Genomic DNA, 282102 nt, shown 5'->3' with positions numbered 1-282102 from the left:
AACCGCTGATCATAGGGGGGAAATACAACCAAAGAATACTTTTTGGGAAGAGTCTGAGTCCAGTGGTCCCTCTGAGAGCAACAAGAGTTGATTCTGGGTCTAATCCAGCACACCTCTTCAGGTTCAGTGAAACAGAACTTCTTCAAGCTTTACAGGGAGCAGAAAAGACGGGGGTGGGAGGTTCGTTCCCAGCAAGGGCTCCTTAAGAGTCCAGTCACATTAAGCAACTGAATTGTGCCTCTGAGACAACAAGAAGATTCTTTTTCCACCCGAGAAACTGTAAACGCACAACTCTTGCAAAGGACACCAACACACAGGCACATCAGAATGCAAAAAATAAAAAAGAGGGGATTGGATAAAGCTGGCTATGCTTGTAGCTGCCACCCTCCTGTGGCAGTGAATTCCACATGTTAATCACCCTTTGGGTGAAGAAGGACTTCCTTTTATCCGATTTAACCCAACTGCTCAGTAATTTCATCGAATGCCCACGAGTTCTTGTATTGTGAGAAAAGTACTTCTTTCTCTACCTTCTCCATCCCATGCATTATCTTGTAAACCTCTCTCATGTCACCCCGCAGCCGACGTTTCTCCAAGCTAAAAAGCCCCAAGCGTTTTAACCTTTCTTCATAGGGAAAGTGCTCCAACCCTTTAATCATTTTAGTTGCCCTTTTCTGGACTTTTTCCAATGCTGTAATATCCTTTTTGAGGTGCGGCGACCAGAACTGCACACAGCATTCCAAATGAGACCGCACCATCGATTTATACAGATGCATTATGATACTGGCTGATTTGTTTTCAATCCCCTTCCTAATAATTCCCAGCATGGTGTTGGTCTTTTTTATTGCAATCGCACAGTCTTGACATTTTCAGTGAGTTATCTACCGTTACCCCAAGATCTCTCTCTTGGTCAGCCATGTTGACCCTGTCCCTCCCCCCCCCCGCCCCGTCGGTCTCCAGGTGTTCCCCAACCTGGAGTTGGCAACCCTAGTAGAGGGAGGAGGTCTTCAGAAGGGCCCTAAGAAGAATAGGCGGAGGGCGGCTGTGAATTGAAGTTTGAGAACTGCCTGGTGGAAGGTCTAAGTTTGAACTTCAACACTCCCTAGGACTGGTCTACCTTAAGGACATAAGAGAAGCCATGTTGGATCAGGCCAGTGGCCCATCCAGTCCAACACTCTGAGTCACATAAGAGAAGCCATGTTGGATCAGGCCAATGGCCCATCCAGTCCAACACTCCGTGTCACACAGTGGCCAAAAAACCAGGTGCCATCAGGAGACCGACCAGTGGGGCCAGAACAGTAGAAGCCCTCCCACTGCGGCACCCCAAAGCACCCAGACTACAGAGCACCACTGCCCCAGACAGAGTGTTCCAACAATATGCTGTGGCTAATAGCCACTGATGGACCTCTGCTCCAGATGTTGATCCAATCCCCTCTTGAAGCTGTCTATGCTTGTAGCCGCCGCCACCTCCTGTGGCAGTGAATTCCATGTGTTAATCACCCTTTGGGTGAAGAAGTACTTCCTTTGATCCGTTCTAACCCGACTCCTCAGCAATTTCATAGAGTGTCCACAAGTTCTTCTATTGTGAGTAAGCGAGGAAAGTCCTTTCTCCGCCTTCTCTATCCACCACCAAGCAGCCGTCTTCAAGAGCCAGTTTGGTGTAGTGGTTAAGTGTGCGGACTCTTATCTGAGAGAACCGAGTTTGATTCCTCACTCCTCCATTTGCACCTGCTAGCATGGCCTTAGGTCAGCCATAGCTCTGGCAGAGGTTGTCCTTGAAAGGGCAGCTGCTGTGAGAGCCCTCTCAGCCCCACCCACCTCACAGGGTGTCTGTTGTGGGGGAGGAAGATAAAGGAGATGGTTAGCCACTCTGAGACTCTTCGGAGTGGAGGGCGGGATACAAATCCAATATCTTCTTCTTCTACAGAGGAGCCGGGCTCTGCAGTTTGGGGACGAATTGTAATCTGGAGAGAACTCCAGGCCCCACTGGGAGGTTGGCCAGCCTAGCAGAGACCCTACAGGAGGAGAACCCCCCCTTCCTCCAGCCTGTGGTCCCTTGGCAGGGATAGTCCAGGATGGGGGGTCCTTCACCTTCAGCCCCCTGACTACCCCACACCAGTGCTACACTGTGGCCTGCCTGACCCCACAGTGGCTTTCAGTGTTTCCCTGGACATGCAAGGAAGGGCCAGGCGGTCCCACCAGGTTTTCTCTCCAGGGGGTCTTCAGACACGCTAAATGGTCTGTTTGAAGAAGACCCTGATCTCTCACACACCCCCACACCCATTGAGTTTTACGGTCCTTCTAGGAGGGGGAGGATGAGGGGGGGGGGACCCAGCTGCAGCCCTCTTTTACTGAGCTGGCTGAACAGCCCGGGGCAGCCTGGGAGGAGAGCAACCCCTGGCAGCAGAGTTAAGAACATAAGAGAAGCCATGTTAGATCAGGCCAATGGCCCATCCAGTCCAACACTCTGTGTCACACAGTGGCAAATTTTTTTTATATATATATACACACTGTGGCTAATAGCCACTGATGGACCTCTGCTCCATATTTTTATCTAAACCCCTCTTGAAGCTGTCTATGCTTGTGGCCGCCGCCATCTCTTGTGGCAGTGAATTCCACATGTTAATCACCCTTTGGGTGAAGAAGTACTTACTTTTATCCGTTTTAATCTGGCTGCTCAGCAATTTCATTGAATGCCCACGAGTTCTTGTATTGTGAGAAAGGGAGAAAAGTACTTCTTTCTCTATTTTCTCCATCCCATGCATTATCTTGTAAACCTCTATCATGTCACCCCGCAGTCGACGTTTCTCCAAACTAAAGAGACCTAAGCGTTTCAACCTTTCTTCATAGGGAAAGTGTTCCAGCCCTCTAATTATTCTAGTTGCCCTTTTCTGGACTTTCTCCAATGCTATAATATCCTTTTTGAGGTGTGGCGACCAGAACTGCACACAGTACTCCAAATGAGACCGCACCATCGATTTATTCAGGGGCAGTATGATACTGGCTGATTTGTTTTCAATTCCCTTCCTAATAATTCCCAGCATGGCATTGGCCTTTTTTATTGCAAACGCACACTGTCTTGACATTTTCAGTGAGTTATCTACCACGACCCCAAGATCTCTCCCTTGGTCAGTCTCTGCCAGTTCACACCCCATCAACTTGTATTTGTAGCTGGGATTCTTGGCCCCAATGTGCATTACTTTGCACTTGGCCACATTGAACTGCATCTGCCACGTTGACGCCCACTCACCCAGCCTCAACAGATCCCTTTGGAGTTCCTCACAATCCTCTCTGGTTCTCACCACCCTGAACAATTTAGTGTTATCCGCAAACTTGGCCACTTCACTGCTCACTCCCAACTCTAAATCATTTATGAACAAGTTAAAGAGCATGGGACCCAGTACCGAGCCCAGCGGCACCCCACTGCTTACCGTCCTCCACTGCGAAGACTGCCCATTTATACTCACTCTCTGCTTCCTATTACTCAGAGGAAGTAAAGAAGAAGGTGCCTTCCTCCTCCATTTTTCCCCACAGAGGGGTGCGGAGAGACACTTCAAGGGACCATCCCTCTAAATCCCTTCCTTCTCCAAGCTGTGCAGTTCCATGGCAAATGAACTCTGAAGGCACGGTTCACTCACCCTGGAGTCGCATGGTTTGGAGAAGGCAGGCATCAAAAGGGACAGTCCCTTTAAATGTGGATAGCTGAATCAACACCCCAGAATCATAGAAGGGCTCAGAAGCAGTCTCACAATAATCAAAATGCTGATGTTTTGGCACGCATAGCCAGTTTGCCACTTCTCAGGGCCTCGGTCTTTTCCATCGTGGCTCTTCCTCTGTGGATTTGGCTCCCTGCTCAGAGATCTTCAGGAGGGGCTGCAAGGCCTGCTGGTTTACCAGGGCTTTTAAGGGGGGTTAGATTTCAGGTATCTCTTAAAGGAGAGAGGGGGAGAGATACTGTATTTTCGGTTTCCACCGGAAATGTTTTAACTATTATCGTAAGGTGCCTTGAAGTACAGGGGAGAGCCTTGATCATTGCCATTGGAGTGGTGCTTGGCGGGTCCTTTTGCGAGGGGATGGAGGGCCAAGGAGCCAGGGGTTTCAGCAGCCGGTGGAAAGCTCCGTCCTCCATGAAGGAGAAAGGCTGGCCATGCACAGCAGTCATCTCGCAGTTGAGGTGACTTCTTCTGAGGTATTCCTTCGACACTGCCTCCCGGCACTCCCAGGTCGAGTTTCTGAATATGAAGATTCCCTTTGATCACGCCGTCTAGTAGCTGCTGTGGAGAAACGCCATTTTGGCTGGTCTTTCACTGGGAGTTGGCTGGAGGAGTCTATTTAACTCTAGGCAGGCTTTGGGCCTATTCTCTTCCTCCTCCCCCTTCCTAGAGAGACAGGAGGTCGTGGAGGCCTGCCTCCCAGAGTGCTGCAAGAGAGGCCTACCAGGTTCTGGGCAGGAACTGGATTTTATATAGGAGACTATATAACAGGGCTATATAGGCGCCCTGAGCCCGCTCCGGTGGCGTAGGGCAGGATATAAATCGAAATAAATAAATAAATAAACAGTTGACAGTTTCTGAACATGAAGATCCCCTTTGATCACGCTGTCTAGTAGACGTTATTAGACTTCTCCTCCATGAACCTTTGTAGTCCCCCTTTAAAGCTTGCTGTGGCTGCGGCCATCACTACATCCTCTGGCACCAAATTCCACATTTTAACCACTGACTGTTTAAAGGAGTATTTCCTTTTGCCCAGCCTCAGTCTACAGCCCGTCAGGTTCACTGGATGCCCACAAATTCTAGTAGCTTGAGAGAGGGGGGGAAATATCTTTGTCGACTGTCTGCACCCCGTGCATAATTTTGTAAACCGCCATCAGGACTGCCCTTAATTGTCTGTTTTCTAAACGGAGTAGTCCCACACCGTTCTGTCTTTCCTCATAGGAAACTTTTTCCAGCCCCCAAAACATCTGGGGAAGGCAATGCAAAGCACCCTGTAAAAAGTCTGCCATGAGAATGTCGTGATGCGACGTTACCCCAGAGTTGGAAACGACTGGTGCTTGCACAGGGGACTACCTTTACCTTTTTATAAAACATCTAGTGCAGGGGTGGGGAACAGTGGCTCTCCAGATGTTTTTTGCCTACAACTCCCATCAGCCCCAGCCAGCATGGCCAATGGCTGGGGCTGATGGGAGTTGTAGGCAAAAACATCTGGAGAGCTACTGTCCACCACCACTGATCTACACTTTACCTCCAGCAAGCTGGGTACTCATTTTACTGACCTTGGAAGGATGGAAGGCTGAGTCAACCTCTAGCTGACTACCTGAACCCAGCTTCCGCCGGGATCAAACTCAGGTCATGAGCAGAGCTTGGACTGCAGCTGACCACTCTGCACCACAAGGCAGCTTTAGAGAAGAAGAAACTGAATATCTGGGAATAGCCTTTTCAGCTATTGTTTCTGTGTGGATGTATGATAGTGGAGTGGTAGATAAAGCTGGTTCATGAAATATGGCAAGTGAGGCGATTCTGTTGTCCTGGATTGTACTTCTTTCAAACAAAGCCTCTTACAATTTCAGGTCAGGATATCTGAGATGCCAGAATTTACTGTGGATTCTGAGAGGCATTTGGAGATTTCCTAGTGTGTATCCAGTATGTAAGTGGTGGTGTTGTTAAAAGTGTTTGTCTAAGATTGGGGAGAGCAGAGTTTAAATAGCCACAAAACACGCTGTGTGACCTTGGTGCAGTCACACAGTCAGGCTAAGTGGTGGGAAATCGTGGGGGGGGGGGGAGTATTTCCGTTCATACATGAAGGAAAAGGAAAAGTCCCCTGTGCAAGCACCAGTCATTTCCGATTCTGGGGTGGCGTTGCTTTCACAATGTTTTCACGGCAGACTTTTTACGGGGTGGTTTGCCATTGCCTTCCCTAGTCATCTATGCTTTCCCCCCAGCAAGCTGGGGACTCATTTTCCCAACCTCGGAAGGATGGAAGGCTGAGTCAACCTCGCGCCAGTTATCTGAAAACCCAGCTTCCACCAGGATCGAACCCAGGTCGTGAGCAGAGTCAGCATTTCCACAAATTGTCGCCGTGAAGGGGTTCATGCCTTCGTTCCTCCCAGAAGGTCCCCTTTCTTTGAGAGTCAGACTATGATGAGTGAATAAAATTATATATTTTTAAACCAACATCATTAATTGTTGATGGCCTTTGGAAGCATAAATAAATTCAAATTTAAACAAATACAGACTACTAACCGTGTGGGCCTGGACCAGGCTCAGCCCCTTCTCCCCTCCCCAGAAATTTGGGTCTACCCCCCCGCCCCCGCCAAGTCCTGAGGAAGATGCTCATAGCAATTCCTCCCCCCCTATGCTCCCTGGGTTAGCCCCCCCCCCAGATGTGCTCTTCGTGTTTTTCACTTTTACACACAACTGTTGAAACTGCTAATCATAAAGAAAATACAGGCAAACAATAATTGAAGGGGAAAGTCTGAGTCCAGGAGCCCCTCTGAGAGAAACAAGAGTTGATTCTGGGTACCATCGTCTGTGTGCACGCACGCTTCTTCAGGCACTGTGAACGAAACTTCCTCCAGCTTTACACCTAGGTAGAAAGAGGGTGGGGGGAGGGTTAGTAGTCAGCAAGGGCTAGTTAGAGCCAAGTCGCATTAAACAACTGGCAACAAGTATAGCTGAGAATGGATTAAAACAGTTGGTAAGGCTAGGGTTGACAATCCCCAGGTGGGGGAAGCGGATCCCCCAGTTTGGAGGCCTCTACCCCCTGCTTCAGGGTCATCAGAAAGCGGGGAGGGGGAGATGTCTGCTGGGGACTCCATTACTCTCTATGGAGACCAATTTCCATAGGGTATAATGGAGAATTGATTCGTGGCTGGGGAGGGGGAGTTGTTTTTTGAGGTAGAAGCACCAAATTTTCAGCATAGCATCCAGAGCCTCTCCTCAAAACACCCTCCAAGTTTCAAAAGGATTGGACCTGGGGGGGTCCAATTCTATGAGCCCCAGAAGAAGGTGCCCCTGTCTTGCGGTCCCTTGAAATGCGATGGCCAGAACTCCCTTTGGAGTTCAATTATGCCTGTCCCAACCTTGCTGCTGGCTCCACCCCCAATGTCTCCTGGCTCCACCCCCCAAAGTCCCCAGACGTTTCTTGAATTGGACTTGGCAACCCTAGGCAAGACCTAAGCGGTTAAAGCAACAATTCAAAACGAGAAGAGAATGGTAAAAAAAAACAGAACTCCTAAATTGCGCCTATGAGACGACAGAATATTTTCTTCCACCCAAGAAACGGAAACACGCAACTCTTGCAAAAGACACAAGCACACAGGCACATAAAAATGCAAAAACTCCGGAAGGAAGGAAGGAAGGAAGGAAGGAAGGAAGGAAGGAAGGAAGGAAGGAAGGAAGGAAGGAAGGAAGGAAGGAAGGAAGGAAGGAAGGAAGGAAGAGTGAGTGAGTGAAAGAAGGCTGAAGCACAGAAAAGCCACAAGATCCTTCCCACCGCAACCCCCAGGAAGCCGCAGGCAAGTAAGGAGAGGTCACCAGTGGCAGAGGAGAGGGGGAGATTTGGGATTCCACCTTCTTTGCTTGGAGAGCAAAGGAAGCCCAGTCCAGTTTTGGAGGGTGGGGGTGGGATTGGGGTCCCCCCTCCCCTTTGCTGGCGCTTCCTTGCAGCATTTGGGCACCGCTGGGGGTGCGCTTCTCGCAGGGCCTGGGCTGGAGACCCACCCGGGAGGGCCCAGGGAGGTTTGGAAAGGCGGTGTGTGTGGGGGGGGGGGGGGCTGCCGTGGGATTTGTGCCTCGATTGGGACCGGGTTGCCAACCTCCAGGGAGGGCCTGGAGACCTGCTCTAACAACAGGGCATCTCCAGACTGCAGAGGTCAGTCCGCCTACAGAAAAGGAAAGGGCAGCACCAGAGCCCTGTCGATCCCCTCCTGCCCCCAAACCCCGCCTTCCCAGGTCCCCCCCCCCCCATCTCCCACCGCACTGGGGAGGCACAGAACACCGCTTCCTTCCTCCTCTCCCCACCCCAGTTCTTCTGCGCTCTTTATTCCAAGGAGCTGCTGGGATTCTGCTCCAGCCTCCTTTCCCTGGATCCTCCGGGCATGCAGCCCCGTGCGGAGTTACTCCCGAGCAGCCCCATGGAGCAGCACTGCAGATGGCCGCCTGGCTCCTCCCGGAGAGGACAGGAAGGCACAGGTTGCGTTCCTCTGCAGCACCGAAAGGGTTAACGCCAGAAAGCCTTTGGCTAGAGAGGCCCAGCAAGAAATGCAAGGGGGGGAGCAGGTCGGAGAGGAGGAGGGGCTCTTGCTTTTCTTCCTTGGCTGTGCACGCATGCGCAGGGGAAGGGGTTTGCTTCCGGACTGGGAAAGAGAGGGGGAAAGGCTGCAGAGAAGCTGAAGCGGAGAACAGCAGCGCAGCTGGAGCCTGGGGAAGTTTACTTACAAGTAAGCCGTGTGAAGGGGGCAGGGAGATAAGCTTTAAGATTGTCGGAGGAAGGGGGGATCATGCATGGCAGACCAGGGCTGTGCTAAGTTGGTGGGGAATTTCTGCAGGGGGGAGGGGACCTGGGAAGGGAAAACCGGCACAGAGCCCTCCCTCCCACTTCTTGCTCAGCCTCTCTAGCAAACTTTAGTCCTAGCTTTAGTCCTTTCTGAGCTGCAGAGACATGACAGAGGCTTCCGAGCTTCCCTTCAGCCTGGCTGCCCTCACCGACCAATGCTCTGTAGTGATGCAGCTCGGCAGGGAGGAAAAGCTTCCTGTGCAGCCTGAGGCAGAGACTGTTCCTCTTTTTCCTTCTGTCTCTGGGGCTGCTAACCCAGCGCTTATCCCCAGCAAGCCCTTGAAGGGGGTGGTGGAGGCGGGCTCTGTCCTTTCCCTCCCAGAAATATTGTCAAAACTCCCAGGGGGCACTTTCTGGCTGCACTTGAGATCTAGGGAGCAACAGGAAAAAAAAGAGCTTCCTCTTCTATTGAAGAGCTAGTCTATAAAGCCGCCTCCTCCCTCCCTCCCTCCACCGTCCCCCAACCGAGTTCTTAACGAGCTGGAGGGATGCAGATTCAGCGTCCTTTTCCTGGATGCTCTGGGCATATAGCCCCGTGCAAAGTTGCTCCCGAGGAGCCCCATTGAGCAGCAATAAGATGACATTCTGGCTCCTCCAGGAGAGAACAGGAGGACACATTTGGCACTCCTCTGCAGCAATGAAAGGGTTTGCACCAGGAAGTCAAGCTAGGAGTGGGGGGCGGTGAGGGGTGGAAAAGATTGGGGCTGTTTCCCTCTTTGCGGGTTCCCCTACACGTGGAAAGGGGTTTGCTTCTCCATGGGGAAAGAGAGCAGGGAGGGGTGTAGAAAATGGAGGGGGAAACCTTGCAGCCGGATCCCCGGGAGATTTGCTTAAAAGTAAGTGATGGAGGAGGTGGAAGGGAGAAGCTTCTAGGGAGGCGGGCAGGGATCAGGCTGAGCCATGGCTGTCAACTCCTGAATGGCAAATTCCTGGACATTAGGGAGTGGATGTGAGATGGGAAGAAGGCCTCAGAGTTCTCCCTCCCGTGCAGCCATTTTCTCCCAGGGAGCTGATCTCTGCCCGATGGAGGTTGATTTCAATTCTGGGAGAACTTCAGGCCCCACCTGGAGGTTGGCAACTGTGCTAGGCAGTAGTTTTGCCTTCTGGACTCACTAGGAACCCAAGCTCTGCTCATGACCTGAGTTTGATCCCGGCGGAAGCTGGGTTCTGGTAGTCAGCTAGAGGTTGACTCAGCCTTCCATCCTTCCAAGGTCAGTAAAATGAGTACCCAGCTTGCTGGGGATAAAGTGTAGATCAGGGGTGACTGACGGTAGCTCTCCAGATGTTTTTTTGCCTACAACTCCCATCAGCCCCAGTCATTGGCCACGCTGGCTGGGGCTGATGGGAGTTGTAGGCAAAAAACATCTGGAGAGCTACCGTTGGCCACCCCGGTGTAGATGACTGGGGAAGGCAAAGGCAAATCACCTTGTAAAAAAGTCTGCCAAGAAAATGTCAAGATGTGACGTCTCCGGTGTTCCCTCTAAGCTGAGTTAGCGTGAGCTCGCTCACAGATTTTTGTCCTTCAGCTCACATATTTTTGTCTTAGCGCAGGAAAAATGGCCCCAGAGCACAATAATTTATGCAGTAGCTCACAATACCAGTAGCTTTAATGCCAGTAACTTTAATGCCAGTAGCTCACAATACCAGTAGCTCACAAAGTATAATTTTTGCTCACAAGACTCTGCAGCTTAGAGGGAACATTGGACGTCACCCCAGGGATCGGTAATGACTCGATGCTTGCACCTCTACCTTTAAAGCTGCAAGTCTCAGGATACCAAAATCACCTTAACTTTCAGCACTGGAGACACAGGACTCTTCCCCCCTATCCTGACACACACAGCTGAAGGCAGAAATCTCCCCCCCCCCTCCATTTCTTGTTCTCTAAAGCTGCAGCTCCCAAGGTACGGAAACAGCTTCCAATATATTGTCTCTTTTGATGGTCTGCAATTTGAAAGCATGGGCTGAAGGCAGAACTTCTACCAATCCCAAAGGAAAACATAAGGCAGGGCAGTGAAGGGGTGCTCCTGTGTGACAAGCAAATGTCCCAAATTCAGAGTGGCAGGCAGCCTCTTTTGGAGCAGAGAGAAGGAGACCACAAAGTTTAAGCCTAACTAGCTTCATGGAGATACCTGGCACCTAGAGGGGGGTTATTGCCTCCACTGGGAAATTCCAGGTGGGGGGCTTGAGGCACTTAATGCACCCACACAGAGGATGTTCTGATTCCCTTCATTTTTACTTCCTCCATGAATCAGGCTGATGTCCTTATAAAGCCACCTATGGCCAAATTTCCCATCACAGAACTCTGCAGCCTCTGGGCTCCTGTATGAATTTAGAAAACACAGGGTTTTTTTTGGGGGGGATTGAGGTTTCCTGTGGCAAACCAAAAATGTTCATTCACTAGATGGGAATGGGGAACAGTGGCTCTCCAGACGTTTTTTGCACTTGTGGCCAAGTGCAAAGTAATGCGGATTGGGGCCAAAAATCCCAGCTACAAATGCTTGGGGCTGATGGGAGTTGTAGTCAAAAAAACACCTGGAGAGCTACCATTGGCCACCCCTGACCTAAGAGAAGGGGAAGGAGATGGAAGAGACCCAGAAGGATCTGGAATGGGCAAAAGACTTAAGGAAAGGCCCTCATCCCATCCAACCTGGAAGTGGGAAAGAGCTGTGGACACCATGACCTCAGAAGTATGTTGTCAGTGTTTCCAGTAGTTCTGCTACCATGAGGCTGATGGGCCCCAAGAAGTTTGCAGGCAGCTGCATAGATTTTACAACCCATGGCCGAAAACCGGAGAGGCACACCAAGAAGCAGATCCTGGACCTGGTGATCCTGGAGCAGTTCCTGACTCTCCTGCCCCAGGAAATGCAGGGCTGGGTCAGAGGATGTGGGCCGGAGACCAGTTTCCAGGCGGTGGCCCTGGCCGAAGGTTTCCTCCTGAGCCAGGCAGAGGAGAAGAGGCAGGCAGAACAGGTGTGGAGAGGATTCCCTCCAGATATGACCAATTCAAGCAATAATATTTGGCCTTACCCTAAAGTTTCCGTGCCATATCATTACCAAAGTGTTAAATATCCATGCGGGAGATTTATCAGACTCTTTCAGCAGCCTCTTCTCCTAGGGAATTTCTCATTCCTCCGGTTAACTCACCAGGTCTGCTGACAGTTGGGTGCAGAGTCTGGGAGTGGGTTAGGATCATTCTATCTTATCTCTCCCCCTTGCTATTGTTTCAGATGTGGGAACCATCTGTGAAGATGGAAGCTGCAGTCCCTGAGGCGGGAGGAGCTTCCTTGGAGCAAGGGCAGAGGGCACAGGTGGTGGAGCGTGCCCAAGATGTCCTGTCCTGTGGTAAGAACTCATTGTGCATGGAAGCAGTTAAAGCAGCCCGTGAATGTGATGGGTAGTGAGTTCAGGTTAGGGACAGACTGGGGTGGGGTCTGGGACAGATATGATGCCATGTTGAAGTGAAGTTAGCTGGCTTGTGAAGTTAGCATTTTCAGAGATGATCTAAAAACTCATTCATAGGACTCGCAAGTCTCCAGAGCTGCTCGATTCATGTCTGGTCCAATGTGATGTTTCATGCTATAGCATTTCTGCCATCCCCTTTCCCTCCCAACGCAGAAAACATAAGTCTCACAGAAGTCCAGAATATGTTGGCAGAATTTATGATCCCTGAGGCTCATAGGTCCCTGGTGCTTCTCTTCTGCCTCCCCCCGAATTTATAGAAAAATGTTTTAAAATGTGTTGAGTGTACATAGGGCAGTGTTTCACTCCCCTGGAAAGGAAGTTTGTGAAGCAGGGAAGAAACAAGCAATCCTTCCTTCCTGTCTTGTCTCAGGAAAAGGCAGCGAAGAGATGCTGTTGAGCCATCGTCTGTTCAGAGGTGTGGAAACGGCTGCTCCCCCTCCAGTCCAGGTAAGAGAGATGAGAAGGGTGGGGCGCAGCTTGGCTCACTCCTCTTTTTTCAGGGGAGCTTTTCCTCTTGCAGTTTCTACAAGGGGTGCATGCGGGAGATACTCTGAATGCTGTTCCCTTTACCCATTCCAAGCCTTACTTTCCATCCAATCCCAGACTACTCCCTTCCAGTGTAAGATCTGTGCCTGGCATGATCTCTGAAGAGGAGGGAATCTTCTCTTTCTTCCAGGGTCCCTTTTCCTTTGAGGAGGTGTCTGTCTCTTTCACTGACGCAGAATGGGCCCTGCTGGATCCAGGACAAAGAGCTCTGTACAGGGAAGTCATGCTGGAGAACTATGAGAATGTGGCCTTTCTGGGTAAGGATCTTTCCTAGGTGCCAAGGGTCCGAATTGCTGCCATTGTGAGGAGAAATGAATCCAAATACTGAATAGCAATACACCATTTTGAGGCCTGTCCCGCTGCTTGGGGAGGGGCTGTGGCTCAGTGGAAGAGCATCTGCTTGGCATGCAGAAGGTCCCAAGTTCAAACCCTGGCAGCATCTCCAGAGAAAAGGATCAGGTAGGAGGTGATGGGAAAGACTCTGCCTGAGACCCTGGAGAGCCGATGCTGGACTGAGTAGATAATACCGACTCCAAGGGACCAAGGGTCTGATCCAGTATAAGGAAACTTCACATCTTCATGGAATCATAGAATTGGAACTGACCTCCAGGGTCATCTAACCACCCCCCTGCAAAATGCAGGAAATTCACAACTGCTGCATGGCCGGGAGATGGCAAAAACCCCTCCAGCAACCTTGGCTAAACTGGCCTGGAGGAAGTTCTTTTCTGACCCCAAAGTGGCAATCGCATTTCCCTGGGCATGTAAGAAGGCGCCATGAGAACTAAGCACTGATGCAACCCCTCCTGCCCTTCATCTCACAATACGCCTAAGTTCACAGAATCAGCATTGGGGTCTAGCCTCTGTTACAATCCTAGAGTCACACCAATTCACTGGGTTCACACAAGCAAAGTAGACCCCTTTAAAAATATTTATTAAGGTTTATGACGGGTTTAATAGCAGAGATCACTAAGCAACACAGATTCTGCAGCTCAGCAACAGAAACGGAAGAAGAGCTAGCAGTTCTAACTAAAATATGAAGTACTTAGATGGCACCTCTTGTTGCAGCATAAGAATTCCAACTGTAGCCTAAGTTACTCTAGGGAGAACTATTCATCATGACGCATCAAGAAAATCTCAAGGTGTACTAGCCTGTCACGAGCATACAGTTAGCCCGGCTTCCCTCTCCTCTATTCCCATATTATAGTTTCTGCCTCTTTAGGGTCAACTGGCACTAAGGATCCAATTAAGGATCCTGCCGGATGGAACTTTCTGGAGGATGTCAGCAGCATCCTCATCCCCTCCCCCTCCTGCTTGCAGAACTGGATACAAATTCTCACAATTAACCAAAGACCACATTCTGGGATCTGGCCTTAAAAAAATTAATGATGTTAGCTGCAGGCAGACTGAAATTATGAACACTCACAAGTCACACGAGACCACTTAATAATCTCTGTACCCCTTCGGAGAACGAGGATTCTTTGCCTCACAGAGACATTCCACATATATTGGTTCAGATTCTGGGCTTTGGTTTAGACTGTGGTGCTGACCTTCAAAAACGAATTTTTAGTTACTTATTTCTTTCCTTCTCCGTGTTAAGAACGATCACTTTCTCTCTGTCTCCCTCCATCTCTGCAAAAGAAGCCAGAAGTCTAAGAGAAACTATGGTGGAGAAAGAGAACGGCCTTGCATTCGAAGAAAGGTTCCAGAGTTCTTCTAGAGGATCCCAAGAGCATATTTCCTTCCCAAACGTGCTGGTTCAGAGTGAGTGACCTTCACTGTTATTATGTCAAGGGAACACACCAGAAATAAGGATTCCTGATTTCCTTCTGTACTACATTTAGTTTGGGAATCCTACAGGCCGGTGGGTAAGGAGGGAGGGAGGCCTTAATCTGGAGGCTCAGAAGCTCCTTCGGGACAAGAGTTCAGCTGAAGTTCTTCACGGGTGGGGGAGGTGTCCTTAAATACTAGATAATCTTGGGGGAAGGTGGAGGGGTGGCTAAGATCAGTCCAGCTGGATGAAGCCAAAGGCCCATCAGTCCTTACCTTCAGCAGTCACATAGATGCCTTTGGATAAGAATATGAGAACATAAGAGAAGCCATGTTGGATCAGGCCAATGTCCCATCCAGTCCAACACTCCATTCCAACAGTTAACCACTACTGGAGAGCCAGTTTTGTGTAGTGGTTAAGTGTGCGGACTCTTATCTAGGAGAACTGAGTTTGATTCCCCATTCCTCCACTTGCACCTGCTGGAATGGCCTTGTGTCTGGCAGAAATTGTCCTTGAAAGGGCAGCTGCTGTGAGAGCCCTCTCCAGCCCCACCCACCTCACAGGGTGTCTGTTGTGGAGGAGGAAGGGAAAGGAGATTGTGAGCCGCTCTGAGACTCTGTCCTTGAAAGGGCAGCTGCTGTGAGAGCTCTCTCAGCCCCACCCACCTCACAGGGTGTCTGTTGTGGGGGAGGAAGGGAAAGGAGATTGTAGGCCGCTCTGAGCCTCTGTCCTTGAAAGGGCAGCTGCTGTGAGAGCTCTCTCAGCCCCACCCACCTCACAGGGTGTCTGTTGTGGGGGAGGAAGGGAAAGGAGATTGTGAGCCGCTCTGAGACTATTTGGAGTGGAGGGCGGGATATAAATCCAATATCTTATCTTATCTGTGTCACACAGTGGCCTCTGGATAGAATTGCATTTGCTCTGCCTGTGATCTGGAAATGATCCTGTCAAGAACCAAAGCCTGGCTCCCCCTGGGTCACTGCTCTTCGTACTTGAGCAACACCCAATTCACTTGGTTCACAATGGCTTTCCTCTTTCCTTGATGGTCGGGGACAAAGGGTGGCGATTGGGGGTGAACTGTCCCGGAGACACGCGCTTGATTGCGGAGTGCCTCAAGAGGCCGTGCTTTTCCCGATGTTGTTTAACATCTACATGCGCCCCCTTGCCCAGATTGCCCGAAGGTATGGATCGGCTTGTCATCGGTACGCTGATGACACCCAGCTCTATCTACTTATGGACAGCCGAACTGCCTGTGCCCCAGAAAATTTGGACCGGGCGTTACAGGCCGTGGCTAGGTGGCTCAGGCTGAGTGGATTGAAGCTGAATCCGGTGAAGACAGAGGTCCTTTGCTTGGGTCGTCGTGGCCCAGGAGGGGAAATCCCTCTGCCAGTCTTTGACGGTGCGCCACTGACAGCGGCGCAAAAGGTCAAGAGTCTGGGGTACTATTGGAGCCTTCCCTAACAATGGAGGCTCAGATAGCAGCCACTGCCAAGTCCGCATTTTTTCATCTTAGGCGGGCGAGGCAGCTGGCCCCTTTCCTGGAGCACAACGATCCAGCAACGGTGATTCATGCCACGGTCACCTCGAGGTTGGACTACTGTAATGCCCTCTACATGGGGCTGCTCCTGTGCCGAACCCAGAAGTTGCAGTTAGTGCAGAATGCCGCTGCCCGGCTGTTATTAGGGCTCCCAAGATGGGAGCACATTCGGCCGGGGCTGCGGGATCTGCACTGCCTGCCAATAATATACCGAGTCCGGTACAAGGTGCTGGTTATTACCTTTAAAGCCCTATATGGCCTAGGACCTGCCTACCTTAGGGACCGTCTCTCCCCACATGTTCCCCAGAGAGTACTGAGATCGAGCTCTCAAAATCTGCTTTTAATCCCCGGGCCAAAGGAGGCCCGTCGGAAATCCACCAGGGACAGGGCCTTTTCGGTAACGGCTCCCTGCTGGTGGAACCAGCTGCCGGAAGAGGTGAGGGCCCTGCGGGACCTTGGGCAGTTCCGCAGGGCCTGTAAGACAGCCCTCTTCCGGCTGGCCTATAACTAACTGACATTGGAAACTTTATGGAAGGTTGTAGTGTAGCACTTTGACAGATCATTTGTTCTGTATGTATGTTGGAGGGGCGGGGTGGGGGGTGGGCTCCCTCTGGGTATCCTACCCCCCCAGGGAAAGTGTATGCGCAATACATAGCCTCTCCTCTCCCGGTGTAGTGAACGCCGCGTGGTCACTGTCTGGCTATGCCTGGCAGATGGTCACTGCAATGGCCTCTCCTGCATTACTGCATCCGTAGCAACACCTTCTCGCTGGTCCCCCCCGTTTTTCACAGAGTTTCCTACGTCATGGTGCGACCGAATTGTCCGGCGGTATAACCGGATGGGCAGGCTGGGCCCACCAACCTCGCCAGCCTAAGAGAAGGAAAACTCTAACATCAAACCCGGGCAGATAGAGCTCATTAATGTAACACCTACCACCTGGAGGACTCGCTGCCGGCGTCCCGGCTTACTGGGCCATGGCAGATGACCCCCAGGTGAAAGGGTGGAGCCAGTACCGCGCACACTGCGCTTCACCTAAAAAATTCCTCTGCGCAGGCCTGAAGGGCATATCCACATACACAACCCACAACGCATGAAGTCCTGCAGCGATGGGCAAGGGGCGAAACGGCAGGTGGAAGGTGCCACTGGAAGCCGCAGTCCCGATCCTGCATGTAGGCGGTTCAGGGTATTGGTCGCCTGATGCTAACCCGGAGACGAAAGCATTTTTCGGCAGCACCCTGAACGACCAAGCAGCCTTATCTAGGGACAGCACTGCTTGCTCCACACGGAGAGGGGCCTAGAAAAGGTGGCCTAAACAAAGCTCGTCTCCTCCCCCCCAGTTGGCTAGCCGCGGTCAACGGGCATCCTTACTTGCGGTCAAAAAATAACAACAAAGAAAAGGCATGCACCTGCCTCACAAAGTGTGCAAAGACTAAAGCTTGCGTGTTGGAACATCAGAACCATGCTTGACACAGTAGACAGTGGTCGCCCTGAACGACGCTCTGCTCTAGTTGCCCACGAACTTCTCAGGTTGAATATCGACATAGCAGCTCTCAGTGAGGTCCGTTTCCCTGAGGAAGGTAGTCTTCAAGAACACGGTGCTGGCTATACCCTCTACTGGTCGGGTAAGTCAAAGGCTGAGAGCCGCCTTTCTGGCGTTGGCTTCATGGTCAGGAACTCCATTGCCTCCAAACTCGAAAACCTGCCAACAGGTCACTCAGATCGCATCATGTCCATGCGCCTCCCACTTCAAAACAAGCAGCATGCAACACTCTTCAGTGTGTATGCCCCAACCCTTCAAGCAGATCCTGCAGAAAAGATCAAGTTCTATGCTGATCTACGCAACCTCGTACGGAAGCCCCTTACAGAGGACAAGGTGATCATCCTTGGCGATTTCAATGCCAGAGTAGGTAAAGGCTCGGAAGCCTGGAAAGGAGTACTTGGCAAACACGGCATTGGCAACTGCAATGACAACGGGCGCCTCCTGCTAGAATTCTGCATGCAGCACCAGCTTACCATCACCAACACTATCTTCCAGCAGAAGAACAGTCTGAAGACAACCTGGATGCACCCACGGTCCAAGCACTGGCACCTTATCGACTACATTCTGGTGCACCAGAGAGACCTTCGAGATGCCCAGTGCAGAATGTCATACGGATCATCGTCTTGTATGCTGCAATCTCCGTCTTCACTTTAAACCCACACCCAGGAGAGGAGGTATCCCTCGGAGGAAGTTTCAGGTTGGCAGTCTCCAGTCAGCCGAAGTTAAAGCTGCCTTCCAGGCAAAACTCGAGTCAAGAATTGAGGACCCCAGTTGCCCCACAGACCCTTCTCCAGAAGCACTCTGGGAACACCTAAAAACTACTGTCCTGCAGATCTCTGAAGAAGTCCTCGGGTTCTCCACAAGGAAGAACAAGGACTGGTTTGATGAGAACAATCAAGAGATCCAAGATTTACTGGCAAAAAAGAGATCTGCCTACCAAGCACATCTTGCTCAGCCCTCCTGTCCTGGGAAAAAAGCAACCTTTCGCGCTGCATGTAGCAACCTCCAGCGCAAGCTTTGAGACATTCAGAACGAGTGGTGGACCAAGAGAGAGAACCCAGCTGTGTGCAGACACTGGTGATTTAAGAGGGTTCTACGAAGCCCTGAAGGCAGTATATGGCCCATCATATCAGGCTCAGAGTCCCTTGTGTAGTGCAGACGGCCAAGTGCTTCTCACAGAGAAGGCATCCATACTGAACCGGTGGTCGGAGTATTTTCAGGTTCTCTTCAGTGCCAACCGAGTAGTTCGAGATTCAGCAATCCACCTCACCCCACTTCAACCAGTGAAAACAGAGTTGGATGAGATCCCCACCCTAGAAGAGACTGTTAAAGCCATCAAGCAACTGAAAAGTGGCAAGGCAGCAGGAGTTGATGGAATTCCACCAGAGATCTGGAAGCATGGGGGCACAGTGCTACATAGCTCACTTCACAAAGTACTTGTCACCTGCTGGGAACAAGGCAAATTACCACAGGACTTTCGCGATGCAATCATCATCACCCTATACAAAAACAAAGGGGAAAAGTCAGACTGCTCCAACTACCGGGGGATAACCCTGCTCTCCATCGCAGGCAAAATCCTTGCCAGAATTCTCCTGAACAGACTGGTGCCCACCATTGCAGAAGAACTCCTCCCAGAGAGCCAGTGCGGCTTCAGAGCTAACAGGAGCACCACCGACATGGTATTTGTTCTCAGGCAGCTCCAGGAGAAATGCAGGGAACAGAACAAGGGTCTATAGGTGACTTTTGTCGACCTTACCAAAGCTTTCGATACCATTAGCAGGAAAGGCCTGTGGCAAATCTTGGAACGTTTAGGATGTCCCCCAAGGTTCCTCATCATGATCATCCAGCTACATGAAGACCAGCGAGGCCAAGTCAGACACTGCAACGACCTCTCGGAGCCCTTCCCAATAGGCACAGGTGTAAAGCAAGGCTGCGTTCTCGCGCCAACTCTCTTTACGATCTTCTTTAGCATGATGCTTCAAAGAGCCGCAGTAGATCTAGATGATGACGATGGTGTCTACATCCGCTATCGCACCGATGGCAGCCTGTTCAACCTGAGGTGACTAAAGGCCCACTCCAAGACAATGGAAAAACTCATCCGAGAGCTACTGTTTGCTGATGATGCTGCACTCGTCTCCCACTCGGTATCAGCTCTGCAGCATATGACGTCCTGCTTTGCAGAGGCTGCCAAGCTATTCGGCCTAGAAGTTAGTCTGAAGAAGACAGAAGTTCTCCACCAGCCTGCACCCCAGGAAGATTATCACCCTCCCTGCATCACTGTGGGTGAATCAGTTCTGAAGACAGTCCAGCAGTTCAGCTACCTGGGGTGCATCATCTCCTCAGATGCCAAGATCGACAAGGAGATTGACAACAGGCTGGCAAAGGCAAACCGTGCATTTGGCCGACTGCACAAAAAAGTGTGGAGCAACAAGCATCTGAAAAAAGGCACAAAGATCAATGTTTACAAAGCGGTTGTGATGACAACCCTCATCTACGGCTCCGAATCGTGGGTTTTATACCGTCATCACCTGCGACTCCTCGAGCGTTTTCATCAGCGCTGCCTTCGCACCATCCTCAACATCCACTGGAGTGACTTTGTGACCAACACTGAAGTCCTCAAGCGGGCGGAGGTTACCAGCATCGAGGCACTGCTGCTGAAGACGCAGCTGCGCTGGGCAGGGCAGATTTCTAGGATGGAAAACCACCGCCTTCCCAAGATTGCCCTGTATGGCGAACTTTCCACCGGCCATCGAAATAGAGGGGCACCAAAGAAGAGGTACAAGGACTCCTTGAAGAAATCCCTTGGCACCTGTCGCATCAACCATCACCAGTGGTCTGACCTAGCCTCAGATCGCAAAGCATGGAGGCACACCATCCACCAGGCTGTCTCTTCCATTGAGAACGCACGCATAGCTGATCTTGAGGACAAAAGGAGATTGAGGAAGAATCGCACTGCTACAGCACCAACCCTAAATCAGACTTTTCCCTGCAGCCACTGTGGCCGGACCTGCCTGTCCCGCATTGGTCTTGTCAGCCACCAGCGAGCCTGCAGCAGACGTGGACTATTGCACCCTTCTTAAATCTTCGTTTGCGAAGCCAAGCCGAGAGAGATGTTTTACTATTTTATTGTTTTAAATTGTTGCAAATTGATGTATTTTTAAAACCAAACTCTATGTTAGATTTTATATGTTGTGAGTCGCCCTGAGCCGCTTCGGTGGGAAGGGCGGGATATAAACTGAAATAAACTGAAACTTCACACAAGTAAAACAGACCCCTTTTAAAAATAATTAAGGATTTAAAAAGAAGACATCACAAAACAGCACAGTTTCTGCAGCTCAGCAACAGTAAAACAAACAAAAAGCTAACTATTCTAAGATAGGAAGCACCTCAATCAGTATTGCAACTGGAGCCTAATGTACTCCAGAGAGACGTATTCATCATGATGCAGCAAGGAAACATCCAGGTGTACTAGCATCCCGGGAGCATAAAGTTAGCCTGGCTTCCCTCTCATCCATGCCCATATTATACTTTCTGCCTCTCTAGGATCAGGGGGTATGAATGCTCCAATCAAAGGTCCTGCTGGATGGAATTTTCCAGACTGTCAGCAGCATCCCCAGGGCGGCTCCCCCATTAGGCAAACTAGGCGGTTGCCTCGGGCGCCAGCAAGGCGCGGGCAGCAGATTCGGCCTCCCCCCCTCCCCCAAGGCAAAGGCCTACATTGCCCCGCCCTTCCTTCCCCACCCCATGTCAATTTCAATGCCTCTCCCATTCAGGAAGTGGGGAGGGGAGGAGTCAGCGGCAGCGGGGCCGCCCTTTCAGGACGCTGGTCCTGACAGATTGGGAGTGCGGCCCCCGTGGTGCGGTTTTAGCTGCTGATCAAGTGATTGGCGGAGGGAGGGCTTTAGATAGCTGGAACGTGGCGCTAGAGCCATTTCCGGCATTGAAATCGACATGGGGTGGGGAAGGGAGGGAAGAGAAGTCTCGGCGGGGAGGGGGAACGGACCCACGGGGGGGGGGCGCTGTGGAGGAGGACGCCAGGTAGTGAGTCTGCCTAGGGAGCCATGGGGGCATCAGTTCACCCCTGAGCATCCTCATCCCCTCACCCTCCTATTTGCAGAAAAGGATAAAGGTTCTCACGATTAACCAATGACCTTGAAATAAATGATGGTGTTAACTGCAGGGAGGCTCAAATTATGAACACCCACAAATCACACCAGACCACTTCATAATACCTGTAACCCTTGGGGGAACTAGGATTCTATGCCATTCTGCCTATACTGGTTCAGATTCCAGCCTTTGATCTGGACTGTGGTGCTGACTTCCAGAAGAATTTTTAGTCTTTAATTTCTTTCCTTCCCCATGTAAAACTGATGGCTTTCTCTCTCTGCAAAAGAAGCCAAAAGTATAAGAGAAACTGGCGGAGAAAGAGAACGGCCTTGCATTTGAAGACAGATAGCAGGGTTCTTCTAGAGCAGCGTTTCCCAACAGCAGGGTCGGGACCCGGCACTGGGCCACGCAGGCCTCAGTGCCAGGTCGTGGGGCCACCAGTCGTAGGGCCACCGGAGCAGCAGTGGTGGCCCTTTCAGACGTACGTTGAACTTGCTGCTGGCCTGCTGCCGCGCTGAGTTAGAGCTCAGCGCTGTTTTCCATGCCGACCGGTGGGGAGGGGTGCCTTAACCAGCCTGAAACTGACCTGGGAGGGGGAAGAGAGGGAGGAGGAGGAGACTGGGGGGAACTAGGCCTGACTTCCCTTGGCCAGCTGAGGTAAGGGACCCATGCCTGCTTGTGCTGCTAGAGTCAGCAGTTTAAAAAGTGAGTTGCTCCCATCCCGTTTCTTTCCATTTTTCTTTTACTTTTTCTCTCCTTCCTTTTGTCCCTTCTTTCTTTCACTCCTTCCCTCCCTTTTCCTTCCTTCCTATTTCCTTTCTCTGTCTTTTTTTCCTCTGCTTCCAACTCTCTCCCCTCCCTCCCTCCCTCTTTCTTTCTTTCTTTCTTTCTTTCTTTCTTTCTTTCTTTCTTTCTTTCTTTCTTTCTTTCTTTCTTTCTTTCTTTCTTTCTTTCCGTGAGTCTTTCTTTTTCCCTATTTCCCACTCCCCTTTCTCTCTCTCTGTCAGTGAGTCTATTTCCCTCCCTCCCTTCCCGTCGCTAATCTGAGCAGAGTGGGGTGGGGTGGAAGAAGCTTGAAATGCCCTGCCATTTCATGTTTTCCTCTCTTTCTTTCTTTTTCTCTCTTTCTCTTTTTCTCTCTTTTTCTCTTTCTTTCTTTCTTTCTTTCTTTCTTTCTTTCTTTCTTTCTTTCTTTCTTTCTTTCTTTCTTTCTTTCTTTCTTTCTTTCTTTCTTTCTTTCTTTCTTTCTTTCTTTCTTTCTTTCTTTCTTTCTTTCTTTCTTTCTTTCTTTCTTTCTCTCTCCCCCCCCTCTCTCCTTCCCCCCTCCGCCATTTCATTTTTTCCCAGACTGAGAGCATTTTATATTTTTAGTTTTCTGCTCTTTGATCATTGTGCTTTCTCTTGATTTATTTTAAAAATTGCTTTGCAGAATACCACTATTCACCTGCTTTTCCTAAATAAAACATTGCAATAGTTTTAGGCTTGTTTGTGCATAATTTCCAATCTCCCACCTTCACCCTCAAAGCCTCCACCCCCAAATTTTAGTGGGCCACAAAGGAGAAATGTAAAAATAACCGGGCCACAGCAGGGAAAAGTTTGGCAAACCCTGCTCTAGAGGCTCCCAAGAGCATATTTCCTCTCCAAGTGAGTTGGTTCAGAGTGAGTGACCCTCACTCTTATGTCAAGAGAACAGGCCAGAAGTAACCATAGGAGATTCCTGATTCCCTTCTGAGCAACATTGGTCTGGTACAATCATAGAGGCTGGTGGGTAAGGAGGGAGGGAGGCCTTAATCTGGAGGCTCAGAAGCTCCTTCTGGGCAAGAGTTCAGCTGAAGTTCTTCATGGGTGGGGGAGGTATCCTTAAATAGTAGATATTCTTGGGGGAAGGTGGAGGGGTGCCTAAGATCAGTCCAGCTGGATGAAGCCAAAGGGCCATCAGTCCTTTCCTCCTGCAGTCCCATAGATGCCTTTGGATCTTACCAGCCTTCCCAAGTGCTAACAGTTAATCTCTCTTTATTCCAGCAGAGGATGATCAGAGGAATGTGGAGGGTGAGAAACTTCTTCAGGAAATGCCAGATAGAGTTGAAAATGTACACTTGAAAGAATATGTCAGCAATCATATCAGAGTGAAGAAAAAGAGAGGTGGCTGTATGGTTGAGAAGTGTGATGGAAGACAGTGGAATATACACTCTCCGAAGCATGGAAAAATGAAAGCAAGCAAATCCATTCAGTGCAGAAAGAATTTCAGAAATAGATCACAGCTTCTTGTGCATCAAAGAATAAAGAGACAGGGGACACCTGAATACTCAGAGACAAGACATAAATTCAGTCTCAACAGTAATATTCAACAGCATCAGAAAGCCCACACAGGGGAGAAACCTTTTGAGTGCTCAGAGTGTGGAAAGAGATTCAGTCGGAGTGGCAATCTTCAAATGCATCAGAGAACCCACACAGGGGAGAAGCCTTTTGAGTGCTCAGAGTGCGGAAAGCGATTCAGTCGGAGTGGCCATCTTCAAACGCATCACAGAACCCATACAGGGGAGAAGCCTTTTGAGTGCTCAGAGTGTGGAAAGAGATTCAGTCGGAGTGGCCATCTTCAAACGCATCAGAGAACCCACACAGGGGAGAAGCCTTTTGAGTGCTCAGAGTGTGGAAAGAGATTTAGTACGAGCAGCGATCTTCAAAAGCATCAGAGAACCCACACAGGGGAGAAGCCTTTTGAATGCTTAGAGTGTGGAAAGAGATTTCGTACGAGCGGCAATCTTCAAAACCATCAGAGAACCCACACAGGGGAGAAGCCTTTTGAATGTTCAGAGTGTGGAAAGAGATTCAGTTGTAGTGGCCATCTACAAATGCATCAGAGGACCCACACAGGGGAGAAGCCTTTTGAATGCTTGGAGTGTGGAATGAGATTAAGTACCAGTGGCGTTCTTCAAAAGCATCAGAGAACTCACACAGGGGAGAAGTCTTATGAATGCTTCGAGTGTGGAAAGAGATTCAGTACGAGTGGCCATCTTCAAACACATCAGAGAACCCACACAGGGGAGAAGCCTTTTGAATGCTCAGAGTGTGGAAAGAGATTCAGTTGGAGTGGCAGTCTTCAAAGACATCAGAGAACCCACACAGGGGAGAAGCCTTTTGAATGCTTGGAGTGTGGAAAGAGATTCAGTTGGCGTGGCAGACTTCAAAAGCATCAGAGTATCCACACAGGGGAGAAGCTTTTTGAATGCTCAGAGTGTGGAAAGAGATTCATGTGGCGTGGCAGTCTTCAAAAGCATCAGAGAACCCATACAGGAGAGAAGCCTTTTGAATGCTCAGAATGTGGAAAGAGATTCAGTCAGATTGACAGTCTTCAAACGCATCAGAGAACCCACACAGGGGATAAGCCTTTTGAATGCTGGGAATGTGGAAAGAGATTTAGTATGAGCAGAGATCTTCAAATGCATCAGAGAACCCACACAGGGGAGAAGCCTTTTGAATGCTCAGAGTGTGGTAAGAGATTCAGTCGGAGTGGCAATCTTCAAACGCATCAGAGAACCCATACAGGGGAGAAGCCTTTTGAATGCTGGGAATGTGGAAAGAGATTTAGTATGAGCAATGATCTTCGAAAGCATCAGAGAACCCACACAGGGGAGAAGCCTTTTGAATGCGCAGAGTGTGGAAAGAGATTCAGTTGGAGTGGGAGTCTTCAAAGGCACCAGAGAACCCACACAGGGGAGAAACGTTTTGAATGAGCAAAGTGTGGAAAGAGACACAAGGGATAACCTTTCGAATCCTCAGTGTCTGTCTACAGCTCGCCACACTTGGACTTGGAAATGGCCCTAAGGGAGGGACACCATCCCCATGAATGAGACCACTCCCCCCCACACACAAACACATACACTGAACTTCCTGAAGATGTGTTGGCCCATCAGCCTCCTTTACTGCAGTGGCAGCTGTTCTCCCATGCAGCCCGATGAGGGTAAGGGGAGCAGGCGATGGGACAGGCCCCAGAAGAAGCAAGAACAGACTACTGCATTGGTGAATCCAAAGGGGAGAAACCTTTTGAGTGCTCGGAGTGTGAGAGAAGATTCATTTAGAGTGGCACTCTTCAGCTGAATCAGTGATCCCACGCATGGGGAGGAAATGTTGAAAATAGATTCTGAAAGTGTGACAGTTTTCAAAACCACATATCAGCTCGTATAGGGAAGAAACCTTTTGAATTCTCAGACTGTGGAAAGAGATTCTGTTGCAGAAGCATTCTTCGATGGCAACTGAGAACCCACACAGGGAAGACACAATTTTAATGCTGGGAGCTCTGAAAGAGATTCAGTCAGAGCGGTAGTCTTCTGTTGCATCAAGAAACCCACACAAGGAGGGTCCATGTAACTGCTTAGCCCGTAAAAAGAGCTTTCCCCCTATTTCACACCTAAAAGACAACCAGAGACCATAAAAAGTATTGAAAAGGTCCCAGCTGCTTTAAAGGGCTATAATGTAAGTAAAGGTTCAAGCATCAAGTTGTTACCAACGCCTGGGGTGATGTCAGATCATGATGTTTTCTTTACAGACTTTTCATGGGGTGGTTTGCCATTACCTTCCCCAGTTGTCTACACTTTATCCCCAGCAAGCTGGGTACTCGTTTTACTAACCTCAGAAGGATGGAAGGCTTGAGTCGGCTTCCTGAACCCAGCTTCTGCTGGGATGGAACTCGGTTCATGAGCAGAGCTTCGACTTCAGTGTATCCAGAAGAGGTGCCAACTGCTTTAAAAGGCTTGACTCTACAGAAGAAACCTTTTCCTTTGGGTTCCAACGGGAAATGTTTGTTCATAGAATCATAGAGTTGGAAGTGACCTCCAGGGTCATCTAGTCCAACCCCCTTCACAATGCAGGAAACCCACAAATACCTACCCCAAATTCACAGGATCTTCATTGCTGTCAGATGGCCACCTAGCCTCTGTTGAAAAACCTCCGAGGAAGGAGAGCCCACCACCTCCCGAGGAAGCCTGTTCTACTGAGGAATCGCTCTAACGCTCAGGAAGTTCTTCCTAATGTTGAGCCAGAAACTCTTGATTTATCAAAGATTTCAGGTTTTGACGGCTGGCATCATCATTAGGGTTTGTAGAATCTTTCAGGCTCAAGTGCTGTGTTCTACTGGAGAAAGTTTTTCTTCCAGACGTTTCGTTCTCAGCTGCGGAGAACATCCTCAGTGGCGTTGCAGCCGGAGCAGGCGCTCTGACCTTCTTGGCTGCTGTGCATTGAGTGATTTAATTTGATTTAATTTGAACCCATTGGTTCTGGTCCTTCTAGGGCCGCAGAAAACAATTCCACACCATCCTCTATATGACAGCCCTTCAAATACTTGAAGATGATCATATCACCTCTCAGCTGCCTCCTCTCCAGGCTAAACATCCCCAACTCCTTCAGCCTTTCCTCATAGGACTTGGTCTCCAGACCCCTCACCATCTTCGTTGCCCTCCTCTTAGCCCGTTTCAGCTTGTCTATATCCATCTTAAAATGTGGTGCCCAAAACTGAAAAAAGTGAGGTCTTACCAGAGCAGAGTAAAGCAATACCATCACATCACGTGATCTGAACACTATCTCTGTTGATACAGCCCAACATGGGGGCGTGGCGTCGGCGTGAATGGCGACAGACGCGTGAGGCTTTAGCTCCCGACCCGATCACCTCACCCTCCCTCATCGACGCAGGTTTTTATATCCTATTTCTTATCAGACTATGGGAAAATCGTCCCATAAAAAGAATAACTCATCTTTAGCTAGCGCTCGGCTTCTTAAATCCTTTCTGGACTCCAGCTCACAATCTGATCACTCCCTGTCAAGGCCGCACGAAACGTCAAATATGGCAGATGGCACTGCTAGTCTGCTTCCCTCACCAGATCTCCTCACAGTGAAAGAATTCCATAATACCCTGAGCTCATTTCAGTCAGAAATGCTAGACAACATGGTGGCTATACTCAAGCCAATTACAGATCAGATCAGCTCCTTACAAATCACTTTACAAGAAGCCACAGCCACAGCTAACTCAGCGTTAGAAACAGGCCTTACTAATCAAGAGGAAATCCGACATCTTCAGAGGCAAGAACGCTGGGCCACAGACAAAATTCTGGCACTAGATAACAAAGGGCGGGAACGACATGTTAAGCTGAGAGGCTTTGAAGAACACGAGGAAGGAACCTCAGACCTGGCCAGCTTCCTAGCATCGTGGTTTTCTACAGCCCTTCAGCTGGAGGACGGCATCGCTCCATACATTGTTCATGCTTATCGACTGGGTTCAACCTTCTCCTCCCGCTCCCACAGCTCCCGAGATGTCATCATTGAACTGGCTGACATACGAGTTAAGAAAAAGATCTTAGACACTGCCAGAAACCTTAATGGTCTTCCCTATAAGGATAAGAAAATACTTGCTTTCCCAGATCTATCAGCAGAAACCCTGCAGAATAGGCATTTCCTCAAACCTATTGCTCAAAAGCTGGCTGCAGCAAGCATCCGCTATAGATGGTCGCCCTCAGGCAGACTTGTCGTACATCACCAAGGGAAAAGCTGGACTATTGAAGACCCTGAAGCTGGTTTGTATCTACTTCAGTCGCTCAACATAGATGTTCTGATGGAGCTGGATCGTAAGTCACAAAAGCGAAAATGGACCTTCGTGTCACCGCCTAAGGATCGTAAAATCTCAGCCCGTTCGCATGAACCAGCCCAGGCTCCGGACTCTATACAGTCACTGCAATCAGTAAACTCATCATAAACCTGCGTTATTATCTTATGTTATCTTACTTTAAAGCTTTGTCTTATATGTTAATTAACATCTGAGGGAGGGTGGGGGGGATGAGGGTGGAGTGAGGCTTGGCTCTCCAGCTCTCAAGAATGAGGGGAATGTGTAGTGGAAGGGTACAAGGTCCCCAGTCTCGGGTGGTTTCCTGGGACCCACGGGTTTTCCCCATGTGCTGGTTACTGGTTCTGTTATTTAATGTATCCGATGGGAGTTCTGTCCCCCTGCAGACATCTTTCCAATCTATCTTTGACCATCATTTATATACAGAGGGGACAGAGAAAGGGGGAGGGGGGTGGGGATGCGGTACACTTATTGCTGTTACTTGTATTATAGTGTTAGATATGCTGGTTACCACTTATGTTGCTACTCTAGTACGCCATCTGCTGTTCAACTAGGGATACCACATGATTGCCTATTAGTTCTGTACAGGTTTCTTTGCCTTTTTTCTAGTTCTTGTTTGTTTGACTTGACACTGATGCAGTTCATTTGTCCTAGGAACAAAATGTATATGCCTTCATGTTTTATGGGCTTGCTTTTTGGATCAGTGGCCCTTTTTCGCCTGTGCTCGTCATTTTTCTTTCTCAAAGGCCCACCAAGTTGGCTTAAACTAATATTACTATTTAGCCCTGCTATAGCAATTAGTACCTTTCCAATATCCCATTATATTCCCGCAGTAATCATAGATTGGGACATTGTCCTACATTCACTCACATACAAACCATCCTTTTTCATAGTCATGAGGTCTCATACTGCATTTCCCTGCTATGGATCTTACATTGTAATTGTCTATCGTCTCCGTCCTTTGTCCCCGACGGGAGACCTAATTTATAATCCATATATTTTGACCTAAATGGCCCCAGACCTAAAAATCTTTTCGCTGAACTGTCGAGGGCTTAATAGCAAAATCAAATCTAGACGCATCCTCACAGGGTTAAAGAAACGTGCTCTAGACATTATCTTTCTACAAGAGACACACTTACGAAATGACATTAATGCCCTATTCCGCTCTGCCCATTTTCCTGTGTCTTTCACAGCCTCTGGTTCCTCTCATGCCAGGGGGGTTGCCATTTTACTCTCACGTTCAGTTCAATTTTCTTGCTTGGCCTCTGAGATAGATGAACGTGGTAGATTTCTTTTTGTTAAGGGTAGACTCAATGACGAAATCACAACCCTAGCTGCCATTTATGCGCCTAATTCGGGACAACTAGAATTTATCCGGGAGATTATGAACAAATTAAAAGCTTTTCAGGAAGGCCCTTTAATTATCGGAGCTGACTTTAATTTCCTTATGGACACTCGGCTAGACAGAAAATCGGAACATTCACCTCTCCACTCCCCACCCAGACGAGGCTTTTCCCCCTCAGGCCTGCATAAAATAATGTCAGAAATGGGGCTTACAGACTCCTGGAGGTTTCTCCATCAAAATGAGCGGGACTTTACCTACTTCTCTTCGCAGCATCAAACTCACACGCGCATTGATTATATCTTTATTTCTGATTCTCTTTGTAATGCTCTTGTAGATGCCTCAATTGAACCAAAACTCTGGTCTGATCACGCGCCAGTTACCTTCTCTATTAAGAAAACTGTACAATATGACCGTAGCTTTTCCTGGAGACTTGACAATTATTTATTATTAGATAAAGAACTTTTCAACCTAATCGAACAGGAAATTAAGGAATTTTTTAGCCACAATCTTTCTGACGACATCCCTCCCCAAACAGTCTGGGATGCGTGCAAAGCCTTCCTAAGAGGCAAAATTATTGCATTGGCTGCCACCCAAAAAAAGAAAAAACAACATCTTATTAACCTCTTGACTGCGAAAATCAAAGATCTTGAACTCCAACATAAACGCACTTGCAACAAAAAAACATTTCAGCACTTGCAAGAAGAAAGGAAAAGGTTAGAGGCCCTGGATACTCAAAAAATCAAACGTAATCTGCTATTTACCAAACAAGCCTTTTGTTATCGGGGCCCAAAATTTCATAGGCTTCTAGCGTGGAAAGCCAAACAGCAAGCCACCAACCTGAATGTGAAGGGTCTCAGAAATCGCGAAGGCATTGTATGCACTTCTTCAAAGTCTATTTTAGATATTTTTAGTCAATTCTACTCTTCTCTATACCAATCCAAGAACCCACCACCTGAAGCGATCTCTGAGTTTTTTCAATCCGTTACTACACTCCCCACTTTGCTAGAAGCCCACAGAAAGTGTCTTGACCGCCCCATTGATGAGCTGGAACTTGCTGAAGCCATCAAATCATTGCGCACAAACAAATCGCCGGGTCTGGATGGTTTCACTTCTGAATTTTATAAAGCTTATACTTCTACATTATCTTCCTACTTACTATCTCTTTTTAACTATATTCTCGATTCTGGCTCAGTCCCTCAGTCTTGGAGTCTTGCCAAAATTATTGTTTTACACAAAAAAGAGAGAGATGAATTAGACCCCAAGTCTTACCGACCGATATCTCTTTTAAACACCGACTACAAACTTTTTACTAGCATCTTAACAAAGCGACTGAATAGTTTTATGGCAAATTATATTGCCTCTGATCAGTCGGGTTTTATCCCTGGTCGTGACTTAACTGATGTCACCCAAAAAACACTGAATTTGATTCATCATTGCAAAACCAAAGCTGTTCAGGATGCCTGTATCCTATCTATAGACATAGAGAAGGCCTTTGACTCAGTCGAACCTCTCTACCTGCACTCCTTACTAGAAAGAATGAATTTTGGTCCCAAATTTCGTACTCTTATTGACTCCCTCTATCTCTCTCCTTCAGCACTACTTCGGATTAACAACTTAAACTCAGCTATTTTCAGTCTGTCTAGAGGCACACGGCAAGGCTGCCCTCTCTCGCCCCTACTATTCGCTCTTGCAATTGAGCCGTTGGCCATCAAAATCAGGAACGATGCTCGCATCCATGGTATTCTCGTGGGGACCGAAGCTTTTAAAGTTAGTCTCTTCGCAGATGATATAACCTTGTATCTTACCAACCCTTCCTCGTCACTTCCAGCAACTCACTCTCATCTTTCGGACTTCGCTATCGCCTCAGGCCTCACCATAAACTTTGATAAATCTCTCTTGCACCCCATTACTCTATCTTCTACCTCTATTTCTTTTATCAGCAAGCACTACCGATACAAATGGGTTAAAAAATCTTGGAAACACCTTGGTGTTCACATCCCGTTAGACTTCACTACTCTCCCAACCGTTAACCAGACAGAAATTTCCAAATCTATCAATTCTCTCCTATCCCACTCGGGGAAAAATTTTTTCACCCTTTTGGAGCGCATCTATCTAATTACTAATTCTACCTAAGATTGTGTTCTATTTACGGGCAGTCCCTCTGTGTGTTCCAGCCTCTCTGCTGCATAAATGGCAATCCCAAATAAATGAATTTGTGTGGCAGCATCGGAAGCCAAGGCTCAATTTTGCCTCAAGTAGACGGCCTATTTCGCTGGGTGGATTAGCTGTCCCAGATATTTCAAACTACCATGATGCTATTATCCTCACTAATTTGGTGAAATATTATAGGTCCTCCTACGTGGCGGACTGGAAGTCGATCGAGGATTTTTATCTCAGGGCCCCCTCTTTCCAGGAGGAACTCTGGTGTGTGTCTAAGCGCGTCAAAACTACTTCTTCTCCGAACCCTTTTTTGGCCTCCATGCTGCAGGTTTGGCGTAAACACCGTAATAAGTTAGCTCCCCCGACCTCCTCCTTAACCACTTTTGTTAGACAGCCCTGGTTCGCTCCGGCGCTGAGTAAAGACTCGTTTATGCAATGGAAACGTCTAGGACTGACCCGATTTGCTGATGTTCTTCTTAAGGGGGTACTGAAAGATAAAGTGACTCTGGAGGCTGACTCTGACCTCCGACTACCCTGGTTTGAATACCTTCAACTTAATCATTTATTAGATACACATTCCTTCAGTCCCCCTCTGCGCGTCCACCTTGCTGGCTTTGAAAAGATCCTATTCGGTGATTCAATCCCGATCAAAGGACTGATCTCAAAAATATATCAATTGCTACTCAGCCCCCTTAATGCAAAGCCGCACTCCTATCAAGGTGCCTGGGCTCGAGATTTGCAGATAGAACTAACTGAGGAGCAATGGCGAGCCATCTGGGGTTCTTCCATATATAAAACGAAAGCAATGAATGTCCAACTTCAAGCTCTTAAAGTCCTCACACGATGGTACCGGACCCCAGTGCAGCTAGCGCACTCGTCTTCCATCTCACCCCTCTGTTTCAAGAACTGTGGACAGAGGGGTACTTTTCTCCACTCCTGGTGGCATTGCCCAATCATAAATAGCTTTTGGAGACAAATCTATCAAGAAGTACAAGAACTCACATCATACTCTCCTCCATTTACGCCCGAATTTGCCCTTTTAAATCTTCTAGATAACTCAAATATCCCCGAATTTGCAGAGGAATTGATCTCGCTCATGTTTGTGGCTGCTAAATTTGCAATAGCTCTAGTTTGGAAACAACACTCTCCCCCCTCACGACAAACTTGGTGGTTAAAATTGTGGGATTATTTTGCACTGGATAAGCTCACTTATGACTTAGGCCCTCATCGTTCCCAACAAACTGCTTCCTCGAATTTTATAGAAAAATGGCGACCCTTCATTGATAAAGTTTATGCTGATAATAGAATCCCCAATGCCTCATACCACGCTATATTGATGTCCTGTCAATTACTTTCGTAACTGCACTCTGTAATGTTTCATGGTGTCATGTTTTGATATTTGATGCATACTCATGGTTTTCGTTTGTTATATCTGTATCGCACTTCTTAGCTCAATAAAGCATTCCAAATGGTAAAAAAAAAAAAAAAATACAGCCCAACATTGCATTTGCCTTTTTAGCCACCGCATCACACTGTTGACACACTGTTCAGCGTATGATCCACTAAGACCCCTAGATCCTTTTAGCACATTCTACTGTTAAGACCAGTCTCCCCCATCCTATAACTATGCATGGGATTTTTCCTACAAAAATGCAGAATTTTACATTTATTCGTGTTAAAATTCATTGTATTGCTTTAGCCCAGTTTTCCAGCCTGTCAAGGTCATCCTGTATCCTGTTTCTGTCTTCTATTGTATTTGAAACCCCTCCCACTTTAGTATCAACAGCAAATGTAATAAGCATTCCCTCAGTTTCTTCATCCAAATCATTTATAAAGATGTTATTGTAAGCTGCCTGACAAATAAATGTTATAAGTGCTCGGACTGGAAAGAGCATTAGCCATGTTCAAAATCCAAAAAAGATCTCAGGGAAGAAAAGAAGGATGGGTAATGGGATCTCCCGGTCTGAAAATCAGCTAATCTCTCTTCTAGAATCGAAGAGTTCACACAAGATTGGAACCTGGGCCTTTTCCATCATGGCTCTTCCTCTGTAGATGGGGCTCCTGGAAGAGGTGGGGGTGGAGCCCCCCTCCGAGATCCTCAGGAGGGGCCTCAAGGCCTGCTGGTTTGCCAGGGCTTTTATGGGGGCTTCAATTCCTCGTATCTCTTCAGGGAGGGAGATATGAAGTCTGCTGCTGTGTTTTGGGTTCCAACGGGAGATGTTTGTTATTGTAAGGTGCCTTGAACTACAGGGGAGAGCCTTGACCATATCCCCCATGGAATGGTGTGTGGAGGGTCAGCTTAGGGTCCCTTTGTGAGGGGATGGAGTGCCAAGGAGCGGGGGGCGGGGGGTTGCAGTAACCTGTCAAAAACTACATACTCCACAAGGGAGAAGGGTTGACCACCCACAGCAATCATCTCACTGTTGAGTGACTCCTTCTGGGGTCTTCCCTTGATACGGCCTCCCAGGAGTCAAAGGTTGACTGTGTCTGAACATGGAAGTTCACTTTATTCACACTGTCTAGTAGCCATTATGAGACCTTTCCTTCAGGAATCCATGTCATCCCCTTTGAAAGCTGTCTGCCTGTGGCCATTGCTATATCCTCTGGGAGCGAATTTTGCCTTCAATCACTCCCTGTGTAGAGAACTATTTCCTCTTGCCCCTCCTGAATCTATTGCTGTCAGCTTCCTTGGATGCTTTCAAGATCTAGTCATTTGAGAGAAGGAGAAAGTTCTCTTTGTCAGCTCTCTCCATTCTGTGCATCGTTCAGTGCTACCTTAGAAGCAAAACTGAATTTTCATTGGTTGGACGTGGGCTTCGCAAGATTGGCTCGCACTCTGTCTCTGGCATGCCATTGGCTGATTCTGCTCCCTCTCGGCCACTGCCAGCCCCGTCAGGTGAGAGTCCAACCAGATGGCCACGGATCTCTTGAGGGAGACAGTTCCCTGCCGACAGGTTCTCCTGGGGGCTTCCTGATCACTATAGCTTCTCCTCAGGGCCCATTGCAAGAAGCTCAGGGCAGTCCGTTCCCCCCTGCCCCAAACAAACAGTGCCAAGGAGTGGGGGGTTGCAGGAGCCGGTGAAAAGCTACATACTCCATGAGGGAGAAGGTTTGACCGTCCACAGCAATCACCTGTGAACCAAACTGAAAACTGTGAGAGAGATGTTTATGAGGCAAACAGAAGCACCGACTTCTCATCACCTGACACAAAAGGAATCTTTATTCGCAGCAGGGAGGGGCCATTTCAACAGCAGCAGATAAACAGACGGATGCTATAAAATGTATCAGGCTCCTTTTCCAACTGCAAATACTGTTCACTCTTTCTTTTCAAATTAGGCTACAGATGGCTCATATGTTGGAGTGGACTCTATTCTGTCCTATGGGTCCGTAGGACGCAATGTACTTTCCTCTTTTATGCTGCTTGCCTCATATCAAGATTGTTCTTTAAGGATTTAATAAACCTTCTCTATTTTGCTGACATCTGCTTTGTTGTGAACCTCTGGCCTTAGAGATGCAGAGAGCACCGGCTTGGGCTCCTAGACAGGGTGGCAGGTTAAGGGGATCGAGGCCTCTGTCCACAACTCAGTCTATGAACAACGCACTCTCTGGCTCAGGAAGGGAGGTTATTATTTTGGAGAGTCAGTATGGAAAAGGCAGGGAAGAAGGCAAGAACATCAAGGGGTACTGCTGAAATGGAAGCTACTGTGGGGCAAGATTCAGGTATTTCTAGCAGGTGCTACAAGGCATGGAAGGAGAAAGCTCCAGCCCTCAGATCCCTGGCATGATGAGGAAGAAGAGCTTTATCTAGAGACCCCAAGAAGAGAGCACTGTGGGAGAACTGAGTTTGATTCCCCTCTCCCCCTCCAAGTGCAGCCAGGGCCAGGCTATCTGGGGCCCTTTCTGTCAAGCCACCTGGTCCTTGGGCATAGTCTCCGCTGGGACCCATCCTTTATCTGCACAGCAGGTGTGGTCCAAAGGAGGCTGCATGCAGGAAGCCCAGACTGGGGAAAAGACGGGTCAGCTTTGGTGCATTGAACCAAATATCTTTACAGCTGGTAGCTTTAAAATTCTGGCAGGGGCTGCCGAAGGCTCTGGACAGAAGATGGCAAAGGGATCACTCTGTTTAGTGTGCAAACGGTGACTATAAAATCCATTCCAGCCATTTCCCAAAGAGAGTTTCTTTTAAAAACAACATACCCGACGGCTCTTATTTTGAACACGGGGCAATTTTTGCCAAATCAAGGGAAGTCCAGCCTAGCTGGGGAGGGGGATGAAAGTCCAGTTCACCCCGCTTTTGCTGGTGCTGGTTTCCTTTTGGGCTCCACTGGGGTTGTGCTCCTGGGAGGGCCTTGCCGGAGACCTGGGAAGGATGGGGAGGGGGGCTGCCATGGGATTTGTGCCTCAACTGGGACGGGATTGCTGACTTCCAGGGAGGAGACACTGGAGAGACCCCTGTTCCGTGAATATAGTAATAATCAGTAACACTCAATATTTATGAACATTCGGAAAGTTCAAAGCACTAAGCACCTATTCACATAGAATTGCAAAAACAGAGCAAAGATAAGATGAAACAATGCAAGATGCATGAGACTCCACCAAGGACGAAAAATCCCAGTAAATGGTGGACTCTCATGGTGACTCATGCATCTCGTACTGTTTAATCTTATCTTTGATATATTTTTGTGTTTATGCCATTCTATGCGAATACATGCTTAGTGCTTTGAACTGTCTATATATTTTGAGGATTGATTAGTAAGCAAATTAGTTTTTCTGCATTAAGGTTTTGGAACTTTCCAATTGTTCATGAATATTGAGTGTCACTAACTGATTATGATATTAACTGAACTCAGGTCTCTCCAGTGTCTCAGCCTTATGTGTTCCTCCTGTTTGGTTTGCAGCTTCCAGGAAGGGCCTGGAGATCTTCTGGAATAACAATGTTGATCTCCAGAGACTGCAGAGATCAGCCCCCCTGGGGAAAGGGCAACTGCTGAGGGGTGGGGGACTCTGTGGCATCAAATCCCAATTGATCCCATCCGCAACCCCCCCCCCATCTCCAGGCGTTCCCCAACCTGGAGTTGGCAACTTCAGCAGAGGTAGTGAAGGGCCCTGAGAAGATGGAGGTAGAGGGGGGAGAATAGTTCAGGTTTGCCAAATGCCGGGAGGAAGGGCTGAATTCGAACTTGACTCTCCCTGGGCCCAGCCTTCCCGCTGGGACTGGTCTGCCTTGCAGGGTGGGTGGGTGGTGAACAGGAGGGAGAAGGAACTTGGGCGGAGCTCCGGAAGATAAGCGGAGTGGAAATTGGTAAATCTGAGTTGGGGAATTTCCGAGGAGGGGAGGGTCCTCCAGGACACATACTGCCTTAGAGGGAAAGCCCGCCCCCCCCCCCCCCAGGCAGCCATCTTCTTCAGAGGATCTGCACTTTGTAGTTTGGGGAGGAATTGTAAGCTGGAGAGATCTCCAGGCCCCACCGGGAGGTTGGCCAGCTCAGCAGAGACCCTGCGGGAGGCGAACCCCTCTTCCTCCAGCCTGGGGTCCCTTGGGAGGGATAGTCCAGGGCGGGGGTCCTTCCCCTTCAGCCCCCTGCCCCTCAACAGCTGTGCACCCTCTGCCTGACTCCACAGTGGCTTTCAGCATTTCCTGGACTTGCAAGGAAAAGCCAGGAGACCCAAAGAGGTTTTCTCTCCAGGGGGGCAAATGGTCTATTCCAAGAAGAGCCTGGTGCCATCATCACTAAACTTCCCCCTTTTCTCCCCCCCCCCCATTGAGTTTGATGGTCTTTATTCCAGAAGGGGGAGGAGTCAGGAGGGGGGCCCAGCTGCAACCTCCTTTCTCTGAGCAGCCCGGGACACCCGGGAGGAGCGCAACCCCCTGCAGCAGAGTTACTCCCGAGCAGCCCCATTGAGCAGCACAAGGCGTGGCTGACGGCAGCCCGGCTGAAACTCCTCCAGGACACCTTTCTCCTTCCTCTGCAGCACGGAGAGGGTTAAAAGCACTGAGCTGCTGGCTAGAGAGGCCGAGCAAGGAGAGGGATGGGATTTTTCCCAGGGAAGGGGAGGGGTTTGCATTTGCAGGGCGAAGGAGGACTGGGAGGGGTGCAGAGAAGCTACAGGAGGAGGGGAAAGCTGTGCAGCAGCTGGATCCCGGGAGGCCTCCTTGGAAGTAAGTCTTATGGGGGAGAGAAGCGTTTAGATCGAGGGAGGGAGGGAGATGGGGATAATTGCAAGCCTGGGCAATTCTCTGGATGAATTTGTTGTATATTCCCTGCTTCTTTTTATTTTGGGGCTCGGGTGGGGTGGAGGTTGTGTGTGTGTGTATACGTATTTTCTTTTTGGCACACACTGATTCTCTCTCTCCATCCCCTCAGGAAGAAGGCTTTCTTCATAGCCCAGTGAATAAAGGCATGTTTTCATAGACAGAGGTGACCCAAGAGAAGGGAAAGGAGATGGAAGAGCAGGACCCAAAAGGACCTGGAACTGGCAAGACAGCAAGCAAAGGCCCCGATCCCACCCCAGCTGGGAGTGGTGTTGAATTCTGGGAAAGGGCTGTGCCAAAGGTCCTGGCTAAGAAAATCCTGACCTCAGAAGTATGTTCCCAAGGCTTCCAGCAGTTCCGCTACCATGAGGCCGATGGGCCCCGAGAGGTTTGCAGCCAGCTCCATGGACTTTGCAACCAGTGGCTGAAGCCAGAGAGGCACACCAAGAAGCAGATCCTGGACCTGGTGATCCTGGAGCAGTTCCTGACTCTCCTGCCCCAGGAAATGCAGTGCTGGGTCAGAGGATGTGGGCCGGAGACCAGTTCCCAGGCGGTGGCCCTGGCCGAAGGTTTCCTCCTGAGTCAGGCAGAGGAGAAGAGGCAGGCAGAACAGGTGAGGGGATTCCCTCCAGGTGTGTCTAATTCAAGTAATGATATCTGACCTTATCTAAAATTTTCCTTGCCAGATAATTGCCCAGAGCCTCTTCTGCTAGAGGATTTCTGACCCCTGCAGATAACTCATCAGATCTGCTGATAGGAGTGTGCAGAGTCTGGGAGTGGGGCAGGATCCATTCCTTGGTCTCTTTTCTACTCCATCTCTTACCGTTTCCCCTTGCTGCTGTTTCAGATGCAGGGACCACCTTTGGAGATGGAAGCTGCAATCCCTGAGGCAGAAGGAGCTTCCTTGGAGCAGAGGCAGAGGGTGCAGGCGGTAGAGCGTGCCCAAGATGCCCTCTCCTGTGGTAAGGACTCCTTGTGCCTGGGAGGCCTGTGAATGTGATGGGTAGAGTGGTCAGGTCAGGGGGGGAAATGCAGATTTCTATAGGCAACGCAGAGTTAATTGGTGGCACTCAATATCCACACACTGTGATGTCTCTAAAAAATCAGACAAATTCCTGGAGGATAATTTATTCCATAACTTTAAAAATTCATCTCTCATCTTCCTTCCCTAAAAGGTCTCAGATTCCCGGGGGAGGGGAAGGCAGGCAAACCTCGAAAGGGACCTTCAACCTTCAGGGAGAGCAGAGCTCTGAAAACCAGTCCCTGGGGGCCAATAAGAATGGGAAAATCTGGCTTCTGTGCCTGTACTTGAAGGATCATCTGGGGGGCTGCTGTGGGCAGCTGGGGGTGGAGTAGGGATGCCAGGCTATGCGGCCAAGCACTGCCAGGAGCTTTGGGGAGGGTCTTGGGGTGGGACTTGGGACAGATGTGATGTCATGTTGAGGTTGTGTCATGCTGAAAAACTGGTTTATTTTAGTTTAAATTTAATTTGCGATTTATACCTCGCCCTATCCTGCAAGGCGGGCTCAGAGCGGCTTACAACATTAAAATGTTACAGTAACAATAAATAAAACATATCCAATTCAGCATGCCCCAGAGACAGTCTGAAAACTCATTCCTATGACCCTCAAGTCCCCAGAATTGTTCTAGTCATGTCTGATCTAATAGGATGGTGCTATCTCATGCTATTGCATTTCCACTGCTCATTTTCCTCCTTGTAGAGCAAACACAATTCTGACGGAAGTCTGAAATACATTGGCAGTATTTATAATTCCTAAGGCTCATAGGTCCCTGGTGCTTCTCTTCTGCGTCTCTCAGAATGAAGTATAAAGTATTTTAAAAACGAGTTGAGTGTACACGGCGGAAGGTTTCACAACCCTGAGAACAGTGTGTGTGTGAACCAGGAAACAAACAAGCAAACACCCTCCCTCCCTCCCTTGTCTCAGGAACAGGCAGTGAAGAGATGCTGTTGAGCTGTTGTCTTTTCCAAGGTGTGGGAACAGTCGCTGCACCTCCAATCCAGGTAGGAGAGATGAGCAGGGGGGCACAACCTGGGTCCCTCCTCCTTTCTCAGGGGAGCTTTTGCTCCTTCAGTTTCTACAAGGGGTCTGTCAGAGAGACTCTCTGAATGCTCTTGCATTTACCCATCAAAAGCCTTCCTTTCTGTACCTTCCCAGATGACTCCCTTCCAGGGTGAGATCTCTGAAGAGGAGGGAATCTTCTTTTTCTTTCAGAGTCCCTTTTCCTTTGAGGAGGTGTCCATCTCTTTCAAGGAGGCAGAATGGGCCCTGCTGGATCCGGGACAAAGAGCTCTGTACAGGGAAGTCATGCTGGAGAACTATGGGAACGTGGCCTCTCTGGGTAAGGATCTTTATTAGGTGCCAAAGGTGCCGCTTGCTGCCATTGTGAGGTGAAATTAATCCAAATATTGAATAGCAATGCATCATTTTGACCCCCTTCCCACCGCTTCGGGCGGGGCTGCAGCTCCCTGGCAGAGCATCTCCTTTGCATGCAAAAGGTCCCAGGTTCACTCCCCAACATCTCCAATGAAAAGGATCAGGTAGGAGGTGAAATGAAAGACTCTGCCTTAGACCCTGGAGAGCCAATGCTGGACTGAGCAGATGATACTGACTCCAAGGGACCAGGGGTCTGATTCAGTCTAAGGCCACTTCATGTGTCCAGGTGGGTCTTCTTGCAGATGGGCAACTGAGGCCAGTGTTGTGGCCATCCCCCAACCCAGAGAAGATATATTGACCTGAGACTAATAATAATAATAATAATAATAATAATAATAATAATAAAATTTTACTTATATCCCGCCCTTCCCTCCTAGGCAGGCTCAGGGCGGCTAACAGCATTCATAGAATATACAATACAGTAGTTGTACAAAAACTTTAAAATCAACATTGTCTTAAAACAAAGTGGATGAGAGTCCCTCAGAAGGACTCTGGGAGGGTTCAGATCCTTCTTGCTCTGTTTCCAGCCTTCATAACACACCCTTCCCTCTGGATAGAATTTCATTTGCTCTGCCTGTGATCTGGAAATGATCCTGTGAAGAATCAAAGCCTGGGTCCCCCTGGGTCACTTCTCTTAGTACTTGAGCAACACCCAATTCACTGGCTTCACACAAGTAAAACAGACCCCTTTTAAAAATAAAGTATAATGACTTAAAAATAAGACATCACAAAACAGCACAGTTTCTACAGCTCAGCAACAGTAAAACAAACAAAAAAAAGCTAACTATTCTGTCTAAGATAGGAAGCACCTAAGCAGCTCTCCTTGTTGCAGCATCGGTATCGCAAATAGAGCCCAATGTACCCCAGAGAGATGTATTCATCATGATGCCGCAAGGAAACATCCAGGTGTACTAGCATCCCAGGAGCATAAAGTTAGCCTGGCTTTCCTCTCATCCATGCCCATATTATAGTTTCTGCCTCTCTAGCATCAGGTGGTATGAATGACCCAATCAAAGGTCCTGCTGGATGGAATTTTCCAGAGACTGTCAGCAGCATCCGCAGGGCCGGCTCCCCCACTAGGCAAACTGGGCAGTTACCTAGGGTGCCAGCAGGGTGGGGGTGGAAAATTCAGCATTCCCCCTCCCCCAAGGCAGATGCCTACATTGCCCCCTGCCTCCTCTTCCCTTCCTTCCCCACCCCATGTCAATTTCAATGCCTCTGCCATTCAGGAAGTGGGGATCGGAGGCGTGGGGGGGGGGGGGAACTAGGCCTGACTTCCCTTGGCCAGCTGAGGTCAGGGGACCCAGGACTGCTTGTGCTGCTGGAGTCAGCAGTTTAAAAGGTGACTTGCTCCCATCCCGTTTCTTTCCATTTTTCTTTTCCTTTTTCTCTTTCTTTCTTCCTTTTGTCCCTCCTTTCTTTCACTCCTTCCCTTCCTTCCTCTTTCCTTCCTCTTTCTTTTTTCTTTGTTTCAAACTCCCTTTCGTTCTTTCTTTCTTTTTCTTTCTGTCTGTCTCTCTGTCAGTCAGTCTTTCTTTTTGCCTATTTGCTTTATTTCCCACTCCCCTGCCTCTCTCTCTCTCTCTGTCAGTTAGTCTTTTCCCCTCCCTTCCATCCTGCCTCCCTTCCTTGCCATTGATAATCTGAGTAGAGTGGCGTGGGGTGGGGTGGGGGGGAAGAAGCTTGAAATGCCCTGCCATTTCATGTTTTCCCAGGCTTCCGTTTCATGTTTTCCCAGGCTGCCATGTCATGTTTTCCTTTCTTTCTCTCTTTCTCACTTTTTGTCTCTCTCTCTCTCTCCCGCCCTCTCTTCTCCCCCCCCCCCCCCGCCATTTAATATTTTCCCAGGCTGAGAGAATTTTATATTTTTAGTTTTCTGCTGTGTGATCCCTGTGCTTTTTCTTGATGTTTTATTTTAAAAATTGCATTGCAAAATCCCACTATTCTCCTACTTTTCCTAAACAAAACATTGGAATAGTTTTAGGCTTGTTTGTACATCATTTCCTATCTCCTGCCTCAACCCTCAAAGTCTCCTGGCTCCACTCCCAAATTTTAGTGGGCCACGAAGGAGAAGTGTAAAAATAACCGGGCCTCAGTGGGAAAAAGTTTGGGAAACCCTGTTCTAGAGGCTCCCAAGAGCATATTTCCTTCCCAAATGAGTTGGTTCAGAGTGAGTGACCTTCACTCTTATGTCAGAAGAACAGGCCAGAAATAACCATATGAGATTCCTGATTCCCTTCTGAGCCACATTTGATCTGGTACAATCATAGAGGCCGGTGGGTAAGGAGGGAGGGAGGCCATAATCTGGAGGCTCAGAAGCTCCTTCAGAGCAAGAGTTCAGCTGAAGTTCTTTATGGGTGGGGGAGGTATCCTTAAATACCAGATATTCTTGGGGGAAGGTGGAGGGGTGGCTAAGATCAGTCCAGCTGGATGAAGCCAAAGGGCCATCAGTCCTTTCCTCCTGCAGTCCCATAGATGCCTTTGGATCGTAGCAGCCTTCCCAAGTGCTAACAGTTTCTCTCTCTTTATTCCAGCAGAGGATGATCAGAAGAATGAGGAGGGTGAGAAACTTCATCAGGAAATGCTGGGTAACGTTAAAAGTGAAGACTGGAACGAAAATGTCAGGAATCCAATCAGAGTGAAGAGAAAGAAAGGTGGCTATATGGCTGAGAAGCGTGACGGAAGACAGTGTAATATACATTTTCCAAAGCACAGGAAAATGAAAGCAAGCAAATCCATTCAGTGTAAAAAGTATTTCAGAAATAGATCACAGCTACTTGCACATCAAAGAATAAAGAGAGAAGAGAAACCTCCTGAATATTCAGAGACCAGACATAAATTCAGTCTCAGTAGTAATATTCAACAGCATCAGAAAGCCCACACAGGGGAGAAGTCTTTTGAATGCTCAGAGTGTGGAAAGAGATTCATGTGGAGTGGCAATCTTCAAAAGCATCAGAGAACCCACACAGGGGAGAAGCCGTTTGAATGCTCAGAGTGTGGAAAGAGATTCAGTCTGAGTGGCAATCTTCAAACGCATCAGAGAACCCACACAGGGGAGAAACTATTTGAATGCTCAGAGTGTGGAAAGAGATTCATTCAGAGTGGCAATCTTCAAAAGCATCGGAGAACCCATGCAGGGGAGGAGCTTTCTGAATGCTTGGAGTGTGGAAAGAGATTTAGTATGAGTGGCAGTCTTCAAACGCATCAGAGAACAAACACAGGGGAAAAGCCTTTTGAATGCTCAGAGTGTGGAAAGAGATTCAGTCGGAGTGGCAGTCTTCAATATCATCAGAGAACCCACACAAGGGAGAAGCCTTTTGAATGCTCAGAGTGTGGAAAGGGATTCAGTCGGAGTGGCAGTCTTCAAACGCATCAGAGAACCCACACAGGGGAGAAACTATTTGAATGCTCAGAGTGTGGAAAGAGATTCATTCAGAGTGGCAATCTTCAAAAGCATCGGAGAACCCATGCAGGGGAGGAGCTTTCTGAATGCTTGGAGTGTGGAAAGAGATTTAGTATGAGTGGCAGTCTTCAAAAGCATCAGAGAACAAACACAGGGGAAAAGCCTTTTGGATGCTCAGAGTGTGGAAAGAGATTCAGTCGGAGTGGCAGTCTTCAATATCATCAGAGAACCCACACAAGGGAGAAGCCTTTTGAATGCTCTGAGTGTGGAAAGGGATTCAGTCGGAGTGGCAGTCTTCAAGAGCATCAGAGAACCCACACAGGGGAGAAGCCTTTTGAATGTTCAGAGTGTGGAAAGAGATTCAGTCAGCGTGGCAATCTTCAAAAGCATCAGAGAACCCACACAGGGGAGAAGCTTTTTGAATGCTCAGTGTGTGGAAAGAGATTTAGTCAAAGTGGCAGTCTTCAACGTCATCAGAAGATCCACACAGGGGAGAAGCCTTTTGAATGCTCAGAGTGTAGAAAGAGATTCATGTGGAGTAGCAATCTTCAAAGGCATCAGAGAACCCACACAGGGGAGAAGCCTTTTGAATGCTTGGAGTGTGGAAAGAGATTCAGTCAGATTGGCAGTCTTCAATATCATCAGAGAACCTACACAGGGGAGAAGCCTTTCGAATGCTTGGAGTGTGGAAAGAGATTTAGTTTGAGTGCCAGTCTTCAAAAGCATCATAGAACCCACACAGGGGAAAAGCCTTTTGAATGCTCAGAGTGTGGAAAGAGATTCAGTACGAGTGGCAGTTTTCAAAGGCATCAGAGAATCCACACAGGGGAGAAGCCTTTCGAATGCTTGGAGTGTGGAAAGAGATTTAATTTGAGTGGCAGTCTTCAAAAGCATCATAGAACCCACACCGGGGAAAAACCTTTTGAATGCTCAGAGTGTGGAAAGAGATTCAGTCAGAGTGACAGTTTTCAAAGGCATCAGAGAATCCACACAGGGGAGAAGCCTTTTGAATGTTCAGAGTGTGGAAAGAGATTCAGTACGAGTGGCAGTCTTCAACAGCATCAGAGGACCCACACAGGGGTGAAGCCTTTTGAATGCTCAGAGTGTGGAAAGAGATTCAGTCGGAGAGGAAATCTTCAGCAGCATCAGAGAACCCACACAGGGGAGAAGCCTTTTGAATGATCAGAGTGTGGAAAGAGACACAAGGGATAACTTTTCAAATCCTCAATGTCTGTCTATTGCTCACCACACCTGGACTTGGAAATGGCCCTAAGGGAGGGACACTATCCCAATGAATGAGACCACTTTCCCCACACATACACTGAACTTCCTGAAGAGCTGTTCGACCATCACCCTCCTTTACTGCAGTTGCAGCTGTTCTCCCATGCAGCCTGATGAGGGTAAGGGGAGCAAGAAATGGGACAGGGCCTAGAAGAAGCAAGGACAGACTACTGCATTGGAGAGTCCAAAAGGGATAAACTTTTTGAGTGCTCGGAGTGTGAGAGAAAATTCATTTAGAGTGGCACTCTTCAGCTGAATCAAGGATCCAATGCATGGGGGGGAAATGTTGAAAAGAGATTCAGAAATGTGACAATTATCAAAAGTGCATATGATCTCGTATAGGGGAGAAACCTTTTGAACTCTCAGACTGTGGAAAGAGATGCTGTTGCAGAAGCACTCTTCAATGGCAACTGAGAACCCACACAGGGAAGACACAATTTTAATGTTGGGAGCTTTGAAAGAGATTCAGTCGGAGCGGTAGTCTTCTGCTGCATCAAGAAACCCACACAAGCAGGATCCATGTAAGTGCTTAGCCCGTAAAAAGAGCGTTCCCCTTATTTCACACCTAAAAGACAACCACAGACCATAAAAAGTATTGAAAAAGGTCCCAGCTGCTTTAAAGGGCTGTAATCAAAGTAAAGGTTCAAGCATCAAGTTGTTACCAACCCTTGGGGTGATGTCAGATCATGTTGTTTTCTTTACAGACTTTTCATGGGGTGGTTTGCCAGTCATCTACACTTTATCCCCAGCAAGCTGGGTACTCGTTTCACTGACCTCAGAATGATGGAAAACTTGAGTCAGCTACCTGAACCCAGCTTCTGCTGGGATCGAACTCGGGTCATGAGCAGAGCTTGGACTGCAGTGTATCCAGAAAAGGTGCCAACTGCTTTAAAAGGCTTGACTCTACAGAAGAAACCTTATCCTGATCAGAAATAAATCAGTTATAAGTGCTCAGACTGTAGAAAGGGCATTAGCCATGTTTAAAATCCAAAAAAGATCCCATAGAGAAGAAAACAAGGATGGGCAATGGGATCTCCAGGTCAGAAAATCAGCTGATCTCTCATTTAGAATAAAAGAATCCACCCAAGATAGGAACCTTCTCAATGCTCTGCATGTAGGAAGAGCCTAAGGCACAAATGTAGCTCTCGTGTTCCTTAGAGAATCCATAAAAGCATGAAACTCTCTTATAGCTGTTTCTGATGAGTTTCTTCAAAGGACCTGGTGCTATTAGTTTAGAAAGGCTGACAACGTAGTTACACCCAGGAGGGAGGGTGTTTTTAGTGGTTCTTCTACTCTGTTTAACTTGCTACTTCAGGGTATCTGCCAATCTAACTCTGACATCTTCAAATCTGGCAAAAACAGTTCCTTTCCCAGAGACAATGAAGGAATAGGCAATTTGAGGGTTACAGACATCTACAGGCTCTTTACTGCTGGAGTAAATATAGTGTAACCAGCCAGCAACCTTAATTCACAAACATTTTTATCTGAGAAGCAGTTTTAGAGAGGCATTTCTCAACCCTAATTCCCCCACCCCTAGTTCAGCCTAGAACATAAGAGAAGCCATGTTGGATCAGGCCAATGGCCCATCAAGTCCAAAACTCTGAGTCACACAAGTCCAAAACTCTGAGTCACACAGTGGCCAAAATTTTTATATATATATATATACACACACACACACACACTGTGGCTAATAGCCACTGATGGACCTCTGCTCCATATTTTTATCTAAACCCCTCTTGAAGGTGGCCATGCTTGTGGCTGCCACCACCTCCTGTGGCAGTGAATTCCACATGTTAATCACCCTTTGGGTGAAGAAGTTCTTCCTTTTATCCATTTTAACCTGTCTGCTCAGCAATTTCATCGAATGCCCACGAGTTCTTGTATTGTGAAAAAGGGAGAAAAGTACTTTCTCTACTTTCTCCATCCCATGCATTATCTTGTAAACCTCTATCATGTCACCCCGCAGTCAACATTTCTCCAAGCTAGAGTCCCAAGCGTTTCAACCTTTCTTCATAGGGAAAGTGTTCTAGCCCTTTAATCATTCTAGTTGCCCTTTTCTGGACTTTCTCCAATGCTATAATATCCTTTTTGAGGTGTGGCGACCAGAACTGCACACAGTACTCCAAATGAGACTGCACCATTGATTTATACAGGGGCATTATGATACTGGCTGATTTGTTTTCAATTCCCTTCCTAATAATTCCCAGCATGGCCTTGGCCTTTTTTATTGCAAATGCGCACTGTCTTGACATTTTCAGTGAGTTATCTACCACGACCCCAAGATCTCTCTCTTGGTCCGTCTCTGCCAGTTCACACCCCATCAACTTGTATTTGTAGCTGGGATTCTTGGCCCCAATGTGCATTACTTTGCACTTGGCCACATTGAACCGCATCTGCCACGTCGACGCCCACTCACCCAGCCTCAACAGATCCCTTTGGAGTTCCTCACAATCCTCTCTGGTTCTCACCACCCTGAACAATTTAGTGTCATCCGCAAACTTGGCCACTTCACTGCTCACTCCCAACTCTAAATCATTTATGAACAAGTTAAAGAGCATGGGACCCAGTACCGAGCCCTGCGGCACCCCACTGCTTACCGTCCTCCACTGCGAAGACTGCTGATTTATACACACTCTCTGCTTCCTATTAATCAGCCAGTTTTTGATCCACAAGAGGACCTGTCCTTTTACTCCATGACTCTCAAGCTTTCTAAGGAGCCTTTGATGAGGAACTTTATCAAAAGCTTTCTGGAAGTCAAGGTAAACAACATCTATCGGGTCTCCTTTGTCCACATGTTTGTTCACCCCCTTTGTGAGTGCCTGTGAGAGAGAAAACCGAGGCTTCCCCTTAACGCTGAAGGACCAAAAGGCCCCAGGATCCTTCCCACGCAGCCCCTCTCCCTTCCCCCTAGGGCGCTGCAGGCTGCTATATTTCTGTCCTGGGGTCTTTACTGTCCGGCCTCCAGGAAGTAAGGGGGGCTCCCCGTGGGGGGAGGAGTGGGGAGATCTGGGATTCCGCCTCTGCTGGAAGAGGAAAGGGAAGCACAGTCTAGTGGGGGGGGGGGTTGCGATCCCCCCTCCTTGCTGACGCTTCTTTGCAGCCAGCTTGTGGGTCCTGCTGGGGTTGCACTTCTTGCAGGGCCTGGGTGGAGACCTGGGAGGGAGGGGGGCTGGGAAAGGCAGGGGGCAGCCGAGGGGGGGGGAGGATTTTTTGGGGGGTGGGTACCACTGGTTTCTTTTGCCTTGATTGGGACAGGATTGCCAACCTCCAGGGAGGGCCTGGAGATCTGCCCTAACAAGAGCGCATCGCCAGACTGCAAGAAAGGAAAGGGCGGCTTCGGAGGGGCGACTGCAGGGCATCAGAGCCCTATTGAATGAGCCCATCCTGTCCCCAAACCCCGCCTTCCCAGCTCCCCCACCCCACCCCATCTCCGGCCGCATTTGAGGTGGGGGGAGGGAGGCCGACAGAAAAACGCTTCCTCTTCCATTTAAGAGCAAGCCTGGTGCGCCTCCTCTCCCCCACCCCAGTTCTTCTGCGGTCCTTATCCTAAGGAGCTGCTGGGATTCTGCTCCAGCCTCCTTCCCTGGATCCTCCGGGCATGCAGCCCCGTGCAGAGTTACTCCCAAGCAGTCCCATGGAGCAGCACTGCAGATGGCAGCCTGGCTCCTCCCGGAGAGGACAGGAAGGCACAGGTTGCGTTCCTCTGCAGCACTGAAAGGGTTAACGCCAGAAAACCATTAGCTAGAGAGGCCCAGCAAGAAATGCAAGGGGGGGGGCGGAGAAGAGGGGGGGCTCTTGCTTTCCTTCCTTGGCTGTGCACGCATGCGCAGAGGAAGCGGTTTGCTTTCGAACTTGGGCAAGAGAACAGGAAGGGCTGCAGAGAAGCTGAAGCTGAGAACAGCAGTGCAGCTGGAGCCTGGAAAAGATTACTTAAAAGTAAGCCATGTGAGGAGGGGGGAGAGGCTGGGATCATGCATGCTAAACTAGGACTGTGCCAAGTTGGTGGGGGATTTCTGGAGGGAGGGGACTAGGAGGGGAAGAAGACCATTGAGTCCTCCCTCCCACTCCTTCTCAGCTCTCTAGCAAACAAGTCTGTTGCTTTAGGTCAGTTTCAGGCTGGTTAAGGCGCCCTTCCTCCCCCTCCCCGGCGGGGAAAATGCCGCTGAACTCTCACTCAGCGCGGGGACAGGTCGAACGAGAGTCCAAAAAGGCCACCGCTGCTGCTCCCTCCCCCATGCTTCCTTCCCATCCAGGAAGTGCGGAGGAGGAAGCAGCAGTGGCGGCCTTTTCAGATGTACGTTCAACCTGCTGCCGGCCTGGCACCGCACTGAGTGAGAGCTCAGCACTGTTCTTCCCGCCAACCAGGTGATTGGCCAGGGGGGAGGAGCGCCTTCACCAGCCTGAAACTGATCTGGGGTGGGGAAGGGAGGGGGGAGGAACTAGGCCTGACTTCCCTTGGCCAGCTGAGGTCAGGGGACCCAGGCCTGCTTGTGCTGCTAGAGTCAGCAGTTTAAAAGGTGTTGCTCCCATCCCATTTCTTTCCATTTTTCTTTTCCTTTTTTCCTTCTTCCTTTTGTCCCCCCTTTCTTTCACTTCTTCCCTCCCTTTTCCTTCCTTCCTCTTTCCTTCCTCTTTCTTTCTTTTTTCTCTGTTTCCAACTCTCTCCCCTTCCCTCCCTTTCATTCTTTCTTTTTGTTTCTGTCTATCAGTCAGTCAGTCTTTCTTTTCCCTATTTGCTTTATTTCCCACTCCCCTTCCTCTCTCTCTCTGTCAGTCTTTTCCCCTCCCTTCCTCCCTGCCTCCCTTCCTTGCCATTGATAATCTGAGTAGACTGGCGTGGGGTGGGGGGGAAGGAGCTTGAAATGCCCTGCCATTTCATGTTTTCCCAGGCTTCCGTTTCATGTTTTCCCAGGCTGCCATGTCATGTTTTCCTTTCTTTCCCTATTTCTCACTTACTTTCTCTCTCTCTCTCCCCCCTCTCTTCTCCCCCCCGCCCCCAGCCTTCATCAGGAAATGCCGGATAAAGTTAAAAATGAAAATTTGCACAACAGTGTCAGAGTGAAGAGAAAGAAAGGTGGCTGTATGGCGGAGAAGCGTGACAAAAGACAGTGGAATATACATTTTCCAAAGAACAGGAAAATGAAACCAAGCAAATCCATTCAGTGCAGAAAGCATTTCAGAAATACATCACAGCTTCTTGCGAATAAAAGAATAAAGAAACAGAGGACACCTGAATACTCAGGGACCAGACATAAATTCAGTCTCAGTAGTAATATTCAACAGCATCAGAAAACCCACACAGGGAAGAAACCATCTGAATGCTCAAAGTGTGGAAAGAGATTCATGTGGAGTGGCAGTCTTCAAAAGCATCAGAGAACCCACACAGGGGAGAAGCCTTTTGAATGCTTGGAATGTGAAAAAAGATTTAGTACAAGTGGCCATCTTCAAAAGCATCAGAGAACCCACACAGGAGAGAAGCCTTTTGAATGCTCATTGTGTGGAAAGAGATTCAGACAGAGTGGCCATCTTCAAACATAGTAGAGGACCCACACAGGGGAGAAGCCTTTTGAATGCTCATAGTGTGGAAAGAAATTCAGTCGGAGTGGCAATCTTCAAGAGCATCAGAGAACCCACACAGGGGAGAAGCCTTTTGAATGCTTGGAATGTGAAAAAAGATTTAGCACAAGTGGCAGTCTTCAAAAGCATCAGAGAACTCACACAGGGGAGAAGCCTTTTGAATGCTTGGAATGTGAAAAAAGATTTAGTACAAGTGGCCATCTTCAAACACATCAGAGGACTCACACAGGGGAGAAGCCTTTTGAATGCTCAGAGTGTGGAAAGAGATTCAGTCGGAGTGGCAATCTTCAAGAGCATCAGAGAACCCACACAGGGGAGAAGCCTTTTGAATGCTCAGAGTGTGGAAAGAGATTCAATCGGAGTGGCAATCTTCAAAGGCATCAGAGAACCCACATAGAGGAGAAACCTTTTGAATGTTCAGATTGTGAAAAGACATTCATGTGGAGAGGTAGTTTTCAAACACATCAGAGAACCCACACCAGAGAAAAGACTCTGGAAAGAGGTTCATGTGGAATGGCAGTCTTCAGTGTCAACAGAGAACACACACAGTAGAAAATCTTTTTGAATGCTCAGAGTGTGGAAAGAGATTCATGTGGAGTGCCAGTCTTCAAACACATCAGATAACCCACAAAGGGGAGAAGCCTTTTGAGTGCTCAGAGTGTGGAAAGAGGTTCAGTGATAGTTACCATCTTCAAACGCATCAGAGAACCCACACAGGAGAGAAGCCTTTTGAATGCTCATTGTGTGGAAAGAGATTCAGTTGTAGTGGCAGTCTTCAAAATCATCAGAAAATCCACACAGGGGAGAAGCCTTTGAACGTTCAGAGTGTGGAAAGAGATTTAGTACGAGTGGCAGTCTTCAAACACATCATCAATGAACCCACACAGGGGAGAAGCCTTTGAACGTTCAGAGTGTGGGATGAGATTTAGTACAAGTGGCAGTCTTCAATGTCAACAGAGAACCCACACAGGAAAGAAACTTTTTGAATGCTCAGAGTGTGGAAAGAGATTCAGTACAAAAGGCCATCTTCAGTATCATCAGAGAACTCACACAGGGGAGAAGCCTTTTGCATGCTCAGAGTGTGTAAAGAGATTCATGTGTTGTGGCTGTCTTCCAAGGTATCCCAGAAGCCACACAGGGGAGAAGCCTTTTGCTTGGAGTGTGGAAAGAGATTTAGTGGGTAGAATGCCAGCAGAGGGGTGGGGGCTTTCCAGTGTTTTGCACTGTGTCACATGTATGACTATCTGCCCACAGGACAGTAGTCTTGGGTGTGTGCTCGATACAAGGAGGTCCTGGTCCTCAGGGAACGAGTTCATAACCTTGAGGCTGAGGTGACTGACCTGGAGAAGCAGAGACAGTCAGGCACTCGAAGACTCTCAGGGACGTATTGGATGAGCCCCACTCTGAACATGGCAGCCCCGTTGCTGCCAGGGAGCATGAGGGTTGAGAAGGAACAGGGCACCGTGCTGAGGACAAAAGGAATGCGCCCTCAGAAGGGACCTCTTCTTCAGTTGGTGAGCGGGTATACTTTCGCGCCAAGGAACCGTCCCTGGGCAGGGAGAGAGGGGGGGTCTTGGTAGTTGGTGATTCGATCCTTAGGCAAGTAGACAGCTGGGTGGCAAAACCATGTACTGACCGCGTAAAAACTTTGTTGTAATAGGTAATTTTAACTACCCGCAGATTGATTGGGTCAATATGTGTTCTGGTCAAGAGAAAGAGATTGAGTTTCTAGATGCTCTCAATGACTGTGCTATGGGGCAGAGGGTCTCAGAACCTACCAGGGGTGGGGCGATCCTTGATTTGGTCCTAAGTAATGCCCAAGACTTGGTGAGAGATGTAAAAGTGATCACACTGCTTGGGAGCAGTGACCATAACGTTGATGTCACCGTTTTTATAAATAGGGAGTTGCCCCAAAAGACCAGCACAACCACGTTTAACTTTATCTTCGTCGCCCTCCTCTGGACCCTTTCCAGCTTGTCTGTATCCTTCTTAAAATGTGGTACCCAAAACTGAACACAATACTCCAGGTGAGGTCTTACCAGAGCAGAGTAAAGCGATACCATCACATCCCGTGATCTGGACACTATACCTCTGTTGATACAGCCCAAAATTGCATTTGCCTTTTTAGCCACCGCATCACACTGTTGACTCATGTTCAGCGTATGATCCACTAAGTCTCCCCCATCCCATAACTATGCATGGGATTTTTCCTACCGAAATGCAGAACTTTACATTTATTCATATTAAAATTCATTTTATTGGTTTTTAGCCCAGTTTTCCAGCCCGTCAAGGTCATCCTGTATCCTGTTTCTGTCTTCTACTGTATTTGCAACCCTTCCCACTTTAGTATCATCGACAAATTTAATAAGCATTCCCTCCGTTCCTGCATCCAAATCATTTATAAAGATGTTATTGTAAGCTGCCTGACAAATAAATGTCATAAGTGCTCGGACTGGAAAGAGCATTAGCCATGTTCAAAATCCAAAAAAGATCCCAGAGAAGAAAACAAGGATGGGCAATGGGATCTCCCGGTCTGAAAATCAGCTAATCTCTCTTCTAGAATCGAAGAGTCCACCCAAGATAGGAACCTTCTCAATGCTCAGCATATGGGAAGAGCCTGAGGCACAAGTCTAGCTCTCGTGTTCCTCAGAGAATCCAAAAAAGGGTGAAACTTTCTTAAAGCTGTTTCTGATGAGTTCCTTCCAAGGACCTGGTGTTGTTGGTTCTGAAAGGCTGAGAATGTGGTTACACCAAGTAGGGAGGCTTTTTTTAGTGGTCCCCTTCCTCTGTGAAACTTGCTACTTCAGGGAATCTGCCAATCTAACTCTGACATCTTCAAATCTGGCAAAAACCGTTCCTTTCCCAGAGCCTATGAAGGAATAGAAAATTTGAGGTAACAGACATCTACAGTCTCTCTGCTGCTGGAGTTAATATAGTGTAACCAGTTGGCATCCTTAATTCACAAACATTTTTATTTGAGAAGCAGTTCTAGAGAGGCATTTCTCAACCCTAATCCCTTCATAGTTCAGCCTGCTGTGAACTTTTTGAGGTCTTCCCACGTTGAAGCCGAAAGCATTCTGGCAGTAGGATTAACCTGGGCTGAAAGAAAAAGGTTGTGTTCCCTAACCCAAGAACTCAGTAAATTCAGTGGCCCCTTCAGATACGATGCAGAACTGATCCAGGGCTATCTGGCACTGTGGGGGAGGGGTTGGTTTTTAAGGTACTGGCACCATATTTGCTCTGCTGCAGATTGTGCCTCTTCTCAACCCTCCCGCCCTAAATTTACAAAAGATTGGACCAAGGGGATCCATTCTATGGGAGCTAAAGGAGAAGGTTCCCTCTTTCTCCATTCTTCTCAGTGAAGGGGGGTGGAGAAGGCCCTTGAAGGTCTGTCCCTCTAAATCCCTTCCTTCTTCAAGCCACACAACTTCATGGAAGTGAGCTCTGAGGACATGGTTCACTCGCCCCGGAGTCGCACGGTTTGGAGAAGGGGGTCATCAAAAGGTACAGTCCCTTTACATTTGGATAGCTGAATCAGCACCCCACGGTCAAAGAAGGGCTCAAAAGCCTTCTCACAAGAACCAAAATGCTGATGTTTTGGTGCACACAGCCCGTCTGCCACTTCTCAGGGCCTGGGCCTTTCCCATCATGGCTCTTCCTCTGTGGACGGGGCTCCTGGAAGAGGTGGGGGTGGAGCCCCCCTCCGAGATCCTCAGGAGGGGCCTCAAGGCCTGCGGGTTTGCCAAGGCTTTTATGGGGGCTTGAATTCCAGGTATCTCTTCAGGGAGTGAGGGAGGGAGATATGAAGTCTGTTGTGTTTTGGGGAATGTTTGTTATTGTAAGGTGCCTTGGATGCTTTCAAGATCTTGTAATTTGAGAGAGGGAGAAAGATCTCTTTGTCAACTGTGCATCCTGTGCATCGTTTAGCGCTACCATAGTAGCAACTCTGTGGATTTTCATTGGTTGGACGTGGGCTATGCAAGATTGGCTCACACTGTCTCTGGCATGCCATTGGCTGATTCTCTCCCTCTCGCCCACTGCCAGCCCCGTCAGGTGAGAGCCCAACCAGACGGCCCCGGATCTCTTGAGGGAGACAGTTCCCTGCTGACAGGTTCTCCTGGGGGCTTCCTGATCACTGCAGCCTCTCCTCAGGGCCCATTGCAAGAAGCTCAGGACAGTCCGTTTCTCCCTCCCCCAAACAAACAGTGCCAAGGAGTTCCTCTGTCCACAACTCAATCTATGAACAATGCACTCTCTGGCTCAGGGAGCGAGGTTATTATTTTGGAGAGTCAGTGTGGAAAAGGCAGGGAAGAAGACAAGAACATCAAGGGGTACTGCTGAAATGGAAGCTACTGTGGGGGAAGATTCGGGTGTTTCCAGCAGGTGCTAGAAGGCATGGAAGGAGAAAGCTCCAGCCCTCAAATCCCTGGCATGATGAAGAAGAGCTGTATCTAGGGACCCCAAGAAGAGAGCACTGTGGGAGAACTGGGCTTGATTCCCCTCTCCCCCTCCATGTGCAGCCAGGGCCAGGCTATCTGGGGCCCTGGGCGAAGCTACCTGCTTGTGCCCCCCTCCCTCCACAAGTTTTAAAAACATGTTCCAGATATTTCTGCAGTGCTGTAGGATGGCTGAGAGCTGCAGTAGTAGGTCTCCTCCTTGCCCTGTGCAGAATGAGAGTCTGATTATCGCTGTGTCCTATTATCCTGCTCATTCAGCAGTAACTTGCGTGGGTTTAAACTTTTCATAATAAGCATGCTAAAGATGCTTTAGAGTGACTGCATCCTGGGCTGTCTACCTGCTTCTGCCCTTTCTGTCAAGCCACCTGGTCCCTGGGCATAGCCTCCGCTGGGACCCATCCCTTGTCTGCACAGCAGGTGTGGTCGAAAAGAGGCTGCATGCGGGAGTACCAGACTGGGGGAAAGACGGGTCAGCTTTGGTGCATTGAACCAAACATTTTTATAGCTGGTAGCTTGAATATTCTGACAGGGCTGCCGAAAGCTCTGGACAGAAGATGGCAAACGGATCACTCTATTTAATGTGCAAGTGGTGACTATAAAATCCATTCCAGCTATTTCCCTAAGAGAGTTTCTTTTAAGAGCAACATACTCATTGGCTCTTAATTAAACATGGGGCAATTTTTGCCAAATCAAGGGAAGCCCAGCATAGCTTGTGGGGGGAGTCCAGTTCCTCCCCCTTTTGCTGGTGCTGGTTTCCTTTTGGGCCCCACTGGGGTTGTGCTCCTGGCAGGGCCTTGCAGGAGACCTGGGAGGGAGGGGGTGGGGATTGGGGAGGGGGGCTGCCATGGGATGTGTGCCTCAACTGGGACGGGATTGCTGACTTCCAGGGAGGAGACACTGGAGAGACCCCCGTTCCATGAAGATAGTAATAATCAGTAACACTCAAGATTTATGAACATTTGGAAAGTTCAAAGCACTAAGCATGTATTCGCATAGAGTCGCATAAACTGTTACAAAAACATAGTAAAATAAGATTAAACAAAGCAAGATGCATGAGTCACGATCAGACTCCACCAAGGACAAAAAATCCCAGTAAACAGAGGACTCTCATGGTGACTCATGCATCTGGCATTGTTTAATCTTATCTTTGCTATGTTTTTGTAAGTGTTTATGCGATTCTATGCAAATGCGTGCTTACTGCTTTGAACTGTCTATATATTTTGAGGATTGATTAGTAAGCAAAATAATTTTCTGCATTAAGCTTTTGGAACTTTCCAAATGTTCATGAATATTGAGTGTCACTAACTGATTATTATGATATTAACTGAAAATAGGTCTCTCCAGTGTCTCAGCCTTACTGTGTTCCTCCAGTTTGGTCTGCAACTTCCAGGGAGGGCCTGGAGATCTTCTGGAATAACCATGCTGCTCTCCAGAGATTACAGAGATCAGCCCCCCTGGGGGAAAGGGTGACTGCAGGGGGGGCGGACTCTGGCATCAAACCCCGTTTGATCCCATCCCATCCGCAATCCCCCCTTCCCCCATCAGTCTCCAGGCGTTCCCCAACCTGGAGTTGGCAGCCGCAGCAGAGGGAGTGAAGGGCCCTGAGAAGAGGGGGGTGGGGGGGGAGAGAATAGTTCAGGTTTGCCAACTGCCTGGAGGAAGATCTTGATTCGAACTTGACTCTCCCTGGGCCCAGCCTTCCCTCTGGGACTGGTCTGCCTTGCAGGGTGGGTGGGTGGTGGACAGGAGGGAGAAGGGACTTGGATGGAGCTCCTGGAAGATGGGCGTAGAAATGGCTAAATCTGAATTGGGGAATTTCCGAGGACGGCAGGGTTCTCCAGGAGGTATACTGCCCCCCCCCCCCCCAAGGTAGCCATCTTCTCCAGAGGATCTGCACTTTGTAGTTTGGGGAGGAATTGTAATCTGGAGAGATTTCCGGGCCCCACCGGGAAGTTGGCCAGTCCAGCAGAGACCCTGCGGGAGGAGAACCCCCCTTCCTCCAGCCTGGGGGCAGGGATAATCCAGGGCGGGGGTCCTTCGCCTTCAGCCCCCTGGCTACCCCCACCAGCTGTGCCCCCTCGCCTGCCTGACTCCACAGTGGCTTTCAGCATTTCCCTGGACTTGCAAGGAAGGGCGAGGAGACCCAAAGAGGTTTTCTCTCCAGGGGGGCAACAGAAATGCCAAATGGCCTATTCCAAGAAGAGCCTGGTGCCCTCATCACTAAGCCGCCCCCTTTTCTCCCCCCCCCCCCAATTGATTCCATTAGGGGGAGGACTCAGGAGGGGGGACCCAGCTGTAGCCTCCTTTCTCTGAGCAGCCGGGACACCCCGGGAGGAGCTCAACCCTCTGCACCAAAGTTACTCCCGAGCAGTCCCATGGAGCAGCACAAGGCATGGCTGACGGCAGCCTAGAAGAAGCTCCTCCAGGATGCCTTTCTCCTTCCTCTGCAGCACAGAGAGGGTTAAAAGCACTGAGCTGCTGGCTAGAGAGGCCGAGCAAGGAGAGGGAGGGGCTTTTCCCAGGGAAGGGGAGGGGTTTGCATTTGCAGGGCGAAGGAGGACTGGGAGGGGTGCAGAGAAGCTGCAGGAGTAGGGGAAAGCCTTGCAGCAGCCGGGAGGTCTCCTTGGAAGTAAGTCTTATGGGGGAGAGAAGCGTTTAGATCTTGGGAGGGAGGGAGGCGGGGAGCATTGCAAGCCAGGGCAATTCTCTGGATGAATTTGTTGTATATTCCCTGCTTCTTTTTGTTTTGGGGTTCGGGTGGGGGTGGAGGTTGTGTGTGTGTACCTATTCCTTTTGGCACGCAATGTTTGTCTCTCTCCATCCCCTCAGGAAGACGACTTTATTCATAGCCCAGTGAATAGGGCATGTTTTCATAGACAGAGGTGACCAAGAGAAGGGGAAGGAGATGGAAGAGCAGGACACAGAAGGACCTGGAACTGGCAAAGGAGCAAGCAAAGGCCCCGATCCCACCCCAGCTGGGAGTGGTGTGGAATTCTGGGAAAGGGCTGTGCCAGAGGTCCTGGCTAAGAACACCCTGACCTCAGAAGTATGTCGCCAATGTTTCCTGCTGTTCCGCTACCATGAGGCCGATGGGCCCCGAGAGGTTTGCAGCCAGCTCCATGGACTTTGCAACCAGTGGCTGAAGCCGGAGAGGCACACCAAGAAGCAGATCCTGGACCTGGTGATCCTGGAGCAGTTCCTGACTCTCCTGCCCCAGGAAATGCAGGGCTGGGTCAGAGGATGTGGGCCGGAGACCAGTTCCCAGGCGGTGGCCCTGGCCGAAGGTTTCCTCCTGAGCCAGGCAGAGGAGAAGAGGCAGGCAGAACAGGTGAGGGAATTCCCTCCAGGTGTGTCTAATTCAAGCAAGAATCTCTGACCTTATCTTAAAGTTTCCACGCCAGATAATTGCTCAGAGCCTCTTCTGCTAGAGAATTTCTGATACCTGCAGATAACTCACCAGATCAGCTGAGAGAAGGGTGCAGAGTCTGGGAGTGGGGCAGGATACATTCCTTGGTCTCTTTTCCATTCCATCTCTTACTCCTCTTCCTTGCTGCTGTTTCAGATGCAGGGACCACCTTTGGAGATGGAAGCTGCAATCTCTGAGGCAGAAGGAGCTTCCTTGGAGCAGGGGCAGAGGGGGCAGGCGGTGGAGCGTGCCCAAGATGTCCTCTCCTGTGGTAAGGACTCCTTGTGCTTGGGGAGCCTGTGAATGTGATGGGTAGAGAGGTCAGGTCAGGGGGGAGTGAATGCAGATTTCTATAGGCAACAGAGAGTTAATTGGTGGCACTCAATATCCACACACTGTGATGTCTCTAAAAGATTAGACAAACTCCTGGAGGACCATTTATCCCATAACTTTAAAAATTCATCTCTCACCTTCCTTCCCTAAAAGGTCTCAGATTCCCTGGGGAGGGGAAGGCAGGCAAACCTCAAAAGGGATCCTCCACCTTCTGGGGGAGCAGAGCTCTGAAAACCAGTCCCTGGGGGCCAATAATCATGGGGACATTTTCCTTCTGTGCCTGTGCTTGGAGGGTCATCTGGGGGGCTGCTGTGGGTCGTAGGGGGTGGAGTAGGGATGGCAGGCTCTGGCCCAGCACTTGCAGGCACTGGAGAGGGTCTTGGGGTGGGACATGGGACAGATGTGATGTCATGTTGAGGTTGTGTCAGGCTGAAAACCTAGTTTAATTTAACTTAAATTTAATTTGTGATTTATACCCCGCCCTATCCTGAAAGGCGGGCTCAGAGCGGCTTACAGCATTAAAACGTTACAGTAACAATAAATAAAAATCCAATTCAGCATGCCCCAGAGACACTCTGAAAGCTCATTCCTATGGCCCTCTGTTCACCAGAATATTTCTAGTCATGTCTGGTCCAATAGGATGGTGCTATCTCATGCTATTGCATTTGCACTCCTCATTTTCCTCCTTGTAGAGCAAGCGCAATTCCTATGACCCAGAATTGTTCTAGTCATGTCTGGTCCAACAGGATGGTGCTGTCTCATGCTATTGCATTTCCACTGCTCATTTCCCTCCTTGTAGAGCAAACACAACTCTGACAGAAGTCTGAAATACATTGGCAGTATTTATAATTCCTAAGGCTCAGAGGTCCCTGGTGCTTCTCTTCTGCCTCTCTCAGAATGTAGTATGAAGTATTTTAAAAACGAGTTGAGTGTACATATGGAAGGTTTCACAACCCTGAGAATAGTGTGTGTGTGAACCAGGAAACAAACAAGCAAACACACTCCCTCCTTTGTCTCAGGAACAGGCAGTGAAGAGATGCTGTTGAGTCATTGTCTTTTCCAAGGTGTGGGAACAGTCGCTACACCTCCAATCCAGGTAGGAGAGAAGAGCAGGGGGGGCACAGCCTGGGTCCCTCCTCCTTTCTCAGGGGAGATTTTGCTCCGTCAGGTTCTACAAGGGGTCCGTGAGAGAGATCCTTTGAATGCTGTTGCATTTACCCATCCCAAGCCGTATTTTCTGTACCTTCCCAGACGACTCCCTTCCAGGGTGGAATCTCTGAAGAGGAGGGAATCTTCTTGTTCTTCCAGGGTCCCTTTTCCTTGGAGGAGGTGTCCATCTCTTTCACGGAGGCAGAGTGGGCCCTGCTGAATCCGGGACAAAGAGCTCTGTACAGGGAAGTCATGCTGGAGAACTACGGGAACGTGGCCTCTCTGGGTAAGGATCTTTCCTGGGTGCCAAAGGTGCAACTTGCTGCCATTGTGAGGTGGAATGAATCCAAATATTGAATAGCGATGCATCATTTTGACGCCCTTCACACCATTTGGGGCGGGGCTGCAGCTCCCTGGCAGAGCATCTCCTTTGCATGCAAAAGGTCCCAGGTTCCCTCCCCAACATCTCCAATGAAAAGGATCAGGTAGGAAGTGATGGGGAAACGTCTGCCTGAGACCCTGGGAAAACTGCTGCTGGACTGAGGCTACTGACTTCAGTGGGCCGAGGGTCTGGTTCAGTCTAAGGCCACTTCATATATCTAGATGGGTCTTCTTGCAGATGGGCGACTGAGGCCAGTGTTGTGGCCATCCCCCAAGCCAGAGAAGGTATATTGACCTGAGACAAAGGGGATGAGAGTCCCTCAGGAGGACTCTGGGAGGGTTCAGATCCTTCTTGCTCTGTTTCCAGCCCTCATAACACACCCTTCCCTCTGGATAGGATTTCATTTGCTCTGCCTGTGATCTGGAAATGAGCCTGTCAAGAATCAAAGCCTGGGTCCCCCTGGGTCACTTCTCTTTGCACTTGAGCAACACCCGATTCACTGGCTTCACACAAGTAAAACAGACCCCTCTTCAAAATAAAGTATATTAAGGATTTAAAAATAAGACATCACAAAACATCACGGTTTCTGCAGCTCAGCAACAGTAAAACAAAACAAAAAGCTAACTATTCAGTCTAAGACAGGAAGCACCTAAACGGCACTAGGGTGCCAGCAGGGTGGGGGTCGCAAATTTGGCCTCTCCCAAGGCAAACACCTACATTGCCCCCAGCCTCCTCCTCCCTCCCTTCATTCCCCACCCCATGTCAATTTCAATGCCTCTCCCATCCAGGAAGTGTGGAGGAAGGACCAGTAGTGGTGGCCTTTTCAGACATATGTTCAACCTGCTTCCGGCCTGTCACAGCGCCGAGTGAGAGCTCAGTGCTGTTTTCCCCGACTAGCGGGGGGGAGGGGCACCTTAACCAGCCTGAAACTGACTTGGGGGGGCAAGGGAGAAGGAGGTGGGATGGGAACTAGGCCTGACTTCCTTTGGCCAGCTGAGGTCAGGGGACCCAGGCCTGCTTGTGCTGCTGGAGTCAGCAGTTTAAAAGGTGAGTTGCCCCCATCCCGTTTCTTTCCATTTTTATTTTTCTCTTTCTTCCTTTTGTCCCTCCTTTCTTTCACTCCTTCCTTCCCTCCCTTTCTTCCTTCCTATTTCTTTTCTCATTCTTTCTTTTTTCTGTTTCCAACTCTCTCCCCTTTGCTTCTTTTCGTTTTCTTTTTCTGTCTGTCTGTCTGTCAGTCAGTCTTTCTTTTTCCCTATTTGCTTTATTTTCCACTCACCTTCCTCTTTCTCTCTCTCTCTCTGTCAGTTAGCCTTTCCCCCTTTCTCCCTCCCTCCATTGCCATTGCCAATCTGAGTAGGGTGGGGTGGGGAAAGAAGCTTGAAATGCCCTGCCATCTCATGTTTTCCCAGGCTGCCATTCTATGTTTTCCCAGGCTGCCATTTCATTTCTTTCTTTCTTTCTTTCTTTCTTTCTTTCTTTCTTTCTTTCTTTCTTTCTTTCTTTCTTTCTTTCTTTCTTTCTTTCTTTCTTTCTTTCTTTCTTTCTTTCTTTCTTTCTTTCTTTCTTTCTTTCTCTCTTTCTCTCTTTCTCTCTTTCTCTCTTTCTCTCTTTCTCTCTTTCTCTCTCTCTTTCTCTCTTTCTCTCTCTCTTTCTCTCTTTCTCTCTTTCTCTCTTTCTCTCTTTCTCTCTTTCTCTCTCTCTTTCTCTCTCTCTTTCTCTCTCTCTTTCTCTCTCTCTTTCTCTCTTTCTCTCTTTCTCTCTTTCTCTCTCTCTTTCTCTCTTTCTCTCTCTCTCTTTCTCTCTCTCTCTTTCTTTCTTTCTCTCTTTCTTTCTTTCTCTCTCTCTTTCTCTCTCTCTCTCTTTCTCTTTCTCTTTCTCTCTCTCTCTCTTTCTCTCTTTCTCTCTCTCTTTCTCTCTTTCTCTCTTTCTTTCTCTCTTTCTCTCTCTCTCTCTTTCTCTCTCCCCCCCCCCCCTCTCTCTTTCTAAAGGAGATTGTGAGCCGCTCTGAGACTCTTCGGAGTGGAGGGTGGGATATAAATCCAATATCTTCATCTTCTTCTTCATCATCTTCTCTTTCTCTCTCTCTCACTTTGTTTCTTTCTCTCTCTCTCCCCCCTCTCTCCTCCCCCCCCCCCGCCATTTCATGTTTTCCCAGGCTGAGAGCACTTTATAGTTTTAGTTTTCTGCTGTGTGATCCTTGTGTTCCTTCTTGATGTTTTATTTTAAAAATTGCATTGCAAAATCCCACTATTCACCTACTTTTCCTAAACAAAACATTGGCTTGTTTGTACATCATTTCCTGTCTCCTGCCTCAACCCTCAAAGTCTCCTGGCTCCACCCCCAAATTTTAGTGGGCCACGAAGGAGAAGTGTAAAAATAACCGAGCCACAGAGGGGAAAAGTTTGGGAAACGCTGTTCTAGAGGCTCCCAAGAGCATGTCTCCTTCCCAAATGAGTTGGTTCAGAGTGAATGACCTTCACTCTTATGTCAAGAGAACAGGCCAGAAGTAACCATAGGAGATTCCTGATTCCCTTCTGAGCCACATTTGGTCTGGTACAATCATAGAGGCCTGTGGTTAAGGAGGGAGGGAGGCCATAAGCTGGAGGCTCAGATGCTCCTTCTGAGCAAGAGTTCAGCTGAAGTTCTTCATGGGTGGGGGAGGTATCCTTAAATACCAGATATTCTTGGGGGAAGGTGGAGGGGTGGCTAAGATCAGTCCAGCTGGATGAACCAAAGGGCCATCAGTCCTTTCCTCCTGCAGTCCCATAGATGCCTTTGGATGCCTGGATATAAGTTAGATAGGGAGGGAAGGGTTGGAGGTGGGGTGGCTCTGTATGTCACAGAGGATATACAATCCTCATATATACAATCCAGTAAGACTGAGGTCAGAGAATTAGATTCCCTTTTAGAAATGCTTTGGGTTGAAATAGAGAGGCCCAAAAGGAAATTTAACTATGGGAGTTCGTTATCGCCCACCAAATCAAAAGAAAGAGGACGATTATAATATGAGGGAGGCTTAAAGATAGGGGCTAAACGTAAAAACTGTGTCGTAATAGGTGATTTTAACTACCCACAGATTGATTGGGTCAATATGTGTTCTGGTCGAGAGAAAGAGATTGAGTTTCTTGATGCTCTCAATGACTGTGCTATGGAGCAGATGGTCTCAGAACCTACCAGGGGTGGGGCGATCCTGGATTTGGTCCTAAGTAATGCCCAAGACTTGGTGAGAGATGTAAAAGTGATTGCGCCGCTTGGGAGCAGTGACCATAATGTTATTGATTTCACCGTTTTTATAAATAGGGAGTTGCCCAAAAAGACCAGCATGACCACATTTAACTTTAAAAGGGGTAAATACACTGAGATGAGGTGGCATGTGAGGAGGAAACTGAAAGGAAAGGTACATGCGGTCAAAACCCTTGGGGAAGCTTGGAGACTATTTAAAGCTATAATCCTAGAAGCTCAGATAAAATACATACCACAAGTTAGGAAAGGCACAAACAGGCATAAGAAAAGGCCTGCATAGTTAACAAACAAAGTAATGGAAGCTGTAAAAGGTAAGAAGGACTCCTTTAAGCGGTGGAAAACCAGTCCAAGTGAGATTAGTAAAAGGGAACACAGGCTGTGGCAAATCAAATGCAAGACTATGATCAGGCAGGCAAAAAGGGACTATGAGGAGCATATTGCAAAAACCATAAAGACCAACAATAAAAATTTCTTCAAATATATTAGAAGCAGGAAACCAGCCAGGGAGGCAGTGGGGCCCTTGGATGACCATGGGGTAAAAGGATTACTGAAGGAGGATAGGGAAATGGCTGAGAAGCTGAATGCATTTTTTGCCTCCGTTTTCACTGTGGAAGATGAGAACTTTTTGCCCGCCCCAGAACCGCTAATTTTGGAAGGGGTGTTGAAAGACCTGAGTCAGATTGAGGTGACAAAAGAGGAGGTCCTACAACTGATAGACAAATTAAAAACTAATAAGTCACCGGGTCCGGATGGCATACATCCGAGAGTTCTGTAAGAACTCAAAGTTGAACTTGTGGATCTTCTGACAAAAATCTGTAATCTTTCATTGAAATCTGCCTCTGTACCTGAGGACTGGAAGGTAGCAAAGGTCACCCCCATCTTTAAAAACGGTTCCAGAGGAGATCCGGGAAATTACAGGCCAGTCAGTCTAACTTCAATACCGGGAAAGTTGGTAGAAAGCATTATCAAGGACAGAATGAGTAGGCACATTGATGGACACGGGTTATTGAGGAAGACTCAGCATGGGTTCTGCAAGGGAAGATCTTGCCTCACTAACCTGTTACATTTCTTTGAGCGGGTAAACAAACATGTGAACAAAGGAGACCCGATAGATGTTGTTTACCTTGACTTCCAGAAAGCTTTTGATAAAGTTCCTCATCAAAGGCTCCTTAGAAAGCTTGAGAGTCATGTTGTAAAAGGACAGGTCCTCTTGTGTATCAAAAACTGGCTGAGTAATAGGAAGCAGAGAGTTAGTATAAATGGGCAGTCTTCGCAGTGAAGGACGGTAAGCAGTGGGGTGCCGCAGGGCTCGGTACTGGGTCCCATGCTCTTTAACTTGTTCATAAATGATTTAGAGTTGGGAGTGAGCAGTGAAGTCGCCAAGTTTGCGGATGACACTAAATTGTTCAGGGTGGTGAGAACCAGAGAGGATTGTGAGGAACTCCAAAGGGATCTGTTGAGGCTGGGTGAGTGGGCGTCAACGTGGCAGATGCGGTTCAATGTGGCCAAGTGCAAAGTAATGCACATTGGGGCCAAGAATCCCAGCTACAAATACATGGGGTGTAAACTGGCAGAGACTGACCAAGAGAGAGATCTTGGAGTCGTGGTAGATAACTCTCTAAAAATGTCAAGACAGTGTGCGTTTGCAATAAAAGAGGCCAACGCCATGCTGGGAATTATTAGGAAGGGAATTGAAAACAAATCAGCCAGTATCATAATGCCCCTGTATAAATCGATGGTGCGGTCTCATTTGGAGTACTGTGTGCAGTTCTGGTCGCCGCACCTCAAAAAGGATATTATAGCATTGGAGAAAGTCCAGAAAAGGGCAACTAGAATGATTAAAGGGCTAGAGCACTTTCCCTATGAAGAAAGGTTGAAACGCTTGAGACTCTTTAGCTTGGAGAAACGTCGACTGCGGGGTGACATTATAGGTTTACAAGATAATGCATGGGATGCAGAAAGTAGAGAAAGAAGTACTTTTCTCCCTTTCTCACAATACAAGAACTCGTGGGCATTCGATGAAATTGCTGAGCAGCCAGGTTAAAACGGATAAAAGGAAGTACTTCTTCACCCAAAGGGTGATTAACATGTGGAATTCACTGCCACAGGAGGTGGTGGCGGCCACAAGCATGGCCACCTTCAAGAGGGGTTTAGATAAAAATATGGAGCAGAGGTCCATCAGTGGCTATTAGTCACAGTGTGTGTGTGTATATATATATAAAAATTTTGGCCACTGTGTGACACAGTGTTGGACTGGATGGGCCACTGGCCTGATCCAACGTGCCTTCTCTTATGTTCTTATGGATCTTCTCAGCCTTCCAAGTGCTAACGGTTTCTCTCTCTTTATTCCAGCAGAGGATGATCAGAGGAATGAGGAGGGTGAGAAACTTCATCAAGAAATGCCGGATAAAGTTAAAAATGAAAACTTGAACGAAAATGTCAGGAATCAAATCAGAGTGAAGAGAAAGAAAGGTGGCTTTATGGCTGAGAACCGTGACGGAAGACAGTGGAATATACAATTTCCAAAGCAGAAGAAAATGAAAGCAAGCACATCTATTCAGTGCAGAAAGTATTTCAGAAATAGATCACAGCTTCTTGCTCATCAAAGAATAAAGAAACAGGGGACACCTGAATACTCAGAGACCAGACATAAATTCAGTCTCAGTAGTAATATTCAACAGCATCAGAAAACCCACACAGAGGAGAAACCTTTTGAATACTCAAAGTGTGAACAGAGATTTGGTATGAGTGGCAGTCTTCAATATCATAAGAAGACCCAAACAGGGGAGAAGACTTTTGAATGCTCAGTGTGGGGACAGAGATTCATGTGGAGTGGCAGTCTTCAAAACCATCAGAGAACCCACACAGGAGAAAAGCCTTTTGAATGCTCAGTGTGTGGAAAGAGATTCAATGAGAGTGCTCATCTTCAACAGCATCAAAGAACCCACACAAAGGAGAAGCCTTTTGAATGTGCAGTGTGTGGAAAGAGATTTAGTACAAGTGGCCGTCTTCAAAATCATCAGAAAACCCACACAGGGGAGAAGCCTTTTGAATGCTTAGAGTGTGCAAAGAGATTTAGTACGAGTGGCAGCCTTCGACAGCATCATAGAACCCACACAGGGGAGAAGCCTTTTGAATGCACAGTGTGTGGAAAGAGATTCAGTCAGAAAGGCAGTCTTCAAACGCATCATAGAACCCATACAGGGGAGAAGCCCTTTGAATGCTCACTGTGCGGAAAGAGATTCAGACAGCTTGGCAGTCTTCAAGAGCATCAGAGAACCCACACAGGGGAGAAGCCTTTTGAATGCTTGGAGTGTGGAAAGGGATTTATGTGGAGTGGCAGTCTTCAAAAGCATCAGAGTATCCACACAGGAGAGAAGCCTTTTGAATGCTCAGAGTGTGGAAAGAAATTCATGTGGAGTGGCGGTCTTCAAAAGCATCAGAGAATCCACACAGGAGAGAAGCCTTTTGAATGCTCAGTGTGTGGAAAGAGATTCAGTCAGCACGGCAGTCTTCAATATCATAAGAAAACCCACACAGGGGAGAAGCCTTTTGAATGCTTGGAGTGTGGAAAGAGATTCATGTGGAGTGGCAGTCTTCAAGAGCATCAGAGAATCCACACAGGAGAGAAGCCTTTTAAATGCTCAGTGTGTGGAAAGAGATTCAGTCAGAGTGGCAATCTTCAAAAGCATCAGAGAACCCATACAGGAGAGAAGCCTTTTGAATGCTCAGTGTGTGGAAAGAGATTCAATGAGAGTGGCAGTCTTCAAAAACATCAGAGAACCCACACAAAGGAGAAGCCTTTTGAATGCTCAGTGTGTGGAAAGAGTTTCAGTAAGAGTGGCAGTCTTCAATATCATCAGAAAACCCACACAGGGGAGAAGCCTTTTGAATGCTTGGAGTGTGGAAAGAGATTTGGTACGAGTGGCAGTCTTAAAAAGCATCATAGAACCCACACAGGGGAGAAGCCCTTTGAATGCTCAGTGTGTGGAAAGAGATTCAGTCAGAGTGGCAATTTTAAATATCATCAGAAAACCCACACAGGGGAGAAGCCTTTTGAATGCTTGGAGTGTGGAAAGAGATTTAGTACGAGTGGCCATCTTCAAAAGCATCAGAGAACACACACAGGGGAGAAGCCTTTTGAATGCTCAGTGTGTGGAAAGAGATTCAGTCGGAGTGGCAATCTTCAAGAGCATCAGAGAACCCACACAGGGGAGAAGCCTTTTGAATGCTCTGACTGTGGAAAGAGATTTAGTACGAGTGGCAATCTTCAAAAGCATCAGAGAACCCACACAGGAGAGAAACCTTTTGGATGCTCAGAGTGTGGAAAGAGATTCAGTCAGAGTGGCAGTCTTCAAACGCATCAGGGAACCCACATAGGGGAGAAACTTTTTGAAAGTTCAGAGTGTGGAAAGACATTCAGCCAGAGTGGCCATCTTCAGTATCAGCAGCGAGCCCACATAGATGAGAAGCCTTTTGAATACTCAGAGTGTGGAAAGAGATTCCTGTGGAGTGGCAGTCTTCAATTTTAACGGAGATCCCACACAGGAGAGAAACTTTTTGAATGCTCAAGAAACTGTAAAGAGATTCACTACAAAAGGCCATCTTCAGTATCATTGGAGAACTCACACAGGGGAGAAGCCTTTTGAATGCTTGGAGTGTGGAAAGAGATTTAGTACAAGTGGCCCTCCTCAATATCATCAGAGAACCCACACAGGGGAGAAGCCTTATGAATGCTCAGAGTGTGGAAAGAGATTCATGTGGAGTGGCAGTCTTCAGTGGCTTAAGAGAACCTACACAGGGGAGAAGCATTATGAATGCTCAAGAGTGTGGAAAGAGATTCACATGGAGTGGCAGTCTTCAGTGGCATGAAAGCTGCCTTAAAGACCTGTAATCTCCGTAAAGTTTCAAGCATCAAGTTGTTACCAACCCCTGGGATGATGTCAGACCATGATGTTTTCTTTACAGACTTTCTACAGAGTGGTTTGCCATTGCCTTCCCCAGTCTACACTTTATCCCCATCAAGCTGGGTACTCGTTTTAGTGACCTCATAAGGATGGAAGGCTTGAGTCGGCTACCTGAACCCAGCTTCTGCTGGGATCGAACTCGGGTCATGAGCAGAGCTTGGTCTGCAGTGTATCCAGAAAAGGTGCCAACTGCTTTAAAAAGCTTGACTCTACAGAAGAAAGCTTATCCTTTGGGTTCCAACGGGAAATGTTTGTTCATAGAATCATAGAGTTGGAAGGAACTTCCAGGGTCATCTAGTCCAACCCCCTTCACAATGCAGGAAACCCACAAATACCTACCCCAAATTCACAGGATCTTCATTGTTGTCAGATGGCCACCTAGCCTCTGTTTAAAAATCTCCAAGGAAAGAGAGCCCACCACCTCCCGAGGAAGCCTGTTCCACTGAGGAATTGCTCTAACGGTCAGGAAGTTCTTCCTAATGTTGAGCCAGAAACTCTTTTGATTTAATTTCAAGCCATTGGTTCTGGTCCTGCCTTCTGGGGCCACAGAAAACAATTCCACCCCATCCTCTACATGACAGCCCTTCAAGTACTTGAAGATGGTGATCGTATCACCTCTCAGCCACCTCCTCTCCAGGCTAAACATTGCCAGCTCCTTCAACCTTTCCTCATAGGACTTGGTCTCCAGACCCCTCACCATCTTCGTCGCTCTCCTCTGGACCCGTTCCAGCTTGTCTATATCCTTTTTAAAATATGATGCCCAAAACTGAATGCAATACTCCAGGTGAGGAGATCATTATGTGATCTGGACACTATACTTCTGTTGATGCAGTCCAAAATTGCATTTGCCTTTTTAGCCACCGCATCACACTGTTGACTCATGTTCAGTCTATGATCCACTAAGACCCCTAGATCCTTTTTGCACATACTACTGCTAAGACAAGTCTGCCCCATCATATAACTATGCATGGGATTTTTCCTACCGAAATGCAGAACTTTACATTTATTCATGTTAAAATTAATTTTATTGGTTTTAGCCCAGTTTTCCAGCCTGTCAAGGTCATCCTGTATCCTGTTTCTGTCTTCTACTGTATTTGCAACCCCTCCCAATTTAGTATCATCGGCAAATTTAAAAAGCATTCTCTCTGTTCATCCAAATCATTTATAAATATGTTATTGTAAGCTGTCTTACAAATAAATGTTATAAGTGCTCCGACTGGAAAGAGCATTAGCCATGTTCAAAATAAAAAAAAAAAGATCCCAGAGAAGAAAACAAGGATGGGCAATGGGATCTCCCGGTCTGAAAATCAGCTAATCTCCATTCTAGAATCAAAGAGTCCACCCAAGATAGGAATCTTCTCAATGCTCTGCATGTGGGAAGAGCCCGAGGCACAAGTCTAGCTCTCGTGTTCCTCAGAGAATCAAAAAAAGGGTGAAACCTTCTTAAAGCTGTTTCTGATGAGTTCCTTCAAAGGACCTGGTGTTGTTGGTTCTGAAAGGCTGAGAATGTGGTTACACCAAGTAGGGGGGCTGTTTTTAGTGATCCCCCTCCTCTGTGAAACTTGCTGCTTCAGGGTATCTGCCAATCTAACTCTGACATCTTCAAACTGGCAAAAACAGTTCCTTTCCCAGAGCCTATGAAGGCATAGACAATTTGAGGGTAACAGACATCTACAGCCTCTCTGCTGCTGGAGTTAATATAGTGTAACAAGCCGGCATCCTTAATTCACAAACATTTTTAGAGTTCTAGACAGGCATTTCTAAAACCTAATCCCCACCCCCTAATTCAGGATGCCGTGAGTTTTTGGGGGGTCCTCCCACTTTGAAGCCGAAAGCATTCTGGCAGTAGGATTAACCTGGGCTGAAAGAAACAGGTTGTGTTCCCTAACCCAAGAACTCAGTAAGTTCAATGGGCCCCATCAGGTACAATGCAGAACTGATCCAGGGCTATCTGGCACTGTGGGGGAGGGGTTGGTTTTTAAGGTACTGTCACCAAATTTGCTCTCTTTCTGCTTCTGCCTCTTCTCAACACTCCTGCCCCAAATATACAAAAGATTGGACCAGGGGGATCCATTCTATGGGACCTAAAGGAGAAGGTGCCCTCTTCCTCCATTTTTCTCAGTGAAGGGGGCTGGAGAAGGCCCTTGAAGGTCTGTCCCTCTAAATCCCTTCCTTCACCAAGCCACATGACTTCATGGAAGTGAGCTCTGAGAACATGGTTCACTTGCCCCGGAGTTGCACGGTTTGGAGAAGGGGGTCATCAAAAGGGACAGTCCCTTTACATTCGGATAGCTGAATCAGCACCCCAGGATCATAGAAGAGCTCTGAAGCCTTCTCACAAGAACCAAAATGCTGATGTTTTGGCGCACCCAGCCCGTCTGCCACTTCTCAGGGCCTGGGCCTTTTCCATTATGGCTCTTCCTCTGTGGACGGGGCTCCTGGAAGAGGTGGGGGTGGAGCCCCCCTGCGAGATTCTCAGGAGGGTCCTCAAGGGCTGCTGGTTTGCCAGGGCTTTTATGGGGGCTTGAATTCCAGGTATCTCTTCAGGGAGTGAGGGAGGGAGATATGAAGTCTGCTGTTGTGTTTTGGGTTCCAAAGGAAAATGTTTGTTATTGTAAGGTGCCTTGAGCTACAGGGGAGAGCCTTGACCGTTTCCCCCATGGAATGGTGTGTGGAGGGTCAGCTCAGGGTCGCTTTGAGGGGATGGAGTGCCAAGGAGCGGGGTGGGGGGGGGGTTGCAGTAGCCTGTGAAAAACTACATACTCCACGAGGGAGAAGGGTTGACCATCAACAGCAATAATCTGTGAACCAAACCGAAAACTGTGAGAGAGATGTTTATGAGGCAAACAGCAGCACCGACTTCTCATCACCGGACACAAAAGGAATCTTTATTCGCAGCAAGGAGGGGCCAGTTCAACAGCAGCAGATAAACAGACGGATACTATAAAATGTATCAAGCCCCTTTTCCAGCTGCAAATACTCTTCACTCTTTTCAAATTAGGCTACAGTTGGCACCTATGATGGAGTGGACTCCATTCTGTCCTGTGGGTCCGTAGGACACAATGGACTCTAGTCTATCCTATCATCCCATAGGATAGAATGGACTGTCTTGTATCCCCTGGGCCCATAGGATGAAATGGACTCCATTCTGTCCTATGGGCTGATAGCCTAGATACTGGTGAAATGGTAGCTATTGTGGGGCAAGATTTGGGCACTTCTAGCAGGTGCTAGAAAGCATGGAAGTTCCTGTGAGGAGAAAGCTCTAGCCCTCAATTCCCTGGCATGACGAGGAAGAAAAGCTTTATCTAGGGATGCCAACAAGAGAGCACTGTGGGAGAACTGGGTTTGATTCCCCTCTCCCCCTCCATGTGCAGCCAGGACCAGGCTATGTGCAGCCCTGGGTGATGCTACCTTCTTGTGCCCCCCACCCCCCACAATTTTTAAAAACATGTTCCAGATATTTCTGCAGTGCTATAGGATGGATGAGTGCTGGACTAGTAGGTCTCCTACTTGCCCTGATTACAGCTGTGTCCTATTATCCCGCTCATTCAACAGTGACTTGCATTGGTTTAAACTTCACATACTTCTAATAAGCATGCTAAAGATGCTTTAGAGTGATTACATCCTGGGCTGTCTACCTGCTTCTGCCCTTTCTGTCAAGCTACCTTGGTCCCTGGGCATAGCCTCCGCTGGGACCCATCCCTTGTCTGCATAGCAGGTGTGGTCCAATGGAGGCTGCATGCAGGAGGCCCAGACTGGGGGAAAGACGGGTCAGCTTTGGTGCATTGAACCAAACATCTTTACAGCTGGTAGCTTTAAAATTCTGACAGGGGCTGCCGAAAGCTCTGGACAGAAGATGGCAAACGGATCACTCTGTTTAATGTGCAAACGAAGACTATAAAATCCATTCCAGCCATTTCCCAAAGAGAGTTTCTGTTAAAAGCAACATGCCCGACGTCTCTTAATTAAACAAGGGAAGTCCAGCGTAGCTTGGGGGTGGGGGGGAGTCCAGTTCACCCCACTTTTGCTGGTGCTGGTTTCCTTTTGGGCCCCACTGGGGTTGTGCTCCTGGCAGGGCCTTGCAGGAGACCTGGGAAGGAGGGGGTGGGGGAGGGGGGCTGCCATGGGATTTGTGCCTCAACTGGGACGGGATTGCTGACTTCCAGGGAGGAGACACTGGAGAGACCCCGTTCCGTGAATATAGTAATAATCAGTAACACTCAACATTTATGAACATTCGGAAAGTTCAAAGCACTAAGCACCTATTCACAGAATCGCAAAAGCACAAAAACATAGCAAAGGTAAGATTAAACAATGCAAGATGCATGAGTCACCATGAGGCTCCACCAAGGACGAAAAATCTCAGTAAACTGGGCTCTCATGGTGACTCATGCATCTCGCATTGTTTAATCTTATCTTTGCTATGTTTTTGTAAGCGTTTATGCGATTCTATGCGAATACATGCTTAGTGCTTTGAACTGTCTTTATATTTTGAGGATTGATTAGTAAGCAAATTAGCTTTTCTGCATTAAGCTTTTGGAACTTTCCAAATGTTCATGAATATTGAGTGTCACTAACTGATTATGATATTAACTGAACTCAGGTCTCTCCAGTGTCTCAGCCTTACTGTGTTCCTCCCGTTTGGTTTGCAACTTCCAGGGAGGGCCTGGAGATCTGGAATAACAATGCTGCTCTCCAGAGATCAGCCCCCCTGGGGGAAAGGGTGACTGCAGGGGGGGAGGGGACTTTGTGGCATCAAATCCCAATTGATCCCATCCTGTCCGCAACCCCCTCCCCCCCTCAGTCTGCAGGCGTTCCCCAACCTGGAGTTAGCAACTGCAGCAGAGGGAGTGAAGGGCCTTGAGAAGAGGCGGGGAAGAGAATAGTTCAGGTATGCCAACTGCCTGGAGGAAGGGGTGAATTCGAACTTGACGCTGGGCCTAGCCTTCCCTCTGGGACTGGTCTGCCTTGCAGGGTGGGTGGGTGGCTGACAGGAGGGAGAAGGGACTTGGGCAGAGCTCACCTTATCTTAAAGATTCCTTGCCAGATAATTGTGTAGAGCCTCTTCTGCTAGAGAATTTCTGACCCCTGCAGATAACTCATCAGATCTGCTGATAGGAGTGTGCAGAGTGTGGGAGTGGGGCAGAATCCATTCCTTGGTCTCTCTTCCATTCCATCTCTTACCCCTCTCCCTTGCTGCTGTTTCAGATGCAGGGACCACCTTTGGAGATGGAAGCTGCAATCCCTGAGGCAGAAGGAGCTTCCTTGGAGCAGGGGCAGAGGGTGCAGGCGGTGGAGCGTGCCCAAGATGCCCTCTCCTGTGGTAAGGACTCCTTGTGCCTGGGGAGCCTGTGAATGTGATGGGTAGAGAGGTCAGGTCAGGGGGGGAAATGCAGATTTCTATGGGCAACACAGAGTTAACTGGTGACACTCAATATCCACACACTGTGATGTCTCTAAAAGATCAGACAAACTCCTGGAGGACCATTTATCCCATAACTTTAAAAATTCCTTCTCTAAAAGCTCTCAGATTCCCTGGGGAAGGGAAGGTAGGTAAACCTCGAAAAGGAACCTCCACCTTCTGGGGAAGCAGAGCTCTGAAAACCAGTCCCTGGGGGCCAATAAGAATGGGAAAATCTGGCTTCTATGCCTGTGCTTGAAGGGTCATCTGGGGGGCTGCTGTGGGTCGCAGGGCATGGAGCAGCAATGGCAGGCTATGGGGCCCAGTACTTGCAGGCGCTTTGGGGAGGGTCTTGGGGTGGGACTTGGGACAGATGTTGAGGTTGAGGTTGAGTCAGGCTGAAAACCTGGTTTAATGTAATTTAAATTTAATTGGCCATTAATACCCCACCCTATCCTGCAAGGCGGGCACAGAGCGGCTTACAGCATTAAAACGTTACAGTAACAATAAATAAAACATCTCCACTTCAGCATGCCCCAGAGATACTCTGAAAGCTCATTCCTATGACCCTCCAGTCCCCAGAATTTTTCTAGTCATGTCTGGTCCAACAGGATGGTGCTATCTCATGCTATTGCATTTGCACTCCTCATTTCCCTCCTTGTAGAGCAAACACAACTCTGACGGAAGTCTGAAATACATTGGCAGTATTTATAATTCCTAAGGCTCAGAGGTCCCTGGTGCTTCTCTTCTGCGTCTCTCAGAATGTAGTATGAAGTATTTTAAAAACGAGTTGAGTGTACATATGGAAGGTTTCGCAACCCTGAGAATAGTGTGTGTGTGAACCAGGAAACAAACAAGCAAACACACTCCCTCCTTTGTCTCAGGAACAGGCAGTGAAGAGATGCTGTTGAGTCATTGTCTTTTCCAAGGTGTGGGAACAGTCGCTGCACCTCCAATCCAGGTAGGAGAGATGAGCAGGGGGGCACAACCTGGGTCCCTCCTCCTTTCTCAGGGGAGCTTTGGCTCCTTCAGTTTCTACAAGGGGTCCGTGAGAGAGATCCTTCGAATGCTGTTGCATTCCATCCCAAGCCTTATTTTCTGTACCTTCCCAGACGACTCCCTTCCAGGAGGACTCCCTTCTGAAGAGGAGGGAATCTTCTTTTTCTTCCAGGGTCCCTTTTCCTTGGAGGAGGTGTCCGTCTCTTTCACGGAGGCAGAGTGGGCCCTGCCGGATCCAGGACAAAGAGCTCTGTACAGGGAAGTCATGCTGGAGAACTATGGGAACGTGGCCTCTCTGGGTAAGGATCTTTCCTGGGTGCCAAAGGTGCAAATTGCTGCCATTGTGAGGAGGAATGAATCCAAGTATTGAATAGCAATATTCGATGAAATTGCTGAGCAGACAGGTTAAAATGGATAAAAGGAAGTACTTCTTCACCCAAAGGGTGATTAACATGTGGAATTCACTGCCACAGGAGGTGGTGGCGGCCACAAGTATAGCCACCTTCAAGAGGGGTTTAGATAAAAATATGGAGTAGAGGTCCATCAGTGGCTATTAGCCACAGTGTGTGTGTGTGTGTGTGTATATATATATATATATAAATTTTGCCACTGATCTAACATGGCTTCTCTTATGTTCTTAATGCATCATTTTGAGGCCTTTCCCACCACTTGGGGAGGGGCTGTGGCTCCCTGGCAGAGCATCTCCTTTGCATGCAAAAGGTCCCAGGTTCACTCCCCAACATCTCCAATGAAAAGGATCAGGTAGGAGGTGAAATGAAAGACCCTGCCTGAGACCCTGGAGGTGGCTGTATGGTTGAGAAATGTGATGGAAGACAGTGGAATATATATTTTCCAAAACACAGAAAAATGAAAGCAAGTAGATCCATTCAGTGCAGAAAGTATTTCAGAAATAGATCACAGCTTCTTGCACATCGAAGAATAAAGAAACGGGACACCTGAATGCTCAGAGACAAGACATAAATTCAGTCTCAGTAGTAATATTAAGCAGCATCAGAAAACTCACACAGGGGAGAAACCTTTCGAATACTCAAAGTGTGGACAGAGATTTGGTATGAGTGGCAGTCTTCAATAGCATCTGAAGACCCGCACATGGGAGAAGCCTTTTGAATGCTTGGAGTGTGCAAAGAGATTTAGTACGAGTGGCAGTCTTCAAATGTATCAGAGAACCCATACAGGAGAGAAGCCTTTTGAATGCTCAATGTGTGGAAAAAGATTCAGTCAGAGTGGCAGTCTTCAATATAATCAGAAGACCCACACAGGGGAGAAGCCTTTTGAATGCTCAGAGTGTGGAAAGAGATTCAATCGGAATGGCCATCTTGAAACACATCAGGGAACTTACACAGGGGAGAAGCCTTTTGAATGCTGGGAGTGTGGAAAGAGATTTAGTACGAATTGGGATCTTCAAAGGCATCAGAGAATCCATACAGGGGAGAAGCCTTTTGAATGCTCAGAGTGTGGAAAGAGATTCATGTGGAGTGCCAGTCTTCAAACACATCAGAAAACCAACAAAGGGGAGAAGTTTTTTGAATGCTTGGAGTGTGGAAAGAGATTTAGTACGAGTGGCGATCTTCAAAACCATCAGAGAACCCACAACAGGGAGAAACCTTTTGAATTCTCGGAGTTTGGAATGAGATTCCTGTGGAGTGGCAGTCTTCAAAATCATCAGAGAACCCACACAGGGGAGAAGCCTTTTGAATGCTTGGAGTGTGGAAAGAGACTTTGTACGAGTGGTAATCTTCAAATGCATCAGAGAACCCACACAGGGGAGAAGCCTTTTGAATGTTCAGTGTGTAGAAAGAGATGCAGTGAGAGTGGCAGTCTTCAAATGCATCAAAGAACCCACGCAGGGGAGAAGCCTTTTGAATGCTCAGAGTGTGGAAAGAGATTTAGTACGAGTTGGGATCTTCTAAGGCATCAGAGAATCCACACAGGGGAGAAGCCTTTTGAATGCTCAGAGTGTGGAAAGAGATTCATGTGCAGTGCCAGTCTTCAAACACATCAGAGAATCCACAAAGGGGAGAAGCCTTTTGAATGCTTGGAGTGTGGAAAGAGATTCATGTGGCGCAGAAGTCTTCAGAAGCATCAGAGAATCCACACAGGAGAGAAGCCTTTTGAATGCTCAGAGTGTGGGAAGAGATTCATTTAGAGTGGCAGTTTTCAAACACATCAGAGAACCCACACAGGGGAGAAGACTTTTGAATGTTCAGTGTGTGGAAAGAGATGCAGTGAGAGTGGCAGTCTTCAAATACATCAAAGAACCCACACGGGGAGAAGCCTTTTGAATGCTCAGAGTGTGGAAAGAGATTCAGTCAGAGTGGCAGTCTTCAAATGCATCAAAGAACCCACACGGGGAGAAGCCTTTTGAATGCTCAGAGTGTGGAAAGAGATTCAGTCAGAGTGGCAGTCTTCAAATGCATCAAAGAACCCACACAGGGGAGAAGCCTTTTGAATGCTCAGTGTGTGAAAAGAGATTCAGTCAGAGTGGCAATCTTCAAATGCATCAGCGAACCCACACAGGGGAAAAGCCTTTTGAATGTGCAGAGTGTGGAAAGAGATTCATTCAGAGTGGCAGTCGTCAAACATATCAGAGAACCCACACAGGGGAGAAATCTTGTGAATTTTCAAAGTGTGGACAGAGATTTTGTATGAGTGGCAGTCTTCAACGTCATCAGAAGACCCACACAGGGGAGAAGGCTTTTGAATGTTCAGAGTGTGGGAAGAGATTCATGTGGAGTGGAAGTCTTCAGGAACATCAGAGAATCCACACAGGAGAGAAGCCTTTTGAATGTGCAGAGTGTGGAAAGATATTCATTCAGAGTGGCAGTCTTCAAACACATCAGAGAACCCACACAGGGAGAAAGCCTTTTGAATGCTCAGAGTGTGGAAAGAGATTCAGTACAAGTAGCAATCTTCACAAACATTATAGAACGCACACAGGGGAGAAACCTTTTGAGTGCTCAGAGTGTGGAAAGAGATTTTGTCAGAATGGCGATCTTCATCAGCATCAGAAAACCCACACAGGGGAGAAGCCTTTTGGTTGCTCAGAGTGCGGATAGAGATTCAGTCTGAGGGAGAATCTTCATTCAGAGTGGCAGTCTTCAAACACATCAGAGAACACACACAGGGTAGAAGCTTTTGAATGCTCAATGTCAGATCCTGCCTCTGCTGCGCCTGGAATTGTGAGTGGCCATGATGGAGGCTTTTATGACACAGGGACATCATCCCAATGAATGAGACTCCTCCTCCGCAACTGAACGTGCTGATGAGCTATTGGCCCATCACCCTCCCTTACCGCAGTGGCAGCTGTCATCCCAGAGGTCCAGATGAGGCAAAGGGAGCTGATCATGGGATATGCCTCAGAAGAATGTAGGCAGACTACTGCTTTGAATAATCTGTACATGAGAGAAAATGCTCAAATTGTGGAAAGAGATTCCGTGTGAGTGGCCATCTTCAACGACATCATAGTATCGTAGAGCTGGAAGGGACTTCCAGGGTCATGTAGTCCAACCCCCTGTACAATGCAGGAAACTCACAAACCCCTCCGCCCTAAATTCACAGGATCGTCATCACTGTCAGATGGCCATCTAGCCTCTTTTTAAAGACCTCCAAGGAAGGAGAGCCCACCACCTCCTGAAGGGGAGCCTGTTCCACTGAGGAATCGCTCTAACGGTCAGGAAGTTCTTCCTAATGTTGAGCCGGAAACTCTTTTTTGATTTAATTTCAACCCATTGGTTCTGGTCCTACCTTCTGGGGCCATCAAAGATCCCAGACAGGAGAGAAACCTTTGGAGTGCTCAGATTGTTAAAAGAGATTCAGTCATTTGGACAATTTTGAAAAATCCATGCAACCTCTCTAGGGAAGAAATTCACAGACTGTAGAAGTGATTCTGTTGCAGAGGCACCCTTCGATGGCATCTAAGAATCCACGCAGGGAAGACACAGTTTTCATGTTTGGAGCATTGGAAGAGACTCCATTAGAGCAGTACTCTTCTTTTCTACTGCATCGAGGAGCCCACCCTTGAAGCATCTATGTAACTGCTTAGCTTGCAGAAAGAGTTTTTTACCTCTTTCACACCCAAAAGACAACTACAGACCATTAAAAGAAAGGAAAAGATGTAAACTGCTTCAAAAGACTTGAGTCTATCCAAGAAACCTTACCCTACTCAGGAACAAATGTTACAAGCGCGCGAACTGTGAAAAGAATATTAGCCATGTTCAAACCCTCAAAAACATCCCACGGAGAAGGAAGCAAGGATGGGCAATGGGATCGCTAGGAAGAAGAATCATTGTCAGGTACAAGTCCCTGGCAATGGTTGGGTTTTAGATCTCTGATTCAGAAACAACCAAGCGGTTTTCTTGTTAGTATTATCAGTGCTAATGAATGGTCAGTTACTAAAAGCATATACATGTATCCACATATATATATTCGTATAATTACTATTATAGTATACATGAATATATGTGAATGTATTGTGTGTGTGCGTATTTTGGCCACTGTGTGATACAGAGTGTTGGACTGGATGGACCACTAGCCTGATCCAACAGGGCTTCTTTTATGTTCTTATGTGACACAGAGTGTTGGACTGGATGGGCCATTGGCCTGATCCAACATGGCTTCTCTTATGTGACACAGAGTGTTGGACTGGATAGGCCATTGGCCTGATCCTACATGGCTTCTCTTATGTTCTTATGTTGAATATATGTGAATATGTAAATAGTATAACTACTATTTACATATATTCATGTATTCATATCTATATTTCCACCTGTATTGTTTTATATAGTTACGTATGTAACTATCCACATAAATTCATGACTGCATTAATCTCTGCCTTTTATTATCAGCATTGATTATTCTTTATATATTAGAACATAAGAGAAGCCATGTTGGATCAGGCCAATGGCCCCTCCAGTCCAACACTCTGAGTCACATAAGAGAAGCCATGTTGGATCAGGCCAATGGCCCATCCATTCCAACACTGCATTGTCACACAGTGGCAAACCTCCCCCCCCAACAGGTGCCATCAGGAGGTCCACCAGTGGGGCCAGGACACTACAAGTCCTCCCACTGTTGCCCCCCCAAAGGACCAAGAATACAAAGCATCACTTGCCCCAGACAGAGAGTTCCATCTATACCTTGCAGCTAATAGGCACTGATGGTCCTCTGCTCCACATGTTGATCCAGTCCCCTCTTGAAGCCATCTATGCTTTTACTGCCACCACCTCCTATAGCAGTGAATTCCATGTGTTACTCATCCTTTGGGTGAAGGACTTTTATCCATTCTAAGCTGATTGCGCAACAATTTCTTTGAGTACCCACGAGTTCTTGCATCGCGAGAAAGGCAGAAAAGTACTTCTGTCTCTACCTTCTCTCTTCCATGCATAATCTTGAAAACCTCATGTTACCCCTCAGTCGACGTTTTTCAAAGCTGAAGAGCCCCAACTGTTTTACCCTTTCTTCATAGGGAAAGTGTTCCAACCCTTTAATCAACCTAGTTACCCTTTCCTGCACTTTTTCTAATGCCATGGTGTGTTTTTTGAGGTGCGTAGACCCGAATTGTACACAGTGTTCCAAATGAGACTGCACCATTGATTTAAACAGCAGCATTATGATATAATTCCCAATGGGCAAGTGTGGACTCCATTTTCTTCTTATGGGCAAGTGTGGTCTCCCTTATTGACAATGGGAGAGCCTGGTGTTCATTATTCCCTAAGGGCAAGTATGGTCTCACTTATTACCTGTGGGCAAGACTACTTCCCATTATTGCCTATGGGCAAGTATGGATTCTCCATTAGCAATCATGTCGAAGAAGAAGAGGTTGGTAAATGTGGTTTGGAGCCTGTTACCGTTAGGTGGATCTGTAAGTGGTTGACAGATCGCACCCAAAGAGTGCTTGTGAATGGTTCCTCATCCTCTTGGAGAGGAATGACAAGTGGAGTGGCTCAAGGATCTGTCCTGAGACCTGCTTTGTTCAACATCTTTATAAATGATTTGGATAAAGGAATAGAGGGAATGCTTATTAAATTTGCAGATGGTACTAAATTGGGAGGGGTTGCAAATACAGTAGAAGAAAGAAACAGGATACAGGATGATCTTGACAGGCTGGAAAATTGGGCTGAAACCAATAAAATGAATTTTAACAGGGATAAATTTAAAGTTCTGCATTTAGGTAAGAATAATCCCACGCATGGTTATAGAATAGGGGAGATTCGTCTGGGCAGTAGTATGTGTGAAATGGATCTAGGAGTCCTAGTGGACCATACACTGAACATGAGCCAACAGTGTGAGGCGGTGGCTAAAAAGGCAAATGCAATATTGGGCTGTGTTAACAGAAGTCTAGTGTCCGGATCACATGAAGAGATGGTGTCACTTTACTCTGCTCTGGTAAAACTTCACCTGGAGTATTGTGTTTGGTTTTGGACACCACATTTTAAGAAGGATAGAGACAAACTGGAAAGGGTCCAGAGGAGGGCGACGAAGATGGGTGAGGGGTCTGGAGACCAAGTCCTATGAGGAAAGGTTGAAGAAGTTGGGCATGTTTAGCCTGGAGAGGAGGCGGCTGAGAGGTGATAGGATCACCATCTTCAAGTACTTGAAGGGCTGACATATAGACGATGGGGTGGGATTGTTTTCTATGGTCCCAGAAGGTAGGACCAGAACCAATGGGTTGAAATTAAATCAAAAGAGTTTCCGGCTCAACATTAGGAAGAACTTCCTGATGTGTTACGAGTGGTTCCTCAGTGGAACAGGCTTCCTCATTGGGAGGTGGTGGGCTCTCCTTCCTTGGAGGTTTTTTCAACAGAGGCTGGATGGCCATCTGACAGCAATGCGGATCCTGTGAACTTAGGGAGAGGATTTTGTGAATTTCCTGCATTGTGCAGGGGGTTGGACTAGATGACCCTGGAGGTCCCTTCCAACTATTATTCTATGATTCTAAGAAGATGATATTGGACTTACATCCTGCCCTTCACTCTGAATCTCAGAGCGGCTTACAATCTCCTTTACCTTGATCCCCTACAAGAGACCCCCTGTGAGGCAGGTGGGGCTGAGAGAACTCTAACAGAAGCTGCCCTTTTACGGAAGTGGAGGACTGGGGAATCAACCCCGGTTCTCCCAGATAAGCAGAGCCGGCCCTGCCGCTAGGCAATTTAGGCAACTACCTCGAGCGCTGAGCTCCCCGGGTTTCAAACTGGCTGCCACCCACATGACTGCAAACACGGTCTTGCAGCAGTCCCGGGGAGTCTGGGACAACGAAGAGGCCAGATCGGGTTGCTTTCTCCCTGCCTTTTCTCCTCCCGCCAGAGAGGGCGCTGCTCTCATCATCTGACTGACTTGCGCCTTCTGCACAGGACAGTACAGCTGGAGCTCTACCTGCCTTTCCTCCTTTTGTCTTCTACACCAGGGGTGGCCAATGGTAGCTCTCCAGATGTCTTTTGCCTACAACTCCCATCAGCACCAGCCAGCATGGCCGATGGCTGGGGCTGATGGGAGTTGTAGGCAAAAAAAAAAACATCTGGAGAGCTACCGTCGGCCACCCCTGGTCTACACCCATTGCCTTGGCTATGCTTCACAGGTCTCTGGCTGGCAGGGGGCATGTTCCAAGCTCGGGCATCTCTGGGTCTGCCCGCTCCCACACTCCTCAACCTCTAGTTTGAAGAGCTAAGGCAAAGCACACAAACACCCCCATTGTTGTGTGTGTTTGTGTGCGTGTGTGCATTGCGCCGATCAGGGCCGGATCTAGGGGGGGCAGAGGGGGGTACCGATGGAGGGGGGGGTGCCAAATTGGTATGGAGTCCATGGTATTCTATGGGACCATAAGATAGAATGGCCCATAAGGGTGCGTCATTTTTTAATTTGCCCCCCCCCCCAAAAAAAACATGTAGATCCGGTCCTGGTGCTGATTGTTGACTCCAGGCAGCGGGGGGGGGGGGGAGAACTTGCTCAGTATTCCTCCAGGTGGGTGGAAAATAATTGCTCCGTTTGCATGCCTCACCTTTGCAGCTCTTCTGGAGGAAAATCAATTGGGGCTGATTTTCTGGAGTGTTGCAAAAAAAACAACTGGGCTCGGCTCCACTCCTGTTCTTGCCGAGGTCCCCTTACCCTGTGGGGCAGGGGGGGGTGTAGTTTGGTGAAATGGCTAAGTGCATGGACTCTTATCTGGGAGAACCGGGTTTGATTCCCCACTTCTCCACTTCCAGCTGCTGGAATGGCCTTGAGTCAGCCATAACTCTCACAGAGCTGTCCTTGAAAGGGCAGCTGCTGTGAGAGCTCTCTCAGCCCCACCCACCTCACAGGGTGTCTGTTGTGGGGAAGGAAGGGAAAGGAGACTAGGCCGCTCTCTGTCCTTGAAGGGACAGCTGCTGTGAGAGCCCTCTCCAGCCCCACCCACCTCACAGGGTGTCTGTTGTGGGGGAGGAAGGGAAAGGAGATTGTAGGCCACTCTGAGCCTCTGCCCTTGAAAGGGCAGCTGCTGTGAGAGCCCTCTCAGCCCCACCCACCTCACAGGGTGTCTGTTGTGGGGGCGGAAGGGAAAGGAGATTGTAGGCCACTCTGAGTCTCTGCCCTTGAAAGGGCAGCTGCTGTGAGAGCCCTCTCAGCCCCACCCACCTCACAGGGTGTCTGTTGTGGGGGAGGAAGGGAAAGGAGATTGTAGGCCACTCTGAGCCTCTGCCCTTGAAAGGGCAGCTGCTGTGAGAGCCCTCTCAGCCCCACCCACCTCACAGGGTGTCTGTTGTGGGGGCGGAAGGGAAAGGAGATTGTAGGCCGCTCTGAGCCTCTGTCCTTGAAAGGGCAGCTGCTGTGAGAGCCCTCTCCAGCCCCACCCACCTCACAGGGTGTCTGTTGTGGGGGAGGAAGGGAAAGGAGACTGTAGGCCACTCTGAGTCTCTGTCCTTGAAAGGGCAGCTTACTGGGAGAGCTCTGTCAGCCCCACCCACCTCACAGGGTGTCTGTTGCGGCAGAGGAAGATAAAGGAGATTGTGAACCACTCTTGAGATTCAGAGTGAAGGGCGGGGTATAAATCCAATATCATCATCATCATCATCATTGTGGGAGTCGGTGAAGTAGGCAGCCACCTAGGGCGCCACTTCGCTGTAGGAGTGGGGTGCAGGGGCCCCATCCCCGCTCACGCCATCCCTTGCCCGGCCCTCTCCGGCTTGGAGTTTGGCCTGAGGCGCTAGAAGCCCTAGCAGTGCCAGGCCTGGGTGTCAACAATGGGCGCAGGGGAGGGGGAGAGAATTGGGGGGGGGGGGGCTGCTGCGGGATTTGTACCACAATTGGGACAGGATTGCCAACCTCCAGGGGGGGCCTGGAGACCTGCTCTAACAACAGGCATCTCCAGACTGCAGAGATCAGCCCCCCTGCAGAAAAGGAAAGGGGGGCATCAGAGCCCTATTGATCCCCTCCTGCCCCCAAACGCCGCCTTCCCAGCTACCCCCTACAGCACAGGCGTGGGGGGGTGGGGCACAGAAAACGACTTCCTTTCTCCTGTATTTAAGAGTGAGCCCCTGAGGCCTCCTCTCCCCCACCCCCCGTTCTTCCGCGGTCCTTATTCCAAGGAGCTGCTGGGATTCAGCTTCAGCCTCCTTTCCCTGGATCCTCCGGGCATGCAACCCCCTGCAGCCCCATGGAGCAGCACTGCAGATGGCAGCCTTGCTTCTCCTGGAGAGGACAGGAAGGCACAGGTGGCGTTCCTCTGCAGCACTGAATGGGTTAACGCCAGCAAGCCATTGGCTAGAGAGGCCAAGCAGGGAATGCATGGTGGGGGGGGGAGGTCGGAGAAGAGGAGGGGCTCTTGCTTTCCTTCCTTGCATGTGCACGCATGCGCAGGGGAAGGGGTTTGCTTCTGGACTGGGAAAGAGAACGGGAAGCGCTGCAGAGAAGCTGAAGCGGAGAAAAGCAGCGCAGCAGGAGCCTTGAAAAGCTTACTTATAAGTAAGCTATGTGAAGAGGGGGCGGGGAATAAGCTTTTAGATGGTGGGTGGGAGGTGGGGATCATGCATGCCAAGGCAGGGCTGCCCTAAATTGGCCAACTTCCAGCTGGGAAATTTCTGGAGGGGGGGGGATGAGAAGGGAAGTCCACAGAGTCCTCCCTTCCACTCCTTGCTCAGCCTCTCTAGCAAACAGCTCTGCTGCTTTAGTCCTTTCCGAGCTGCAGAGATGGCAGAGGCTTCCGGGCTTTCCATCAGATGGTTTGCCATTGGGGTGCTTCACAGCCACACAGAGGTGCTCAGGGCTTGGGCTTTTTTCGAAACAGGCTGGTCCCTGGAAAATGGTCCTTTTTTCAGGGTGAGCTGGAATACGGAATGTATCCTCTGGTATATTCCAGGAGTGGCCAACGGTAGTTCTCCAGATGTTTTTTGCCTACAACTCCCATCAGCCCCAGCCAGCATGGCCAATGGCTGGGGCTGATGGGCGTTGTAGGTAAAAAAACATCTGGAAAGCTACCGTTGGCCACTCCTGGTATATTCCATGCATCTTTTGTGGGGGAGGGTTGTATTTATGTGTGCATGTTCATGTGTAAATCTCTGAGTGTGTGTGTGTGTGTGTGCAACTGGAAGTCATGACAACCTCTAGTGACTGACCCCATATTGGAGACCTAGAGAATATTCAGGGAGGTGGCTAAATAAAGCCTGCCCCCCGCCTCCCAGCTTCTGGAATTCCAAGGAGGTCTCCCAACCAAGTATTTGCCAGAGTCAACTGTTAGCTTGCAAGATCTGAGGAGATCTTGACTTCCAGAAAGCTTTTGATAAAGTTCCTCATCAAAGGCTCCTTAGAAAGCTTGAGAGTCATGGAGTAAAAGGACAGGTCCTCTTGTGGATCAAAAACTGGCTGAGTAATAGGAAGCAGAGAGTGAGTATAAATGGGCAGTCTTCACAGTGGAGGACGGTAAGCAGTGGGGTGCCGCAGGGCTCGGTTCTGGGTCCCATGCTCTTTAACTTGTTCATAAATGATTTAGAGTTGGGAGTGAGCAGTGAAGTGGCCAAGTTTGCGGATGACACTAAATTGTTCAGGGTGGTGAGAACCAGAGAGGATTGTGAGGAACTCCAAAGGGACCTGTTGAGGCTGGGTGAGTGGGCGTCAACGTGGCAGATGAGGTTCAATGTAGCCAAGTGCAAAGTAATACACATTGGGGCCAAGAATCCCAGCTACAAATACAAGTTGATGGGGTGTGAACTGGCAGAGACTGACCAAGAGAGAGATCTTGGGGATGTCAAGACAGTGTGCGTTTGCAATAAAAAAGGCCAACGCCATGCTGGGAATTATTAGGAAGGGAATTGAAAACAAATCAGCCAGTATCATAATGCACCTGTATAAATCGATGGTGCGGTCTCATTTGGAGTACTGTGTGCAGTTCTGGTCGCCGCACCTCAAAAAGGATATTACAGCATTGGAGAAAGTCCAGAAAAGGGCAACTAGAATGATTAAAGGGCTGGAACACTTTCCCTATGAAGAAAGGTTGAAACGCTTGGGACTCTTTAGCTTGGAGAAACGTCGACTGCGGGGTGACATTATAGAGGTTTACAAGATAATGCATGGGATGCAGAAAGTAGAGAAAGAAGTACTTTTCTCCCTTTCTCACAATACAAGAACTTGTGGGGATTCGATGAAATTGCTGAGCAGACAGGTTAAAACGGATAAAAGGAAGTACTTCTTCACCCAAAGGGTGATTAACGTGTGGAATTCACTGCCACAGGAGGTGGTGGCGGCCACAAGCATAGCCACCTTCAAGAGGGGTTTAGATAAAAATATGGAGCAGAGGTCCATCAGTGGCTATTAGCCACAGTGTGTGTATGTATATATATAAAAAAAATTTTGGGCCACTGTGTGACACAGTGTTGGACTGGATGGGCCATTAACCTGATCTAACATGGCTTCTCTTATCAGGTTTGGCTGGCCTATCCTGCTTCTTCACGGGTTAAGAAATGCCAAGGGATACTGCCCCCCCAGAGAGTTGGCAACCAGCTGTTCTACCACTTCACCCTAGGGATTCCCCAATCTTCTACTAGTGTTCCAAGCTGTTGGGAGAACTAGGTGGTTCAGAGGGACTCAAGATTGTAACAATCAAAATATTTATTTACTTTCTTTAACTATTTACAAGCGTTTCAAGAAATGGACAGAAGAAACAAATCATAGTTGGGGAAAAACTTTCCTTCTCTTCCTGTTTTAATACTTGCCTTAACTCAGGGGTGTTGAAATGTGTTATAAGGGCCAGATGTGACATCACTCAGACCTTGTGGGGCTGGGTTATATGCACCACAAAATGTAATGCCTGGGAGCGGAGATACCAACTTTACAAAGGACACAGACAACACAAAGATTTTTTTTTTAAAAACCAAACCCTTAAAAAACATGTTTAAAGTATTAGCAGGCTTGCAATGCTGTGGTCAGTATCAAAGCAAGCTCTGCCCCCCCCACTTCCTCCCCAAGGGAGGAGCCTCAGCCAATGGGGAAAACGGAGGCTTTGCTCTGTAGCTTCCGTGCAATTGAGGAATCCTGGCAAAGCAAGCTGTGCTGCAGAAGGAAGCAAGAGAGAGGGAGAAGGAAGCAGACATGTTCACCGGTCTGATAGGAGCCTACCAGGGGCCTGATCCGCCCCCTCCTCCCCAAAAAGCCGCATGTTTGACACCCTGCCGTAACTGGATGACATGCAAGGGAAGCCCTTTACTTTGTTTCGGTTGAGGATCCTTCATATCCTCTAAGACGGCCACTCCCTCTGGCCCAAGGAGAAGAGCTCGGCCTCTTGCAAGCCCCAACTGCCCCTTCCTGGGACTAGGGTTGCCAAGTCCATTTCAAAAAATATCTGGGGACTTTGGGGGTGGAGCCAGGAGACTTTGGGGGTGGAGCCGGGAGCAAGGGTGTGACAAGCACGGCTGGACTCCAAAGGGAGTTCTGGCTGTCACATTTAAAGGAAGATCCAAGTGGGCAGCCCTGTTCGTCTGAAGCAGTTGAACAAAGCAGGAGTCAAGTGGCACCTTTAAGACCAACCAAGTTTTACCTTACTCCAGAGTAAGGAGAAGAGCTCGACCTCTTGTAAGCCCCAGCTGACCCTTCCTGGGACCAGGGTTGCCAATCCCCTGGTGAGAAAACCCACAAACGACTGTGAAATATTAACAAAATATCATTAGAAAAGGGAAAAAAATGATAAACTGCATATACCAGGGATGACCAACGGTAGCTCTCCAGATTTTTTTTTTGCCTACAACTCCCATCAGCCCCAGCCATTGGCCATGCTGGCTGGGGCTGATGAGAGTTGTAGGCAAAAAACATCTGGAGAGCTACCGTTGCCCACGCCTGGCATATACTGCTCAGCCTCTTAGAGCAGAACAGCCATACAGCAGAATCTCACCATCCTCGGAATTGCTGGTTCCAGACAGGAGGGGAGTGAGGAGGAGACTAGGCCAAAGCCTGCCTCGAGTTTAACAGACTCCTCCAGTCAACTCCCAGGAAAACACAAGCTTAAAATGGCATCTCACCACAGCTTGTAACATCCTAAAAGAGACAAACACAGACACACTTAATTTCCCCAAAGAATTGAGGAGGCACTTCTAAAACAGCTTGGTTTGTAGTACAGAAAAATTATTCTAAACCTGATTGACACAAGAAGCACCAGGGCCAAACCCACTATGAAGGTTTCTGATGTTCAATGCTGCATGCCCATTCTTTTTCATTTTCCTTTTGACACGCTGCTGTCTGTCTCTGTCCTCAGATCATAACCCTCCGAGAGAAGCCTCAGATCTTAACCAAGTGAATAAGAGGAAAGTTTTCGCAGACAGAGGTGACCCAAGAGAAGGGGAAGGAGATGGAAGAGCAGGACCCAGAAGGACCCGGAACGGGCAAAAGAGTAAGGAAAGGCCCCCATCCCATCCAATCTGTGTTTAAACCAATTTTATTATTCTGCAATATATATTGTAATAATACTCATCATCTATTATTAAAAAGTTCATACAAATACATTACATTTTTCTCCTCCCTCCCCCCCCTTTTCACGACCCCCAATGGTGTATTTTAATTAAATTGCTAAAAATAAAAGGTAATTTTATCAATTTAAGAATTTTTTAAAAAAAAATCTTAAAACCAGAAGAGAAAAAGAAAAGAAGACACCATATGTTATAGTTATAATCCGTCTTCATTATAATCCTTTAGTCCTTATCATAAAAAAAGTTGAAAAAAGAAAAAAAAACAATTATATTCACATAGTCTCGCATTTTGACTGTAGTCCATTTTTTATTCCTCTAAAGTTCAACCATTGTCAAAAATTGCCGAGTATCCTTTTACCTTCCATTGTTTTTCAACATATTTTTGAAATTTCCCCCACTCGTTTTTAAACTTCTCTAGATCATATTCTTTTAAGATTCTTGTAAGCTTGTCCATTTCACTCCAATGCTTAACTTTTAAAGTCCAGTCCCACTTTTCTGGTATTTCATCTTGCTTCCACATCTGCTCATATAATGTCCGTGCAGCTGAAAGCATGCACCAAATTATCGTTCTGTCTTGTTTCGGAAATTTTTCCATTTGTAAATAACTGGTTTCGTCAGGATCATCCCCCAAAAACTCAGCAATGATTCTTGTTATATAAATCAGTCTCAACAGATTCCGGCACCCCTCTCAAACATATCTGATTTTCCATTAGTTTGCAGTCTTGTAGCACTGGTTTCTCCTGCATTTTTTTTATAGTGGAATCCACTGTATCAATTCTTGAATCTTGGTCTTTCACCTTTTCTTCTACCTCCTGCACTTTCTTTAACACTGCTTGGGAGTTTAGTGGTTAAGTGTGTGGACTCTTATCTGGGAGAACCGGGTTTGATTCCCCACTCCTCCACTTGCACCTGCTGGAATGGCCTTGGGTCAGCCATAGCTCTGGCAGAAGTTGTCCTTGAAAGGGCAGCTGCTGGGAGAGCCCTCTCCAGCCCCACCCACCTCACAGGGTGTCTGTTGTGGGGGAGGAAGGTAAAGGAGATTGTGAGCCGCTCTGAGACTCTTCGGAGTGGAGGGCGGGATATAAATCCAATATCATCATCATCATCATCATCATCATCATCATCATCCTGAGATCCTCAGTGTCTTTTTTAATTTCCTTTTTTAACTGCCTCTGCACTGGATTCAATATCTTTTTTAATTCTTTATTACTCTCTGTTATTGAATCTTTAATTACTTTTGCCAGTCTTGCCTCCATGGCCTCTATTGCCTCCTGCCATTTAGATATTTTTGCTTCTTCAAGTGACTTAGCTCTCGTACGAATCTGCTTTGCTCCTGATTTATGCACAGACATCACTGCCTGCCCATTGCTGTAATAGGTTCTGAAGTTGACCTCACCAAATCGATTTTTAATTGCACAGTCTTATAGATTAAGGCTTGGTTTTTTAGATGAGCCCAAAATCGCCGTTCCCAGAAGTTCCTAAGTCAAAATGTCTTTTCTGCCCCCTTTTTTTTAAAAAAAAAATCCTTTTTCTCCTGGAGTGCTCCAAAATTAGTCCAAAGCATATAATCCAATAGATTTTACCTTTTAATAATGATATCTGCCGGCTCCACTGTTTTCTAAAGTCCCGCTTTCTTTTAAAATTTTTTTAAACTTTTGACCTTCTTTCAATTGCCTCCGGTACTTCTCTATGATTTATGGCCCTAGAGAGGGCTAGGAGGCTTGCAGTTTTCCCTTCTCTTAATGGCTACTTCCTTCCTTTCTTGCCACGGTCTCGTTTTCAATGGTTGAGAAATCTTGCGTTACTTCTATGACACCATTTCCTGTGACATCCAACAAGTTAGCAGATCTGTTTCGGAGGGGGTTGTCTGGCTCGACCACAGGTATTCAAAACAAAACTTTCGATGGCGCACCATTGGAACCAGCGCGCCAGGTAAAAAGTCTGGGTGTTTTACTGGAGCCTTCATTATCAATGGAGGCCCAGATAGCAGCCACTGCCAAGTCAGCATTCTTCCATCTGAAGCGGGCAAGGCAGTTGGCCCCCTTCCTGGAGCGCCGAGACCTCGCAACAGTGATCCATGCAACGGTCACCTCAAGATTGGACTACTGTAATGCCCTCTACTTGGGGCTACCTCTGTGCCGGACTCGGAAGTTACAGCTGGTGCAGAACGCGTCGGCCAGGCTACTGTTAGGGCTCTCGAAATGGGAGCACATACGGCCGGGGCTGCGCGGACTGCACTGGCTACCAATTATCTACCGAGTCCAGTACAAAGTGTTGGTTATCACCTTTAAAGCCCTATATGGCCGAGGACCAGCCTACCTAAGGGACCGTCTCTCCCCATATGAACCCCAGAGGGCACTGAGGTCAGTGGGTAAAAACAAAATGACCATCCCTGGGCCGAGAGAGGTCAAACTCCAACATACTAGAGTACGGGCCTTTTCAGCGGCTGCACCGGCATTGTGGAACCAGCTTCCGGAGGAGGTGCGGGCCCTGCGGGACCCCGGCCAGTTCCGCAGGGCCTGCAAGACCGCCCTTTTTAGACAAGCCTATAATGACACTGACTGCTGAGTTGCCTGGTGTAAGAACCGCCATCCATAAGACTACCTAAACTGGCAGAACCAGCGCCATAACAGCTCTATCGCTGCCAGATATACTCATATATATTTAGTCTAATGAAAATCATGTATTTTAACTTAACTGACTGCTTTTAAGGTTTAATTTTAATTGTTAAATTTAAAGTTTTATTATTTATGTTAATGTGTAAGTTGTTGTTAGCCGCCCTGAGCCGCCTAGGCGGGGAGGGCGGGATAGAAATAAAAGTTATTATTATTATTATTATTAAAAGTTGTTTTTCCACTTTTAACCTTGTTTCTCAAATTTCATTAGTCCCAAATTTACCCCCTCCTTTATCTTCTTTACTTTAAAATAACTTATAAGTCTTATTTTAGTCCTGGAGTGATAGATAAAGATCTTTTACCTTTAAAGTCGCTATCCTTTTGAACACCGTTCTCTTCAAATATAGATGTTAATTAGTTCCAAAGAAGCTTTGAATCCTGGTGAATTTAAGTCGACCCCAGAAGTCCTCTGTAGACATTGGAATGCAATCCTTCTCCCGGGACTCTTCAAAGCCAAAAAAAACCCCCACTGGGATTCCTCATCAGCCAAAGTAAATCCCCATAGAATTAAATATGCATGTCTTGGCCATCTCCTTGTCTGGGAGAAGTGGGCAGCAGGCGTTAGAATCACCTTCTCTGCCCAAATCAGAGGTTCTGGTCTGTTCCTCCACTGAGAAACAGCTCAATCCTTCATGATCCAAATCCGGAAGCCTCATCCCATCCAATCTGGAAGTGGTGTTGAATTCTGGGAAAGGACTGTGGCAGAGATCCTGGCTAAAGACACCATAATCTCAGATGTGCTTTGCCAACACTACTGGCAGTTCCGCTACCATGAGGCCGATGGGCCCTGAGAGGTTTGCAGCCAGCTCCATGGACTTTGCAACCAGTGGGTGAAGCCGCACACCAAGAAGCAGATCCTGGACCTGGTGATCCTGGAGCAGTTCCTGACTCTCCTGCCCCAGGAAATGCAGGGCTGGGTGAGAGGATGTGGGCCGGAGACCAGTTCCCAGGCGGTGGCCCTGGCCGAAGGTTTCCTCCTGAGTCAGGCAGAGGAGAAGAGGCAGGCAGAACAAGTGAGGGGGAGATTCCCTCCAGATATGACCAATTCAAGCCATAATATTTGGCCTTATCGTAACATTTCCATTCCATATCATTACCAAAGTGTTAATCATCCATGTGGGAGATTTATTAGCCTCCTTCTGCAGCCTCTTCTGCTAGGGAATTTCTCATCCCTCCGGCTAACTCACCAGGTCTGCTGACAGTTGGGTGCAGAGTCTGGGAGTGGGACAGGATCATTCTCTCTCTTACCTTTCTCCCTTATTATTGTTTCAGATGTGGGAACCATTTGTGAAGATGGAAGCTACAGTCCCTGAGGCGGAAGGAGCTTCCTTGGAGCAAGGGGAGAGGGCGCAGATGGTGGAGCGTGCCCAAGATGTCCTGTCCTGTGGTAAGGACTCGTTGTGCATGGAAGCAGTTAAAGCAGCCTGTGAACGTGATGGGTAGTGAGTTCAGGTTACGGACGGACTGGGGTGGGGTCTGGGACAGATATGATGCCATGTTGAAGTTCCATCTGGCTGAAAGCCTGGCTTGTGAAGTTAGCATGCCCAGCGATGCTCTGAAAACTCATTCATATGACTCTCAAGTCTCCAGAGCTGCTCGAGTCACGTCCGGTCCAATGTGACAATGATGTTTCACGCTATAGCATTTCCACCACCCACGTTCCCTCCCCACACAGAAGACATAAGTCTCACAGGAAAGATTCGAATTTCTGGACCATGGCTTACACTTTCGAGATGGTGTTCTATCGGGAGATGGTTTGCACCTTACAACAGTAGGGAAAAAGGTGTTTGGTAACAGCCTTGCTAACTTAATAAGGAGGGCTTTAAACTAAATTGTATGGGGAAGTGAGACAATAATTCGAAACCTCATATGATGCCAGAAACTGGGGATAAGAACATTAAGGATTTCCAGAGAGTGGCGCATAAGCTAGGTAATGTGAACTTGCAGGTTTGTACGGAAACTAAACCCTCGGGATGCACAAAAAGTGGATTCTGATGTCTCTACACTAATGCACAGAGTAAGGGAAACAAACAGGAGGAACTGGAAGTCCTAATACGGGAAGGAAACTATGACATAATAGGCCTTACTGAAACTTGGTGGGATGACACTCACAACTGGAATATTAGGATTCAGGGGTGCATCTTATTTAAAAGGAACAGGCAAATGAGAAAAGGTGGAGGTATAACAGTGCATGTGAAGGAGGTATATGTACTTGTGAGGAAATATGTGAATCGGAACATGACAGCTCAGTTGAGAGTCTCTGGGTAAAAATAAAAGGAGTAGGAAAAAACAGTGATTATTGTGGGGGTCTGCTATAGACCACCAAGCCAGGCAGAGGACTTGGATGAGATACTCCTACAGCAGATTGCAAAGTTCTCCAAGAGAAGGGATGCAGTGAATATAAGAAAAGAACCCTTTGGCCAGCCTAAGCTCATACTGAGCTTTAGCTTTCCTAACATTTTTTCTACAAGCACTGGTGATTTGTTTATATTCATCCTTGGTTATAAGGCCCTCCTTCCAATTCCTAAAGGAGTCTTTTTTTATTTCTCCAGTCTTTAGAGAGCTGTTTATGGAGCCAACTCGGCTAAAAATGAAAAGTCAAAAAGTCAAATTCCTGACTTGTCTTGCTGACAACTTCGTTTTCCAGAAAGTGAGGAAGGAAACAAGGGGATCTGCTATCGTGGATTTGATTCTCACCAACAAGGAAGAATTGATTGAAGAAGTGGAAATAGTGGGCACCCCGGGCAGTAATGACCATGTGATCCTGGAATTTACAGTCTTAGGGAAGGGAAAAGCTGTACTTAGCCAAATTTATAGGTTGGACTTCAGAAAGGCAAACTTCGATAAACTTAGAACTATGCTGGGTAAAATCCCATGGTCAGAAATACTTAGGAAGAAGGGGGTTCAGGAGGGGTGGGAGTTTCTTAAAAGCGAAATACTGAAAGCGCAATCACAGACGATTCCTATGAGAAGAAAAAATGGAAAAAGCCTAAAGAAGCCGAGTTGGCTCCATAAACAGCTCTCTAAAGACTGGAGAAATAAAAAAAGACTCCTTTAGGAATTGGAAGGAGGGCCTTATAACCAAGGATGAATATAAACAAATCACCAGTGCTTGTAGAAAAAATGTTAGGAAAGCTAAAGCTCAGTATGAGCTTAGGCTGGCCAAAGGGTTCTTTTCTTATATTCAGAGTTAGAAAAAGAGCGAAGACATGGTAGGCCCATTGTGAGGGCAGGAAAGTTAAATTGTTACGGGTAATGAAGAGAGGGCAGAACTGCTCAATTCCTACTTTTCCTCAGTCTTCTCTTCTGAGGGAAACGGTGCTCAACATGGCGAAAACAGAACATATAAGGAGGGTATGAAATTCCAACTTAGGATCAGCATAGGGGTAGTACATAAACACCTAGTTTATTTAAATGAACAGGGCCAGATGAACTGCATCCAAGGGTTCTAAAAGAGCTTGCGGATGTAATTTCTAAGCCTCTGGCTATTATTTTTGAGAATTCTTGGAGAACAGAAGAGGTGCCAGAAGATTGGAGGCGGGCGAATGTTGTCCCCATCTTCAAGAAGGGGAAAAAAGAGAATCCGGGTAATTACTGACCCATCAGCTTGACGTCTGTACCTGGAAACGTTTTAGAACAAATCATCAAACATTCGGTCGTGGAACATTTAGAGAAAATGGATGGGATTACTAAGAGCCAGCATGAGTTTCTTAAGAACAAGTCATGTCAGACTAACCTGATCTCTTTTTTTGAGAAAGTGACTACCTTGCTGGATCAGGAGAATGTTGTAGACATCATTTATCTTAATTTCAGTAAGGCTTTTGATAAGGTTCCACATACTATCCTTCTTGACAAGTTGGTAAAATGTGGTTTGGATCCTGTTACCGTTAGGTGGATCTGTAACTGGTTGACAGATCGCACCCAAAGAGTGCTTATGAATGGTTCCTCATCCTCTTGGAGAGGAGTGACAAGTGGAGTGCCTCAAGGATCTGTCCTGGGACCTGTTTTGATCAACATCTTTATAAGCGATTTGGATGAAGGAACAGAAGGAATGCTTATCAAATTTGCCGATGATACTAAATTGGGAGAGGTTGCAAATACAGTAGAAGACAGAAACAGGATACAGGATGCCCTTGACAGGCTGGAAAACTGGGCTAAAACCAATAAAATGAATTTTAACAGGGATAAATATAAAGTTCTTCAATTCGGAAGCAAAAATCCAATGCATAGTTATAGGATGGGAGAGACTTGTCTTAACAGTAGTCTGTGTGAAAAGGATCTAGGTGTCTTAGTGGATCATACGCTGAACATGAGTCAACAGTGTGATGCGGCGGCTAAAAAGGCAAATGCAGTTTTAGGCTGTATCAAGAGAAGTATAGTGTCCAGATCACGTGATATGATTGTATCGCTTTACTCTGCTCTGGTAAGACCTCACCTGGAGTATTGTGTTCAGTTTTGGGCACCACATTTTAAGAAGGATATAGACAAGCTGGAATGGGTCCAGAGGAGGACGATGAAGATGGTGAGGGGTCTGGAGACCAAGTCCTATGAGGAAAGGTTGAAGGAGCTGGGGATGTTTAGCTTGCAGAAGAGGCGGCTGAGAGGTGATATGATCACCATCTACAAGTACTTGAAGGGCTGTCATATAGAAGATGGTGTTGAATTGTTTTCTATGGTCCTGGAAGGTAGGACCAAAATGAAGGGGTTGAAATTACATCAAAAGAGTTTGTGGCTCAACATTAGGGAGAACTTCCTGACCGTTAGAGTGATTCCTCAGTGGAACAGGCTTCCTCGGGAGGTGGTGGGCTTTCCTTCCTTGGAGGTTTTTCAACAGAGGCTAGATGGCCATCTGACAGCGATGAAAATCCTGTGAATTCGGGGTAGGTATTTGTGGGTTTCCTGCATTGTGCAGGGGGCTGGACTAGATGACCCTGGAGGTCTCTTCCAACTCTATGATTCACAGAAGTCCGAAATGCGTTGGCAGAATTTATGATCCCTGAGGCTCATAGGTCCCTTGTGCTTCTCTTCTGCCTTTCCCCGAATTTATAAAAAAGTGTTTTTAAATGTGTTGAGTGTACATAAGGAAATGTTTAACTTCCCTGGAAAGGTAGTGTGTGAAGCAGGGAAGAAACCAGTAATCACCCTTCCTTCCTTTCTCTCTTGTCTCAGGAAAAGGCAGCGAAGAGATGCTGTTGAGCCATCATCTGTTCAGAGGTGTGGAAACGGCTGCTCCCCCTCCATTCCAGGTAAGAAAGATGAGAAGGGTGGGGCGCAGCTTGGCTCCCTCCTCCTTTCTCTGGGGAGCTTTTCCTCTTGCAGTTTCTACAAGGGGTGCATGCTAGAGATATTTTGAATGCTGTTCCCTTTACCCATTCCAAGCCTTACTTTCCATCCCATCCCAGACTACTCCCTTCCAGTGTAAGATCTCTGCCTGGCGTGATCTCTGAAGAGGAGGGAATCTTCTCTTTCTTCCAGGGTCCCTTTTCCTTTGAGGAGGTGTCCGTCTCTTTCTCTGATGCAGAATGGGCCCTGCTGGATCCAGGACAAAGAGCTCTGTATAGGGAAGTCATGCTGGAGAACTATAATAATGTGGTCTTTCTGGGTAAGGATCTTTCCTAGGTGCCAAGGGTCTGAATTGCTGCCATTGTGAGGAGAAATGAATCCAAATACTGAATAGCAATACACCATTTTGAGGCCTGTCCCACTGCTTGGGGAGGGTCTGTGGCTCAGTGGAAGAGCATCTGCTTGGCATGCAGAAGGTCCCAAGTTCAAACCCTGGCAGCATCTCCAGAGAAAAGGATCAGGTAGGAGGAGATGGGAAAGACTCTGCCTGAGACCCTGGAGAGCAGATGCTGGACTGAGTAGATAATACCGACTCCAAAGGTCTGATCCAGTATAAGGAAACTTCACGTCTTCATAGAATCATAGAATTGGAACTGACCTCCAGGGTCATCTAACCACCCCCCTGCAAAATGCAGGAAATTCACAACTGTTGCATGGCCAGGAGATGGCAAAAACCCCTCCAGGAAGCTTGGCTAAACTGGCCTGGAGGAAGTTCTTTTCTGACCCCAAAGTGGCAATCACATTTCCCTGGGCATGTAAGAAGGCACCATGAGAACTAAGCACTGATGCAACCCCTCCTGCCCTTCATCTCACCATCCGCCTAAGTTGGGGTCTAATGATGGCCATCTAGCCTCTGTTACAATCCTAGAATCACAGAGTTGGAAGGGGCCGTAGAGGCCATCTAGTCCAGCCCCATGTTCAGTGCAGGATCAGCCTAAATTTACAACCCCCGATGAGTGTTTGTCCAGCTGCTGCTTAAAGATTGCGAGGGAGGGGAAACCCCTCTCTATCCTAGGTAGCTGATTCCACAGTAGAACAACTGTTACCATAATTTTTTTTCCCTAATATCCAGCTGGTAGCTTCCCGCCCTTAATGTAAAGCCATTACTGTGGCCCTTTCCTCTTTTAAAAAACCTCCAAAGAAGGAGAGCTCCCCACCTCCCAAGGAAGGTCCCAGGCTCAATCCCCAGAATCTGCAGGGAAAAGGATCAGGTAGGAGGTGATTGAAAAATGTCCGCTTGAGATCCTGGAAGACTGCTGCTGGACTGAGGATACTGACTTCAACAGATGAAAGTTCTGATTCAGTCTAAGGCCGCTTCATGTGTTCATGTGAGTGTTCTTGCAGAAGGGCGACTGAGGCCAGTGTTGTGGCCATCCCCCAAGCCAGAGAAGGTATGTTGACCTGGGAACAAGTGGAGGAGAGTCCCTCAGGAGGACTCTGGAAGGGTCCAAATCCTCATTTCTCTGTTGTCAACCTTTCCAACACACCCTCCCCCCTGGATTACAAACATCTGCTCTGTCTGTGAGCTGGAAATTATCCTGTCAAGGAGAAAAACCTGGGTCCCCTTGGGTCAGTGCTATTTGTACCTGAGCGACACCAATTCACTGGGTTCACCCAAGCAAAGAAGACCCCTTTTAAAATATATATTAAGCTTTATGACGGGTTTAATATCAGAGATCACTAAGCTAACAGAATCTCTCTTTTTATTTCAGCAAATTATGAGCAGAGGAATGAGGAGAGTGAACAAGTTCACCAGGAAATGCCTGATAAAGTTAAACATGAAAACATGAACGAAAGTGTCAGAAATCAAAGAAGAATAAAGAGAAAGAAAGGCAGCTCTTTGGTTGACAAGCATGATGGAATACAGCAGAGTGTACATTTTCTAAAGCACAGGATAAAGAAGGCATGTAAATCCATTAAGTGTGAAAAGTATTTCCGAAATAGATCACAGCTTCTTGTGCCCCAAAAAATAAAGATAGAGGAGAAACCTTCTGAATTCTCAGAGACCAGAAATAAATTCATTCTCAGTGGCAATCTTCAACAGCATGAGAAAACCCACACAACGGAGAAGCCTTTTGAATGCTCAGATTGTGCAAAGAGATTCAGTACAAGCAGCAGTCTTCAGCAGCATCAGAGAGCCCACAGAGGGGAGAAACCTTTTGAATGTTCAAAGTGTGGAAAGAGATTCAATCGGAGTGGCCATCTTCAACAGCATCAGAAAACCCACACAGGGGAGAAACCTTTTGAATGTGCAGAGTGTGGAAAGAGATTCAATCGGAGAGGCCATCTTCAACAGCATCAAAAAACTCACACAGGGGAAAAACCAACGGAGAAGCCTTTTGAATGCTCAGATTGTGGAAAGAGATTAAGTACAAGCAGCAGTCTTCAGCAACATCAGAGAGCCCACAGAGGGGAGAAACCTTTTGAATGTTCAAAGTGTGGAAAGAGATTCAATCGAAGTGGCCATCTTCAACAGCATCAAAAAACTCACGCAGGGGAAAAACCTTTTGTATGTTCAAAGTGTGGAAAGAGATTCAATCGGAGTGGCCATCTTCAACAGCATCAGAAAACCCACACAGGGGAGAAACCTTTTGAATGCTCAGAGTGTGGAAAAAGATTCAACTGTAGTAGCAATCTTCATCGTCATCAGGAAACCCACACAGGGGTAAAACCTTTTGAATGCGCAGAGTGTGGAAAGAGATTCAATCAGAGTGGCCATCTTCAACAGCATCAGAAAACCCACACAGGGGAGAAACCTTTTGAATGCTCAGAGTGTGGAAAAAGATTCAGCTGGACTAGCAATCTTCATCGTCATCAGGAAACCCACACAGGGGTAAAACCTTTTGAATGCGCAGAGTGTGGAAAGAGATTCAGTCGGTGTTGCGAACTTCAATGTCATCAGAGAACCCACACAGGGGAGAAACCTTTTAAATGTGCAGAGTGTGGAAAGAGATTCATTCAGAGTGGTCATCTTCAACAGCATCAGAAAACCCACACAGGGGAGAAACCTTTTGAATGCTCAGAGTGTGGAAAGAGATTCAGCTGGAGTGGCAATCTTCATCGTCATCAGGGAACCCACACGGGTAAAACCTTTTGAATGCTCAGAGTGTGGAAACAGATTCAGCCAGAGTGGCAGTCTTCATCATCATCAGGGAACCCACACAGGGGTAAAACCTTTTGAATGCTCATAGTGTGGAAAGAGATTCAGTCAGTGGTGATCTTCAACGTCATCAGAGAACCCACAAAGGGGAGAAACCTTTTGAATGCTCAGAGTGTGGGGAAAAATACTGTACGAGTGACTATCTTCAACATCATTATAAAATCCGCACAGGGGAGAAAGCTTTTGAATGCTCAGAATGTGGAAAGAGATTCAGTATGAGTGGCAATCTTCAGTATCATCAGAGAACCCACACGGGGGGAAAGCTTTTAAGTGCTCAGAGTATAGAAAGAGACAACGAAAAATTAATTTCAAAATTATATAAATTATTAGGGTTTGTATTTTAAATGATTAAATTACTTTTAAAATGATCTACGGAAGATGAAGTAGTGAAATCTCAAATGATTAAGTGGGCAATTAATGTAAATAAAGAAATACAGATGGAAACTTGGGAATATTTGTGGAAGAACTCTATGAAGCTTTCGACGTGTCATAGTATTAAAGAGAACTGTTTTAAAATGATGTATAGATGGTATATGACTCCTAAGAAATTGGCAAAGATGAATAAGATGCCAGACAGATGTTGGAAATGTAAAAAACATGAAGGTTCCTTCTACCATATGTGGTGGACTTGTGAAAGAGCAAAAAAGTTTTGGCAGATGATTCAACAAGAAATTTCTAGGATCTTGGGATATGAATTTAAGAAAGTTGCAGAGACTTTTCTGTTGGGATTACGAATGGAAAAATTTCCAAAAGAAGATAGAACTATAATTTGGTACTTGCTTTCAGCTGCTAGGACACTATATGCGCAGTTGTGGAAGCAAGAAAAAATACCAGAGAAATGGGATTGGATTGTAAAAATTATGACATGGAGTGAAATGGACAAATTAACAAGAATTTTAAGAGACTATGATTTAGAAGTTTTTAAGATGGAGTGGAAAAAAGTTCAGAAGATATGTAGAAAAAGAATGGAAAATAAAAGGACATTGGACAATTTTTGATAATGATTAAGTCTTAGAAAAAAGAAGAATATTAATTTTTGTTTTTATTAGTTAAGGGTACCTTTAAACATTAGTACTTTAAGTAAATAACACTGGCGAAGGTCAAGTAACGGGGGGAGGGGTGGGTAGAAAGTAAAATATGGGATAAATAAAAGAAGTTACTAATGATGCAAGAAATATAATTTGTTATCATGTGTTACCAAATAAAATTGTTTTAACCACTGGAGTATGGAAAGAGATTCAGTCAGAGTGGCCATCTTCAACAGCATCAGAGAAGCCTCAAAGGGGAGAAATGTAATTAAAAGCTCAGAGTATGGAAAGAGATTCAGGGAGATGGGGAATCTTCAATAGCATCGAAAGATCCACACAGAACCTTTTGAATGTGCAACATCCAGCCGAAGCTCCACTACACCCGGGCTCGTGAGTAGCCCCAAGGGACGCTTTCATTACACAAAGACACCATCCCAATGAATGGCACTCTTCACCTGCATCAAAGAACACGCACATGGGGAGAGAAATTTTTGATTGCTTAGATCAGGGGTGACCAACCGTGGCTCTCCAGATGTTTTTTGCCTCCAACTCCCATCAGCCCCAGCCAAGATGGCCAATGGCTGGGGCTGATGGGAGTTGGAGGCAAAAAACATCTGGAGAGCTAATGTTGGCCACCCCTGGCTTAGATTGTGAAAAGAGATTCAGTCTTTTCTGGTTCCCCTCCTCTGGAAACTTCCTACTTCCGGTTATATGTCAGTTTAACTCTGACATCTTCAAAACTGGTGAGAACAGTTCCTTTCCCAGATCCTATAAAGGAACAGACAGTTTGAGGGAAACAGACATCTACAGGCTCTCTGCTTCGGGTATAACCATAGTTTGACCAGCTGGCATCCTTAATTCACAAACATTTCATCTGAGAAGCATTCTAGAGAGGCATATCTCAACCCTAAAGGCTCCCTAGTCCAGCCTGTTGGGAGGTTTTTTTGGGTTTCACTACTTTGAAGCCAAAAACATTCTGGCAGTTGGATTAATTCAGGCGGAAAGAAACAGGTTGTGTTCCCTAACCAAACAGCTTAGTAAGTTCAATGGGCCACATCACGTACGACGGAGAATTGATGCAGGAATATCTGGCACTCTGGGAGAGGGGCTGTTTTTTAAGGCATTGGTACCAAATTTGCTCCATCACGTTTGTGCCTTTCCTCAAACCCCCTCCCCCAAGTTTATGAAAAGTTGAACCAGGAGTCCAGTCTATGGAATCTAAAGAAGAAGGTGCCCTCCTCCTCCATTTTCCCCAAGGGTGGAGAAAGCTCCTGAAGGGACTGTCCCTCTAAACACCTTCCTTCTCCAAGCCGTGGAACTCCATGGCAAGTGAACTTTGAAGGCACAGTGAAGGCACATTTTTATCCCTCTCCCTTGCCTTTTGTAATCCAATAAATATTTCTTTGGTTTTTGACGTTAAACTGTCTGGTGCCTAGTTCACTTTAGTTCTCACAGGATTTCTGTGTGTGTGCCTGACGGACTGAGGGGAGGGGACATGGAAAAATTTATAGCGGTCACCCTCCCAAGCTGACCCTGACCGGTTTCTCACAACCCCGTAAAAAGTCTGCCATGGAAATGTCGTGATGCGGTTACCCCAGAGTCGGGAATGACTGGTGCATGCACAGGGGACTACCTTTACCTTTTAAAAAAACACAGAGTGAATGAACATTTCTGGTTTGCCACAGGTCAATGTAGAAACCTCAGTCCCCCCCAAAAAACCCTGTGTTTTCTATATTCACACAGGAGCTCAGAAACTGCAGAGTTCTATGATGGAAACTTTGGCCATAGGTGGCTTTATAAGGACATCAGCCAGATTCATGGAGGATGTCAAAATGAAGGGAATCAGAACATCCTCTGTGTGGGCGTATTAAGTGCCTCAAGCCCCCTCCCCCCACCCGGAATTTCCAAGATGAGGAAATACTTTTTGTTTGGAAGTTGTTTTCATGCCCTGGGAGTTGCAGCTTTAGAAAAAAAGAAATGGAGAGGAAAGTAATATTTCTGTCTTGAGCTGTGTGTGTCAGGACAGGGGGGAAGAGAGGCCTGTGTCTCCAGTGCTGGAAGTTAAGGTGATTTTGGTATCCAGCTTTCAAGGTCAAGGTGCGAGCACTTAGTTGTTACTGACTCCTGGGGTGACATCAAATCACTACATTTTCTTGGCAGACTTTTAACGAGTTGTTTGCCATTGCCTTCCCCAGTCATCTACACTTTACCCCCAGCAAGCTGGGTACTCATTTTACTGACCTTGGAAGGGTGGATGACTGAGTCAAACTTGAGAGGGCTACCTGAACCCAGCTTCTGCTGGGATCGAACTCAGGTCGTGAACAGAGCTTGGACTTCAATACTGCAGCTAACCACTCTGTGTGCACATGCATACTACTTCAGGTACAGTGAACGGAACTTTCTCAGGCTTTACATCTCAGTGGAGGGGGGGGGGGAAGGTTAGTAGCAAGGGCTAGTTGGAGTCAAGTTGCATTTAGCAACTGGCAATGCGTACACCTGAGAATGGATTAAAACAGTTGGTAAGACCTAAGCAATTAAAGCGACAATTCAGAACAAGAACAGAATGGTAAAAAAGCAAAAATAACTTGAGTGGTGCCAGCGAGACAACAGAATAGTTTTCCACCTGAGAAACTGAAATGCACAACTCTTGCAAAGGATACAAACACTCAGGCACATAAAAATGCAAAAATTCCAAAAAAGGAGGGAGGGAGGGCATGAGTGTGAGTGAAATAAACCTCACCTTAGGCTGAAGCACAGAAAAGACGCAAGACCACCCACCCCCCCTTTCTTCCAGGTAGGGTTGCCAAGTCCAAGAAAAATGTGGGGACTGAGGGCAGAGCCAGGAGACACTGGGGGTGGAGCCAGTAGCAAGGTTGTGACAAACAATTGAACCCCAAAGCGAGAGTTCTGGCCATCGCATGCAAAGGGATTGCACACCTTTTAAATGCCTTCCGTCCACTGGAAATAATGATGATAGGGAGCACCTTCTTTAGGGGCCCATAGAATTGGATCCCCTGGTCTAATCTTTTTGAAGCTTGGAGGGTATCTTGGGGAGAGGCTTTGGATGCTTTGCTGAAAATTTGGTGTCTCTACCTCAAAAAACAGCCTCTCCCAAAGCCCCTAAAACCTGTAGGGGCATTGCTGTGAGCATCTTCTTCACGGCTTGGGGTGTGTGTGTGTGTGAATAGACCACATTATACCCTATGGGAATCGGTCTCATTAGAGAACAATGGAGTGCCAACCAGACATTTCTCTCTCCCCCCCCTTCTGATCACCCTGAAGCAAGGGGAGGGAGAGCCTCCAAACCGGGGAATTCCCCCCCTACTTAGGAGTGGCAACCCTTCCTCCAGGACACTGCAGGCTGTGAGCATTGCTGCCTGGCCTTTTGCAAGTGTGTGTGGGGGGGCTCCCCATGGGGGGAGAAGAGGGGGACAGTGTTCCCTCTAAGCTGAGTGAGCGTGAGCTAGCTCACAGATTTTTAGCCTCCAGCTCACACCTTTTTGTCTTAGCTCAGGAAGGATGGCCCCAGAGCACACCAATTCACGCAGTCTCTCACCACCTTATTGTCAGTAGCTCACAAAGTAGATTTTTTACTCACAAGACTCTGCAGCTTGCTTGCTTGTTTATGTATGTATGTATTTATTTATGTATTTATTTATTATTACTTCAGATTTTTATCCCACCCTCTCTGCGAGACTGGGGAAGGCAAACCACCCTGTAAAAAGTCTGCCATGAAAACGTGAAAGCAACGTCACCCGAGTTGGAAACAACTGGTGCTTGCACAGGGGACCTTTCCTTTCCATTCCTCTAGGGCATCAGCAGCCCCTTGGCGCAGAGTGGTAAAGGAGCAGTACTGTGATCTGAACTCTCTGCTCACGACCTGAGTTCGATTCCGGCAGAAGCTGGGTTCAGGTCACAGGCTCCAGGTTGATTCAGTCTTGCATGCTTCCGAGGTCGGTCAAATGAGTTCCCAGCTTGCTGGGGGTGGGTGGTGGGTGGGAAGTAGATGACTGGGGAAGGCAATGGCAAACCACCCCGTAAAAAGTCTGCCGTGAAAACGTTGTGAAAGCAACGTCACCCCAGAGTCGGAAACGATTGGCGCTTGCACAGGGGACCTTTTCCTTTCCTCCAAAAGTGGACTCAGGGCGGCCAACAATTAGTTCAAACACCCACAATCGCTACTCAAAACAATACTTTACAATTAAAACATTTTATGATGCTGTTCAGCTACAGTATGGGCAGGCTCTTCCTTTTCTAACAGTGATCCCACACTAATCGCAATCCCTCAGCAACGTAGGGTGGCAGTCCTCTCCCAGCCTAGATGTGCTGGCGGCTACAAGCATAGCCAGCTTCAAGAGGGGATTGGATCAAAATATGGAGCAGAGGTCCATCAGTGGCTATTACCTACAGTATATTATTGGAACTGTCTGGGGCAGTGATGCTCTGTATTCTTGGTGCTTGGGGGAGGGGGCAAAGTGGAAGGGCTCCTAGCCCCACTTGTGAACCTCCTGATGGCACTTGGGTTTTTTTTCTGGCCATTGTGTGACACAGAGTGTTGGACTGGATGGACCTTTGGCCTGATCCAACACGTCTTCTCCTATGTGACACAGAGTGTTGGACTGGATGGGCCATTGGCCTGATCCAACATGGCTTCTCTTATGTTCTTATGTTAAAGGCCTGTGGAAATAACTCTGTGTTGCAAGCCCTGCAGAATTGAGAGAGATCCTGCAGGGCCCTTATGGCCTCCAGGAGGGCATTCCACATTTCAGGTGCTGCCACTGAGAAGGCCCTGCTTCATGTGGAACACAGCCTGGCCTCCCTTGGTTCGGGGATAGACAATAGATGTTGTGTCCCTGAACGCAGTGCTCTATGGGGAACATGCGGAGAAAGGCAGTCCGTAGATAGGAGCATTGGAGGGGGAGAGATCTGAAATTCTGGAGAGGGAAGTCCAATCTAGGGGGGTTTTTTTTTGGGGGGGGGGGTGGTCCCCGCCTTTGCTGGTGCTTCCTTGCAGCATTTGGCCACTGCTGGAGTTGTGCTTCTTGCAGGTCCTGGGCTGGAGGGCACAGTGGGGCTGTGAAAGGCAGGGGGTGGTAGTGGGGGAGGGCAGGGCTGCTACGGGATTTGTACCTCGATTGGCCTGTGTCTGCAGTGCTGAAAGTTAAGGTGATTTTGATATCCTGAGATTTGCAGCTTTAAAGGTAAAGGTGCAAGCACCAGTCATTACCGACCCCTGGGGTGACGTCACATCATGACATTTTCTTGGCAAACTTTTTTACAAGGTGATTTGCCTTTGCCTTCCCCACCAATCTACACTTTACCCAAGCAAGCTGGCTACTCATTTTACGGACCTCGGAAGGATGGAAGGCTGAGTCAACCTCTAGCTGGCTACCTGAACCCAGTTTCCACTGGGATCAAACTCAGGTCATGAGCAGAGCTTGGACTGCAGCTGACCACTCTGCACCACAGGGCAGCTTTAGAGAAGAAACTGAATATTTGGGAAAAGCCTTTTCAGCTATCGTTTCTGTGTGGATGTATGATTGGGGAGTGGTAGATAAAGCTGGTTCATGAAATATGGCAAGTGAGGCGATTCTGCTGTCCTGGATTGTACTTCAATCAAACAAAGGCTCCCACAATTTCAGGTCAAGGTGTCTGAGATGCCAGAATTCACTGTGGATTCTAAGAAGCATTTGGAGATTTCCTAGTGTGTATCCGGTATGTAAGTGGTGTAATTAACAATACTCTCTCAAGTTGTGAAGGCTTGTGTGCAAAAATTCTACTTTGTGTGCTAATGTCATTAAATTGTGAGGTACTGCATAAATTAGTTTGCTCTGGGGCCATTTTTCCTGAACTAAGACAAAAATGTGTGAGCCAGAGACTAAAAAACTGTGAGCTAGCTCACACTAATTGAGCTGAGAGGAAGCATTGCTTGTTAAGAGGATTTGTCTAAGATTAGGGAGTTGTGTTGTTCAGTCGCACAGTGGAGTCGCACAATTATATATTTTTAAACCACACCATTAATTGTTGGTAGCCTTTAGAAGTATAAATTATTTCAAATTTAAACAAATACAAATTACTAACCATGTGGGCCTGGACCAGGTTTTGCCCCTTCCCTCCTCCCGAGAAGTTGTGGTCTACGCACCCCCCCTCCTCCCAGCTCTGAGGGAGAGCCAGTTTGGTGTAGTGGTGAAGTGTGCGGACTCTTATCCGGGAGAACCGGGCTTGATTCCCCACTCCTCCACTTGCACCTGCTGGAATGGCCTTGGGTCAGCCACAGCTCTGGCAGAGATTGTCCTTGAAAGGGCAGCTGCTGTGAGAGCCCTCTCCAGCCCGACCCACCTCACAGGGTGTCTGTTGTGGGGGAGGAAGGGAAAGGAGATTGTAGGCCGCTCTGAGCCTCTGTCCTTGAAAGGGCAGCTGCTGTGAGAGCCCTCTCAGCCCCACCCACCTCACAGGGTGTCTGTTGTGGGGGAGGAAGGGAAAGGAGATTGTGAGCCGCTCTGAGAGTCTTCGGAGTGGAGGGTGGGATATAAATCCCATATCTTCTTCTTCATGGTAGTGCCCTTGCATGCTCCCTGGGTTAACCCCTCCACAAACACATGTGCTGTTCATATTTATCTCCTTTACTTGTAGGGTGACCATAATGTCTGAAGGCCAGCCAGGGACACTGGGGGGGGGGGGGGGGTGCTTCGCGCGCGCGCCGCCGGAAACAGGAAGTGACGTCACTTCCGGTGATGTCATGCCACCACCGGAAACAGGAAGTGGCATCACTTCCTGTGACATCATTTCCCCCGCGTCACCTGCTGGAAACAGGAAGTGACTTCACAGCACTTCCTGTGACGTCCCCAAAAATCCCCCAAATATCACCGCCGGAAACAATTTTGTTCTCAAATCCTGTATATACTTCATCAGTATATGGGATAAGGCACTTTCTCAACTGTGCTGCATAATGCAGCCTATTTATTTTGTCCTGTTGGCTCTGTTGGCTCTATCTGCGCCACCTTCATCACTTTCGGGGTGTGGATCCCCCAGTGGGGTGGTCTCCCGACACCCTCCGCTGACTGTTTCTGATAGCCCTGCGCCCCCTCTTTCATTTGATATGTGTCCCGTGCGGGTGCCACCCTCCCGCCGGGAGATGCCGCAAAATGAGCCCCCTTGAGGCTTATGGCGGCAGGGCTCGGGGGAAGCGAGCTAGACTGCTGTTCTTTTGAGGGGTTATAGAGTGTTTCGAGCCCGTCCCTGTGGCATCGGTCCCATCGTTGTGGGACCAAGGGGGCCGGCGCAGCGGCACGCCGAAGCAGCCTGTCACTAATAACACCGGTCAAGATGCAGGACAGGAACCTGGAAGTGACCGACAGGCTGCTTCAGCGTGCCGCTGCGCCGGCCCCCTGGGCCCCACAATGATGGGACCGATGCCACAGGGACGGGCTCGAAACACTCTATAACCCCTCAAAAGAACAGCAGTCTAGCTCGCTTCCCCCAAGCCCTGCCGCCATAAGCCTCAAGGGGGCTCATTTTGCGGCATCTCCCGGCGGGAGGGTGGCACCCGCACGGGACACATATCAAATGAAAGAGGGGGCGCAGGGCTATCAGAAACAGCCGGCGGAGGGAGTCGGGAGACCACTCCACTGGGGGATCCACACCCCGAAAGTGATGAAGGTGGCGCAGATAGAGCCAACAGAGCCAACAGGACAAAATAAATAGGCTGCATTATGCAGCACAGTTGAGAAAGTGCCTTATCCCATATACTGATGAAGTAAATACAGGATCTGAGAACAAAATTGCACTAGAAGACACAAACGCAAAGCTCCCTTACACTGAATCAGTGCTTGGGTCCACCAAAGTCAGTATTGTCACATAAGAGAAGCCCTGTTGGATCAGGCCAGTGGCCCCTCCAGTCCAACACTCTGCGTCACATAATAACATAAGAGAAGCCCTGTTGGATCAGGCCAGTGGCCCATCCAGTCCAACACTCTGCATCACATAACAACATAAGAGAAGCCCTGTTGGATCAGGCCAGTGGCCCATCCAGTCCAACACTCTGCATCACATAACAACATAAGAGAAGCCCTGTTGGATCAGGCCAGTGGCCCATCCAGTCCAACACTCTGCGTCACATAACAACATAAGAGAAGCCCTGTTGGATCAGGCCAGTGGCCCATCCAGTCCAACACTCTGCATCACATAACAACATAAGAGAAGCCCTGTTGGATCAGGCCAGTGGCCCATCCAGTCCAACACTCTGCGTCACATAAGAACATAAGAGAAGCCCTGTTGGATCAGGCCAGTGGCCCATCCAGTCCAACACTCTGCGTCACATAAGAACATAAGAGAAGCCCTGTTGGATCAGGCCAGTGGCCCATCCAGTCCAACACTCTGCGTCACATAACAACATAAGAGAAGCCCTGTTGGATCAGGCCAGTGGCCCATCCAGTCCAACACTCTGCATCACATAACAACATAAGGAGGGAGGGAGGGAAGGAAGGAAGGAAGGGAGAAAGGGAGGAAGGGAAGAAGGGAAGAAGGGAGGGAGGGAAGGAAGGAAGGAAGGGAGGGAAGGGAGGGAGGAAGGAAGGAAGGAAGGAAGGAAGGAAGGAAGGAAGGAAGGAAGGAAGGAAGGAAGGAAGGAAGGAAGGAAGGAAGGAAGGAAGGAAGGAAGGAAGGGGGAGGGAGGGAGGGAGGGAAGGAAGGAAGGAAGGGGGAGGGAGGGAAGGAAGGAAGGAAGGAAGGAAGGGGGGAGGGAGGGAAGGAAGGAAGGAAGAAAGGAAGGGAGGAGGGAGGGAAGGAAGGAAGGCAAGGGAGGGAGGGAAGGAAGGAAGAAAGGAAGGGAGGGAGGAGGGAGGGAAGGAAGGAAGGGAAGGGAGTGAGGGAAGGAAGGAAGAAAGGAAGAAAGGGAGGAGGGAGGGAGGGAGGGAAGGAAGGAAGGAAGGGAAGGGAGTGAGGGAAGGAAGGAAGGAAGGAAGGAAGGAAGGAAGAAAGGAAGGAAGGAAGGAAGGGAGGAGGGAGGGAAGAAAGGAAGGCCGCCCCCACCGCCCCCCCCCCCCCCGCTTTCGGCCCCCTTACCTTAATCCAGGGCGGCGGATCCAGCGGCGGCGGCGGCGGGGAGTCCTCCGGCGGCGGCCTCGCGGCGAGGGAGGGAGGGAGCTGCCGGGGCTGGCCTCTGGAGGCCTCCAGGGACCAGCACCGGGCCTCTCCGATACCGGCGCTGGCCTCTGGAGGCCTCCAGGGACCAGCGCCGGCTGCTCCGCGGCTTCCCCCGCGGCCTCCGCTGGTCCCTGGAGGCCCTCCAGAGACTCTGGAGGGCCTCCAGGGACCAGCGGAGGCCGCGGGGAAGCCTTCGCTTGCCGGCGCTGGTCCCCGAAGGCCTTCCAGAGGCTCTGGAAGGCCTTCCGGGACCAGCGCCGGGTGCCCCGCGGCTTCCCCCGCGGCCTCCGCTGGTCCCTGGAGGCCCTCCAGAGACTCTGGAGGGCCTCCAGGGACCAGCGGAGGCCGCGGGGAAGCCTTCGCTGGCCGGCGCTGGTCCCGGAAGGCCTTCCAGAGGCTCTGGAAGGCCTTCCGGGACCAGCGCCGGGTGCCCCGCGGCTTCCCCGCGGCCTCCGCTGGTCCCTGGAGGCCCTCCAGAGACTCTGGAGGGCCTCCAGGGACCAGCGGAAGGCCGCGGGGAAGCCTTCGCTGGCCGGCGCTGGTCCCGGAAGGCCTTCCAGAGCCTCTGGAAGGCCTTCCGGGACCAGCGCCGGGTGCCCCCGCGGCTTCCACCGCGGCCTCCGCTGGTCCCTGGAGGCCCTCCAGAGACTCTGGAAGGCCTCCAGGGACCAGCGGAGGGCCGCGGGGAAGCCTTCGCTGGCCGGCGCTGGTCCCGGAAGGCCTTCCAGAGGCTCTGGAAGGCCTTCCGGGACCAGCGCCGGGTGCCCCGCGGCTTCCCCGCGGCCTCCGCTGGTCCCTGGAGGCCCCTCCAGAGACTCTGGAGGGCCTCCAGGGACCAGCGGAGGCCGCGGGGAAGCCTTCGCTGGCCGGCGCTTGTCCCCGAAGGCCTTCCAGAGCCTCTGGAAGGCCTTCCGGGACCAGCGCCGGGTGCCCCGCGGCCTCTCCGCGGCCCTCCGCTGGTCGCTGGAGGCCCTCCAGAGTCTCTGGAGGGCTTCCAGCGACCAGTGGAGGCCACGGAGAGGCCTCCACCACTGCCGCCGGGCCCCGCGCGCGGGGCGGGGAAGGCGGGGAGTGAGGGTGGGAGCGTCCCTGCGCAGGCGCAGGGACGCTCCCTCCCTCACTCCCCGCCTTCCCCGCCCGCGCCCGCGGCCCACCGGCTCCTGGGCTGCCTAAACCGGGACCTTTAATGGTCCCGGTATAGGCAGCCCGGGATCCGGGATTGGGTGGCCAGATCCGGGAATGTCCCGGGAGACCGGGACGGTCTGGCCACCCTATTTACTTGCAACTGTTGAAACCCCTGATCATAGGGGAATAAAACAGCCAAACAATACTTTTAGGGAAAAGTCTGAGTCCAGTGGCCCCTCTGACAGCAACACAATTTGATTGTGGGTCCAATCTTCTGTGTGCACGCACACCTCTTCAGCTTCAGTGAAGCAGAACTTTCTGAGGTTTTACACCTAATAGAAGAGGAGGAGGGGGAAGGGTTAGTTTCCAGCAAGGGCTCGTTAAGAGTCCAGTCACATTAAGCAACTGAATTGTGCCTATGAGACAACCAGAAGATTCTTCCACCCGAGAAACTCACAACTCTTGCAAAGGCCACCAACACAGAGACACATCAAAATGCAAAAAATAAAAAAGGTTGTGTTTTTGAGTGTGACAATGTGTGTGTGTGAGAAGGACCAAAAGGCCCCAGGAGCCTTCCCACGCAACCCCCCTCCCTTCCCTTCCAGAATGCTGCAGGCTGCTATAGCCCCCCTTCCCTGTCCAGGGGTCTTTACTATCCGGCCTCCCGCAAGTAAGGGGGGGTCTCTGTGGGGGGGAGGAGAGGGGGAGGTTTGGGATTCTGCCTCTGCTGGGAGACCAAAGGGAAGCCCAGTCTAGGTTGGGGAGGGTTGCGATCCCCCCCACACACCTTTTTGCTGGCGCTTCCTTGCAGCCTGCTTGTGGGTCCTGCTGGGGTTGCGCTTCTTGCAGGGCCTGGCTGGAGACCCGGGAGGGAGGGGGGGCTGGGAAAGGCAGGGGGCAGCCGGGGTGGAGGACGATTTTTTTTTTGGGGGGGGGAGGCTACCACTGGTTTCTTTTGCTTCGGTTGGGACGGGTTTGCCAACCTCCAGGGAGGGCCTGGAGACCTGCTCTAACAAACAGAACATCTGCAGACCTCAAGAGAGCAACCCCTTCAGGAAAGGAAAGGGGGGCTTCGAAGGTGGGGCTGGGAGCATCAGAGCCCCTCCTGCCCCCAAACCCCGGCTTCCTAGCTTCCCCCCCCCCCCCATTCTCCGGCCGCATTTGAGCTCTGGTGGGGGGGGGCAACAGAAAAACGCTTCCTCGCCTATTTAACAGTCAGAGTCAAGAGGCACCTTTCAGACCAACCAATTTTTATTTAGAAGGTCAGCTTTCGGGTGCTCTCTTAAGCACGCTTCATCAGACGAGGAATCCAGCACTCCTGCTTTGTTCAACTGCTTCACACCAACACGGCTGCCCGCCTGGATCTATTTCACAGTAAGTCTCTGAAGCTTCCTCTCCTCCAATCCAGTTCTTCTACGGTCCTTCTTCTAAGGAGCTGCTCGGGCTCAGCTTCCTTTTCCTGAATCGTGTGGGCATGCAACCCCGTGCAGAATTACTCCCGAGAAGTCCCACGGAGCAGCATTGCAGACGGCAGCCTGGCTCCTCCTGGGGAGAACACGAGAGCACAGGTTGCCTTCCTCTGCAGCGCCGAAAGGGTTAACGCCACAAGGCCGTTGGCTAGAGAGGCCCAGCAGGGAATGCATGGGGCGGGGAGGTCGGAGAAGAGGAGGGTCTCTTTCTTTCCTTTTTTTTCTTTGCCTGTGCACGCATGCGCCTGGGAAGGGGTTTGCTTCCGAACTGGGGAAGAGAGCAGAGGAGCTTCAGAGAAGCTGCAGCGGAGCAAAGCACAGCAGCTGGAGTCTGGAAAAGTTTACTTAAAAGTAAGGCATGTAAAGGGCGGGGGGGGGGGGGGAGAGATAAGCTTTTAGATTAAGGGAGGGAGGCGGGGATCATGCATGCCAAACCAGGGCTATGCTAAGTTGGTGGGGAATTTCTGGGGGGGGGGGGTGGAACCTGGGAAGGGAAGACCACAGAGCCCTCCCTCCCACTCCTTGTTCAGCCTCTCTAGCAAACAGCTCTGCTGCTTTAACTCTTTCCGAGCTGCAGAGACACGACAAAGGCTTCCTGGTTTCCCTTCTGACTGGCTGCCCTCACCGACGGTGTCAAGAGTCACTCCATATAGTTCCTCTTGCCATATGTATCCTATTATACAATGCCATGCTTGAATTGCTTTGCTGCTTTGAGGTGGTCACTGCTTATTGCTTCTCTGAAGGCAGGATGCTGTGCCTGGGAGCTGGGCAGTTGCTATGTGGCCAAGGCCACGGAACAGGAGGAGATGCGACCCAGAAACAGGTAACTGTATTGTAGCGATGGGGACATAGCAAAACCTTGCGCAAAATCCCCGCTTTTTGCTTGGCGCCGCTTGGCTTGAAAAGTAACGTCCGGGTAAAGGTTGATAAGGTGGGAGAGCTGGCGGGAGCGTCAGTTCTGACAATGCGTGTGTATGCCCGGGAAGCTGAATGAAGATCTTGAACTCTAATTGTCTTTCCTTGGCTCTGGGCCCGACAGACCAAAGCTCTGCAATGATGCAGCTTGGCGGGGGATGGTGCAGAGGCAGGGGGGAAATCTTCTTATGCAGCCCGAGGCAGGGACTGTTGCCCTCTTTCTCCTTCTGTCTCTGGGGCTGCAAAGGGAGAGCTTATCCCCAGGGACGCAGCAAGCCCTTGAAGGGGGTTGTGTGTGTGGGGTCGGGTTCTGTCCTCCCCCCCCCTGAAATATTGTCAAAACTTCCAAGGGGCGCTTCCTGGCCGCACTTGAGGTTGAGGGGGCAACAGAGAAAAGGCTTCCTCGTCTACTGAAGAGCCAAGCTATAAAGCTGCCTCCCCCCCCCTCCCTGCATCCCCCAACCGAGTTCTTATTCTAAGGAGCTGGGAGGATGCAGCTTCAGCCTCCTTTTCCTGGATGATCCTGGAATTCTCTCAGCACAGTTGATCGACCCTGCGCAAAGTTGCTCCCGAGGTAGGGTTGCCAATCCCCAGGTGAGGACAGGGGATCCCCCGGTTTGGAGACCCTCCCCCTCGCTTCAGAGTCATCAGAAAGCGGGGGGAGGGGAGGAATATGTCTGCTGGGAACTCCATTATTCCCTATAGAGACTTATTCCCATAGGAAATAATGAAGAATTGATCCGCAGGTATCTGGGACTCTGGGAGGGCTGTTTTTTGAGGTAGAGGCACCAAATTTTCAATATAGCACCCAGTGCCTCTCCCCAAAATACCCTCCAAGTTTCAAAATGATTGGACCAGGAGGCCCAATTCTATGAGCCCCAAAAGAAGGTACCCATATCCATTATTTTCTATGGAAGGAAGGTATTTTAAAAGGTGTTCAGTCCCTTTAAATGTGATGACCAGAACTCCCTTTGGAGTTCAATTATGCTTGCCACACCCTTGTTCCTGACTCCGCCCCCAATGTTTCCTGGCTCCACCCCCAAAGGCTCCTGGCTCCCCCCCCAAAGTCCGCAGATATTTCTTGAATTGGACTTTGCAACCCTATCCCAAGGAGCCCCATTGAGCAGCATGGCAGACGGGTCCTCCTAGAGAGGACAGGGGGACACACTTGGCACTCCTCTGCAGCATTGAAAGGGTTAACGCCACAAAGCCATTGGCAAGAGAGGCTCAGCAGGGAATAGGGAGGGAGGGAGATCGGAGAAGAGGAGGGTCTCTTTCTTTCCTGCCTTCCTTCCTTGCCTGTGCACGCATGCGCCTGGGAAGCGGTTTGCATCCAAACTGGGGAAAAAAGAGGAGGGGGGCTGCACAGAAGCTGCAGCGGAGCAAAGCGCAGCAGCTGGAGTCTGGAGAAGTTTACTTAAAAGTAAGCCATGTGAAGGGGGGACGGGGGAGATAAGCTTTTAGATTAAGGGAGGGAGGCGGGGATCATGCATGCCAAACCAGGGCGGTGCTAAGTTGGTGGGGAATTTCTGCAGGGGGGGGGCTGGGAAGGGAAGACCACAGAGCCCTCCCTCCCACTCCTTGCTCAGCCTCTTTAGCAAACAGCTCTGCTGCTTTAGTCCTTTCCGAGCTGCTCTCTCTCTCTCTCTCTCTCTCTCTCTCTCTCTCTCTCGGCTTGGCTTCGCGAACGAAGATTTAAGAAGGGTGCAATAGTCCAGAGACAGGACAAAGGCTTCCTGGCTTCCCTTCAGCCTGGCTGCCCTCACCAACCGTGTCAAGAGTCACTCCATATAGTTCCTCTTGCCATATGTATCCTATTATACAATGCCGTGCTTGAATTGCTTTGCTGCTTTGAGGTGGTCACTGCTTATTGCTTCTCTGAAGGCAGGATGCTATGCCTGGGAGCTGGGCAGTTGCTATGTGGCCAAGGCCACGGAACAGGAGGAGATGGCGGCCCAGAAACGGGTAACTGTATTGTAGCGATTGGGACGTAGCAAAAACCCCACGCAAATTCCCCGCTTTTTGCTTGGCGCGCTTGGCTTGCATTGTAACGGCCGGGTAAAGGTTGATAAGGTGGAAGAGCTGGCGGGAGCGTCAGTTCTGACAATGCGTGTGTATGCCCGGGAAGCTGAATGAAGATCTTGAACTCTAATTGTCTTTCCTTGGCTCTGGGCCTGACAGACCAACGCTGTGCAATGATGCAGCTTGGCGGGGGATGGTGCAGAGGCAGGGGGAAAAGCTTCCTGTGCAGCCCGAGGCAACAACTGTCCCCCTGTTTTTCCTTGTCTCTGGGGCTGCAAAGGGAGAGCTTTTCCCCAGGGACGCAGCAAGCCCTTGAAGGGGGTTGTGTGTGTGGAGTCGGGCTCTGTCCTTTCCCTCCCAGAAATATTGTCAAAACTTCCAAGGGGTGCTTCCTGGCCGCACTTGAGGTCGAGGGGACAACAGAGAAAATGCTTCCTCGTCTACTGAAGAGCCATCCTATAAAGCTGCCTCCCCCCCTCCCCCAACCGAGTTCTTATTCTAAGGAGCTGGGAGGATGCAGCTTCATCCTCCTTTTCTTGGATGATCCCGGAATTCTCGCAGCACAGTTGATCGACCCCACGCAAAGTTGCTCCCAAGGAGCCCCATTGAGCAGCATGGCAGACGGCTCCTCCTGGAGAGGACAGGGGGAGACAATTGGCACTCCTCTGCAGCACTGAAAGGGTTAACGCCACAAAGTCAAACTAGGAGTGGGGGGCGGGGAGGGGTGGAAAAGATTGGGGGCTCTTTCCCTCTTTGCGGGTGCCCCTGCACGTGGGAAGAGGTTTGCTTCTCAAGGGGGAAAGAGAGCAAGGAAGGGTGCAGAAAAGAGAGGGGGAAACCGTGCAGCCGGATCTCCAGGAGGTTTGCTTAAAAGTGATGGAGGAGGTGGAGAGGGTGAAGTTTCTAGGGAGGCAGGTGGGGGTCTGGCCAAGCCGTGGCTGTCATAGGATGTTGTCTGTGGGGGGGTGGGGTGGATGGGAGGTGGGAAGAAGGCCGCAGGGTCCTCCCTCCAGTGCAGCCATTTTTCTCCCAGGGAGCTGATCTCTGCCCCATGGAGGTTGGTTGCAATTCTGGGAGAACTTCAGGCCCCACCTGACTCTGCTAGGCAATAGTTTTGCTCCATTGTGGAAGTGGATGTTTGTTTTAAAATTCTGCAAACCAACCAACCAAAGCAGGCCCTTTGGCAAGCAGGATGAGCAAGAGAGGGGCGTGGGAGAGGAGAGGTCTGGCCTGTGCTGGAATCGGCTGTATCCCCATCCTAAGCCCCTGAGGTGGGGCCGGGGCTGCCAGCCAGTGTCCAACCCCCCCCCCCCCAAGCAGAGTAGACGAAAATTTTAAAAGGACTTTGTTGCCAAGCTGCAGAGAGCCTAGCAACACCACCTGTGCTCATGGGAACGCTAACCACGCCCAGCAATCTCAGCATGAGGCAGCTCCCCTGACAGGTAGAGAGGGGTGGAGCATGTTGATGTGGCCACACCCCCTGATATCTTCCCCAAGGCCAGGGGGAAGAAATGGCACACAGGCATTCCGCGCTGTGTGGATCAGGGCATCAGCAACAGGACCTCTGGAGTAAACACTGCAGGGAGAACCATGGATGTGCGTTGGAGTACCCACTCGCAGAAGCATTCTGCAAACTGGACACACCGGGAGAGAACAGGGCTGTCCCAACTGTATGGCCCCTGCCCCATCCCTCCATAGCCCACTGGGCAGAGGCAGGGGCACACAATGCCAGATTCTCCCTCTTCCACTGGGGTTAGGGTGGGAGGAAGGACATCCTTTTGCCAGGCGGGAAAGGTCCAGACCCCCAGGCAGGACAACAGGGAGGAACGCCAGGGCCCGGTAGCAGGAGTGGTGGGTTCAGGTCCTTCTAAGGGGGTTGCCAGCAAGAATACAGTCCTACCTTTTGGGGTTAGGAGGCCCAGAAAGGAGATCCAGATGGGATCAAATATGATGAATCGGTCATGCTGATTGGCTGACCTCAATGTCAAGTATTTTGGCTGGTTACCTGCCGTTGGCCACCCCTGGTATACTCCATGCATCTTTTGTGGGTGAGGGTTGTATTTATATGTGCATGTTCATGTGTGCATCTCTGAGTGTGTGTGTGTGTGTGCAACTGTAAATCATGGCGACCTCTAGTGATTGACCCCGTATTGGAGACCTGGAGAATATTCAGGAAGGTGGCTAAATAAAGCCTGCCCCCACCTTCTAACTTCTGGCATTCCAAGGAGGTCTCCCAACCAAGTATTTGCAGAGTTACCCTGTTAGCTTCCAAGATCTGAGGAGATCAGGTTTGGCTGGCCTATCCTGCTTCTTCATGGGTTATATCCTGGCAAAGCAAGCTGTGCTGCAGAAGGAAGCAAGAGAGAGGGAGAAGGAAGCAGACATGTTCACAGGCCTGATAGGAGCCTACCAGGGGCCTGATCCGCCCCCCGCCTAAAAAAGCCGCATGTTTGGCACCCCTGCCCTAACTGGATGACATGCAGGACAGGCTCTTTACTTCGTTTCGGTTGGAGAGTCCTTCATATCCTCTAAGACGGCCACTCCCTCTGGCCCGAGGAGAAGAGCTTGGCCTCTTGCAAGCCCCAACTTGCAGTCCCCAGGGTTGCCAATCCCCTGGTGAGAAAACCACAAACGACTGTGAAATATTAACAAAAAATAATTTGAGAAGGAAAAAAATAATGATAAACTGTATATACTTTTCAGCCTCTTAAAGGCAAAACTGCCATACAGCAGAATCTCACCCTCCTGCAGAGGCCTCCTCAGAATTGCTGGTTCCAGACAGGAGGGGAGTGAGGAGGAGACTAGGCCAAAGCCTGCCTTGAGTTTAACAGACTCCTCCGGACAACTCCAAGAGAAACACAAGCTTAAAATGGCGTTTCTCCACAGCTTATAACATCCTTAAAGAGACAAACAGAGACGCACTTAATTTCCCCCACAAATCAAGGAGGCACTTATAAAAGAGCTTGGTTTGTAGTACAGAAAAATGATATTAAACCTGATTGACAAGCCACAAGAAGCACCAGGGCCAAACTCACTATGAAGTGAGTGGTGCATGCCCGTTCTTTTTTATTTTCCTTTTGACACGCTGCTGTCTGTCTCTGTCCTCAGATCATAACCCTCCGAGAGAATCCTCAGATCTTAACCAAGTGAATAAGAGGAAGTTTTCGCAGACAGAGGTGACCCAAGAGAAGGGGAAGGAGATGGAAGAGCAGGACCCAGAAGGACCTGGAACAGGCAAAAGAGTAAGGAAAGGCCCCCATCCCATCCAATCTGGAAGTGGTGTTGAATTCTGGGGAAGGGCTGTGCCAGAGATCTGGGCTAAAGACACCATGACCTCTGATGTGCTTTGCCAACACTATTGGCAGTTCCGCTACCGTGAGGCCGATGGGCCCCGAGAGGTCTGCAGACAGCTCCATGGACTTTGCAGCCAGTGGTTGAAGCCAAAGAGGCACACCAAGAAGCAGATCCTGGACCTGGTGATCCTGGAGCAGTTCCTGACTCTCCTGCCCCAGGAAATGTAGTGCTGGGTCCGCAGATGTGGGCCGGAGGCCAGTTCCCAGGCGGTGGTCCTGGTCAAAGGTCCTCCTGAGTCAGGCAGAGGAGAAGAGGCAGGCAGAACAAGTGAGGAGGGGATTCCCTCCAGATATGACCAATTCAAGCCATAATATTTGGCCTTATCCTAACATTTCCATGCCATATCATTACCAAAGTGTTAATCATCCATGTGGGAGATTTATTAGCCTCCTTCTGCAGCCCTTTTCTGCTAGGGAATTTCTCATCCCTCCAGCTAACTCACCAGGTGTGCTGACAGTTGGGTGCAGAGTCTGGGAGTGGGGCAGGATCATTCTCTCTCTTACCTTTCTCCCTTACTATTGTTTCAGATGTGTGAACCATCTGTGAAGATGGAAGCTGCAGTCCCTGAGGCAAAAGGAACTTCCTTGGAGCAAGGGCAGAGGGCGCAACTGGTGGAGCGTGCCCAAGATGTCCTGTCATGTGGTAAGGACTCGTTGTGCGTGGAAGCAGTCAAAGCAGCCTGTGAATGTGATGGGTAGTAAGTTCATGTTGGGGACGGACTGGGGTGGGGTCTGGGACAGATATGATGCCATGTTGAAATTGCGTCTGGCTGAAAGCCTGGCTTGTGAAGTTAGCATGCCCAGCGATGCTCTGAAAACTCATTCATATGACTCTCAAGTCTCCAGAGCTGCTCGAGTCACATCTGGTCCAATGTGTCATGGATGTTTCATGCTATAGCATTTCCACCACCCCCTTTCTCTCCCCACACAGAAGACATAAGTCTCACAGGAAAGATTCAGATTTCTGGACCATGGCTTACACTTTAGAGATGGTGGTCTTCTATCGGGAGATGGTTTGCACCTTACGGCGGTAGGGAAAAGGGTGTTTGGTAACAGCCTTGCTAACCTAATAAGGAGGGCTTTAACCTAAATTGTATGGGGGAGCGAGACAATAATTCGAAGCCTCGTATGATGCCAGAAACTGGGGATAAGAACATTAAAGATTTGCAGAGAGTGGCGAATCCGCTAGGTAATGTGAACTTGTAGGTTTGTACGGAAACTAAACCTCAGGGATGCACAAAACGTGGATTCCGATGTCTCTACACTAATGCACAGAGCATGGGAAACAAACAGGAGGACCTGGAAGTCCTAATACGGGAAGGAGACTATGACATAATAGGCCTTACCGAAACTTGGTGGGATGACACTCACAACTGGAATATTAGGATTCATGGGTACAACTTATTTAAAAGGGACAGGCAAATGAGAAAGGGCGGAGGTGCAACAGTGTATGTGAAGTTGTGAGGAAATATGTGAATCTGAACATGACAGCTCAGCTGAGAGTCTCTGGGTAAAAATAAAAGGAGTAAGAAAAAACAGTGATATTATTGTGGGGGTCTGCTATCTTGGATTTGATTCTCACCAACAATGAATAATTGATTGAAGAAGTGGAAATAGTGGGGACCCTGGGCTGTAGTGACCATGAGATTTTGGAATTTACAATCTTAGGGAAGGGAAAAGCTATACGTAGCCAGAATTATAGGTTGGACTTTAGAAAGGCAAACTTCGATAAACTTAGAACTGTGCTGAGTAATATCCCATGGTCAAAAATACTTATGAAGAAGGGGGTTCAGGAGGGTTGGGAGTTTCTTAAAAGCGAAATACTGAAAGCGCAATCACAGACGATTCCTATGAGAAGAAAAAATGGAAAAAGCCTAAAGAAGCCGAGTTGCCTCCTTAAACAGCTCTCTAAAGATTGGAGAAATAAAAAGTCTCTTTTAGGAATTGAAAGGAGGGCCTTATAACCAAGGATGAATATAAACAAATCACCAGTGCTTGTAGAGAAAAAGTTAGGAAAGCTAAAGCTCAGTATGAGCTTAGGCTGGCCAAAGATACTAAAAACAACAAAAAAGGGTTATTTTCTTATGTTCAGAGTTAGAAAAAGAGCGAAGACATGGTAGGCCCATTGTGAGGGCAGGAAAGTGAAATTGTAACAGGTAATGAAGAGAGGGCAAAACTGCTCAATTCCTACTTTTCCTCATTCTTCTCTTCTGAGGGAAGCAGTGCTCAATATGGCGAAAACAGAACATATAAGGAGGGTATGAAGTTTCAACCTGGGATCAGCATAGGGGTAGTACATAAACACCTAGTTTCTTTAAATGAAACTTAGTCCTCAGGGCCAGATGAACTGCATCCAAGGGTTCTAAAAGAGCTTGCGGATGTAATTTCTGAGCCTCTGGGTATTATTTTTGAGAATTCTTGGAGAACAGGAGAGGTGCTGGAAGATTGGAGGCAGGCGAATGTTGTCCCCATCTTCAAGAAGGGGAAAAAAGAGAATCCGGGTAATTACCGACCCATCAGCTTGACATCTGTACCTGGAAATGTTTTAGAACAAATCATCAAACAGTTGGTCCTGGAACATTTAGAAAGAATGGATGTAATTACTAATGAGTTTCTTAAGAACAAGTCATGTCAGACTAACCTGATCTCTTTTTTTGAGAAAGTGACTTACCTTGCTGGATCAGGAGAATGTTGTAGATGTCGTTTATCTTCATTTCAGTAAGGCTTTTGATAAGGTTCCACATACTATCCTTCTTGACAGGTTGGTAAAATGTGGTTTGGATCCTGTTACCATTAGGTGGACCTGTAACTGGTTGACAGATCGCACCCAAAGAGTGCTTATGAATGGTTCCTCATCCTCTTGGAGAGGAGTGACAAGTGGAGTGCCTCAAGGATCTATCCTGGGACCTGTTTTGATCAACATCTTTATAAACGATTTGGATGAAGGAATAGAGGGAATGCTTATCAAATTTGCCGATGATACTAAATTGGGAGGGGTTGCAAATACAGTAGAAGACAGAAACAGGATACAGGATGCCCTTGACAGGCTGGAAAACTGGGCTAAAACCAATAAAATGAATTTTAACAGGGATAAATATAAAGTTCTTCAATTCGGTAGGAAAAATCCAAGGCATAGTTATAGGATGGGAGAGACTTGTCTTAGCAGTAGTATGTGCAAAAAGGATCTAGGGGCCTTAGTGGATCATACGCTGAACATGAGTCAACAGTGTGATGCGTTGGCTAAAAAAGAAAAATGCAATTTTGGGCTGTATCAACAAAAGTATAGTGTCCAGATCATGTGATGTGATGGTATCGCTTTATTCTGCTCTGGTAAGAGCTCACCTGGAGTATTGTGTTCAGTTTTGGGCACCACATTTTAAGAAGGATATTGACAAGCTGGAATGGGTCCAAAGGAGGACGACAAAGATGGTGAGGGGTCTGGAGACCAAGTCCTATGAGGAAAGGTTGAAGGAGCTGGGGGAGTTTAGCCTGGAGAGGAGGTGGCTGAGAGGTGATATGATCATCATCTTCAAGTACTTGAAGGGCTGTCATATAGAAGATGGTGTTGAATTGTTTTCTGTGGTCCCGGAATGTAGGACCAGAACCAATGGATTGAAATTAAATCAAAAGAGTTTCCGGCTCAACATTAGGGAGAACTTCCTGGCCGTTAGAGCGGTTCCTCAGTGGAACAGGCTTCCTCGGGAGGTGGTGGGCTCTCCTTCCTTGGAGGTTTTTAAACAGAGCCTAGATGGCCATCTGGCAGCGATGAAGATCCTGTGAATTTGGGGTAGGTATTTGTGGGTTTCCTGCATTGTGCAGGGGGTTGGACTAGATGACCCTGGAGGTCTCTTCCAACTCTATGATTCACAGAAGTCCAAAATACATTGGCAGAATTTATGATCCCTGAGGCTCATAGGTCCCTGGTGCTTCTCTTCTGCCTCTCCCTGAATTTATAAAAAAAGTGTTTTGAAGTGTGTTGAGTGTGCATAGGGAAATGTTTCACTCCACTGGGGAAGGAAGTGTGTGAAACAGGGAAGAAACAAACAATCAACCTTCCTTCCTCTCTTGTCTCAGGAACAGGCAGCGAAGAGATGCTGTGGAGCCATTGTCTTTTCAGAGGTGTGGAAACGGCTGCTCCCCCTCCAATCTGGGTAAGAGAGATGAGAAGGATGGGGCACAGCATGGGTCCTTCCTCCTTTCTCAGGGGAGCTTTTCCTCTTGCAGTTTCTACAAGGGGTGCATGCATGAGATACTCTGAATGCTGTTCCCTTTACCCATCCCAAGCCGTACTTTCCATATCGTCCCAGACTACTGCCTTCCAGTGTAAGATCACTGCCTGGCATAATCTCTGAAGAGGAGGGAATCTTCTTTTTCTTCCAGGGTCCCTTTTCGTTTGAGGAGGTGTCCATCTCTTTCACTGACGCAGAATGGGCCCTGCTGGATCCAGGACAAAGAGCTCTGTATAGGGAAGTCATGCTGGAGAACTATGAGAATGTGGCCTTTCTGGGTAAGGATCTTTCCTAGGTGCCAAGGGTCCAAATTGCTGCCATTGTGAGGAGAAATTAATCCAAATACTGAATATCAATACACCATTTTGAGGCCTGTCCCACTACTTGGGGAGGGGCTGTGGCTCAGTGGAAGAGCATCTGCTTGGCATGCAGAAGGTCCCAAGTTCAAACCCTGGCAGCATCTCCAGAGAAAAGGATCAGGTAGGAGGAGATGGGAAAGACTCTGCCTGAGACCCTGGAGAGCAGATGCTGGACTGAGTAGATAATACCGACTCCAAGGGACCAAGGGTCTGATCCAGTATAAGGAAACTTCACGTCTTCATAGAATCATAGAATTGGAACTGACCTCCAGGGTCATCTAACCACCCCCCTGCAAAATGCAGGAAATTCACAACTGCTGCATGGCCAGGAGATGGCAAAAACCCCTCCAGGAACCTTGGCTAAACTGGCCTGGAGGAAGTTCTTTTCTGACCCCAAAGTGGCAATCACATTTCCCTGGGCATGTAAGAAGGCGCCATGAGAACTAAGCACTGATGCAACCCCTCCTGCCCTTCATCTCACCATCCGCCTAAGTTTGGGTCTAATGATGGCCATCTAGCCTCTGTTACAATCCTAGAATCACAGAGTTGGAAGGGGACATAGAGGCCATCTAGTCCAGCCCCATGTTCAGTGCAGGATCAGCCTTGATTTAACACCCCCGATGAGTGTTGTCCAGCTGCTGCTTAAAGATTGCGAGGGAGGGGAAACCCCTCTCTATCCTAGGTAGCTGATTCCACAGTAGAACAACTGTTACCATAATTTTTTTTCCTAATATCCAGCTGGTAGCTTCCCGCCCTTAATGTAAAGCCATTACTGTGGCCCTCTCCTCTTTTAAAAAACCTCCAAAGAAGGAGAGCTCCCCACCTCCCAAGGAAGGTCCCAGGCTCAATCCCCAGAATCTGCAGGGAAAAGGATCAGGTAGGAGATGATTGAAAAAATGTCCGCTTGTGATCCTGGAAGATTACTGCGGGACTGAGGATACTGACTTCAACAGATGAAAGTTCTGATTCAGTTTAAGGCCGCTTCATGTGTTCATGTGAGTGTTCTTGCAGAAGGATGACTGAGGCCACTGTTGTGGCCATCCGCTAGGCCAGAGAAGGTATGTTGACCTGGGACCAAGTGGAGGAGAGTCCCTCAGGAGGACTCTGGAAGGGTCCAAATCCTCATTTCTCTGTTGTCAACCTTTCCAACACACCCTCCCCCCTGGATTACAAACATCTGCTCTGTCTGTGAGCTGGAAATTATCCTGTCAAGGACAAAAACCTGGGTCCCCCTGGGTCAGTGCTATTTGTACCTGAGCGACACCAGTTCACTGGGTTCACACAAGCAAAGAAGACCCCTTTTAAAATATATATTAAGCTTTATGACGGGTTTAATATCAGAGATCACTAAGCTAACAGAATCTCTCTCTTTATTTCAGCAAAGGTTGAGCAGAGGACTGAGGAGAGTGAACAAGTTCATCAGCAAATGCCAGAAAGAGTTAAACATGAAAACATGAACGAAAATGTCAGAGATCAAAGAAGAATAAAGAGAAAGAAAGGCAGCTCTTTGGTTGACAAGCATGATGGAATACATCAGAGTGTACATTTTCTAAAGCACAGGATAAAGAAGGCATGTAAATCTATTAAGTGTGAAAAGTATTTCCGAAATAGATCACAGCTTCTTGTGCACCAAAGAATAAAGATAGAGGAAAAACCTTCTGAATTCTCAGAGACCAGAAATAAATTCATTCTCAGTGGCAATCTTCAACAGCATGAGAAAACCCACACAACGGAGAAGCCTTTTGAATGCTCAGATTGTGGAAAGAGATTCAGTACAAGCAGCAGTCTTCAGCATCATCAGAGAGCCCACAGAGGGGAGAAACCTTTTGAATGTTCAAAGTGTGGAAAGAGATTCAGTCGGAGTGGCCATCTTCAACAGCATCAGAAAACCCACGCAGGGGAGAACCCTTTTGAATGCTCAGAGTGTGGAAAAAGATTCAACTGGAGTAGCAATCTTCATCGTCATCAGAAAATCCACACAGGGGTAAAACCTTTTGAATGCGCAGAGTGTGGAAAGAGATTCAATCAGAGTGGCTATCTTCAACGGCATCAGAAAACCCACACAGGGGAGAAACCTTTTGAATGCTCAGAGTGTGGAAAGAGATTCAGTAGAAGCAGCAGTCTTCAGCAGCATCAGAGAGCCCATAGAGGGGAGAAACCTTTTGAATGTTCAAAGTGTGGAAAGAGATTCAATCGGAGTAGCCATCTTCAACAGCATCAGAAAACCCAAAGAGGGGAGAAACCTTTTGAATGTTCTAAGTGTGGAAAGAGATTCAGTCGGAGTGGCCATCTTCAACAGCATCAGAAAACCCACACAGGGGAGAAACCTTTTGAATGTTCAAAGTGTGGAAAGAGATTCAATCGGAGTTGCCATCTTCAACAGCATCAAAAAACTCACACAGGGGAAAAACCAACGGAGAAGCCTTTTGAATGCTTAGATTGTGGAAAGAGATTCAGTACAAGCAGCAGTCTTCAGCATCATCAGAGAGCCCACAGAGGGGAAAAACCTTTTGAATGTTCAAAGTGTGGAAAGAGATTCAATCGAAGTGGCCATCTTCAACAGCATCAAAAAACCCACACAGGGGAGAAACCTTTTGAATGTTCAAAGTGTGGAAAGAGATTCAATCGGAGTGGCCATCTTCAACAGCATCAGAAAACCCACACAGGGGAGAAACCATTTGAATGCTCAAAGTGTGGAAAAAGATTCAACTGGAGTAGCCATCTTCATCGTCATCAGGAAACCCACACAGGGGTAAAACCTTTTGAATGCGCAGAGTGTGGAAAGAGATTCAATCAGAGTGGCTATCTTCAACGGCATCAGAAAACCCACACAGGGGAGAAACCTTTTGAATGTTCAAAGTGTGGAAAGAGATTCAATCGAAGTGGCCACCTTCAACAGCATCAAAAAACCCACACAGGGGAGAAACCTTTTGAATGTTCAAAGTGTGGAAAGAGATTCAATCGGAGTGGCCATCTTCAACAGCATCAGAACACACACACAGGGGAGAAAGCTTTTGAATGTGCAGAGTGTGGAAAGAGATTCAATCTGAGTGGCCATCTTCAACAGCATCAAAAAACTCACACAGGGGAAAAACCAATGGAGAAGCCTTATGAATGCTCAGATTGTGGAAAGAGATTCAGTACAAGCAGCAGTCTTCAGCATCATCAGAGAGCCCACAGAGGGGAGAAACCTTTTGAATGTTCAAAGTGTGGAAAGAGATTCAGTCGGAGTGGCCATCTTCAACAGCATCAGAAAACCCACACAGGGGAGAAACCTTTTGAATGCTCAGAGTGTGGAAAGAGATTCAGCTGGAGTAGCAATCTTCATCGTCATCAGGAAACCCACACAGGGGTAAAACCTTTTGAATGCGCAGAGTGTGGAAAGAGATTCAATCGGAGTGGCCATCTTCAACAGCATCAGAAAACCCACACAGGGGAGAAACCTTTTGAATGCTCAGAGTGTGGAAAAAGGTTCAACTGGCGTAGCAATCATCATCGTCATCAGGAAACCCACACAGGGGTAAAACCTTTTGAATGCGCAGAGTGTGGAAAGAGATTCAATCGGAGTGGCCATCTTCAACAGCATCAGAAAACCCACACAGGGGAGAAACCTTTTGAATGCTCAGAGTGTGGAAAGAGATTCAGCTGGAGTGGCAGTCTTCATCGTCATCAGGGAACCCACACGGGTAAAACCTTTTGAATGCTCAGAGTGTGGAAAGAGATTCAGCCAGAATGGCAGTCTTCATCATCAGGGAACCCACACGGGGTAAAACCTTTTGAATGTTCAGAGTGTGGAAAGAGATTTCGTACACGTAGCAGTCTACAAACACATCAGAGAACCCACACAGGGGAGAAACCTTTTGAATGCTCAGAGTGTGGGGAAAAATACTGTACGAGTGACTATCTTCAACATCATTATAGAATCCACACAGGGGAGAAAGCTTTCGAATGCTCAGAATGTGGAAAGAGATTCAGTATGAGTGGCAATCTTCAATATCATCAGAGAACCCACACGGGGGAAAGCTTTTGAGTGCTCAGAGTATGAAAGAGACAACGAAAAATTAATTTCAAAATTATATAAATTATTTTTTAAATGATCTATGGAAGATGAAGTAGTTAAATCTCAAATGATTAAGTGGGCAATTAATGTAAATAAAGAAATACAGATGGAAACTTGGGAATATTTGTGGAAGAACTCTATGAAGCTTTTGACGTGTCATAGTATTAAAGAGAACTGTTTTAAATGATGTATAGATGGTATATGACTCCTAAGAAATTGGCAAAGATGAATAATAAGATGCCAGACAGATGTTGGAAATGTAAAAAACATGAAGGTTCCTTCTACCATATGTGGTGGACTTGTGAAAGAGCAAAAAAGTATTGGCAGATGATTCAACAAGAAATTTCTAGGATCTTGGGATATGAATTTAAGAAAGCTGCAGAGACTTTTCTGTTGGGATTACAAATGGAAAAATTTCCAAAAGAAGATAGAACTATAATTTGGTACTTGCTTTCAGCTGCTAGGACACTATATGCGCAGTTGTGGAAGCAAGAAAAAATACCAGAGAAATGGGATTGGATTGTAAAAATTATGACATGGAGTGAAATGGACATATTAACAAGGATTTTAAGAGACTATGATTTAGAAGTTTTTAAGATGGAGTGGAAAACAGTTCAGAAGATATGTAGAAAAAGAGTGGAAAATAAAAGGACATTGGACAATTTTTGATAATGATTAAGTCTTAGAAAAAAGAAGAATATTAATTTTTGTTTTTATTAGTTAAGGGTACCTTTAAACATTAGTACTTTAAGTAAATAACACCGGTGGGGGTCAAGTAACGGGGGGAGGTGTGGATAGAAAGTAATATATGGGATAGATAAAAGAAGTTACTAAGGATGCAAGAAATATAATTTGTTACCATGTGTTACCAAATAAAATTGTTTTAACCACTGGAGTATGGAAAGAGATTCAGTCAGAGTGGCCATCTTCAACAGCATCAGAGAAGCCTCACAGGGGAGAAATGTAATTAAAAGCTCAGAGTGTGGAAAGAGATTCAGGGAGATGGGGAATCTTCAATAGCATCAAAAGATCCACACAGGTAGAACCTTTTGAATGTGCAACATCCAGCCGAAGCTGCACTACACCCGGGCTCGTGAGTAACCCCAAGGGACGCTTTCATTACACAAAGACACCATCCCAATGAATGGCACTCTTCACTTGCAGCAAAGAACACACACATGGGGAGAGAAATGTTTGATTGCTTAGATCAGGGGTGACCAACCGTGGCTCTCCAGATGTTTTTTGCCTCCAACTCCCATCAGCCCCAGCCAGCATGGCCAATGGCTGGGGCTGATGGGAGTTGGAGGCAAAAAACATCTGGAGAGCTAATGTTGGCCACCGCTGGCTTAGATTGTGAAAAGAGATTCAGTCTTTTCTGGTTCCCCTCCTCTGGAAACTTCCTACTTCCGGTTATATGTCAGTTTAACTCTGACATCTTCAAAACTGGTGAGAACAGTTCCTTTCCCAGATCCTATAAAGGAACAGACAATTTGAGGGAAACAGACATCTACAGGCTCTCTGCTTCGGGTATAACCATAGTTTGACCAGCTGGCATCCTTAATTCACAAACATTTCATCTGAGAAGCAGTTCTAGGGAGGCATATCTCAACCCTAATGGCTCCCTAGTCCAGCCTGTTGGGAGGTTTTTTTGGGTTTCACTACTTTGAAGCCAAAAACATTCTGGCAGTTGGATTAATTCAGGCGGAAAGAAACAGGTTGTGTTCCCTAACCAAACAGCTTAGTAAGTTTAATGGGCCACATCACGTACGATGGAGAATTGATGCAGGAATATCTGGCACTCTGGGAGAGGGGCTGTTTTTTAAGGCATTGGTACCAAATTTGCTCCATCACGTTTGTGCCTTTCCTCAAACCCCCTCCCCCAAGTTTATGAAAAGTTGAACCAGGAGTCCAGTCTATGGAATCTAAAGAAGAAGGTGCCCTCCTCCATTTTTCCTAAGGGTGGAGAAAGCTCCTGAAGGGACTGTCCCTCTAAACACCTTCCTTCTCCAAGCCGTGGAACTCCATGGCAAGTGAACTTTGAAGGCACAGTGAAGGCACATTTTTATCCCTCTCCCTTGCCTTTTGTAATCCAATAAATATTTCTTTGGTTTTTGACGTTTAAACTGTCTGGTGCCTAGTTCACTTTAGTTCTCACAGGATTTCTGTGTGTGTGCCTGATGGACTGAGGGGAGGGGGCATGGAAAAATTTATAGCGGTCACCCTCCGAAGCTTTAGAGGGACAGGGAACACAGACAGTGGCAAATCAAATGCAGGACTGTGATCAGGCAGGCAAAAAGGGACTATGAGGAGCATATTGCAAAAAACATAAAGACCAACAATAAAAATTTCTTCAAATATATTAGAAGTAGGAAACCAGCCAGGGAAGCAGTGGGGCCCTTGGATGACCATGGGGTAAAAGGATTACTGAAGGAGGATGGGGAAATGGCTGAGAAGATGAATGCATTTTTTTCCTCCGTCTTCACCGTGGAAGATGAGAAGTGTTTGTCCGCCCCGGAACCACTAATATTGGAAGGGGTGTTGAAAGACCTGAGTCAGATTGAGGTGACAAAAGAGGAGGTCCTACAAATGATAGACAAATTAAAAACTAATAAGTCACCGGGTCCAGATGGCATACATCCGAGAGTTCTGAAAGAACTCAAAGTTGAACTTGTGGATCTTTTGACAAAAATCTGTAATCTTTCATTGAAATCTGCCTCCGTTCCTGAGGACTGGAAGGTAGCAAATGTCACCCCCATCTTTAAAAAGGGTTCCAGAGGAGATCCGGGAAATTACAGGCCAGTCAGTCTGACTTCAATACTGGGAAAGTTGGTAGAAACCATTATCAAGGACAGAATGAGTAGGCACATTGATGAACACGGGTTATTGAGGAAGACTCAGCATGGGTTCTGTAGGGGAAGATCTTGCCTCACTAACCTGTTACATTTCTTTGAGGGGGTGAACAAACATGTGGACAAAGGAGACTCGATAGATGTTGTTTACCTTGACTTCCAGAAAGCTTTCGATAAAAGTTCCTCATCAAAGGCTCCTTAGAAAGCTTGAGAGTCATGGAGTAAAAGGACAGGTCCTCTTGTGGATCAAAAACTGGCTGAGTAATAGGAAGCAGAGAGTGAGTATAAATGGGCAGTCTTCGCAGTGGAGGACGGTAAGCAGTGGGATGCCGCAGGGCTCGGTACTTGGTCCCATGATCTTTAACTTGTTCATAAATGATTTAGAGTTGGGAGTGAGCAGTGAAGTGGCCAAATTTGTGGATGACACTAAATTGTTCAGGGTGGTGAGAACCAGAGAGGATTGTGAGGAACTCCAAAGGGATCTGTTGAGGCTGGGTAAGTGGGCGTCAACGTGGCAGATGCGGTTCAGTGTGGCTAAGTGCAAAGTAATGCACATTGGGGCCAAGAATCCCAGCTACAAATACAAGTTGATGGGGTGTGAACTGGCAGAGACTGACCATGAGAGAGATCTTGGGGTCGTGGTAGATAATTCACTGAAAATGTCAAGACTGTGCGTTTGCAATAAAAAAGGCCAATGCCATGCTGGGAATTATTAGGAAGGGAATTGAAAACAAGCCAGTATCATAATGCCCCTGTATAAATCGATGGCGTGGTCTCATTTGGAGTACTGTGTGCAGTTCTGGTCGCCGCACCTCAAAAAGGATATTATAGCATTGGAGAAAGTTCAGAAAAGGGCAACTAGAATGATTAAAGGGCTGGAACACCTTCCCTATGAAGAAAGGTTGAAACGCTTAGGGCTCTTTAGCTTGGAGAAACGTCGACTGAGGGGTGACATGATAGAGGTTTACAAGATAATGCATGGGATGGAGAAAGAGAAAGAAGTACTTTTCTCCCTTTCTCACAATACAAGAACTCGTGGGCATTCGATGAAATTGCTGAGCAGCCAGGTTAAAACGGATAAAAGGAAGTACTTCTTCACCCAAAGGGTGATTAACATGTGGAATTCACTGCCACAGGAGGTGGTGGCGGCCACAAGCATGGCCACCTTCAAGAGGGGGTTAGATAAAAATATGGAGCACAGGTCCATCAGTGGCTATTAGCCACAGTGTGTGTGTGTGTGTGTGTATTTGGCTGTTGTGTGACACAGAATGTTGGACTGGATGGGCCATTGGCCTGATCTAACATGGTTTGTCTTATGTTCTTAAGCTGACCCTGACTGGTTTCTCACAACCCCGTTAAAAGTCTGCCATGAAAATGTCGTGATGCGGTTACCCCAGAGTCGGGAATGACTGGTGCATGCACAGGGGACTACCTTTACCTTTTAAAAAAATGGTAGCGTGAATGAACATTTCTGGTTTGCCACAGGTCAATGTAGAAACCTCAGTCCCCCCAAAAAACCCTGTGTTTTCTATATTCACACAGGAGCTCAGAGACTGCAGAGTTCTATGATGGAAACTTTGGCCATAGATGGCTTTATAAGGACATCAACCAGATTCATGGAGGATGTCAAAATGAAGGAAATCAGAACATCCTCTGTGTGGGTGTATTAAGTGCCTCAAGCCCGCTCCCCCACCCGGAATTTCCCAGGGGAGGAAATACCCTTGGTTTGGAAGTTGTTTTCATGCCTTGTGAGTTGCAGCTTTAGAAAAAGAAATGGAGAGGAAAGTAATATTTCTGTCTTGAGCTGTATGTGTCAGGACAGGGGGGAAGAGAGGCCTGTGTCTCCAGTGCTGGAAGTTAAGGTGATTTTGGTATTCAGCTTTCAAGGTAAAGGTGCAAGCATTTAGTTGTTACTGATTCCTGGGGTGGCATCAAATCACTACATTTTCTTGGCAGACTTTTAAAGAGTTGTTTGCCATTGCCTTCCCCAGTCATCTACACTTTACCCCCAGCAAGCTGGGTACTCATTTTACTGACCTTGGAAGGGTGGATGGCTGAGTCAACCTTGAGCCAGCTACCTGAACTCAGCTTCTGCTGAGATCGAACTCAGGTTGTGAACAGAGCTTGGTCTTCAATACTGCAGCTAACCACTCCGTGTGCACATGCATACTACTTCAGGTACAGTGAACGGAACTTTCTCAAGCTTTACATTTCGGTGGGGGGGGAAGGTTAGTAGCAAAGGCTAGTTGGAGTCAAGTTGCATTTAGCAACTGGCAATGCGTATACCTGAGAATGGATTAAAACAGTTGGTAAGACCTAAGCAATTAAAGTGACAATTCAGAACAAGAACAGAATGGTAAAAAACCAGATATAACTTGAGTGGTGCCAACGAGACAACAGAATAGTTTTCCACCTGAGAAACTGAAATGCACAACTCTTGCAAAGGACACAAACACTCAGGCACACCGATTTATACAGTCACTCACCACTTTATTGTCAGTAGCTCATAAAGTAGATTTTTTGCTCACAAGACTCTGCAGCTCGCTTGCTTGTTTGTTTATGTATGTATGTATGTATTATTACTTTAGATTTTTATCCCACCCTCTCCGCAAGACTGGGGAAGGCAATGGCAAACCACCCCATAAAAAGTTGTGAAAGCAACGTCACCCCAGAGTCGGAAACGACTGGTGCTTGCACAGTGGACCTTTCCTTTCCTCCGCAAGTGGACTCAGCACCGCTAACGATTAGTTCAAACTTCCGCAATCGCAATTCAAAACAATACTTTACAATTAAAACATTTTATGGTGCTGTTCAGCTACTGTATGGGCAGGCTCTTCCTTTTCTAACAGTGATCTCACACTAATCGCAGTCCCTCAGCAATGTAGGGTGACAGTCCTCTCCCGGCCTAGATGTGGTGGCAGCTACAAGCACAGCCAGCTTCAAGAGGGGATTGGATAAAAATATGGAGCAGAGGTCCATCAGTGGCTATTAGCCACAGCATATTATTGGAACTGTCTGGGGCAGTGATGCTCTGTATTCTTGATGCTTTGGGGGGGGGGGAGTGGAAGGGCTTCTAGCCCCACTTGTGAACATCCTGATGGCACTTGGGTTGTTTTTTTGGCCATTGTGTGACACAGAGTGTTGGACTGGATGGGCCATTGGCCTGATCCAACATGGCTTCTCTTATGTTCTTATGTTAAAGGCCTGTGGAAATAACTCTGTTTTGCAGGCCCTGCAGAATTGAGAAAGATTCTGCAGGGCCCTTATGGCCTCCGGGAGGGCATTCCACATTTTAGGTGCTGCCACTGAGAAGGCCCTGGTCCATGTGGAACACAGCCTGGCCTCCCTTGGTTCGGGTATAGACAATAGATCTTGTGTGCCCGAACGCAGTGCTCTGTGGGGAACGTACAGAGAAAGGCGGTCCGTAGATACAAGGAGCATTGGAGGGGGAGAGATCTGAAATTCTGCAGAGGGAAGTCCAATATAGGTTTTTTTTGGAGGGGGGTCCCCCCCCTTTGCTGGCGCTTCCTTGCAGAATTTGGCCACTGCTGGGGTTGTGCTTCTTGCAGGGCCTGGGCTGGAGGGCACAGTGGGGCTGTGAAAGGCAGGGGGTGGTAGTGGGGGAGGGCGGGGCTGCTATGGGATTCGTACCTCAATTGGCCTGTGTCTGCAGTGCTGAAAGTTAAGGTGATTTTGATATCCTGAGACTTGCAGCTTTAAAGGCAAAGGTGCAAGCACCGAGTCATTACTGACCCCTGGGGTGATGTCACATCATGACATTTTCTTGACAAACTTTTTTACAAGGTGATTTGCCTTTGCCTCCCCCAGTCATCTACACTTTACCCCCAGCAAGCTGGCGACTCATTTTACGGACCTCAGAAGGATGGAAGGCTGAGTCAACCTCTAGCTGGCTACCTGAACCCAGCTTCCACCGGGATCAAACTCAGGTCATGAGCAGAGCTTGGACTGCAGCTAACCACTCTGCGCCACAGGGCAGCTTTAGAGAAGAAGAAACTGAATATCTGGGAGTAGCCTTTTCAGCTATTGTTTCTGTGTGGATGTATGATTAGGGAGAGGTAGATAAAGCTGGTTCATGAAATATGGCAAGTGAGGCCATTCTGCTGTCCTGGATTGTACTTCAATCAAAAAAAGGCTCCCACAATTTCAGGTCAAGGTGTCTGAGATGCCAGAATTTACTGTGGATTCTGAGAAGCATTTGGGGTTTTCCTAGTGTGTGTCCAGTATGTAAGCGGTGGTGTTGTTAAAAGTGTTTGTCTAAGATTGGGGAGAGCAGAGTTTAAATCGCCACAAAATACACTACTTGACCTCGGTCCAGTCACACGCTCGGGCTAAGTTGTGGGGAAAAGGGGCGAGGGGAGTATTTCCTTTCATACATGAAGCATCTCCACAGACTGTCACAGTGAGGCCGTTCATAACATCGTTCATCCCAGAAGGTCCTCGTTCATTGAGAGTCAGACTACGATGAGTGAATAAAATTATATCTTTTTTAAACCACATCATTAATTGTGGATGGCCTTTGGAAGTATAAATAATTTAAAATTTAAAGAAATACAGATTACTAACCATGTGGGCCTGGACCAGGTTCAGCCCCTTCCCCCCTCCCCAGAAATTGTGGTCTACGCCCCCCCCACAAGCCCTGAGGATGATGCTCATGGCAATGCCCCCCCCCGTATGCTCCCTGGGTTAAACACTCCCCCCCCCAGATGTGCTCTTCATGCTTTTAGGGAAAAGTCTGAGTCCAGTGGCCCTCTGAAAAAAAACAAAATTTGATTCTGGGTATCATCTTCTGTGTGCACGCACGCTTCTTCAGGTACAGTGAACGGAACTTCCTCCAGCTTTACATCTAGGTGGAAAGAGGGTGGGGGGAGGGTTAGTAGCCAGCAAGGGTTAGTTAGAGCCAAGTCGCATTAAACAACCGGCAACAAGTATAGCTGAGAATGGATTAAAACAGTTGGTAAGGCTAGGGTTGTCAATCCCCAGGTGGGGGAAGCGGATCCCTCAGTTTGGAGGCCCTCCCCCCCTGCTTCAGGGTCATCAGAAAGCGGGGAGGGGGAAATATCTACTGGGCACTCCATTACTCCCTATGGAGACCAATTTCCATAGCATATAATGGATAATTGATCCATGGCTCTTGGGGGGGGGCTGTTTTTTGAGGTAGAAGCACCAAATTTTCAGCGTAGCATCCAGTGCCTCTCCTCAAAGCACCCTCCAAGTTTCAAAAGGATTGGACCAGGGGGTCCAATTCTGTGAGCCCCGGAAGAAGATGGCAGAACTCAATGTGATGGCCAGAACTCCCTTTGGAGTTCAATTATGCTTGTCCCAACCTTGCTGCTGGCTCCACCCCCCAAATCCCCAGATATTTCTTGAATTGGACTTGGCAACCCTAGGTAAGACCTAAGCAGTTAAAGTGACAATTCAGAATGCGAATTTTAAAAAAGGGTAAAGGTAGTCCCCTGTGCAAGCACCAGTCGTTTCCAACTCTGGGTTGACGTTTGCACAGCGTTTTCACGGCAGACTTTTTACAGGGTGGTTTGCCGTTGCCTTTCCCCAGTCATCTACACTTTCCCCCCAGCAAGCTGGGGACTTCTTTTACCGACCTCGGAAGGATAGAAGGCTGAGTCAACCTGGAGCCGGCTACCTGAACCCAGCTTCCGCTGGGATCGAATTCAGGTGGTGATGAGCAGAGAGATCGGACTGCAGTACTGCGGCTTCACCACTCTGCACCACGGGGCTCTTCTAAACGAGAACAGAATGGTTAAAAATTGAAACTGAAACGCACAACTCTGGCGAAGGACACCAACACACAGGCACATACAAATGCAAAAATTCCGAAAGAAAGAAAAAGGAAGGAAGGGAGGGTGTGTGAGTGAGTGAAAGAAGGCTGAAACACAGAAAAGCCACAAGATCCTTCCCACGCAACCCCCAAGGGCACTGCAGGCTGCTACAGCTCCCCCCCAACCCCCGCAAGTAAGGAGAGGTCCCCATTGGCAGAGGAGAGGGGGAGATTTGGGATTCCACCTTCTTTGCTTGGAGAGCAAAGGAAGCCCACTCTAGTTTGGGGGAATTGGGGTTCCCCCTCCCCTTTGCTGGCGCTTCCTTGCAGCATTTGGGCACCGCTGGGGGTGCGCTTCTTGCAGGGCCTGGGCTGGAGAGGGGGGGAGAGAATTGGGGGGGGGGCTGCCACGGGATTTGTACCTCGATTGGGACTGGATTGCCAACCTCCAGGGAGGGCCTGGAGACCTGCTCTAACAACAGGCATCTCCAGACTGCAGAGATCAGCCCCCCTGCAAAAAAAAAGAAAGGGCGGCATCAAAGCCCTGTTGATCCCCTCCTGCCTCCAAACCCCGCCTTCCCAGCTCCCCCCCCCCCATCTCCCACCACACTGGGGGGGGGGGTCACAGAAACCCCCTTCCTTCCTTCTGTATTTAAGAGCGAGCCTCTCTGAAGCCTCCTCTCCCCCACCCCAGTTCTTCTGCGGTCCTTATTCCAAGGAGCTGCAGGGATTCTGCTTCAGCCTCCTTTCCCTGGGCATGCAGCCCCGCACAGAGTTACTCCCGAGCAGCCCCATGGAGCAGCACTGCAGATGGCGGACTGGCTCCTCAGGAAGGCACAGGTAGGGTTCCTCTGCAGCACTGAAACGGTTAATGCCAAAAAGCTATTGGCTAGAGAGGCCAAGCAGGGAATGCATGGGGGGGGGGGAGGTCGGAGAAGAGGAGGGGCTCTTGCTTTCCTTCCTTGCATGTGCACGCATGCGCAGGGGAAGGGGTTTGCTTCCGGACTGGGAAAGAGAACGGGAAGCGCTGCAGAGAAGCTGAAGGGGAGAAAAGCAGCGCAGCAGGAGCCTTGAAAAGCTTACTTAAAAGTAAGCTACGTGAAGAGGGGGCGGGGAATAAGCTTTTAGATGGTGGGTGGGAGGCGGGGATCATGCATGCCAAGCCAGGGCTGTGCTAAATTGGTGGGAAATTTCTGGAGGGGGGGGACCTCAGAAGGGAAGAAGTCGACAGAGCCCTCCCTCCCACTCCTTGCTCAGCCTCTCTAGCAAACAGCTCTGCTACTTTAGTCCTTTCCGAGCTGCAGAGACATGGCAGAGGCTTCCGGGCTTCCCTTCAGCCTGGCTGCCCTCACCCACCTACGCTCTGTAGTGATGTAGCTCGGCGGGGGATGGTGCAGAGGTAGGGAGGAAAAGCGTCCTGTGCAGCCAGAGGCAGGGACTGTTGCCCTCTTTCTCCTTCTGTCTCTGGGGCTGCAAAGCAGCGCTTCTCCCCGGGGACGCAGCAAGTCCTTGAAGGGTGTGTGTGTGTAGCCGGGCTGTGTCCTTTCCCTCCCAGAAATATTGTCAAAACTCCCAGAGGGGCACATTCTGGCCGCACTTGAGGTCGAGAGGGCAACCGGATAAAAGCTTCCTCGTCTATTGAAGAGCCAGCCTATAAAGCTGCCTCCTCCCCCGTCCCACAACCGAGTTCTTATTCTAAGGAGCTGGGGGGATGCAGCTTCAGCCGCCTTTTCGTGGATGCTCTGGGCATACAACCCCAAGTCCATTTCAAGAAATATCTGGGGACTTTGGGGGTGGAGCCAGGAGACTTTGGGGGTGGAGCCAGGAGCAAGGGTGTGACACGCACGGCTGAACTCCAAGGGTAGTTCTGGCCATCATATTTAAAGGAACTTACACACCTTTTAAATGCCTTCCCTCCATTGGAAATAAGGAAGCATGGGGGCACCTTCTTTGGGGGCTCATAGAATTGGACCCCCTGGTCAAATCTTTTTGAACCTTGGGGGGTATTTTGAGGAGAGGGACTGGATGCTATGCTGAAAATCTGGTGCCTCTATCTCAAAAAACAGCCCCTGCAGAGCCCCAGATACCTGCAGATCAATTATTCATTACACCCTAAGGAAATCTGTCTTCCATAGGGGATCATGGAGCGCCCAGCAGACATTTCCCTCCCCTCCCCTGCTTTCTGATGACCCAGAAGCGGAGGGGAGGGCCTCCAAATGGGACGGATCCCCTGCCCCCAACTGGGGATTGGCAACCCTACCTGGGACTGTTGCAAACTAACTGGGGTCTTCTTGCCCAAAATCCCCTATACAGGAACTCCTTTGCATATAGTATCGAATCCTCCCAAGAGCTTCCAGGGGGGGCTGAACTAGAAGCCCTGTAAGCCCTTGGAGAATTGGCTACATCAGGGGGTGTGGCCTAATATGCAAAGGAGTTCCTGCTACACAAAAACGCCCTGCCCCTATATAAAAATTCAGTCTCTGCCCAGGAACTGGTTTACCCCTCTGCAGGCCTCCTCAGAATTGCTGGTTCCAGACAGGAGAGGAGTGAGGAGGAGACTAGGCCAAAGCCTGCCTCAAGTTTAACAGGCTCCTCCAGCCAACTCCCAGAAAAACACAAGCTTAAAATGGCGTCTCTCCACAGCTTGTAGCATCCCTAAAGAGAAACAGAGACAAACAAAATTTCCCCAAAAAATCAAGGAGGCACTTATAAAAGAGCTTGGTTTGTAGTACAGAAAAATGATATTAAAACTGATTGGCAGATCACAAGAAGCACCAGGGCCAAATTCACTGTGAAGGTTTCTGATGTTCAATTGTGTATGCTGATTCTTTTTTGTTTTCTTTTCGACACAGTGCTGTCTGTCTCTCTCCATCCCCTTGGAGAGAAGCCTCAGATCATAACTGAGTGAATAAAGGGAAGTTTTGACAGGTAAAAGTTACCTAAGAGAAGGTGAAGGAGATGGAAGCGCGAGACCTAGAAGGATCTGGAATGGGCAAGACAGCATAGAAAAGTCCCCATTCCATCCAGCCTGGAAGTGGTGTTGAATTCTGGGAAAGGGCTGTGCCAGAGATCTTGGCTAAGGACACCATAACCTCAGATGTCCACTGCCAACTCTTCCGGCTGTTCCATTACCATGAAACTGATGGGCCTCGAGAGATTTGCAACAAGCTGCATGGACTTTGCAACCAGTGGCTGAAGCCGGAGAGGCACACCAAGAAGCAGATCCTGGACCAGGTGATCCTGGAGCAGTTCCTGACTCTCCTGCCCCAGGAAATGCAGTGCTGGATCAGAGGATGTGGGCCGGAGACCAGTTCCCAGGCGGTGGCCCTGGCCGAAGGTTTCCTCTTGAGTCAGGCAGAGGAGAAGAGGCAGGCAGAACAGGTGAGGGGATTCCCTCCAGGTGTGTCAAATTAAAGCAACAATATCTGGCTGTCTCCTAAAGTTTCCTTGGTAGATAATTGCCAAGAGCCTCTTCTGTTAGAACATTTCTGACCCTAATAAAAGGTTTAAAAACTGGCAAATCTCCGGGATTAGATGACTTTACAGCAGAATTCTACAAGGAAATGAAAGGAATATTGATCCCGGAACTGCAAACAGTGTTTAATACTATCTTAAAGGGAGGAAGGGCTCCTATTACCTGGAGGAAAGCGGAAATAACTTTAATAGTGAAACCTCAGAAGGATCCTCAAGAAGTGGGCTCATACAGACCAATAAGTTTATTAAATCAAGACTATAAAATTTTTGACAAAATAATGGCAAACAAAGATTTCAGGTTTTCACGGCTGGTAACATCATTAGGGTTTGTAGAATCTTTCGGGATCAAGTGCCGTGTTCTACTGGAGAAAGTTTTTCTTCCAGACGTTTCTTCCAGCAGCTGAGAACGAAACGTCTGGAAGAAAAACTTTCTCCAGTAGAACACGCCACTTGATCCCGAAAGATTCTACAAACCCTAATAATGGCAAACAGATTGCGAAACATAATACCTCATATACCTGTCTACCTGAAGGACCGTCTTTCCCCGCACGTTCCCCAGAGAGTACTGAGGTCGGGAACACAAAATCTCCTTACTATCCCTGGGCCGAAGGAAGCCCGTTTGAAATCCACCAGAGAAAGGGCTTTCTCTGTTATGGCCCCTACATGGTGGAATCAGCTGCCGGAAGAGGTGAGGGCCCTGCGGGACCTTGTACAGTTCCGCAGGGCCTGTAAGACGACCCTCTTCCGGCTAGCCTATACCTAGCTTGAGAATTTTAATGTAACTTGCCGGATTTCTTTTATATACAGTTGAAATATTTATTAATATTTATTGATAACCATGGTTTTATCTGTTTTTATCTGTTTTAAATGCTGATCCCTTTATATGTTTAAATACTGTAATTTTGTTGGATCTATCATTGGAAGCCGCCCTGAGCCACTTGTGGGAAGGGCGGGATATAAATCCCAAATAAATAAATAAATAAATAAAATATAATAAAAGAAGATCAGTATGGGTTTGTGAAAGGTAGAAGTATAGCACACCCCATAAGAAATATATTAAATGTAATATGCCATAGCTAGGCTAAGAAACTAGGATTACTGAAATTAGATGTATATAAAGCATTTGACACGCTGTCCCATGAATTTTTGTGGTCCATAATGTCGAAATATGGAATAGGCCAGCCATTTATAAATACAATTCAGGAAATTTACAGAGAAGGTACAGCAGTTGTACGAGTGAATAATGGAACATACGGAACAATTTCCAATTTTAAGGGGAGTAAGGCAAGGCTGTCCACTTTCACCAGCCTTATCTATAATGGCGATGGAACAATTGGCTGAAAGAATTAGGAATTCAGGCAAGATAGAAGGATGCAGGATGGGCAAGGGGGAGATAAATCCCAAGGAGGGAATTAAGGAAACGAAAATCATACTAGATGACTTTGAAACGATATCAGGATTAAGAATTATTATGGGGAAATCAGAAATAACGTATTATAATGTGAATTTGAAGGAAAGGAAGGAAATTAATAGGTTAACTAAAATAGGAATGGGAGTCAAGAAATTTAAATATTTGAGAATAGAAATTTATAAAAATATTAATAAGATAGTGGAAAAAAATTATAAAAAGGTATGGGAAAAGATAACAAGAGATATGAAGGGATGGAGGGAAAAAACCATGAGTATAACTGCTAAAGTAAAAAGTGTTACAATGTTTTGGATACCAAAATTATTATATTTATTTCAAACAATACCATTAGAAATGGACAAACAAAAAATGAGTAACTGGAACACAAAAATACGAGAATTAATTTTTGGTACTAAGAAATTTAGAATTGCAAAAAAGTTAGCATATAATCATAACTCTGAACTAGGATGGGGAGTACCGGACATAATAAATTATTATGAAGCTTTTCAACTTGAAGTGTTATTAGAAAGAGAAGGGAATCAGAAATGGGTTAGGTTTGAAAATGAAGCTAAGAAAGGGGTAGGGAAATTTGGTATTTTTACAAATAAATGGACTAGAGATCTTAAATTGGATACAGGACCAAGGAAAAGTACATTAATGATCTGGAGAAAGTGGCAGCCAAAATGGTTAAAATGAATATCCAGATGGTCGTCTTTGGAAGAGGAAGGCATAGACTATAGATGGGGGGGGGGGGGAACTACTTAAACAAAAAGGATATAGTAGAGTACAGGACTTGTTATCTGCAAATATCTTCAAACCATTTCAAGCTATAGAGGAAGCAGTAGGTGCAAAATACTGGTTAAAAGCTGCAGGCTTATACACAAAAATTAAAAAAAGATAATTGAAAATAGTGACATAAATATCGAAGAACCAATAGAAGAGATTTATAAATTAATGGAAAAAAACCAAAAGACGATTGGTAGATGCAATTTATAAGAAAATGACCTCAGATGAAGAAGGAATAATAGCCCACCTTCAATGAAAATGGAGTACAGAAACTCAAATAACAGAACAAAAAGCTAAAAAATTAATGGAAGGAATTAAGGGAACAAAAATACATAAGTTTAGGGAAATGGAGCTAAAATTTTATACCAAATGGTATAGACCCCCTGCCACCTTAGCCAATATGTTTCTAGGATTAAGTCCAAACTGTTGGCATTGTAAAAAAGTGAAAGGATGGTACACCCACATGTGGTGGGAATGTCATGAGGTTAAAACAGTATGGGAAAATATAGAAAGAATAATAAACAAGCTCTTTCAAGTAAAGCTAAATATAGATTTTGAGTTGATGTTGATGGCAATGCAATAATAGGGGAAAAGAACCAGGATCTATTAAAAGCGATGATACTAGCTGGTAAAGCAGTAATAGCAGTAGGGTGGAAAGATAAAAATAAATGGACAGAAAGAACCTGGCATAATTATTTGTTTAAATTGGTTCAGTCAGATATAATGGATATAAAAAAACAGGATCTGCCATGGGAAGATAGAACATCGAGGATCAAAGAAAAGTGGTCGCTTTACCTGAGCTGGATAAAAGGGGAACAGAAGGAAGACGTTCAGTGGAAGCTTCAAGCCCTCTGTCGGCCCCTGGCTGAAAGAAGAAGTTTAGACTGAGGGGGGAGGGGGTCAGAACATTTCTGACCCCTGCAGATGACTCACCAGATCTGCTGATAGGAGGGTGCAGAGTGTGGGAGTGGGGCAGGATCCATTCCTTGGTCTCTTTTCCATTCCATCTCTTACCCCTCCCCCTTGCTGCTGTTTCAGATGCAGGGACCACCTTTGGAGATGGAAGCTACAATCCCTGAAGAAGGAGGAGTTTTCATGGAGCAGGGGCAGAGGGTGCAGGCGGTGGAGCGTGCCCAAGATGCCCTCTCCTGTGGTAAGGACTCCTTGTGCCTGGGGAGCCTGTGAATGTGGTGGGTAGAGTGTACAGGTCAGGTGGGAAAATATGTAGTTCTACAGACAACACAGTTAATTGGTGGCACTGAACATCCACAAACTGTGATGTCTCTAGAAGATCAGACAAACTCCTGGAGGACAATCTGTCCCTTCAATTAAAATTTAATATCTCACCTTCCTTCCCTAAAAGATCTCAAATTCCCTGGGGAGGGGGGAAGGTAGGCAAACCTTGAAAGGGAACCTCCACCTTTTGTGGGAGCAGAGCTCCAGAAACCAGTCTATAGGGACCAATAATGATAGGAAAAGCTGCCTTCGGTGCTGGTGCTTGAAGGGTCATCTGAGGGGCTGCTGTGGGCAGCAGGGGGTGGAGTAGGAAAGGTGGGCTATAGCCCAGCACTCGCAGGTGGTTTGGGGTGGGGCTTTGGGTGGGACTTGGGACAGATGTGATGCCATGTTGAAGTTGCATCTGGCTGAAAACCTGGTTGTGAAGTTAGCAGGCCCAGAGACACTCTGAAAACTCATTCCTATGACCCTCAGGTCCCCAGAATTGCTCCAGTCACATCTGGTCTAATGTGACAGTGAGGTTTCAAGCTCTTGCATTTCCACTCCACATTTCCCTCCCTATAGAGCAAACACAAGTTTCATGGAAGTCTGAAATATGTTGGCAGCTTTTATAATCCCTATCGCTTCTCTTCTGCCTCTCCCAGAATATAGTAAAAAGTGTTTTAAAATGAGTTGAGTGTACATAGCAGACGGTTTCATGACCCGGGGAAGGGTGTGTGTGTGAAGCTGGGAACAAAGAAGCAAACACCCTTCCTTCCTCCCTTGTCTCAGGAACAAGTGAAGAGATGTTATTGAGCTTTTGTCTTTTCCAAGGTGTGGGAACAGCTGCTGCACCTCCAATCCAGGTAGGAGAGATGATGGGGGGTGGGGTGGTCAGCAAGAGATCCATTTACCCATCTCAAGTCTTACTTTCCGTAGCTTCCCAGACTACTCCCTTCCATTGTGCAATCTTGCCTGGGGTGATCTCTGAAGAGGAGGGGATCTTCTTTTTCTTTCAGGGTCCCTTTTCCTTTGAGGATGTGTCCATCTCTTTCACTGAGGCAGAATGGGCTCTGCTGGATCCGGGACAAAGAGCTCTGTACAGGGAAGTCATGCTGGAGAACTATGGGAATGTAGCCTTTTTGGGTAAGGATCTTTTATGGGTGCCAAAGGTGCGTATTGCTTTTGCTGGGATAAGGAATGAACCCAAATTTTGAATAGCAATGCATCATTTTGTGGCCCGTCCCACTACTTGGGGAGGGGCTGCGGCTCCCTGTCAGAGCACCTCCTTGTCATGCAAAAGGTCCCAGGTTCAATCCCCAGCATCTCCAATGAAAAGGATCAGGCAGGAAGTGAAAGGAGAGACTCTGCCTGAGATCTTGGAGAGCGATGTTGGACTGAGTAGATAATACTGGTCCAAGGGACCAAGGGTCTGATTCAGTATAAGGAAACTTCACCTGTTCATAGAATTCAAGAATTGGAACTGACCTCCGGGGTCATCTAGTCCAACCCCCTGTAAAATGCAGGGAATTCACGAGTACCCTTGCTGCATGCCTGGAAGATGGCAAGAAAACCCTCCAGGAAACTTGACTTAACTGGCCTGGAGGAATTTCTTCCCTGACCCCAAAGCAGCAGTTGCATTTCCCTGGGCATGTAAGAAGGCGCCATGAGACTCAACCACCAATGCAACCCTTCCTTTCCACCCTCTCATTGTCTACCTAAATTCACGGAATCAGCATTGGTGTCAGATGGCCATCTTGTTAGAATAAGGGGATCACAGAGTCGGAAGGGGCCATAGAGGCCATCTAGTCCAACCCCTGCTCGATGCAGGGTCAGCCTACAGCATCCCTGACAAGAATTTGTCCAGCTGCTGCTTAAAGACTGCCAGGGAGGGAGAGCTCACCTCTTCCCTAAGTAGCTGATTTCATGGTAGAACAACCCTTACTATGAACAGTGTTTCCTAATATCTAGCTGGCAGCTTCCTGCATTTAATGTAAAGCCATTGTTGTGATACTTTTCTTTTTTAAAAACCTCCAATGAAGGAGAGCTCAGCACCTCCTGAAGAAGGTCCGAGGCTCAACAACCAGGATCTCCAGTGGAAAGGATTGGGTAGGAGCAGGGCCAGCCTCGATGCCCGCTGCCCCGTGCCCCTGGGCACCCTAGGTCAAGCTGCCACCTCCCCCCCCCCCCCAGCGCCGCAACACATCGCCGCACTGCCCCCTTGTGCATGCTCAAAGGAGCACCGCTAGGCTCAGTCCTACCCTCTTCGCCGCAGCCCGGGCATCTCAGCGCTTTCTTTTAATAGAGCACAGGAGGAAGAGAGAGCGCTGAGATGCTGGGTCTGCGGTAAAGACGGTAGTATAGCTGAGCCTAGCGCGCTACTCTGAGCACGCGGAGGGGGGAGGCTGGTGGCAGCGGAAGGGTGATGGAGGGGACAGGAGAGGGACAAAAGCACGAGGCATTTATCTCGGGTACTGAGTGGGGGAACCAATTCGTCGCCTCCTCCCAGCGCTCTAGGCGAACGCCTAGCTTGCCTAGTGGGCGAGCCGGCCGTGGGTAGGAAGTGAGTGAAAAACATCTGCCTGAGACCCTAGAAGACTGTTGCTGGAGTGAGCATACTGACTTTAACAGACCAAGGGTCTGATTCAATATAAAGCAGTTTCTTGTGTTGTTCATGTTTGTGTACTTGCACTAGGGTAACTGAGGCCAGTGTTGCAGCGATCCCCTAGGCCAGAGAAGGTGTCGAGGCCTAAGACAAAATGGATGAGCTTCCCTCAGATACGTTCTGGAAGGGGCAGATGCTCATTTCTCTGTTGGCAGCCTTTACCACACACCCTTCCCCCTGGGTGGGGTTACAAACATCTGCTCTGCCTGTGAGCTGGAAATGATCCTGTCAAGAACCAAAGTCTGGGTCAGTGCTCTTTGTAGCTGAGCAACACCCCGTTCAGTGGGTGCCCAAGGAAAGTGCAGAGAAATAAAGCCGACCCTTCATAAAAATACATAACATTTTTATTAAGGATTTAAAGCTAAGAGATCACACAATGTTGCAGTTTTTACAGTTCAGCAACAGTAAAAGAAGAGAAGGTAACTGTTCTATGTAAGATACGAAGTACTTAGATGGCAGCTCTTGTTGCAGCATAAGTATTCCAGCTGTAGCTTAAGTTACTCTAGAGCAGGGGTGTCAAATATGCGACCCAGGGGCTGAATCAGGCCCCCAGAGGGCTCTGATCAGGCCCCCATGCAACTGGATGCCATCTGCTTCCTTCTCCCTCTCTCTTTCTTCTTTGTGCATAACAGCTTGCTTTGCAAAGCTTCCTCAATAGCACAGGAGTTACAGAGGGAAAACCTCTGTTTTCTCCATTGGCTGAGGCTCCTCCCTTGGGGAGGCAGTGCTTGCTTTCCCTGGGTCTCTCAATCGCACAGCAGAGCTACTGAGCCAAGCCTCTTTTCCTTCTATTGGCTGAGGCTCATCCCCCTCCTGATCATCTGGGGAGAGAGGGAAAGAACCAGAGCTTCCTTTGCCCAGTTCCCTGGATCCCATGGGAGAGATACAAAGAAAGCACCTTTAAGACCAATAAGTGCTAATGTTGTAAGCATGTTTTATTTTAAGGGGTTCTTTTTTTAAAAAAAGAACAATCTTTAATTGTTTATGTCTCTGTCCTTTATAAAGTTTATGTTTCTGCTACCTAATGTTAAACATCTGCTCTGCCTGTGATCTGGAAATGATTCTGTCAAGAACATGGCCCAGCCGGACATGGCCTGGCCCGACAAGGGTCTCATTTATGTCAGATATGGCCATCATAACAAATTAGTTTGGAGGGCGGGGCGACGCAGGTAATGGCGGACGCCTGAAAAAGCTTCTCCCGGCAAACTGTCCCGTCGTGCTCCGCCCGCTCCTGCATAACGCGTCAATTTTACCTGGGCATGGGCAGACGTAACGTCGTAACTCCTAAGGCTGCCAAAAAGATGTCTTCCACAACACAGCAAGTATTGACCTTCCCCCCAGCGATCTCCGAAGTTCCCGCTCCCTCGCCTGGGCCTTCTCTCCCCCTGGGGAAAATGGCGTCCGACTCTACTCCTAGCCCAGAGGAAAGCTCCCTGCTAACCTTCCAGTCATTTCACGCAGCCATGACCCGGCTGGAAGAGACCATTGGGGAGAAAATCTCCAAAGCAACAGCCCCTATTCACTCAGAACTTAAAAAAATAAATGAAACATTGGCGGCTGTTACTCAAACTGTGGATGCAGCATTCGAAATGGCCACTAAAACACAGGATTCAGTGGAGAGCCTCCAACGCTCTGATTTATGGCTACATGAAAAGGTCCTATATCTGGACAATAAATTAAGGGCGGCAAATTTGAAATTCAGAGGGCTGCCTGAGCAGGCTGAAGAAAATCAAGAGATCAAGACCTTTATGGCGTCCTGGCTGGCTTCTGCCCTCCATCTCCAAGATGGCATTGCTCCCCTTATTGATTCTGCTTATCGCTTAGGCGCTTTACAACCCAACTCAAAAGAATTTCCACGTGATATTCTGTCTATAATTCCAGACTCTAGGACCAGAATCTCAATCCTACAAAAAGCCCGATCCGAAGAGGGCTTACTATACAAAGGGGAAAAGATCCTTGTTTTGGCTGACCTCTCCCCAGAGACTTTGCAGCACAGAAAAGACATGAAACCCATCTTAAACTTACTTGCTGAGCACAAGATTCGTTTTCGCTGGTCCTCTCCCACCCAAATCTTGGTGGTTCATCAGGGTCTTCGTTTGACAGCCTTTGACTTTGCTTCTGGATGTGACCTCCTTAATCGCCTCCATATCGACCCACGTTCAGCCACTGACCCAAATCTGGCCAATGGACTCGGATCACTTAACAAGCCATTCTTCTCTAAATCAAGGAGACGACACTAAAAGTACTCCATGTTGTCAACTAGCCTAATGTATATCTCTATATTTTCTAAAAGCCCACTGTTAGCACCATGCCTTAGCTCTATTCATACATTTTAAAAGGGAGCGGGGGGAGGAGGACATTTTTTACTTTTAACTTCATTTGGCCGGGACAGTTGGGAGTTCCCTTTTTCTAGCCCTCCTCCTCTTGTTGTGTTCTAACTGTTTAAGCAAAATTTTATTGTTCTCTACCCAGAGACAATTAATAGTCTAGAAAGTTTTGTGTTTTATTTAATGTTGTGTGTCTATTTTTTCAGGAGGGAAAGCCATATGTTGACACTGTTCACGGAATGGTTTTTCCAGTTCGTTAGTTCTAACCACTTTTGGTCAGTTTTGTTAGTTCTCAATTGTGATTCATGTGCCAAATGGAGCCCCCTAGATATACAATGGTCTTTAGAAACTTTTCTTGCCGTTCAGAAATGTTATACGAAGTCGAGTCTGATGCATTCAGTTCACGTTTATGGCCTTGAACACCGGTTTACGTCTTTATTTTTAGTTGGTGTTGGCCTGAGCATTTTATTGACTCCATGCACTTTTGTCTTGAGTCCTGTCATTCTCACTTCCATAGGTGTTGTTTATATTCTGCAAAAGGTACATGTTGTTGTAACACAGTGTCGGTTGTTATCTATTTGTGTAAATCTTTCATACTTGGCTTTGAAGAAGTCTAATCCCTGGCCATTAGGCCTCCCAGTGTTGTTTAAACTTAAAATTTTATTACTTTTCGACCGGTTATTGTTATGTCAGATTTAAAACTAATTTCTCAAGGCCAAAAGACTCTCCTCTGCGTTAACGAAATTACAACCTGACCTTTTTTTACAGGAAACCCACATTAAAAAGGCAAATTCTAACATCCTTCGTTCAAAATGGTTTCAAACACAATTTCTAGCGGCCGGTTCATCGAAGTCACGTGGTGTTGCTATTATACTATCTAGGAGAATAAGGTTTGTTCTTATGGCCCAAAAGGTCCATCCTCAGGGAAGATATATTTTCGTTAAGGGTATGCTTAATGATTCTTTATTTACTTTGGTTTCCCTATACGCCCCCAATTCAGCACAACTCACTTTCATAAAATCTACTCTATCTAGACTTGCCCTCTTCCAGGAAGGGGCAGTTATTATAGGTGGTGATTTCAATCAAATAATTGACCCTATCTGGGATAGATCTTTTAAATCACACCCCCCTACAACTACCCCCTCCGCACCTCTGCAAACCATTTTCCAAAATTTTAATCTATGTGACATCTGGAGAATTCACAACCCTGGAGTCAAAGATTATACGTATTTTTCAGCTGTCCACAATACTTTCACAAGAATAGATTATTTCCTTATTTCCCCCTCCTTATTGAATCAAATTTCCCACACCAATATAGGCCTCAGAACCCTTTCTGACCATGCCTGGTTGGAGTGTACGCTGAGTATTGCCCCTCAGGATAAACCTTGTTATAATTGGTCGTTGAATAGGTCACTTCTTTTAAATCAAGAATTCTGTACACAAATTGAGCAAGAGATTAATCTTTACTTTGAAAACAATTCTGAGTGTGGGGTCTCCGCCAACATTGTTTGGGATGCAATGAAGGCTGTTCTACGGGGCAAGTGCATTTCCTTGAACTCGGCCTACAAAAAAAGAAAAATGGAGCTTAGTCAACATTTATTGGATAACATCAAATTATTAGAACAAAAGCACAAACAAACCTGTTCAAAAAAGATTTACTATAAACTCTTGTTAGAAAGAAAAAAGTTAGATCTAATGGAATCCTCTACCATCAGGAAGAACCTTCTTTTCTTAAAACAGAGGTATTGGTACAACCGCCCTCGCTCACTTAAACTATTATCTTGGAAACTCAGAAAAGAACTAGGGGAGAGACAAATTAACGTTATCATGGACCACACAGGTAAAAGGCACTCTTCTAATAAAAAAATTCTAGATGTCTTCCATGATTATTTTCAAAAGCTGTATACTTCAACTAATCCTTCTCCTTTTTCAATAGATTGCCTATTACAAAACCAACCCATTCTTAGTCGCCTATCTCATGATCATCAACACTTCTTAGACTCTCCTATCTCCCCCACAGAGGTGCTTGACGCTATCAAATCTTCCAAACCCAACAAAACACTGGGCAGGGATGGTTTGCCCTCAGAGTTCTACAAAAAATTTGGCCCGTCCCTAACTCCCCATTTTACTTCGATCTGTAATCTAGTGCTAGAGACTGGCCGTATGCCCTCTTCCTGGTCTCAGGCGAAAATAATTCTTATACCTAAAAAAGACAAAGACCTTTCAAATACCAAATCTTACCGCCCTATTTCTTTACTTAACAATGATTATAAGCTATTTACGTCCATCCTGACAGCTAGACTGAACAAAATCATTGGCTCCTACATCCATATAAATCAATCAGGATTCATCCCAAACCGAGATATCACGGACAATACGAGACAAACAATCAACCTAATTAAGTATTGTACTTTCCAAAAATTTGAATCCTGTATTTTGGCCCTGGATATTGAAAAGGCCTTTGACAGTGTAGAGCCGCTTTTTCTTCACAAGGTCCTATACCACATCGGCTTTGGCCCAAAATTCATGAAGGTCATTGACTCCCTTTATTTAGATCCATCCGCCTTTCTACAAATTAACGGCCAACAATCCTCTGCGTTTAGACTGGAGAGAGGGACACGTCAAGGTTGTCCCCTCTCGCCAATTCTATTCGCATTGGCTATTGAACCATTTGCTAATTTGATTCGTCTTTCTCTTGAGATCCCTGGTGTGTCGGTTCAAGGCTCCACATTTAAAATCAGCTTATTCGCTGATGACATAGTTTTATATATTTCAAAGCCTTTGCAATCTTTAGATGCTATCTCCACTCTTCTAGATAGTTTTGGTACACTTTCTGGACTCCGAGTTAAGCATACTAAATCTATCCTTTACCCAATCAATATTTTTCCTAACTCAAAGAAAGAAATATCCATCAGATACCCCTTCCATTGGGTTACCGAAAATTGGCTATACTTAGGGCTAAAAATCCCCTTAAACGTCTCCAATTTACTAAAGACAAATTATATTGCTACCTTATCAGACATTTCTACTACTTTGAAACAGTGGGACAACTTGCAACTGTCTTGGCTGGAAAGAATCCATACGATTAAATCCTTTATTTTTCCACGAATATTGTATTTATTTCGGGCCCTTCCATTGCGATACCTCAAAAGATGCTAAACTCTTGGCAACAAGCCTTGACTTCCTTCATTTGGAAGTACAAAAAAGCCAGAATCAAACTAACAACTATCTGCCGATCAAGAGCAAAAGGAGGCCTGGCGGTCCCCGACATTACTCGTTATTATAAAGCTGCTATTCTCTCCCAAATGACTAAAATTTTATACCAACGCCCTCCCCCAGCATGAACACTTATTGAAGAGGCCCATTTTACTCCCTTTAAATACTATGAGCTACTATGGCTCAAGAGATTAGATCGTCCTCTATGGCATTTTGTAAACCCATTTCTTAGGGCACTTCTTTCTATATGGGATTCAGAGTGTTCTTACCTCGCTCCAGGTTTTTCCATCATTTCTTCGTTTATTGGTCAAAAATGGTTTTCCCCGGCCTAACTTGCTTTTTCTTTTAAAACTTGGTGAGACTCTTCAAAAGTCTTCCTCTTCGACCTCCTTTCCTCTTCCAGGCAAATTTTACCCAAAGATAAATTAGATCAAAAATTACTAACTCCATCACCTTGGTTCCAATATTTCCAAATTAGACATCTATTCCAAGACACCCAACTGAAATTGTCACTTTCCCGCCCAACAACAGATTCCGAACACTTGATTCTCCACCTGCAGGATAGTGAGAAGTCAAAAGGTCTGATTTCACGAATATACCGTATCCTCCTAACCAAATTGGAATCCTCACTACCCTCTTACACGACCCTATGGCATAGGGACTGCAAGACCATGCTTTCTCCAGATCAATGGGACTCTATCTGGGCCAGTGAAATTTTGCACTCTAACATAATAAATATATCACAACACAACTTTAAACTAATCGCCCGTTGGTACCTTACTCCTACCCAACTTTCACATATGATTACCTCGAACTCTTCTGATTGTTGGAGAAACTGTGGTCTCAAAGCCTCTTACATTCATTGTTGGTGGGATTGCCCTAAAATAAGACCCTTTTGGACCTCAATCTGCTCTCACCTTTCAACTTTACTGGGTATCATAATTCCTGAAGACCCTATTGTGATACTTCTCAATCATTGGCCCGGCTCTAAACTGTCACCCTCGAAAAGATCTCTAATTGCCAAACTCTTAACGGCTGCAAAAACAACAGTAGCTCAATCTTGGAAAAACTCTAACAACCTGTCCCTTGACACCTGGCTCTTAAAAATTTGGGAGCATATAGCAATGGACAAAATTCAGGCGACGTTAGACACCATTGACCCCTACCAGGCTTATTCCAAGTACATAGCGACCTGGCTCCCTATCTTGGAAAAAATTGATAGTGATCTATTTTATATTAACTCTTATAACAAATGTCAACTATATAAAGATTTCTTGTGGTTATAAGTTGCCTTAATGTATTTAATTACGTAAGTTTAGAATTGGTTTGCCCCTCTTATTTTTTTAGTTTTGTTACGTAGTCTTTCTTGGTTATGAAGTATTATGAAGTATTATTTATATCGTTGATAGATTATTTGTTATTTTGCTATGTTTAAGGTGTGTCTCTGTATTGGTTATTTTCATTAGTGTATATGTAACCTTTGTATTAATTTATGATATGTTTATACTAAGAATTTTCTTCAATAAAACCATTTAAATTAAAAAAAAATAACAAATTAGTTTGACATCCTTGCTCTAGAGAGAAGTATTCATCATGATGCAGCAAGAAATCATCCAGGTGCACGAGCATGCCATGAGCATAAAATTAGCCTGGCTTCCCTCTCATGCATACCCATATTATAGTTTCTTCCTCTCTAGGGGCAGATGATTCGAATGACCCAATCAAGGGTCCTCCTTGATAGAATTTTCCAGATACTTTCAGCAGCATCCTCATCCCCTCACCCTCCTGTTTGTAGAACTGGATAAAGGTTCTCGCGATTAACCAAGGACCACATTCTGCGATCTGGCCTTGAAAAACGTGATGATGTTAGCTGCAGGCAGACTCAAATTATGAGCACTCATAAGTCACATCAAACCACTTAATAACCCCTGTAACCCTTGGGAGAACTAGGATTCTTTGCCTCACAGATCCATTCGGCTTATACTGGTTCAGATTCTGGGCTTTGGTCTGGAATATGGTGCCGGCCTTCCAGAAGAACTTTTAGTCTTTTATTTATTTCTTTGCCTATGTAAGAATGATTGCTTTCTCTCTCTTTGTCTCCCTTTCGCTCTGCAAAAGAACCCAGGAGCATATTTCCTTCCCAAATGAACTGGCTGATGTCACCTCTGGGACTCTCCTCAATTAAAGGCGGCTTCCACTGCGGTCAGAAAGCTGCCTTTATTGATAGATAGAAAAGTAGAGATACACGTCTGTGCCAGAACTAGCTCAACTTTGGGGTGGCCAGTCTTTTATACCTTTTCTGGGCTTTTATGCAACCCACCAAAACTACAGTGCAAAAGCCAACGGAAATGGTACAAGCTTGTTCCCAGCAACACCTTTGTTCATTAAACATTTAGCCGTTTGAGCTGTCTCTGAGGAGAGATAAAGTGTCCTTGAGACAGAGGCTTCACTCCCTCCTGCATGGCAGAAACGAATTCTTGTGATTGTTACAACGGACAGAGCAAAGCCAAGATGAAGCAGGCATAGTGCACCCTCCCCCATTCCTAAGACATACAGAAATATAAAAATGGCAAGGCCCCTTGACACCTGAGAGTTAGCAGCCATCACTTTTGTGACAAGGGAAAAGGCCAGGAATAACCATGGGGGTTTCCTGATTCCCTTCTGAGCAACATTTGGTTTGGTACAATCACACAGGCTGGTGGGTAAAGAGGGAGGGAGGCCTTCTGGGAGCCTGAAATCTAGAGGCTCAGGAGCTCCTTCTGGCCAAAAGTTCACCTGAGGCTCTTCACGAAGAAGGTGGGGGGAAAATATACTTAAATACTAAATATTCCTGGGGAAAGGTGACCATGTGGTTAAGATCACCCAAAATGGATGAGGCCAAAGGGCCACCAATCCTTTCTTCCTGTAGCCATATAGCTGCCGTTAGATCTTACCAGCTTTCCCAAGCGCTAACAGTTTCTCTCTCTTTATTCCAGCAGAAAATGATCAGAGGAATGAGGAGGGTGAAAAACTTCATCAGAAAATGCCACAGAGAGTAAAAAATGAAGACTTGAATGAAAACGTCAGGAGTAAAGGCAGACCTAAAAGAAAGACAGGCAGTGCTATGGTTGAGAAGCGTGACGGAAGAAAGTGGAATGTACATTTTTCAAACCAAAAGATATTGAAGGCAAGGAAATCCATTCAATGTGGAAAGTATTTCAGAAATAGATCACAGCTCCTTGTAAACCAAAGAATACACAAGGAGGAGACACCTGAATATTCAGATATGAGAAATGAATTCAGTCAGAGTAGCTTTCTTCAGCTTCATCAAAAAACTCTCAAAGGAGAGAAACCTTTTAACTGCTCAGAGTGTGGAAAGAGATTCAGTACAAGTAGCAGTCTTCAATGTCATCAGAGAATCCACACAGGGGAGAAACCTTTTGAATGCTCACAGTGTGGAAAGGGATTCAGTACAAGTAGCCATCTTCAGCATCATCAGGGAACTCACACAGGGGAGAAGCCGTTTGAATGCTCAGAGTGTGAAAAGAAATTCAGTTGGAAGGGTCATCTTCAATATCATCTGAGAACCCACACAGGGGAGAAACCTTTTGAATGCTCAGAATGTGGAAAGAGATTCAGTACAAGTAGCCATCTTCAGCATCATCAGAGAACTCACACAGGGGAGAAGCCGTTTGAATGCTCAGAGTGTGAAAAGAGATTCAGTACTAGTGGCCATCTTCAGTGTCATCAGAGAACCCACACAGGGGAGAAACCTTTTGAATGCTCAGAGTGTGGAAAGGGATTCAGACACAGAGGACATCTTCACCGGCATGAAAGAACACACACAGGCGAGAAACCTTTTGAATGCTCAGAGTGTGGAAAGAGATTCAGTCAGAAGGGTTATCTTCAATATCATCAGAGAACCCACACAGGGGAGAAACCTTTTGAATGCTCACAGTGTGGAAAGGGATTCAGTACAAGTAGCCATCTTCAGCATCATCAGGGAACTCACACAGGGGAGAAGCCGTTTGAATGCTCAGAGTGTGAAAAGAGATTCAGTTGGAAGGGTCATCTTCAATATCATCTGAGAACCCACACAGGGGAGAAACCTTTTGAATGCTCAGAATGTGGAAAGAGATTCAGTACAAGTAGCCATCTTCAGCATCATCAGAGAACTCACACAGGGGAGAAGCCGTTTGAATGCTCAGAGTGTGAAAAGAGATTCAGTACTAGTGGCCATCTTCAATATCATCAGAGAACCCACACAGGGGAGAAACCTTTTGAATGCTCAGAGTGTGGAAAGGGATTCAGACACAGAGGACATCTTCACCGGCATGAAAGAACACACACAGGCGAGAAACCTTTTGAATGCTCAGAGTGTGGAAAGAGATTCAGTCAGAAGGGTTATCTTCAATATCATCAGAGAACCCACACAGGGGAGAAACCTTTTGAATGCTCAGAGTGTGGAAAGAGATTCAGTTTCAATGGCGATCTTAAAAAGCATCAGAGAACACACACAGGAGAAAAACCCTTTGAATGCTCAGAGTGTGGAAAGAGATTCAGTTGTAGTGGCAATCTTCAACAGCATCAGAGAACACACACAGGGGAGAAGCCGTTTGAATGCTCAGAGTGTGGAAAGAGATTTAGTACTAGTGGCCATCTTCAATGTCATCAGAGAACCCACACAGGGGAGAAACCTTTTGAATGCTCAGAGTGTGGAAAGAGATTCATTCAGAGTGGCAGTCTTCAGCGTCACCAGGGAACCCACACGGGGGACAAACGTTCTGAATGCTTAGAGTGGAAAGAGATTCAGAACTAGTGGCAGTTTTCAAAAGCATTATAGAACCCACACAGGGGAGAATCCTTTTGAATGCTCAGGGTGTGGAAAGAGATTCAGCACGAGTCGCCATCTTCAGCAGCATTGTAGAAACCACAGGAGAAATTATTTGAATGCTCAGAATCTGAAAAGAGATTTAGTCAGCGTGGCCATCTTCAACAGAACCCACACAGGGGAGAAATGTTATGAATGCTCATAGTATGGAAAGAGATTCAGTTAGGGGGAATCTTCAAGAAAATCAATAAACACAGGGGAGAAACCTTTTGAACTCTCAGAGTGTGGAAGCAGATTCCGCTGCAGAAACACTCTATGATGGCAACTGAGAATCCACACAACGAAGACACAATTTTAATGTTTGTTGCATTGAAAGAGATTCAGTCAGAGCGGTACTTTTCTGCTGTGTCAGGAACATAAGAACTTTTCTCCCTTTCTCACAATACAAGAACTCGTGGGCATTCAATAAAATTGCTGAGCAGTAGGGTTAGAACAGATAAAAGGAAGTACTTGTTCACCCAAAGGGTTATTTACATGTGGAATTCACTTCCACAGGAGGTGGCGGCGGCTACAAGCATAGCCAGCTTCAAGAGGAGTTTGGATAAAAATATGGAGCAGAGGTCCATCAGTGGCTATTAGTCACAGTGCTTGGGGGTGGGGGCAAAGTGGAACGACTTGTAGCCCCACTTGTGAATCTCCTTTTTTTGGCCACTGTGTACACAGAGTGTTGGACTGGATGGCTCATTGGCCTGATCCAACATGGCTTCTCTTATAAGAACATAAGAGAAGCCATGTTGTATCAGGCCAATGGCCCATCCAGTCCAACACTTTTTGTGTCACACAGTGGCCAAAAACAAAAAAACCCAAGTGCCATCAGGAGGTTCACAGGTAGGGCTAGAAGCCCTTTCACGTTGCCCCCCCCCCCCAGCACCAAGAATACAGAGCATCACTGCCCCAGACATAGAGTTCCAACAATATGCTGTGGCTAACAGCCACTGATGGATCTTTCCTCTATATGTTTATCCAATCCCCTCTTGAAGCTGGCTATGCTTGTAGCCACGGCCACCTTCTGTGGCAGTGAATTCCACATGTTAATCACCCTTTGGGTGAAGAAGTACTTCCTTTTATCCGTTTTAACCTGACTGCTCAGCAATTTCATTGAATGCCCACGAGTTCTTGTATTGTGAGAAAGGGAGAAAAGTACTTCTTTTTCTGCCTTCTCTGTCCCACGCATAATCTTTACTCAGCTGGAAACTCAGGAGGTAGATCTCTTTTTTTCTTTCTTGTCATACGCAAGGCTACAGAGATTGTTTTGCCTCATATCAAGCTTGTTCCATACGTATTTAATAAACCTCTCTTTTGCTAAGGTCTGGTTTGTTGTGAACATCTGTCCTCGGAGATGCAGACAGCCCCAGCTTTGGCTCCTCAATGGGGTGGCAGTTTAAGGGGACCAAAGCCTTTGTATGCAACTGAATCTCTTAGCGACCCACTCTCTGGCTCAGGTAGCGTAATTCTTATTTTCTGGAGAGCCAATTTGGTGTAGTGGTTAAGTGTGCGGACTCTTATCTGGGAGAACCGGGTTTGATTCCCCACTCCTCCACTTGCACCTGCTAGCATGGCCTTGGGTCAGCCATAGCTCTGGCAGAAGTTGTCCTTGAAAGGGCAGCTGCTGTGGGAGCTCTCTCAGCCCCACCCACCTCACAGGGTGTCTGTTGTGGGGGAGGAAGGGACAGGAGATTGTAGGCCGCTCTGAGCCTCTGTCCTTGAAAGGGCAGCTGCTGTGAGAGCCCTCTCCAGCCCCACCCACCTCACAGGGTGTCTGTTGTGGGGGAGGAAGGGAAAGGAGATTGTGAGCCGCTCTGAGACTCTTTGGAGTGGAGGGCGGGATATAAATCCAATATCATCATCATCATCATCATCTCCTTCTCCTCCTCCCCCCTCATCCCTCCTCCCTTCTTCAGTATGGAAAAGTCAGGGAAGAAGGCAGAAACAGGGATATCAGCTGGTATTTCTGGAATGGAGGTTACCGTGGGGCAAGATTTGGGCATACTGGGAGGCATGAGGAAGCATGGAACTGCCTGGAAGGAGAAAGCTCCAGCCCTCAAATCCTTGGCATGATGAGGAAGAAGAGCTTTATTTAGGGACCCCAAGAAGAGAACAATGTGTGAGAACTGGGTTTGATTCCCCTCTCCTCCACATGCAGCCAGGGCTGGTGTCAGGCTATTTGGTGCCCTAGGTGAGGCTACCTACCTGCAGGAGTCCCCCCAACCAATTTTTAAAAACATGTTCCAGATATTTCTGCAGTGCTGTAGGATTCCTGAGTGCTGGAGTCTACTTGTAGGTCTCTTTCTTGCCCTGTGCAGAGTTATAGTATGATTGCAGCCGTGTCCTATTATCCCATTCAACAATGACTTGCATGGGTTGAAACTTCACATACTTCTAATAGGCATGCTAAAGATGCTTTAGAGTGATTGCATACTGGGCTGTCTACCTGCTTCTGTCCTTTCTGCCAAGCCACCTGGTCCCTGGGCATAGCCTCCACTAGGACCCATCCCTTGTTGTCTGCACAGCAGGTGTGACCCAAAAGAGGCTTCATGCAGGAGGCCCAGACTGGGAAAAAGACGGGTCAGCTTTGGTGCATGAAACCAAGCATCTTTATAGCAGGTAGATTTAAAATTCTGACAGAGGCTGCCAAAAACTCTGAACAGAAGATGGCAAACGGATTGCTCTATTTGATATGCAAGCACCAATTGTTTCTGACTTTTCACGACAGAATTTTGAATGGGGTGGTTTGCCATTGCCTTCCCCAGTCATCTGCACTTTCCTCCCAGCAAGCCGGGTACTCATTTTACCAACCTCAGAAGGATGGAAGGCTGAGTCAACCATGAGCCAGCTACCTGAACCCAGCTTCTGCTGGGATTGAACTCAATATGCAAATAGTGACTATAAAATCCATTCCAGCTATTTCTCAAAGAGAGTTTCCTTTGAAACTGATATACCTGGAGACCCTAAATTGAATAAGGGACAATTGTTGCAAAATCAAGGGAACCTCAGCCTAGCTTGGGGGAGGAGGAGTCCAGTTAATCCCCCTTTTTGCTGGTGCTGGTTTGCTTTTGGGCACCACGTGGGTTGTGTCCCTGGCAGGAGACCAGGGAGGGAGGGGGAAGTGGTGAGGATTGAGGGGGGCTGCCATGGTATTTCTGCCTCAATTGGGACAAGATTGCCAACTTCCAGGGAGGGCCTGGAGATGATCTGGAATACCAGTGCTTGTCTCCAGAGACTGCAGAGATCAGCCTCCCTTTCTTGGGAAAGGGTGGGCTCTGTGGCATCAAAACCCTATTAACCCCATCCCGTCCCAAAACCCCGCCTTCCCAGCTTCCACCCCCTCAGTCTCCAGGCGTTCCCCAACATGGAGCTGACAGGTTGTACTTGAAGGGCTGCCCTATAGAGGATGGGGTGGAATTGTTTTCTGTGGCCCCGGAATGTAGGACCAGAATCAATGGGATGAAATTAAATCAGAAGAGTTTCTGGCTCAACTTTAGGAGGAACTTCCTGATCCTTAGAGCGGTTCCTCAGTGGAACAGGCTTCCTCCTTGGGAGTGGTGGGCTCTCCTTCCTTGGAGGTTTTTAAGCAGAGGCTAGATGGCCACCTGACAGCAATGTGAATTTAGGGGGAAGTGTTTGTGAGTTTCCTGCATTGTGCAGGGGGTAGGACTAGATGACCCTAGATGTCCCTTCCAACTCTAGGATTCTATGAAATTGGGCTCTCCTTCCTTGGAGGTTTTTTAACAGAGGCTAGATGGCCATCTGACAGCAATGAAGATCCTGTGAATTTAAGGGGGAGGTGTTTGTGAGTTTCCTGCATTGGGCAGATTGGTTGGACTAATGACCCTAGAAGTCCCTTCCAAATCCATGATTCTAACCCCAGCAGAGGTCGTCAGCAGGGCAATGAGAAGATGGGGGTGTGGGGGAGGGGGTGAGAAGAGGTTAGTTTTGTCAACTCCCTGGAAGAAGGTCCGAAGAAGAAGATATTGGATTTATATCCCGCCCTCCACTCCGAAGAGTCTCAGAGCGGCTCACAATCTCCTTTACCTTCCTCCCCCACAACAGACCTTCCTCCCCTGTGAGGTGAGTGTGGCTGGAGAGGGCTCTCACAGCAGCTGCCCTTTCAAGGACAACCTCTGCTAGAGCTATGGCTGACCCAAGGCCATTCCAGCAGGTGCAAGTGGAGGAGTGGGGAATCAAACCCGGTTCTCCCAGATAAGAGACCCCTTTTAAAATATATACAAGCCTTTATTAAAGATTTAAAACGAAGACGTCACAAAACAGCACAGTTTCTGCAGCACAGCAACAGAAAAGTAAGAAACGCTAACTGTTCTATCTAAGATATGAAATGTTTAGGTGGGGTCTTCTTGCAGAATAAGGATTCCAGCTGTAGCCTAAGTTACTCTAGAGGGAACTATTCATTATGATACAGCTAGAAAACATCAAGGCCTACTAGCATACCATGAGTATAAAGTTAGCTTGGCTTCCCTCTCAGAGAGAGCCAGTTTGGTGTAGTGGTTAAGTGTGCAGACTCTTATCTGGGTTTGATTCCCCACTCCTCCACTTGCACCTGCTGGAATGGCCTTGGGTCAGCCAGAGCTCTGGCAGAGCTGTCCTTGAAAGGGCAGCTGCTATGAGAGCCCCCTCAGCTCCACCCACCGCACAGGGTGTCTGTTGTGGGGGAGGAAGGGAAAGGAGATTATAGGCCGCTCTGAGCCTCTGTTCTTGAAAGGGCAGCTGCTGTGAGGGCCCTCTCAGCTCTACCCACCGCACAGGGTGTCTGTTGTGGGGGAGGAAGGGAAAGGAGATTGTAGGCCACTCTGAGCCTCTGTCCTTGAAAGGGCAGCTGCTGTGAGAGCCCGCTCAGCCCCGCCCACCTCATAGGGTGTCTATTGTCAGGGAGGAAGGTGAAAGGAGATTGTGAGCCGTTCTGAGACTCTTCGGAGTGGAGGGCGGGATATAAATCCAATATCATCATCTTCTTTTTCGCCATCTCTACTTGTATTATATCAGGAGTGGCCAACGGTAGCTCTCCAGAAGTTTTTTGCCTACAACTCCCATCAGCCCCAAGCAGCATGGCCAATGTAGGCAAAAAACATCTGGAGAGCTACCGTTGGCCACCCCTGTATTATATATCTCTGGTGTCATCTGGTCCTAATGACCCAATCAAGGGTCCTCCTTGATGGAATTCTCCAGAAGTTCTCAGCAGCACCCTCATCCCGTCACCCTCCTGTTTGCAGAACTGGATAGAGGTTCTCAAGATTAACCAATGGTTGCATACTGGGATGTGGCCTGGAAAAAGATAACCATGTTATCTGCAGGGAGACTCGAATTACGAGCACCCTAACAACAGGGCATCTCCAGACTGCAGAGATCAGCCCCCCTGCAGGAAAGAAAAGGGGCATCAGAGCACTATGGATCCCCTCCTGCCCCCAAACCCCGCCTTCCCAGCTCCCCCCCCCAATCTCCCACTGCACTGGGGGGGGGGGCACAGAAAACCGCTTCCTTCCTCCTCTCCCCCACCCCCGTTCTTCTGCGGTCCTTATTCCAAGGAGCTGCTGGGATTCAGTTTCAGCCTCCTTTCCCTGGATCCTCCGGGCATGCAGCCCCGCGCAGAGTTACTCCCGAGCAGCCCCATGGAGCAGCACTGCAGATGGCAGCCTGGCTTCTCCTGGAGAGGACAAGAAGGCACAGGTTGCGCTCCTCTGCAGCACTGAAAGGGTTAACGCCAGAAAGCTATTGGCTAGAGAGGCCCAGCAAGAAATGCAAGGGGGGCGGAGTCGGAGAAGAGGAGGGGCTCTTTCTTTTCTGTGCACGCATGCGCCAGGAGAAGGGGTTTGCTTCCGGACTGGGAAAGAGAACGGGAAAGGCTGCAGAGAAGCTGAAGTGGAGAAAAGCAGCGCAGCTGGAGCCTGGGAAAGTTTACTCAAAAGTAAGCCTTGGGAAGGGGGGGGGGGGGATAAGCTTTTAGATGGTGGGTGGGAGATGGGGATCATGCATGCCAAGCCAGGGCTGTCCTAAATTGGCCAACTTCCAGTTAGGAAATTTCTGGAGGGGGGGAGGCTGAGAAGGGAAGTCCACAGAGTCCTCCCTCCCACTCCTTGCTCAGCCTCTTTAGCAAACAGCTCTGCTGCTTTAAGCCTTTCGGAGCCGCAGAGACATGACAGAGGCTTCCTGGCTTCCCTTCAGCCTGGCTGCCCTCACCCACCGACGCTCTGTAGTGATGCAGCTCGGCGGGGGATGGTGCAGAGGCAGGGTGAGTGGGGTGGGGGGGAAGCTTCCTGTACAGCCCGAGGCAGGGACTGTTCCCCTCTTTCTCCTTCTGTCTTTGGGGCTGCAAAGGGAGAGCTTCTCCCCGGGGACGCAGTAAGCCACTGAGGGGGTTGGGGGTGGAGCCAGACTCTGTCCTTTCCCTCCCAGAAATATTGTCAAAACTCCCAGAGGGGCCCTTTCTGGCCGCACTTGAGGTCCAGGGGGCAACCGGAAAAAACCTTCGTTGTCTGTTGATGAGCCAGCCTATATAGCCACTTCCTCCCCCGTCCCCCAACCGAGTTCTTATTCTAAGGTAGGGTTGCCAATCCCCAGGTGGGGGCATGGGATCTCCCAGTTTGGAGGCCCTCCCCCCGCTTCAGGGTCGTCAGAAAGCGGGGGGGAGGGAGAGGAGAGGGAAATGTCTGCTGGGAACTCTTTTATTCCCTCGGGAGATTTATCCCCATAGAAAATCATGGAGAATTGATCTGCGGGTATCTGGGGCTCTGGGGGGGGGCTGTTTTTTAAGTTAGGCTATACCAAATATTCCGTATAGCATCTAGTGCCTCTCCCCAAAATACCCCCCAAGTTTCAAAAAGATTGGACCAGGGGGTCCAATTCTATGAGCCCCCAAAGAAGGTGCCCCTATCCTTCATTATTTCCTATGGAAGGAAGGCATTGAAAAGGTGTGCCATCCCTTTAAATTTGATGGCCAGAACTCCCTTTGGAGTTCAATTATGCTTGTCATAGCCTTGATCTTGGCTCCACCCCCAAAGTCCCCAGATATTTCTTAAATTGGACTTGGCAACCCTATTCTAAGGGGCAGCTTCAGCCTCCTTTTCGTGGATGCTCTGGCCATACAACCCCCCTGCAAAGTGGCTCCCCAGCAGCCCCATGGAGCAGCATGGCAAACGACAGCCTGGCTCCTCCAGGAGAGGGCGGAAGGACACATTTGGCACTCTTCTGCTGCACTGAAAGGGTTAACGCCACAAAGTCAAGCTGGGCAGGGAGGTGTGGAAAAGACTGGGGCTCTTTAAAAAAAAAATAAAGAAGAGATGCGGAGGCGGGTAAAGGGGTCACCAGTCCCTCTTGTGGCTTTTGAGGCTACTTATGTTCTGAATAAAACTTGGTTGGTCTTAAAGGTGCCACTTGACTCCTGCTTTCTTCAACATTTAAAGGAACTTGCACACCTTTTAAATGCCTTCCCTCCATTGGAAACAATGAAGGATAGGGACACCTTCTTTGGAGGCTCATAGAATTGGATCCCCTGGTCCAGTCTTTTTGAAACTTGGAGGGTATTTTAGGGAGAGGAGCTGGATGCTATGCTGAAAATATGGTGCCTCTATCTCAAAAAAAAACAGCCCATGAAGAGCCCCAGATACCTGCAGATCAATTCTCCATTACACCCTAAGGGGATTGGTCTCCCATAGGGAATAATGGAGTGCACAGCAGACATTTCCCTCCCCTCTCTTGCTTTTCTTGCTCCCCTGAAGCGGAGGGGAGGGCCTCCAAATGGGGAATCTCTTACCCGCACCTGGGGATTGGCAACCCTACCTGGGACTGTTGCAAACTAGCTTAGGGCTTCCTGCCGAAAATCCCCTATACTGGCCTTTTTTTGTAGCAGGAACTCCTTTGCACATTAGGCCCCACCCACCCCTGATGTAGCCAGTCCTCCTGGAGGTTATGGGGGGGGCTGAACTAAGAGCCCTGTAAGCTCTTAGAGGATTGGCTATGTCAAAGGGTGTGGCCTAATATGTAAAGGACTTCCTGCTACACAAAAACGCCCTGCCCCTATATAAAAATACAGTTTCTGCCCAGGAACTGGTTTATCCCTCTGCAGCCATCTGGGAAACAGGCCTGAAAGACTTCCGGTCTTTCTAGGAGGCCTCCTCAGAATGCTGGTTCCAGACAGGAGGGGAGTGAGGAGGAGACTAGGCCAAAGCCTGCCTCAAGTTTAACAAACTCCCCCAGCCAGCTCCCAGAAAAACACAAGCTTAATAATACTCTAGCTATTAAGAATCATAGAAAGGCGGTGGCTAAGAATGGGTATCTACATTATGATTCTTTCCATCCTCCCGTTTTGCGGAATAATATACCCTATGGGCAATTCTTACGCATGAAACGTAATAGCACCTCAGTCACTGAGTTTAAAAAAGCATGTAATCAACTGACAGTGCAGTTTAAGGAACGTGGTTATCCGGAAACAGTCATCAAAGGGGCGGAGACGAGGGCTGCCAAACAAGAACGTTCCCTTATGCTTCAGCGTATGAACAAACAGAATGGAGAGGCTAGGGAAAATCAAAGATTATTTTGTTCATTTCGATATACTCCGAAGGCATTAGCGATTAAAAATATCATTTTGCGCCATTGGAGTATTGTTTCCAGCATTGCAGGATGTGCCTCCCCACCTATAATTGGTTTCCGTAGATCTCGGAATCTAAGGGACTATTTGGTACATACGGATTTGAATACTGCACAGACATCTTCTAGATTGCCCCCTGGTCATTTCCGTTGCAAGGGTTGCAAAGCATGCAAGTACTCTCTACAAATAAAAGAGTATGTGGATCCTAGATCCCAAACAACTATTAAATTGACAGGGTTCACTAATTGTGACTCCAAAGGAGTTATCTATGCCCTGGTCTGTGGAGATTGCTCTAAAATGTATATAGGATGTTCCCGCAGGGCGATTAAGACACGTGTTTTGGAACACATCTCAAGGGTTCGTCATCAAGTTCCTGGTGTTCCTCTCCTGCAACATTTTACTGAGACTGATCATAACTTAGAAGCCTTAAAATTCTTTGTGATTCAGAAAGTTGGTGATATTTGTGTAAGTAGAGGTGGTGATCTACAAAGGACCATGTTACAAAAAGAGGCACGGTGGATACATTGTTTAAATACCATTGAACCCTCTGGTCTAAATCAACACAATGATTTCTCTTGTTATATATAATGTATTTTGTTTCTTGGGTATGTTGGTAGATTGTGGTGTGGTCTCCTTTAAATGGTTGAGTAACAACAGCTGTGTCCGTCCCTTTAAAAAAAGCCGTGGGCTCTGATAGCCCAAGCCGCAAATTAAGATATCAAAATGGGCATTTGAGAAAGAACTTGGCTGAAGTTTTCAGGTTGTTTTACCAACTATTTCTGTATGTTTTTGTTAAGATTACTTTGTTTTAGGGTAGTTTTTATCGGTCACTTTTGTTGTTTACAGTTGACTTACGAGGAAGCTGCAGGAGCAGCGGAACGCAATCAAATCCGGGGTTTGCGTGAAGGCTAGAATTTGTCCTTCAGAAGTCAACAAACAACGGAGGGACTCCTGAGAAACATTATTTTTGAGTCTGTGTACTCATTTTGGAAAACTCAGTGACTGTGTGGGGTCCTCCTTGGTATATTGTTTTGAGACTGTTGTTTTCTATTTATACTGTATGAATGTATGCCCACTGTTGTAGGCTGTTCATTTCATTATAATAGAACTTTATATACACCAGTTAAGAGTGTTTGTTTGTGCACAATAGTTTGTATTGTTGTATTTTTGGAACCCAGAAAAACACAAGCTTAAAATGGTGTCTCTCCACAGCTTGTAACATTCCTAAAGAGACAAACAAAATTTCCCCAAAGAATCACAGAGAGAAGCCTCAGATCATAACCAACTGAATAAAGGGAAGTTCTCACAGGTAAAAGTAACCTAGGAGAAGGAGAAGGAGATGGAAGAGCAAGACCCAGAAGGACCTGGAATGGGCAAGATGGCAAGGAAAAGCCCCCATCCCATCCAACCTGGAAGTGTTGTTGAATTCTGGGAAAGGACTGGGCCAGAGATCTTGGCTAAGGACACCATTACTTCAGATGTCCACTGCCAACTCTTCCGGCGGTTCCGCTACCATGAGGCTGATGGGCCCCAAGAGGTTTGCAGCCAGCTCCATGGACTTTGCAACCAGTGGGTGAAGCCGGAGAGGCACACCAAGAAGCAGATCGTGGACCTGGTGATCCTGGAGCAGTTTCTGACTCTCTTGCCCCAGGAAATGCAGTGCTGGGTCAGAGGATGTGGGCCGGAGACCAGTTCCCAGGCGGTGACCCTGGCCGAAGGTTTCCTCCTGAGTCAGGCAGTGGAGAAGATGCAGGCAGAACAGGTGAGGGGATTCCCTCCAGGTGTGTCTAATTCAAGCAACAATATCTCACCTTATCTTAAATTTTACTTGCCAGATAATTGTATAGAGCCTCTTCTGCTAGAGAATTTCTGACCCCTGCAGATAACTCATCAGATTTGCTGATAGGGGGGTGTAGAATCTGGGAGTGGGGCAGGATCCATTCCTTGGTCTCTTTTCCATTCCAACTCTTACCCCATCACTTGCTGCTGTTTCAGATGTGGGGACCACCTTTGAAGATGGAAGCTGCAATCCTTGAAGAAGAAGGAGCTTTCTTGGAGCAGGGGCAGAGGGTGCAGGCGTTGGAGTGTGCCCAAGATGCCCTGTTCTGTGGTAAGGCCTCCCTTGTGCCTGGATGCCATCTGGTCAGCCTGTGAACGTGGTGGGTAGAGTGTTCAGATCAGGGGGAAAAACACATATTTCTACAGACAACACAGAGTTAGTTGGTGGCACTCAGTGTCCACAAACTGTGGTATCTCTAAAATTTTAGACAAACTTCTGGAGGACAATTTGTCCCATAAATTTAAAAATTTCATATCTCACCTTCCTTCCCTAAAAGGTCTCAAATTCCCTGGGGAGGGGGGAAGGGAGGCAAACCTTAAAAGGGAACCTCCACCTTTTGGGGTAGCAGAGCTCTGAAAACCAGTCTATAGGGGCAAATAATGATGAGAAAATCTGCCTTCGGTGCTTGTGCTTGAAGGGCCATCTGGGGGGCTGCTGTGGGCAGCAGGGGGTGGAGTAGGAAAGGTGGGCTATAGCCCAGCACTCGCAGGTGGTTTGGGGTGAGCCTTGGGGTGGGACTTGGGACAGATGTGATGCCATGTTGAAGTTGCATCTGGCTGAAAACCTGGTTGTGAAGTTAGCAGGCCCAGAGACGCTCTGAAAACGCATTCCTATGACCCTCAAGTCCCCAGAATTGCTCCAGTCACATCTGGTCTAATGTGACAGTGAGGTTTCAAGCCCTTGCATTTCCACTCCACATTTCCCTCCCTGTAGAGCAAACACAAGTCTCACAGAAGTCTGAAATATGTTGGCAGCTTTTATAATCCCTATTGCTTCTCTTCTGCCTCTCCCAGAATATACTAAAAAGGGTTTTAAAATGAGTTGAGTGTACATAGCAGACAGTTTCATGACCCAGGAAAGGGTGCGCGTGTGTGAAGCAGGGAACAAACAACCAAACACCCTTCCTCCCTCCCTTTATTACTGTTCTATTTATTAATGTACCACTGGTCATTGTGTTGTTAGCCGCCCTGAGCCTGCTTCGGCGGGGGAGGGCGGGATATAAATAAAATTTTACTTACTTACTTACTTATTTGTCTCAGGAACAAGTGAAGAGATGCTGTTGAGCTATTGTCTTTTCCAAGGTGTGGGAACAGCAGCTGCACCTCCAATCCAGGTAGGAGAGATGATGGGGGGTGGGGTGGTCAGCAAGAGATCCATTTACCCATCTCAAGTCTTACTTTCCATAGCTTCCCAGACTACTCCCTTCCATTGTGCAATCTTGCCTGGGGTGATCTCTGAAGAGGAGGGGATCTTCTTTTTCTTTCAGGGTCCCTTTTCCTTTGAGGATGTGTCCATCTCTTTCACTGAGGCAGAATGGGCTCTGCTGGATCCGGGACAAAGAGCTCTGTACAGGGAAGTCATGCTGGAGAACTATGGGAATGTAGCCTTTTTGGGTAAGGATCTTTTATGGGTGCCAAAGGTGCGTATTGCTTTTGCTGGGATAAGGAATGAACCCAAATTTTGAATAGCAATGCATCATTTTGTGGCCCGTCCCACTACTTGGGGAGGGGCTGCGGCTCCCTGTCAGAGCACCTCCTTGTCATGCAAAAGGTCCCAGGTTCAATCCCCAGCATCTCCAATGAAAAGGACCCAGGTTCAATCCCCAGCATCTCCAATGAAAAGGACCCAGGTTCAATCCCCAGCATCTCCAATGAAAAGGACCCAGGTTCAATCCCCAGCATCTCCAATGAAAAGGATCAGGTAAGAGGTGAAATGAAAGACTCTGCCTGAGATCTCGAAGAGCGACGTTGGACTGAGTAGATGATACTGACTCCAAGGGACCAGGGGTCTGATTCAGTATAAGGAAACTTCACCTGTTTGTAGAATCCAAGAATTGGAACTGACCTCCAGAGTCATCTAGTCCAACCCCCCTGCAAAATGCAGGGAATTTATGAGTCCCCTTGCTGCATGCCTGGAAGATGGCAAGAAAACCCTCCAGGAAACTTGACTTTACCGGCCTGGAGGAATTTCTTTCCTGACCCCAAAGCAGCAGTCGCATTTCCCTGGGCATGTAAGAAGGTGCCATGAGACCCAAGCATCAATGCAACCCTTCCTTTCCACCCTCTCATTGTCTACCTAAATTCAAGGAATCAGCATTGGTGTCAGATGGCCATCTTGCCTCTGTTAGAATAAGGGGATCACAGAGTCGGAAGGGGCCATAGAGGCCATCTAGTCCAACCCCTGCTCGATGCAGGGTCAGCCTACAGCATCCCTGACAAGTATTTGTCCAGCCGCTGCTTAAAGAATGCCAGAAAGGGGGAGCTCACCTCTTCCCTAAGTAGCTGGTTTCATGGTAGAACAACCCTTACTATGAACAGTGTTTCCTAATATCTAGCTGGTAGCTTCCTGCCCTTAAGGTAATGCTGTTGTTGCTAGTCTTTTCTTTTTAAAAACCTTCAATGAAGGAGAGCTCCCCGCCTCCTGAAGAAGGTCCGAGGCTCAACAACCAGAATCTCCAGTGAAAAGGATCGGGTAGGAGCAGGGCCAGCCTCGATGCCCGCTGCCCCGTGCTCCTGGGCACCCTAGGCCAAGCTGCCGCCTCCCCCCCCCCTCTAGTGCCGCAACATGTCACTGTGCTGCCTCCTGGTGTGCGCTCAAAGAAGCACCGCTAGGCTCAGTCCTACCCTCTTCGCCCCGACCCGGGCATCGCAGCACTCTCTTTTAACAGAGCACTGGAGGAAGAGAGAGCGCTGAGATGCTGGGTCTGTGGTGAAGCCTGTAGTAGAGATGAGCCTATCGGCGCTACTCTGAGCGCACGGAGCGGGGAGGCTGGCGGCGGCAAAGGGGTGATGGAGGGGTGGAGGGGGCGGGGGAGGGACAAAAGCACAAGACATTTGTCTGGGGTACCAGGAGGTGGAAACCCAATTCGTTCATCCCCCTCCCAGCGCTCTAGACCAATGCCTAGTTTGCCTAGTGGGCGAGCCGGCTGTGTGTAGGAGGTGAGTGAAAAACATCTTCCTGAGACCCTAGAAAACTGCTGCTGGGCTGAGCATACTGACTTCAACAGACCAAGGGTCTGATTCAGTATAAAGCAGTTTCTTGTGTTGTTCATGTGTGTGTACTTGCACGAGGGTGACTGAGGCCAGTGTTGCGGCGATTCCCTAGGCCAGAGAAGGTGTCATGGCCTAAGACAAAACGGATGAGATTCCCTCAGATACATTCTGGAAGGGGCAGATGAACATATGAAGCTGCCTTCTACTGAATCAGACTCTCAATCCATCAAAGTCAGTATTGTCTTCTCACCCTGGCAGCGGGCTCTCCAGGGTCTCAAGCTGAGATTTTTCACACCTATTTTGCCTGGACCGTTTAATTGGAGATGCCGGGGATTGAACCTGGGACCTTCTGCTTACCAAGCAGATGCTCTACCACTGAGCCACCGTCCCTCTCCATGCTCATTTCTCTGTTGGCAGCCTTTACCACACACCCTTTCCCCTGGGTGGGGTTACAAACATCTGCTCTGCCTGTGAGCTGGAAATGATTCTGTCAAGAACCAAAGTCTGGGTCTCCCTTGGTCAGTTCTCTTTGTAGCTGAGCAACACCCCGTTCAGTGGGTACCCAAGGAAAGTGCAGAGAAATAAAGCCGACCCTTCATAAAAATACATAACATTTTTATTAAGGATTTAAAACAGAGAGATCACAAAATGTTATAGTTTAGCAGCAGTAAAAGAAGAGAAGGTAACTGTTCTATGTAAGATACGAAGTACTTAGATGGCAGCTCTCGTTGCAGCATAAGTATTCCAGCTGTAGCTTAAGTTACTCTAGAGCAAGGGTGTCAAATATGTGACCCAGGGGCCGAATCAGGCCCCCAGAGGGCTCTGATCAGGCCCCCATGCAACTGGATGCCATCTGCTTCCTTCTCCCTCTCTCTTTCTTCTTTCTGCATAACAGCTTGCTTTGCAAAGCTTCCTCAATAGCACAGGAGTTACAGAGAAAAACCTCTGTTTTCTCCATTGGCTGAGGCTCCTCCCTTGGGGAGGCAGAGCTTGCTTTCCCTGGGTCTCTCAATCGCACAGCAGAGCTACTGAGCCAAGCCTCTTGTCCTTCTATTAGCTGAGGCTCCTCCCCCTCCTGATCATCTGGGGAGAGAGGGAAAGAACCAGAGCTTCCTTTGCCCAGTTCCCTGGATCCCATGGGAGAGATACAAAGAAAGCACCTTTAAGACCAACAAGTCTTAATGTTTTAAACATGTTTTATTTTAAGTTTTCTTTAAAAAACAATCTTTAATTGTGTATGTCTCTGTCCTTTGTTTCTGCTACCTAATGTTAAATAGGTACAAACATGGCCCAGCCCGACATGGCCTGGCTTGACAAGGTCTCATTTATGTCAGCTCCGGCCCTCATAACAAATTAGTTCGACACGCTTGCTCTAGAGAGAAGTATACATCATGATGCAGCAAGAAATCATCCAGGTGCACGAGCATGCCACGAGCGTAAAGTTAGCCTGGCTTCCCTCTCATGCAAACCCATATTATAGTTTCTTCCTCTCTAGGGTCAGGTGGTTCGAATGACCCAATCAAGGGTCCTCCTTGATAGAATTTTCCAGATACTTCCAGCAGCATCCTCATCCCCTCACCCTCCTGTTTGCAGAACTGGATAAAGGTTCTTGCGATTAACCAATGACCACATTCGGGGATCTGGCCTTGAAAAACATGATGATGTTAGCTGCAGGCAGCCTCAAATTATGAACACTCATAAGTCACACCAGACCACTTAATAACCCCTGTAAACTTTGGAGAACTTGGATTCTTTGCCTCACAGATCCATTCCGCTTATACTGGTGCAGATTCTGGGCTTTGGTCTGGAATATGGTGCTGACCTTCCAGAAAAACTTTTAGTCATTTATTTCTTTGCCTATGTAAGAATGATTGCTTTCTCTCTCTTCGTTTCCCTCTCGCTCTGCAAAAGAACCCTGGAGCGTATTTCCTTCCCAAATGAACTGGCTGATGTCAGCTCTGGGACTAACCCTAACCCTCAATTAAAGAAGGCTTCCATTGTGGACAGAAAGCTGGCGTTATTGATAGATAGAAAAGTAGAGATACACGTCTGTGTCAGAACTAGCTCACCTTTGGGGTGGCCAGTCGTTTATACCTTTTCTAGCCTTTTATGCAGCCCGCCAAAACTACTGTGCAAAAGCCCGTGAAAATGGTACAAGCTGGTTCCTAGCAACACCTTTGTTCATTAAACAGTTAGCAGTTTGAGTTGTCTCTGAGAAGAGATAAAGTGTCCTTGAGACAGAGGCTTCACTCCTTTCTGCATGGCAGAAACGGATTCTTGTGATTGTTATAACGGACAGAGCAAAGCCAAGATGAAGCAGGCATAGTGCACCCTCCCCCATTCCTAAGACATACAGAAATATAAAAATGGCAAGGCCCCTTGGCAGCTGAGAGTTAGCAGCCATCACTGTTGTGTCAAGGGAAAAGGCCAGGAATAACCATAGCGGATTCCTGATTGCATTCTGAGCAACATTTGGTTTGGTACAATCACACAGGCTGGTGGGTAAAGAGGGAAGGAGGCCTTCTGGGAGCCTGAAATCTTGAGACTCAGACGCTCCTTCTGGCCAAGAGTTCACATGAGGCTCTTCACGAAGAAGGTGGGGGGAAAATATACTTAAATACTAAATATTTCTGGGTAAAGGTGGCCGTGTGGTTAAGATCAGCCAAAATGGATGCGGCCAAAGGGCCACCAATCCTTTCCTCCTGTAGCCATATAGATGCTGTTAGATCTTACCAGCTTTCCCAAGCGTTTCTCTCTCTTTATTCCAGCAGAAAATGATCAGAGGAATGAGGAGGGGGAGGAACTTCATCAGCCAATGCCAGATAGAGTAAAAAATAAAGACTTGGATGAAAACGTCAGGAGTAAAGGCAGATCTAAAAGAAAGAAAGGTGGTGCTATGGTTGAGAAGCATGATGGAAGAAAGTGGAATGTACATTTTTCAAACCAAAAGATATTGAAGGCTAGGAAATCCATTCAATGTGGAAAGTATTTTAGAAATAGATCACAGCTCCTTGTAAACCAAAGAATACACAGGGAGGAGACACCTGAATATTCAGAGATGAGAAATGAATTCAGTCAGAGTAGCTTTCTTCAGCTCCATCAAAAAACTCTCCAAGGAGAGAAACTTTTTAACTGCTCAGAGTGTGGAAAGAGATTCAGTACAAGTAGCAATCTTCAACATCATCAGAGAACCCACACAGGGGAGAAACCATTTGAATGCTCAGAGTGTGGAAAGAGATTCAGTTTCAATGGCGATCTTAAAAAGCATCAGAGAACACACACAGGAGAAAAACCCTTTGAATGCTCAGAGTGTGGAAAGAAATTCAGTCGGAGGGGTCATCTTCATTATCATCAGAGAACCCACACAGGGGAGAAGCCTTTTGAATGCTCAGTGTGTGGAAAGAGATTCAGTCGGAGTGGCAGTCTTCAAGAGCATCAGAGAACCCACACAGGGGAGAAACCTTTTGAATGCTCAGAGTGTGGAAAGGGATTCAGTACAAGTAGCCATCTTCAACATCATCAGAGAACCCACACAGGGGAGAAACTTCTTGAATGCTCAGAATGTGGAAAGAGATTCAGTTTCAATGGCGATCTTAAAAAGCATCAGAGAACACACACAGGAGAAAAACCGTTTGAATGCTCAGAGTGTGGAAAGAGATTCAGTCGGAGGGGTCATCTTCAGTATCATCAGAGAACCCACACAGGGGAGAAGCCTTTTGAATGCTCAGAATGTGGAAAGAAATTCAGTCGGAGTGACAGTCTTCAAGAGCATCAGAGAATGCACACAGGGGAGAAGCCGTTTGAATGCTCAGAGTGTGGAAAGAGATTCAGTACTAGAGGCCATCTTCAATGTCATCAGAGAACCCACACAGGGGAGAAACCTTTTGAATGCTCAGAGTGTGGAAAGGGATTCAGACACAGAGGGCATCTTCACCAGCATGAAAGAACGCACACAGGCGAGAAACCTTTTGAATGCTCAGTGTGTGGAAAGCGATTCAGTACAATGAGCAGTCTTCAATATCATCAGAGAACCCACACAGGGGAGAAACCTTTTGAATGCTCAGAGTGTGGAAAGAGATTCAGTAGAAGCAATCTTCTTCATTATCATCAGAGCACCCACACAGGGGAGAAACCTTTTGAATGCTCCGAGTGTGGTAAGAGATTCAGTTGGAGTGGCAGTCTTCAAAAGCATCAGAGAACGCACACAGGGGACAAACCTTTTGAATGCTCAGAGTGTGGGAAGAGATTCAGTCAGAGTGGCAGTCTTCAACGTCACCAGTTAACCCACACAGGGGACAAACCTTTTGAATGCTTAGAGTGGGAAGAGTTTCAGTACTAGTGGCAGTCTTCAAAAGCATCATAGACCCCACAGGGGAGAATCCTTTTGAATGCTCAGAGTGTGGAAAGAGATTCAGCACGAGTCGCCATCTTCAACAGCATTGTAGAAACCACACAGGAGAAATGATTTGAATGCTCAGAATTTGAAAAGAGATTTAGTCAGCGTGGCCATCTTCAACAGAACCCACACAGGGGAGAAATGTTATGAATGCTCATAGTATGGAAAGAGATTCAGTTATGGGGGAATCTTCAAGAAAATCAATAAACACACAGGGGAGAAGCCTTTTGAATTCTCAGACTGTGGAAGGAGATTCCACTGCAGAAACACTCTCTGATGGCAACTGAGAATCCACACAAGGAAGACACAGTTTTAATGTTGCATTGAAAGAGATTAAGTCAGAGTGGTACTTTTCTGCTGTGTCAGGAACATAAGAACTTTTCTCCCTTTCTGACAATACAAGAACTCGTGGGCATTCAATGAAGTTGCTGAGCAGTAGGGTTAGAACGGATAAAAGGAAGTCCTTGTTCACCCAAAGGGTGATTAACCTGTGGAATTCACTGCCACAGGAGGTGGTGGCGGCGACAAGCATAGCCAGCTTCAAGAGGGGTTTGGATAAAAATATGGAGCAGAGGTTCATTAGTGGCATATTGTTGGAATTGTCTGGGGCAGTGATACTCTGTATTCTTGGTGCTTGTGGGGCGGGGGCATTCCATTTTAACCCGACTGCTCAGCAATTTCATTGAATGCCCATGAGTTCTTATATTGCGAGAAAGGGAGAAAAGTTCTTCTTTCTCTACCTTCTCTGTCCCACGCATAATCTTTACTCAGCTGGAAACTCAGGATGTAGATCTCTTTTATCTTTCTTGTCATACGCAAGGCTACAGAGATTGTTTTGCCTCATATCAATCTTGTTCTATATGTATTTAATAAACCTTCTCTCTTTTGCTAAGGTCTGGTTTGTTGTGAACCTCTGTCCTCGGAGATGCAGAGAGCCCCGGCTTGGGTTCCTCGACGGGGTGGCAGTTTAAGGGGACCAAGGCCTTTGTACACAAGTGAATCTCTTTGCAACCCACTCTCTGGTTCAGGTAGCGAAATTCTTATTTTGGAGGTTCAGTATGGAAAAGTTAGTGAAGAAGGCAGGAACAGGGATATCAGCTGATATTTCTGGAATGGAAGTTACCGTGGGGCAAGATTTGGGCATACTGGGAGGCATGAGGAAGCGTGGAAGTGCCTGGAAGGAGAAAGCTCCAGCCCTCAAACACCTGGCATGACCACAAAGAAGAGCTTTATTTAGGGACCCCAAGAAGAGAGCACTGTGGGAGAACTGGGTTTGATTCCCCTTTCCTCCTCCACATGCAGCCAGGGCCGGTTTCAGGCTATTTGGTGCCTTAGGTGAGGCTACCTACTTTCGGGAGCCCCTCCAAGCAATTTTTAAAAACATGTTCCAGATATTTCTGCAGTGCTGTAGGATGGTTGAGAGCTGGAGTCTACTTGTAGGTCTCTTTCTTTCCCTGTTCAGAATTAAGAGTATGGTTGCAGCCGTCTCCTATTATCCCGCTCATTCAACAGTGACTTGCATGGGTTGAAACTTCACATACTTCTAATAGGCATGCTAAAGATGCTTTAGACTGATTGCATACTGGGCTGTCTACCTGCTCCTGCCCTTTCTGTCAAGCCACCTGGTCCCTGGGCATAGCCTCCGCTGGGACCCATCCCTTGTCTGCACAGCAGGTGTGGTCCAAAAGAGGCTCCAGGCAGGAGGCCCAGACTGGGAAAAAGACGGGTCAGCTTTGGTGCATGAAACCAAGCATCTTTATAGCAGGTAGGTTTAAAATTCTGACAGAGGCTGACAAAAACTCTGAACAGAAGATGGTAAATGGATTGCTGTATTTGATATGCAAGCACCAGTTGTTTCTGACTTTTCACGACAGAATTTTGAATGGGGTGGTTTGCCATTGCCTTCCCCAGTCATCTGCACTTTCCTCCCAGCGAGCCGGGTACTCATTTTACCAACCTCAGAAGGATGGAAGGCTGAGTCAACCATGAGCCAGCTACCTGAACCCAGCTTCTGCTGAGATTGAACTCAATATGCAAATAGTGACTATAAAATCCATTCCAGCTATTTCCCAAAGAGAGTTTCCTTTGAAACTGATATACCTGGAGACCCTAAATTGAATAAGGGACAATTGTTGCAAAATCAAGGGAACCTCAGCCTAGCTTGGGGGAGAGGGAGTCCAGTTAATCCCCCTTTTTGCTGGTGCTGGTTTGCTTTTGGGCACCACGTGGGTTGTGTCCCTGGCAGGAGACCAGGGAGGGAGGGGGAAGTGGTGAGGATTGAGGGAGGCTGCCATGGTATTTCTGCCTCAATTGGGACAGGATTGCCAACCTCCAGGGAGGGCCTGGAGATCATCTTGAATACCAGTGCTTGTCTCCAGAGACTGCAGAGATCAGCCTCCCTTTCTTGGCAGAGGGTGGGCTCTGTGGCATCAAAGCCCTATTGACCCAATCCTGTCCCAAAACCCCGCCTTCCCAGCATCCACCCCCTCAGTCTCCAGGCGTTCCCCAACCTGGAGTTGACAGGTTGTACTTGAAGGGCTGTCCTATAGAGGATGGGGTGCAATTGTTTTCTGTGGCCCCAGAAGGTAGGACCAGAATCAATGGGTTGATATTAAATCAGAAGAATTTCTGCCTCAACTTTAGGAGGAACTTTCTGATCCTTAGAGCGATTCCTCAGTGGAACAGGCTTCCTCCTTGGGAGGTGGTGGGCTCTCCTTCCTTGGAGGTTTTTGAAAGGAGATTGTGAGCCATTCTGAGACTCTTCGGAGTGGAGGGCGGTATATAAATCCAATATCATCTTTTTCGCCATCTCTACTTGTATTATATCAGGGTTGGCCAATGGTAGTTCTCCAGATGTTTTTTGCCTACAATTCGCATCAGCCCCAGCCATTCGCCATGCTGGTTGGGGCTGATGGGAGTTGTAGGCAAAAAACATCTGGAGAATTACCATTGGCCACCCCTGTATTATACTATATCTCTAGTGTCATCTGGTCCTAATGACCGAATCAAGGGTCCTCCTTGATGGAATTCTCCAGAAATTCTCAGCAGCACCCTCATCCCGTCACCCTCCTGTTAGCAGAACTGGATAGATGTTCTCAAGATTAACCAATGGCCGCATACTGGGCTGTGGCCTGGAAAAATATAACCATGTTATCTGCAGGGAGACTCGAATTATGAGCACTCTAATAACAGGGCATCTCCAGACTGCAGAGACCAGCCCCCCTGCAGGAAAGGAAAGGCCGGCATCAGAGCTCTATGGATCCCCTCCTGCCCCCAAACCTCGCCTTCCCAACTCTACCCCCCCCCCCCCATCTCCCACTGCACTGGGAGGGGGGCACAGAAAACCGCTTCCTTCCTCCTCTCCCTCGCCCCCGTTCTTCTGCGGTCCTTATTCCAAGGAGCTGCAGGGATTCAGCTCAAGCCTCCTTTCCCTGGATCCTCCGGGCATGCACCCCCGTGCAGAGTTACTCCCGAGCAGCCCCATGGAGCAGCACTGCAGATGGCAGCCTGGCTCCTCATGGAGAGGACAAGAAGGTACAGGTTGCGTTCCTCTGCAGCACCGAAAGGGTTAACGCCAGAAATCCATCGGCTAGAGAGGCCCTGCAAGAAAGGGGGGGCGGGTCGGAGAAAAGGATGGGCTCTTGCTTGCCTTCCTTGCCTGTGCACGCATGCGTAGGAGAAGGGGTTTGCTTCCGGACTGGGAAAGAGAGCGGGAAGCGCTGCAGAGAAGCTGAAGTAGAGAAAAGCAGCGCAGCTGGAGCCTGGAAAAGTTTGCTCAAAAGTAAGCCACGGGAAGGGGGGGGGGGGGGGGATAAGCTTTTAGATTGTGGGTGGGTGGGAAGCGGGGATCATGCATGCCAAGCCAGGGCTGCCCTAAATTGGCCAACTTCCAGTTAGGAAATTTCTGGAGGGGGGGGCTGAGAAGGGAAGTCCACAGAGTCCTCCCTCCCACTCCTTGCTCAGCCTCTTTAGCAAACAGCTCTGCTGCTTTAATCCTTTCGGAGCCGCAGAGACCTGACAGAGGCTTCCGGGCTTCCTTTCAGGCTGGCTGCGCTCACCCACGGACGCTCTGTAGTGATGCAGCTCGGCGGGGGATGGTGCAGAGGCAGGGTGAGGGGGGTGGGAGATTCCTGTGCAGCCGAGGCAGGGACTGTTCCCCACTTTCTCCTTCTGTCTCTGGGGCGGCAAAGGGGGAGCCAATTCTGGGAGAACTTCAGGCCCCACCTGGAAGTTGGCTACTCTGCTAGGCAGTAGTTTTGCTCCACTGTGAAAATGGAGTTTGTTGAGGAGATGATCATTTTGCTTTTCTGTAGAAAAGAAAAAGTTTAATGTCGAAAACTGTTTTGTTTTTTTTTAAATTCTGCAAACCCACCAACCAGCCGTAGGAGGCCTTTTGGGAGGTGGGATGAGCGAGAAAGGGGTGTGGAGGAAGAGAAGTCTGGCCTGCGCTGAAATCAGCTGCACCCCCAAACTAAGCCCCTGATGTGGGGCCGGGGCTGTCAGCCAGTATCCAAGGTCCCCCCAGCAGAGGAGAGGAACATTTGAAAAGGACTCTGTTGCCAAGGTGCAGAGAGCCTAGCAACACCACCTGTGCATGGAAACCCTACCAAGGCCCACCAATCTCAGCACGAGGGACTCCCAGCTGAGGCGGGCTCAGGGCGGCTTACATCGGATCATAGAACAATGATCGCAATCATAAAATCAATAAAATCATTAAACAATATAAATTAAAAACAGTATACAGTTGGTGCTAGATGTTACTCGTTCTCAAGACGACGCTTGTTCCAGGATTCTCCTACAGTCGACTGAAGGCTTGCCGGAAGAGAACGATCTTACAGGCTTTGCGGAACTGAGCGATGTCCCGCAAGGCCCTAACCTCTTCCGGCGATTGGTTCTACCAGGAGGGGGCTGCCACTGAAAAGGCCCGATCCCTAGTAGTAGACAGTCTCGCCTCCTTCAGCCCGGGGATCACTAGGAGATCTCAGCACTCTGGGGAATGTGTGGGGACAGATGATCCCTCAGGTAAACGGGTCCTCGGCCACATAGGGCTTTAAAGGTAATAACCTGCGCTTTGTTTGGCTTCTAAGATTTGATGACAGCAGGCTTGCCTGGCCTATCCTGCTTCTTCATGATATAAGAAGTACTAAGGGATCCTGTTCAGCTGGGTTGGTTCCCCTTGGAAGGGGAAAGTCTTCTGGTTTCTTCCTATTATTGGCTTTATTGACAAATATACTGGCAGAGTTGAGCACAGGTGGAAGCCAGAGGAATTCACACAGCTAGCCCACATCAAATTCCCAAAGGGAGTGTTTTGGTGCCTCAGCTTTTTCCCCAGTCAAATCTCCTCCAAAGACCATCTGCCTTTCTCTCCTGGTCTTGTATTTACCACAGTCGCGTTCCTGCCCTTCCCCTCTGCCGGGTGGTAGGAGAGAGCCCTTCCCTCACACTTCAGGCCTGTCGAAGAGATGCGGCGAATGCAGGATGAAATTATCAAAGAAAGTATGATAAAATGGATGCAAGACATTGGGCACAATATAGAGCTGATAGAATGGGAGAAATTATGGAGAGAAAATATAACATGAACAAGATCATTATGGTTCTCAAAAGATAAATCATTAGGGTTCACAAAAGATAACTTTGATAAAATATTACTTACAAACGAAGATAAAGTAATTAAGAAGGTTTACAATTATATAATCCAAATAAAGTTGGAGGATGAAAAAGATTATAAAATAAAAAATATATATATTAAAAATGAATATTCAGTACTTACTTGAACTGTATTTGTTGAATATGTGCGCAAGCTCCTTTTTCAAATTAACAAAGAGATTACTATTACATGCTGTAACCGCAGCAAGGTTGGTGTATGCTAGATATTGGAAAACCCAGCAGATACCAAAAAGGGAGGAATTCCTTCAAAAATTCTATGAAGGCTGCTGAAATGGATTTTTTAACAGTTAAGTTGAAAGGGGGCAATTTACAAGAATGTGAAGAAACATGGAAGCCATTAAATGAGTGGATAAAGGTTACAGGTTAAATTAGGAAATAGATATTGAGTTAAATAATACGATATGGAAAGAGTGAATATAACTAAATTTGATACAGAAACGTAAGTCCTTGAAACAGATAAGGATGGAATGTGATGTATGTGAGCTTGATCCTTATGTTTCAGTGTATATTGTATATAGTGAGTGCTTTGTATTTCTCTTTGTGGTGTGTGTTAGTGTTATCTATAATAAACTGGAGAGCCAGTTTGGTATAGTGGTTAAGTGTGCGGACTCTTATCTGGGAGAACCAGGTTTGATTCCCCACTCCTCCACTTGCACTTGCTGGAATGGGCTTGGGTCAGCCATAGCTCTCTTATCTGGGAGAACCGGGTTTGATTCCCCACTCCTCCACTTGCACCTGCTAGCATGGCCTTGGGTCAGCCATAGCTCTGACGGAGGTTGTCCTTGAAAGGGCAGCTGCTGTGAGAGCCCTCTCAGCCCCACCCACCTCACAGGTTGTCTGTTGTGGGGGAGGAAGAGAAAGGAGATTGTAGGTTGCTCTGAGACTCTTTGGAGTGGAGGGAGGGATATAAATCCAATATCATCATCTTCTTTTAAACTGATAAAAAATTTTTAAAAAGGAAGAGATGGGGAGATGGGTAAAGGGTTCACCAGTCCCTCTTGTGGCTTTTGGGGCTACTTTAAGAAGTAGCTCCAAGGACCGACTGAGCCAACGTAACGAGAGGCTAAGCTTGTGTGGCGGACCGGACCTGCGTCTGCTAGCTGTCCCTCGCCCTGCCCACCCCTTCCCAGCATGCTGACCTGAAGGGGCCGTTCCACTCCGCTACCTCAGTGTATCACTGCCTCATTGTCCCCGTCTGGGGCTCTAGTTAGGCAGGGCAGCCTCCTTCTGGCCTCACTAGGAACCCTTCTCGGGGCTTCCGAGGGAACTTTGGTGCTCCTCTGAAGAATTGGCAACCAGCTACCACTTCTCTCCACCCTAGGGATTCCACAACCCGCTGCTAGCATTCTCAGCTGTTGGGGGAACCAGGTGGTGCAGAGGGACTCAAGATTGTAACAATCCAAACGGTGTATAACTATTTAGAGGCATTTCCAAAAGCGGACAGAAGAAACAAATCCAAGTAGGGGGGAAACGCTCATTTTCTCCCTGTTTTAATACTTGCCCTAATTGGATGGCATGCAGGGCAGGCCCTTTAGTTAGTCTCAGTTGGGGAGTCCTTCGTATCCTCTAAGAGGGCCACTCCCTCTGGCCCGAGGAGAAGAGCACAGCCTCTTGCAAGCCCCAGCTGACCCTTCCTGGGACTAGGGTTGCCAAGTCCATTTCAAGAAATATCTGGGGACTTTGGGGGTGGAGCCAGGAGACTTTGGGGTGTGACACGCACGGCTGAACTCCAAAGGGAGTTCTGGCTGTCACATTTAAAGCAAGATCCAAGTGGGCAGCCCTGTTGGTGTGAAGCAGCTGAACGAAGCAGGAGTCAAGTGGCCTCTTTAAGACCAAGTTTTATTCAGAACGTAAGCTTTCGTGTGCTCTCTAAGCTTACGTTCTGAATAAAACTTGGTTGGTCTTAAAGGTGCCACTTGACTCCTGGTTTCTTCAACATTTAAAGGAACTTACACACCTTTTAAATGCCTTCCCTCCATTGGAGATAATGAAGGATAGGGACACCTTCTTTGGGGGTTCATAGAATTGGATTCCCTGGTCCAGTCTTTTTGAAACTTGGAGGGTGTTTTAGGGAGAGGAGCTGGAGGCTATGCTGAAAATCTGGTGCCTCTATCTCAAGAAACAGCCCATGAAGAGCCCCAGATACCTGCAGATCAATTATCCATTACACCCTAAGGGGATTGGTCTCCCATAGGGAATAAAGGAATGCGTAGCAGACATTTCCCTCCCCTCCCCTGCTTTCTGATGACCCTGAAGCGGAGGGGGGGAAATCCCTTACCCCTCCTGGGGATTGGCAACCCTACCTGGGACTGTTGCAAACTAGCTGAGGGCTTCCTGCCCAAAATCCCCTATACAGGGCTTTTTTTTGTAGCAGGAACTCCTTTGCATATTAGGCAACACATCCCTGATGTAGCCAATCCTCCTGGAGCTTATAGGGAGCGCTGAACTAAGAGCCCTGTAAACTCTTGGAGGATTGGCTACGTCAAGGGGTGTGGCCTAATATGCAAAGGAATTCCTGCTACACAAAAACGCCCTGCCCCTATATAAAAATTCAGTTTCTGCCCAGGAACTGGTTTATCCCTCTGCAGCCATCTGGAAACAGGCCTGAAAGACTTCCGGTCTCTCTCGGAGGCCTCCTCCGAATTGCTGGTTCCAGACAGGAGGGGAGTGAGGAGGAGACTAGGCCAAAGCCTGCCTCAAGTTTAACAAACTACTCCAGCCAGCTCCCAGAAAAACACAAGCTTAAAATGGCGTCTCTCCACAGCTTGTTACATCCTTAAAGAGACAAACAGAGAGACACAAAATTTCCCCCCCCCAAAAAAAATATCAAGGAGGCACTTATTAAAAACCTTGGTTTTTAGTCCAGAAAACAATATTAAATCTGATTGGCAAACCACAAGAAGCACCAGGGAAAAGCTCACTGTGAAGGACCTGGAATGGGCAAGACAGCAAGGAAATGCCCCCATCCCATCCAACCTGGAAGTGTTGTTGAATTCTGGGAAAGGACTGCGCCAGAGATCTTGGCTAAGGACACCATAACTTCAGAGGTCCACTGCCAACTCTTCCGGCAGTTCCGCTACCGTGAGGCCGATGGGCCCCGAGAGGTTTGCAGCCAGCTCCATGGACTTTGCAACCAGTGGGTGAAGCCGGAGAGGCACACCAAGAAGCAGATCGTGGACCTGGTGATCCTGGAGCAGTTTCTGACTCTCTTGCCCCAGGAAATGCAGTGCTGGGTCAGAGGATGTGGGCCAGAGACCAGTTCCCAGGCGGTGACCCTGGCTGAAGGTTTCCTCCTGAGTCAGACAGTGGAGAAGACGCAGGCAGAACAGGTGAGGGGATTCCCTCCAGGTGTGTCTAATTCAAGCAAGAATCTCTGACCTTATCCTAAAGTTTCCTTGCTAGATAATTGCCAAGAGCCTCTTCTGTTAGAAAATTTCTGACCCTTGCAGATGACTCACCAAATCTGCTGATAGAAGGGTGCAGAGTCTGGGAGTGGGGCAGGATCCATTTCTTGGTCTCTTTTCCATTCCATCCCTTACCCCCTCCCTTGTTGCTGTTTCAGATGTGGGGATCACCTTTGAAGATGGAAGCTACAATCCCTGAAGAAGAAGGAGCTCTCTTGGAGCAGGGGCAGAGGGTGCAGGCGGTGGAGCATGCCCAAGATGCCCTCCCCTGTGGTAAGGACTCCTTGTGCCTGGATGCCATCTGGGCAGCCTGTGAATGTGGTGGGTAGAGAGTTCAGGTCAGGGGGAAAAATACGTATTTCTACAGACAGCACAGCGTTAATTGGTGGCACTCAATGTCCACAAACTGTGGTATCTCTAAAATTTTAGACAAACTTCTGGAGGACAATTTGTCCCATAAATTTAAAAATTTCATATATCACCTTCCTTCCATAAAAGGTCTCAGATTCCCTGGGGAGGGGGGAAGGTAGGCAAACCTTGAAAGGGAACCTCCACCTTTTGTGGGAGCAGAGCTCCAGAAACCAGTCTTTAGGGGCCAATAATGATAGGAAAATCTGCCTTCGGTGCTTGTGCTTGAAGGGTCATCTGGGGGGCTGCTGTGGGCAGCAGGGGGTGAAGTACGAAAGGTGGGCTATAGCCCAGCACTCGCAGGTGGTTTGGGGTGAGCCTTGGGGTGGGACTTGGGACAGATGTGATGCCATGTTGAAGTTGCATCTGGCTGAAAACCTGGTTGTGAAGTTAGCAGGCCCAGAGACGCTCTGAAAACTCATTCCTATGACCCTCAAGTCGCCAGAATTGCTCCAGTCACATCTGGTCTAATGTGACAGTGAGGCTTCAAGCTCTTGCATTTCCACTCCACATTTCCCTCCCTGTAGAGCAAACACAAGTCTCACAGAAGTCTGAAATAAGTTGGCAGCTTTTATAATCCCTATGGCTTCTCTTCTGCCTCTCCCAGAATATACTAAAAAGGGTTTAAAAATGAGTTGAGTGTACATAGGAGATGGTTTCACGACCCGGGGAAGGGTGTGCGTGTGTGAAGCAGGGAACAAACAACCAAACACCCTTCCTTCCTCCCTTGACTCAGGAACAGGCAGTGAAGAGATGCTGTTGAGCCGTTGTCTTTTCCAAGGTGTAGGAACAGCTGCTGCACCCCCAATCCAGGTAGGAGAGATGAGGGGGGGGGTCAGCAAGAGATCCATTTACCCATCTCAAGTCTTACTTTCCGTACCTTCCCAGACGACTTCCTTCCAGGGTGAGATCTCTGAAGAGGAGGAAATCTTTTTCTTTCAGGGTCCCTTTTCCTTTGAGGACGTGTCCGTCTCTTTCACGGAGGCAGAGTGGGCCCTGCTGGATCCGGGACAAAGAGCTCTGTACTGGGAAGTCATGCTGGAGAACTATGGGAATGTGGCCTTTTTGGGTAAGGATCTTTAATGGGTGCCAAAGGTGCGTATTGCTTTCACTGGTTTGAGGAATGAACCCAATTTTTCAATAGCAATGCATCATTTTGTGACCTGTCCCACTACTTGGGGAGGGGCTGTTGCTCCGTGGCAGAGCATCTCCTTGTCATGCAAAAGGTCCCCGGTTCAATCCCCAGTATCTCCAATGAAAAGGATCAGGTAAGAGGTGAAACGAAAGACTGCCTGAGATCTCGAAGAGCGATGTTGGACTGAGTAGATGATACTGACTCCAAGGGACCAGGGGTCTGATTCAGTATAAGGAAACTTCATCTGTTCATAGAATCCAGGAATTGGAACTGACCTCCAGGGTCAACCCCCTGAAAAATGGAGGGAATTCACGAGTACCCTTGCTGCATGCCTGGAAGATGGCAAGAAAACCCTCCAGGAAAGTTGACTAAACTGGCTTGGAGGAATTTGTTTCCTGACCCCAAGGAAGCAGTCTCATTTCCCTGGGCATGTAAGGAAGCACCATGAGACCTAAGCACCAATGCAACCCTTCCATTCCACCCTTTCATTGTCTACCTAAATTCACAGAATCAGCATTGGTGTCAGATGGCCATCTTGTTAGAATAAGGGGATCACAGAGTCGGAAGGGGCCATAGGAGCCATCTAGTCCAACCCCTGCTCGATGCAGGGTCAGCCTATAGCATCCCTAACAAGCATTTGTCCAGCCGCTGCTCACAGAGTGCCCGGGAGGGGGGACTCACCTCTTCCCTAGGTAGCTGATTTCATGGTAGAAGAACCCTTACTATGAATCTGTCACATTCTAAGGGCGCAGGCAGGCGGGAGTCCAAAGCCAGTCCAAGGTCAAAGTCCGGGGAATCAAGCAGGGGCCAAGTCACCAAAGTAAAATCGCAAACTGGAATCAGAAGTCAGTGTCCAAAAGCCAAAGGGTCAGGGTGCCAAGGAATTCAAGCAGGTCAGGATCTGGAATCAGGAAGAGCTGTGGATGCTAGCCAGAGAATCGACTTGTTGCTTCCACGAAGTTACCAGGTCCTGGGCAGGAGCTATATGGGAGCCTCAATCAACCTGCTCCCCGGGTGGTTGCGATTCTGCTAGAACTCAGGGCTGAGAGATCTGAAGCATCGGCGAGCCTCATGTCTTCACTCCGAAAGTTCTTTCCGGAGCCTGCTTCACACTCTTGCAATGGGAGGGGGAGAACTTGGAGGAGATTGATTGTCAACAGCTGGCACTGGCTGTTTAGCAACAGTAAAGGAAGAGAAGGTAACTGCTCTATGTAAGATATGAAGTACTTAGATGGCAGCTCTTGTTGCAGCATAAGTATTCCAGCTGTAGCTTAATTTACTCTAGAGCAGGGGTGTCAAATACGCGACTCAGGGGCCGAATCAGGCCCCCAGAGGGCTCTGATCAGGCCCCCATGCAACTGGATGCCATCTGCTTCCTTCTTCCTCTCTCTTTCTTCTTTGTGCATAGCAGCTTGCTTTGCAAAGCTTCCTCAATAGCACAGGAGTTACAGAGAAAAACCTCTGTTTTCTCCATTGGCTGAGGCGCCTCCCTTGGGGAGGCAGAGCTTGCTTCCCTGGGTCTCTCAATCGCACAGCAGAACTACTGAGCCAAGCTTCTCTTCCTTCTATTGGCTGAGTCTCCTCCCCCTCCTGATCTTCTGGGGAGAGAGGGAAAGAACCAGAGCTTCCTTTGCCCAGTTCCCTGGATCCCATGGGAGAGATACAAAGAAAGCACCTTTAAGACCAACAAGTGCTAATGTTGTAAGCATGTTTTATTTTAAGGTTTTTTAAAAAAATCTTTAATTCTGTTTGTCTCTGTCCTTTATGAAGTTTATGTCTCTGCTATCTAATGTTTTAATAGGTGCATACATGGCCCGGCCCGACATGGCCCAGCCAGGTCTCATTTATGTCAGATCCGGCCCTCATAAAGAGGAAGAAGAAGAAGAAGATATAGGATTTATATTCCGCCCTCCACTCCGAAGATTCTCAGAGCGGCTCACAATCTCTTTTACCTTCTTCCCCCACAACAGACACCCTGTGAGGTGGGTGGGGCTGGAGAGGGCTCTCACAGCAGCTGTCCTTTCAAGGACAACCTCTGTCAGAGTTATGGCTGACCCAAGGCCATTCCAGCAGGTGCAAGTGGAGGAGTGGGGAATCAAACCCGGTATCTCCCAGATAAGAGAGCTCTGGCTGACCCAAGACCATTTCAGCAGGTGCAAGTGGAGGAGTGGGGAATCAAACCCGGTTCTCCCAGATAAGAGTCCGCACACTTAACCACTACACCAAATAGTTCGACACGCTTGCTCTAGAGAGAAGTATTCATCATGATGCAGCAAGAAATCATCCAGGTGCACTAGCATGCCACGAGCGTAAAGTTAGCCTGGCTTCCCTCTCATGCAAACCCATATTATAGTTTCTTCCTCTCTAGGGTCTGGTGGTTCGAATGACCCAATCAAGGGTCCTCCTTGATAGAATTATCCAGATGCTTTCAGCATCCTCATCCCCTCACCCTTCTGCTTGCAGAGCTGGATAAAGGTTCTCGCGATTAACCAAGGACCACATTCTGCGATCTGGCCTTGAAAAAAAAGATGATGTTAGCTGCAGGCAGACTCAAATTATGAACACTCATAAGTCATATCAGGCCACTTAATAACTCCTGTAACCCTTGGGGGAAATCGGATTCTTTGCCTCACAGATCCATTCTGCTTATACTAGTTCAGATTCTGGGCTTTGGTCTGAAATATGGTACTGACCTTCCAGAAAAACTTTTAGTGTTTTGTTTATTTCTTTGCTTTCTCTCTCTTTGTCTCCCTCTCGCTCTGCAAAGGAACCCAGGAGCATATTTCCTTCCCAAATGAACTGGCTGATGTCATCTCTGGGACTAACCCTAACCCTCAATTAAAGAAGGCTTCCAGTGTGTTCAGAAAGCTGGCTTTATTGATAGATAGAAAAGTAGAGATACACATCTGTGTCAGAACATAAGAACATAAGAGGAGCTATGTTGGATCAGGCCAATGGCCCATCCAGTCCAACACTCTGTATCACACAGTGGCTAAAATACACACACACACAAACACACGCAGAGTGGCTAATAGCCACTGATGAACCTCTGCTCCATATTTTTATCCAATCCCTTCTTGAAGCTGGCTATGCTTGTAGCCGCCACCACCTCCTGTGGCAGTGAATTCCACATGTTAATCACCCTTTGGATGAGAAGGACTTCCTTTTATCCATTCTAACCTGACTGCTCAGCAATTTCATTGAATGCCCACGAGTTCTTGTATTGTGAGAAAGGAAGAAAAGGACTTCTTTCTCTACTTTCTCCATCCGATGCATAATCTTGTAAACTTCTATCATGTCACCCCGCAGTCGACGTTTCTCCAAGCTAAAGAGCCCCAAACGTTTTAACCTTTCTTCATAGGGAAAGTGTTCAAAACCTGTAATCCTTCTACTTGCCCTTTTCTGCACTTTTTCCAGTGCTATAATATCCTTTTTGAGGTGCGGTGACCAGAATTGCACACAGTACTCCAAATGAGACCGCACCATCAATTTATTCAGGGGCATTATGATACTGGCTGATTTGTTTTCAATTCCCTTCCTAATAATTCTCAGCATGGCGTTGGCCTTTTTTATTGCAATCGCACAGTGTCTGGACATTTTCAGTGAGTTATCTACCACGACCCCAAGATCTCTTTCTTGGTCAGTCTCTGCCAGTTCACAACCCATCCACTTGTATTTGTAGCTAGGATTCTTGGCCCCAATGTGCATTACTTTGCACTTGGCCACATTGAACCTCATCTGCCACGTTGACGCCCACTCATCCAGCCTCAACAGATCCCTTTGGAGTGCCTCACAATCCTCTATGGTTCTCACCACCCGGAACAATTTCGTGTCATCTGCAAGCTTGGCCACTTCACTGCTTACTCCCAACTCCAGATCATTAATGAACAAGTTAAAGAGCATGGGACCCAGTACTGAGCCCTGTGGCACCCCACTGCTTACCGTCCTCCACTGCGAAGACTGCCCATTTATACTCACTCTCTGCTTCCTATCAATTAGCCAATTTTTGATCCACAAGAGGACCTGTCCTTTTACTCCATGACTCTTGAGCTTACTAAGGAGCCTTTGATGAGGAACTTTATCAAAAGCTTTCTGAAAGTCAAGGTAAACAACATCTATTGGGTCCAATTTGTCCACATGTTTCTTCACTCCCTCAAAGAACCGTAACAGGTTAGTGAGGCAAGATCTTCCCTTACAGAACCCATGCTGAGTCTTCCTCAATAACTTGTGTTCATCAATGTGCCTACTCATTCTGTCCTTGATAATGGTTTCTACCAACTTTGCCAGTATTGAAGTCAGACTGACTGGCCTGTAATTAATGAACAAAGGTGTTGCTGGGAACCAGCTTGTACCATTTTCGCGGGCTTTTGCACTGTAGTTTTGGTGGGCTGCTTAAAAGCCCAGATAAGGTATAAAGCTCACCTTAGGGGTGGCCAGTCCTTTATATATTATTTGGGCTTTTATGCAACCCACCAGAACTACAGTGCAAAAGCCCGCGAAAACGGTACAAGCTGGTTCCTAGCAACACCTTTGTTCATTAAACATTTAGCAGTTTGAGCTGTCTCTGAGAAGAGATAAAATGTCCTTGAGACGGAGGCTTCACTCCTTTCTGCATGGCAGAAATGGATTCTTGTGATTGTTACAACGGACAGAGCAAAGCCAAGATGAAGCAGGCATAGTGCACCCTCCCCTGTTCCTAAGACATACAAAAATATAAAAATGGCAAGGCCCCTTGACACCTGAGAGTGAGCAGCCATCACTGGAAAGGCCAGGTATAACCACGGGAGTTTCCTGATTCCCTTCTGAGCAACATTTGGTTTGGTACTATCACACAGGCTGGTGGGTAAAGAGGGAGGGAGGCCTTCTGGGAGCCTCAAATCTTGAGGCTCAGAAGTTCCTTCTGGCCAAGAGTTCACTTGAGGCTCTTCACGAAGATTGGGGAGTTATACTTAAATACTAAATATTCCTGGGGAAAGGTGGCCGTGTGGTGAAGATCGGCCAAAATGGATGAAGCCAAAGGGCTACCAATCCTTTCCTCCTGTAGCCATATAGATGCCGTTAGATCTTACCAGTTTTCCCAAGTGCTAACAGTTTCTCTCTCTTTATTCCAGCAGAAAATGATCAGAGGAATGAGGAGGGGGAGGAACTTCATCAGCAAATGCCAGATAGAGTGAAAAATGAAGACTTGGATGAAAACAGGAGTAAAGGCAGACCTAAAAGAAAGGCAAGCGGTGCTATGGTAGAGAAGCGTGATGGAAGAAAGTGGAATGTACGTTTTTCAAACCAAAGGATATTGAAGACAAGGAAATCCATTCAATGTGGAAAGTATTTCAGAGATAGATCACAGCTCCTTATAAACCAAAGAATACACAGGGAGGAGACAGCTGACTATTCAGAGATGAGAAATGAATTCAGTCAGAGTAGCTATCTTCAGCTTCATCAAAAAACTCTCCAAGGAGAGAAACCTTTTAACTGCTCAGAGTGTGGAAAGAGATTCAGTACAAGTAGCAATCTTCAATTTCATCAGAGAACCCACACAGGGGAGAAACCTTTTGAATGCTCAGAATGTGGAAAGAGATTCAGTCGGAGTGACAATCTTCAAGAACATCAGAGAACGCACACAGGGGAGAAGCCGTTTGAATGCTCAGAGTGTGGAAAGGGATTCAGACACAGAGGAAATCTTCACCAGCATGAAAGAACGCACACAGGCGAGAAACCTTTGGAATGCTCAAAGTGTGGAAAGAGATTCAGTCGGAAGGATCACCTTCAATATCATCAGAGAACCCACACAGGGGAGAAACCTTTTGAATGCTCAGAATGTGGAAAGAGATTCAGTCGGAGTGACAGGCTTCAAGAGCATCAGAGAACGCACACAGCGGAGAAGCCGTTTGAATGCTCAGAGTGTGGAAAGAGATTCAGTCGGAGTGGCGATCTTCAATGTCATCAGAGATCCCACACAGGGGAGAAACCTTTTGAATGCTCAGAGTGTGGAAAGAGATTCAGACACAGAGGACATCTTCACCAGCATGAAAGAACGCACACAGGGGAGAAGCCTTTTGAATGCTCAGAGTGTGGAAAGAGATTCAGACACAGAGGACATCTTCACCAGCATGAAAGAACGCACACAGGGGAGAAACCTTTTGAATGCTCAGAGTGTGGAAAGAGATTCGGTCAGAAGGCTCATCTTCAATATCATCAGAGAACCCACACAGTGGAGAAACCTTTTGAATGCTCAGAGTGTGGAAAGAGATTCAGTTTCAATGGCGATCTTAAAAAGCATCAGAGAACACACACTGGAGAAAAACCCTTTGAATGCTCAGAGTGTGGAAAGAAATTCAGTACTAGTGGCCATCTTCAATGTCATCAGAGAACCCACACAGGGGAGAAACCTTTTGAATGCTCAGAGTGTGGAAAGGGATTCAGACACAGAGGGCATCTTCACCAGCATGAAAGAACGCACACAGGCGAGAAACCTTTTGAATGCTCAGTGTGTGGAAAGCGATTCAGTACAAGGAGCAGTCTTCAATATCATCAGAGAACCCACACAGGGGAGAAACCTTTTGAATGCTTAGAGTGGAAAGAGATTCAATACTAGTGGCAGTTTTCAAAAGCATTATAGAGCCCACACAGGGAAGAATCCTTTTGAATGCTCAGGTTGTGGAAAGAGATTTGGTACTAGTGGCCATCTTCAGCGTCACCAGGTAACCCACACAGGGGACAAACTTTTTGAATGCTTAGAGTGGAAAGAGATTCAATACTAGTGGCAGTTTTCAAAAGCATTATAGAACCCACACAGGGGAGAATCCTTTTGAATGCTCAGGGTGTGGAAAGAGATTCAGTACTAGTGCCCATCTTCAATATCATCAGAGAACCCACACAGGGTAGAAACCTTTTGAATGCTCAGAGTGTGGAAAGAGATTCAGTACTAGTGGCCATCTTCAATGTCATCAGAGAACCCACACGGGAGAAACCTTTTGAATGCTCAAAGTGTGGAAAGGGATTCGGACACAGAGCACATCTTCACCGGCACGAAAGAACGCACACAGGGTAGAAACCTTTTGAATGCTCAGAGTGTGGAAAGAGATTCAGTTGGAAGGGTAATCTTCAATATTATCAGAGAACCCACACAGGGGAGAAGCCGTTTGAATGCTCAGAGTGTGGAAACAAATTCAGTACCAGTGGCCATCTTCAATGTCATCAGAGAACCCATACGGGAGAAACCTTTTGAATGCTCAGAATGTGGAAAGAGATTCAGTCGGAGTGACAGTCTTCAAGAGCATCAGAGAACTCACACAGGGGAGAAGCCGTTTGAATGCTCAGAGCGTGGAAAGAAATTCAGTACTAGTGGCCATCTTCAATATCATCAGAGCACCCACACAGGGGAGAAACCTTTTGAATGCTCAGAATGTGGAAAGAGATTCAGTCGGGGTGACAGTCTTCAAGAGCATCAGAGAACGTACACAGGGGAGAAGCCGTTTGAATGCTCAGAATGTGGAAAGAGATTCAGTCGGGGTGACAGTCTTCAAGAGCATCAGAGAATGCACACAGGCGAGAAACCTATTGAATGTTCAGAATGTAGAAAGAGAATCAGTACAAGCAGCAATCTTCAATATCATCAGAGAACCCGCACAGGGGAGAAACCTTTTGAATGCTTAGAGTGGAAAGAGATTCAGTACTAGTGGTAGTTTTAAAAGCATTATAGAACCCACACAGGGGAGAATCCTTTTGAATTCTCAGGGTGTGGAAAGAGATTCAGCATGAGTCGCCATCTTCAGCAGCATTGTAGAAACCACAGGAGAAATGATTTGAATGCTCAGAATTTGAAAAGCGATTTAGTCAGCGTGGCCATCTTCAACAGAACCCACACAGGGGAGAAATGTTATGAATGCTCATAGTATGGAATGAGATTCAATTATGGGGGAATCTTCAAGAGAATCAAAAAACACACAGGGGAGAAACCTTTTGAATTCTCAGACTGTGGAAGGAGATTCCGCTGCAGAAACACTCTCTGATGGCAACTGAGAATCCACACAAGGAAGACAGAATTTTAATGTTTGTTGCATTGAAAGAGATTAAGTCAGAGCGGTACTTTTCTGCTGTGTCAGGAACATAAGAACTTTTCTCCCTTTCTCACAATACAAGAACTCATGGGCATTCAATGAAGTTGCTGAGCAGTAGGGTTAGAACGGGTAAAAGGAAGTACTTGTTCACCCAAAGGGTGATTAACCTGTGGAATTCACTGCCACAGGCGGTGATGGCGGCTACAAGCATAGCCAGCTTCAAGAGGGGTTTGGATAAAAATATGGAGCAGAGGTCCATCAGTGGCTATTAGCCACAGCATATTGTTGGAACTGTTTGGGGCAGTGATGCTCTGTATTCTTGGTGCTTGGGGGGTGGGGGCAAAGTAGAAGGACTTCTAGCCGCAATTGAGAACCTCCTTTTTTTGGCCACTGTGTGACACAGAGTGTTGGACTGGATGGGCCATAGGCCTGATCCAACATGGCTTCTCTTATGTTCTTATAAGAGAAGCCATGTTGGATCAGGCCAATGGCCCATCCAATCCAACACTTTTTGTGTCACACAGTGGCCAAAAAACAAAAACAAAACCCAAGTGCCATCAGGAGGTTCACGCGTGGGGCTAGAAGCCCTTCCACATTGCCCCCCCCCCCCCCCAAGCACCAAGAATAGAGCATCACTGCCCCAGACAGAGAGTTCCAACAATATTCTGTGGCTAATAGCCGCTGATAGACCTTTGCTCCATATGTTTATTCAATCCCCTCTTGAAGCTGGCTATGCTTGTAGCTGCCGTCACCTCCTGTGGCAGTGAATTCCACATGTTAATCACCCTTTGGGTAAAGGACTTCCATTTATCCATTCTAACCCGACTGCTCAGCAATTTTATTGAATGCCCACGAGTTCTTGTATTGTGAGAAAGGGAGAAAAGTACTTCTTTCTCTACCTTCTCTGTCGCACGCATAATCTTTACTCAGCTGGAAATTCAGGAGGTAGATCTCTTTTTTCTTTCTTGTTATACGCAAGGCTACAGAGATTGTTTTGCCTCATATCAATCTTGTTCTATATGTATTTAATAAACCTTATCTCTTTTGCTAAGGTCTGGTTTGTTATGAACATCTGTCCTCGGAGATGCAGAGAGCCCCGGCTTGGGTTCCTCGACAGGGTGGCAGTTTAAGGGAACCGAGGCCTTTGTACGCAACTGAATCTATTAGCAACCCCCTCTCTGGTTCATGTAGCGAAATTCTTATTTTGGAGCTTCAGTATGGAAAAGTCAGTGAAGAAGGCAGGAACAGGGATATCAACTGGTATTTCTGGATTGGAGGTTACCGTGGGGCAAGATTTGGGCATACAGGCAGGCATGAGGAAGCATGGAAGTGCCTGGAAGGAGAAAGCTCCAGCCCTCAAACATCTGGCATGACCAGGAAGAAGAGCTTTTATTTAGGGACCCCAAGAAGCGAGCACTGTGGGAGAACTGGGTTTGATTCCCCTCTCCTCCTCCACATGCAGCCGGGGCCCGTGTTAGGCTATTTGGTGCCCTAGGTGAGGCTACCCCAACCAATTTTTAAAAACATGTTCCAGATATTTCTGCAGTGCTGCAGGATCCCTGAGAGCTGGAGTCTACTTGTAGGTCTCTTTCTTGCCCTGTTCAGAATTAAGAGTATGATTGCAGCCGTGTCCTATTATCCCATTCATTCAACAGTGACTTGCATGGGTTTAAACTTTACATACTTCTAATAGGCATGCTAAAGATGCTTTAGAGTGATTGCATCCTGGGCTGTCTACCTGCTTCTGCCCTTTCTTTCAAGTTACCTGGGCCGTGGGCATAGCCTCCACTAGGATCCATCCCTTGTTGTCTGCACAGCAGGTGTGACCCAAAAGAGGCTCCATGCAGGAGGCCTAGACTGGGGAAAAGACGGGTCAGCTTTGGTGCAGGAAACCAAGTATCTTTATAGTAGGTAGATTTAAAATTCTGACAGAGGCTGCGAAAAGCTCTGAACAGAAGATGGCAAATGGATTGGTCTATTTGATATGCAAGCACCAGTTGTTTCTGACTTTTCATGACAGAATTTTAAATGGGGTGGTTTGCCATTGCCTTCCCCAGTCATCTGCACTTTCCTCCCAGCAAACCAGGTACTCATTTAGCCAACTGTTAGAGACAATTTGGCTGCCTCCCCTGGCCCCTCCAGGAGATGCAAAGAAAAAGAGCTGTCAGTCGGGAGTCTCCTTTGAAGTATACAACTTTATTGATATCAAGAAAGAGGGGAGTCGCTTTTCAACGAGCTCCCTGATTAGTTCCATACATACCCTTTTATCCTTTACTCCCGGCCGATGAGTCCCTCCTCCTTTCCCCATAGGCTGAGGTACTTAGAGGGTACAGGCTACCCGGCACGCCTACTTCACCCCCTCCTTGATATGTACCCCTCCCGTTACATACATTGCATGTGCATTTAAATTTACTTTTCCCCGAGGTGGGGTGTGTCAGTTAATATTCATTACTTGATTACGCCTGCATACTTGCTGCTGATTAATTTCTATTGCTGATTAATCTCTATTATTAATCTTACTGTTGCCATGGCTTGTTCAGCCGTGTTATTTCTTTTCGGTTTCTGCGTTTTAACAATGGCTACTACCCCTGTGCTATGGTTACTAAATGTTTGTACCCGGTTCCGCTCCTTGCACCTTAACAATCACTAAGACATTACATTTGGTTCCTCCTGTTTGAGCTCATTTCATTATTTCACTCCTCTCACCAACCTCAGAAGGATGGAAGGCTGAGTCAACCATGAGCCAGCTACCTGAACCCAGCTTCTGCTGGGATTGAAATCAATATGCAAATAGTAACTATAAAATCCATTCCACTATTTCCCAAAGAGAGTTTCCTTGGAAACTGATATACCTGGAGACCCTAAATTGAATAAGGGACAATTGTTGCAAAATCAAGGGAACCTCAGCCTAGCTTGGGGGAGGGGGAGTCCAGTTAATCCCTCTTTTTGCTGGTGCTGGTTTGCTTTTGGGCACCACGTGGGTTGTGTCCCTGGCAGGAGACCAGGGAGGGAGGGGGAAGTGGTGAGGATTGAGGGAGGCTGCCATGGTATTTCTGCCTCAATTGGGACAGGATTGCCAACCTCCAGGGAGGGCCTGGAGATCAGCTTGAATACCAGTGCTTGTCTCCAGAGACTGCAGAGATCAGCCTCCCCATCTTGGCAGAGGGTGGGCTCTGTGGCATCAAAGCCCTATTGACCCCATCCCGTCCCCAAACGCCGCCTTCCCAGCTTCCACCCCCTCAGTCTCCAGGCGTTCCCCAACCTGGAGTTGACAGGTTGTACTTGAAGGGCTGTCCTATAGAGAACCGGTGGAATTGTTTTCTGTGGCCCCGGAAGGTAGGACCAGAATCAATGGGTTGAAATTAAATCAGAAGAGTTTCTGGCTCAACTTTAGGAGGAACTTCCTGACGGTTAGAGCGATTCCTCAGTGGAACATGCTTCCTCTTTGGGAGGTGATGGGCTCTCCTACTTTGGAGGTTTTTCAACAGAGGCTAGGTGGCCATCTGACAGCAATGAAGATCCTGTTAATTTAGGGGGAAGTGTTTGTGAGTTTCCTGCATTGTGCAGGGGGTTGGACTAGATGACCCTAGAAGTCCCTTCCAAATCCATGATTCTAAGCCCAGCAGAGGAGGAGGTTGTTAGCAGGGCAATGAGAAGATGGGGGTGGGGGGGGGGGAGGTGAGAAGAGTTTAGTTTTGTCAACTTCCCGGAAGAAGGTCCAAAGCTGTGTCTCCTTGCGCCAAGCCTTCCCTCTCCGACTGGTCTACCTTGCAGGGTGGGTGGTGGAGAGGAGGGGGAAGGTCCCTGGCTGGAGCTCTTGGAAGATGGACAGGACAGAAATGGCTAACTCTTAAGTTGGGAAGTTTCTGAGGAGGGACAGGTCCTCCAGGAGGTAGCCTGCCCTAGAGGAAACAACCCTCCCCCCCCCCCCCCCAGCAGCGATCTACAGAGGAACTGCGCTCTGTAGTTTGGAACTAAATTGCAATCGGGAGATCTCCAGTAGCCTCTGATTATGCCCTATTTTGCCATTGATTTCAATGGCCCATAGGGTATAATGGTGGGATAAGGGCACCCTGTTTGGGTGCCCCTGGAATGGGAACCCCTGGCCCAACCTTTTTCAGACTTGGGGGGTTTGTAGGGGAGAGTCCCCTGCAAATTTGGGGGCTCTCCCTCCAACTCCTTCCCCTCCAGGTGGCTTCCAATATACCCTATTTTGCCACTTACATCAGCCCCAGCCATTGGCCATGCTGGCTAGGGCTGATGGGAGTTGTAGGAAAAAAACATCAGGAGAGCTACCGTTGGCCACTCCTGGCCTAAGACAAAGTGGATGAGAGGCCCTCAGAAAGACTCTGGAAGGGGCCAGATCCTCATTTCTCTGTCGGCAACCTTTCCAACACGCCCTTCCTCCTGTAGCTGGGATTGCAGACATCTGCTCTGCCCGTGAGCTAGAAATGATCCTGTCACGGATGGGAACCTGGGTCCCCCTGGGTCAGTGCTCTTTGTACCTGAGCAACACCCTGTTCAGTGGGAACCTGAGTAGAATGCACATAAGTAAAACAGACTCCTTTAAAAATATATACAAGCCTTTATTAAAGATTTAAAACGAAGACGTCACAAAACAGCACACTTTCTGCAGCTCAGCAACAGAAAAGCAAGAAAAGGAAACTGTTCTGTCTAAGATATTAAATGTTTAGATGGCGTCACTTGTTGCAGAATAAGAATTCCAGCTGTAGCCTAAGTTTCTCCCTCGGCTTGGCTTCGCGAACGAAGATTTAAGAAAGGTACAGTAGTCCACGTCTGCTGCAGGCTCGCTGGTGGCTGACAAGACCAATGCGGGACAGGTAGGTCCGGCCACAGTGGCTGCAGGGAAAAGACCAGCTATGCGTGCGTTCTCAAAGGAAGAGACAGCCTGGTGGATGGTGTGCCTCCATGCTTTGCGATCTGAGGCTAGGTCAGACCACTGGTGATGGTTGATGCGACAGGTACCAAGGGATTTCTTCAAGGAGTCCTTGTACCTCTTCTTTGGTGCCCCTCTATTTTGATGGCCGGTGGAGAGTTCGCCATACAGGGCAATCTTGGGAAGGCGTTGGTTTTCCATCCTAGAAATATGCCCTACCCAGCACAGCTGCATCTTCAACAGCAGTACCTCGATGCTTGTAACCTCCGCCCGCTTGAGGACTTCAGTGTTGGTCACAAAGTCACTCCAGTGGATGTTGAGGATGGTGCGAAGGCAGCGCTGATGAAAGCGCTCAAGGAGTCGCAGGTGATGACTGTATAAAACCCACGATTCGGAGCCGTAGATGAGGGTTGTCATCACAACCGCTTTGTAAACATTGATCTTTGTGCCTTTTTTCAGATGCTTGTTGCTCCACACTCTTTTGTTCAGTCGGCCAAATGCACGGTTTGCCTTTGCCAGCCTGTTGTCAATCTCCTTGTCGATCTTGGCATCTGAGGAGATGATGCACCCCAGGTAGCTGAACTGCTGGACTGTCTTCAGAACTGATTCACCCACAGTGATGCAGGGAGGGTGATAATCTTCCTGGGGTGCAGGCTGGTGGAGAACTTCTGTCTTCTTCAGACTAACTTCTAGGCCGAATAGCTTGGCAGCCTCTGCAAAGCAGGACGTCATATGCTGCAGAGCTGATACCGAGTGGGAGACAAGTGCAGCATCATCAGCAAACAGTAGCTCTCGGATAAGTTTTTCCATTGTCTTGAAGTGAGCCTTTAGTCGCCTCAGGTTGAACAGGCTGCCATCGGTGCGATAGCGAATGTAGACGCCATCGTCATCATCTAGATCTACTGCGGCTCTTTGAAGCATCATGCTAAAGAAGATCGTAAAGAGAGTTGGCGCGAGAACGCAGCCTTGCCTTACACTTGTGCCTATTGGGAAGGGCTCCGAGAGGTCGTTGCAGTGTCTGACTTGGCCTCGCTGGTCTTCATGTAGCTGGATGATCATGATGAGGAACCTTGGGGGACATCCTAAACGTTCCAAGATTTGCCACAGGCCTTTCCTGCTAACGGTATCGAAAGCTTTGGTAAGGTCGACAAAAGTCACATACAGAGCCTTGTTCTGTTCCCTGCATTTCTCTTGGAGCTGCCTGAGAACAAATACCATGTCGGTGGTGCTCCTGTTAGCTCTGAAGCCGCACTGGCTCTCTGGGAGGAGTTCTTCTGCAATGGTGGGCACCAGTCTGTTCAGGAGTATTCTGGCAAGGATTTTGCCTGCGATGGAGAGCAGGGTTATCCCCCGGTAGTTGGAGCAGTCTGACTTTTCTCCTTTGTTCTTGTGTAGAGTGATGATGATTGCATCGCGAAAGTCCTGTGGTAGTTTGCCTTGTTCCCAGCAGGTGACAAGTACTTTGTGAAGTGTGCTATGTAGTACTGTGCCCCCATGCTTCCAGATCTCTGGTGGGATTCCATCAACTCCCGCTGCCTTGCCACTTTTCAGTTGCTTGATGGCTTTAACAGTCTCTTCTAGGGTGGGGAAGTGGGGTGAGGTGGATTGCTGAATCTTGAACTACGCGGTTGGCACTGAAGAGAACCTGAAAATATTCCGACCACCGGTTCAGTATGGATGCCTTGTCAGTGAGGAGCACTTGGCCGTCTGCACTACGCAAGGGACTCTGAGCCTGATATGATGGGCCATATACTGCCTTCAGGGCTTCGTAGAACCCTCTTAAATCACCAGTGTCTGCACACAGCTGGGTTCTCTCTGCAAGCTTGGTCCACCACTCGTTCTGAATGTCTCGAAGCTTGCGCTGGAGGTTGCTACAGGCAGCACGGAAGGTTGCTTTTTTCCAAGGACAGGAGGGCTGAGCAAGATGTGCTTGTGGCCACTCATATGAACATATGAAGCTGCCTTATACGGAATCAGACCTTTGGTCCATCAAAGTCAGTATTGTCTTCTCAGACTGGCAGCGGCTCTCCAGGGTCTCAAGCTGAGGCTTTTCACACCTATTTGCCTGGACCCTTTTTTGGAGATGCCGGGGATTGAACCTGGGACCTTCTGCTTCCCAAGCAGATGCTCCACCATTGAGCCTCCGTCCCTCCCCCACTCCTGCATTACTGCATCCATAGCCTAAGTTACTCTAGAGGGAACTATTCATTATGATGCAGCAAGAAAACATCAAGGCCTACTAGCATACCATGAGCATAAAGTTAGCTTGGCTTCCCTCTCAGAGAGAGCCAGTTTGGTGTAGTGGTTAAGTGTGCGGACTCTTACCTGGGAGAACCGGGTTTGATTCCCCACTCCTCCACTTGCACCTGGTAGAATGGCCTTGGGTCAGCCATAGCTCTGGCAGAGGTTGTCCTTAGAAAGCCAGCTGCTGTAAGAGCTCTCTCAGCCCCACCCACCACACAGGGTGTCTGTTGTGGGAGAGGAAGGGAAAGGAGATTGTAGGCCGCTCTGTGCCTCTGTCCTTGAAAGGGCAGCTGCTGTGAGAGCCCTCTCAGCCCCCCACCTCACAGGTTGTCTGTTGTGGGGGAGGAAGGGAAAGGAGCTTATAGGTCGCTCTGAGCCTCTGTCCTTGAAAGGGCAGCTGCTGTGAGAGCCCTCTCAGCCCCACCCACCTCACAGGGTGTCTGTTGTGGGGGAGGAAGGGAAAGGAGATTGCGGGCCGCTCTGAGCCTCTGTCCTTGAAAAGGCAGCTGCTGGGAGAGCCCTCTCAGCCACACCCAACTCACAGGGTGTCTGTTGTGGGGGAGGAAGGGAAAGGAGATTGTGAGCCGTTTTGAGACTCTTCGGAGTGGAGAGCGGGATATAAATCCAATATCATCATCATCTTCTCCATCTCTACTTGTATTATATCAGGGGTGGCCAACGGTTGCTCTCCAGATGTTTTTTGCCTACAACTCGCATCAGCCCCAGCCATTGGCCATGCTGGTTGGGGCTGATGGGGGTTGTAGGCAAAAAACATCTGGAGAGCTACCGTTGGCCACCCCTGTATTATATATCTCTAGTGTCATCTGGTCCTAATGACCGAATCAAGGGTCCTCCTTGATGGAATTTTCCAGAATTTCTCAGCAGCATCCTCATCCCGTCACCCTCCTGTTAGCAGAACTGGATAGATGTTCTCAAAATTAATCACTAGCCGCATACTGGGATGTGGCCTGGAAAGAGATAACCATGTTATCTGCAGGGAGACTCGAATTATGAGCACTCTAATAACAGGGCATCTCCAGACTGCAGAGATCAGCCCCCCTGCAGGAAAGGAAAGGCCGGCATCAGAGCACTATGGATCCCCTCCTGCCCCCAAACCTCGCCTTCCCAGCTCCCCCCCTCCCCCAGCAATCTCCCACTGCACTGGGGGGAGGCACAGAAAACCGCTTCATTCCTCCTCTCCCCCGCCCCCGTTATTCTGCTGTCCTTATTCCAAGGAGCTGCTGGGATTCTGCTCCAGCCTCCTTTCCCTGGATCCTCCGGGCATGCACCCCCGTGCAGATTTACTCCCGAGCAGCCCCATGGAGCAACACTGCAGATGGCAGCCTGGCTTCTGTAGAGAGCAAGAAGGCGCAGGTTGCGCTCCTCTGCAGCACCGAAAGGGTTAACGTCAGAAAGACATTGGCTAGAGAGGCTCAGCAAGAAATGCAAGGGGGGGAGGGGTCGGAGAAGAGGAGGGGCTCTAGTTTTCCTTCTTTGCCTGTGCACGTGGCACGCATGCACAGGAGAAGGGGTTTGCTTCGGGACTGGGGAAGAGAACGGGAAGCGCTGCAGAGAAGCTGAAGTGGAGAAAAGCAGCGCACCTGGAGCCTGGAAAAGTTTACTCAAAAGTAAGCCATGGAAGGGGGGGGGGGAATAAGCTTTTAGATTGTGGGTGGGTGGGAATCGGGGATCATGCATGCCAAGCCAGGGCTGCCCTAAATTGGCCAACTTCCAGTTAGGAAATTTCTGGAGGGGGGGAGGCTGAGAAGGGAAGTCCACAGAGTCCTCCCTCCCACTCCTTGCTCAGCCTCTTTAGCAAACAGCTCTTCTGCTTTAATCCTTTCGGAGCCGCAGAGACATGACAGAGGCTTCCGGCCTTCCCTTCAGCCTGGCTGCCCTCACCCACCGACGCTCTATAGTGATGCAGCTCGGCGGGGGATGGTGCAGAGGCAGGGTGTTGGCTGGAGGAGGCAGGGTGTTTTATTCGGAATGTAAGCTTTCGTTTGCTTTCTAAGCACGCTGTGCTTAGAGAGCACAAGAAAACTTAGGTTGTGAATAAAACTTGGTTGGTCTTAAAGGTGCCACTTGACTCCTGCTTTCTTCAACATTTAAAGGAACTTACACACCTTTTAAATGCCTTCCCTCCATTGGAGATAATGAAGGATAGGGGCACCTTCTTTGGGGGCTCATAGAATTGGATTCCCTGGTCTAGTCTTTTTGAAACTTGGAGGGTATTTTAGGGAGAGGAGCTGGATGCTGTGCTGAAAATATGGTGCCTCTATCTCAAAAAACAGCCCATGAAGAGCCCCAGATACTTGCAGATCAATTCTCCATTACACCCTAAGGGGATTGGTCTCCCATAGGGAGTAAAGGAGTGCATAGCAGACATTTCCCTTCCCTCCCCTGCTTTCTGATGACCTTGAAGTGGAGGGGAGGGCCTCCAAATTTGGGGGGGGGGATCCCTCCTGGGGACTGGCAACCCTACCTGGGACTGCTGCAAACTAGCTGAGGGCTTCCTGCCCAAAATCCCCTATACAGGGCTTTTTTTGTAGCAGAAACTCCTTTGCATATTAGGCCCCACCCACCCCTGATGTAGTCAATCCTCCTGGAGCTTATAGGGAGGGCTAAACTAAGAGCCCTGTAAACTCTTGGAGGATTGGCTACGTCAAGGGGTGTGGCCTAATATGCAAAGGATTCCTGCTACACAAAAACGCCCTGCCCTTATTTAAAAATGCAGTTGCTGCCCGGGAACTGGTTCACCCCGCTGCAGCCATCTGGCAGATAGGACTGAAAGACTTCCGGTCTCTCTAGGAGGCCTCCTCAGAATTGCTGGTTCCAGACAGGAGAGGAGTGAGGAGGAGACTAGGCCAAAGCTTGCCTCAAGTTTAACAGACTCCTCCAGCCAACTCCCAGAAAAACACAAGCTTAAAATGGCATCTCACCACAGCTTGTAACATCCTAAAAGAGACAAACAGAGACAAACAAAATTTCCCCAAAGAATCAAGGAGGCACTTATTAAAAACCTTGGTTTGTAGTCCAGAAAAACAATATTAAACCTGATTGGCAAACCACAAGAAGTACCAGGGAAAAGCTCACTGTGAAGGTTTCTGATGTTCAGTTTTGTATGCCGATTCTTTTTTGTTTTCTTTTTGACACAGTGCTGTCTGTCTCTCTCCATCCCCTCAGAGAGAAGCCTCAGATCATAACCGAGTGAATAAAGGGAAGTTCTCACAGATAAAGTAACCTAGGAGAAGGAGGAGATGGAAGAGCAACACCCAGAGGGACCTGGAATGGGCAAGACGGCAAGGAAAAGCCCCCATCCCATCCAACCTGTAACTGTTGTTGAATTCTGGAAAAGGACTGGGCCTGAGATCTTGGCTAAGGACACCATAACTTCAGAGGTCCACTGCCAACTCTTCCGGCAGTTCCGCTGCCATGAGGCCGATGGGCCCCAAGAGGTTTGCAGCCAGCTCCATGGACTTTGCAACCAGTGGCTGAAGCCAAAGCGCCACACCAAGAAGCAGATCCTGGACCTGGTGATCCTGGAGCAGTTCCTGACTCTCCTGCCCCAGGAAATGCAGGGCTGGGTCAGAGGATGTGGGCCGGAGATCAGTTCCCAGGCGGTGACCCTGGCCAAAGGTTTCCTCCTGAGTCAGGCAGTGGAGAAGATGCAGGCAGAACAGGTGAGGGGATTCCCTCCAGGTGTGTCTAATTCAAACAAGAATATCTGACCTTATCCTAAAGTTTCCTTGCTAGATAATTGCCAAGAGCCTCTTCTGTTAGAAAATTTCTGACCCCTGCAGATGACTCACCAAATCTGCTGATAGAAGGCTGCAGAGTCTGGGAGTGGGGAAGGATCCATTCCTTGATCTCTTTTCCATTCCATCTCTTACCCCCTCCCTTGCTGCTGTTTCAGATGTGGGGACCACCTTTGGAGACGGAAGCTGCAATCCCTGAGGCAGAAGGAGCTTCCTTGGAGCAGGGGCAGAGGGTGCAGGCGGCGGAGCGTGCCCAAGATACCCTCTCCTGTGGTAAGGACTCCTTGTGCCTGGGGAGCCTGTGAATGTGATGGGTAGAGAGGTCAGGTCAGGGGGGGAATGCAGATTTCTATAGGCAACACAGAGCTAATTGGTGGCACTCAATATCCACACACTGTGATGTCTCTAAAAGGTCAGGCGAACTCCTGGAGGACAATTTGTCCCATAAATTTAAAAATTTCATATCTCACCTTCCTTCCATAAAAGGTGTCAAATTCCCTGGGGAGGGGGGAAGGTAGGCAAACCTTGAAAGGGAACCTCCACCTTTTGGGGTAGCAGAGCTCTGAAAACCAATCTATAGGGACCAATAATAATAGGAAAATCTGCCTTCGGTGCTTGTGCTTGAAGGGTCATCTGAGGGGCTGCTGTGGGCAGTGGGGTGGAGTAGGAAAGGTGCCCTATGGCCCAACAGCCGCAGGTGGTTTGGGGTGAGCCTTGGGGTGGGACTTGGGACAGATGTGATATCATGCTGAAGCTGCATCTAGCTGAAAACCTGGTTGTGAATTTGGCATGGCTAGAGATGCCCTGAAAACTCATTCCTATGACCCTCAAGTCCCCAGAATTACTCCAGTCACATCTGATCTAATGTGACAGTGAGGTTTCAAGCTATTGCATTTCCACTCCACATTTCCCTCCCAGTAGAGCAAACACAAATCTCACAGAAGTCTGAAATAAGTTGGCAGCTTTTATAATCCCTATGGCTTCTCTTCTGCCTCTCCCAGAAGATACTAAAAAGGGTTTAAAAATGAGTTAATTGTACATAGGAGATGGTTTCACGACCCGGGGAAGGGTGTGCGTGTGTGAAGCAGAGAACAAACAACCAAACACCCTTCCTTCCTCCCTTGTCTCAGGAACAAACAGTGAAGAGATGCGTTTGAGCCGTTGTCTTTTCCAAGGTGTAGGAACAGCTGCTGCACCTCCAATCCAGGTAGGAGAGATGGGGGGGGGGTCAGCAAGAGATCCATTTACCCATCCCAAGTCTTACTTTCTGTACCTTCCCAGACGACTCCCTTCCAGGGTGAGATATCTGAAGAGGAGGGAATCTTCTTTTTCTTTCAGGGTCCCTTTTCCTTTGATGAGGTGTCTGTCTCTTTCACGGAGGCAGAGTGGGCCCTGCTGGATCCAGGACAAAGAGCTCTGTACTGGGAAGTCATGCTGGAGAACTATGGGAATGTGGCCTTTTTGGGTAAGAATCTTTTATGGGTGCCAAAGGTGCGTATTGCTTCCACTGGTTTGAGGAATGAACCCAATTTTTCAATAGCACTGCATCATTTTGTGACCTGTCCCACTACTTCGGGAGGGGCTCTGTCAGAGCATCTCCTTGTCATGCAAAAGGTCCCCGGTTCAGTCCCCAGCATCTCCAATGAAAAGGATCAGGTAAGAGGTGAAATGAAAGACTCTGCCTGAGATCTCGAAGAGCAATGGTGGACTGAGTAGATGATACTGACTCCAAGGGACCAGGGGTCTGATTCAGTAAAAGGAAACTTCACCTGTTCATAGAATCCAAGAATTGGAATTGACCTCCAGGGTCAACCCCCTGAAAAATGCAGGGAATTCACAAGTACCGTTGCTGCATGCTTGGAAGGTGGCAAGAAAACCCTCCAGGAAAGTTGGCTAAACTGGCTTGGAGGAATTTGTTTCCTGACCCCAAGGAAGCAGTCTCATTTCCCTGGGCATGTAAGGAAGCACCATGAGACCTAAGCACCAATGCAACCCTTCCATTCCACCCTTTCATTGTCTACCTAAATTCACGGAATCAGCATTGGTGTCAGATGGCCATCTTGTTAGAATAAGGGGATCACAGAGTCGGAAGGGGCCATAGAAGCCATCTAGTCCAACCCCTGCTCGATGCAGGGTCAGCCTATAGCATCCCTAACAAGCATTTGTCCAGCCGCTGCTCACAGAGTGCCCGGGAGGGGGGACTCACCTCTTCCCTAGGTAGCTGATTTCATGGTAGAAGAACCCTTACTATGAATCTGTCACATTCTAAGGGCGCAGGCAGCCGGGAGTCCAAACCAGTCCAAGGTCAAAGTCCGGGGAATCAAGCAGGGGCCAAGTCACCAAAGTAAAATCGCAAACTGGAATCAGAAGTCAGTGTCCAAAAGCCAAAGGGTCAGGGTGCCAAGGAATTCAAGCAGGTCAGGATCTGGACCGTGGATGCTAGCCAGTGAATCGACTTGTTGCTTCCGCGAGGTTACCAGGTCCTGAGCAGGAGTGATATGGGAGCCTCAATCAACCTGCTCCCCGGGTGGTAGTGATTCTGCTAGAACTCAGGGCGGAGAGATCTGAAGCATCGGCGAGCCTCATGTCTTCGCTCCGAAAGTTCTTTCCGGAGCCTGCTTCACACTCTTGCAGTGGGAGGGGGAGAACTTGGAAGAGATTGGTTGTCAACAGCTGACACTGGCTGTTTAGCAACAGTAAAAGAAGAGAAGGTAGCTGTTCTATGTAAGATACGAAGTACTTAGATGGCAGCTCTTGTTGCAAGCATAAGTATTCCAGCTGTAGCTTAAGTTACTCTAGAGCAAGGGTGTCAAACATGCGACCCAGGGGCCTAATCAGGCCCCCAGAGGGCTCTGATCAGGCCCCCATGCAACTGGATGCCATCTGCTTCCTTCTTCCTCTCTCTTTCTTCTTTGTGCATAACAGCTTGCTTTGCAAAGCTTCCTCAATAGCACAGGAGTTACAGAGAAAAACCTGTTTTCTCCATTGGCTGAGGCTCCTCCCTTGGGGAGGCAGAGCTTGCTTCCCTGGGTCTCTCAATCGCACAGCAGAACTACTGAGCCAAGCCTCTCTTCCTTCTATTGGCTGAGGCTCCCCCCCCCTCCTGATCTTCTTGGGAGAGAGGGAAAGAACCAGAGCTTCCTTTGCCCAGTTCCGTGGATCCCATGGGAGAAATACAAAGAAAGCACCTTAAGACCAACAAGTGCTAATGTTGTAAGCATGTTTTATTTTTAAAAAAATCTTTAATTCTGTTTGTCTCTGTCCTTTATGAAGTTTATGTCTCTGCTATCTAATGTTTTAATAGGTGCATACATGGCTCGGCCCGACATGGCCCAGCCAGGTCTCATTTATGTCAGATCCGGCCCTCATAACAAATTACTTCGACACGCTTGCTCTAGAGAGAAGTATACATCATGATGCAGCAAGAAATCATCCAGGTGCACTAGCATGCCACGAGCGAAAAGTTAGCCTGGCTTCCCTCTCATGCAAACCCATATTATAGTTTCTTCCTCTCTAGGGTCTGGTGGTTCGAATGACCCAATCAAGGGTCCTCCTTGATAGAATTTTCCAGATACTTTCAGCATCCTCATCCCCTCACCCTTCTGCTTGCAGAGCTGGATAAAGGTTCTCGCGATTAACCAAGGACCGCATTCTGCGATCTGGCCTTGAAAAAAAAGATGATGTTAGCTGCAGGCAGACTCAAATTATGAACACTCATAAGTCACATCAGACCACTTAATAAGTCCTGTAACCCTTGGGGGAACTCGGATTCTTTGCCTCACAGATCCATTCCGCTTATACTAGTTCAGATTCTGGGCTTTGGTCTGAAATATGGTACTGACCTTCCAGAAAAACCTTTAGTCTTTTATTTATTTCTTTGCTTGTACCATATTCGCGGGCTTTTGACTGTAGTTTTGGTGGGCTGCTTAAAAGCCCAGATAAGGTATAAAGCTCATCTTTGGGCTGGCCAGTCCTTTATACCTTACCTGGGCTTTTATGCAACCCACCAAAACCATAGGGCAAAAGCCCGCGAAAATGGTACAAGCTGGTTCTTAGCAACACCTTTGTTCATTAAACATTTAGCAGTTTGAGCTGTCTCTGAGAAGAGATAAAGTGTCCTTGAGACGGAGGCTTCGCTCCCTTCTGCAGGGCAGAAACGCGTTCTTGTGATTCTTACAACGGACAGAGCAAAGCCAAGATGAAGCAGGCATAGTACACCCTCCCCCGTTCCTAAGACATACAGAAATATAAAAATGGCCAGGCCCCTTGACACCTGAGAGTGAGCAGCCATCACTGTTGTGTCAAGGGAAGAGGCCAGGAATAACCAATAGGGGATTCTTGATTCCCTACCGAGCAACATTTGGTTTGGTACAAGCACAGAGGCTGATGGGTAAAGAGGGAGGGAGGCCTTCTCGGTGCCTGAAATCTTGAGGCTCAGAAGGTCCTTCTGGCCAAGAGTTCACCTGAGGCTCTTCATGAAGAATGGGGAGTTATACTTAAATATTCCTGGGGAAAGGTGGCCGTGTGGTTAAGATCACCCAAAATGGATGAGGCCAAAGGGCCACCAATCCTTTCCTCCTGTAGTCATATAGATGCCGTTAGATCTTACCAGCTTTCCCAAGTGCTAACAGTTTCTCTCTCTTTATTCCAGCAGAAAATGATCAGAGGAATGAGGAGGGGGAGGAACTTCATCAGCAAATGCCAGATAGAGTAAAAAATGAAGACTTGGATGAAAACATCAGGAGTAAAGGCAGATCTAAAAGAAAGACAGGCGGTGCTATGGTTGAGAAGCATGATGGAAGAAAGTGGAATGTACATTTTTCAAACCAAAGGATATTGAAGGCAAGGAAATCCATTCAATGTGGAAAGTATTTCAGAAATCGATCACAGCTCCTTGTAAACCAAAGAATACACAGGGAGGAGACACCTGAATATTCAGAGATGAGAAATGAATTCAGTCAGAGTAGCTTTCTTCTGCTTCATCAAAAAACTCTCAAGGGAGAGAAACCTTTTAACTGCTCAGAGTGTGGAAAGAGATTCCGTTTCAATGCTTATCTTAAAAAGCATCAGAGAATACACACAGGAGAAAAACGCTTTGAATGCTCAGAGTGTGGAAAGAGATTCAGTCAGAATGGCCATCTTCAATTTCATCAGAGAACCCACACAGGGGAGAAACCTTTTGAATGCTCAGAATGTGGAAAGAGATTCAGTCGGAGTGACAGTCTTCAAGAGCATCAGAGAACCCACACAGGGGAGAAGCCGTTTGAATGCTCAGAGTGTGGAAAGGGATTCAGACACAGAGGACATCTTCACAAGCATGAAAGAACACACACTGGCGAGAAACCTTTTGCATGCTCAAAGTGTGGAAAGAGATTCAGTCAGAAGGATCATCTTCGATATCATCAGAGGACCCACACAGGGGAGAAACCTTTTGAATGCTCAGAATGTGGAAAGAGATTCAGTCGGAGTGACAGTGTTCAAGAGCATCAGAGAACGCACACAGGGGAGAAGCCGTTTGAGTGCTCAGAGTGTGGAAAGGGATTCAGACACAGAAGACATCTTCACCAGCATGAAAAAACGCACACAGGCGAGAAACCTTTTGAATGCTCAGAGTGTGAAAAGAGATTCAGTTGGAGGGCTCATCTTCAATATCATCAGAGAACCCACACAGGGGAGAAACCTTTTGAACAGGGTGGCCAGACCGTCCCGGTCTCCCGGGACTTTCACGGTTCTGGCCCCCAATTCACGGCTCCCGGGCTGGGTATACCGGGACCATTAAGAGGTCCCGGTTTAGCCAGCCAGAGAGCCGGGGGCCGCGCGCCCGGGCGGGGAAGGCGGCGAGGGAGGGAGGGAGCGACCCTGCGCGTGCGCAGATCGCCCTGCGCACGCGCAGGGACGCTCCCTCCCTCACTCGCCGCCTTTCCTGCCCGCGCACGGGGCCCGGCGGTGGCGGCGGAGGCCCGGGAGGGCGTCGGAAAGGCCCGCGGGGGTCGCTGGAGGCCCTCCAGCGACCCCCGCGGGCCTTTCCGATTCTTCCCCGGGGCTCTCAACCCCCACCCCCCGTCCTCCTCCCCCGGGAGGGCTTCGGAAAGGCCCGCGGGGGTCGCTGGAGGGCCTCCAGCGACCCCCGCGGGCCTTTCCGACGCTTCCCCGGGGCTCTCAACCCCCACCCCCCCGTCCTCCTCCCCCGGGAGGGCGTCGGAAAGGCCCGCGGGGGTCGCTGGAGGCCCTCCAGCGACCCCCGCGGGCCTTTCCGATTCTTCCCCGGGGCTCTCAACCCCCACCCCCCGTCCTCCTCCCCCGGGAGGGCTTCGGAAAGGCCCGCGGGGGTCGCTGGAGGGCCTCCAGCGACCCCCGCGGGCCTTTCCGACGCTTCCCCGGGGCTCTCAACCCCCACCCCCCCGTCCTCCTCCCCCGGGAGGGCGTCGGAAAGGCCCGCGGGGGTCGCTGGAGGGCCTCCAGCGACCCCCGCGGGCCTTTCCGACGCTTCCCCGGGGCTCTCAACCCCCACCCCCCGTCCTCCTCCCCCGGGAGGGCGTCGGAAAGGCCCGCGGGGGTCGCTGGAGGCCCTCCAGCGACCCCCGCGGGCCTTTCCGACGCTTCCCCGGGGCTCTCAACCCCCACCCCCCGTCCTCCTCCCCCGGGAGGGCGTCGGAAAGGCCCGCGGGGGTCGCTGGAGGGCCTCCAGCGACCCCCGCGGGCCTTTCCGACGCTTCCCCGGGGCTCTCAACCCCCACCCCCCGTCCTCCTCCCCCGGGAGGGCTTCGGAAAGGCCCGCGGGGGTCGCTGGAGGGCCTCCAGCGACCCCCGCGGGCCTTTCCGACGCTTCCCCGGGGCTCTGAAACCCCCACCCCCCGTCCTCCTCCCCCGGGAGGGCTTCGGAAAGGCCCGCGGGGGTCGCTGGAGGCCCTCCAGCGACCCCCGCGGGCCTTTCCGACGCTTCCCCGGGGCTCTCAACCCCCACCCCCCGTCCTCCTCCGCCCGGGAGGGCTTCGGAAAGGCCCGCGGGGGTCGCTGGAGGCCCTCCAGCGACCCCCGCGGGCCTTTCCGACGCTTCCCCGGGGCTCTCAACCCCCACCCCCCGTCCTCCTCCCCCGGGAGGGCTTCGGAAAGGCCCGCGGGGGTCGCTGGAGGGCCTCCAGCGACCCCCGCGGGCCTTTCCGACGCTTCCCCGGGGCTCTCAACCCCCACCCCCCGTCCTCCTCCCCCGGGAGGGCGTCGGAAAGGCCCGCGGGGGTCGCTGGAGGGCCTCCAGCGACCCCCGCGGGCCTTTCCGACGCTTCCCCGGGGCTCTCAACCCCCACCCCCCGTCCTCCTCCCCCGGGAGGGCTTCGGAAAGGCCCGCGGGGGTCGCTGGAGGGCCTCCAGCGACCCCCGCGGGCCTTTCCGACGCTTCCCCGGGGCTCTCAACCCCCACCCCCCGTCCTCCTCCCCCGGGAGGGCTTCGGAAAGGCCCGCGGGGGTCGCTGGAGGGCCTCCAGCGACCCCCGCGGGCCTTTCCGACGCTTCCCCGGGGCTCTCAACCCCCACCCCCCGTCCTCCTCCCCCGGGAGGGCGTCGGAAAGGCCCGCGGGGGTCGCTGGAGGCCCTCCAGCGACCCCCGCGGGCCTTTCCGACGCTTCCCCGGGGCTCTCAACCCCCCACCCCCCGTCCTCCTCCGCCCGGGAGGGCGTCGGAAAGGCCCGCGGGGGTCGCTTGAGGCCCTCCAGCGACCCCCGCGGGCCTTTCCGACGCTTCCCCGGCCTCTACCACCCCCCCCCCCGTGCTGGCGGAGGCCCGGGAGGGCATCGGAAAGGCCTCTCCGCCGCCGCCGCCGGACTCGCCGCCGCTGCCGCCGCCGCTGGACTCGCCGCCGCCGTAGGTAAGGGGGCCGAAAGCGGGGGGGGGGCTGGCGGTTGGGGGTTTGCCTTCCTTTCTTCCCTCCCTCCTTCCTTCCTTTCTTCCTTCCCTCCTTCCTTCCTTCCTTCCTCCTTCCTTCCTTCCTTCCTTCCTTCCTTCCCTCCTTCCTTTCTTTCTTCCCTTCTTCCCTCCCTCCCTTTCTCCCTCCCTCCCTCCCTCCCTCCCTTCCTCCCTTCCTTCCTTCCTTCCTTCCTTCCTTCCTTCCTTCCTTCCTTCCTTCCTTCCTTATGTTGTTATGTGACACAGAGTGTTGGACTGGATGGGCCACTGGCCTGATCCAACAGGGCTTCTCTTATGTTCTTATGTGACGCAGAGTGTTGGACTGGATGGGCCACTGGCCTGATCCAACAGGGCTTCTCTTATGTTCTTATGTGACGCAGAGTGTTGGACTGGATGGGCCACTGGCCTGATCCAACAGGGCTTCTCTTATGTTCTTAAGTGTGACACAGAGTGTTGGACTGGATGGGCCACTGGCCTGATCCAACAGGGCTTCTCTTATGTTCTTAAGTGTGACACAGAGTGTTGGACTGGATGGGCCACTGGCCTGATCCAACAGGGCTTCTCTTATGTTCTTATGTGACGCAGAGTGTTGGACTGGATGGGCCACTGGCCTCATCCAACAGGGCTTCTCTTATGTTCTTATGTGACACAGAGTGTTGGACTGGATGGGCCACTGGCCTGATCCAACAGGGCTTCTCTTATGTTCTTATGTGACGCAGAGAGTTGGACTGGATGGGCCACTGGCCTGATCCAACAGGGCTTCTCTTATGTTCTTATGTGATGCAGAGTGTTGGACTGGATGGGCCACTGGCCTGATCCAACAGGGCTTCTCTTATGTTCTTATGTGACGCAGAGTGTTGGACTGGATGGGCCACTGGCCTGATCCAACAGGGCTTCTCTTATGTTCTTAAGTGTGACACAGAGTGTTGGACTGGATGGGCCACTGGCCTGATCCAACAGGGCTTCTCTTATGTTCTTATGTGACGCAGAGTGTTGGACTGGATGGGCCACTGGCCTGATCCAACAGGGCTTCTCTTATGTGACAATACTGACTTTGGTGGACCCAAGCACTGATTCAGTGTAAGGGAGCTTTGTGTTTGTGTCTTCTAGTGCAATTTTGTTCTCAGATCCTGTATTTACTTCATCAGTATATGGGATAAGGCACTTTCTCAACTGTGCTGCATAATGCAGCCTATTTATTTTGTCCTGTTGGCTCTGTTGGCTCTATCTGCGCCACCTTCATCACTTTCGGGGTGTGGATCCCCCAGTGGAGTGGTCTCCCGACTCCCTCCGCCGGCTGTTTCTGATAGCCCTGCGCTCCCTCTTTCATTTGATATGTGTCCCGTGCGGGTGCCACCCTCCCGCCGGGAGATGCCGCAAAATGAGCCCCCTTGAGGCTTATGGCGGCAGGGCTCGGGGGAAGCGAGCTAGACTGCTGTTCTTTTGAGGGGTTATAGAGTGTTTCGAGCCCGTCCCTGTGGCATCGGTCCCATCATTGTGGGGCCCAGGGGGCCGGCGCAGCGGCCTGCTGAAGCAGCCTGTCGGTCACTTCCGGGTTCCTGTCCTGCATCTCGACCTGTGTTATTAGTGACAGGCTGCTTCGGCGGGCCGCTGCGCCGGCCCCCTGGGTCCCACAACGATGAGACCGATGCCACAGGGATGGGCTCGAAACACTCTATAACCCCTCAAAAGAACAGCAGTCTAGCTCGCTTCCCCCGAGCCCTGCCGCCATAAGCCTCAAGGGGGCTCATTTTGCGGCATCTCCCGGCGGGAGGGTGGCACCCGCACGGGACACATATCAAATGAAAGAGGGGGCGCAGGGCTATCAGAAACAGCCGGCGGAGGGAGTCGGGAGAGCACCCCACTGGGGGATCCACACCCCGAAAGTGATGAAGGTGGCGCAGATAGAGCCAACAGAGCAAACAGGACAAAATAAATAGGCTGCATTATGCAGCACAGTTGAGAAAGTGCCTTATCCCATATACTGATGAAGTATATACAGGATTTGAGAACAAAATTGTTTCCGGCGGTGATATTTGGGGGATTTTTGGGGACGTCACAGGAAGTGCTGTGAAGTCACTTCCTGTTTCCGGCAGTGGCATTTGGGGGAAATGATGTCATTTGGGGGAAGTGATGTCAGAGGAAGTGATGTCACTTCCCGTTTCCGGCAGGTGACGCGGGGGAAATGATGTCACAGGAAGTGGTGTCACTTCCTGCTTCCGGCGGTGGCATGACATCACCGGAAGTGACGTCACCGGAAGTGACGTCACTTCCTGTTTCCGGCGGCGCGCGCGCGCAAAGCGCGCGCACACCCCTACCTCCCCCCCCCCCCCCCCCCAGGTGTCCCTGGCTGGCCTTCAGACATTATGGTCACCCTACTTTTGAATGCTCAGAATGTGGAAAGAGATTCAGTCGGAGTTACAGTCTTCAAGAGCATCAGAGAACCCACACAGGGGAGAAGCCGTTTGAATGCTCAGAGTGTGGAAAGAGATTCAGTACTAGTGGCTATCTTCAATGTCATCAGAGAACCCACACAGGGGAGAAACCTTTTGAATGCTCAGAGTGTGGAAAGGGATTCAGACACAGAGGACATCTTCACCAGCATGAAAGAACGCACACAGGGGAGAAACCTTTTGAATGCTCCGAGTGTGGAAAGAGATTCAGTCGGAAGGCTCATCTTCAATATCATCAGAGAACCCACACAGGGGAGAAACCTTTTGAATGCTCAGAGTGTGGAAAGAGATTCAGTTTCAATGGCGATCTTAAAAAGCATCAGAGAACACACACTGGAGAAAAACCCTTTGAATGCTCAGAATGTGGAAAGAGATTCAGTACTAGTGGCCATCTTCAGCATCACCAGGGAACCCACACAGGGGACAAACCATTTGAATGCTTAGAGTGGAAAGAGATTCAGTACTAGTGGCAGTTTTCAAAAGCATTATAGAACCCACACAGGGGAGAATCTTTTTGAATGCTCAGGGTGTGGAAAGAGATTCAGCACGAGTCACCATCTTCAGCAGCATTGTAGGAACTACAGGAGAAATTATTTGAATGCTCAGAATTTGAAAAGAGATTCAGTCAGTGTGGCCATCTTCAACAGAACCCACACAGGGGAGAGATGTTATGAATGTTCATAGTATGGAAAGAGATTCAGTTATAGGGGAATCTTCAAGAAAACCAATAAACACACAGGGGAGAAACCTTTTGAATTCTCAGACTGTGGAAGGAGATTCCGCTGCAGAAATACTCTGATGGCTACTGAGAATCCACACAAGGAAGACACAATTTTAATGTTTCTTGCATTGAAAGAGATTCAGTCAGAGCGGTACTTTTCTGCTGTGTCAAGAACATAAGAACTTTTCTCCCATTTCTCTTAATACAAGAACTCGTGGGCATTCAATGAAATTGCTGGGCAGTAGGGTTAGAACGGATAAAAGGAAGTCCTTCTTCACCCAAAGGGTGATTAACATGTGGAATTCACTGCCACAGGAGGTGGTGGCGGCTACAAGCATAGCCAGCTTCAAGAGGAGTTTGGATAAAAATATGGAGCAGAGGTCCATCAGCGGCTGTTAGCCACAGCATATTGTTGGAACTGTCTGGGGCAGTGATGCTCTGTATTCTTGGTGCTTGGGGGTGGGGGCAAAGTGGAAGGACTTCTAGCCCCACTTGTGAACCTCCTTTTTTTGGCCACTGTGTGGCACAGAGTGCTGGACTGGATGGGCCATTGGCCTGATACAACATGGCTTCTCTTATGTTCTTATAAGAGAAGCCATGTTGTATCCGGCCAATGGCCCATCCAATCCAACACTTTTTGTCTCACACAGTGGCCAAAAACAAAAAAACCCAAGTGCCATCAGGAGGTTCACAAATAGGGCTAAAAGCCCTTCCACATTGCCCCCCCCCCTCAGCACCAAGAATACAGAGCATCACTGCCCCAGACAGAGAGTTCCAACAATATGCTGATGGACCTTTGCTCCATATATTTATTCAATCCCCTCTTGAAGCTGGCTATGCTTGTAGCCGCCGCCACCTACTGTGGCAGTGAATTCCACGTGTTAATCACATCCGTTCTAACCCGGATGTTTGCTCAGCAATTTTATTGAATGCCCACGAGTTCTTGTATTGAGAGAAAGGGAGAAAAGTACTTCTTTCTCTAGTAAGTAGTAAGTAAGTAAATTTATTTTTGTATCCCACCCTCCCCCGCCAAGGCGGGCTCAGGGCGGCTCACAGACATGGGACAGCCATGATTTGAATAAAATACAATCAAGACAAAACAAGTTAAAATACAATTAGGTTACATAGGTTAGTTAAAATAGATAAAATAGCTATTATAAGTTAAAATTGAGTTAAGGTGCTACTGTTCACAATCGTATGTAAGATGACTGGATGGCAACAGATCACTTCAGTTTAGCCGGGTTCTATCTTAAAAGCAAGCTGAAAGAGGATGGTTTTGCAAGCCCTGCGGAACTGATTCAAGTCCCGCAGGGCTCGCACCACCTCTGGAAGTTGATTCCACCATCGCGGGGCCATTGCTGAAAAGGCTTGCTCCCTCGTTGTCTTCAATCTAGCCTCTCTTGGCCCAGGGATTTTTAAAAGGTTTTGAGAACTAGATCTCAGTGCTCTCTGGGGAACATATGGGGAGAGGCGGTCCCTAAGGTAGGCAGGTCCTCGGCCATATAGGGCCTTAAAGGTAATAACCAGAACCTTATAGCGAACACGGTACACAACCGGCAGCCAGTGCAGGTCCCGCAGCCCAGGCTGCACGTGTTCCCACCGAGGTAGTCCCACCAACAGCCTGGCCGCCGCGTTCTGCACTACCTGAAGCTTCCGTGTTCGGTATAAGGGCAGCCCCATGTAGAGGGCATTACAGTAGCCTAGTCTCGAGGTGACCGTTGCGTGGATCACAGTTACTAGGTCGCTGCGTTCCAAGAAGGGAGCCAGCTGCCTCGCTCTCCTAAGATGGAAAAAGGTGGAACTAGCAGTGGCAGCTATCTGGGCCTCCATTGATAAGGAGGATTCCAGTAACACCCCCAGGCTTTTAACTCTGCGCACCGGTATCAGTGGCACACCGTCAAAGGCCGGTAGGGTGATCTCCCCTCCCAGCCCGCCGCAGCCCACGCAAAGGACCTCAGTCTTCGCCGGATTCAGCTTCAGCCCACTCTACCTTTTCTGTCCCACGCATAATCTTTACTCAGCTAGAAACTCAGGAGGTAGATCTTTTTTTTCTTTCTTGTCGTACACAAGGCTACAGAGATTGTTTTGCCTCATATCAATCTTGTTCTATATGTATTTGATAAACCTTATCTCTTTTGCTAAGTCTGGTTTGTTGTGAACCTCTGTCCTCGGAGATGCAGAGAGCCCCGGCTTGGGTTCCTCAACGGGGTGGCAGTTTAAGGGGACCAAGGCCTTTGTACACAACTGAATCTATTAGCAACCCCCTCTCTGGTTCAGGTAGCGAAATTCTTATTTTTGGAGGCTCAGTATGGAAAAGTCAGGGAAGAAGGCAGAAACAGGGATATCAACTGGTATTTCTGGAATGGAGGTTACCGTGGGGCAAGATTTGGGCATACTGGGAGGCATGAGGAAGCGTGGAAGTGCCTGGAGGGAGAAAGCCCAGCCCTCAAAACACCTGGCATGACAAGGAAGAAGAGCTTTATTTAGGGACCCCAAGAAGAGAGCACTGTGGGAGAACTGGGTTTGATTCCCCTCTCCTCCTCCACATGCAGCCAAGGCCGGTGTCAGGCTATTTGGTGCCCTAGGTGAGGCTACCCCAACCAATTTTTAAAAACATGTTCCAGATATTTCTGCAGTGCTGTAGGATGCCTGAGGGCTGGAGTCTACTTGTAGGTCTCTTTCTTGCCCTGTGCAGAATTCGAGCATGATTGCAGCCGTGTCCTATTATCCCGCACATTCAACAGTGACTTGCGTGGGTTTAAACTTTACATACTTCTAATAGGCATACTAAAGATGCTTTAGAGTGATTGCAAACTGGGCTGTCTACCTGCTTCTGCCCTTTCTGTCAAGTTACCTGGGCCGTGGGCATAGCCTCCACTAGGATCCATCCCTTGTTGTCTGCACAGCAGGTGTGACCCAAAAGAGGCTCCATGCAGGAGGCCTAGACTGGGGAAAAGACGGGTCAGCTTTGGTGCATGAAACCAAGCATCTTTATAGGAAGATAAAATTTATTGTCATTGTTCTCAAAAAAAAAATGAGAGCAACGAAATGAGGTGCTCTTCCACAAACATACCAACACATCAACACCAAAAGGACATATACATAGACCATTTAAATACGTCTAAAACAAATAAACATTCATAACCCTGCATTTAGCCTAACCACAGCACTTGGATAGAAGCTGCCCTTAAATCTATTTGTCTTAGCCTTCAACACTCTATATCGTCTACCTGACGGTAAGATCTCAAATAGCAAGTGGCCCGGGTGTAAAGGGTCCCTTAAGATCATCTGTGTCTTCCTTTTACATCCCCTATTATACAGATCCACCAATGAGGGAAGAGAACATCCACAAATCTTCTGTGCTCTTACCGTCACTCTTTGGAGCACCCTTCTCTCTGCTTCCGTGCAGCTCCCAAACCACACGCAGAGGCAATAAGATAAGATGCTCTCAATGGAACTACGATAAAAGGCAACCAGCAGACTCCCTGACAGTTGTTGTGATCTTAAGAGTCTTAAATAGTAAAGTCGTTGCTGGGCCTTTTTCTCTAGAGCTAAAGTATTTGCCCCCCATGTTAAATCCTGTTTTATGGTAATTCCCAGAAACTTCCATTCTGTCACCTGTTCTACCATAACACCATGAATAAGCAACGGCTGAATGTCCAACCTACTCTTCCTATAACCCACTATGATTTCCTTCGTCTTATTTGCATTAAAAATAAGATTATTTATTTTACACCAAAGGGACAGCTGATGAACTTCCCTCCTATACGCACTCATCATTCTCAGAGATAAGCCCCACCAGCGTTGTATCATCTGCATACTTAATAATTTTGTTACTCAGACTGCTAGAAGCACAATCAGACGTGTAAATAGTGAAAAGAAGTGGACTCAAGAGACATCCCTGAGGGGTGCCAGTATTTAAGATCTTCACGGAAGAGTATATCCGTCCATTTTAACCCTTTGTGCACGACCTGATAAAAAGTTCAAAATCCACTCACATATAGAGTCCGACAGCTTCAAATCCTTAAGAAACAACAATCTATGGGGTGATATTGTATTAAAAGCGGAGCTAAAATCTACAAACAACATTCTAACATACGTCCCCTTTCTATCCAAATGCGATAAGGCAGTATAAAGGACAGTATTAACAGCATCCTCAGTAGATCTGTTTTTCCTGTAAGCAAACTGATATTCATCAAAATTAACAGGAAGGCAGGAAATAATATATTTTCGAACTAATTGCTCAAAACACTTCATTATCACAGAAGTCAAAGCCACTGGCCTATAGTCATTTAAAACCTTTGCTGGCGTTCTCTTTGGTATTGGGACAATAAGAGAAGCCTTCAAACAAGTGGGAACAATAGATTGTGACAAAGAACGATTGAAAATCTCAGTCCACACCCCAGCTAACTGCCCTGCACATTCCTTTACTACACAACCAGGGATATTATCGGGACCTGCAGCCTTTCTAGAATTTACTGCTTTCATTATACACCTAACATCGTGCTCCCTCACAACGAAAGGAGCACCTTGCTCGGTCCCCAGCGGTGATGTTACTAATAGTTCCGCTTCCTTGGGGAAGCTTGGAGACTATTTAAAACTATAACGCTAGAAGCTCAGATAAAATACATACCACAAGTTAGGAAAGGCACAAACAGGCATAAGAAAAGGCCTGCATGGTTAACAAGCAAAGTAATGGAAGCTGTAAAAGGTAAAAAGGACTCCTTTAAGCGGTGGAAAACCAGTCCAAGTGAGATTAGTAAAAGGGAACACAGGCTGTGGCAAATCAAATGCAAGACTGTGATCAGGCAGGCTAAAAAGGACTATGAGGAGCATATTGCAAAAAACATAAAGACCAACAATAAAAATTTCTTCAAATATATTAGAAGAAGGAAACCAGCCAGGGAGGCAGTGGGGCCCTTGGATGACCATGGGGTAAAAGGATTACTGAAGGAGGATAGGGAAATGGCTGAGAAGCTGAATGAATTTTTTGCCTCCGTCTTCACTGTGGGAGATGAGAACTTTTTGCCTGCGTCAGAACCGCTAATTTTGGAAGGGGTGTTGAAAGACCTGAGTCAGATTGAGGTGACAAAAGAGGAGGTCCTACAACTGATAGATGAATTAAAAACAAATAAGTCACCGGGTCCGGATGGCATACATCCGAGAGTTCTGAAAGAACTCAAAGTTGAACTTGTGGATCTTCTAACAAAAATCTGTAATCTTTCATTGAAATCTGCCTCCGTTCCTGAGGATTGGAAGGTAGCAAATGTCACCCCTATCTTTAAAAAGGGCTCCAGAGGAGATCCGGGAAATTACAGGCCAGTCAGTCTGACTTCAATAACGGGAAAGTTGGTAGAAACCATTATCAAGGACAGAATGAGTAGGCACATTGATGAACACGGGTTATTGAGGAAGACTCAGCATGGGTTCTGTAAGGGAAGATCTTGCCTCACTAACCTGTTACATTTCTTTGAGGGGGTGAACAAACATGTGGACAAAGGAGACCCGATAGATGTTGTTTACCTTGACTTCCAGAAAGCTTTTGATAAAGTTCCTCATCAAAGGCTCCTTAGAAAGCTTGAGAGTCATGGAGTAAAAGGACAGGTCCTCTTGTGGATCAAAAACTGGCTGAGAAATAGGAGGCAGAGAGTGAGTATAAATGGGCAGTCTTCGCAGTGGAGGAAGGTAAGCAGTGGGGTGCCGCAGGGCTCGGTACTGGGTCCCATGCTCTTTAACTTGTTCATAAATGATTTAGAGTTGGGAGTGAGCAGTGAAGTGGCCAAGTTTGCGGATGACACTAAATTGTTCAGGGTTGTGAGAACCAGAGAAGATTGTGAAGAACTTCAAAAGGATCTGTTGAGGCTGGGTGAGTGGGTGTCAACGTGGCAGATGCGGTTCAATGTAGCCAAGTGCAAAATAATGCACATTGGGGCCAAGAATCCCAGCTACAAATACAAGTTGATGGGGTGTGAACTGGCAGAGACTGACCAAGAGAGAGATCTTGGGGTCGTGGTAGATAACTCACTGAAAATGTCAAGACAGTGTGCGATTGCAATAAAAAAGGCCAACGCCATGCTGGAATTATTAGGAAGGGAATTGAAAACAAATCAGCCAATATCATAATGCCCCTGTATAAATCGATGGTGCGGTCTCATTTGGAGTGCTGTGTGCAGTTCTGGTTGCCGCACCTCAAAAAGGATATTATAGCATTGGAGAAAGTCCAGAGAAGGGCAACTAGAATGATTAAAGGGCTGGAACACTTTCCCTATGAAGAAAGGTTGAAACGCTTGGGACTCTTTAGCTTGGAGAAACGTCGACTGCGGGGTGACATGATAGAGGTTTACAAGATAATGCAAGGGATGGAGAAAGTAGAGAAAGAAGTACTTTTCTCCCTTTCTCACAATACAAGAACTCGTGGGCATTCGATGAAATTGCTGAGCAGACAGGTTAAAACGGATAAAAGGGTAATTAACATGTGGAATTCACTGCCACAGGAGGTGGTGGCGGCCAGGAGCATAGCCACCTTCAAGAGGGGTTTAGATGGAAATATGGAGCAGAGGTCCATCAGTGGCTATTAGCCACAGTGTGTGTGTGTGTATGTGTGTGTGTGTGTGTATATATATATATATATATATATATTTGGGGGGGGCACTGTGTGACACAGAGTGTTAGACTGGATGGGCCTGATCTAACATGGCTTCTCTTATGTTCTTATGAAGAAGGTCCGACGCTGTCTCCTTGGGCCAAGCCTTCCCTCTCTGACTGGTCTACCTTGCAGGGTGGGTGGTGGAGAGGAGGGGGAAGGGCCCTGGCTGGAGCTCTTGGAAGATGGACAGGACAGCAATGGCTAACTCTTAAGTTGGGAAGTTTCTGAGGAGGGACAGGTCCTCCAGAGGTAGACTGCCCTAGAGGAAATACCCCCACACACACCTGCAGCAGCCATCTTCTACAGAGGAACTGCGCTCTAGTTTGGGGCTAAACTGCAATCTGGAGAGATCTCCAGTAGCCTCTGATAATGCCCTATTTTGCCATTGATTTCAATGGCCCATAGGGTATAATGGTGGGATAGGGGCACCTTCTTTGGGTGCCCCTGGCGCAATCTTTTTCAGACTTGGGGGGTTCGTAGGGGAGAGTCCCCTGCAGGTCCCCTGCAAATTTGGGGGCTCTCCCTTAAACCCCTTCCCCTCCAGGCGGCTTCCAATATACTCTATTTTGCCACTTACATCAGCCCCAGCCATTGGCCATGCTGGCTAGGGCTGATGGGAGTTGTAGGCAAAAAACATCAGGAGAGCTACCGTTGGCCACCCCTGGCCTAAGACAAAGTGGATGAGAGGCCTTCAGAAAGACTCTGGAAGGGGCCGGATCCTCATTTCTCTGTTGGCAGCCTTTCCAACACACCCTTCCTCCTGTGGTTGGGATTACAGACATCTGTTAGCTTGGCTTCCCTCTCAGAGAGAGCCAGTTTGGTGTAGTGTAGACTCTTATCTGGGGGACCCGGGTTTGATTCCCCACTCCTCCACTTGCACCTGCTGGAATGGCCTTGGGTCAGCCATAGCTCTGGCAGAGGTTGTCCTTGAAAGGGCAGCTGCTGTGAGAGCCCTCAGCCCCACCCACCTCACAGGGTGTCTGTTGTGGGGGAGGAAGGGAAAGGAGATTGTGAGCCGTTCTGAGACTCTTTGGAGTGGAGGGCGGGATATAAATCCAATATCATCATCATCTTCACCATCTCTACTTGTATTAGTTATATCAGGGGTGGCCAACGGTAGCTCTCCAGATGTATTTTGCCTACATTGGCCATGCTGCTTGGGGCTGATGGGAGTTGTAGGCAAAAACATCTGGAGAGCTACCGCTGGCCACCCCGTATTATGCATCATTAGTGTCATCTGGTCCTAATGACCCAATCAAGGGTCCTCCTTGATGGAATTTTCCAGGAGTTCTCAGCAGCATCCTCATCCCGTCACCCTCCTGTTTGCAGAACTGGATAGAGGTTCTCAAGATTAACCAATGGCCGCATACTGGGATGTGGCCTGGAAAGAGATAACCATGTTATCTGCAGGAAGACTCGAATTATGAGCACTCTAAGAACAGGGCATCTCCAGACTGCAGAGACCAGCCCCCCTGCAGGAAAGGAAAGGGGGCATCAGAGCACTATGGATCCCCTCCTGCCCCCAAACCCCGCCTTCCCAGCTCCCCCCCTCCCCCAGCAATCTCCCACTGCACTGGGGGAGGAGGGGCACAGAAAACCGCTTCCTTCCTCCTCTCCCCCGCCCCGTTCTTCTGCAGTCTTTATTCCAAGGAGCTGCAGGGATTCAGCTTCAGCCTCCGTTCCCTGGATCCTCCGGGCATGCAGCCCCGCGCAGTTACTCCCGAGCAGCCCCATGGAGCAGCACTGCAGATGCAGCCTGGATTCTGGAGAGGACAGGAAGGCACAGGTTGCGCTCCTCTGCAGCGCCGAAAGGGTTAATGCCAGAAAGCCATTGGCTAGAGAGGCCCGGCAAGAAATGCAAAGTGGGGGGGGGGGAGTCGGAGAAGAGGAGGGGCTCTTGCTTGCCTTCCTTGCCTGTGCACGCATGCGTAGGAGAAGGGGGTTGTTTCCGGACTGGGAAAGAGCGGGAAAGGCTGCAGAGAAGCTGAAGTGGAGGAAAGCAGCGCAGCTGCAGCCTGGAAAAGTTTACTCAAAAGTAAGCCTTGGGAAGGGGGGGAATAAGCTTTTAGATTGTGGGTGGGAAGCGGGGATCATGCATGCCAAGCCTAAATTGGCCAACTTCCAGTTAGGAAATTTCTGGAGGGGGGGGCTGAGAAGGGAAGTCCACAGAGTCCTCCCTCCCACTCCTTGCTCAGCCTCTTTAGCAAACAGCTCTGCTGCTTTAATCCTTTCAGAGCCGCAGAGACATGACAGAGGCTTCCGGGCTTCCTTTCAGCCTGGCTGCCCTCACCCACCGACGCTCTGTAGTGATGCAGCTCGGCGGGTGATGGTGCAGAGGCAGGGTAGGGGGGGGGAGATTCCTGTGCAGCCGAGGCAGAACTGTTCCCCACTTTCTCCTTCTGTCTCTGGGGCTGCAAAGGGAGAGCCAGTTCTGGGAGAACTTCAGGCCCCACCTGGAGGTTGGCTACTCTACTAGGCAGTAACTTTGCTCCACTGTGAAAATGGAGTTTGTTGAGGAGATGATCATTTTGCTTTTCTGTACAAAAGAAAAAAGTTTCCACTGGGGTTTGACTGGGGGGAACGATATCCTTTTGCCAAGCGGGAAAGGTCCAGACCCCCAGGCAGGACAACAGGGAGGAACACCAGGCCGCAGTCCCAGGAGTGGTGGGTTCAGGTCCTGCTAAGGGGATGCCAGCAAGAATACAGTCCTAACTTTGCGGGTTAGGAGGCCCAGAAAGGAGTCCCGGATGGGTTCGAATATGATGAATTGTTCCTGCTGATTGGCTGGCCTCAATGTCAAGTATTTTGGCTGGTTACCTGCCCCTCCCTCCACATCTACCATCTTTAGTAGGGCACCATTGGAAAGCTTCTCAGCCACACAAAGGTGTTCCATGCTTGGGCTTTTTTCCAAACAGGCTGGTCCCTGGAAAATGATCCTTCTTTCAGGGTGAGCTGCAATATGGGGCCAGGAGAAAGCGATTATTATCCCCTGGATGAAGGACTTGTAGTACATTCCATGTTTCTTTTGTGCGGGAGGGTTGTATTTATATGTGCATGTTTGTGTGTGCAGATCTGAGTGTGTGTGTATGTGTGTGCGACTGGAAGTCGACCTCAAGTGCCTGACCCCGTACTGGAGACCTGGAGAATATTCAAGGAGGTGGCTGAATAAAGGCTGTCCCCGCCTCCCACTTCTGGTATTCCAAGGAGGTCTCCCATCCAAGTATTTGCGAGAGTCGGCCCTGTTTGTTTATGTTTGATTTGATTTATACCCTGCCCTCCCAGCTGAGGCAGGCTCAGGGCGGCTTACATCGGATCATAGAACAATGATCGCAATCATAACATCAATAAAATCATTAAACAATATAAATTAAAAACAGTATACAGTTGGTGCTAGATGTTACTCATTGTCAAGGCGACGGTTGTTCCAGGATTCTCCTATAGTTGACTGAAGGCTTGCCGGAAGAGAACGGTCTTACAGGCCTTGCAGAACTAAGCGATGTCCCGCAAGGCCATAAGCTCTTCTGGCAATTGGTTCCACCAGGAGGGGGCTGCCACTAAAAGGGCCCGATCCCTGGTTGTAGACAGTCTCGCCTCCTTCAGCCTGGGGATCACTAGGAGATCTCAGCACTCTGGAAAACGTGTGGGGACAGACAGTCCCTCAGACAAACGGGTCCTCGGCCATATAGGGCTTTAAAGATAATAACCAGCGCTTTGTTTTGCTTCCAAGATCTGATGGGAGCAGGGTTGCCTGGCCTCTTCAAGAGATAAGAAGCACTAAGGGATCCTGTTCAGCTGGGTTTGTTCCCCTTGGAAGGAGAAAGTCCTGGAGCCTTCTGGTTCCTTCCTATTATTGGCTTTATTGACAAATATACTGTCAGAGTTGAGCACAGGTGGAAGCCAGAGGAATTCACACAGCTACCCCACATCAAATGCCCAGAGGGAGTGTTTTGGTGCCTCAGTTTTTTCCCCTGTCAAATCTCCTCCAAAGCCCGTCTGCCTTTCTCTCCTGGTGTTTTATTTCCCACAGTCGCATTCCTGCCCCTTCCCCTCTGCTGGGTGCTTGGACAGAGCCCTTCCCTCACACTTCAGGCCTGTCGAAGAGATGCGGCGAATGCAGGATGAAATTATCAAAGAAAGTACGATAAAATGGATGCCAGACATTGGGCACAATACAGAGCTGGTAGAATGGGAGAAATTATGGAGAGAAAATATAACATGAACAAGATCGTCTCTATGTAAGGGAAATCTTTATAAAATGGCATACCGATGCCATTCGCTCCCACTGGAGGTGGTGGCAGCTACAAGCATAGCCAGTTTCAAGAGGGGGTTAGATTAAAAATATGGAGCAGAGATCCATCAGTGGCTATTAGCCACAGTGTGTGTGTGTGTGTATATATATATAATTTTCTTGGCCACTGTGTGACACAGAGTGTTGGACTGGATGGGCCACTGGCCAGATCCAACATGGCTTCTCTTATGTTTTTATGATGGTATTTTATACCAGAAAAGTTGTCCAAGGTGTTCCCGAATACTGCCAATAAGCGCTGGAAGTCCAAAAGGGTAAAGGGTATATTTGACCGCATTTGGTGGCAATGTGATAAGGCCAGGAAATACTGGGGACAGGTGAATAGTTGGATCCAAAAAATATTAAAAATGAATATTCAGTACTTACTCGAACTGTATTTGTTGAAGATGTGTTCAAGCTCCTTGTCCAAATAAACAAAGAGATTTCTATTACATGCTGTAACCGCAGCAAGGTTGGCGTATGCTAGATATCGGAAAACCAAAAAGGGAGGAATTCTTTCAAAAATTATAAGAAGGCTGCTGAAATGGATTTTTTTTAACAGTCAAGTTGAAAGAGGGCAATTTACAAGAATGTGAAGAAACATGGAAGCCATTATATGAGTGGATAAAGGTTATAGGTTAAATTAGGAAATAGATATTGAGTTAAATAATACGATATGGAAAGAGTGAATATAATTAAATTTGATACAGAAACGTAAGTCCTTGAAACAGATAAGGATGGAATGTGATGTCTGTGAGCTTGATCTAGTGTATATTCTATAGAGTGAGTGTTTTGTATTTCTTTTTGTGGTGTGCGTTAGTGTTATCTATAATAAACTGATAAAAAAAGGGTTTTGTTAACAAAAAGAAGAGATGCGGAGAAGGGTAAAGGGGTCACCAGTCCCTCTTGTGGCTTTTGGGGCTTCTTTAAGAATTCGCCCTGAGGGCTGACTGAGCCAACGTAACGAGAGGCTAAGTTTGTGTGGCGGACCCTTCCCGGTATGCTGGCCTGAAGGGGCTGTTCCACTCTGCTACCTCAGTGTATCGCTAACCCCACTGTCCCTGTCTGGGGCTCTGGTTAGGCGGGGCAGCCTCCTTCTGGACTCACTAGGAACCCTTCCTGGGACCTCCGAGGGAACTTTGGGTCTCCCCTGGAAAATTGGCAACCAGCTGTTCCACCACTTCTCTCCACCCTAGGGATTCCACAACCCGCTGCCAGCATTCTCAGTGGTTGGGGGAACTAGGTGGTGCAGAGGGAATCAAGATTGTAACATTTATTTACAGTCTATAACTATGTAGAGGCTTTTCCAAAAGCGGACGGAAGAAACAAAGGAGAGGGGAAACTCTATTTTTTCCCTGTTTCAATACTTGCCCTAACTGAATTAAGGCAAGGGCAAACCACCCCGTAAAAAGTCTACCGTGAAAACGCTGTGAAAGCAACATCACCCCAGAGTCGGAAACGACTGGTGCTTGCACTGGGGACCTTTCCTTTCCTAACTGGATGGCATGCAGGGCAGGCCCTTTACTTAGCTGCAGTTGGAAAGTCCTTCGTATCCTCTAAGAGGGCCACTCCCTCTGGCCCGAGGAGAAGAGCTCGGCCTCTTGCAAGCCCCAGCTGACCCTTCCATTTCAAGAAATATCGGGGGACATTGGGGGTGGAGCCGGGAGCAAGGGTGTGGCGAGCACGGCTGGACTCCAAAGGGAGTTCTGGCTGTCACATTTAAAGGAAGATCCAAGTGGGAAGCCCCGTTGGTCTGAAGCAGCTGAACAAAGCAGAAGTCAAATAGCACCTTTAAGACCAACCAAGTTTTATTCAGGGCGTAAGCTTTCGTTTGCTTTCTAAGCACGCTGTGCTTAAGAGAGCACAAGAAAACTTAAGTTCTGAAGAAAACTTGGTTGGTCTTAAAGGTGCCACTTGACTCCTGCTTTCTTCAACATTTAAAGGGACTTGCACACCTTTTAAATGCCTTCCCTCCATTGGAGATAATGAAGGATAGGGACACCTTCTTTGGAGGCTCATAGAATTGGATTCCCTGGTCCAGTCTTTTTGAAACTTGGAGGGTATTTTAGGGAGAGGAGCTGGATGCTGTGCTGAAAATACGGTGCTTCTATCTCAAAAAACAGCCCATGAAGAGCCCCAGATACTTGCAGATCAATTCTCCATTACACCCTAAGGGGATTGGTCTCCCATAGGGAATAAAGGAGTGCATAGCAGACATTTCCCTCCCCTCCCCTCCCCTGCTTTCTGATGACCCTGAAGCGGAGGGGAGGGCCTCCAAACGGGAAATCCCTTGCCCCCATCTGGGGATTGGCAACCTGACCTGGGACTGTTGCAAACTAGCTGAGGGCTTCCTGCCCAAAATCCCCTATACAGGGCTTTTTTGTAGCAGGAACTCCTTTGCATATTAGGCCCCACTCACCTCTGATGTAGTCAATCCTCCTGGAGCTTATAGGGAGGGCTGAACTAAGAGCCCTGTAAACTCTTGGAGGATTGGCTACGTCAAGGGGTGTGGCCTAATATGCAAAGGAGTTCCTGCTACACAAAAACGCCCTGTCCTTATATAAAAATGCAGTCGCTGCCGGGGAACTGGTTTACCCCGCTGCAGCCATCTGGGAGATAGGCCTGAAAGACTTCCGGTCTCTCTAGGAGGCCTCCTCAGAATTGCTGGTTCCAGACAGGAGAGGAGTGAGGAGGAGACTAGGCCTTCCTTGCTAGATAATTGCCAAGAGCCTCTTTTGTTAGAACATTTCTGACCCCTGCAGATGACTCACCAAATCTGCTGATAGAAGGCTGCAGAGTGTGGGAGTGGGGCAGAATCCATTCCTTGATCTCTTTTCCATTCCATCTCTTACCCCCTCCCTTGCTGCTGTTTCAGATGTGGGGACCACCTTTGGAGATGGAAGCTGCAATCCCTGAGGCAGAAGGAGCTTCCTTGGAGCAGGGGCAGAGGGTGCAGGCGGTGGAGCGTGCCCAAGATGCCCTCTCCTGTGGTAAGGACTCCTTGTGCCTGGGGAGCCTGTGAATGTGACGGGTACAGAGGTCAGGTCGGGGGGGAATGCAGATTTCTATAGGCAACACAGAGGTAATTGGTGGCACTCAATATCCACACACTGTGATGTCTCTAAAAGGTCAGGCGAACTCCTGGAGGACAATTTGTCCCATATATTTAAAAATTTCATATCTCACCATCCTTCCATAAAAGGTGTCAAATTCCCTGGGGAGGGGGGAAGGTAGGCAAACCTTGAAAGGGAACCTCCACCTTTTGGAGTAGCAGAGCTCTGAAAACCAGTCTATAGGGACCAATAATGATAGGAAAATCTGCCTTCGGTGCTTGTGCTTGAAGGGTCATCTGGGGGGCTGCTATGGGCAGTGGGGTGCAGTAGGAAAGGTGGGCTATGGCCCAGCAGTCGCAGGTGGTTTGGGGTGAGCCTTGGGGTGGGACTTGGGACAGATGTGATATCATGGTGAAGCTGCATCTAGCTGAAAACCTGGTTGTGAATTTGGCATGCCCAGAGATGCCCTGAAAAATCATTCATATGCCCTCAAGTCCCCAGAATTGCTCCAGCCACATCTGGTCTAATGTGACAGTGAGGTTTCAAGCTCTTGCATTTCCACTCCACATTTCCCTCCCTGTAGAGCAAACACAAGTCTCACAGAAGTCTGAAATAAGTTGGCAGCTTTTATAATCCCTATGGCTTCTCTTCTGCCTCTCCCAGAAGATACTAAAAAGGGTTTAAAAATGAGTTAAGTGTACAAAGGAGATGGTTTCACGACCTGGGGAAGGGTGTGCGTGTGTGAAGCAGGGAACAAACAACCAAACACCCTTCCTTCCTCCCTTGTCTCAGGAACAGGCAGTGAAGAGATGCGTTTGAGCCGTTGTCTTTTCCAAGGTGTAGGAACAGCTGCTGCACCCCCAATCCAGGTAGGAGAGATGAGGGGGGGGGGAGGGTCAGCAAGAGATCCATTTACCCATCCCAAGTCTTACTTTCTGTACCTTCCCAGACGACTCCCTTCCAGGGTGAGATATCTGAAGAGGAGGGAATCTTCTTTTTCTTTCAGGTTCCCTTTTCCTTTGAGGAGGTATCCATCTCTTTCACGGAGGCTGAGTGGGCCCTACTGGATCCGGGACAAAGAGCTCTGTACTGGGAAGTCATGCTGGAGAACTATGGGAATGTGGCCTTTTTGGGTAAGGATCGTTTATGGGTGCCAAAGGTGCGTATTGCTTCCACTGGGTTGAGGAATGAACCCAATTTTTGAATAGCAATGCATCGTTTTGTGACCTGTCCCACTACTTGGGGAGGGGCTCTGGCAGAGCATCTCCTTGTCATGCAAAAGATCCCCGGTTCAGTCCCCAGTATCTCCAATGAAAAGGATCAGGTAGGAGGTGAAATGAAAGACTGCCTGAGATCTCGAAGAGCGATGTTGGACTGAGTAGATGATACTCACTCCAAGGGACCAGGGGTCTGATTCAGTATAAGGAAACTTCACCTGTTCATAGAATCCAAGAATTGGAACTGACCTCCATGGTCAACCCCCTGAAAAATGGAGGGAATTCACGAGTACCCTTGCTGCATGCCTGGAAGGTGGCAAGAAAACCCTCCAGGAAAGTTGACTAAAGTGGCCTGGAGGAATTTGTTTCCTGACCCCAAGGAAGCAGTCTCATTTCCCTGGGCATGTAAGGAAGCACCATGAGACCTAAGCACCAATGCAACCCTTCCATTCCACCCTTTCATTGTCTACCTAAATTCACAGAATCAGCATTGGTGTCAGATGGCCATCTTGTTAGAATAAGGGGATCACAGAGTCGGAAGGGGCCATAGGAGCCATCTAGTCCAACCCCTGCTCGATGCAGGGTCAGCCTATAGCATCCCTAACAAGCATTTGTCCAGCCGCTGCTCACAGAGTGCCCGGGAGGGGGGACTCACCTCTTCCCTAGGTAGCTGATTTCATGGTAGAAGAACCCTTACTATGAATCTGTCACATTCTAAGGGCGCAGGCAGCCGGGAGTCCAAACCAGTCCAAGGTCAAAGTCCGGGGAATCAAGCAGGGGCCAAGTCACCAAAGTAAAATCGCAAACTGGAATCAGAAGTCAGTGTCCAAAAGCCAAAGGGTCAGGGTGCCAAGGAATTCAAGCAGGTCAGGATCTGGACTCAGGAAGGACTGTGGATGCTAGTCAGAGAATCGACTTGTTGCTTCCACGAGGTTACCAGGTTCTGGGCAGGAGGTATATGTGAGGCTCAATCAACCTGCTCCCTGGGTGGTAGCGATTCTGCTAGAACTCAGGGCAGAGAGATCTGAAGCATCGGCGAGCCTCATATCTTCGCTCCGAAAGTTCTTTCCGGAGCCTGCTTCACACTCTTGCAGTGGGAGGGGGAGAACTTGGAAGAGATTGGTTGTCAACAGCTGACACTGGCTGTTTAGCAACAGTAAAAGAAGAGAAGGTAGCTGTTCTATGTAAGATACGAAGTACTTAGATGGCAGCTCTTGTTGCAGCATAAGTATTCCAGCTGTAGCTTAAGTTACTCTAGAGCAAGGGTGTCAAACATGCGACCCAGGGGCCGAATCAGGCCGCCAGAGGGCTCTGATCAGGCCCCCATGCAACTGGATGCCATCTGCTTCCTTCTTCCTCTCTCTTTCTTCTTTGTGCATAACAGCTTGCTTTGCGAAGCTTCCTCAATAGCACAGGAGTTACAGAGAAAAACCTGTTTTCTCCATTGGCTGAGGCTCCTCCCTTGGGGAGGCAGAGCTTGCTTCCCTGGGTCTCCCAATCGCACAGCAGAACTACTGAGCCAAGCCTTTCTTCCTTCTATTGGCTGAGGCTCCTCCCCCTCCTGATTTTCTTGGGAGAGAGGGAAAGAACCAGAGCTTCGTTTGCCCAGTTCCGTGGATCCCATGGGAGAAATACAAAGAAAGCACCTTAAGACCAACAAGTGCTAATGTTGTAAGCATGTTTTATTTTTAAAAAAATCTTTAATTCTGTTTGTCTCTGTCCTTTATGAAGTTTATGTCTCTGCTATCTAATGTTTTAATAGGTGCATACATGGCCCGGCCCGACATGGCCCAGCCAGGTCTCATTTATGTCAGATCCGGCCCTCATAACAAATTAGTTCGACACGCTTGCTCTAGAGAGAAGTATACATCATGATGCAGCAAGAAATCATCCAGGTGCACTAGCATGCCACGAGCGAAAAGTTAGCCTGGCTTCCCTCTCATGCAAACCCATATTATAGTTTCTTCCTCTCTAGGGTCTGGTGGTTCGAATGACCCAATCAAGGGTCCTCCTTGATAGAATTTTCCAGATACTTTCAGCATCCTCATCCCCTCACCCTTCTGCTTGCAGAGCTGGATAAAGGTTCTCGCGATTAACCAATGACCACATTCTGAGATCTGGCCTTGAAAAAAAAGATGATGTTAGCTGCAGGCAGACTCAAATTATGAACACTCATAAGTCACATCAGACCACTTAATAAGTCCTGTTGGGGGAACTCGGATTCTTTGCCTCACAGATCCATTCCGCTTATACTAGTTCAGATTCTGGGCTTTGGTCTGAAATATGGTACTGACCTTCCAGAAAAACCTTTAGTCTTTTATTTATTTCTTTGCTTGTACCATATTCGCGGGCTTTTGACTGTAGTTTTGGTGGGCTGCTTAAAAGCCCAGGTAAGGTATAAAGCTCATCTTTGGGCTGGCCAGTCCTTTATACCTTACCTGGGCTTTTATGCAACCCACCAAAACCATAGGGCAAAAGCCCGCGAAAATGGTACAAGCTGGTTCTTAGCAACACCTTTGTTCATTAAACATTTAGCAGTTTGAGCTGTCTCTGAGAAGAGATAACGTGTCCTTGAGACGGAGGCTTCACTCCCTTCTGCAGGGCAGAAACGCGTTCTTGTGATTATTACAACGGACATAGCAAAGCCAAGATGAAGCAGGCATAGTGCACCCTCCCCCGTTCCTAAGACATACAGAAATATAAAAATGGCAAGGCCCCTTGACACCTGAGAGTGAGCAGCCATCACTGTTGGCCAGGAATAACCACGGGAGTTTCCCGATTCCCTTCTGAGCAACATTTGGTTTGGTACAATCACACAGGCTGATGGGTAAAGAGGGAGGGAGGCCTTCTCGGAGCCTGAAATCTTGAGGCTCAGAAGGTCCTTCTGGCCAAGAGTTCACCTGAGGCTCTTCATGAAGAATGGGGAGTTATACTTAAATATTAAATATTCCTGGGGAAAGGTGGCCGTGTGGTTAAGATCACCCAAAATGGATGAGGCCAAAGGGCCACCAATCCTTTCCTCCTGTAGTCATATAGATGCCGTTAGATCTTACCAGCTTTCCCAAGCGCTAACAGTTTCTCTCTCTTTACTCCAGCAGAAAATGATCAGAGGAATGAGAAGGGGGAGGAACTTCATCAGCAAATCCCAGATAGAGTAAAAAATGAAGACTTGGATGAAAACATCAGGAGTAAAGGCAGATCTAAAAGAAAGACAGGCGGTGCTATGGTTGAGAAGCATGATGGAAGAAAGTGGAATGTACATTTTTCAAACCAAAGGATATTGAAGGCAAGGAAATCCATTCAATGTGGAAAGTATTTCAGAAATCGATCACAACTCCTTGTAAATCAAAGAATACACAGGGAGGAGACACCTGAATATTCAGAGATGAGAAATGAATTCAGTCAGAGTAGCTTTCTTCTGCTTCATCAAAAAACTCTCAAGGGAGAGAAACCTTTTAACTGCTCAGAGTGTGGAAAGAGATTCCGTTTCAATGCTTATCTTAAAAAGCATCAGAGAATACACACAGGAGAAAAACGCTTTGAATGCTCAGAGTGTGGAAAGAGATTCAGTCAGAATGGCCATCTTCAATTTCATCAGAGAACCCACACAGGGGAGAAACCTTTTGAATGCTCAGAATGTGGAAAGAGATTCAGTCGGAGTGACAGTCTTCAAGAGCATCAGAGAACCCACACAGGGGAGAAGCCGTTTGAATGCTCAGAGTGTGGAAAGGGATTCAGACACAGAGGACATCTTCACAAGCATGAAAGAACACACACTGGCGAGAAACCTTTTGAATGCTCAAAGTGTGGAAAGAGATTCAGTCAGAAGGATCATCTTCGATATCATCAGAGGACCCACACAGGGGAGAAACCTTTTGAATGCTCAGAATGTGGAAAGAGATTCAGTCGGAGTGACAGTGTTCAAGAGCATCAGAGAACGCACACAGGGGAGAAGCCGTTTGAGTGCTCAGAGTGTGGAAAGGGATTCAGACACAGAAGACATCTTCACCAGCATGAAAAAACGCACACAGGCGAGAAACCTTTTGAATGCTCAGAGTGTGAAAAGAGATTCAGTTGGAGGGCTCATCTTCAATATCATCAGAGAACCCACACAGGGGAGAAACCTTTTGAATGCTCAGAATGTGGAAAGAGATTCAGTCGGAGTGACAGTCTTCAAGAGCATCAGAGAACCCACACAGCGGAGAAGCCGTTTGAATGCTCAGAGTGTGGAAAGAGATTCAGTACTAGTGGCTATCTTCAATGTCATCAGAGAACCCACACAGGGGAGAAACCTTTTGAATGCTCAGAGTGTGGAAAGGGATTCAGACACAGAGGACATCTTCACCAGCATGAAAGAACGCACACAGGGGAGAAACCTTTTGAATGCTCCGAGTGTGGAAAGAGATTCAGTCGGAAGGCTCATCTTCAAAGTCATCAGAGAACCCACACAGGGGAGAAACCTTTTGAATGCTCAGAGTGTGGAAAGAGATTCAGTTTCAATGGCGATCTTAAAAAGCATCAGAGAACACACACTGGAGAAAAACCCTTTGAATGCTCAGAATGTGGAAAGAGATTCAGTACTAGTGGCCATCTTCAGCATCACCAGGGAACCCACACAGGGGACAAACCATTTGAATGCTTAGAGTGGAAAGAGATTCAGTACTAGTGGCAGTTTTCAAAAGCATTATAGAACCCACACAGGGGAGAATCTTTTTGAATGCTCAGGGTGTGGAAAGAGATTCAGCATGACTCGCCATCTTCAGCAGCATTGTAGGAACTACAGGAGAAATTATTTGAATGCTCAGAATTTGAAAAGAGATTCAGTCAGCGTGGCCATCTTCAACAGAACCCACACAGGGGAGAGATGTTATGAATGTTCATAGTATGGAAAGAGATTCAATTATAGGGGAATCTTCAAGAAAACCAATAAACACACAGGGGAGAAACCTTTTGAATTCTCAGACTGTGGAAGGAGATTCCGCTGCAGAAATACTCTGATGGCTACTGAGAATCCACACAAGGAAGACACAATTTTAATGTTTCTTGCATTGAAAGAGATTCAGTCAGAGCGGTACTTTTCTGCTGTGTCAAGAACATAAGAACTTTTCTCCCATTTCTCTTAATACAAGAACTCGTGGGCATTCAATGAAATTGCTGGGCAGTAGGGTTAGAACGGATAAAAGGAAGTCCTTCTTCACCCAAAGGGTGATTAACATGTGGAATTCACTGCCACAGGAGGTGGTGGCGGCTACAAGCATAGCCAGCTTCAAGAGGAGTTTGGATAAACATATGGAGCAGAGGTCCATCAGCGGCTGTTAGCCACAGCATATTGTTGGAACTGTCTGGGGCAGTGATGCTCTGTATTCTTGGTGCTTGGGGGTGGGGGCAAAGTGGAAGGACTTCTAGCCCCACTTGTGAACCTCCTTTTTTTGGCCACTGTGTGGCACAGAGTGCTGGACTGGATGGGCCATTGGCCTGATACAACATGGCTTCTCTTATGTTCTTATAAGAGAAGCCATGTTGTATCAGGCCAATGGCCCATCCAATCCAACACTTTTTGTCTCACACAGTGGCCAAAAACAAAAAAACCCAAGTGCCATCAGGAGGTTCACAAATAGGGCTAAAAGCCCTTCCACATTGCCCCCCCCCTCAGCACCAAGAATACAGAGCATCACTGCCCCAGACAGAGAGTTCCAACAATATGCTGATGGACCTTTGCTCCATATATTTATTCAATCCCCTCTTGAAGCTGGCTATGCTTGTAGCCGCCGCCACCTACTGTGGCAGTGAATTCCACGTGTTAATCACATCCGTTCTAACCCGGATGTTTGCTCAGCAATTTTATTGAATGCCCACGAGTTCTTGTATTGAGAGAAAGGGAGAAAAGTACTTCTTTCTCTAGTAAGTAGTAAGTAAGTAAATTTATTTTTGTATCCCACCCTCCCCCGCCAAGGCGGGCTCAGGGCGGCTCACAGACATGGGACAGCCATGATTTGAATAAAATACAATCAAGACAAAACAAGTTAAAATACAATTAGGTTACATAGGTTAGTTAAAATAGATAAAATAGCTATTATAAGTTAAAATTGAGTTAAGGTGCTACTGTTCACAATCGTATGTAAGATGACTGGATGGCAACAGATCACTTCAGTTTAGCCGGGTTCTATCTTAAAAGCAAGCTGAAAGAGGATGGTTTTGCAAGCCCTGCGGAACTGATTCAAGTCCCGCAGGGCTCGCACCACCTCTGGAAGTTGATTCCACCATCGCGGGGCCATTGCTGAAAAGGCTTGCTCCCTCGTTGTCTTCAATCTAGCCTCTCTTGGCCCAGGGATTTTTAAAAGGTTTTGAGAACTAGATCTCAGTGCTCTCTGGGGAACATATGGGGAGAGGCGGTCCCTAAGGTAGGCAGGTCCTCGGCCATATAGGGCCTTAAAGGTAATAACCAGAACCTTATAGCGAACACGGTACACAACCGGCAGCCAGTGCAGGTCCCGCAGCCCAGGCTGCACGTGTTCCCACCGAGGTAGTCCCACCAACAGCCTGGCCGCCGCGTTCTGCACTACCTGAAGCTTCCGTGTTCGGTATAAGGGCAGCCCCATGTAGAGGGCATTACAGTAGCCTAGTCTCGAGGTGACCGTTGCGTGGATCACAGTTACTAGGTCGCTGCATTCCAAGAAGGGAGCCAGCTGCCTCGCTCTCCTAAGATGGAAAAAGGTGGAACTAGCAGTGGCAGCTATCTGGGCCTCCATTGATAAGGAGGATTCCAGTAACACCCCCAGGCTTTTAACTCTGCGCACCGGTATCAGTGGCACACCGTCAAAGGCCGGTAGGGTGATCTCCCCTCCCAGCCCGCCGCAGCCCACGCAAAGGACCTCAGTCTTCGCCGGATTCAGCTTCAGCCCACTCTACCTTTTCTGTCCCACGCATAATCTTTACTCAGCTAGAAACTCAGGAGGTAGATCTTTTTTTTCTTTCTTGTTGTACACAAGGCTACAGAGATTGTTTTGCCTCATATCAATCTTGTTCTATATGTATTTAATAAACCTTATCTCTTTTGCTAAGTCTGGTTTGTTGTGAACCTCTGTCCTCAGAGATGCAGAGAGCCCCGGCTTGGGTTCCTCAACGGGGTGGCAGTTTAAGGGGACCAAGGCCTTTGTACACAACTGAATCTATTAGCAACCCCCTCTCTGGTTCAGGTAGCGAAATTCTTATTTTTGGAGGCTCAGTATGGAAAAGTCAGGGAAGAAGGCAGAAACAGGGATATCAACTGGTATTTCTGGAATGGAGGTTACCGTGGGGCAAGATTTGGGCATACTGGGAGGCATGAGGAAGCGTGGAAGTGCCTGGAGGGAGAAAGCCCAGCCCTCAAAACACCTGGCATGACAAGGAAGAAGAGCTTTATTTAGGGACCCCAAGAAGAGAGCACTGTGGGAGAACTGGGTTTGATTCCCCTCTCCTCCTCCACATGCAGCCAAGGCCGGTGTCAGGCTATTTGGTGCCCTAGGTGAGGCTACCCCAACCAATTTTTAAAAACATGTTCCAGATATTTCTGCAGTGCTGTAGGATGCCTGAGAGCTGGAGTCTCCTTGTAGGTCTCTTTCTTGCCCTGTGCAGAATTTGAGCATGATTGCAGCCGTGTCCTATTATCCCGCACATTCAACAGTGACTTGCGTGGGTTTAAACTTCACATACTTCTAACAGGCATGCTAAAGATGCTTTAGAGTGATTGCATCCTGGGCTGTCTACCTGCTTCTGTCCTTTATGTTAAGCCACCTGGTCCCTGGGCATAGCCTCCGCTGGGACCCATCCCTTGTCTGCACAGCAGGTGTGACCCAAAAGAGGCTTCATGCAGGAGTCCCAGACTGGAAAAAAGACAGGTCAGCTTTGGTGCATGAAACCAAGCATCTTTATAGGAAGATAAAATTGATTGTCATTGTTCTCAAAAAAAAAATGAGAGCAACGAAATGAGGTGCTCTTCCACAAACATACCAACACATCAACACCAAAAGGACATATACATAGACCATTTAAATACGTCTAAAACAAATAAACATTCATAACCCTGCATTTAGCCTAACCACAGCACTTGGATAGAAGCTGCCCTTAAATCTATTTGTCTTAGCCTTCAACACTCTATATCGTCTACCTGACGGTAAGATCTCAAATAGCAAGTGGCCCGGGTGTAAAGGGTCCCTTAAGATCATCTGTGTCTTCCTTTTACATCCCCTATTATACAGATCCACCAATGAGAGAAGAGAACATCCACAAATCTTCTGTGCTCTTACCGTCACTCTTTGGAGCACCCTTCTCTCTGCTTCCGTGCAGCTCCCAAACCACACGCAGAGGCAATAAGATAAGATGCTCTCAATGGAACTACGATAAAAGGCAACCAGCAGACTCCCTGACAGTTGTTGTGATCTTAAGAGTCTTAAATAGTAAAGTCGTTGCTGGGCCTTTTTCTCTAGAGCTAAAGTATTTGCCCCCCATGTTAAATCCTGTTTTATGGTAATTCCCAGAAACTTCCATTCTGTCACCTGTTCTACCATAACACCATGAATAAGCAACGGCTGAATGTCCAACCTACTCTTCCTATAACCCACTATGATTTCCTTCGTCTTATTTGCATTAAAAATAAGATTATTTATTTTACACCAAAGGGACAGCTGATGAACTTCCCTCCTATACGCACTCATCATTCTCAGAGATAAGCCCCACCAGCGTTGTATCATCTGCATACTTAATAATTTTGTTACTCAGACTGCTAGAAGCACAATCAGACGTGTAAATAGTGAAAAGAAGTGGACTCAAGAGACATCCCTGAGGGGTGCCAGTATTTAAGATCTTCACGGAAGAGTATATCTGTCCATTTTAACCCTTTGTGCACGACCTGATAAAAAGTTCAAAATCCATTCACATATAGAGTCCGACAGCTTCAAATCCTTAAGAAACAACAATCTATGGGGTGATATTGTATTAAAAGCGGAGCTAAAATCTACAAACAACATTCTAACATACGTCCCCTTTCTATCCAAATGCGATAAGGCAGTATAAAGGACAGTATTAACAGCATCCTCAGTAGATCTGTTTTTCCTGTAAGCAAACTGATATTCATCAAAATTAACAGGAAGGCAGGAAATAATATATTTTCGAACTAATTGCTCAAAACACTTCATTATCACAGAAGTCAAAGCCACTGGCCTATTGTCATTTAAAACCTTTGCTGGCGTTCTCTTTGGTATTGGGACAATAAGAGAAGCCTTCAAACAAGTGGGAACAATAGATTGTGACAAAGAACGATTGAAAATCTCAGTCCACACCCCAGCTAACTGCCCTGCACATTCCTTTACTACACAACCAGGGATATTATCGGGACCTGCAGCCTTTCTAGAATTTACTGCTTTCATTATACACCTAACATCGTGCTCCCTCACAACGAAAGGAGCACCTTGCTCGGTCCCCAGCGGTGATGTTACTAATAGTTCCGCTTCCTTGGGGAAGCTTGGAGACTATTTAAAACTATAACGCTAGAAGCTCAGATAAAATACATACCACAAGTTAGGAAAGGCACAAACAGGCATAAGAAAAGGCCTGCATGGTTAACAAGCAAAGTAATGGAAACTGTAAAAGGTAAAAAGGACTCCTTTAAGCGGTGGAAAACCAGTCCAAGTGAGATTAGTAAAAGGGAACACAGGCTGTGGCAAATCAAATGCAAGACTGTGATCAGGCAGGCTAAAAAGGGACTATGAGGAGCATATTGCAAAAAACATAAAGACCAACAATAAAAATTTCTTCAAATATATTAGAAGTAGGAAACCAGCCAGGGAGGCAGTGGGGCCCTTGGATGACCATGGGGTAAAAGGATTACTGAAGGAGGATAGGGAAATGGCTGAGAAGCTGAATGAATTTTTTGCCTCCGTCTTCACTGTGGGAGATGAGAACTTTTTGCCTGCGTCAGAACCGCTAATTTTGGAAGGGGTGTTGAAAGACCTGAGTCAGATTGAGGTGACAAAAGAGGAGGTCCTACAACTGATAGATGAATTAAAAACAAATAAGTCACCGGGTCCGGATGGCATACATTCGAGAGTTCTGAAAGAACTCAAAGTTGAACTTGTGGATCTTCTAACAAAAATCTGTAATCTTTCATTGAAATCTGCCTCCGTTCCTGAGGATTGGAAGGTAGCAAATGTCACCCCTATCTTTAAAAAGGGCTCCAGAGGAGATCCGGGAAATTACAGGCCAGTCAGTCTGACTTCAATAACGGGAAAGTTGGTAGAAACCATTATCAAGGACAGAATGAGTAGGCACATTGATGAACACGGGTTATTGAGGAAGACTCAGCATGGGTTCTGTAAGGGAAGATCTTGCCTCACTAACCTGTTACATTTCTTTGAGGGGGTGAACAAACATGTGGACAAAGGAGACCCAATAGATGTTGTTTACCTTGACTTCCAGAAAGCTTTTGATAAAGTTCCTCATCAAAGGCTCCTTAGAAAGCTTGAGAGTCATGGAGTAAAAGGACAGGTCCTCTTGTGGATCAAAAACTGGCTGAGAAATAGGAGGCAGAGAGTGAGTATAAATGGGCAGTCTTCGCAGTGGAGGAAGGTAAGCAGTGGGGTGCCGCAGGGCTCGGTACTGGGTCCCATGCTCTTTAACTTGTTCATAAATGATTTAGAGTTGGGAGTGAGCAGTGAAGTGGCCAAGTTTGCGGATGACACTAAATTGTTCAGGGTTGTGAGAACCAGAGAAGATTGTGAAGAACTTCAAAAGGATCTGTTGAGGCTGGGTGAGTGGGTGTCAACGTGGCAGATGCGGTTCAATGTAGCCAAGTGCAAAATAATGCACATTGGGGCCAAGAATCCCAGCTACAAATACAAGTTGATGGGGTGTGAACTGGCAGAGACTGACCAAGAGAGAGATCTTGGGGTCGTGGTAGATAACTCACTGAAAATGTCAAGACAGTGTGCGATTGCAATAAAAAAGGCCAACGCCATGCTGGGAATTATTAGGAAGGGAATTGAAAACAAATCAGCCAATATCATAATGCCCCTGTATAAATCGATGGTGCGGTCTCATTTGGAGTGCTGTGTGCAGTTCTGGTTGCCGCACCTCAAAAAGGATATTATAGCATTGGAGAAAGTCCAGAGAAGGGCAACTAGAATGATTAAAGGGCTGGAACACTTTCCCTATGAAGAAAGGTTGAAACGCTTGGGACTCTTTAGCTTGGAGAAACGTCGACTGCGGGGTGACATGATAGAGGTTTACAAGATAATGCAAGGGATGGAGAAAGTAGAGAAAGAAGTACTTTTCTCCCTTTCTCACAATACAAGAACTCGTGGGCATTCGATGAAATTGCTGAGCAGACAGGTTAAAACGGATAAAAGGGTAATTAACATGTGGAATTCACTGCCACAGGAGGTGGTGGCGGCCAGGAGCATAGCCACCTTCAAGAGGGGTTTAGATGGAAATATGGAGCAGAGGTCCATCAGTGGCTATTAGCCACAGTGTGTGTGTATGTGTGTGTGTGTGTGTATATATATATATATATATATATATATATATATATATATATATATATATATATATATATATATATATATATATATATATATTTGGGGGGGGCACTGTGTGACACAGAGTGTTAGACTGGATGGGCCTGATCTAACATGGCTTCTCTTATGTTCTTATGAAGAAGGTCCGACGCTGTCTCCTTGGGCCAAGCCTTCCCTCTCTGACTGGTCTACCTTGCAGGGTGGGTGGTGGAGAGGAGGGGGAAGGGCCCTGGCTGGAGCTCTTGGAAGATGGACAGGACAGCAATGGCTAACTCTTAAGTTGGGAAGTTTCTGAGGAGGGACAGGTCCTCCAGAGGTAGACTGCCCTAGAGGAAATACCCCCACACACACCTGCAGCAGCCATCTTCTACAGAGGAACTGCGCTCTAGTTTGGGGCTAAACTGCAATCTGGAGAGATCTCCAGTAGCCTCTGATAATGCCCTATTTTGCCATTGATTTCAATGGCCCATAGGGTATAATGGTGGGATAGGGGCACCTTCTTTGGGTGCCCCTGGAATGAGAACCCCTGGCGCAATCTTTTTCAGACTTGGGGGGTTCGTAGGGGAGAGTCCCCTGCAGGTCCCCTGCAAATTTGGGGGCTCTCCCTCAAACCCCTTCCCCTCCAGGCGGCTTCCAATATACTCTATTTTGCCACTTACATCAGCCCCAGCCATTGGCCATGCTGGCTAGGGCTGATGGGAGTTGTAGGCAAAAAACATCAGGAGAGCTACCGTTGGCCACCCCTGGCCTAAGACAAAGTGGATGAGAGGCCTTCAGAAAGACTCTGGAAGGGGCCGGATCCTCATTTCTCTGTCGGCAACCTTTCCAACACACCCTTCCTCCTGTGGCTGGGATTACAGACATCTGTTAGCTTGGCTTCCCTCTCAGAGAGAGCCAGTTTGGTGTAGTGTAGACTCTTATCTGGGGGACCCGGGTTTGATTCCCCACTCCTCCACTTGCACCTGCTGGAATGGCCTTGGGTCAGCCATAGCTCTGGCAGAGGTTGTCCTTGAAAGGGCAGCTGCTGTGAGAGCCCTCAGCCGCACCCACCTCACAGGGGGTCTGTTGTCGGGGAGGAAGGGAAAGGAGATTGTGAGCCGTTCTGAGACTCTTCAGAGTGGAGGGCGGGATATAAATCCAATATCATCATCTTTTTTGCCATCTCTACTTGTATTATATCAGGGGTGGCCAACGGTTGCTCTCCAGATGTTTTTTGCCTACAACTCGCATCAGCCTCAGCCATTGGCCATGCTGCTTAGGGCTGATGGGAGTTGTAGGCAAAAAACATCTGGAGAGCTACCGTTGGCCACCCCTATATTATATATCTCTAGTGTCATCTGGTCCTAATGACCCAATCAAGGGTCCTCCTTGATGGAATTCTCCAGAAGTTCTCAGCAGCATCCTCATCCCGTCACCCTCCTGTTTGCAGAACTGGATAGAGGTTCTCAAGATTAACCAATGGCCGCATACTGGGATGTGGCCTGGAAAGAGATAACCATGTTATCTGCAGGGAGACTGGAATTATGAGCACTCTAACAACAGGGCATCTCCAGACTGCAGAGACCAGCCCCCCTGCAGGAAAGGAAAGGGGGCATCAGAGCACTATGGATCCCCTCCTGCCCCCACACCCCGCCTTCCCAGATCCCCCCTCCCCAATCTCCCACTGCACTGGGGGGGGGCACAGAAAACCGCTTCCTTCCTCCTCTCCCCCACCCCAGTTCTTCTGCGGTCCTTATTCCAAGGAGCTGCAGGGATTCAGCTTCAGCCTCCTTTCCCTGGATCCTTCGGGCATGCACCCCCGTGCAGAGTTACTCCCGAGCAGCCCCATGGAGCAGCACTGCAGATGCAGCCTGGATTCTGGAGAGAACAAGAAGGCACAGGTTGCATTCCTCTGCAGCACTGAAAGGGTTAACGCCAGAAAGCCATGGGCTAGAGAGGCCCAGCAAGAAATGCAAGGGGGGGGGAGTCGGAGAAGAGGAGGGGCTCTTTCTTGTCTGTGCACGCATGCGCCAGGAGAAGGGGTTTGCTTCCGGACAGGGAAAGAGCGGGAAAGGCTGCAGAGAAGCTGAAGTAGAGAAAAGCAGCGCAGCTGGAGCCTGGAAAAGTTTACTCAAAAGTAAGCCATGGGAAGGGGCGGGGGGGGGGTAAGCTTTTAGATTGTGGGTGGGTGGGAATCGGGGATCATGCATGCCAAGCCAGGGCTGCCCTAAATTGGCCAACTTCCAGTTAGGAAATTTCTGGAGGGGAAGTCCACAGAGTCCTCCCTCCCACTCCTTGCTCAGCCTCTTTAGCAAACAGCTCTTCTGCTTTAATCCTTTCGGAGCCGCAGAGACATGACAGAGGCTTCCGGGCTTCCTTTCAGCCTGGCTGCCCTCACCCACCGACGCTCTGTAGTGATGCAGCTCGGCGGGGGATGGTGCAGAGGCAGGTTGAGTGGGGGGGGGAGCTTCCTGTACAGCCCGAGGCAGGGACTGTTCCCCTCTTTCTCCTTCTGTCTCTGGGGCTGCAAAGGGAGAGCCAGTTCTGGGAGAACTTCAGGCCCCACCTGGAGGTTGGCTACTCTACTAGGCAGTAACTTTGCTCCACTGTGAAAATGGAGTTTGTTGAGGAGATGATCATTTTGCTTTTCTGTACAAAAGAAAAAGTTTCCACTGGGGTTTGACTGGGGGGAAGGATATCCTTTTGCCAAGCGGGAAAGGTCCAGACCCCCAGGCAGGAGAACAGGGAGGAACACCAGGCCGCAGTCCCAGGAGTGGTGGGTTCAGGTCCTGCTAAGGGGATGCCAGCAAGAATACAGTCCTAACTTTGTGGGTTAGGAGGCCCGGAAAGGAGTCCCGATGGGTTCGAATATGATGAATTGTTCCTGCTGATTGGCTGGCCTCAATGTCAAGTATTTTGGCTGGTTACCTGCCCCTCCCTCCACATGTACCATCTTTAGTAGGGCACCATTGGAAAGCTTCTCAGCCACACAAAGGTGTTCCATGCTTGGGCTTTTTTCCAAACAGGCTGGTCCCTGGAAAATGATCCTTCTTTCAGGGTGAGCTGCAATATGGGGCCAGGAGAAAGCGATTATTATCCCCTGGATGAAGGACTTGTAGTATATTCCATGTTTCTTTTGTGCGGGAGGGTTGTATTTATATGTGCATGTTTGTGTGTGCAGATCTGAGTGTGTGTGTATGTGTGTGCGACTGGAAGTCGACCTCAAGTGCCTGACCCCGTACTGGAGACCTGGAGAATATTCAAGGAGGTGGCTGAATAAAGGCTGTCCCCGCCTCCCACTTCTGGTATTCCAAGGAGGTCTCCCATCCAAGTATTTGCGAGAGTCGGCCCTGTTTGTTTATGTTTGATTTGATTTATACCCTGCCCTCCCAGCTGAGGCAGGCTCAGGGCGGCTTACATCGGATCATAGAACAATGATCGCAATCATAACATCAATAAAATCATTAAACAATATAAATTAAAAACAGTATACAGTTGGCGCTAGATGTTACTCATTCTCAAGGCGACGGTTGTTCCAGGATTCTCCTATAGTTGACTGAAGGCTTGCCGGAAGAGAACGGTCTTACAGGCCTTGCGGAACTGAGCGATGTCCCGCAAGGCCCTAAGCTCTTCTGGCAATTGGTTCCACCAGGAGGGGGCTGCCACTAAAAGGGCCCGATCCCTGGTTGTAGACAGTCTCGCCTCCTTCAGCCTGGGGATCACTAGGAGATCTCAGCACGCTGGAAAACGTGTGGGGACAGACAGTCCCTCAGACAAACGGGTCCTCGGCCATATAGGGCTTTAAAGATAATAACCAGCGCTTTGTTTTGCTTCCAAGATCTGATGGGAGCAGGGTTGCCTGGCCTCTTCAAGAGATAAGAAGCACTAAGGGATCCTGTTCAGCTGGGTTGGTTCCCCTTGGAAGGAGAAAGTCCTGGAGCCTTCTGGTTCCTTCCTATTATTGGCTTTATTGACAAATATACTGTCAGAGTTGAGCACAGGTGGAAGCCAGAGGAATTCACACAGCTACCCCACATCAAATGCCCAGAGGGAGTGTTTTGGTGCCTCAGTTTTTTCCCCTGTCAAATCTCCTCCAAAGCCCGTCTGCCTTTCTCTCCTGGTGTTTTATTTCCCACAGTCGCATTCCTGCCCCTTCCGCTCTGCTGGGTGGTAGGAGAGAGCCCTTCCCTCACACTTCAGGCCTGTCGAAGAGATGCGGCGAATGCAGGATGAAATTATCAAAGAAAGTATGATAAAATGGATGCCAGACATTGGGCACAATACAGAGCTGGTAGAATGGGAGAAATTATGGAGAGAAAATATAACATGAACAAGATCGTCTCTATGTAAGGGAAATCTTTATAAAATGGCATACCGATGCCATTCATTCCCACTGGAGGTGGTGGTGGCTACAAGCATAGCCAGTTTCAAGAGGGGGTTAGATAAAAATATGGAGCAGAGATCCATCAGTGGCTATTAGCCACAGTGTGTGTGTATATATATATACAATTTTCTTGGCCACTGTGTGACACAGAGTGTTGGACTGGATGGGCCACTGGCCTGATCCAACATGGCTTCTGTTATGTTCTTATGATGGTATATTACACCAGAAAAGTTGTCCAAGGTGTTCCCAAATACTGCCAATAAGTGCTGGAAGTCCAAAAGGGTAAAGGGTATATTTGACCACATTTGGTGGCAATGTGATAAGGCCAGGAAATACTGGGGACAGATGAATAGTTGGATCCAAAAAATATTAAAAATGAATATTCAGTACTTACTCGAACTGTATTTGTTGAATATGTGTTCAAGCTCCTTGTCCAAATAAACGAAGAGATTTTTATTACATGCTGTAACTGCAGCAAGGTTGGTGTATGCTAGATATTGGAAAACCAAAAAGGGAGGAATTCCTTCAAAAATTATAAGAAGGCTGCTGAAATGGATTTTTTTTAACAGTCAAGTTGAAAGAGGGCAATTTACAAGAATGTGAAGAAACATGGAAGCCATTATATGAGTGGATAAAGGTTACAGGTTAAATTAGGAAATAGATATTGAGTTAAATAATACGATATGGAAAGAGTGAATATAATTAAATTTGATACAGAAACGTAAGTCCTTGAAACAGATAAGGATGGAATGTGATGTCTGTGAGCTTGATCTAGTATATATTCTATAGAGTGAGTGTTTTGTATTTCTTTTTGTGGTGTGCGTTAGTGTTATCTATAATAAACTGATAAAAAAAGGGTTTTGTTAACAAAAAGAAGAGATGCGGAGAAGGGTAAAGGGGTCACCAGTCCCTCTTGTGGCTTTTGGGGCTTCTTTAAGAATTCGCCCTGAGGACTGACTGAGCCGACGTAATGAGAGGCTAAGTTTGTGTGGCGGACCCTTCCCGGTATGCTGGCCTGAAGGGGCTGTTCCACTCCGCTACCTCAGTGTATCGCTAACCCCACTGTCCCCGTCTGGGGCTCTGCTTAGGCGGGGCAGCCTCCTTCTGGACTCACTGGGAACCCTTCCTGGGACCTCCGAGGGAACTTTGGGTCTCCCCTGGAAAATTGGCAACCAGTTGTTCCACCACTTCTCTCCACCCTAGGGATTCCACAACCTGCTGCCAGCATTCTCAGCGGTTGGGGGAACTAGGTGGTGCAGAGGGAATCAAGATTGTAACATTTATTTACAGTCTATAACTATGTAGAGGCATTTCCAAAAGCGGACGGAAGAAACAAATCAAAGGAGAGGGGAAACTCTCCTTTTCTCCCTGTTTTAATACTTGCCCTAACTGAATGAAGGCAAGGGCAAACCACCCTGTAAAAAGTCTACCGTGAAAACGCTGTGAAAGCAACGTCACCCCAGAGTCGGAAACGACTGGTGCTTGCACTGGGGACCTTTCCTTTCCTAACTGGATGGCATGCAGGGCAGGCCCTTTACTTAGCTGCAGTTGGAAAGTCCTTCGTATCCTCTAAGAGGGCCCCTCCCTCTGGCCCGAGGAGAAGAGCTCGGCCTCCTGCAAGCCCCAGCTGACCCTTCCATTTCAAGAAATATCGGGGGACTTTGGGGGTGGAGCCAGGAGACTTTGGGGGTGGAGCCGGGAGCAAGGGTGTGACACGCACGGCTGGACTCCAAAGGGAGTTCTGGCTGTCACATTTAAAGGAAGATCCAAGTGGGCAGCCCTGTTGGTCTGAAGCAGCTGAACAAAGCAGGAGTCAAATAGCACCTTTAAGACCAACCAAGTTTTATTCAGGAGGTAAGCTTTCGTTTGCTTTCTAAGGACACCTTTTAAATGCCTTCCCTCCATTGGAGATAATGATGGATAGGGACACCTTCTTTGGGGGCTCATAGAATTGGATTCCCTGGTCCAGTCTTTTTGAAACTTGGAGGGTTTTTTAGGGAGAGGAGCTGGATGCTGTGCTGAAAATATGGTGCCTCTATCTCAAAAAACAGCCCATGAAGAGCCCCAGATACTTGCAGATCAATTCTCCATGACACCCTAAGGGGATTGGTCTCCCATAGGGAGTAAAGGAGTGCATAGCAGACATTTCCCTTCCCTCCCCTGCTTTCTGATGACACTGAAGCGGAGGGGAGGGTTTCCAAATGGGGGGGACCCCTGCCCCCACTTGGGGATTGGCAACCCTATGTGGGACTGTTGCAAAGTAGCTGAGGGCTTCCTGCCCAAAATCCCCTATACAGGGCTTTTTTTGTAGCAGGAACTCCTTTGCATATTAGGCAACACATCCCTGAGGTAGCCTATCCTCCTGGAGCTTATGGGGGGGGGCTGAACTAAGAGCTCTGTAAACTCTTGGAGGATTGGCTACGTCAAGGGGTGTGGCCTAATATGCAAAGGAGTTCCTGCTACACAAAAATGCCCTGCCCTTATATAAAAATGCAGTCTCTGCCCAGGAATTGGTTTACTCCTCTGCAGCAATCTGGGAAACAAGCCTGAAAGACTTTCGGTCTCTCTCGGAGGCCTCCTCAGAATTGCTGGTTCCAGACAGGAGGGGAGTGAGGAGGAGACTAGGCCAAAGCCTGCCTCAAGTTTAACAGACTCCTCCAGCCAACTCCCAGGAAAACACAAGCTTAAAATTGCATCTCTCCACAGCTTGTAACATCCTTAAAGAGACAAACAAGAGAGACACAAAATTTCCCCAAAGAATCAAGGAGGCACTTATTAAAAACCTTGGTTTGTAGTCCAGAAAAACAATATTAAACCTGATTTGCAAACCACAAGAAGCACCAGGGAAAAGCTCACTGTGAAGGTTTCTGATGTTCAGTTTTGTTTTCTTTTTGACACAGTGCTGTCTGTCTCTCTCCATTCCCACAGAGAGAAGCCTCAGATCATAACCAAGTGAATAAAGGGAAGTTCTCAAAGGTAAAAGTGACCTAAGAGAAGGTGAAGGAGATGGAAGCGCGAGACCTAGAAGGATCTGGAATGGGCAAGACAGCAAGAAATAGCCCCCATCCCATGCAACCTGAAACTGTTGTTGAATTCTGGGAAAGGACTGGGCCAGAGATCTTGGCTAAGGACACCATAACTTCAGATGTCCACTGCCAACTCTTCCGGCAGTTCCGCTGCCATGAGGCCAGTGGGCCCCCAGAGGATTGCAGCCAGCTCCATGGAATTTGCAGCCAGTGGCTGAAGCCAGAGAGGCACACCAAGAAGCAGATCCTGGAGCAGTTCCTGACTCTCCTTCCCCAGAAACTGCATTGCTGGGTCAGAGGATGTGGGCTGGAGACCAGTTCCCAGGCAGTGACCCTGGCCGAAGGTTTCCTCCTGAGTCAGGCAGTGGAGAAGACGCAGGCAGAACAGGTGAGGGGATTCCCTCCAGGTGTGTCTAATTCAAGCAAGAATCTCTGACCTTATCTTAAAGTTTCCTTGCTAGATAATTGCCCAGAGCCTCTTCTGCTAGAGAATTTCTGACCCCTGCAGATAACTCACCAAATCTGCTGAGAGAAGGGTGCAGAGTGTGGGAGTGGGGCAGGATCCATTCCTTGGTCTCTTTTCCATTCCATCTCTTACCCCTCCCCCTTGCTGCTGTTTCAGATGCGGGGACCACCTTTGGAGATGGCAGCTGCAATCCCTGAGGCAGAAGGAGCTTCCTTGGAGCAGGGGCAGAGGGTGCAGGCGGTGGAGCGTGCCCAAGATGCCCTCTCCTGTGGTGAGGACTCCTTGTGCCTGGGGAGCCTGTGAATGTGATGGGTAGAGAGGTCACGTCAGGGGGGGGGAATGCAGATTTTTTATAGGCAACACAGTTAATTGGTGGCACTCAATATCCACACACTGTGATGTCTCTAAAAGGTCAGGCAAACTCCTGGAGGACAATTTGTCCCATAAATTTAAAAGTTTCATATCTCACTTTCCTTCCATAAAAGGTCTCAAATTCCCTGGGGAGGGGGGAAGGTAGGCAAACCTTGAAAGAGAACCTCCACCTTTTGGGGTAGCAGAGCTCTGAAAACCAGTCTATAGGGACCAATAATGATAGGAAAATCTGCCTTCGGTGCTTGTGCTTGAAGGGTCATCTGGGGGGCTGCTGTGGGCAGTGGGGTGGAGTAGGAAAGGTGGGCTATGGCCCAGCAGTCGCAGGTGGTTTGGGGTGAGCCTTGGGGTGGGACTTGGGACAGATGTGATATCATGCTGAAGCTGCATCTAGCTGAAAACCTGGTTGTGAAGTTAGCATGCCCAGAGATGCCCTGAAAACTCATTCCTATGACCCTCAAGTCCCCAGAATTACTCCAGTCACATCTGATCTAATGTGACAGTGAGGTTTCAAGCTATTGCATTTCCACTCCACATTTCCTTCCCTTTAGAGCAAACACAAGTCTCACAGAAGTATGAAATATGTTGGCAGCTTTTATAATCCCTATTGCTTCTCTTCTGCCTCTCCCAGAATAAACTAAAAAGGGTTTAGAAATGAGTTGAGTGTACATAGGAGATGGTTTCACGACCCGGGGAAGGGTGTGCGTGTGTGAAGCAGGGAACAAACAAGCAAACACTCTTCCTCCCTCCCTTGTCTCAGGAACAGGCAGTGAGGAGATGCTTTTGAGCCGTTGTCTTTTCCAAGGTGTGGGAACAGCTGCTGCACCTCCAATCCAGGTAGGAGAGATGAGGGGGGGAGGGTCAGCAAGAGATCCATTTACCCATCCCAAGTCTTACTTTCTGTACCTTCCCAGATGACTCCCTTCCAGGGTGAGATCTCTGAAGAGGAGGAAATCTTCTTTTTTTTCCAGGGACCCTTTTCCTTTGAGGAGGTGTCTGTCTCTTTCACGGAGGCAGAGTGGGCCCTGCTGGATCTGGGACAAAGAGCTCTGTACTGGGAAGTCATGCTGGAGAACTATGGGAATGTGGCCTTTTTGGGTAAGGATCTTTTATGGGTAGCTGTTCTATGTAAGATACGAAGTACTTAGATGGCAGCTGTTGTTGCAGCATAAGTATTCCAGCTGTAGCTTAAGTTACTCTAGAGCAAAGGTGTCAAACATGTGACCCAGGGACCGAATCAGGCCCTCAGAGGGCTCTTATCAGGCCCCCATGCAACTGGATGCCATCTGCTTCCTTCTTCTTCTCTCTTTCTTCTTTGTGCATAACAGCTTGCTTTGCAAAGCTTCCTCAATAGCACAGGAGTTACAGAGAAAAACCTATTTTCTCCATTGGCTGAGGCTCCTCCCTTGGGGAGGCAGAGCTTGCTTCCATAGGTCTCTCAATCGCAGAACTACTGAGCCAAGCCTCTCTTCCTTCTATTGGGTGAGCCTGAAATCTTGAGGCTCAGAAGCTCCTTCTGGCCAAGAGTTCACCGGAGGCTCTTCACGAAGAATGGGGAGTTATACTTAAATATTAAATATACCTGGGGAAAGGTGGCCGTGTGGTTAAGATCACCCAAAATGGTTGAGGCCAAAGGGCCACCAATCTTTTCCTCCTGTAGCAATATAGATGCCGTTAGATCTTACCAGCTTTCCCAAGCGCTAACAGTTTCTCTCTTTATTCCAGCAGAAAATGATCAGAGGAATGAGGAGGGGGAGGAACTTCATCAGCAAATGCCAGATAGAGTAAAAAATGAAGACTTGGATGAAAACGTCAGGAGTAAAGGCAGATCTAAAAGAAAGACAGGCGGTGCTCTGGTTGAGAAGCGTGATGGAAGAAAGTGGAATGTACATTTTTCAAACCAAAGGATATTGAAGGCAAGGAAATCCATTCAATGTGGAAAGTATTTCAGAAATCGATCACAGCTCCTTGTAAACCAAAGAATACACAGGGAGGAGACACCTGAATATTCAGAGATGAGAAATGAATTCAGTCAGAGTAGCTTTCTTCTGCTTCATCAAAAAACTCTGAAAGGAGAGAAACCTTTTAACTGCTCAGAGTGTGGAAAGAGATTCCGTTTCAATGCCTATCTTAAAAAGCATCAGAGAATACACACAGGAGAAAAACGCTTTGAATGCTCAGAGTGTGGAAAGAGATTCAGTCAGAGTGGCCATCTTCAGTTTCATCAGAGAACCCACACAGGGGAGAAACCTTTTGAATGCTCAGAATGTGGAAAGAGATTCAGTCGGAGTGACAGTCTTCAAGAGCATCAGAGAACGCACACAGGGGAGAAGCCCTTTGAATGCTCAGAGTGTGGAAAGGGATTCAGACACAGACGACATCTTCACCAGCATGAAAAAACGCACACAGGCGAGAAACCTTTTGAATGCTCAGAGTGTGGAAAGAGATTCAGTTGGAGGACTCATCTTCAATATCATCAGAGAACCCACACAGGCGAGAAACGTTTTGAATGCTCAGAATGTGGAAAGAGATTCAGTCGGAGTGACAGTCTTCAAGAGCATCAGAGAACACACACAGGGGAGAAGTCGTTTGAATGCTCAGAGTGTGGAAAGAGATTCAGTCGGCGTGGCGATCTTCAGTGTCATCAGAGAACCCACACAGGGGAGAAGCCTTTTGAATGCTCAGAGTGTGGAAAGAGATTCAGACGCAGAGGACATCTTCACCGGCATGAAAAAACGCACACAGGGGAGAAACCTTTTGAATGCTCAGAGTGTGGAAAGGGATTCAGACGCAGAGGACATCTTCATCGGCATGAAAAAACGCACACAGGGGAGAAACCTTTTGAATGCTCAGAGTGTGGAAAGAGATTCAGTCGGAAGGCTCATCTTCAATGTCATCAGAGAACCCACACAGGGGAGAAACCTTTTGAATGCTCAGAGTGTGGAAAGAGATTCAGTTTCAATAGCGATCTTAAAAAGCATCAGAGAACACACACTGGAGAAAAACCCTTTGAATGCTCAGAGTGTGGAAAGAGATTCAGTTGGAGGACTCATCTTCAATATCATCAGAGAACCCACACAGGCGAGAAACGTTTTGAATGCTCAGAATGTGGAAAGAGATTCAGTCGGAGTGACAGTCTTCAAGAGCATCAGAGAACACACACAGGGGAGAAGTCGTTTGAATGCTCAGAGTGTGGAAAGAGATTCAGTCGGCGTGGCGATCTTCAGTGTCATCAGAGAACCCACACAGGGGAGAAGCCTTTTGAATGCTCAGAGTGTGGAAAGAGATTCAGTCGGAAGGCTCATCTTCAATGTCATCAGAGAACCCACACAGGGGAGAAACCTTTGGAATGCTCAGAGTGTGGAAAGAGATTCAGTTTCAATAGCGATCTTAAAAAGCATCAGAGAACACACACTGGAGAAAAACCCTTTGAATGCTCAGAGTGTGGAAAGAGATTCAGTACTAGTGGTCATCTTCAGCGTCACCAGGGAACCCACACAGGGGACAAACCTTTTGAATGCTTAGAGTGGAAAGAGATTCAGTCCTAGTGGCAGTTTTCAAAAGCATCATAGACCCAACACAGGGGGGAATCCTTTTGAATGCTCAGGGTGTGGAAAGAGATTCAGCACAAGTCACCATCTTCAGCAGCATTGTAGAAACCACAGGAGAAATTATTTGAATGCTCAGAATTTGAAAAGAGATTTAGTCAGCGTGGCCATCTTCAACAGAACCCACACAGGGGAGAAATGTTATGAATGCTCATAGTATGGAAAGAGATTCAGTTTTGGGGGAATCTTCAAGAAAATCAATAAACACACAGGGGAGAAAACTTTTGAATTCTCAGAGTGTGGAAGGAGATTCCGCTGCAGAAACACTCTCTGATGGCAACTGAGAATGCACACAAGGAAGTTACAATTTTAATATTTGTTGCATTGAAAGAGATTCTGTCAGAGCAGTACTTTTCTGCTGTGTCAAGAACATAAGAACTTTTCTCCCATTTCTCTTAATACAAGAACTCGTGGGCATTCAATGAAATTGCTGAGCAGTAGGGTTAGAACGGATAAAAGGAAGTCCTTCTTCACCCAAAGGGTGATTAACATGTGGAATTCACTGCCACAGGAGGTGGTGGCAGCTATAAGCATAGCCAGCTTCAAGAGGAGTTTGGATAAAAATATGGAGCAGAGGTCCATCAGTGGCTATTAGCCACAGCATATTGTTGGAACTTTGTTGCAGGTTGGCAGTCTCCAGTCAGCCGAAGTTAACGCTGCCTTCCAGGCAAAACTCCAGTCAAGAATTGAGGACGCCAGTTGCCCCACAGACCCTTCTCCAGAAGCACTCTGGGAACACCTAAAAACTACCGTCCTGCAGATCTCTGAAGAAGTCCTCGGGTTCTCCACAAGGAAGAACAAGGACTGGTTTGATGAGAACAATCAAGAGATCCAAGATTTACTGGCGAAAAAGAGATCTGCCTACCAAGCACATCTTGCTCAGCCCTCCTGTCCTGGGAAAAAAGCAATCTTTCGTGCTGTATGTAGCAACCTCCAGCGCAAGCTTCGAGACATTCAGAACGAGTGGTGGACCAAGCTTGCAGAGAGAACCCAGCTGTGTGCAGACACTGGTGATTTAAGAGGGTTCTACGAAGCCCTGAAGGCAGTGTATGGTCCATCATATCAGGCTCAGAGTCCCTTACGTAGTGCAGACGACCAAGTGCTCCTCACAGACAAGGCATCCATACTGAACCGGTGGTCGGAGTATTTTCAGGTTCTCTTCAGTGCCAACCGCGTAGTTCAAGATTCAGCAATCCACCTCACCCCACTTCAACCAGTGAAAACAGAGTTGGATGAGATCCCCACCCTAGAAGAGACTGTTAAAGCCATCAAGCAACTGAAAAGTGGCAAGGCAGCAGGAGTTGATGGAATTCCACCAGAGATCTGGAAGCATGGGGGCACAGTACTACATAGCTCACTTCACAAAGTACTTGTCACCTGCTGGGAACAAGGCAAATTACCACAGGACTTTCGCGATGCCATCATCATCACCCTATACAAGAACAAAGGGGAAAAGTTAGACTGCTCCAACTACCGGGGGATAACCCTGCTCTCCATCGCAGGCAAAATCCTTGCCAGAATACTCCTGAACAGACTGGTGCCCACCATTGCAGAAGAACTCCTCCTAGAGAGCCAGTGCGGCTTCAGAGCTAACAGGAGCACCACCGACATGGTATTTGTTCTCAGGCAGCTCCAAGAGAAATGCAGGGAACAGAACAAGGCTCTGTATGTGACTTTTGTCGACCTTACCAAAGCTTTCGATACCGTTAGCAGGAAAGGCCTGTGGCAAATATTGGAACGTTTAGGATGTCCCCCAAGGTTCCTCAGCATGATCATCCAGCTACACGAAGACCAGTGAGGCCAAGTCAGACACTGCAACGACCTCTCGGAGCCCTTCCCAATAGGCACAGGTGTAAAACAAGGCTGCGTTCTCGCGCCAACTCTCTTTACGATCTTCTTTAGCATGATGCTTCAAAGAGCCGCAGCAGATCTAGATGATGACGATGGTGTCTACATCCGCTATCGCACCGATGGCAGCCTGTTCAACCTGAGGCGACTAAAGGCCCACTCCAAGACAATGGAAAAACTCATCCGAGAGCTACTGTTTGCTGATGATGCTGCACTCGTCTCCCACTCGGTATCAGCTCTGCAGCATATGACATCCTGCTTTGCAGAGGCTGCCAAGCTATTCGGCCTAGAAGTTAGTCTGAAGAATACAGAAGCTCTCCACCAGCCTGCACCCCAGGAAGATTATCACCCTCCCTGCATCACTGTGGGTGAATCAGTTCTGAAGACAGTCCAGCAGTTCAGCTACTTGGGATGCATCATCTCCTCAGATGCCAAGATCGACAAGGAGATTGACAACAGGCTGGCAAAGGCAAACTGTGCATTTGGCCGACTGCACAAAAGAGTGTGGAGCAACAAGCATCTGAAAAAAGGCACAAAGATCAATGTTTACAAAGCGGTTGTGATGACAACCCTCATCTACGGCTCCGAATCGTGGGTTTTATACCGTCATCACCTGTGACTCCTTGAGCGCTTTCATCAGCGCTGCCTTCGCACCATCCTCAACATCCACTGGAGTGACTTTGTGACCAACACTGAAGTCCTCAAGCGGGCGGAGGTTATAAGCATCGAGGCACTGCTGTTGAAGACGCAGCTGCGCTGGGCAGGGCATATTTCCAGGATGGAAAACCACCGCCTTCCCAAGATCGCCCTGTATGGCGAACTCTCCACCGGCCATCGAAATAGAGGGGCACCAAAGAAGAGGTACAAGGACTCCTTGAAGAAATCCCTTGGCACCTGTCGCATCAACCATCACCAGTGGTCTGACCTAGGCTCAGATCGCAAAGCATGGAGGCACACCATCCACCAGGCTGTCTCTTCCTTAGAGAACGCACGGATAGCTGGTCTTGAGGACAAAAGGAGATTGAGGAAGAATCGCACTGCTACAGCACCAACCCTAAATCAGACTTTTCCCTGCAGCCACTGTGGCCGGACCTGCCTGTCCCGCATTGGTCTTGTCAGCCACCAGCGAGCCTGCAGCAGACGTGGACTATTGCACCCTTCTTAAATCTTCGTTCGCGAAGCCAAGCCGAGAGAGAGAGATTGTTGGAACTGTCTGGGGCAGTGATGCTCTCTATTCTTGGTGCTTGGGGGTGGGGGCAAAGTGGAAGGACTTCTAGCCCCACTTGTGAACCTCCTTTTTTTGGTCACTGTGTGACACAGAGTGTTGGACTGGATGGGCCATTGGCCTGATACAACATGGCTTCTCTTATGATCTTATAAGAGAAGCCATGTTGGATCAGGCAATGGCCCATCCAATCCAACACTTTTTGTGTCACACAGTGTCCAGAAAAAAAAAAACCAAGTGCCATCAGGAGGTTCACAAGTAGGGCTAAAAGCCCTTCCACATTGCCCCCCCCCCCTCAGCACCAAGAATACAGAGCATCACTGCCCCAGACAGAGAGTTCCAACAATATGCTGATGGACCTTTGCTCCATATATTTATTCAATCCCCTCTTGAAGGTGGCTATGCTTGTAGCCGCCGCCACCTACTGTGGCAGCGAATTCCACGTGTTAATCACACTTTGGGTAAAGGACTTTCTTTTATCCGTTCTAACCCGGATATTTGCTCAGCAATTTCATTGAATGCCCACGAGTTCTTGTATTGAGAGAAAGGGAGAAAAGATCTTCTTTCTTGACCTTCTCTGTCCCACGCATAATCTTTACTCAGCTAGAAACTGAGGAGGTAGATCTCTTTTTTCTTTCTTGTCATATGCAAGGCTACAGAGATTGTTTTGCCTCATATCAATCTTGTTCTATATGTATTTAATAAACCTTATCTCTTTTGCTAAGGTCTGGTTTGTTGTGAACCTCTGTCCTCAGAGATGCAGAGAGGCCCGGCTTGGGTTCCTCAACGGGGTGGCAGTTTAAGGGGACCAAGGGCTTTGTACACAACTGAATCTATTAGCAACCCCCTCTCTGGTTCAGGTAGCAAAATTCTTATTTTGGAGGCTCAGTATGGACAAGTCAGGGAAGAAGGCAGGAACAGGGATATCAACTGGTATTTCTGGAATGGAAGTTATTGTGGGGCAAGATTTGGGCATACAGGCAGGCATGAGGAAGCGTGGAAGTTCCTGTGAGGAGAAAGCTCCAGCCCTCAAACACCTGGCATGACCAGGAAGAAGAGCTTTATCTAGGGAGCCCAAGAAGAGAGCACTGTGGGAGAACTGGGTTTGATTCCCCTCTCCTCCTCCACATGCAGCCAGGGCCGGGGTCAGGCTATTTGGTGCCCTAGGTGAGGCTACCCCAACCAATTTTTAAAAACATGTTCCAGATATTTCTGCAGTGCTGTAGGATGCCTGAGAGCTGTAGTCTACTTGTAGGTCTCGTTCTTGCCCTGTGCAGTATGATTGCAGCCGTGTCCTATTATCCCGCACATTCAACAGTGACTTGCATGGGTTTAAACTTCACATACTTCTAACAGGCATGCTAAAGATGCCTTAGAGTGATTGTATACTGGGCTGTCTACCTGCTTCTGCCCTTTCTGTCAAGCCACCTGGTCCCTGGGCATAGCCTCCACTAGGACCCATCCCTTGTTGTCTGCACAGCAGGTGTGACCCAAAAGAGGCTTCATGCAGGAGGCCCAGACTGGGAAAAAGACGGGTCAGCTTTGGTGCATGAAACCAAGCATCTTTATAGCTGGTAGATTTAAAATTCTGACAGGGGCTGCCAAAAACTCTGAACAGAAGATGGCAAACGGATTGGTCTATTTGATATGCAAGCACCAGTTGTTTCTGTCTTTTCACGACAGATTTTTTGTTTTTCGTGCAAATATATTTTATTAAGAGATCATCATTTTCGCAAACTACAACATTGTTATACAAATACAAAAAAAGAAAAATTCCTTCTGCGATAAGCGTAACATTCATCCCTGTAGAGGTCGTTTGGGGTACATTCCTAAACATGGAAATAATAAACACAACATATGTGTACATAAATTTTCCATTTACAAGACTAACACAAATAATATATGGTCTGAGAAGTTAGATTTTTCTCTCTATCCACTTATAAAATTTCCCCCATTTGATACTAGCTTCGTCCTCAGGTATCCCTTTTAACAGATTTGATAAAATGTCCATTTCTGCAGCATACAGAATTTTTTCAACCACTTCACTCAATTCTGGACATTTCTTTTGCTTCCAATACTTGGCAAAAACAATTCTTGCTGCTGTCAAAATATAAATTGCGACATACTCATCATCTGGTAACACTTCATTCCTAACCAATGACAGGAGCATTAATTCAGGTTTAAAGTGAATATTGGTTTCAAGAATCGCTTTTAATATTTCATAAATTCCCAACCCAATTTTTTTTAGTAATGTTACATTTCCACCAAACATGCTAGAAGGAACCTATTTCCATCTCGCACTTCCAGCACTTAGGGGATATAACATGACTGATTTTGGATAGCTGGAGAGGAGTAAAATACCACCTGTGGAATAACTTAAAAAAATTCTCATGGAAGTTTACAGGTTTAATAACTATAGTTAATTTTCCAGAATAGTTCCCATTGTTTTAACTCAATATTTTTTGGGGAGATTTTGGGACCATTTAATCATCGGTTCTTTGACAACTTCGTCCTCCAATTTTATTTGGATAATATAGTTATAGATTGTCTTAATTACTTTATCTTCTTTCAATAGTAAAATCTTATCAAAATCGAAATTAGCTTTAGTAAATCCTAGCTTCTTATCTTTATTATACTTAGTGATAATCTGATTCCTAGTCCACCAGTCTAATTTTATCCCACAGGAATCTAGCTCTTCTTTTTGCTTTAACTTATCTTCATCATCTAACAGCTCTTGGTATCTTGCCCTCATTGAAGTGTTCCATAAAACTGGTTGAATTGAGGCCTCTTCCGGAGAAATCCACCTTGGAGTCTTGTTATAAATCATTGTTTTAATTTTCATCCAGACTTCATAAATTGCTTTATGAACAAGATGGTTCTTGAAATATTTTTGGGCTTTGGTTAAATACCATATGTGTGCATGCCAACCTACATGGAGATCAAAGCCTTCTATAGCTAATATCCGGTTATTCTCTAGCGTTATCCAGTCCTTCATCCAAAGAAGAACACAGGCCATATAATAACACTCCCAATCCGGTAGTCCCAAACCGCCATTTTCCTTTTTATCCTTCAAAACTTTCCACTTTACCCTTGGTTTTTTCCCTTGCCAAACAAAAAATTTAACCAATTGGTCTAATTTAGTGAAAAAGATTTTTCTTAGTGCGAAATTAATCATTTGGAAAAAAAACATGACCTTTGGGAGGATACTCATTTTAATAAGAGCGATCCTTCCCATAAATGACAAGTTCATGTTACTCCATTTTTTAAGTAAAGACTCTATCTCTTTTAACAGGGGTGTAAAATTATTCTCATAAAGTTCACTGCACTTATTTGAAACTGTTATACCAAGATATTTTACTTTTTTTTCTATACAAAATCCTGTTTCCAATTCAAGTTCTTTATTTTCCTGTACTGACATATTTTTGGTGAGAATCTTTGATTTTTGTTTGTTCACCCTTAATCCAGCAACATAACCAAACTCAGTAAGCTCGTTTAGAATCTCCTCAACAGACTCAGATACGTTTTGTGAAATCAGTACCATGTCATCTGCGTAAGATAAAACCTTATATACTTCATCTTTTACCTTTAACCCTTTAATTTTGCTATTGCTTCTTATAGCATTATTTAAGCTCTCTATAGTTAACACGAATAATAGCGGAGAAAGGGGACATCCTTGTCTTGTTCCTTTTCTAATTTTTATCTCCTCTGTCAATGTTCCATTAATTATTATTTTGGCTACCTGTTCGTTATAAAGTGCCTGGATATTTTTAATAAAGTCATCTCCAAAATCCCTTGTCCTTAAAACCTGAAACATGAAATCCCAACTTAAATTATCAAATGCTTTCTCTATATCCAGAAAAAATAAAATCATCTGCTTCTCCCTATGTAATTCATAATACTCCATAATATTTGACAAAATCCTTATATTCGACCGCATATGTCTCTTCGGGAGGAAACCTGCTTGGTCCTGATGAATTAAAGTTCTCAAAATTTTCTTCAGTCTGTTAGCCAAGATGGTAGTGTATATTTTATAATCTACATTGAGTAATGAAATTGGGCGATAGTTTTTAATATCGTCAGCATTATCTAGCGTTTTCGGTATTAAAACCACATTTGCCTGTTTCCACGATTCAGGTATACTAGCAAAAGACCAAACTTCTTCAATTAATTTTTTAAATTGCGGTATGATAATTTCTTTAAATACAATGTAAAACTCCGCAGGAATTCCATCCGGCCCTGCCGCTTTGTTTTTCTTTAATTTCTCCCATGCTTCTTCAATTTCAAACATAGTAAATGACCTATTCAAAATATTCTTCTGTTCCTCAGTTATTTTTTGTGTCACTTTATCTTTTAAATATGAACTTTGTTTGTCATGATTTATATCTGAAGTTTTGTAAAGTTCAGTGTAAAATTCCCATATGATTTTTTTCATATCCTCTATAAACATTTTGTGCTTACCCTCCTTATCTTTCAGTACCTTTATTGTTTTCCTTTCACGCTCTTTTCTGATTCTATATGCGAGCCACTTACCTGGTTTGTTCGCATGTTCAAAAAATTGTTGTTTCGCATATCGAATTTTTTCCTCCATTTCTGATAGAAATATAAGATGCATTTTATGCTGCAAAATTTTTTATTCTGTTTTTATTTCCTTTAATGTTGGTCTATCTTTTTAGTCTCTCCTTTCTTTTAATTGTTTCTGTTAATTCTGCTAGTCTCTTATTCTCTAATCTCTTTTTACGAGCACTAAAGCTTATAACTAAACCTCTTAGATACGCTTTGCTTGTTTCCCAAACTATCTTGTTAGAGATCTCTTTGTGGGAGTTCAGTTAATAAAAATTCCTCATCTCTTCCTCTATATACTTAATAAATTGCTTATCCTCTGTCAGTTTTGGGTTCATTCTCCAGCCTGCTTTTTTTTTTACATCTAAAAAGTGCAACATAATAGGACTATGGTCAGCTATTGTATTTGGTAGGATTTCCACTTCCTCAATTAACTTCATTAGTTCCACCCCGACCCATGCCATATCAATACGAGACCATGAATTATGCCTCCCAGAAAAAAAAGTGAAGTCTTTTTTGTTAGGATTTAATGTCCGCCACGCATCCACCAAAGCAAACTCATCCACCATTCTAAAAAAAACCTCAGGCAAAGTATTACTTCTACGTGCCTTAAATTTAGTCTTTTTCTTTCTGAAACTTCTATCCAACTCCGGGCAACTCACAGCATTAAAGTCTCCAATGAGACAAATCTTCTCATAATTACTGGAGCTTATCTCGTGATACAACTCCTTGTAAAATGGCTCCCCTGGTTTTCATTGGGGGCATAAATGTTGACTAAGAGAGTTTTTTGTTGATCTTTTATTATTTCGATTCCTTGGAATCTTGCATCTTTAGCTTGAAAAATCAGTTTTGCTTGAATGTCATCCCTAATATATGTGACAAGACCTCGTTTTTTCTTCTCAGATTCTGACGTTATAAACGCCTTCTCTAGCTTCTTGTTACATAATAAATACTCGTCTTTTCTGTTCATTTGCGTCTCCTGCAGACATATTATGTCTGCTTTGAATTTATTCAATTGTAGAAAAACACGTTTTCTTTTCTGAGGGATATTTAATCCATTAACATTTAGTGATAATATTTTCATTCTGTTTGCCATTTTAAACTTCTAAAGTTCTTTGCGTTCCCCTTGCTGATTTCTCTTTTTTTTTTTTGTAACCTAGTTTCCCTTTGCGACAAACTTTCTTCTGGGGTAACCGCCCCCTCTTCCTGATCATTTATATATGATAAATCTACCAGTTCAGCTATCCCACTATGGCTTTCCCTGGCTTGCATTTCATTTGAATTTCTCCTTTCTGCTTTCTTTACCCAGTTTCTGGTTTGGGTTCTTATAAATTCCTCTACTTTCTCCAAAGAATCAATTTTAAATCTAGTGCTTGCATGTGCAAATATTAGTCCCTCAGGAACTAACCATCTATATATTATCCCCTTTTCTTGCAACATCTGTGCCAATTTTGCATAGGCTTTCCTCTTAGATCTTATTGACCACGGTATCTCTCTCAGAACTTTGATCTTGTTTCCTTTATACATCAATGGTTGTTCTCTTACTTCTCTCCATAATCTATCTTTTAAGCCCCTTCGAACAAATTTCACATGTACTTCTCTAGAAAGATCGTTCTTTTTTGCATATTGAGTATTAACTCTATAAATAAAATCAAATTCTTTTTCAATATCCTCCTTTCTCATCTTTAACCTCTCCTCCATCACTTCTATCATAACATTAACAATGTTCTCATTTTTTTCTTCTGGGATATTCAGAAATCTGAGAATATACTCGGCTTGCGCCATTTCTAATTTTGCCATTTTTCCCTCATATTCTCCCTGTTTTGATTCAATTTCTTTTACCCTATCTTCGGTTAAGCTAAGCTTCTCTTCAATGGATCGGGTGATTTTTACCACCTCATTTATATCTTGTTTTGTGTCTTTAATTTTATAGTCCAGAGCCTCTAACTTGGATGCCAATCCTTCAATCTGATTACTCAAGGTCGTCTGTACTTGGTTCAAGGCATCCAAGAAAGAGTTCTGGATTTCTTTTAAAGATTCCTGGGAGATTGTTGCTCCCACTGATTTGGGTTGCCCTGGGGAAAATTTAGACTTGGCTTGTTGAGACATTTTGATTGGATACTATATATTGGGAGCCCCTTCGCTTTGATACCCTAAAACCCCTGAGTTTCCCCAGAGAAAAGAAATATAATCCTCTCAAACTCAAAACTCTAAATCCTCCCAAGCTTAATCCCCTCCAAACGTCCTTCAGTCACAGTCTCTACACTACAATTCTTCAAAAAAGTCACAGTCCCAATATCCACTCTTTCAAAATCTGTCCATGCACTCAAAATCTGTCCATGCAGCTTCAGCTATGTCTTCTCACCCCCGTGTTATTAGAGCGTGACTTCCTCCACTGTTGCTCCTACTTCCTCCCCCGCTTCACAATAGAGCGGTCAGTCTACTTCACCTAATTGGTGTGGTTCAGCCATCGCCCGCTACTGTGATAGCCCACCGTTGAAAATCACACCCGGGGAAAGTCTCAGTTTGTCGGTTCAGCTCCCTCATACAACTCCAGGATCCCAGCACCGACTTTATAATTAAGTCCCTTTTTTTTATCTGGAGCCGTTCCTCCTCCAGGTCTTCTCACAGACTGACCGCCTTTACCGCAAGCGCAGCCGCTCCACAGTCTCTCCTCATTCACGTTCACCAGAGTCTTTAAAGGGAACCGTCTCAATTTCCTCCTTTCTTAGTCGCAGAGTCAAAAAAACAAAAAACAAGCAACAAAAAGGCGACCGCAAAGAAAGCTTCACCCCTGCCGCCTTCCACCAAACACCTCTGTGTTCCGGCGGCGGGAGCTAAACCGCTACAAGCGCCACTCGGCTCTGGGACAAGGTAAGAAGGGCGATACCTAGCGAGTTCGTTTCGCTCCGATATCTTCCCTCGCCCCCTCAGAGTACTTGCCTCCTCTGACTGGAGGTCAGTACGGACCCGAGGGTCCCCCCAAAAAGCCTGGGTTCAGCGTGTCTCCGGAGAGCTTCCCGAGACCGCGCCGCTCCGCTCCGCCATAGACCGGAAGTCCCACGACAGAATTTTTAATGGGGTGGTTTGTCATTGCCTTCCCCAGTCATCTGCACTTTCCTCCCAGCAAGCCGGGTACTCATTTTACCAACCTCAGAAGGATGGAAGGCTGAGTCAACCATGAGCCAGCTACCTGAACCCAGCTTCTGCTGGGATTGAACTCAATATGCAAATAGTGACTATAAAATCCATTCCAGCTATTTCCCAAAGAGAGTTTCCTTGGAAACTGATATACCTGGAGACCCTAAATTGAATAAGGGACAATTGTTGCAAAATCAAGGGAACCTCAGCCTAGCTTGGGGGAGGAGGAGTCCAGTTAATCCCCCTTTTTGCTGGTGCTGGTTTGCTTTTGGGTACTACGTGGGTTGTGTCTGTGGCAGGAGACCAGGGAGGGAGGGGGAAGTGGTGAGGATTGAGGGGGGCTGCCATGGTATTTCTGCCTCAATTGGGACAAGATTGCCAACTTCCAGGGAGGGCCTGGAGATGATCTTGAATACCAGTGCTTGTCTCCAGCGACTGCAGAGATCAGCCCCCCTTTCTTGGGAAAGGGTGGGCTCTGTGGCATCAAAGCCCTATTAACCCCATCCCGTCCCAAAACCCCACCTTCCCAGCTTCCACCCCCTCAGTCTGCAGGCGTTCCCCAACCTGGAGTTGACAGGTTGTCCTTTAAGGGCTGTCCTATACAGGATGGGGTGCAATTGTTTCCTGTGGCCCCGGAAGGTAGGACCAGAATCAGTGTGTTGAAATTAAATCAGAAGAGTTTCTGGCTCAACTTTAGGAGGAACTTCCTGATCCTTAGAGCAGTTCCTCAGTGGAACAGGCTTCCTCGGGAGGTGGTGGGCTCTCCTTCCTTGGAGGTTTTTCAACAGAGGCTAGATGGGCATCTGACAGCAATGAAGATCCTGTGAATTTAAGCGGAGGTGTTTGTGAGTTTCCTGCATTGTGTGGGGGGTTGGACTAGATTACCCTAGAGGTCCCTTCCAACTCTAGGATTCTATGAAATTGGGCTCTCCTTCCTTGGAGGTTTTTCAACAGAAGCTAGATGGCCATCTGACAGCAATGAAGATCCTATGAATTTAAGGGGAAGTGTTTGTGAGTTTCCTGCATTGTGCGGGGGGTTGGACTAGATGACCCTAGAATTCCCTTCCAAATCCATGATTCTAACCCCAGCAGAGGAGGTCGTCAGCAGGACAATGAGAAGATGGGGGTGTGTGGAGGTGAGAAGAGTTTAGTTTTGTCAACTTCCCGGAAGAAGGTCCAAAGCTGTGTCTCCTTGCGCCAAGCCTTCCCTCTCCGACTGGTCTACCTTGCAGGGTGGGTGGTGGAGAGGAGGGGGAAGGGCCCCGGCTGGAGCTCTTGGAAGATGCACAGGACAGAAATGGCTAACTCTTGGGGAAGTTTCTGAGGTTTCTGAAGTTTCTGAGGAGGGACAGGTCCTCCAGGAGGTAGCCTGCCCTAGAGGAAACAACCCCGCCTCCCCCCCACCTGCAGCAGCCATCTTCTACAGATGAACTGCGCTCTGTAGTTTGGGGCTTCATTGCAATCTGGAGGGATCTCCATTAGCCTCTGTTTATGCCCTATTTTGCCATTGGTTTCAATGGCCCATAGGGTATAATGGTGGAATAGGGGCACCCTCTTTGGGTGCCCCTGGAATGGGAATCCCTGGCCCAATCTTTTTCAGACTTGGGGGGTTCGTAGGGGAGAGTCCCCTGCAGGTCCCATGCAAATTTGGGGGCTCTCCCTCAAACTCCTTCCCCTCCAGGCAGCTTCCAATATACCCTATTTTGCTACTTACTTCAGCCCCAGCCATTGGCCATGCTGGCTAGGGCTGATGGGAGTTGTAGGCAAAAAACATCATGAGAGCCACCCCTGGCCTAAGACAAAGTGGATGAGAGGCCCTAAGGAAGACTCTGGAAGGGGCTGGATCCTCATTTCTCTGTTGGCAACCTTTCCAACACACCCTTCCTCCTGTGGTTGGGATTGCAGACATCTGCTCTGCCTGGAGCTGGAAATGATCCTGTCAAGAGCAGAAACCTGGGTCCCCCTGGGTCAGTGCTCTTTGTACCTGAGCAACACCCTGTTCAGTGGGAACCTGAGTAGAATGCACATAAATAAAACAGACCCCTTTTAAAACACATACAAGCCTTTATTAAAGATTTAAAAGGAAGACGTCACAAAACAGCACAGTTTCTGCAGCTCAGCAACAGAAAAGTAAGAAACGCTAACTGTTCTATCTAAGATATGAAATGTTTAGATGGTGTCTCTTGTTGCAGAATAACGATTCCAGCTGTAGTCTAAGTTACTCTAGAGGGAACTATTCATTATGATGCAGCAAGAAAACATCAAGGCCTACTAGCATACCATGAGCATAAAGTTAGCTTGGCTTCCCTCTCAGAGAGAGCCAGTTTGGTGTAGTGGTTAAGTGTGCAGACTCTTATCTGGGAGAACCTGGTTTGATTCCCCACTCCTCCACTTGCACCTGCTAGCGTGGCCTTGGGTCAGCCATAGCTCTGGCAGAGGTTGTCCTTGAAAGGGCAGCTGCTGTGAGAGTCCTGTTAGCCCCACCCAGCTCACAGGGTGTCTGTTGTGGGGGAGGAAGGGAAAGGAGATTGTAGGCCGCTCTGAGCCTCTGTCCTTGAAAGGGCAGCTGCTGTGAGAGCCCTCTCAGCCCCACCCACCTCACAAGGTGTCTGTTGCGGGGGAGGAAGGGAAAGGAGATTGTAGGCCGCTCTGAGCCTCTGTCCTTGAAAGGGCAGCTGCTGGGAGAGCCCTCTCCAGCCCCACCCACCTCACAAGGTGTCTGTTGTGGGGGAGGAAGGGAAAGGAGATTGTAGGCTGCTCTGAGCCTCTGTCCTTGAAAGGGCAGCGGCTGTGAGAGCCCTCTCAGCCCCACCCACCTCACAAGGTGTCTGTTGCGGGGGAGGAAGGGAAAGGAGATTGTAGGCCGCTCTGAGCCTCTGTCCTTGAAAGGGCAGCTGCTGGGAGAGCCCTCTCCAGCCCCACCCACCTCACAAGGTGTCTGTTGTGGGGGAGGAAGGGAAAGGAGATTGTAGGCCGCTCTGAGCCTCTGTCCTTGAAAGGGCAGCTGCTGTGAGAGCCCTCTCCAGCCCCACCCACCTCACAAGGTGTCTGTTTTGGGGGAGGAAGGGAAAGGAGATTGTAGGCCGCTCTGAGCCTCTGTCCTTGAAAGGGCAGCTGCTGTGAGAGCCCTCTCAGCTCCACCCACCTCACAAGGTGTCTGTTTTGGGGGAGGAAGGGAAAGGAGATTGTAGGCCGCTCTGAGCCTCTGTCCTTGAATGGGCAGCTGCTGTGAGAGCCCTCTCAGCCCCACCCACCTCACAGGGCGTCTGTTGTCCGGGAGGAAGGGAAAGGAGATTGTGAGCCGTTCTGAGACTCTTCGGAGTGGAGGGCGGGATATAAATCCAATATCATCATCATCATCTTCACCATCTCTACTTGTATTAATTATATCAGGGGTGGCCAACGGTAGCTCTCCAGATGTTTTTTGCCTACATTGGCCATGCTGCTTGGGGCTGATGGGAGTTGTAGGCAAAAAACATCTGGAGAGCTACCCTTGGCCACCCCTGTATTCTATCTCTCTAGTGTCGTCTGGTCCTAATGACCGAATCAAGGGTCCTCCTTGATGGAATTTTCCAGAAGTTCTCAGCAGCATCCTCATCCCGTCACCCTCCTGTTAGCAGAACTGGATAGAGGTTCTCAAGATTAACCAATGGTTGCATACTGGGATGTGGCCTGGAAAAAGATAACCATGTTATCTGCAGGGAGACTCGAATTACGAGCACTCTAACAACAGGGCATCTCCAGACTGCAGAGATCAGCCCCCCTGCAGGAAAGGAAAGGGGGCATCAGAGCTCTATGGATCCCCTCCTGCCCCCACACCCCGCCTTCCCAGCTCCCCCCTCCCACTGCACTGGGGGGGGGGCACAGAAACCCGCTTCCTTCCTCCTCTCCCCTACCCCGGTTCTTCTGCGGTCCTTATTCCAAGGAGCTGCAGGGATTCTGCTCCAGCCTCCTTTCCCTGGATCCTCCGGGCATGCAGCCCCCTGCAGAGTTATTCCCGAGCAGCCCCATGGAGCAGCACTGCAGATGGCAGCCTGGCTCCTCCTGGAGAGAACAAGAAGGCACAGGTTCACGTTCCTCTGCAGCACCGACAGGGTTAATGCCAGAAAGCCTTTAGCTAGAGAGGCCCAGCAAGAAATGCAAGGGGGGGGGGGAGAGTCTGAGAAGAGGAGGGGCTCTTGTTTGCCTTCCTTGCCTGTGCAGGCATGCGCCAGGAGAAGGGGTTTCCTTCCGGACTGGGAAAGAGCGGGAAAGTCTTCAGAGAAGCTGAAGTGGAGAAAAGCAGCGCAGCTGCAGCCTGGAAAAGTTTACTCAAAAGTAAGCCTTGGAAAGGGGGGGGAATAAGCTTTTAGATTGTAGGTGGGAAGCGGGGATCATGCATGCCAAGCCAGGGCTGCCCTAAATTGGCCAACTTCCAGTTAGGAAATTTCTGGAGGGGGAAGGGGGGCTGCGAAGGGAAGTCCACAGAGTCCTCCCGCCCACTCCTTGCTCAGCCTCTTTAGCAAACAGCTCTGCTGCTTTAAGCCTTTCGGAGCCGCAGAGACATGACAGAGGCTTCCTGGCTTCCCTTCAGCCTGGCTGCCCTCACCCACCAACGCTCTGTAGTGATGCAGCTCGGCGGGGGATGGTGCAGAGGAAGGGGGGGGGGAGATTCCTGTGCAGCCGAAGCAGGGACTGTTCCCCACTTTCTCCTGTCTCTGGGGCTGCAAAGGCAGAGCCAATTCTGGGAGATGCGTTGTGTGTGTGCGTGTCTGAGTGTGGAGCCTGGGAAAGTTTACTCAAAAGTAAGTATTGGGAAGTGGAGAGGGGAATAAGCTTTTAGATTGTGGGTGGGAAGCGGGTATCATGCATGTCAAGCCAGGGCTGTCCTAAATTGGCCAACTTCCAGTTAGGAAATTTCTGGAAGGGGGGAGGCTGAGAACGGAAGTACACAGAGTCCTCCCTCCCACTCCTTGCTCAGCCTCTTTAGCAAACAGCTCTGCTGCTTTAATCCTTTCAGAGCCGCAGAGACATGACAGAGGCTTCCGGGCTTCCTTTCAGCCTGGCTGCCCTCACCCACTGACACTCTGTAGTGATGCAGCTCGGTGGGGGATGGTGCAGAGGCAGGGTGAGGGAGGGGAGATTCCTGTGCAGGCGAGGCAGGGACTGTTCCCCACTTTCTCCTTCGGTCTCTGGGGCGGCAAAGGGAGAGCCAGTTCTGGGAGAACTTCAGGCCCCACCTGGAGGTTGGCTACTCTACTAGGCAGTAGTTTTGCTCCACTGTGAAAATGGAGTTTGTTGAGGAGATGATCATTTTGCTTTTCTGTACAAAAGAAAAAGTTTCCACTGGGGTTAGACTGGGGGGAAGGATATCCTTTTGCCAAGCGGGAAAGGTCCAGACCCCCAGGCAGGAGAACAGGGAGGAACACCAGCCCGCAGTCCCAGGAGTGGTGGGTTCAGGTCCTGCTAAGGGGATGCCAGCAAGAATACAGTCCTAACTTTGCGGGTTAGGAGGCCCAGAAAGGAGTCCCGGATGGGTTCGAATATGATGAATTGTTCCTGCTGATTGGCTGGCCTCAATGTCAAGTATTTTGGCTGGTTACCTGCCCCTCCCTCCACATGTACCATCTTTAGTAGGGCACCATTGGAAAGCTTCTCAGCAACACAAAGGTGCTCATGGCTTGGGCTTTTTTCCAAACAGGCTGGTCCCTGGAAAATGGTCCTTCTTTCAGGGTGAGCTGCAATATGGGGCCAGGAGAAAGTGATTATTATCCCCTGGATGAAGGACTTGTAGTATATTCCATGTTTCGTTTGTGGGGGAGGGTTGTATTTATATGTGCATGTTTGTGTGTGCAGATCTGTGTGTGTGTGTATGTGTGTGCGACTGGAAGTCGACCTCAAGTGCCTGACCCCGTACTGGAGACCTGGAGAATATTCAAGGAGGTGGCTGAATAAAGGCTGTCCCCGCCTCCCACTTCTGGTATTCCAAGGAGGTCTCCCATCCAAGTATTTGCGAGAGTCGGCCCTGTTTGTTTATGTTTGATTTGATTTATATCCTGCCCTCCCAGCTGAGGCAGGCTCAGGGCGGCTTACATCGGATCATAGAACAATGATCGCAATCATAACATCAATAAAATCATTAAACAATATAAATTAAAAACAGTATACAGTTGGCGCTAGATGTTACTCATTCTCAAGGCGACGGTTGTTCCAGGATTCTCCTATAGTTGACTGAAGGCTTGCCGGAAGAGAACGGTCTTACAGGCCTTGCGGAACTGAGCGATGTCCCGCAAGGCCCTAAGCTCTTCTGGCAATTGGTTCCACCAGGAGGGGGCTGCCACTAAAAGGGCCCGATCCCTGGTTGTAGACAGTCTCGCCTCCTTCAGCCTGGGGATCACTAGGAGATCTCAGCACGCTGGAAAACGTGTGGGGACAGACAGTCCCTCAGACAAACGGGTCCTCGGCCATATAGGGCTTTAAAGATAATAACCAGCGCTTTGTTTTGCTTCCAAGATCTGATGGGAGCAGGGTTGCCTGGCCTCTTCAAGAGATAAGAAGCACTAAGGGATCCTGTTCAGCTGGGTTGGTTCCCCTTGGAAGGAGAAAGTCCTGGAGCCTTCTGGTTCCTTCCTATTATTGGCTTTATTGACAAATATACTGTCAGAGTTGAGCACAGGTGGAAGCCAGAGGAATTCACACAGCTACCCCACATCAAATGCCCAGAGGGAGTGTTTTGGTGCCTCAGTTTTTTCCCCTGTCAAATCTCCTCCAAAGCCCGTCTGCCTTTCTCTCCTGGTGTTTTATTTCCCACAGTCGCATTCCTGCCCCTTCCCCTCTGCTGGGTGGTAGGAGAGAGCCCTTCCCTCACACTTCAGGCCTGTCGAAGAGATGCGGCGAATGCAGGATGAAATTATCAAAGAAAGTACGATAAAATGGATGCCAGACATTGGGCACAATATAGAGCTGGTAGAATGGGAGAAATTATGGAGAGAAAATATAACATGAACAAGATCGTCTCTATGTAAGGGAAATCTTTATAAAATGGCATACCGATGCCATTCACTCCCACTGGAGGTGGTGGAGGCTACAAGCATAGCCAGTTTCAAGAGGGGGTTAGATAAAAATATGGAGCAGAGATCCATCAGTGGCTATTAGCCACAGTGTGTGTGTGTGTGTATATATATATATATATAATTTTCTTGGCGACTGTGTGACACAGAGTGTTGGACTGGATGGGCCATTGGCTTGATCCAACATGGCTTCTCTTATGTTCTTATGATGGTATATTACACCAGAAAAGTTGTCCAAGGTGTTCCCGAATACTGCCAATAAGCGCTGGAAGTCCAAAAGGGTAAAGGGTATATTTGACCACATTTGGTGGCAATGTGATAGGGCCAGGAAATACTCGGGACAGGTGAATAGTTGGATCCAAAAAATATTAAAAATGAATATTCAGTACTTACCCGAACTGTATTTGTTGAATATGTGTTCAAGCTCCTTGTCCAAATAAACGAAGAGATTTCTATTACATGCTGTAACCGCAGCAAGGTTGGCATATGCTAGATATTGGAAAACCAAAAAGGGAGGAATTCCTTCAAAAATTCTATGAAGGCTGCTGAAATGGGTTTTTTTAACAGTCAAGTTGAAAGAGGGCATTTTACAAGAATGTGAAGAAACATGGAAGCCGAGTGGATAAAGGTTACAGGTTAAATTAGGAAATAGATATTGAGTTAAATAATACGATATGGAAAGAGTGAATATAATTAAATTTGATACAGAAACGTAAGTCCTTGAAACAGATAAGGATGGAATGTGATGTCTGTGAGCTTGATCTAGTGTATATTCTATAGAGTGAGTGTTTTGTATTTCTTTTTGTGGTGTGCGTTAGTGTTATCTATAATAAACTGATAAAAAAAAGGTTTTTTTAACAAAAAGAAGAGATGCGGAGAAGGGTAAAGGGGTCACCAGTCCCTCTTGTGGCTTTTGGGGCTTCTTTAAGAATTCGCCCTGAGGACTGACTGAGCCAACGTAATGAGAGGCTAAGTTTGTGTGGCGGACCCTTCCCGGTATGCTGGCCTGAAGGGGCTGTTCCACTCTGCTACCTCAGTGTATCGCTAACCCCACTGTCCCCGTCTGGGGCTCTGCTTAGGCGGGGCAGCCTCCTTCTGGACTCACTAGGAACCCTTCCTGGGACCTCCGAGGGAACTTTGGGTCTCCCCTGGAAAATTGGCAACCAGCTGTTCCACCACTTCTCTCCACCCTAGGGATTCTACAACCTGCTTTCAGCATTCTCAGCGGTTGGGGGAACTAGGTGGTGCAGAGGGAATCAAGATTGTAACATTTATTTACAGTCTATAACTATGTAGAGGCATTTCCAAAAGCGGACGGAAGAAACAAATCAAAGGAGAGGGGAAACTCTCCTTTTCTCCCTGTTTTAATACTTGCCCTAACTGAATGAAGGCAAGGGCAAACCACCCCGTAAAAAGTCTACCGTGAAAACGCTGTGAAAGCAACGTCACCCCAGAGTCGGAAACGACTGGTGCTTGCACTGGGGACCTTTCCTTTCCTAACTGGATGGCATGCAGGGCAGGCCCTTTACTTAGCTGCAGTTGGAAAGTCCTTCGTATCCTTTAAGAGGGCCACTCCCTCTGGCCCGAAGAGAAGAGCTCGGCCTCTTGCAAGCCCCAGCTGACCCTTCCATTTCAAGAAATATCGGGGGACTTTGGGGGTGGAGCCGGGAGCAAGGGTGTGACGAGCACGGCTGGACTCCAAAGGGAGTTCTGGCTGTCACACTTAAAGGAAGATCCAAGTGGGCAGCCATGTTGGTCTGAAGCAGCTGAACAAAGCAGAAGTCAAATAGCACCTTTAAGACCAACCAAGTTTTATTCAGGACGTAAGCTTTCGTTTGCTTTCTAAGCACGCTGTGCTTAGAGAGCACAAGAAAACTTACGTTCTGAAGAAAACTTGGTTGGTCTTAAAGGTGCCACTTGACTCCTGCTTTCTTCAACATTTAAAGGAACTTGCACACCTTTTAAATGCCTTCCCTCCATTGGAGGTAATGAAGGATAGGGACACCTTCTTTGGGGGCTCATAGAATTGGATTCCCTGGTCTAGTCTTTTTGAAACTTGGAGGGTATTTTAGGGAGAGGAGCTGGATGCTGTGCTGAAAATATGGTGCCTCTGTCTCAAAAAACAGCCCATGAAGAGCCCCAGATACTTGCAGATCAATTCTCCATTACACCCTAAGAGGATTGGTCTCCCATAGGGAATAAAGGAGTGCATAGCAGACATTTCCCTCCCCTCCCCTCCCCTCCCCTGCTTTCTGATGACCCTGAAGCGGAGGGGAGGGCCTCCAAATGGGAAATCCCTTGCCCCCATCTGGGGATTGGCAACCCTACCTGGGACTGTTGCAAACTAGCTGAGGGCTTCCTGCCCAAAATCCCCTATACAGGGCTTTTTTGTAGCAGGAACTCCTTTGCATATTAGGCCCCACTCACCTCTGATGTAGTCAATCCTCCTGGAGCTTATAGGGAGGGCTGAACTAAGAGCCCTGTAAACTCTTGGAGGATTGGCTACGTCAAGGGGTGTGGCCTAATATGCAAAGGAGTTCCTGCTACACAAAAACGCCCTGTCCTTATATAAAAATGCAGTCGCTGCCAGGGAACTGGTTTACCCCGTTGCAGCCATCTGGGAGATAGGCCTGAAAGACTTCCGCTCTCTCTAGGAGGCCTCCTCAGAATTGCTGGTTCCAGACAGGAGAGGAGTGAGGAGGAGACTAAGCCTTCCTTGCTAGATAATTGCCAAGAGCCTCTTCTGTTAGAACATTTCTGACCCCTGCAGATGACTCACCAAATCTGCTGATAGAAGGCTGCAGAGTGTGGGAGTGGGGCAGAATCCATTCCTTGATCTCTTTTCCATTCCATCTCTTACCCCCTCCCTTGCTGCTGTTTCAGATGTGGGGACCACCTTTGGAGATGGAAGCTGCAATCCTTGAGGCAGAAGGAGCTTCCTTGGAGCAGGGGCAGAGGGTGCAGGCGGCGGAGCGTGCCCAAGATGCCCTCTCCTGTGGTAAGGACTCCTTGTGCCTGGGGAGCCTGTGAATGTGACGGGTACAGAGGTCAGGTCGGGGGGGGGGGGGGGGGGGATGCAGATTTCTATAGGCAACACAGAGGTAATTGGTGGCACTCAATATCCACACACTATGATGTCTCTAAAAGGTCAGGCAAACTCCTGGAGGACAATTTATCCCATAAATTTAAAAATTTCATATCTCACCATCCTTCCATAAAAGGTGTCAAATTCCCTGGGGAGGGGGGAAGGTAGGCAAACCTTGAAAGGGAACCTCCACCTTTTGGAGTAGCAGAGCTCTGAAAACCAGTCTATAGGGACCAATAATGATAGGAAAATCTGCCTTCGGTGCTTGTGCTTGAAGGGTCATCTGGGGGGCTGCTATGGGCAGTAGGGTGCAGTAGGAAAGGTGGGCTATGGCCCAGCAGTCGCAGGTGGTTTGGGGTGGGACTTGGGACAGATGTGATATCATGGTGAAGCTGCATCTAGCTGAAAACCTGGTTGTGGAGTTGGCAGGCCCAGAGATGCCCTGAAAAATCATTCCTATGACCCTCAAGTCCCCAGAATTGCTCCAGCCACATCTGGTCTAATGTGACAGTGAGGTTTCAAGCTATTGCATTTCCACTCCACATTTCCCTCCCAGTAGAGCAAACACAAGTCTCACAGAAGTCTGAAATAAGTTGGCAGCTTTTATAATCCCTATGGCTTCTCTTCTGCCTCTCCCAGAAGATACTAAAAAGGGTTTAAAAATGAGTTAAGTGTACATAGGAGATGGTTTCACGACCCGGGGAAGGGTGTGCGTGTGTGAAGCAGAGAACAAACAACCAAACACCCTTCCTTCCTCCCTTGTCTCAGGAACAGGCAGTGAAGAGATGCGTTTGAGCCGTTGTCTTTTCCAAGGTGTAGGAACAGCTGCTGAACCTCCAATCCAGGTAGGAGAGATGAGGGGGGGGGTCAGCAAGAGATCCATTTACCCATCCCAAGTCTTACTTTCTGTACCTTCCCAGACGAATCCCTTCCAGGGTGAGATCTCTGAAGAGGAGGGAATCTTCTTTTTCTTTCAGGGTCCCTTTTCCTTTGAGGAGGTGTCCGTCTCTTTCACGGAGGCAGAGTGGGCCCTGCTGGATCCAGGACAAAGAGCTCTGTACTGGGAAGTCATGCTGGAGAACTATGGGAATGTGGCCTTTTTGGGTAAGGATCTTTTATGGGTGCCAAAGGTGCGTATTGCTTCCACTGGTTTGAGGAATGAACCCAATTTTTCAATAGCACTGCATCATTTTGTGACCTGTCCCACTACTTCGGGAGGGGCTCTGTCAGAGCATCTCCTTGTCATGCAAAAGATCCCCGGTTCAGTCCCCAGCATCTCCAATGAAAAGGATCAGGTAAGAGGTGAAATGAAAGACTCTGCCTGAGATCTCGAAGAGCAATGGTGGACTGAGTAGATGATACTGACTCCAAGGGACCAGGGGTCTGATTCAGTATAAGGAAACTTCACCTGTTCATAGAATCCAAGAATTGGAATTGACCTCCAGGGTCAACCCCCTGAAAAATGCAGGGAATTCACAAGTACCGTTGCTGCATGCTTGGAAGGTGGCAAGAAAACCCTCCAGGAAAGTTGGCTAAACTGGCTTGGAGGAATTTGTTTCCTGACCCCAGGGAAGCAGTCTCATTTCCCTGGGCATGTAAGGAAGCACCATGAGACCTAAGCACCAATGCAACCCTTCCATTCCACCCTTTCATTGTCTACCTAAATTCACGGAATCAGCATTGGTGTCAGATGGCCATCTTGTTAGAATAAGGGGATCACAGAGTCGGAAGGGGCCATAGAAGCCATCTAGTCCAACCCCTGCTCGATGCAGGGTCAGCCTATAGCATCCCTGACAAGCATTTGTCCAGCCGCTGCTCACAGAGTGCCCGGGAGGGGGGACTCACCTCTTCCCTAGGTAGCTGATTTCATGGTAGAAGAACCCTTACTATGAATCTGTCACATTCTAAGGGCGCAGGCAGCCGGGAGTCCAAACCAGTCCAAGGTCAAAGTCCGGGGAATCAAGCAGGGGCCAAGTCACCAAAGTAAAATCGCAAACTGGAATCAGAAGTCAGTGTCCAAAAGCCAAAGGGTCAGGGTGCCAAGGAATTCAAGCAGGTCAGGATCTGGACCGTGGATGCTAGCCAGTGAATCGACTTGTTGCTTCCGCGAGGTTACCAGGTCCTGAGCAGGAGTGATATGGGAGCCTCAATCAACCTGCTCCCCGGGTGGTAGTGATTCTGCTAGAACTCAGGGCGGAGAGATCTGAAGCATCGGCGAGCCTCATATCTTCGCTCCGAAAGTTCTTTCCGGAGCCTGCTTCACACTCTTGCAGTGGGAGGGGGAGAACTTGGAAGAGATTGGTTGTCAACAGCTGACACTGGCTGTTTAGCAACAGTAAAAGAAGAGAAGGTAGCTGTTCTATGTAAGATACGAAGTACTTAGATGGCAGCTCTTGTTGCAGCATAAGTATTCCAGCTGTAGCTTAAGTTACTCTAGAGCAAGGGTGTCAAACATGCGACCCAGGGGCCTAATCAGGCCCCCAGAGGGCTCTGATCAGGCCCCCATGCAACTGGATGCCATCTGCTTCCTTCTTCCTCTCTCTTTCTTCTTTGTGCATAACAGCTTGCTTTGCAAAGCTTCCTCAATAGCACAGGAGTTACAGAGAAAAACCTCTGTTTTCTCCATTGGCTGAGCCTCCTCCCTTGGGGAGGCAGAGCTTGCTTCCCTGGATCTCTCAATCGCACAGCAGAACTACTGAGCCAAGCCTCTCTTCCTTCTATTGGCTGAGGCTCCTCCCCCTCCTGATCTTCTTGGGAGAGAGGGAAAGAACCAGAGCCCGACATGGCCCAGCCAGGTCTCATTTATGTCAGATCCGGCCCTCATAACAAATTAGTTCGACACGCTTGCTCTAGAGAGAAGTATACATCATGATGCAGCAAGAAATCATCCAGGTGCACTAGCATGCCACGAGCGAAAAGTTAGCCTGGCTTCCCTCTCATGCATGCCCAAATTATAGTTTCTTCCTCTCTAGGGTCAGGTGGTTCGAATGACCCAATCAAGGGTCCTCCTTGATAGAATTTTCCAGATACTTTCAGCATCCTCATCCCCTCACCCTTCTGCTTGCAGAGCTGGATAAAGGTTCTCGCGATTAACCAATGACCGCATTCTGAGATCTGGCCTTGAAAAAAAAGATGATGTTAGCTGCAGGCAGACTCAAATTATGAACACTCATAAGTCACATCAGACCACTTAATAACTCCTGTAACCCTTGGGGGAACTCGGATTCTTTGCCTCACAGATCCATTCCGCTTATACTAGTTCAGATTCTGGGCTTTGGTCTGAAATATGGTACTGACCTTCCAGAAAAACCTTTAGTCTTTTATTTATTTCTTTGCTTGTACCATATTCGCGGGCTTTTGACTGTAGTTTTGGTGGGCTGCTTAAAAGCCCAGGTAAGGTATAAAGCTCATCTTTGGGCTGGCCAGTCCTTTATACCTTACCTGGGCTTTTATGCAACCCACCAAAACCATAGGGCAAAAGCCCGCGAAAATGGTACAAGCTGGTTCTTAGCAACACCTTTGTTCATTAAACATTTAGCAGTTTGAGCTGTCTCTGAGAAGAGATAACGTGTCCTTGAGACGGAGGCTTCACTCCCTTCTGCAGGGCAGAAACGCGTTCTTGTGATTGTTACAATGGACAGAGCAAAGCCAAGATGAAGCAGGCATAGTGCACCCTCCCCCGTTCCTAAGACATACAGAAATATAAAAATGGCAAGGCCCCTTGACACCTGAGAGTGAGCAGCCATCACTGTTGGCCAGGAATAACCACGGGAGTTTCCCGATTCCCTTCTGAGCAACATTTGGTTTGGTACAATCACACAGGCTGATGGGTAAAGAGGGAGGGAGGCCTTCTCGGAGCCTGAAATCTTGAGGCTCAGAAGGTCCTTCTGGCCAAGAGTTCACCTGAGGCTCTTCATGAAGAATGGGGAGTTATACTTAAATATTAAATATTCCTGGGGAAAGGTGGCCGTGTGGTTAAGATCACCCAAAATGGATGAGGCCAAAGGGCCACCAATCCTTTCCTCCTGTAGTCATATAGATGCCGTTAGATCTTACCAGCTTTCCCAAGTGCTAACAGTTTCTCTCTCTTTATTCCAGCAGAAAATGATCAGAGGAATGAGGAGGGGGAGGAACTTCATCAGCAAATCCCAGATAGAGTAAAAAATGAAGACTTGGATGAAAACATCAGGAGTAAAGGCAGATCTAAAAGAAAGACAGGCGGTGCTATGGTTGAGAAGCATGATGGAAGAAAGTGGAATGTACATTTTTCAAACCAAAGGATATTGAAGGCAAGGAAATCCATTCAATGTGGAAAGTATTTCAGAAATCGATCACAACTCCTTGTAAATCAAAGAATACACAGGGAGGAGACACCTGAATATTCAGAGATGAGAAATGAATTCAGTCAGAGTAGCTTTCTTCTGCTTCATCAAAAAACTCTCAAAGGAGAGAAACCTTTTACCTGCTCAGAGTGTGGAAAGAGATTCCGTTTCAATGGCTATCTTAAAAAGCATCAGAGAACACACACAGGAGAAAGACGCTTTGAATGCTCAGAGTGTGGAAAGAGATTCAGTCAGAGTGGCCATTTTCAATTTCATCAGAGAACCCACACAGGGGAGAAACCTTTTGAATGCTCAGAATGTGGAAAGAGATTCAGTCGGGGTGACAGTCTTCAAGAGCATCAGAGAACGCACACAGGGGAGAAGCCGTTTGAATGCTCAGAGTGTGGAAAGGGATTCAGACACAGAGGACATCTTCACAAGCATGAAAGAACGCACACTGGCGAGAAACCTTTTGAATGCTCAAAGTGTGGAAAGAGATTCAGTCAGAGTGGCCATCTTAAATATCATCAGAGGACCCACACAGGGGAGAAACCTTTTGAATGCTCAGAATGTGGAAAGAGATTCAGTCGGAGTGACAGTTTTCAAGAGCATCAGAGAACGCACACAGGGGAGAAGCCGTTTGAATGCTCAGAGTGTGGAAAGGGATTCAGACACAGACGACATCTTCACCAGCATGAAAAAACGCACACAGGCGAGAAACCTTTTGAATGCTCAGAGTGTGGAATGAGATTCATTTGGAGGACTGATCTTCAATATCATCAGAGAACCCACACAGGGGAGAAACCTTTTGAATGCTCAGAATGTGGAAAGAGATTCAGTCGGAGTGGCAGTCTTCAAGAGCATCAGAGAATCCACACAGGGGAGAAGCCGTTTGAATGCTCAGAGTGTGGAAAGAGATTCAGTCGGCGTGGCGATCTTCAGTGTCATCAGAGAACCCACACAGGGGAGAAACCTTTTGAATGCTCAGAGTGTGGAAAGGGATTCAGACTCAGAGGACATCTTCACCGGCATGAAATAACGCACACAGGGGAGAAGCCTTTTGAATGCTCAGAGTGTGGAAAGAGATTCAATCGGAAGGCTCATCTTCAACGTCATCAGAGAACCCACACAGGGGAGAAACCTTTTGACTGCTCAGAGTGTGGAAAGAGATTCAGTTTCAATGGCGATCTTAAAAAGCATCAGAGAACACACACTGGAGAAAAACCCTTTGAATGCTCAGAGTATGGAAAGATATTCAGTACTAGTGGCCATCTTCAGCGTCACCAGGGAACCCACACAGGGGACAAACCTTTTGAATGCTTAGAGTGGAAAGAGATTCAGTACTAGTGGCAGTTTTCAAAAGCATTATAGAACCCACACAGGGGAGAATCCTTTTGAATGCTCAGGGTGTGGAAATAGATTCAGCACGAGTCACCATCTTCAGCAGCATTGTAGAAACCACAGGAGAAATCATTTGAATGCTCAGAATTTGAAAAGAGATTTAGTCAGCGTGGCCATCTTCAACAGAACCCACACACGGGAGAAATGTTATGAATGCTCATAGTATGGAAAGAGAGTCAGTTAAGGGGGAATCTTCAAGAAAATCAATAAACACACAGGGGAGAAACCTTTTGAATTCTCAGACTGTGGAAGGAGATTCCGCTGCAGAAACACACTCTGATGGCAACTGAGATTCCACACAAGGAACACACAATTTTAATGTTTGTTGCATTGAAAGAGATTCTGTCAGAGCGGTACTTTTCTGCTGTGTCAAGAACATAACTTTTCTCCCATTTCTCTTAATACAAGAACTCTTGGGCATTCAATGAAATTGCTGAGCAGTAGGGTTAGAACGGATAAAAGGAAGTCCTTCTTCACCCAAAGGATAATTAACATGTGGAATTCACTGCCACAGGAGGTGGTGGTGGCTACAAGCATAGCCAGCTTCAAGAGGAGTTTGGATAAAAATATGGAGCAGAGTTCCATCACTGGCTATTAGCCACAGCATATTGTTGGAACTGTCTGGGGCAGTGATGCTCTGTATTCTTGGTGCATGGGGGTGGGGGCAAAGTGGAAGGACTTCTAGCCCCACTTGTGAACCTCCTTTTTTTCGCCACTGTGTGACACAGAGTGTTGGACCTGATGGGCCATTGTTCTTATAAGAGAAGCCAATGGCCCATCCAATCCAACACTTTTTGGCCGCACAGTGGCCAAAAACCAAAAAAACCAAGTGCCATCAGGAGGTTCACAAGTAGGGCTAAAAGCCGTTCCACATTGCCCTCCCCCCCAGCACCAAGAATACAGAGCATCACTGCCCCAGACAGAGATTTCCAACAATATGCTGTGGCTAACAGCCACTGATGGACCTTTGCTCCATATGTTTATTCAATCTTGAAGCTGGCTATGCTTGTAGCCGCCACCTACTGTGGCAGTGAATTCCACGTGTTAATCACACTTTGGGTAAAGGACTTTCTTTTATCCATTCTAACCTTGGTGTTTGCTCAGCAATTTCATTGAATGCCCACGCGTTCTTGTATTGAGAGAAAGGGAGAAAAGTACTTCTTTCTCTACCTTTTCTGTCCCACACATAATCTTTACTCAGCTAGAAACTCAGGAGGTAGATCTTTTTTTCTTTCTTGTCATATGCAAGGCTACAGAGATTGTTTTGCCTCATATCAATCTTGTTCTCTCTCTCGGCTTGGCTTCGCGAACGAAGATTTAAGAAGGGTGCAATAGTCCACGTTTGCTGCAGGCTCGCTGGTGGCTGACAAGACCAATGTGGGACAGGCAGGTCCGGCCACAGCGGCTGCAGGGAAAAGTCTGATTTAGGGTTGGTCCTGTAGCAGTGCGATTCTTCCTCAATCTCCTTTTGTCCTCTAGACCAGCTATGCGTGTGTTCTCAAAGGAAGAGACAGCCTGGTGGATGGTGTGCCTCCATGCTTTGCGATCTGAGGCTAGGTCAGACCACTGGTGATGGTTGATGTGACAGGTGCTAAGGGATTTCTTCAAGGAGTCCTTGTACCTCTTCTTTGGTGCCCCTCTATTTCGATGGCCGGTGGAGAGTTCGCCATACAGGGCGAACAATCTTGTTCTATATGTATTTAATAAACCTTATCTCTTTTGCTAAGTCTGGTTTGTTGTGAACCTCTGTCCTCAGAGATGCAGAGCGCCCCGGCTTGGGTTCCTCAACGGGGCGGCAGTTTAAGGGGACTAAGGCCTTTGTACACAACTGAATCTATTAG

The 282102-nt window shown here is 48.0% G+C and overlaps 10 protein-coding genes across 15 annotated transcripts; all 10 read left to right on the top strand.

Annotated features, from left to right (window-relative positions):
* Window positions 1-8340: 8340 nt before the first annotated feature.
* On the top strand, window positions 8341-25241 carry LOC132571624 (oocyte zinc finger protein XlCOF6-like). Its single transcript, XM_060238421.1, has 7 exons — window positions 8341-8434; window positions 11778-11892; window positions 12383-12459; window positions 12689-12815; window positions 14197-14319; window positions 23530-23724; window positions 23875-25241. Exons 2-7 carry the CDS (start codon window positions 11778-11780, stop codon window positions 25239-25241), a joined length of 2004 nt encoding a protein of 667 aa, XP_060094404.1. The 5' UTR covers window positions 8341-8434.
* A 17671-nt stretch (window positions 25242-42912) lies between these two features.
* LOC132571623 (zinc finger protein OZF-like) lies at window positions 42913-44928 on the top strand. The gene is made up of 2 exons (XM_060238420.1): window positions 42913-43021; window positions 43553-44928. Exons 1-2 carry the CDS (start codon window positions 42913-42915, stop codon window positions 44914-44916), a joined length of 1473 nt encoding a protein of 490 aa, XP_060094403.1. The 3' UTR covers window positions 44917-44928.
* Window positions 44929-48837: 3909 nt separating this feature from the next.
* LOC132571622 (oocyte zinc finger protein XlCOF6-like) lies at window positions 48838-118903 on the top strand. The gene is made up of 9 exons (XM_060238419.1): window positions 48838-48951; window positions 66499-67930; window positions 78251-78389; window positions 80668-80770; window positions 92820-92986; window positions 96717-96793; window positions 98603-98763; window positions 115616-115696; window positions 118862-118903. Exons 1-9 carry the CDS (start codon window positions 48838-48840, stop codon window positions 118901-118903), a joined length of 2316 nt encoding a protein of 771 aa, XP_060094402.1.
* On the top strand, window positions 84749-156733 carry LOC132572111 (oocyte zinc finger protein XlCOF6-like). 4 transcript variants are annotated; one of them, XM_060238911.1, is made up of 5 exons: window positions 84749-84886; window positions 143104-143218; window positions 144073-144146; window positions 144300-144426; window positions 154467-156733. In XM_060238911.1, exons 2-5 carry the CDS (start codon window positions 143104-143106, stop codon window positions 156284-156286), a joined length of 2136 nt encoding a protein of 711 aa, XP_060094894.1. In that variant the 5' UTR covers window positions 84749-84886; the 3' UTR covers window positions 156287-156733. The 4 variants fall into 4 exon arrangements, with proteins under 4 accessions (XP_060094894.1, XP_060094892.1, XP_060094893.1 ...); XM_060238909.1 differs by lacking the exon at window positions 84749-84886 and adding an exon at window positions 137329-137486 and having other exon boundaries at window positions 154464-156733; XM_060238910.1 differs by lacking the exon at window positions 84749-84886 and adding an exon at window positions 137335-137486.
* Window positions 115062-127394, top strand: LOC132571621 (zinc finger protein 780A-like). The gene is made up of 6 exons (XM_060238418.1): window positions 115062-115154; window positions 118862-118995; window positions 119635-119749; window positions 123181-123257; window positions 123487-123613; window positions 125074-127394. The coding sequence occupies exons 2-6, from the start codon at window positions 118954-118956 to the stop codon at window positions 127392-127394; spliced, it is 2682 nt and encodes an 893-aa protein (XP_060094401.1). The 5' UTR covers window positions 115062-115154; window positions 118862-118953.
* A 5436-nt stretch (window positions 156734-162169) lies between the features above and the next one.
* On the top strand, window positions 162170-179320 carry LOC132571620 (zinc finger protein 431-like). Its single transcript, XM_060238417.1, has 9 exons — window positions 162170-162275; window positions 166216-166716; window positions 166950-167064; window positions 168054-168127; window positions 168281-168407; window positions 172775-174338; window positions 176021-176167; window positions 177801-177936; window positions 179204-179320. The coding sequence occupies exons 2-9, from the start codon at window positions 166294-166296 to the stop codon at window positions 179318-179320; spliced, it is 2703 nt and encodes a 900-aa protein (XP_060094400.1). The 5' UTR covers window positions 162170-162275; window positions 166216-166293.
* Window positions 178088-191611, top strand: LOC132571619 (oocyte zinc finger protein XlCOF6-like). The gene is made up of 5 exons (XM_060238416.1): window positions 178088-178183; window positions 183632-183746; window positions 184618-184694; window positions 184824-184950; window positions 190128-191611. The coding sequence occupies exons 2-5, from the start codon at window positions 183632-183634 to the stop codon at window positions 191609-191611; spliced, it is 1803 nt and encodes a 600-aa protein (XP_060094399.1). The 5' UTR covers window positions 178088-178183.
* Window positions 191612-201681: 10070 nt separating this feature from the next.
* LOC132571618 (zinc finger protein 157-like) lies at window positions 201682-223512 on the top strand. Its single transcript, XM_060238415.1, has 9 exons — window positions 201682-201845; window positions 203404-203900; window positions 204134-204248; window positions 205106-205182; window positions 205314-205440; window positions 208627-209642; window positions 214294-214705; window positions 217744-217804; window positions 223332-223512. Exons 2-9 carry the CDS (start codon window positions 203478-203480, stop codon window positions 223510-223512), a joined length of 2412 nt encoding a protein of 803 aa, XP_060094398.1. The 5' UTR covers window positions 201682-201845; window positions 203404-203477.
* Window positions 223513-223590: 78 nt separating this feature from the next.
* Window positions 223591-234915, top strand: LOC132571617 (gastrula zinc finger protein XlCGF57.1-like). The gene is made up of 5 exons (XM_060238413.1): window positions 223591-223729; window positions 228855-228969; window positions 229825-229901; window positions 230039-230165; window positions 233345-234915. Exons 1-5 carry the CDS (start codon window positions 223619-223621, stop codon window positions 234913-234915), a joined length of 2001 nt encoding a protein of 666 aa, XP_060094396.1. The 5' UTR covers window positions 223591-223618.
* An 8895-nt stretch (window positions 234916-243810) lies between these two features.
* On the top strand, window positions 243811-280351 carry LOC132572097 (gastrula zinc finger protein XlCGF57.1-like). 3 transcript variants are annotated; one of them, XM_060238890.1, is made up of 6 exons: window positions 243811-243914; window positions 249090-249575; window positions 249810-249924; window positions 275307-275383; window positions 275516-275642; window positions 278637-280351. In XM_060238890.1, the coding sequence occupies exons 2-6, from the start codon at window positions 249168-249170 to the stop codon at window positions 280205-280207; spliced, it is 2298 nt and encodes a 765-aa protein (XP_060094873.1). In that variant the 5' UTR covers window positions 243811-243914; window positions 249090-249167; the 3' UTR covers window positions 280208-280351. The 3 variants fall into 3 exon arrangements, with proteins under 3 accessions (XP_060094873.1, XP_060094874.1, XP_060094872.1); XM_060238891.1 differs by lacking the exons at window positions 249090-249575; window positions 249810-249924 and adding an exon at window positions 274337-274451; XM_060238889.1 differs by lacking the exons at window positions 243811-243914; window positions 249090-249575; window positions 249810-249924 and adding exons at window positions 268166-268721; window positions 274337-274451.
* Window positions 280352-282102: the final 1751 nt, after the last annotated feature.

The sequence above is a fragment of the Heteronotia binoei genome, chromosome 5 (assembly GCF_032191835.1).
Source record: "Heteronotia binoei isolate CCM8104 ecotype False Entrance Well chromosome 5, APGP_CSIRO_Hbin_v1, whole genome shotgun sequence".
Lineage (NCBI taxonomy): Eukaryota > Metazoa > Chordata > Lepidosauria > Squamata > Gekkonidae > Heteronotia > Heteronotia binoei.
The sequence above is the reverse complement of the archived record's forward strand: the minus strand, read 5'-3'. Positions and strand labels throughout refer to the sequence as shown.

Coding starts and splice junctions, on each gene's coding strand:
- LOC132571624 (XM_060238421.1), top strand. CDS start 11,778: ATGTGGGAACCATCTGTGAAGATGGAAGCTGCAGTCCCTGAGGCGGGA. Junction 12,460..12,688: donor CTGCTCCCCCTCCAGTCCAG/GTAAGAGAGATG, acceptor TCTTTCTTCCAG/GGTCCCTTTTCCTTTGAGGA. Junction 23,725..23,874: donor GCATGGAAAAATGAAAGCAA/GCAAATCCATTC, acceptor AGAAAGCCCACA/CAGGGGAGAAACCTTTTGAG.
- LOC132571623 (XM_060238420.1), top strand. CDS start 42,913: ATGCTGGGTAACGTTAAAAGTGAAGACTGGAACGAAAATGTCAGGAAT. Junction 43,022..43,552: donor GAAGCGTGACGGAAGACAGT/GTAATATACATT, acceptor GAACAAACACAG/GGGAAAAGCCTTTTGAATGC.
- LOC132571622 (XM_060238419.1), top strand. CDS start 48,838: ATGCGCAGAGGAAGCGGTTTGCTTTCGAACTTGGGCAAGAGAACAGGA. Junction 98,764..115,615: donor ATGATGGAATACAGCAGAGT/GTACATTTTCTA, acceptor GCTTCTCTGAAG/GCAGGATGCTATGCCTGGGA. Junction 115,697..118,861: donor AGATGGCGGCCCAGAAACGG/GTAACTGTATTG, acceptor CTCTGTCCTCAG/ATCATAACCCTCCGAGAGAA.
- LOC132571621 (XM_060238418.1), top strand. CDS start 118,954: ATGGAAGAGCAGGACCCAGAAGGACCTGGAACAGGCAAAAGA. Junction 119,750..123,180: donor CCAAGATGTCCTGTCATGTG/GTAAGGACTCGT, acceptor CTCTTGTCTCAG/GAACAGGCAGCGAAGAGATG. Junction 123,258..123,486: donor CTGCTCCCCCTCCAATCTGG/GTAAGAGAGATG, acceptor TTTTTCTTCCAG/GGTCCCTTTTCGTTTGAGGA.
- LOC132572111 (XM_060238909.1), top strand. CDS start 143,104: ATGCAGGGACCACCTTTGGAGATGGAAGCTACAATCCCTGAAGAAGGA. Junction 143,219..144,072: donor CCAAGATGCCCTCTCCTGTG/GTAAGGACTCCT, acceptor CCCTTGTCTCAG/GAACAAGTGAAGAGATGTTA. Junction 144,147..144,299: donor CTGCTGCACCTCCAATCCAG/GTAGGAGAGATG, acceptor TTTTTCTTTCAG/GGTCCCTTTTCCTTTGAGGA.
- LOC132571620 (XM_060238417.1), top strand. CDS start 166,294: ATGGAAGAGCAAGACCCAGAAGGACCTGGAATGGGCAAGATGGCAAGG. Junction 166,717..166,949: donor AGAAGATGCAGGCAGAACAG/GTGAGGGGATTC, acceptor CTGCTGTTTCAG/ATGTGGGGACCACCTTTGAA. Junction 168,408..172,774: donor TGGGAATGTAGCCTTTTTGG/GTAAGGATCTTT, acceptor TCTTTATTCCAG/CAGAAAATGATCAGAGGAAT.
- LOC132571619 (XM_060238416.1), top strand. CDS start 183,632: ATGTGGGGATCACCTTTGAAGATGGAAGCTACAATCCCTGAAGAAGAA. Junction 183,747..184,617: donor CCAAGATGCCCTCCCCTGTG/GTAAGGACTCCT, acceptor CCCTTGACTCAG/GAACAGGCAGTGAAGAGATG. Junction 184,695..184,823: donor CTGCTGCACCCCCAATCCAG/GTAGGAGAGATG, acceptor TTTTTCTTTCAG/GGTCCCTTTTCCTTTGAGGA.
- LOC132571618 (XM_060238415.1), top strand. CDS start 203,478: ATGGAAGAGCAACACCCAGAGGGACCTGGAATGGGCAAGACGGCAAGG. Junction 204,249..205,105: donor CCAAGATACCCTCTCCTGTG/GTAAGGACTCCT, acceptor CCCTTGTCTCAG/GAACAAACAGTGAAGAGATG. Junction 217,805..223,331: donor TTCAACAGTGACTTGCGTGG/GTTTAAACTTTA, acceptor GTTCTTCTGCAG/TCTTTATTCCAAGGAGCTGC.
- LOC132571617 (XM_060238413.1), top strand. CDS start 223,619: ATGCGTAGGAGAAGGGGGTTGTTTCCGGACTGGGAAAGAGCGGGAAAG. Junction 229,902..230,038: donor CTGCTGCACCCCCAATCCAG/GTAGGAGAGATG, acceptor TTTTTCTTTCAG/GTTCCCTTTTCCTTTGAGGA. Junction 230,166..233,344: donor TGGGAATGTGGCCTTTTTGG/GTAAGGATCGTT, acceptor TCTTTACTCCAG/CAGAAAATGATCAGAGGAAT.
- LOC132572097 (XM_060238889.1), top strand. CDS start 268,200: ATGGATCCCCTCCTGCCCCCACACCCCGCCTTCCCAGCTCCCCCCTCC. Junction 268,722..274,336: donor CTGGAAAAGTTTACTCAAAA/GTAAGCCTTGGA, acceptor CTGCTGTTTCAG/ATGTGGGGACCACCTTTGGA. Junction 274,452..275,306: donor CCAAGATGCCCTCTCCTGTG/GTAAGGACTCCT, acceptor CCCTTGTCTCAG/GAACAGGCAGTGAAGAGATG.